Source organism: Microcaecilia unicolor, chromosome 6 (assembly GCF_901765095.1).
Source record: "Microcaecilia unicolor chromosome 6, aMicUni1.1, whole genome shotgun sequence".
Lineage (NCBI taxonomy): Eukaryota > Metazoa > Chordata > Amphibia > Gymnophiona > Siphonopidae > Microcaecilia > Microcaecilia unicolor.
The window spans coordinates 55,635,084-55,923,441 of record NC_044036.1 but is presented as its reverse complement, the minus strand read 5'-3'; the positions used below and the strand labels follow the sequence as shown (position 1 = coordinate 55,923,441).

The 288,358-nt window shown below is 42.8% G+C and overlaps 2 protein-coding genes across 3 annotated transcripts; one reads left to right on the top strand and one right to left on the bottom strand.

Moving 5' to 3' along the window:
- Positions 1–92,474: 92,474 nt before the first annotated feature.
- On the top strand, positions 92,475–217,002 carry LOC115472920 (vitellogenin-1-like). The gene is made up of 32 exons (XM_030207443.1): positions 92,475–92,557; positions 97,035–97,196; positions 97,325–97,473; positions 113,177–113,327; positions 113,405–113,562; positions 118,891–119,056; positions 124,643–124,768; positions 125,053–125,265; positions 129,717–129,934; positions 132,981–133,078; positions 136,671–136,795; positions 136,885–136,992; positions 137,090–137,209; positions 147,118–147,307; positions 147,399–147,492; positions 147,602–147,787; positions 148,153–148,300; positions 151,120–151,339; positions 154,579–154,766; positions 159,397–159,930; positions 160,029–160,085; positions 167,229–167,327; positions 172,278–172,490; positions 175,916–176,058; positions 176,140–176,278; positions 179,570–179,705; positions 192,111–192,300; positions 195,470–195,567; positions 195,841–195,935; positions 197,980–198,142; positions 202,923–203,081; positions 216,698–217,002. The coding sequence occupies exons 2-32, from the start codon at positions 97,098–97,100 to the stop codon at positions 216,814–216,816; spliced, it is 4,902 nt and encodes a 1,633-aa protein (XP_030063303.1). The 5' UTR covers positions 92,475–92,557; positions 97,035–97,097; the 3' UTR covers positions 216,817–217,002.
- A 34,636-nt stretch (positions 217,003–251,638) lies between these two features.
- Positions 251,639–287,041, bottom strand: IFI44L (interferon induced protein 44 like). 2 transcript variants are annotated; one of them, XM_030207298.1, is made up of 8 exons: positions 286,496–287,041; positions 280,479–280,982; positions 280,349–280,400; positions 272,425–272,620; positions 266,430–266,582; positions 258,967–259,138; positions 257,299–257,399; positions 251,639–252,534 (listed from the first exon to the last, which is right to left on the bottom strand). In XM_030207298.1, exons 2-8 carry the CDS (start codon positions 280,972–280,974, stop codon positions 252,355–252,357), a joined length of 1,350 nt encoding a protein of 449 aa, XP_030063158.1. In that variant the 5' UTR covers positions 280,975–280,982; positions 286,496–287,041; the 3' UTR covers positions 251,639–252,354. The 2 variants fall into 2 exon arrangements, with proteins under 2 accessions (XP_030063158.1, XP_030063159.1); XM_030207299.1 differs by lacking the exon at positions 286,496–287,041 and adding an exon at positions 286,318–286,465.
- Between the last annotated feature and the right edge of the window lie 1,317 nt (positions 287,042–288,358).

Here is a 288,358-nt window from a genome sequence, read left to right as displayed (position 1 = left end):
GCTCATGCACAGAAGTGCTATTTCCAACCTCTATATATGCAAACTACATACCGACACTCCTTATCGGGACTATGAGGTAGAATGTAAGCTCTTGATTGGAGGCAGTTTGCTGAGTAGACATAAAGACAAGAGGAGAGTAAATATAGTGAATTCTGAACGTTCTGTCTTTTCTTATAAATGTTTTCCCTAAGTGTTCTTCCCTCTCCTTCTGTCTATTGTCATTCTCTGTGTGCAAAAGCTTGGCTGCAAGTGATTGTAATTTCTTCCTGTCAGTCTCTGCTTTTCCTTTTTAATTTTGTATTAGAGTGTGCAAGAGAGGAGCATCTGGGCACAATGAATGCTAGACAGCTGTTGAGTGGGAGTGAAAAAATATGCAAGGTGACAGACAGGCTACAACATGTCTGGACAGAAGAAGTGGGGAGGGAGGAATTGAGAGCACTCAGAAAGAAGAATGGATATGCCAATAAATGGAAAGGAAAAGGATCACTAGTACCAGCCAAAAAAGGTGTAAAGGGACCAGCAACAGCATGACAGCCAGTGATAATCAGGCTAAAGATGATGGTGGAGACAACCAAAATGCAGTCAGGGCAAAGAGAAGAGGCAGGAATACGGGACATAGGATAAGGAAAGAGAGGAGAAAGAAAAAAAGAAAATAAAGTGGGCAAAGAGAAGATCACGCACACACTGCTGGCTACTGTAGGGGGCATAGCTACGGGTGGGCCTGGGTGGGCCTGGGTGGGCCCAGGCCCACCCAATTTCCTCCCAGGCCCGCCCACCCAAGCGCACACACTGCGGCAGCCTACCTAGCCCTAGCGTACCATGGCAGAGTCAGACGGCACCCGCTCAGCTGATCTCCGGCTCAGGCCCGCCCGCCCACGCAATTGCACACACTGCAGCAGCCTACCTAGCCCTAGCGTACCACGGCAGAGTCAGACAGCGCCTGCTCAGCTGATCTTCGGCTTAGGCCTGCCTACCTTTCGGGTTTGCGCCTTGCAGAGGCAGAGTCGGCACTCGGGCACTGAAATGCAGGTTGCGTCCCAGCTGCGCACCTCGTCGTTGTTCTTGTTCCATCCGCGGTATGACCGTATGACTGACGTGGCTGTGCACGGCGGCATGCTCAGCCTTGCTCTCGCTCCACTCGCTGCCTTGTGGTCATCAGGGTGGTAGGCTAAAAAAAATAGCTACACGCAGGGTTGAGCATTGAGCTGCCTAGTTCGAGCCTCAGCCTGCCTGGCCCTGGAAACGTTGGGAAGGTTCTTTGAGAAGATTCGAGAATCAAATCAAGTTCCTGTCTCGTTACCGAACCGTGGTGCTGCCAAGCAGCTACCCTGCAGGTAATAAAATGTTTAATTCTCTCTCTCTCTCTCTCTCATATATATCTACAGTGGTGGAAATAAGTATTTGATCCCTTGCTGATTTTCTAAGTTTGCCCACTGACAAAGACATGAGCAGCCCATAATTGAAGGGTAGGTTATTGGTAACAGTGAGAGATAGCACATCACAAATTAAATCCGGAAAATCACATTGTGGAAAGTATATGAATTTATTTGCATTCTGCAGAGGGAAATAAGTATTTAATCCCTCTGGCAAACAAGACCTAATACTTGGTGGCAAAACCCTTGTTGGCAAGCACAGCGGTCAGACGTCTTCTGTAGTTGATGATGAGGTTTGCACACATGTCAGGAGGAATTTTGGTCCACTCCTCTTTGCAGATCATCTCTAAATCATTAAGAGTTCTGGGCTGTCGCTTGGCAACTCGCAGCTTCAGCTCCCTCCATAAGTTTTCAATGGGATTAAGGTCTGGTGACTGGCTAGGCCACTCCATGACCCTAATGTGCTTCTTCCTGAGCCACTCCTTTGTTGCCTTGGCTGTATGTTTTGGGTCATTGTCGTGCTGGAAGACCCAGCCACGAACCATTTTTAAGGCCCTGGCGGAGGGAAGGAGGTTGTCACTCAGAATTGTACGGTACATGGCCCCATCCATTCTCCCATTGATGCGGTGAAGTAGTCCTGTGCCCTTAGCAGAGAAACACCCCCAAAACATAACATTTCCACCTCCATGCTTGACAGTGGGGACGGTGTTCTTTGGGTCATAGGCAGCATTTCTCTTCCTCCAAACACGGCGAGTTGAGTTCATGCCAAAGAGCTCAATTTTTGTCTCATCTGACCACAGCACCTTCTCCCAATCACTCTCGGCATCATCCAGGTGTTCACTGGCAAACTTCAGACGGGCCGTCACATGTGCCTTCCGGAGCAGGGGGACCTTGCGGGCACTGCAGGATTGCAATCCGTTATGTCGTAATGTGTTACCAATGGTTTTCGTGGTGACAGTGGTCCCAGCTGCCTTGAGATCATTGACAAGTTCCCCCCTTGTAGTTGTAGGCTGATTTCTAACCTTCCTCATGATCAAGGATACCCCACGAGGTGAGATTTTGCGTGGAGCCCCAGATCTTTGTCGATTGACAGTCATTTTGTACTTCTTCCATTTTCTTACTATGGCACTAACAGTTGTCTCCTTCTCGCCCAGCGTCTTACTGATGGTTTTGTAGCCCATTCCAGCCTTGTGCAGGTGTATGATCTTGTCCCTGACATCCTTGGACAGCTCCTTGCTCTTGGCCATTTTGTAGAGGTTAGAGTCTGACTGATTCACTGAGTCTGTGGACAGGTGTCTTTCATACAGGTGACCATTGCCGACAGCTGTCTGTCATGCAGGTAACGAGTTGATTTGGAGCATCTACCTGGTCTGTAGGGACCAGATCTCTTACTGGTTGGTGGGGGATCAAATACTTATTTCCCTCTGCAGAATGCAAATAAATTCATATACTTTCCACAATGTGATTTTCCGGATTTAATTTGTGATGTGCTATCTCTCACTGTTACCAATAACCTACCCTTCAATTATGGGCTGCTCATGTCTTTGTCAGTGGGCAAACTTACAAAATCAGCAAGGGATCAAATACTTATTTCCACCACTGTATATATATAGTGCCCACCCATACTAGCTCTGGGCCCAGCCAAAATGTCAGGTCTGGCTACGCCACTGTAGATCATGCAGGAATCAGCAGCCAATCTCCATCAAGCATGAAAGAGAAAAAGTCTTCCAGCAGTACAGTACCCTCTGTGGTAGGGAATCATAAAGGAAGACTAAGATTGCCATAGAGCAATGTGCCAAATTATTACTACTGATATTTACAGCCTTGGACTAGCAAGGCACTTCATGGAGCAGTCATCACCAATAAAATGATATCATGGGTATGAATGAGGTGCAATGACTTCTCCAGAAATGTAACAGGATAAAACTGCACAGCCATAGAGCTTTCTCCTGCCCTTCATACCCCAGTAAGGCATTTCTGTTGGTGTAGCTGCTCCTTCTCCTTTTTGGCATCAGTGCTTTTCATCACATGAACATTCTAACAGCAGAACTAATACTTCTGGGAAAGGATCTGAATAAAGAGCAGATGCTTAGGCAGGAGCTAGAAACCGAGGAAACCCAGTTAAATGAAGCCCTAAAGGAAGAGCAGGAGCCCAGGCTGAAAAAAGAAACAGAGGTAACCCAATTGGCAGAGTATGGTCCAGATAGAAAAGCTGCAGCAAGACCATGCTCAAGCACAAGCCAACTTAAAAGGAGATTTACAGCAGGCAAAAGAGGACTTGGAAAGTCTAAGGAGGGCCAGCCAGGACTATGCAGTCCAGATAGATGAGATGAGCCAAGTACATGCACTAGTAGATCAGTTATCCAGAGAACTACAGCAGGCTGCAGAGTTGACCATGTACCTGGGAAAGATAAATAAGGATTAAAGGCCCAATGTGAAACCGTAACTGGGGAGGTAGCTAAGCTGCAACAAGATAAGGTGCAGATAGAGAGAGATGGTCTAGACCAGCAGTGTCCAACCTTGGTCAGGCCTGGTTTTCAGGATTTCCCCAATGAATATGCATGATATCTATTTGCATACAATGAAGGCACTGCATGCAAATAGATCTCATGCACATTCATTGAGTAAATCCTAAAAACCTGTCTGGATTGTGGCCCTCGAGGACCATGGTTGGACAACCCTGGTCTAGACCTTAACTTGCAAGATGTTCAGGCCAAGGTCAATCACAGTGAACTAGCAAAAGAGTCACTGTTTCACATAGAAGTGCAAACAGAGGACAAACAGCAAGTTAGGAAGTCAGTTCATGCTACCCTGAAGTCCCCCTAGAGGTATAAAGGGACGAGCCTAGCGGAAAAAGCCTGGAGTTAAGAAAGGAGAGCCTCCAGTAAGGAAGAAATGAGGTAATTATAGCATAAAAAAGATAGAACCCCCACAGGAGAAGAAGACCTTGATTAAAGGGCCATGCAAAGACTCCAAGAGGTAAAAATAACCTAAGATGTGTCTCCAATGAGAGGAAGGTTACGTGGACTTCAAGGTCTAAAGTGGAAAGAATTGGGAGGTGAAAGTTCTTCTTAAAGAAAAGGAACAAATATTTTTGTTGGTACTGAAAACCAGGAAAAGAACATCTAGATAAAATACAGACTCCTTAGGGCCACAGATCAAGGATCCCATGAAGGAAATATTGCTGACCACATATAAAGAGGAAACTCTGGGAGGTATGCAGATCAGGAGAACAGTCACTGAAGGGAGTTTGGTTCTGGTAACTGTAGGAAATGATAAACCCATGATATCAGTTCAATGGGGAAAGGGCGTCAAGGTACCTTTAACTCTGAGCAGGATGATGGAGCAGATGGCTCAGAAAAGACAATGAAGCCACAAAGGTAGCCAGGGGCACAGCAGGACTAAGGTTGTCAACAAACTAAAATGTACTCAAATGGGGAAAAGAAGAGAACAGATAAGGTGGATCACACAGGAGGGGCCCCGTACCAGGATGAGGCTAAGGTCTCTAAAGAAAGAGATAACATTAGATCTTAGGTATAAGAGAGTGGACCCTAAAGGGAGGTGGCTTGGGCCTGTGCATACATTCTCTAAAAAGAGAAAGCAAATGAAAGATTGTCTAAGAAGGAAATGTAAAAAAGGGAACCCAAAAGAGAAACAGTACAGAAAGGAAAAGAAACTTCAAGCAGGTGGTATGAAAGATCCTAACCTACAAAGGAGCTCAAAGCAGGGTGAGGAAAAGAGCCAAGTAGGAGATCCCAGGTTACATATAAGAGGTATTGAGATTGTTGGGGCAAAGCAGTAGGCATAGAAATTTCCTATAGAAGGAATAAGGTTAGGATCTTGAGGAAGGGGTATGTAACCCACCAGCTGGTTCAGGACCTTGGGGGTCACAGAGATTAGAATTAGCCAGTTGCTATACCCAGTTAAAACTCAAATGTCCAAAAGAAGAGCAAAAACAAAAGTTAAAATAAGTCTTTACCTGAAAGAGATGCCATCTGCTTCCAGCAAGAGACCCTGTAGTCAAACACAAGGCAGCCTGGGAAGGAAGTTGCATCTACTGGGAAGTGCAGTACATGTGCAAGACAGAGCCTGTTTCCCCTCAGGTAGAAACATTGGCGCCGACTCCGTGGGTGCTCGAGCACCCCAATATTTCCCAATATTTCCCCGCCAGAACCGGAAGTTCCTCAGGAGCCAGCCCGCTGCCCGACCTCTTCTCCCACTCCCACAACAGTCCTTCGCCTGCCCCTCGCCTTCCTGCATGCCGCCCATAACTTAAAAGTCATCTTACCGGGGTCCCGGCGGCAGCAGTAGTGAAAGGCGAGCACGAGCAGGCTCGGCGAGTCGGCGTTTCAGCCTGCCTTCCCTTCTCGTTGCTGTCAGCTCTGCCTCTGGTCCAGCCCTTGCGGAAAAAGGAAATGAGGGTGGGACCGGAGACAAAGCTGAGAGCAACGAGAGGGGAAGGCAGGCTGAACTTAGCACCGACTCGCCGAGCCTGCTCGTGCTCGCCTTTCACTACTGCTGCCACCGGGACCCCAGTAAAATGACTTTTAAGTTATGGGCGGCATGCAGGAAGGCGAGGGGCAGGCGAAGGACTGTTGTGGGAGTGGGAGAAGAGGGGGGGCTGGAACTCTGAGGAGAGGGAGGGGGGTCTGGAACTCTGAGGAGAGGGGGGGCTGGAACTCCGAGGAGATGGAGGGGGACCTGGAACTCTGAGGAGAGGGGGCGAGGAGAGAGGGGAGGACAAATGCTTTGAAAATGAGCCCCTTCATTATATAATTTTGCTGTATTATGTTAATCTCTGAAAAGAGAAAGGAGCAGCATTGTTTAAGTGAGTGAAAGTTGTTACACCTAGAATAAATATTATTTTGTTTATTCAAACTTTGCAAAGGCTTGATTATTTGCTAGGCACCTGCCTAGGCCACGGGGTAGCTGATACCTCAGAGGTTAAAGTAACAGGCATTATAAAATAGGCATCTCCTTGTCCTTTCAACCTAGGCAATCCATTATAAAATTACCCTCCATGCATGTGCTTGCTTCAACAATCTGAATGGCTTGGTCCAAAGAAATATGTGTATATAAAGAAGTGATGTCAAGGGTTGTTTTTAAACAGTGAGAAGAAATGCCTTGACAAGTATTTAAAAAATTCAGCAGAATCATTGAGTCACATACAGAAGAAGGTACATTAGGAACAAGAGGTCTCAAAAATGTATCTATATGAATAGATAAATGTTCCCGTGCTGATCTCATTCTTGACACAATTAGGTGCTCAGGAGGGACCTCTTATGACCTGCGAATTTTGGGCAAGAAGTAAATCATAAGTGTAGCAGATTGAAATTGAAGTCTTCCAGGGTTGAAAAGATTCTCAGATATGGCTTTAGCAATGACAAGTTTAATTAAATGTTGAGTCCCCAATGTAGGGTCACTAGCTAAGCACTCATAAAACTGTCTGCTGTTTTTTTTTTTAAGTTAAAGTGGTGATTCTTGCTTCACTGTCTCATCACAAGTACTTGATTCATTACTTATGAATACACTTTTCTTCCGTTATGACCACATTTTTGCATTTTTGAAAGGTTATAAGATTTGCCTTTGGACCATTTTGTTTGCTGAATAAAAATAATCACTTTTAGGTCGATATTCGTATGCAATCAGAGGTAGGGGCCAACTGCATAAACGCTTTTTAATAAATCTTTTTATGGCCAAAATTATTCATCCAGAAAGGGGGAAGGGGGATTTCAGGTGTTCTAAAGACAGGACTACTGAGACATCTAGAGAACAATTCTCTAACGGGGCACCTCCTTTTAAGGGCTTTGATGTCACATGTTGAGAGTGTATTCTATAAAGGCATTTGGGTGCCTAGATTCCATTATAGAATACTAGCATAGCCAAGTATCGGTTGCACTTTATGGGGTCCTTTTACTAAGGTGCGCTGAAAAATGGGCTGCGCTAGTGTAGGCGCATATTTTGGGTGCACGCAGATCCATTTTTCAGCACACCTGTAAAAAAGACCTTTTTTTTATTTTTGCCGAAAATGGATGTGCAGCAAAATAACAATTGGCGCGTGTCCATTTTGGGGCTGAAACCTTACCGTCACCCATTGACTTAGCGAAAAGGTCTCATGTGGTAACTGTATGGTAGTTGTCTATGTGTGTAGAATGATGATTACCACCTGGTTTCTGCTGTATGCCTGAAAATAAAAATTATTTTCCCATGCGCGTAGTGGATGCATGTAAAAATGAAATCACCGCCTGGGCCATGCGGTAGCCAGGTGGTAACTCCAAATTGATGTGCGTTGGAGCGCATCAGTGCCTACGCGGCTTAGTAAAAGGGCCCCTGAATTAGGTGCTTGTAGTTACACCTAAATCTGGTATAACTGAGGGCACCCAAATATAGCAAGAGCATGCATAACTTACAGTATTCTGTAAGTTGTGTGTGTAAGTGGTAATCCTGACTATGCCCGTCTCATGCTTTATTTATGTGAACACATGCTATGTCACTTACATGTGCCCTTAAGAATAGTGCTCAGGTGTTTTGCTGGACACTTACCCATGAAAAAGACAGTACACTTAGAGGCGTATTTTCAAAGCACTTAGACCTATAAAGTAGCATAAATTACTATGTAGCTTTGTAAGTCTAAGTGCTTTGAAAAATACACCCCTTAGGCACTGAAGTGGCACATAAATTGGGCACCCTGTTATACAGAAGAATTGCCCCCTCCCCCACCTGTATGTTTAAGCAGCAATATTTAGCCACTGAATGTATATTACATCTCAAATCAGGTCACAATATGGCAGTAGCGCTGGTATGGCAAGGTCTCCAGAAGAAGCCGTCATAAAAGGCGTCTCCGTCGGGACCAAAGCCATCTTGTCTGGACCTATACCATGTTGAGAGCTCTAAAGATTTGAAATATAATGACATAGCGTGAGCTGCAGCACTGCTACAATGCTGTGAAATTTACAGTACAGTAAGGCGCTTCTGCTATCTACCATTTTGGTGGTAAGAACTACTACAAAGCTAAGTGTGGGGCCCATTTACTAAGATGCACCAAAAAATGGGCTGCACTAGTGTAGGTGCGTGTTTTGGATGCACGCAGATCCATTTTTCTGTCCTCCTGTAAAAAAGGCCTTTTTTAAATTGTTGCTGATAATGGATGTGCGGCAAAATAAAAATTGTTGCGCGTCCATTTTGGGTCTGAGACCTTACCGCCACCCATTGATTTAGTGGTAAGATCTCACACAGTAACCGTGTGGTAATTGCCTACACGTGTACAATGACGATTACCGCCCGGTTTCTGCCGTGCGCCAGAAAATAAAAATTATTTTCCTGTGCATGTAGCGAACGCGCATCAAAAATGAAATTACCGCAAGGGCCATGCGGTAGCCGGGCGGTAACTCCAAATTGACATGCATTGGGCATGTGTAGGCACCTATCCAGCTCATTTTCGAAAGAGAAGGGCGCCCATCTTCGACACAAATTGGGAGATGGGCGTCTTTCTCTCAGGACCAGCCAAATCGGCATAATCGAAAGCCAATTTTGGCCGCCCTCAACTGCTTTCCATCACGGGGACGGCCAAAGTTCAAGGGGCGTGTTGCCAGTGTACCGAAGGCGGGACAGGGGCATGGTTAAGAGATGGCCGTCCTCGGCCGACAATGGAAAAAAGAAGAGTGTTCCTGACGAGCTTTTGGCCGACTTTACTTGGTCACTTTTGTTTCATGACCAAGCCGCGAAAAGGTGCCCGAACTGACCAGATGACCACCGGAGGGAATCAGGGACGACCTCCCCTTACTCCCCCAGTGGTCACCAACCCCTCCCACCCCAAAAAAAAAAACAATTTAAAAAACATTTTTTGCCAGCTTCAAATGTCATACCAAGCTCCATGACAGCAGTATGCAGGTCCCTGGAGCAGATTTTAGTGGGTGCAGTGCACTTCAGACAGGCGGACCCAGGCCCATCCCCCCACCTGTTACACTTGTGGTGATAAATGTGAGCCCTCCAAAACCCAGCTGAAACCAAGTGTACCCACATGTAGGTGCCCCCCTTCATCCCTAAGGGCTATGGTAGTGGTGGGGAGTTGTGGGTAGTGGGTTTTGGAGGGCTCAGCACACAAGGTAAGGGAACTATGCAGCTGGGAGCAATTTGTGATGTCCACTGCAGTGCCCCCTAGGGTGCCCGGTTGGTGTCCTGACATGTGAGGGGGACCAGTGCCCTACGAATGCTGGCTCCTCCCACGACCAAAAGCCTTGAATTTGGTCGTTTTTGAGATGGGCGTCCTCGGTTTGCATTATAGGCGAAAACCAAGACCGCCCATCCCTAAGGTCGGCGATCTCAACATTTCAGTCGACCTAAATGTTGAGATTTGGCCGGCCCCGACCATATTATCGAAATGAAAGATGGACGCCCATCATGTTTCGATAATACCGGATGCCCTGCCCCTTCGCCGGGGCGCCCTTAAAGATGCGCGCCCAGTTTGATTATGCCCCTCTTATGTGGCTTAGAGGGGCATAACCGAAAGGGGCGCCCAAGTTTTCCTGAGGACGTCCTTGCAGGACGTCCCAGCGAAGGGGCGGGGAAACCCATATTATCAAAACAAGCTGGGCATCCATCTTTTGTTTCGATAATACGGTCTGGGACGCCCAAACCTTGACATTTAGGTTGTCCCTAGAGATGGTCATCTAGGCCGCCTGCATTCAAAGCGGCAGTCACAGATCGCCTCTCTACGGGTCTTCCCTCCCTGTGTCCCGCCCTCGTCTGATGTAATTTCCGGTTTCCGTGAGGGCGGGACACAGGGAGGGAAGGCCCGAAGGGAGGCGATCTGTGATTGCCACTTTGAATGCAGGGGGCCCAGAGCCGAGGAGGCAGGCAGGTGAGACCAGGGACTGCAGCGCCGGCGGTCTGACCCCAGCGCCAGGCCCCCCTTGGAGACCCGGGCCTGGGGAATTTGCTCCCCCCTGCCCACCTCTCAGCGGCCCTGAGTATGGTTTGGTAAAAGAGGCCCATAGAGACATAAAAAAACATGAAGGCATACGAAGACTATGGGGGCCCTTATATTAGCACAGGCCACTTTTTACTGCAGCTTAGTAAATGGGCCCCTATATGGCCTATCCAGTCTGCCCATCCATACCATTTATTATCCCTTCCTCTCCCTTATGTACTTATCTCAAGCTTTCTTGAATTCAGATACAGTCTTCCTCTCCACCTTCTCCACTGGGAGGCCGTTGCATGCATTCACCTCTCTTTCTGTGAAGAAGTATTTCCTTAGGTTGCTTAACATTAACATTACAACTCTGAAATATACCTTACAGTTCAATGTGGATTACATCTTTAAAAGGCTGGACATTTTCAGGAAAATACAACAGGTATCTAATCACATTATTTCATAATTACATATTTAAAACAAAAAAAAATGTAAACATGATGGCCCATGAGTACTCATTAATTTTCATAACATATTTCCTAACAAGTATGTCTAATTTGTCTTTGGAAATGACTATAACTTGTAGCAGAAAACAAGAAACTGTGAACAACTTTACCCAGACGAGTTGCTTGAAATGAGAGAAGGTGAGAAAAAGTTGTCCAGTAACTTAAGATTTTTTCATAAATCTTAAATAAGGATACATAAATAGAGCCATGTTTCTAGTTCTACTAGATTTCTGTAAAAAATAAACTGATCTAGAAAGTATAATGGGACTAACCCATAAAGTACCTTATATATAAAACTAAAAAAAATTGAAAAGAATCTTGGCATATACAGGAAGCCAGTGACTTTTCCTGAAATAGGGTGAAACACTATCATACTTCTTTAGAGAATATATCAAACTTAATGCTGTATTTTGAAGAGATTGTAGTCTCTTTAGTAACTGTTTAGAGGAACCCAGGTAAATTATATTACAACTAGTAAGGCCCGTTTCTGACACAAATGAAACGGGCGCTAGCAAGGTTTTCCTGGGAGTGTGTATGTTTGAGAGAGTGTGTGTGAGAGTGACTGAGTGAGAGAGAGAGAGAGTGAATGTGCGAGTGTGTGTGTGTGACAGAGAGAGAGTGAGTCAGGATGCGAGTGTGTCTGTGAGATAGAGAGTGTGTGTGTGTGAGTCAGAGAGTATGTGTGAGTGCATATGTGAGACAGTGACTGTGAGAGAGTGTGTTTCACACAGATACACTGTGTGTGAGAGTGTTTGTGAGACAGAGTGTGAGAGAGTATGTGTGCAATACACAGACTCTCCATGAGTCCGAGAGAGTGTATGAGAGCAAGTGTGTGTGACCGACTGTGTGACACAGAGAGTGAATGTGATACAGTGTGAGACATAGTGTGAGAGAGAGAAAGACACTGACTGTGTGAGAGAGTGTGTGTGACAGAGATACCTCCCCCCTCCCTCTGTGATCTCAGGACCCCCCCCCCTCTCAGGTCTGAGGACCCCCTCCCCCCCTGTGGTCTCAGGACTCCCTGCCTCTCCCCCCCCCCCCTTCTGCGTGGTTGGCAGCACCGTGCGAGTGTGTGTGTGTGACAGAGAGTGAGACTATGTGCAAATGTGTGTGTGTGTGAGAGAGTGTGTGTGATTGTCCTCTCTCTCCAGCCCCCCTTCAGCCACCCAGTGATTCTCCTCTCTCCCCTGGCCCCCTCCCCTCCAGCCAGCCAGTGATTCTCATCTCCCCTGGCCCCCTCCTGCCACCCAGCGATTCTGCTCTCTCCCCCTGCCCCCCCCCTGCAGCCACCCAGCAATTCTTCTCTCTCCCCCTGCCCCCCTGCAGCCACCCAGTGAATCTGCTCTCTTCCCTGCCCCCCCTGCAGCCACCCAGCGATTCTGCTCTCTCCCCTGCCCCCCTTCAGCCACCCAGCGATTCTGCTCTCTCCCATGCCCCCTCCAGCCACCCAGCGATTGTCCTGTGTCCCCTGCCCCCCCTCCAGCCACCCTGTGATTCTCCTCTCTCCCCTGCCCCCCTCCATCCTTCCAGCGATTCTGCTTTCTCCCCTGCCCCCCTTCCAGCCACCCAGCGATTCTGCTCTCTCCCCTGCCCCTCCTTCAGCCATCCAGCGATTCTGCTCTCTCCCCTGCCCCCCCCCCTCAGCCACCCAGCAATTCTGCTCTCTCCCCCTGCCCCCCTGCAGCCACCCAGCGATTCTGCTCTTTCCCCTGCCCCCCCTGCAGCTACCCAGCGGTGTTCCTCATACCTTTGCCAAACTTTAAGCACCTCCAATGTTCTGAAGCTGACTCCGTGGCTTCCTTGAAGGTTTCGTTGGTTCGTTACGGTGTTTTATCCACCCTTGACATCATCACATTTAGACGCGAGGGCGGGGCAGAGAGCGATCTACCGTTACGAACCCACGAGCCCTTGAGTGAAGCCACGGAGTCAGCTTCAGAACGTTGGAGGTACCTTTTATTATAGTAGATAGTCTAAGAGACTCAAAATCAGTGATTGTACTATAAGACAAAAGTGTTCCTGAAGAATGATCTTTGAGTGAGCCTGTTAACATGTGATACTAAGGATAACTTAGGGGCCTTTTTACTAAGCTGTGTAGGCACCTACGCACATCTTACGTGTGTCAATTTTGAAGTACTGTCCAGCTACCACGTGGCCATTTTACGTGCGTCCACTAAGCGTGCCGTAAAGTTTCCAGCACGCAGCGCTAACTGAGTGGTAATCAGCATTATACATGCATTAACCATTACCTCTTTTTGTTTCCCACGCTTCTATTTCAGCCCAAAAAAGGCCTTTTTTGCAGGTGCGCTGAAAAATGGACCTGCGCATGTCCAATACACGTGTCTACACCAGCGCAGGCCATTTTTTTGGCGCACCTTAGTAAAAGGACCCCTTAGCATCTAATTGAATACCCAACACTCTTATAGAAGATGAAAATTGGTACAGAATCTGATTTATCATCAGACTTTTTCTTCATCAGAAGAATGACTAATTAGTAAAAATGTTGTTACTCCTGAGTCTGTACTCTTTCACCTTCATCCTATATCCCCTCATTCCAGAGTCATCTTTCAACTGAGAGACTTGCTTCCTATGCTTTATGCTACAGAGGTCTCTTTCATATATCCCCTTGAAGTATGCATATTGAGATCTTTAAGTCTGCATCCATATGCTTTATGATGAAGACTACTGACTATTTTAGTAGCTGCCCTCTGGACCAACTCCATCCTGTTGATATCTTTTTGAAGATGCAGTCTCCTGAATTGTACACAGTACTCTAAATTAGGTCTCATAAGAGACTTATATAGAGGCATTATTGATTCCTTTTTCTTGCTGACCATTCCTCTCCCTATGTGCCAAAGCAACCTTCTGTCTACCTTTTTGACTACCTCAAGATCATCACATATGATCACCAAATCCAATCCACTCTCTTACATCCCCCAAGTCCCGTTTCTCTTTCATGCACAGAAATTTTTCACCCCTAAACTGTACAACTCCCTTGGGTTTTTGAAGCCCAAATACGTGACCCTGCTATTTTTAATATAAAATTTTAGCTGGCCAGTCTGAACCATTCTTCAAGTTTCACTAAGGGTTTCTTTTACTAAGCTGCAGTAAAAAGTGGCCTGCAGTACTGAGGGCACATGTTTTTGGCACGCGCTGGGCCATTTTTTACCACTGCTGGGAAAAAGACGTTTTTCAATGGGGCAGTAAATGGCTATGCGCTAAAATGAAAGGTACTGCATGGCTATTTACTGCCCGAGCCCTTACTGCCATCCATTGACCTAGCGGTAAGTGACTTGCTTGGTAATCATACAGCACACGCCAATGTGGCCACACTGCTGATTACCACCGGGAATGCCCCCCATGGTAGAAAACAGAAAACTATTTTCTACCGTGGGAACCAGCACATGTCAACTTTGGAATTACCACCGGGCACCTGTGCTACCCCGGTAGTGCTGATTTGGCACATGCTACCCACATATTAGCCCTACCACTGCTTTGAAAAAGGGCCCCTCAGTTCCTCCTAATATTATTCATTCCTTCAGAGGTGTCTACTCTATTGCAGATTTTGGTGTTATCCACAAAGAGGCAAACCTTACCAGATAGCTCTTTGGCAATATCGCTTACAAAAATGTTAAGAATCTGATCAAGAACTGAAACTTGTGGCACACCACTGGTAACATTCCTTTTCTGCGAGTGAGCTTCATTTACTACAGCTCTCTGTTGCCTTCCACTATACCAGTTCCTAGCCTAGGGGGTCTTTTACTAATGGTTAGCTCGAGTTATTTGCAGCAGGGCCCATAGGAATAAAATGAGCCCTGATGCAGATAACTCAAGCTAATATTTAGTAAAAGACCCCCCCGCCCCCTAGTCAGTCACTTTGGGGCTCATACCAAGAGCACAGAGTTTATTTATGAGTCATCTGTATAGAACCATGTCAAAAGCTTTACTAAAATATATATATATATATATATATATATATATATATATATATTTTTTTTTATATTTATAAAGAATTTAACACATTAAAAATCAAGCAAAAACTCACTTGACAACAGATCTCAAAAACTAAATAAAAAACAAATATACTGGGATATATCCCTTACTAGAAATTAATAAACATTATTTAGTCCACAATATTAAGGGGTCATAGAGTAAGAAATACATTAGGAAATTACAAAGTCACCTAGGGAGCAAATCTCCAACTGCATAACTGCCAGAGCATGCTAAATTAAGACAGGTTCCTCAGAATGAATTGTTACAACAGCCTCTTCTCTAGCCACTTTAATTGGGCTAAAAAAAGAATTTCACCATATGAAATACAACACTTACCAAGACATTTCAAACTAAAAGTGGCTCCTAGGGCTAGGGCTTATCATTTAAGAGACAAAAAGTCCGTTCTACACATCTGTGAAGCCTGAGATATATCAGGAAATATACGAACGCTAGAACCAAAAAACTACTCATTGATATGTTTAAAGTAAATACGAAATATAAAATCTCTATCATTTTCTAAAGCAAAAGTCAATAATAGAGTTGTTCTGTCCATGATGACCTCTTCAGAACTTTCCAAAAAGATCTGTTAGATTCGTATCTCCTTATGGTCTTCACATAATATTAGGAGTAGTACTTCCCAAGCCTCTTCTGAAATTGAAATATTACGCCCTCAGAATAGTGGGCATTGTCTCTGATGGACTCAACGAAATCTCATATTTCCATGTCATCTCAACTGCTGATACAGTAGGGGATCTTGGTAAATTCAACAATCTGAGATTATTCTTCCTTAACTGATTATCCACATGTTCCATCCTCCTAGAGACAAAATTCCTGTTTTTAATAAACTCAGATTCAAGTTGTTCTCCTTGTTTCCCAATTCTAGCCTCATGGGCCTGTAACAACTCCACATGTTCTTCTACCTTATCAACAATAGATTTGCAATCAGTTTTTAATATGAAAGAAGTTGTTCTAAGGTTGGTATCCATTATCATAATAGCCTGCCATAAGGCGTCCAGAAGCTCTTGCTGCCTCTCCAGTAGAGCAGGTCACAGATTTTCTTTTCACCTCTATGCACTCCTCAAGAGAGTCCTGACCAGGTGCCCCATCCTAGGCTGGGTGCCACGAACTCCCCTCAGGATAGTGAATCTTAAGCCTTCCCCAGCTGTAGTCTGCTTCTGGGTTGTGGAAGCGCCGGCCTTTGATCAGGACTCAACAAAGCCCAATCTGAACTGAGGTAAGCCAAATCTTCAGGCTCCCCCCTCCCCTCCAATGCCAGCAGTGGAGATACTTCATGAGACAGAATCGCTTCTCTAATGGTAGTCTGAACTAACCACTTTGAAGCAGGTGAGGCAGCTGGAGCCGGAGGTTGAGCTCAAGAAACCCTTTTCCTCTTTCCCATGCTACATGTTACGAGCCAGCTATTATAAGCAGCCACATTGGGCTGTGTAAATAGCTGGAATTCATTAATTTGAGTATTTATATACCACTTAGACCTAAGCGGTTTACAGCTTCAATTTACAGGTACTGTGTCTGTCCCTATTGGGCTCACAGTCTAGGTAGTACATTGTGCTACTGTTGTACTTGGGGCAGCAAGGGGGATACTGCCTCTCCAGTAAGCGGGACTTCCCCCAGCAGCCGCCCTACCAGGTGAAAATTTGACTGCGGCAAACATACACATCTAGTAGGCCCACAACCAGAAGTTCCTTGAAGTGGCTCACTGCAGGTTGGGGAACACCCTTCCTCTTTTTCCCCATTCTCAGGGAGCAGGAAACTTTCCAAGGTAAAAAGACACCACAACTCACAGTAGTCTTGCCACTGCCATCTTGCTCCGTCCCCGAGAGCTTCAACCCCAGCATTTTAATCCATGCTATGTATTTTATTAAAAGTGTTTATTTGTAACTCACTTATAAGTATCATGATAGGAGAGTAAAAGTAATTTATTATTAATAACAATAATAATACTTTTTTAGCATTATTAGTAGCTGTACATATGAAGTATTTTAGTATTCTGATGATTTGTGATCAAGGAATGTGTGGGGATCATCCCACCTGGATAGGTATATTAAAGAAAGGCCTCACTCTGTTACAGATAGAGGGTAATTCAGGGATTCTTTTACAAAGGTGCACTAGCGTTTTTAGCACACGCTAAAAATAAGAACATGCTAAACGCTAGAGACACCCATAGGAATATATAGGTGTGTCTAGTGTTTAGCATGCCCAAAAACTTAGTGTGCACTTAAAAACGCTAGCACAACTTTGTAAAAGACCCCCTAAATAACAGGGTGACCACTATAAGTGCTGGTTATAGCCCTTTGTTAAGCTTATTCTATAAAGAAAAGTAGGCACCTACCTTTCTTGTATAGTACTAGTTCATGTGGCCGAAAATGTACTGACATTTAAGGTATGACCACATACACCAGTTCTGTAACATAAATGATAGAATTCTGTAATTTACCTGCATACTTATGTGTACTGCCAAAGCTCTACCTAAATGTCACCCATGTACTCTCCCACCGGCAAAGTCTGCACCATCAAATCATGCCATGTAGTTGGTATTCTATAAGAGGTCATTTGCATGGGTAGGTGGCCATTTATGCTCGTAAATGTCTACCATCATTTATACACCTTTTTGCTACCTAAAACTAGGTGGCTACTTATAGAATTACCCCTCCAACTCCAATTCCAAGTATTGCTCAACCATTTAATGATGGTATGTTGAAGGATAATGATTGGTTGTCCATAAGTTTAATCAATGCACATTCAGTAAAAATGGCTTATAATTTATTTTAGATAGGAAGCCTGATTGTTATATAGTTCAGAATGTTGTCTACTTCATTCTGATGTCATTTTAGCTAATCTTTGTTGTCCCTTTGATTATATTTGGGAGGCTACTAACTGTCAGTCAAGAGGGTGGTGGAATTTTAATCATTTATCAGAAGTCTTTGCAGCTGTCAAGAAAGCAGTTACCTTATGCTAATTCTTTGGAAGCTTTGTTGCTGACAAGAATGAATAGGAACATCTGTCTGATTTACTGCCCACCTGGGTTGTTGTCATCTGATATGTCAGTTGTTACAGAAATGCTTAGAGCCCCTATTTTATTGTATCATCAACTATTATTTTGGGTGATTGTAGTCTTCATATGAATTTGGAGTTATTAACAAATGTTTGCACTGACTGTTTATTGTCAATGCCATCGTTAAGTATTTTATTCAAATTATTTGTGGTCCCACTCCTACTGCAGATTTAGTATTTTAGGGAGATGGTTTTATTACACATGACTTTAACCAAATATAGGCAATAGAGCAAATATCTTGGACCAATCATTTTAGTTTATTTTTTTGATCTAGCCATTACTATCAAAGGACATACTAATTTAATTAATAATAATATAAAGCATAGTCAAGGATATATTGATGTCCAGAAGCTGAAAAACATTTGGATTCCTATTGTACTAAATATGAATGGTTCTTATATTACAGTACATTTTGTATGGAGTTATGGCAATCCTTTTGTTACAACTCCTGGATGGTTGCACCATCATAGAACTTGGTCTCTGAAAGGACAGCTTATATTCCATGGTATAATAATCACGAACTGAAGTTTCATAAGCATTTGGTATGCCAGCCAGAAAGATGCTGCTCACAGATTGAAGTCAGTGAGAGACCTGGAATATTATAGAGCAGGGGTATCCAACTTCGGCCCTCACCTGTTCAGGTTGTCAGGATTTCCTCAATGAAGATGCATGAGATCTATTTGCATACAATGAAGGCAGTGCATGCAGATAGATCTCATATATAATCATCGTTCCTTCCCATAGAGTGAAGATATTAATCCTGTTATGATTTGCTATAATCCTACCCTATAAATAACAGTGCAGTAATTTTAACATGCTTTCTAATGTCATCAAAAAAGTTTATTTACTTTATTATACTTTTGAACTCTTTAATTTACAAACTCCTAATCCTGTCCAAGATTCCAGTGGAATCTTGGACAGGATTAGGAGTTTGTAAATTAAAGAGTTCAAAAGTATAATAAAGTAAATAAACTTTTTTGATGACATTAGAAAGCATGTTAAAATTACTGCACTGTTATTTATAGGGAAGGAATATATAATCATTGGGGAAATCCTGAAAACCCAACTGGATTGCGGCCCTCGAAGAATGAGGTTGGACAACCCTGTTATAGAGTCTGAATAATTATAAAATGCTGGTAGATAAATGTGAGACCACTTACTTTCAGGAGAAGACTAAATCAGCCTTATCACATCCCTGTTGCTGTAAAATACATTACACACAAAGAGGCGTGTTCTCAGCAGTGGCGTAGGAAGGGGGCGGGAGGGGCGGTCCGCCCCGGGTGCACGCGCTCGGGGGGTGCCGGCTCCGCTGGTTCCTGCTCCCTCTGCCCCGGAACAGGTTACTTCCTGTTCCGGGGCAGAGAGAGCAGGGAACCAGCGGGGCCGACGCAGCTCCGAGTGACGTGAACTCGGGGTGGATCGGCCCTCCCGCAGGTAACAATGCGGTTCGGGGGGGTTGCGCTCTGGGGGGTGCGCTGCAGAGGGGGTTCGCGCAGTGCTGCACCCGGGGGGGGGGGGTGCGCAGCGGCGACCTGCCCCGGATGCCATTAGCCCTCGCTACGGCACTGTTCTCAGCACAATTTAGTTTTATCTATAGAGCTAGAAGAGCTTAGCAGTCGATATAATGCGCAGACTTGATATGTCATATGGTCTTTATCACTTGTCATTTTCTGTTTCTATAAGGGAGATGGATTGTAGAGATTAGTAGTTGGTATGGATAGGCAGATTTGATAGGCCATATGGTATTTACCACTTCAGTTTCTATGAGGTTGGTGTTAATAAACATAAGAACTAAGAGCTGCCTTAAAAGGTCAGGCCAAGGGTTCATCTAGCCCAATATCCTGTTTCTAACAGTGGCCAGTCCAGGTTAAATGTAGCTGGCAGCAGTGGCATACCAAGGGGGGGGCGGTTCCGCCCTGGGTGCACGCTGCTGGGGGGGGGGGTCGCATGCAGAGGGAGCAGGGAGGCATCGGAGCCGACAGGCGCGCGGCTGCTCCCTGCAGCCAAGAAGGCACCGTGGGGGGTATTGATGCGCCGGAGGGGGGGTGTTGATGCGCTGGGGGAGTGTCGTGCTGCAACCGGGGGGGATGGACGCCGCTGCACCCGGGGGGGGGGGGTGTGCAGCGCGATCCGCCCCGGATGGCAGCCAACTAGGATCGCCACTGGCTGGCAGAGACCCAAAGAATAGCAAGATTCCATTCTACCAACACCAAGGAGAAGTAGTGGCTTTCTTCAGGTCTACCTTACTAATGTTTTATGAACATTTCCTCTAGAAATTTGTCCAAATAATTTTAAACCCCTCTGCATTAACTGCTTTTACCACTTGCTTGGGCAATGAGTTCTAGTGCTTAACTGTACGTTGAGTGAAAAAATATTTTCTTGTATTGTTTTAAACATGCTACTATGTGACTTTATGGATTGTCCCCTAGTCTATGCACTTTTTGAACAGTAAACAATTGATTTATGTTTACCTTTTCCACTTCATTCAGAATCTTATAGATTTTCCTATCTCCTCTCAGTTGTCTCTACTTCAAGCTGAAGATCTCCAAATCTTCAGCCTCTCCTCATAAGAGTCATTCCTTCTCCTTAATCAATTTGGTCACACTTCTTTGTACCTTTTTCAGTTCCACTACATCTTTTTTAAGATGGGGTAACCAGAATTGTACATAACACTCAAGGTGTAGTCTCACCATGGAGAGATATGTGGGTATTGGAATAGTCTTTATTTTTTTCTCTTTTCCTTTCCTAATAATTCCTAACATTCTTTTAGTTTTTTGGCTGCCACTGCACACTGAGCAAAATATTTCAATATATTGTCCATGATGGCACCTAAAGCCTTTCCTTTGGTGGTAACTCCTAATGTGGAACCGAGTATCATGTAGCTATAATTTGGGTTAGTCTTCCTAATGTGGGTCCGGCTTGGCCAGTCCAGCCTTTTCCGACTCAACTCGTGGCGTACTACTTTCTCCTGGTCTGGATGGTTATTTCACCAGCTCTCCATCATGGTCTGGAACAGACAGTTGTTCCAGCTACTCAGAGCCGCCTCAACATCTGGAGTTCAACAAAGACCAGCCTTTCTATGACTGTCATCTTTAGATAGTCTCTCTTCCTTTTCTCTGTTTCTTCTACTCTGTTCCTTCACTCCTGTTTCATGTTATTCTATTTGTAACGATTGTAAGCCACTTTGAGTCTGCATCCATGTGGAAAAAAGTGGGATATAAATGTGCAAATAAATGAATAAATAAATAAATAATGTACATCATTTTGCTGTTGTCCACATTAAGGGGATCTTTCACTAACTTGCACTAGCATTTTTAGCTTGCGCTAAAAATCAGCTGGCACTAAATGTTGAGATGGCCATTATATTCCTATGGGTGTCGTGTTCAGCACCATCTGATTTTTAGTGCGAGGTAAAAACATTAACGCACCTTTAGTAAAAGACCCTCTAAGATTCATCCGTGTCCTGATTATGGTTAGGTAGATGTAGTTGGACTGGAGCAGGCTTCAATGGCAACTCCAGCAGTTGAAAATTAAGCCAGTGCTGGGAAGATTTCTAGTTCAAGTTCTTTTTATTTGATTAACCACTTAAAAGACAAATCCACCAAAGTGGAGTACAGGACATAGGAACAAAAAGGAATACGAAAAAGAGCGCCAATAAAAAAAAACAGGAAAGAGGAAAAATTCAGATTAAAAAAAAAAACTGCTGAGTGTGCTACACTTCTACAGTCTGTGCCCTGAAAATGGCAAAGGATAGGTCAAGACTAAGGTGCCTTTTTTACCAACCGCCAGTAGGGCTACCGCGTGAGTAGCACGTGGCAAAACAGCACTGCTGCCGGGCATACCCAGATGTCCTGTGGTAGTTTTGTGTTTGTTGCATGCTGTTTCCCATGCCAGAAATATATTTTTATTTTCTAGCATGGGGCAGGGAATAGGCATGCCTGGTGGTAATCAGGCAGCGTCGCGCACTGCCCAGTTACCGCCAGGTTAGCACGAGATCCCTTACCACCTTCTAAATAGGAGACAGTAAGGGCTCAGACTTCAAATGACAGTGCGCCAATTTTTATATTAGATCATGGCCGTTAACAACCTCCATTTTAAAAATAGCCTTTTTCCTTCCATGCACCCACACTACCATAGACCACTTTTTACCGCAGCTTAGTAAAAGTCCCCTAAGTATGCATATGTTTTCCAGCTTCCCAAGGTCCTCCTGCAATTTCACGCAGTCTATATGCAATTTAACAGCTTTGAATAGTTTTGTGACATCTGCAAATTTGGAGGCATTTTTATAAAACAGCAGCAGTGGTAACTTTGGCCCTGCCACCGCTGACTCCTGCTGCATAGCAATTCCAGTGATAGAAAAAAAATATATATATATAAATTTTCTAGCACCGGGGGCATGTCTGGCAGTAATTGGATTACTGCCGGGCTACTGCCAGGGCCCTTACCACCTCCTAAATAGGAGACAGTAAGAGCTCCCCCAGGAAACAACAGCATGGCGAGTGTTTAAATTACTGTACAGCCATTTCTTTATTTTTTTTTAAAGTCTTTTACTGGGATTAATAAAAGGAGGCCTTGGCGCTCGGCAAACCCATGCAAACCACGCCACCACAGGGCCCCTTTTACAGCCATTTGGTAAAAGGTGCTCTTGATCACCTGACTTATAGCTCCCATTTCCTGATCATTTATAAATATGGTAAAAAGCACCTGTCCCAGTACAGATCCTTGCAGTACTCTACAAACCAAACCAGGGCCGTGCCGACACGGTAAGCGAGGTAAGCATGGCAGGAGGGCGCATCCTTGCTTACCTCGCCCTCTTCTACCCAAATCCTTGTCCATTTTTTTTTGTTTAAATTTACCTCTCCGGCGCGTGGCAGCGTAGCGTTAGTGAGGAGGCGGCGCTCCCCTGCCCCGACGTGTCAGTCTCTTCCTTCGCTCGGTTCCGCCTTCTTCTGACGTCAGAAATGACGTCAGAAGAAGGCGGGACACTGAGCGAAAGGAAGAAGACACGTCGGGGCGGGTGGGAGCGCCGCCTCCTTCTCACTAACGCTACGCTGCCGCTCGCCGGAGAGGTAAATTTAAACAAAAAGGAAAAGGATCTGGGGAGAAGAGGGCGGGTAGTGTTGCGATCGTTTTGGTGGGGGGGGGGCGCGCCTGCGGGGCCAACTGCAGGGGGGCGCCTGAGACCCTAGGCACGGCCCTGAACCAAACTAACAGCATATTTATATACCATCCATCCCAGGAAATCTGAATGGTTAACTAAAGATAAAGAATTACAGCAAAACTAAAACAAAGACGCAGCACATCACACAATTTCTAATTGATGTTCAACGTGTTTCTCAAACAAACAAGTTTTAAGAAAATTTTCTAAATTCCATCAATAAGGGGTAACTCCAGCAGCAGTTGCTTGCTGGTTACTCTTTCCCTTAGCCAATAGCAAATGTAAACCAGGGCAAATACCGTGCAGAATTTTAAAAGAAAGGCACAATAGTTTCAATTCTGCATGTGACACAGCTGGTTATCAATGCAGAGACTGGAACAAAAAGAATACACAGACAAATTTATGTTTGCCCAAGATAACCTTGGCAGCAAAATTTTGAATCAGTTGAAGCTTTGCCAGAAACCTTCTTTGGGAGACCTAAATACAGAATATTACAATAGTCAGTGTGATAAGATAAATGCATGAGTCAGTTTCTGGAGATTATCTATTGAGAAATAAGCTCAAATCTGTCACAGCATTCAAAGCTTATTACAAATTGCTTTAACCACCTGATTAATATATTTCTCAAAGGACAAAGAAGAATGAGGAATAACACTTAAACTCCAAATGGAGGATTGCAAAATAATCTCAATATTTCTAGAACAGGACCTCATTCAGGGCCCCTTTTAGAAAGCGGCGGTAAACACAGCAAAAGCTTACCGCTCACTAAAAAGGAAGTACCGCCAGGCTACTGCAGCAGCCTGGTGGTACTTCCCACCCAGTACGCTGTCATATCTTGAACCGGTGTGCCGCACACTGCCGGTTACTGCCGGGTTAGCACTGGAGCCCTTACTGCCACCTGAATGGGTGGTGGTAAGGGCTCCCGCCCCCCCCCCCCCTAAAATGGCTGTGCAGCAATCCTTCACTTGCCACATGGTCATTTCTTTAAAAAAAGAAAGACCTACCTTTTACCAGCTGTGGTAACATGGGGCCTTGGCACGCGTCAAAAACGCACACCGAGACCAGCGCAGGCCCCCTTTTGCACCCCTCAATGGGTGGTGGTAAGGGGTCCCCCCCCCCCCCGAAATGGTCACACAGCAAGTGCTTTACTTGCCATATGGCCATTTCCTGCAGGAAAGAGAGACTTCCCTTTTACCTGCTGAGGTAAATGGAGGCCTCGGTGCACGTGGAAAAACTTACACCGATGCAGCACAGGTCCCCTTTTGCCGCAGTTTGGTAAACGGGGCCCTATAGTCCTTCTTAAAATCTGATTGTCTGGGATCTAAAATATTAAACCTTCACAAATACTCTTCAAGTTAGGATGCTTCAGCATTTTGACCAAAAATAATATATCTTTTAACCGGTCCCCAATCTACAAGAGAACATTGCCTCCTATCCCATGCTGACCAGATCAATACCCAGATTTTCTGTGGTATTATTCAGATAATTCTGCTCAATATACAATAAAACTGCCTCAGTACTATCCCCAATATTTTACATAAGGTGCAGTGAGTAGTGCGTGTTAAATTGGGCATGCATCCAATTTACGCATACACACCTTAATTGAGTAACGAGCCAATCAGTGATGATAATTGGCTAATAACAACCAATTATCATCACTAATTGGCAATAATTGGAATTTAAACACGTTTCTTTTTAGGTGTATTCTAAAAAAAAAAGGCACACGTAAATCCCAACCCTAATAGCTGAAAAGAGGGTGTGGCCATGGGAGGAGTGTGGGCATATCGGGGTGTTACTCAAATTTACGAACATCATAGAATTCGGGGGAATATACACCAGGTTTTCAGTGGCGTAAATGGCTGCGCATAAATGTAGGAGCATTCCCCGGCCCTATGTGCTATTCTGTGAACCGCACCTAACTTTAGGTGCAGTTTATAGAATCGCTCTAAGTGCTTTTTCTGGATGCGTCTAGATTTTAGACGCCATTAAAAATCTGACCCTAACTGGATAACTCCTAGATAAGTTAAGCAGAAAGAAGGTTGTTCTAACTTTAAATAGTTAACCATTTGAATACTAGTCCTGGGGCCCTGTTTTACTAAGGTACACTAGCGTTTTAGCACATGCTAAAGCTAAACTGCTGTGGAGTCTGAGAGCTGATCTGTGGTTTGTTGGTTTGTCAGGTACTGTGAGGTCTGTGGGACATGCTGGAAGTAGTAGAATTAGAATGACTCCCCTATGATGTCCTCAGGTTTTTATTTTACACTATATTTATTTATTATTATTTTATTTCCACAGATTTAATATACCGCAAATTGAGCCTATACAGAAGTTATCATCACACCTAGAGCTGGTTGTTGGTGAGTCTTCACTTTGAAAAATATTATCATGGACTTGGAAAATAAAGTTGGTTTATAGGGTAGAAGACTCCAGAAATTCCATTTCAAGGTCTGACCCAGATGAAAGAATGAATCTTCAGGGGAAGTTAGAGACCTTAGAAAATATGGGTACAAGTCAGAATTTGGGTATATTGAATTTGGATATGATTATTTTTCCTGCTATAATGTGGCTTGTGGTGTATCCTGGCCTGATGTTTACCGTAAGTTGCATCATAATATTTACATAGAACCTGATATTCAAAGGACTTAGCAGGCAGAAGAGGTTCCTGCCCAGCTACACACCACTGAGCTGGTCAAAATCCAGAGACATTTAAGGGGGGTAGTGTGTTGAATATTGCCTCTAACCACCGCGGCACTGTCAGCTTGGTAAAAGGACCCTTTTTGTCTATATTGTGGCACCTCCTCTATACAGTATACTCTATTTTTTTCAAGCTGATTTGAAACTTTTTTTGTTTTGCCATTGTTCTGCAAACATTGTGTTCACTAAATGTAAATGTGTTATCAATTCTGATCTCCAAAAGCCTAAACGTTTGGGTCCATAATGGAGTCCATAATAATCAGAAGGAAAGCACATTGTCATATCCTGAATGGTATCACATAAGTTATCTGAGCTGATGTGCATCTGTAGTCCACCAAGAGGACACTTTTGAGAATACTGAATAAGCTCCCAGGTCGTTTCTCAGGAGGTGAGAGTTGGGGAAAGAAGGAAGAGAAAAAATAGAACTGTGGTAAAATTAAACAGTTTACTTGGATACTTGATGCAGATGGATAACATGGTAAATTGTAAACTTCAGTGCAATTTAGACATATAAATGAATTATCCAAAGAAAAACATTTACAGTAACAGAGATCTGATACACTAAGGAATCCTTATCTCTCCACTCCCAGAGAGTATATTCTTCACAGATATCCCTCTCGGGCACTTTCCTGTCTTTCTCTCTCCCAGGATCATTCTGGACCCATGATACTCTCAAATTCCTGAAGCCTGAAAACTCCATCCTTTACACCCCCCTAGAATAAGAGACAATAAAGAGAAGGAATAAAGAACTCTCCTGTGCCTTTCGATTACATGGACTCTATCCTTCTGACCAAAACCCCTTCCACTGGGGATTGTCTCAAACTTCGATGCATCCTTTATAACACATTTAACAAGTAGAGAGGGGCAGCACAAAAATGTTTGATTTGCTTTATTTCCCACTTCAGCACTGGTCATTTTATTTTATTTTGGTAGACTTCATTTTCATTTCAGGAGCAACGTTGTTAAGAGTGCATGCTCGTCACAAAGAGGGCACACTAGCTGCAAAGAATGTGCACTATTTGCAAAGAGGATATATTTATTTATTTATTAGGATTTATTTACTGCCTTTTTGAAGGAATTCACTCAAGGCAGTGTGCAGTAAGAATAGGTCTAACATGAGCAATAGGCAATTACAGCAGTAAAAATATTCAAATAACAATACAAAGTATGGTATGGTATACTACTTACAATGTCAACACAATAGGTAATTAATAGTTTATAGTGAAGGGTAGAGCAAAGATGTAACATACAGAGATAGGTAAGACAGTAGGAAGAGTTAGAAAGTAAGGCGACTGATTTAAAGAAAATTGCACATGAGTACGGAGAGATGGTTAAATATTATCTCAGCTAGGGTAGGAGTGGATAAACATGTCCTGCTGCAGTATGTGCAGCCCAAGTCACTCCTTGTGTGTGGTGAGTGAGACTAGCAAGTTAGTTACTTCTTCCATTAAAGGCCTGGTTGAAGAGCCAAGCTTTCACCTAATAGAAATAGAAAACAGTTGTTGTCAAAAGTTAACTAGAGGCTCCAGCAGAAAGGGAAGTGCAAGTATTTCAAAACTTTTCTTTAACATAATGAACTCCTTATCCACTTGTCCAGACAGATTATCTAATGTTTTCTTATTACTCTTCTGCTGCTGGGTGAAGAAAGAGGTGTCTACAACTTCTGAACAGCCTTCAGACAAATTTCAAGCTATTTTATGAGTGTTCGAGTAAACGGACTATGAGTCAGCCTCCTCCTGGACTCACCTCAGCCTCCAACTCTGTATGTGACCTCAGGGTGGGCCACTTTCTCTCTCTGTACCTGGGTTCTAATCCCTGGCTCTGTCACCAACTCTTTGCATATGAATTCAGGGTGAGTCACTTTCTCTCCCTGTACCTCAGTTCTAATCCTAGGCTTTCTGTGTTTGACCTCAGGAGAATCACTGTATCTCCCTGTGTCTCAGTTCTAATCCACAGTTTGGTCACTAATGCTGTCTGGTTACATGGTGCTGTGGATAATAAGGTGTGAGGCTTCTGTGTCCCGGCCTCAAAGAGTCTGGGTTAGTCAGAGAGTAAGGAACATTAGCGTGGCTTGATTTGTTTAGGGAATTTGTATACCACTTCCCTGGAAACAAGTGGTTTACAAACCGTATGAAAAATAACAAACAAACGAATACTTTTTCTAAAGGAGTGTGCCCTTTGTACAGATAGTGTGCACTATTATTGCAAACAAAAACACACAAAGGAGTAGATTCTATAAATAGTACCTAAAACTTGGTGCCAAAAAAACACGCTTAGCACTATTCCATAAACCTCACCTAAAGTTAGGCACAATTTATAGAATACACATAGGACTGGATTCTATATAAGGTGCCTAAAAAATCCACAAGGTAAACATTTCTGCCTAAGCGTATTCTATAAGCGGCACCTAGATTTAGATGCAGCATATACTGTAGAATACACTTAGGGGTCCTTTTACTAAGCCACATAACCACTACTACTACTACTATAAATCATTTCTATAGCGCTACCAGTCATTCGCAGCGCTTTACAATTGAACATGAAGAAAAGACAGTCCCTGCTCAAAAGAGCTTACAATCTAAATCAGGACAGACAGACAGGACCAATAAGGATAAGGGTAGGACAAACAGAAGGACACATAGGTAAAGGGACTATTGAAGGGCCTAGACGTGCCCAACGTGAGTCAATTCCGAGTTACTGCCCGGCTACTATGTGGCCTGGGCAGTAATCTCATTTTTTATGTGCGTCCACTACACGTACTGGAAAATATTTTTATTTTTTGGCGTGCGGGCGGTTATCAGCATTTGAATGCACATTGATCATTACCGCCTGGATAATGTGTAAGACCTTCCACTAAGTCAATGGCTGGTGGTAAGATCTCAGACCCAAAATGGACACGCGCCAATTTTCATTTTGCTGCACGTCCATTTTCGGCCAAAATAAAAAAAGGCATTTTTTACGGGTGCGCTGAAAAATGATTCTACGTGTGGCCAAAACATGCGCCCACACTACCGCAGACCACTTTTCAGCAAAAAGACCCCTTAGTTGACTTCCACAGCACCTAAAACTACACACCTTCATTTCCACCAATGAAAATGTGGCGTAAATCTCCACACATAGATTTACATGCACTACACCATAATTCTATAACTACGTGCATAAATTTGGGAATGCCCATGAAATGCATATTTACCCGTCCATAGCCACACCTCATTTGAACTATGCGCATTAGAATTTAGGCACAATTCATTACAGAATACGCTTAGCAAGTTCTGCATGTAAATTCTAATTATTGCCAGTTAGTGCTCATTATTGCTTGTTAAGTTCTGCCATCAATGCTGATTAGCTTGTTGAGCCAATTAAGTTACACGCATTGTTATAGAATATGCCTGGATTTTGGCGTGGATCTCTAGGCATGCTATATAGAATCCAGGGGATAGCGCCTGTCCCCACGATTAAAATTTAGGTGCAACCATTCATGCCCAGTGTAGTTGAATGTAACTCACCTTAGCTACTACTGAAAAAGGTGTGAGCAAAATCCAAATAAATAAATACCAACTAAAACCTTGTGAAAATGCCCATGCCTAATTTAGGCACAGATCGGGCATATTCTATGTGAGTAGTTTTTAGGAACACCCATGATCCACCTATGCAGATCATGGGATCAGTGGAGGAGTAGCCTAGTGCAGTGGACTTTGATCCTGGGGAACTGAGTTCGGGTGCCACTGCAGCTCTTTGTGACTCTGGGCAAGTCACTTAACCCTCCATTGCCCCTGGTACAAAATAAGTACCTGAATATATGTAAACCGCTTTGAATGTAGCTGCAAAAACCTAAGAAAGGCGGTATATCAAGTCCCATTTCCATTTCCGTATTACAGATTCTACATGGAATGTTGAGATTCTGTTGCTACTATTTGAGATTCTACATGGAATGCTGCTATTCCACTAGCAACATTCCATGTAGAAGCCTGCCCTTGCAGATCAGCAACGCGGCCACGCAGGCTTCTGTTTCTGTGAGTCTGACGTCCTGCACATACGTGCAGGACATCAGACTCACAGAAACAGAAGCCTGTGCGGCCGCATTGCTGATCTGCAAGGGCAGGCTTCTACATGGAATATTGCTAGTGGAGGAGTAGCCTAGTGGTTAGTGCAGTGGACTTTGATCCTGGGGAACTGAGTTCAATTCACACTGCAGCTCCTTGTGACTCTGGGCAAGTCACTTAACCCTCCATTGCCCCTGGTACAAAAATAAGTGCCTGAATGTATGTAAACCACTTTGAATGTAGTTGCAAAAACCTCAGAAAAGCGGAATATCAGGTCCCATTTGCCTTTCCCCTTCCATGCCCACACTCCCTTTTGTGATCCACACATTAGAATTTACGCACACTACTGTACAGATTACACTTAGAAAGTTGCCTATGTAAATTCTAATTAGTGCCGATAATTGCTTGTAAATGGCCATTATTGGTGCTGATAGCTTGTTAAGCAATTATGTTATACACAAACCCCTGGTTCTATATATGGCACCTTGATTCCGTGCGGAGATACACGCATATCTTAATTGGGAGAACAAGATAATCCGTGTTTTTAAACAGCCATTAACAAGCAATCACGAGCACTAATTGGCATAATTGCAATTTAACTGCTTAGAAATCCATAAGTGTATTCTATAAAGAACTTGGCCTTAAATTGCATGTTTAGTGGCGTATTTGTAGCATTTTATGGGCATTCCAAAATTTTCACACATTATTACAAAATACGGTCAGTGCACCTAAATCTACGTGACGGATTTACACCAGGTTTTTATTGGCATAAATAACACACATAGATTTAGATGCTAAGTTGTATTCCTATATACCGTGCCTAAATTTTATAGAATACGCTTAGTTCTGTGTGGATTTTCTTAGGCGCCATATATAGAATCTCCTCCAAATTGGTTGTGCATGCTGATTTGTGCATGCAGCTTTAGTCACCGTTTATAGAATCTGGGGGAAATGTGTTTTTTCCTGCTTATTTTCATTGGTTAACAACATGGGATATGTCATCCACAGTTCCTACTGTATGTCAATTGCAAATAACAGCCCATCCTTAATAAGAAGGGCCTATGTAACATCGTAAGATAATCAGCAAGGCACAGTCTCTGGGACACCCTTACAAACGGATACACATTTTATTTTCTTACATTTGATTTTCATCAATTACCTAACAAATACTATTACCATTTCAGGTTGATCTCTATGTCTTTGGATAGAACCAACTCTCTATAAGTGAAACAATGTTCTTCAGAGGATATTGTTATTTTAGCTGTTCAAATGCCTAGTGTTAGGATTCTTTCACAGACAACATATTAGATGTTAAAGAAGAAACTTCTGTCTGCTGTAGAAGGTCAGAGTAATTGCTGTGTTTAGCTTTTTTGGGACTGGGCATTTTCTTAACAGAATATTTTTTTTCTCTCTTCACAAGACTGGGAAAATAGTTCACAGTAAATTTCTAAAAGCCACACACGCATTTAGGACAATTCTCTTTATCTGTATGTTTCTCTGTTTAAGCATAATTTTTGGTTAGAAAATTCTCCCCACACACAGGCAAAGAGCCAAACAATAACAAATTCATGAGTAGAGAGATGGCCTTTCATTTAAACATGACTCTAAATTAGGAAATACACGATTCAGTACGTATTAAACTTAAAAACAGAAACTCATCAAACAGAGAATCAATAGTTGGTAACTAAGGGGTCCTTTTACTAAGCCATGGCAAAAAGTGGCCTGAGGTATTGTGGGTGCGTGTTTTTGGCATGCACCAAACCAATTTTTGCCACATATGGGAAAAAGGGCTTTTTTTTTTTCAATAGGCTGGGAAAAAGGCCTGCAGTAAAATTGAAACCAGCGCATACCTGTTTACGGCCTGAGCCCTTAATACCACCCATTGATCCAGCGGTAAGGACTCGCATGCTACACATGCAGTGACTGGTCAGCATGTGCCAACTGCTAATTAATGCCGGAAATGCCACACATGATAGGAAATAAAATAAATAATTTGTTCCAGTGGTATGGGCGCGCGCCAAATCAAAATTTACCAGCAGGGGGTGCGTTAGCCTGGCAATAGGCTCATTTTGGTGCCTGCTACACATGCGTAGAGCCTACCATGCTTTTGTAAAAGGGCCCCTGACTCAGCTCTCTTCCTTCCCTCCAATATACAAGGATCATTTAATAGCATGCCAAAGTAAATCACTAATTGGCATAGTTATCAGCATAGGCTACTGTTAAGGGCAATAGCTATCAAGGTGGGCTACTGTTAAGCCATGTTATTTACCTCTAGCTCCTGCCTCTTTAGTACAGGTCCTATTTTATACAATCAGACCTAGAGGGGCATAATCGAATGGCGGGGGTCTCTCTCAGCCAATCACAGCGCATTTAGCGCTGTAAACAAAAGAAAATGTCTAAAGAAAAAAACTCTGACAAAAAATGAGTTTGACCATCCTAAAAGAACATCTTACAAACTGATGATCCAAAATAATCAGAACTGCTGTTAAACATTCTTTTTAGTTTACCTGACTGAAAACTTGAGGAAACAATAGTGTGTTTAATATCGACTTAAAATGCACTATAGATTGTATAGAATGCACTTGGTGTGCCAACTCATTCCATGCATTGGGTGCAGCTAAAATTTTAAATCTTTAAGTCGAACCACATGGAAAGATGGTATATCATACAGAAGACTTTACTAGAAATGTTTTGCTCTAAAAATTAAGGGGTCCTTTTACTAAGGTGCGCTGAAAAATGGCTTGCGGTAGTGTAGGCGTGGGTTTTGGATGCGTACCAGTCCATTTTTCAGCGTTCCTGTAAAAAAGGCCTTTTTTAAAATGTTTCCCAAAAATAGACGTGTGGCAAAATGAAAATTGCCATGCATCCATTGTGGGTCTGAAACTTTACCACCACCTATTGACCTAGCAGTAAAGTCTCACACGGTAACCGGGCGGTAATGACCTATGCATGCCAAATGCCATTGGAACGCGTAGCTGCCACGTGCCAGAAAATAAAAATATATTTTTCAGGCGCACGTAGCAGCCACGCACCAAAAATGAAATTACCGCAAGGGCCACACGGTAGTCATGCGGTAACTCCATTTTAGCGTGCATTGGGCATGCATAGACTCTTAAGAAGCTTAGTAAAAGGGCCCCTAAAAGAGAAGAACCCATTTAAATCTAATTGTTAATAGATAGATGAGCCTCAACTGCCTCAGGAAAATCATTGGCTTTTACTCTTAGAAACCCCAAAAGGGCTAACTCTCATCGGCTCCTGCAGTAAGCTGCACAGTGGAAAACTACTGCTCCAGAAAGAGAAAAAAAGCAGCCACACCCAGGATACAAATAACTACCAAATTATGATGGATTCTCAACTTAATTTTCTATAGGATACAAAAATCACAACTTTTATAACAATGTCATTCCTTTTGACAAAAACCACAAATGTTTCAGTTCCACATCCAAAATCGTGTTAGTAAGGCTGCCAGGAACTCAAATCCATTACCCTGACAAGGGTCCCCTTTGTTTTGCTAAGCTGCTGAGACAACTACAAAACACTGTAGGGGGTTGCTTTTTTTTCTGCCTCACCCTGTATACGTTCTGACCTGGGTGTATAAATTCCAGTTTCTACTTCTGCCTATAATGGGTTTGAGAGTATTTTTTTGACCCTTTAAACACAGGTTAACCTTGAAGCAACACACAGGCTGTGCACATCCACCCACAGATTTGCACAAAACCATGCAGCTTTCTCATGCATTATACTATATCTTTACACTCCCTTCCCACCCAAAAAATGCAAGGTCCACTACTAAACCACACACATTATCAAAATGTTACATTAAGGACTCATCATCAGAAAAGAAAGTAGCATTTTTCTTCTCATATCAAATCTATTTTTTAATTTGCATAGATGCATTTCTAAAAAGTGATAAATGCAAAACTTTGGAAAACCTTATAAACTTATCAAAGAAAAATAGTGGATCCTTTCTATTTCTGGAATGCATAGTTATTACTGAGATGTTCCTTAGATCCTTTGTATTCTGATGTAAACCCTCCGCATGCGTCAGTACTCTCGCCTCCTGAACACTAATGAAGAAATCTAACACTTGGAAAGGAAAAGGAGGCATAATAATGCATTCAAAATGAAGGAAGTACAATATTAGATGATATGTTTAGTTCCTCACTCTGATCTCAAATACAGGAGAAGGAGGAGGAGGGAGTTATTTCTGCAAATTTCTTCCATTCTTCCAGTAACCTTGTAAAGCTTTTTCAGAAGTTGGTATCCCTCAGAGTCCCATGAATTGTTATAATCAATAGTACCTTAGCACCACCTGCTGGACATTTTAATGGCAAGCAAGATGACCAAAATTGTTTTGAGGTTTTTTTTTTTTCACTTAGAATACTGAGCACTTTAGTTTACATTACAGGGTCCACAGATTTTATTTTAAAATGTATCTATGCAAATTCTGCCTTACACTTTGAATCAAATAACATTTGAAAATAGCTCTAGGATTGGGTATAATACTTTTTGTATTTGAAAGATATAGAGCTCCATTTTACATAGATCATAGATATCGGAATTGAAACAGCCATGAGAGTTTAGAAAAGGATCTACCAACACAGAACCTTTTCTAAAATATCTGTAGGATTGCAATTGTGTTATAAAGCCAGCAGAACTGGGAAAACAAAGATTTCATTCATTTTTGGTTTTCAGAAAAAGATACTAAAGGACCTATAGGACATTATTATAATACTTACATGAGTAAGCTGCAGTCGTCACCATTTCAAAATGCAGTACAAAAATGGGCAAGAGATATGGCTGAAGATCGCACAGCTGCAGAATTTATAGAGAGTTCAAGGACTCGTAGACTTGGCTGAAAGTGCGATATAAAGGGAGACTCATAAAATGATCCATCAACTCTACATGCATCCAGGGTGGGTCCACAACATCTGGAAGAATCGATTGGTCAGCTGTGTTAAATGTGGACCAGTTTGGGGACTTATGGTAGAACTGCCCTATAATTGCATAATTTTGGAATCAGCTGCAGCGACACTTGGAGAATATGATGGGTTGCTCAATCCCAAAGAGTACTAAATTATGCTTCCTGGATTTAGATGATGACATGGAACTTGAAATTAGAAAAACATGTTTAGTAGCCAAAAACATCGAGTATTAATCCAGTAGATACTGCAGGACCACCACCCCCCCTCCCCCCCAGGTGGTGACTTTATGGAGAAATGAGATGCATTTCCTCTTTAAGGACACGCGCAGATCCATTTTTCAGCACACCTGTAAAAAATGCCTTTTTTTTATGTTGAACGAAAATGGACATGCAGCAAAATGAAAATTGGTACGTGTCCATTTTGGGTCTGAGATCTTACTGCCATCCATTGACTTGGCGGTAAGGCCTCATGTATTAACCAGGCAATAATGGTCTACGCATGTAGAATGCCTTTTACTGCCTGGTTAGCGCCATGCGCCGGAAAATAACAATTATTTTCCAGCGCGTGTAGTGGACACATGTAAAAAGTGAAATTACTGCCCTGGACAGGCGGTAATTCCAAATTGATGCATGTTGGGCATCCATAGGTGCCCACGTGACTTAGTAAAGGGGTCCCTAATTGCTGAATATCACGCTTAACCAGCTATGCATTAGCCAGCTCTGCAAACTCAGAAATTCAATGCCAGTGCCCAGCATTGAACTTCAGGATTTAACGCCGGTGGTGGTCAGCAAAATGCTGATCGTCACCAGCTGACTATTGGGCAATACACAAGTACATTCCTCCAAATGAGTAGTGAGACTACAATTTTCACTTAGTTTAATGGTAGAGGAAGAAATAAACTACATGCAGTTAAGAAGAATAGCTCTCTAATCCCCTACGCATTTCTCCTCTCTCCCCTTCCCTCCATCCATTTGCATTTCATTCCTGTCTTTCCTCACCTCCATCCATGTCCATCATTTCTCCTGCCCTCCCCTCCATCCATCCATGTCCAGCAACTCTCCTCTCTCCCCTGCCCTCCCCTCCCATCCATGTCCAGCTCTGGTCAAAATGAATGTGCCTTTGAGTTGGTGTAAAGCCTGAGGTAGACATTTTTTTCCCATAAACATGTATTTTCTGTGTAAAATGTGGAATACACATGTAGATTTTAGATTTTAGTTCCAATCAAGCAACACCCAAACCACACCCCCTTGAATTTTTGCATAGTGTAGATCTCCACATGTAAATAACTTTCTGAAATCAATATTTATACATGTATGCAATGTACATGTATAAATGCTGCCATTTATATGTGGATGCGGTTCTAAATTAATGATCTTAGTTCCTTGGGGGAAATTTTGAACATTCCAAGATAGTAAAATAGGTGCAAGCAGCATTTTGCAACTGCCCAAAACGTCAATATTTGTTTGGAAAGTTGCAGTTATTATATTTGCATTTTTGGAGTTTTTTTTATGACCAATGATTATAGTGAGCCACCTATATATTGAAGGCTTGCCTTACAAGTGGGTGTGTCTCCTGTTGTTCACTGAGGTCTTTTTTTTCTCCACTTTTAAGATATTTGCAATCCTTCTGATACAGAACATTTTTATAGAATTAGGTTATATATTTTTGTGATTTAATTCTACAGATTCCTTGTGTAAATGATAATGGAATAGCCTCATTTCCATGCCAAAATGCACAAGAGGTGGGTGCTGCCATTTACACCAGACTTCAGCTGGCATAAATATCAGTGCACATTTTTTGGCATGGAAATGGACTCTACAACTGCTTGATCAAATCCTCTTGTCTTCCTTGACTTCTTTGTAACACCAATTGTATATTTCATCCTGGTATGGCGATACCACAACAGGTCTTTGTAAGCCATATTGAGCCTGCAAATAGGTGGGAAAATGTGGGATACAAGTGAAATAAATAAATAAAATTCTATAAACAGAGCTCAACCCGGAGTGCTCTTTTATAGAATAGTGTTCTTTGCTCCCCATGGTGTGTTAGCAGGGCTGAAAACATTTTAGTGTATTCAAACTTGATTTAACACTTGTTGACCTGTAGGTTAACACATGGTAAGTTGATTTGTGCATGTTAAAAACATTTCTAAGGTAAATCAATTTTTTTTCTATTACAATGAATGTGTGAAACAGTTTGAAAAGAAAAAAGGTCTCAATATCAGGGGGGAAAAAGTCAAACTGAAAACAAGCTAAAGATGTTTTCACATCCCTAAAAGAGGGATTCATTCATATTTTGTCTTGTCAGCAATGAATAACATTTTCAGCATCAGTCAGTGGTGTTCAGTTCTGGTTCTTACATCTCCAAAATGTGTACTTCCTTCATAAGGGCTAAGTATGCAAAGTAAACTGTAGGTAGGACATATGAATATCTTATCTAGCATTCCTGAAATTGAGGCCTGAAGAATGAGTCAGAAAACCATCGGTTTGACAGAATACACATTCTGCAGCTAGAAACAATTTCACCAGACGAAATTATAACAAAGCAGAGTTTAAAGAAAGGGTCCGCTGTCTGATTATTCTTGCATAATGTTTCACAAATAAACCTAGAGTAAGAATAAAAGAAAGAATCCAGAGCAAATCTCCTCATGGAGACTGGAGCCTTTAGAGAGAACATTTTATCTCTGAATGAAACTATTGATTATTGTAGCCTCATGTCTACAAAAACTGCAGGGTCACTGCCCAGAGAGCCTCACAGTGCTGACCTCTGCAGAAGACAAACTTGCAGTGGGCCATTTTGACCTGCTCCCTTTCTTCAGTCTGTCTGCTTGCCAAAATGATTGTTTGCTATTTCACTGTGCAGAAAACAATGGCTGGGTAAAGGTTTGGTTGCTTTATTGAGCAATATTCAAATGTCTTGTTTTTATCTTTGTGTAAAGCTGTTCAAGGCAAACAGGAGCTGTAGATTTTAAATTTAGGAAGAACAGCAAAAGGCAGCTAATGTTAGCATGCTTGAAAACATAACTGGTGAAATGTGTTAGTGCCGAAAAGGGATGGGACAGACCCCCCCCCCCCCCCAAACAAAATCTAGCGCAGGGGACATCGAATCAGTTGAGTTATAGTCATACTAAATATGCAAAGATAGGTTTACATGCACACTGAGCCTCTTTCAAAGAAGGAAAACTCTAGAGAGAGAGGGCATAGGATGAAGTTAGAGAGATTATAGGCAATACTTTTTCATGGAAAGAGTGGTGGATGTGTAGAATCGCCTCCCGGTGGAGGTGGCGAAGACGAGACTGTGTCTGAATTTAAGATAGCATGGAACAGGTACGTGGGGTCTCTTAGGGAAAGGATAGTGATTGCTGTAGATAGGCAGACTGGATGGGCCATTTGGCTCTTATCTGCCATCGTGTTTCTATCTAATCGTATGTTCATATATCTCCTGCATATTCATTTGGAATATCCTAAAACCCCATGTCAATTCCTGCATGCAGAGTCCTTGTTTTATTTACATTCTTTCAATTTATATGCTTCCTATTAGGTGTGATATGTAGGGGCTTTTTTACCAAGGCACAAAAGGGCTACCGCACGGGTAATGCGCAGCAAAACAGCCCTACCGCTGGGCACTGCCCAGCTCCCTGTGGTAGTTTTGGTTGTGCCGCATGCCATTTCACACACTAGAAAATCATTTTTATTTTCTAGCATGGGGAGCAGGGAGTAGGCATTCCTGATGGTAATGGGGTAGCGGGGGACATTGCCGTGCACTGCCCGAGTAGCACATGAGCCCTTACTTCCAGCAAAATAGGAGGAAATAGGGGTTCGGGTGGTAATGGCTGCAGTAATAGAAAAAAAAATTGAAATTAGGCCATTTTCAAGCTGCACTAAAACTGGCTGGAGCATGTGGGAAACCCACGTGCTAAACGTACCGCCGGCCACTTTTTAGCACAGCTTAGTAAAAGGACCTTGTAATGTCCAATGTATTAAAAGTGTGCTAAAATCAGCTTAAAAAACATGTAAATGCTGTGTTTATCATACATACTGTATACACAATACTGCAAAACCCTTTACTAAGTTATCATGTATCTGCAAAATGGCTCACTTGTTTGCTGTATAATTAGGTGATAAGTTGTTTTGCCTAGTATTGAATCTTATTACCATATTTGCAAAGATTTCATGTTAAAACTACTGTTCACTAATTTACATGCATTAATATTACTGCTATCATACAAAAACTAGTTGTGCATGCTAAGAATGTTTTATTTTAATATCTAGAATTTTGCAAACTTCCAACAGCATACACACTTTTTTAAGGAATCAAAGAAAGGTTACACAAATACATACAATAAAGGATAATACTAAGAATGCTTTTAAGTTGTGTTAATGGGCAGCCCCGTTAACTCATTTTAGCATATTGACCGCATAAAATAAGCAGTATCCAAATGGTTTGGAAAGCTTAATATCGGAGTTCAGTACTCAAGAAGCCAAGACAGCTTGCAGTAGCGTATATCAATCATCAGCTCTTTGAATTATAGTTACTGTAAAATAATGCCACGGGGGGGGTGGGGGGGGGGGGTTGGGGGCAGTTACTAATACATGTTAAGAGAATAATGCCCAATGTTTGCTCCTTAATACACATCAACAGCACAATCATGCTTTATTTTACTGAATGTGGTTTAATGTAAGCCACCATGGGCTACATAATGAGATGCAAAATGTAATTTCTTATTTGTAATTGTTATTGTAATTTGTGTTATTTCTGTACATTATTATATTTTATTCACTTATTGTTTGCTTGTAAGCCACACTGAACTAAAACTGGCTATTTCAGACTAATGTGGGGGTAAACATGTCATGAATAAATAAATAAATAAAATAGATTGCGTTCAACTCCGCAATCTATGATATTTATGGAAAATGCCAGCTCAAAGCTGCCATCATTTTCCCTGCCCAGGAGCATGATGGGTCTTTTTAATAAGCCATGGTAAAAAGTATCCTGCGGTAGTGTAGGCGCATGTATTGGGCGCATGGCGGGCCAGTTTTTACCGCATCTGTAAAAAAGAGCTTTTTTTAATGGGAGAGGAAAAGGGCATGCAGTAAAACTGAAACCGGTGTGCGTCCAAAACTGGCCTGAGCCCTTAACGCCATCCATTAATCTAGGGCTCATGCGCTACACGCACAGTAACTGGTCGGCACGCGCCAACTGCCGATTACCCCCGGAAATGACATGCGTGGGAGGAAATAAATAAATAAATTTTCCAAGCATTATGGGCATTACCCAAATCTAAAATTACCACCAGAGGGCGTGGTTGCCTGCCGGTAGTTTCATTTAAGCGCATGCTGCACATGCATAGCGCCTAACACACCTTTGTAAAAGGGTCCCTCAGGCAGCTAACGCAGACAGATGCTCCTAAGTGTTATATTTAAATTTTTTTATTTATTTATTGGGATTTATTAACCGCCTTTATGAAGAGATTCACACAGGTGGTGTACAGCAGGTATAGTTAAGCAAGAGATAAGGAACTGATCTAAGTTATAGTATGTGCAGCAAAACTAGTCCAGGTGCAGAATACGTGTAAAATCAGTCACCCTATGTATTAAAGGGCTTGGGAGAAGAGCCAGGCTTTCACCTGCTTCCTGAAGTACAGGTAGTCTCGAATTACATGTAGCCCCTCTTGGGAGTAGATTCCAGAGCATTAGGGCTACTCCTGAGAAGGCTTGCTGGCGGGTATCACATCATACAATTTATTTTGAAAGCTAGGGGTCATGAATCCATTTTGAACTCAGTGCCAAGAGAGGCAGGAACAACTGGGAACTGCTCCTACCCCAGAATCCCTAGATCACCATTATGGAGATAGGCCTGGAGGATCTACAGGGGGTGAGGGTCTTGGGGCTAAGATAGGGTGGAAGGAGAAGGGGAGCTCCATCCACTTTAAGAAAAAGGCTTCCTGAGAGCTAAAAAACCCTGCAATATTGATCACAAGTTTGTGTTAATCATTTACAGGGGATCTATAAACTGTGCCAGAAAAGTTTGGCACTAAGTGATATTCTATAATAATTTTTCTGCGCCCAACTCTAGATGCCAGACTTACACCTGCTGAAACCTAGTGTAAATCCTGCATCCAAGTTGGGCACAGAGACCTATTATTCTATAACACCACACGTAACTTTTTGGAACACTCATGCCCCACCCATGCCTACACCCCCTTTTGGGTTGCGCACTATGGAATTTGGTGCCAGCATTATAGAATAGCACACAGTCAGATGCATGTGCAAATCCTAATTGGTGCCAATTAATGTCAATAATTGCATCCTATGTTGATTGTTAACAGCTCATTAGCCAATTAAGTTGCATGTGAATCTCCGCAGCACACCCAAATTTAGGCACCCAAATCTGGGTGCCATATATAGAGTCTGCAGGTTGCTGCTCTAATGGACTTGGCTATACATCTGAGGCTGTCAAAGAGGCTGGTGAGTACTATTTTATTCATATTTTGGAGGGGTGGGAGAGGGTCAGTGACCACTGTGGGAGTAGGGTTTATCCCTGAATCCCTCCAGTAGTCATCTGGTCATTTGGTGCACCTTTTGTGTCTTATTTATTAGAAAACAAGTCTAGACCAAAACATTGAAGTTTCACCCTAGATGTTTTTGTTTTGTTCCATTATGGTTGTAAACGTCCAAATGTTAGGCACGCACTAATCCTGCCTTTGAAATGCCCTTGTGATTTGGATGTACTGTAGACGAAATGCATAGATAGACATCTGCAAACAGGTTTTGAAAATACCAATTTGAGAAGAAATCCGTCCAAATGGTGCTTTAGGATAATTTTTGGATGTTTTTCTCTTTCGAAAATGAACCCATCATAAACTAAAACGTGGTAAATTAACACATTTTTCAATTAACTTCCCTTGTATTAATGTTAGACTAAACTGAAATGTACATGACCTATCCAAATTATACCCTGTTTCCCCCGAAAGTAAGACATCCCCCGAAATAAGACCTAGTAGAGGTTTCCTGAATTGGTAGATATAAGGCTTCCCCGAAAGTAAGACCTAGCAAATTTTTGTTTGAAAGCAGGGCCACCGAGAGCCGGACAAGGCCGCCCCCGGGCCGCCGCCCCCCCCCCCCCCACCCGAGGTCGCCGGGCCCCCTCCACTCACCCTCCGTCGCTCATGGAACTAACCTTAAACGCCTCCTTTCACCTTCGCAGCAAGCAGCAGCAGGGCAGACCTCTCCTTCCTTCCATGCCCCGCCCTCAATGTACGTTACGTCAGGCGAGGGCGGGACACGGAAGGAAGGAGTGGCCTGCCCTGCTGCTGCGAAGGTGAAAGGAGGCGTTTAAGGTTAGTTCCGTGAGTGACGGAGGGCGGGTGGGCCAACCCCGATCCAACCCTAATGTTTCCCCCGAAAAAATAAGACAGCCCCTGAAAATAAGACCTAGCGCATTTTGGAGGCAAAAATTAATATAAGACAGTGTCTTATTTTCGGGGAAAACACGGTATATACCTTCAACGCATATAGAATGAGAAGCTCTCTATGAAGACAATGTTCTGCAGTTAATAGACCACACACTGACAGGTAAGACACCTTTTGAAAGTTACATGGATTTTCAAGCAAACCAGATCTATTAAGGGCAAGCTATCTCTCCACTACGGTGATACTTTTTAAATTAATAGAGGAAAAGACTTCAGACCCTCGGTAACAGCTGACAATCTTTTTTGACGAAACAGATGACCGCTCTGCTCTGCGTGGCAAAATTTAAGCTCACGCTGGCGAGAATCCTCATTAGTCAAAAAACCTCTGCAACACTAGCAATGATATTCTTTCATATGAATGCTGTGTGTAAACGGTACTATACAAGTACTTAGCTGTGGTTGTGCTGGAGTAAATACGGATGTCCCCGCTCGACAGCGAGCTCCTGTTTCGCTCAGCTCTTCTTAAGGAGCCGGACCATACAACTCTTCACAGCACCTTCCAAAACCACCAGCTGGTTGCAGAGGTTTTTTGACTAATGAGGATTCTCGCCAGCGTGAGCTTAAATTTGCCACGCAGAGCAGAGCGGTCAGCTGTTTCGTCAAAAAGATTGTCAGGGTCTGAAGTCTTTTCCTCTATTAATTTAAAAAGTATCACCATAGTAGAGAGATAGCTTGCCCTTAATAGATCTGGTTGTTTAAATACTATATGGGCAAGTACCCAACAATATTGTTAAGTATAACAGAAGCATGGATTTTCAGCAGCAACATCAGTCCAAGTTGTGCTGGTGAAAATCCATGTATAACATTAAATAGATATTGCCACTGAGCAGATATCTTCAAATGTCATCCCTGGCCCTATACAATAAACAAAGTTGTCCTTTTAACAATTTAAATATTGTCAAGTACCAAAAAAACTTAGGGGCCTTTTACTAAACCACGTAAGCGTGCACGCACACCCAACATGTACCAATATTGGAGTTACCGCCCGGCTACTGCATAGCCCTTGCAGTAATTTCATTTTGGCATGTGTCCGATACACATGGCAGAAAAATAATTTTTGGACGTGCGTATTGGGCGCACCAAGTAGCATTTGATGCACGTAGGTCATTACCACGTGGGACTTTACCGCTAGGTCAATGGCTGGCAGTAAGATCTCAGATCCAAATGGATGCACGGCAATTTTTATTTTGCCATACATCATTTTCTGCAAAAAGTTTTAAAAAGGCATTTTTTTACAGGTACGCTGAAAAATGATTCTGCATGCCCAAGCCCATGCCTGCAAGCCATTTTTCAGCGCACCTTAGTAAAAGGGCTCCTTAAATTGTGAGCTCACTAGGGACAGACAAAGGGCCTACATATAATAAATATAAATGCTTTGGTTGTACCACAGAAATACCCAAAGTTATTCTTATAAGTGACAAAGACATATTTTTAACAACTGCACTTCTGTGCATGGCACTAGATTAAGAGCTTCTGAATATTGATTAATATATCTTTTTCTCATTTTTCTGTTCCTCCTTCTCAGTTTTCCATTCTTGCTTCAGTTATGCAGTTTGGTAATCAAGTCAAGGATAGGAGCTAGCTGTGTAAGAAAGGGTACGGCCTAATTCTAACAAGTACCATTTGTAGACTATTCAATCAGTTTTCTGGTCTTTGTTCAGATCCCAGCAGACTTTAACCCAAATAGCAAAGAAACAAAGCATGCCATACTGTTTGCCATAGCTCACAACTATGCTCTAGACTATGATTGATGGGGTATGAGCTACCCTCTAGGGCATGGTTGAGGTTAGTGGTAGGGCAAAGAGTTGTGGCTCATGTTGCAGCTACTGGTATCAGTCATAACTCATAGCTCAATAAAGCAATTCACTTCCTGACTAGGCCAGATCCTTCTGCACCTTCAGTGACAAAAGCATTCACCCCAAAAATGTGTTAAAAGTGTTTTTCTACTTACTGCATAAGATGAATCAATTACTTTCAAACTCCATTAGAGCAATATTTACTAAAAGAAAGTAGTACTATGTATTTTAATGAAGTACAATATGGAAACCCTTTACAAAGAAATACTGTCTGCATGTCAGAATAAAATGAAATGGCTGTTCTTCATTAGAATTTTAATATAATGAGTTCCGAGAGAGAAAATTTTCTTTTAAAAAAACCGTACCACAGAAATGCAGCTTTTAATTATGAACAAGTGTTCTGTTTTTGTGACTGTCAGAAGATAAAGGGCAAGAATAAAACCAAATAGTGAAGTACAAATTTACCACCCCCACCCCCGTTGCTAAGCCGCGCAGCAATGCTGACAGAGCTCATTCAAAGTGAATGGGATGTATCAGCATTAGCGCACCACCAGCGGCTAACGTGGCTTAGTAAACAGGGGAAAGGGTTAGATTTTAAGTATAACTCAGTACACGTTCCCAATGAAGCAAGTTCAAAAATGCAGACTTATAATGTGACAAAATGGTGTGTTTCCCCTTCCTCCATCAGTAAACTCATGGCCTGAGCAGGCATTTTGACAACAGAGCCAGCATGGGCAGCAGCAACTCGGAATCGCTCCTGCCTCGACGAGGCCACTAGAACACCAGGGCTACTAAAGTAGGCCTGGAGAAGGCCTACAGGCATTGGGAGGGCAGGGGCTTTTGGTTCAGGGAGGCAGCATCATCAGCTTTCGATCTGGGGGGGGGGGCGACGGAGGAGGCTTTCGTAGGGGAGCCTGGGGCAGGCATAGCAATGGTGGTTTTCAGTGCTAGAGCCGGGGGCAGTGGTGGTGGTGGGCCGGGTGTCTGCCAAGAGACCAAGGGCTAGGGGTACATACAACACGTATTTGGTCAGTGAGGAGTTTTGGTTTCAGCTGAAAATGCATCAGCATTTTTGGCCATAGCGGAAACATGGCCGAATACACATTTTAGGCCAGTTTCGATGCCAAGACCAAAACCAAAATTTGATTGGCCTCTAGTATTTGTGTGTGTGTGCACCAATGCACATATATCTGTTTGTCTTTGTGTGTGTTAATGTGTCTGTGTGTATTGTGTTTTATATATGTGTCTTTTAGTGTGTGTGTACATGTGTATATTTGTGTCTTTATGCATGTGCGTGAGTGAGTGTCTGCTTGTGTCTTAGTGTATGTGTCTAATGTCTGTGTGTGTGTGTGTGTGTGTGTGTGTGTGTGTGTGTGTGTGTGTGTGTGTAAATGGACAGAGGAACTGATACAATTTTCCCAATAGGCACTACAGCACCTAAAAAGGTGAGAACAACATGTAACTAATAGCAATCCTACAATAATTAGGGATAGAATATTTTTCACAGAATTTTATTTTGCTTTTAAGGTTCAGCCCATTCAGCCTATTGTAAAGAAATGGCACTAGAAAATTTATAATTTTTGCTCAAGCATAAACATGTAACGATCGATAAAGGTGCCCTTTTATGAAAGTACGGCAAGCCTACCGTGGGGTTGCCATGCAGCAATTAGGCTCTACCGCTGGGCTCCCAGGGGAGCCTGGCAGTAGTTTCTGCCCCCACTGCATGCCATTTCCAGCATGTCAAAAAAAATTTCTTTGAGTGGCAGGGGTGCAACTGGTGGTAATCGGGCAGCAACATGCTCTGCCTGGTATCCACAAGAGCCCTTACCGCCTCCTAAATAGGTGAGGGTTCCCACAGGAAATGGCCACATGGCAAGTGTTTAACATACTGCACATTTACCTCCTTTAAACAAAAGTCTTTTACTGGCGGTGGTAAAAGGGGGCCTTGGCACATGGTAAACCCACGTGCTGACGCTACCACGAGGCCCCTTTTACTTCTGCTTGATAAAAGGAGCCCAATATGAATTAATTACAAATTTTCTATGACATTTTGTGACAACATTGAGTTAGCATAATATTGTTTATTGTCACCTGGTCATAGTTGTATTATAAATGCAATATAGCACTAAAATATTTCAAGCTATTCTGAGTCATGGACAGTGGGTAGGATTTCTATCATTGCTGCAGAATTGGCGATAAACACACAATGGGAGTAATATTCTGTGGCAGTGAATCCACGTGAAGAAATCCACATAAGTTAGCCAACATCTTTATGCTGATTTTTAAAAAGATATCACTAAGCTGCTGAATATCATATCTCAAATATCGTGGACATCTTATCTGCTTATTTGAACTTTGACTTGTCTGGCCAAAAACTTCTCCAAGATGATAAGAGGCACAGAAAAGCTGCAGCAGCAATCTAAAACTCAGAAAAGAAGCAGCTGGAATCACCAACCAGTGGCTGACAAGTAAAAGAAGTTTATCAAAAGAGCAGCCTTTGGTAATAAAAGCGTGCTTGTACCGTCCTACCATATAGATGCATTAGTAAAAGCCCAACAGGTTTTGACAGCAGACTGCCTGCATCAGGGGCACATTTTGTCTTCATTGTAGGGCAGCAAATATTACTAATAGGGTAGTCCTTTGGGTCACCACCTCCAATGAGGACTCCAGGAATTCAGTAATATTTAATACTGACTGATCTTTCTCTCAAACAAAAACAGAGTCAGATTGAGAAGACAGGGTCAGATATTGAGCCCTTACAATGGGTGGCAGAGACTCTACTGGTAATTTTAATATCTTTTACATATATTTGTGTAACATGTCTACCGAAGTTATTAAAGGAGACTAGAAAATTCAAAATCTTTAAAATGTTCTTCTGGGTTTGGTTTTCCAGGTATTCCATTTTCGTACTTGTGTAAGCCTTATCTTTTTTTCAAAGCAGCATTAACTTCCTGAAGTTTTTCCACTTTGGCCTCCAAAGACTCCATCCTACTAGCATGTTGTACCAATTCCTCAGAATGGCCTTCCAAGGTTTCATTGAAAGTAGAAAGTTCACCCATATCTTTTACCACTGAAACAAGGAGGAATTAAGAAGCTGCAAAGCGTCACACAAAGTGTCCATTGAAATTACTGAGTATGGAGGGTTGCAGCCATTTCACAGCAAGCATAGGAGTTCCCATTCCCCCCCCCCCCCCCCGGTAGGTCTACTCACAGTTAGCTCCAATTGATCTCCAAATGCTGATTCCTCATTGACCATCTGGAGAGAGATTACATCTAGAGATCCCTCCAATGGGGGCAAAGGGGATACTGAATTCCCTCCTCCGGTTCCACTCACTCCAACTTGGGTAACAGCTCTAGGCTACTGCAGAACTATCTGTGGGGGACTCAGGGAAAACCCGCTTCCACCACTGCCACAAGAGATGTTTACAGTCGGTGTGGTCAAATGTGCGATTGCTCCAGAGCTAGCAGGAGGACAGAACCACTCCAGAATTGGTAACGTACTCAGAGGGACTTGTCAGACCACTCTATTTCCTCATATCGCCAGGAGAATCTGGAGTCTCACACCAGGAAATAACATCAGAGAGGTTGGAAGCTCCCACTGCTGCGTCCAATCACGGCACACTGGAAATGGACCAAATCTTGGTTCTTAAATCTTATTTCCATGTTATGGATGAGAAGTGTTTTGGCTCAAGTGTTTCCTGGTTTATCTGGAATTTCCCAGAAATGATATCAGGAGTTCCTGGCTTTACATTTTAAATCCCAGGAGTTGGGTCTGAAGTTTGCATTACGATTTCCTTGTTCTTGTGTTATTATTTTGAAAATAAGTCACATTTTTTAACATGAATAACTAATTGTGATTTTGGTGTCTAGGGGATATAAGAGCAAAAGAACAGCCATACTGGGTCAGACCAATAGTCCATCTAGCCCAGTATCCTGTTTACTACAGTGGCCAATCGAGGTCACAAGTACCTGACAGAAACCCAAATAGTAACAACATTCCATGCTACCAATCTCAGGGCAAGCAGTGGCTTCCCCATGTCTGTCTCAATAGCAGACTATGGACTTTTCATCCAGGAACTTGTCCAAACTTTTTAAATCCAGATATGCTAACCACTGTTACTACACCCTCTGGCAAAGAGTTCCAGAGCTTAACTATTTGTTGAGTGAAAAATCATGTCCTCCTATTTGTTTTAAAAGTATTTTCATGTAACTTCATTGAGTGTCCCCTAGTGTTTGTAGTTTTTGAACGAGTAACAAATTGATTTGCCACTCAGGATTTTGTAGACCTCAACCATCTCTTTTCCAAGCTGAAGAGCCCTAACATCTTTAGCCTTTCCTCATATGAGAGGAGATCATCCCCTTTATCATTTTGGTTGCTCTTCTTTGAACCTTTTCTAATTCCGCTATATCTTTTTTGATATACGGCGACCAGAACTGAATTCAATATTCAAGGTGAGGTCACACCATGGAGCAATACAGAGGCATTATAGTATTCTTGGTTTTAATTACCATCCCTTTCCTAATAATTCTTAGCATCCTGTTTAATTCCTAGCATCCTGTTTGGTTTTTTTGGCCGTTGCCGCACACTAAGCAGAAGATTTTAGCGTATTGTCTAAAACAACACTCAGATCTTTTTCTTGGGTGCGGACTCCCAAAGTGGACCCTACATCAGGTAACTATGATTCAGATTATTCTTCCCAATGTGCATCACTTTGCATTTGTCCACATTAAATTTCATCTGCCATTTGGATGCCAAGTCTTCCGATTTCCTAAGGTCTTCCTACAATTTTTCACAGTCCGCATGTGTTTTAACAAACTTGAATAGTTTTGTGTCATCTGTAAATTTAATCACCTCACTCATCATTCTGTTTTCCAGATCATTTATAAAGATGTTAAATAGCACCAGTCCTAGTACAGATCCCTGTGGCACTCCACTATTCATCCTCCTCCATTGAGAGACATGACCATTTAACCCTACCCTCTGTTTTCTGTCTAAAAAAAAACAATCCACAGGAGAACATTGCCTCCTATCCCATGACTTTTTAATTTTCTTAGAAGTGTCTCATGAGGATTTTTGTCAAAAGCTTTCTGACCAGGTCACCTTTACCCACATGTTTATTCACATCTTCAAAGAAATGAAGTAAATTGGTGAGACAAGACTTCCCTTGGCTGAAACCATGCTGACTCTGTCCCATTAAACCATGTTTATTTATGCGTTCCATAATTTAATTCTTTATAATAGTTTCCACTATTTTACCCGGCACTGACCAAATCATCCCTGGAACCTTTTTTAAAAATCAGTATCAAGGCCACACTCCAATCTTCAGGTACTTTGTATAACTTTAATGCATCCATCCAAGTGTTCTTTCAGTACACGTGGATGCATGCCATCCAGTCCAGGTGATTTTCTACTCTAATTTGTCGATTCGGCTCAGTACATCTTCCAGGTTCATGGAGATTTATTTCAATTCCTCCGCATCATCACCCTTGAAAACCATTTCTAGTACAGGCAGATCTCTTAAATCTTCTTCCATAAAGATCAAAGCAAAGATTCATTCAGTTTCTCTTCTATGGCCTTGTCCTCCCTAAGTGCCCTCCCTAAGTGCCCCTTTTGCTCCATCAAGAAGCAACTTAAGCACTGTCACGCTAGATGCAAAGCATTGACAAAGAGTGCTAAAAGAAAATATGAAGAGAAACTTGCTACATAGGCAAAAGTTCACAGTAACAACTTTTTCATGTACTCAGAAGCATAAAGCCTGTGAGGGAATCCATGTACCTGAAAAAGTTGTTACTGTGAACTTTTGCCTCTGTAGCAAGTTTCTCTTCATATTTTCTTTTAGCACTCTTTATCAATGCTTTGCATCTAGCGTGACAGTGCTTAAGTTGCTTCTTGTTTTCTTCATTTGGGTCCTTTTTCCATTCTTTGAAGGACATTCTTTTGGCTCTAATATCCTTTTTCTGTCCACCTTTTAACCATGCTGGCTGTCATATTCTCTTCTTGCCACCTTTACAAATACGTGGAATGCATCTGGTCTGGGCTTCCAATATGTCATTTTTAAACAATGCCCATGCCTGATTTAATGTCCTATTACAGCTGATCATTTTAGATTCTTTTTAACAATTTTCCTCATGTTATCATAGTCCTTTCAAAAATTAAATGCTGCTACAGTAGATTTCCTTTGTGGCTTCATTCCAGATAGTAGCTCAAACTTGATCATGCTATGATCACTGTTTCTCAGTAGACCCAACACTGATACCTCAAGGACTACATCAAGGACTAGATCAAAAATTGATCCCCGTCTTGTCAGTTCCTGGACCAGTTGCTCCAAACAGCAGTCATTTATTACATCTAGGAATTTTATCTTCCTGGCACTCCCTTATGTAACATTTATCCAGTCAATATTGGGGTAATTGAAATCAAAATTTATATAATCAATTTTCTACTACTATATTCTGTATCTATAGGGATGTCATACAAAGCAATTACCAACCACAATATTTCAAAAAGTGTAGAAAAAAGACCAGTGAATATCAGAGACACTCCTATTTGTAAGGACAACGCCTTCAGAATTATAGGGGGCTCCGTTCAATCATGAGTCATAAAAAAAACTCCACTCCATTGAGTAGTTCTAACTGACAAATACCTTCTAAAGATACAGAATAAACTCAGTGAAGCTAAATACTGATGCCCACAATGTGGTGCTTATCTTGGAAGTTCAATACTGTAATGTTTGCACCATCAGTTGCCTCCAGCATTCTTCCTGAACTGCAACATTTACACCCATTATTACTCTGTTGCCCACTTTGCCAGCTTTCCCTAATTTCTGTAAAACATTTCTTCATCTCTCTGTTCATATCTGTCCTGGCAGATGGTAGTGTAGCCCTAGAAAATACTCCTGCCTTCACACATGGAATTTCTATCCATGTTGCTATCTATTTCATGTAGAATGTTTATTTTGTTTGACTAAATTCCCTCTTTAAACATATAGCTCACCACCTCCAATTTGATTCTCTCTATCATTGAGATATAATTTGTACCCTGTTAACAGTGTCCCATTGATTGTCCTCCGTCTACCAGTTGAAATACCTATTCTATCTACCTCATCATTTAGTGCTATAAACTCTAACTCTCCCATCTTATTTTTAAGCTTTTAGCATTTGGTATACAGTTACTTCAAATTGCATTTTCCTTGCATCAACAAGCTGCTTTGAAGGTGATGGGGATACTATGCATCCTTTACTCTGTTCTCTATTAGACACTCCTGGATTTTTGTCACCATTATTATCAATAGAAATCAAACAAAATAAAACATGGAAAGAAAATAAGATGATACTTTTTATTAGACATAACTTATACATTTCTTGATTAGCTTTCGAAGGTTGCCCTTCTTTGTCAGATCAGAATAAGCAAATGTGCTAGCTGACAGTGTATATAAGTGAAAACATTCAAGCATTACTATGACAGTCTGACAGGGTGAGAGGATGGGGGTGGGTAGGAGGTATGCATTGGGACATCAAAGCATATCATTGATATTCTAACAGAATGGGTGTGGATAGGTGAGGGGTGGGGTGATCAACAGAGAAATACAGCTTTCACTTATATACACTGTCAGCTAGCACATTTGCTTATTTCCGATCTGACGAAGAAGGGCAACCTTCGAAAGCTAATCAAGAAATGTATTAAGTTATGTCCAATAAAAAAGGTATCATCTTATTTTCTTTTCCATGTTTTATTTTGTTTGATTTCTATTGATAACCTTAAGAGTGGACTAACACGGCTACCACACTCCTGTCACCATTATTGAAACCCTCCTATTGGTATTCCCTAAAGATCCTGTTTCAATAGTATCCTTCAAGGATGCTCCACACCGAACCATGCGCACCTGAGTGAGTTTTGACTTCCCTCTCCCCCATTTTAGTTTAAAAGCTGCTCTATCTCCTTTTTAAAAGCGTCAGCAGCCTTGTTCCATCCCGGTTTGGTGCAGGCTCCCCCTTTCCCAGAATATTGTCCAGTTCCTAACAAATCTAAAGCCCTCATCCCTGCACCATCATCTCAACCACACATTGAGACTTTTGAGCTTTGGCTGCCTCTTGGGTCCTGCATGTGGAACAAGGAGCATTTCTGAAAATGCTACCCTGGAGGATCTGGACATCTTTCTACCTAAGAGCTTAAATTTGGCTTCCAGAATCTCCCTCCCGTATTTTCCTATGCCTTTGTTACCCACATGTACCAAGACAGCCAACTCTTCCATATAACTATCTAAAATCCTATCTAGGTGACACATGAGGACCACTACCTTTGCACCAGGCAGGCTAGTGATCAGACAATCCTCACATCCACCAGCCACCCAGCTACTTACATGCCTAATGATTGAATCACCAACTGCAACACCTGTCCTAACCCTTCCCGTCTGGGCAGAAGTTTTCGGAGACCTATCCATGGTGTGAGACAATAATGCATCCCCTGGTGGGCAGGTCCTGGCTGCAGGAGTACTTTCTACTTCACCAGGGTGATGCTCTCCCTTTAGGAGACCTCCCTCCTCCAAGGTAGCATAGGAACTACTAGCCTGGAGGTAGGATTTCTCTACAACATCCCTGTAGGTTTCCTCTATGTACCTCTCTATCTTTCTCAGCTCCTCCAAGTATGCTACTCTAGCCTTAAGAGAACGTACTTGTTTGGTAAGAGCTAGGAGTTCTTTGCATTGGGCACACACATATAACCTCTCACCAACTGGGAAATAACCATACAGGTAATACAATGCAAAAAACTGGGTAGCATCGCTCTCACTGCTGGACTGCTGTCTGCATCTTAGTATTGTTGAGTTGATGAATAATTTAAAACTTGCTAAGGTAGTAAGGATATTAGACTAATTTAATAGAGTCTTTAGATTATATGGTATATTATGTGATTTATTTAGTGTTTGCTTCTTAGAAAGTAATGAAATGTAATTAAAACTCTGTATATGGGCCCCTCCCTGGTTATCCTTATTAGAATACCTGACTATAAATTAAGACTATAAATGAAGTTGTGCTGGGGTGGGTGGGAAGGAAGTCTAAATTAGGCCCTGTTGTGCCTTCTAGAGGCTGTTACTGTTGTAGGCTGTGGCAGAAAGTTCAAGTTTTAAAACTGTAAGGGAAAGGGTTTTATACTATGGAAAAAAAGCTGTTCTGCAAACTAAAGTTAGAACTCTAAACTGGGGTTCCCTGTGCCCTGTGACCATCAGCTTTGCTCTACATTGATGCTATGGTAAATTCTAGAATAGCCCCATAACTGCTAGCCTATGGAACTGTAATAGAGATTTTAAATGCTAAACAAAGAAAGCCCTGTTCCTTAAACTGCCTTTGCTAAATAAGTAGACTAACTTAAAAATAGAGACACTGAGATAACCTATTTAAATCTAAATCTACCTTTCCCAAGTTTAAAAGCAATCTTCCAGCAAATAACGTACCATTGAAGATTTGTCCTGCTCTGAAAGTCCTCACAGCACCTCTTCTGGACAGAGAACTGTGCCTTTGTTTTTGTTTTGATGACTCACACTTCAGTGTAATAATAGGGCCCTTTTCAACTTCCTTCTTTAATCAGTTACTGCAACTTGATTGACAGATAACTGAACACTGTTTCTTACTTCCTAACAGGAAGACCCTTTGTAAAAGTTTCTCTGTGAAGAATTAAGGGTTCAGATATATGTTCCACAATCCACTGAGGAAGGCTAGGTGGATTGAGCATTGATACTGCATCTTTATTATAATGAACAGTTTTCATTTCTTTTGTATTTCCTTTGTCTTGGATCCTGGCTTATTGTGGACGAATTATGTGATATTTTTCCTTTTTCCATTTGCTGAATTTTGAATATTTGTAGTGTTTCCTTTGTCAAAATGTTTACATTTGTAATTGTATCATATATATTTAAAAATAAATTATAGGGACATGTCACGCACCATAAAACAGGATATTCAGAGCATAAAAGTTGCTTTTACACTGGATTCCTCGAGGCCAGTATGAGTGGCTAAAAAAGAATTGCACATCTTGGTAAATTAAAATTTAGAACCACAAATAATAGCAGTGCTCCAAAAACACGTAGGGGTCCTTTTACTAAGTAGCCGTAAGCACTACTGTGTGCTGTCCGGTGCCAAAATGCACTACCATGGGGTGTGCTCAGGTGTTCAGGCATTTGCACATGCTTCCTCGGTGCTAACAAATATGTAATTTTTAGTGTCGGGTGCATGTTTGGAGGGTGGAGAATAGGTGTTCGCAGCACTAATCGCTCAGCACAGCTACACTGCCACATGCCAACCGATTAGAGCATGGTTAGCGTATGAGCCCTTTCTGCCTACTAAATTAGGTGTTGGCTCATGTAATGACCATGTGCTAATTTGGAAATTAGTGTCTTGCCATTAATAGAAAAAAATAGAAGTGCGGCCATTTTACAGCCACGTTAACAGTGGCCTCAGCACGTGGGAAAATTCTGTCCAAGACTTCATTGGTATTCTGTAAAGTGGGTACTAACATTTACACATCGACTGCACGTGTATATGATGCCTGTGAAAACCAAACTTCCACCTAAGCACTATTCTTTAAATACACGCATATCTTACATTGCACATATTTGACAGGTGGGCGTGCAGATGTGCAGAGTCTGGGTGGAGTATGAGTGGGGCTCACACAGACAGGTGTGTGTCTCTAGCACTTAGGCACAAACACTTATACCAGCTCTATGGCTGATTTGTCAACATCTCTAGCTTCAGCCAACCACATGAGGAGAAACTGGCAGGCGAATGAAACTCCCTTATATGGTTGGGAAACCCTGGCCAGTGCATCCCAGGATGCACTGGCAGGGCTGGGCACCACCAGTTTGAAGGTGGCGCTGAAGAGGAAGGGAGTTTGTTACTCTCTCATCCACCGCAAAGATATGGGGAGGGGAGAGGAGGCCGCTAGACCACCAGGTGGAGGGGTTTAGGCTTGTGACCCACTGAGTGAGGGGGGGATTAGAATGGATCTCCAGCCTCCCATGCCCCTGTGTCAGGGGAGATCGGGGGGGACTTGAGGTCCGCCAGACCTCTAGCCCCTGTGTCACTGTTTTGGGGTGGGGAGTCAGGGCTGCTGCTGGGGGGGGGGGCTTTGGTTTCAGTCTTGTTGCAGGGGATGGGGAGCCAGCTAGCATGCAATTGCATACTGGACAGGGATCCCCATTCCTCCCCAATATTCCGCAAACCCTAACATCAGCTCTGAGTTGACGTAGGGTTTGATGTGGGAGCAGTTCCAATGTTTGGTGTGCTGCCCTCTGAGCATTGGGGAGAAATAGATAATGCCCTGTTTAACATGCACTTGCATGCTCATTGCATTCAGAGCCGGTGAGCGTGTTGTTACACGTGTTGACAGGCTCTGATCATCAGGCAGAAGCAAACGCGGGTGCTAGTGCAGCGCTATTGGCCTCTAGCGCCTGTTTGCTTCTGATCATTGCCCTAGGGGTTTGGGAATCAAGCCTGGATTTTGCACATAGAAACTAACAGCACTGCCACTGAGACATTAGGCAATCCACGTGCTACCAACAGCCCTCTGCTCTAAATAAAAGATGCCTACTCTTACAAGCTTTCCTGTCATAAATTATCTGCTTTTTTTGACTGTCAATGCTTTTCATTTTCAAATCCCAACAACAGCATGTTTGAAGTTAATCTTTAGTGACAGTATTTGGTAGCTGTTAAAACTTTATGCAACAATTTTCATTGTATCAGCATATAGCATTAAATTATTCATACAAAACTTTGTAATAGAGAAAATGCATTTAAAATAAAAAGCACACCAGCATTGCAGTGAAGAGATTCTGAGGAAAGGATCAAAGGAGCTTATGACTTTAAGAGAAAAGAAGAATGTGGGTCTCTCTCCCATGTACATCTTGAACACATTTCCTCTTTTCCCATCCTACCTCTGGCCTTGCAAAGGAAACAGATGTGAGCTAAAGTTCAGAAACGCCTGGTGATCTTTGCCCCTCCTCACTTTTCTCCCAACAGTCACCTACAGTGAAATAAAGCACCTTTGTTAGCTTGCTGTTAATCTCCTGTCTCACTAATTTATTTAGGGGTCTTTTTATTAAACTGCACTACAAAGTGGCCTGCGATAGTGTGGGTATGTAAAACTCCCACGCACCAAGGCCACTTGTTACCATAGCCAGAATTTCCATTATGTTAAATAGAAGTCGTAAATGGCCGTGTGCTAATAAAAATATTGGCGCATGGCAATTTACTGCCTGATCCTTTACTGCCAGTAGGTGGTAAGGGCTCACGCAATAACCACGCGGTAATTGGATAGCTCGTAGCGATGGTTGATTACCACCGGGCCAAATATTTTCTGGTACGGGAAATGCCATGCGGCAAACCGAAACTACTGCAGGGTGCCTGAGAGCGTCTCGTGGTAGTGCTGTTTTGCCATGCGCTACCCACATGGTAGTAAGAGGGTCCCTTAGTCCCCCCATTTACCAAGGTTTTTCCCCCATGGACAAAAAGCTTAATAAATTAGACCATAGGTGCCTATGTAATCATCTAAATTAATTTTTCACAAATAGAACAGAAAAAGAGAAATCAATAGACATAGGTGAATAAATAAGCAGATAAACACTGATCTACTGTAGATAAAATCATTATTTTAACAATTATATAGTGCTATAAAATAGGATGTGCTAAAATACACAAGAATAAAGAGTCCCTGAACTAGAGAACTTGCAATCCACATAAAATAATGAGTAATGAACTGATCTACTAATGCTCAGGAAGGGAAGTTTTTAGAGAAATTTCTATGGGTTCAAAGTATTTTATCCCCACAAATCAGCTATCTGAAAATTGTCCTTCTGGTGTGTAGGTAAAAATACATGTGTAGTTTCACATTTCAAACACTTTTCCCTAGGTTTAGTGGAGGCTTTCCCAGGGGTAGGGGTAAGGCAGCAATTTCAACATCAAGTGAAGTACACATGGTGCTCTGACAGGAAAATGTACCCACAGAAAAAGGAACTGCAGAAGTCTCTCTTTGGTTGTCCCTTAGGTAGTTTTGAAAATGAAAGTACTTCTGTACTTTCACTTGGAACACTGGTATAAAATCTGCAGTTAAAAAAGTACCTCGGACTTGCAACTATGGCGTCCTTTTACTAAGGTGTGCTGAAAAATGGTCTGTGCTAGTGTAGGCGCGTATTTTGGGTGCACGCAGATCCATTTTTCAGCTTGCCTGTAAAAAATGCCTTTTTAAAATTTTTGTCAAAAATGGCCGTGCGGCAAAATAAAAATTGGCGCGCATCCATTTTGGGTCTGAGACCTTACCACCAGCCATTGACTTAGCGTTAAGGTCTCTCGTGTTAACTGTGCGGTAATCACCTACACACGTCAAGTCGGGGTTACCGCCAGATTTTTGCCATGCGCCAGAAAATAAAAATTATTTTCATTCGCGCGTGGCACACGCGTGTCAAAAATGAAATTACTGCACGGGTCACCTGGTATCTGGGAGGTAACTCCAAACTGACACATGTCGGGCGCACTTAGGCACCTACGCGGCTTAGTAAAAGGGCCCCTATGTGAACAATATGAAACTTCCCTTCATAGTGTATACCAAAAGAAGAATTTAAATTCAAACTTCTTGCTGCCCGGTCCATTATTAAAATCCTCAAGCAAATTTCTCTCTCTAACAGGCAGATGATCAAAAGCCCCGCGCTGTTCCAAACAGCGCTCTAAACTAGCGCTGGAACAGCGTGGGGCTTTACCACACCGATGATCAGAGATAATGCATGCAAATTTAAGTTGCGCAATTATCTCTGATCATGGGGTAGAAGTGCGGGTGAATTGTGCCAAGCAAGCGCTCAGCACAATCCTCCCGCACTTGTTTGACAGGTCTGGGCTGTCAAAATCGAAGGATGGAGGCGAGCCTGCCTGCTTGCTGCCTTTACTGCCACCGCCCGCCGGTTCACCGCTGTGACTTCGGTAATAGAGAGTGGAGTGGAAGTGAGCCTATCTAGTCCATTGTAAGCAAGGAAGACATTTGATTAATCTCTGTTTCCACTCCCCCGCTCAGCCGTTGCCGTTCACTCAAAATACAGCAAGCAAACCTGTGAGCTGCTGCATCCATGTTGTCGTTCTTTATTGTCGGTCCATCTGTAACAAATCTAACATAGTTTTTGTTGGATAGGCGGTGCCTTATGAGGTGGAGGAGAAAAAAACAATTGAATATCACTAAAACAACTTCAAAAATTATTGTAGCTAGTAGAAACAGCAATTATAAATTCTGTGGTTTGTGCTCATTTTTCTTCACTGTGTTTCTAAATAATTCAGATGGCCAGATGTCAGTGAGAATATTCTGTTTCCTGATGGGTTCATCTTAACTGGTTGTAATCTGCCTTGGGAAGCCTGGTGTTTATAAAGATGATGGAATATATTAAAATTAAATGGAAGTAGAATTAAACTCTCCTTTCATTGGAGCACACGGAATCACATCTTCATATGTTCTGTTGAAGTTTACCTGGACATGGATGGGAGGGGAGGGCAGGGGAGAGAGGAGAGTTGCTGGACATGGATTGATGGAGGGGAGGGCAGGAGAAATGCTGGACATGGATGGAGGAGAGGGAAGACAGGAAGGAGATGCACATGGATGGAGGGGAGGGGAGAGAGGAGAAATGCTGGACATGGATGGAGTGAAGGGCAGGGAAGAGAAATGTTGGAGGGAAGGAAAGACAGAGGAAGAAGATACACACAGATGGAGGATTAGGGAGAGAAGAGAAATGCTGGACTTGGATGGAGGAGAGGGAAGACAGAGGAAGGAGATGCACATGGATGGTGGGGAGGGGAGAATAGGAAGGAGATGCATACTGACGGAGATGAGGGAAAGGGAAAAAGAGGAAAAAACTGCACATGAATGGAGAAAATAGGCAAAAACTGGATCCACTCTATACCTCCCCCAGTCAAATCTGTGGAGGACCCAGCTTTTACCTATGGATGTAGAACAAGAAATGAAAAAGAAAGGAGGAAAGTAAAGAAATAAATGGAAAAGAATCCCTGGAAACAGAGTTAAGGGAAGAGATAGAGAGCAGCAGAATCAGAGACTGGGACCGACAAGATCAGGAAAAACAAAGTCACCGGAAAACAAAGGTAGAAAAAATCATTTTATTTTCATTTTAGTGTTTGGAATATGTCCAATTTGAGAATTTACATCTGCTGTCTTATTTTGCACTGGGTATACTGGAGCTGTAACAGCTTACAGAAATTATTTATAATGAAAAAAAAATCACGTTATTTTATTTCTCCTATACTAGTATAATACTTTCAATGATGTCTGTTTATATGTGCCATGGCTGGTATAAGAGGTGTGGCTAATGTGGGTGTGGCTATCATAGGGGTGGAGCCATATGTGGTGACCCCGCTCATAATGAGTACCGACACCTTTTTTTCTACAAAAAAAGCATTGCCAACAACCCTTGATTTATATCTTCCCAAGCATCTGCCCTCCTACCTCATGTCTTTTCATGAATCTATCATCCTGACCCCTCCACTCCAATCATCCATCTCCTTTCTCCTTCCCCAAGCATCTTCTCCCTTGCCTGCTCATCCCTTCCTTAAAAATATGTATCCCCTGCCTCCTCCTTCTTTTCCTCTGCAACCTTCCCCTGCCTCCTTCTTCTTCCCAAGCATCATCACACCTGTCTCCTTCCTCCTCCTGGCCTGCTTCCCGCTTTTCTCCTCCTATCTCCTGTTTCTTACACCTCAGATCCTAGCATTTGCTTCTCTCTCCTCAACCCTCATTGCAAGTTACCTCCTTAGCTGCTGCAGAAGTCCTGAAACCTATTCTCTCTCAGTGTACAGTGTGACACAATATCTGCCTCCACCTAATAATAATATAATGTGCTTGCTATCCCAGCCTACCGTAACCACTCTGTACTTGTTCAAAAGTCGTGGAAGGTGTTTCCTCTGTGCCAATCTCATGCTTCATGAGATCTGCACTAGAACAGCCACCCTTGAGTTTTGAACAAGTTTCTGGGGTCAGTACAATACTGCAATGAGAATAAGATTCAGCAGCTTCTCCTGCCCCCGCCCCCGTTTTATGAATGGGTTAAAGAGCAGTGCACACATCTGCTGGAGGAATACTGATCTCACCTAATTTGAACTATCATAGCCATACATGGCAGCCTAAAATATTTATTTTCCATCAGCAAGCAGTACTGGCAGAAACTGCAATTGTTATTAGACAAACAGATTGAATTTTGTCTGACTGTTTGTGTATGCTTCAGTATATCTTTAAATAACTTAATGCTGTTACAACTGTGAGATTTTTGTTTTTCTGTTGCATTTTCTGTTCAGTTAAAAATGATGATGATGGTATTTCAAATGACATTGCCTGAGTCTATTTGCAATAAGACCCTAGGGGGTCTATTCTCCAAGCTGTGTTAAAATTGGCTTGGTAGTATGCATTAATGCTGGATTTTAACACACACACACACACACACACACACACACACACACACACACACAGACACGTTAATGAATCAGTTACAAAATAGTGATATGCAAAATGTGACAAGGCATGCTAACAAGTGTACCAGCAATAACATGTAAAGTTAACTACATATGTACAAGGTTAGTTAACTTTTTCGCATTTGCATACATGCATTAACTTTTGTGGTGGAACATGCACATCTGGTTTGCCTTGGTAATAAATAATTAAGTAATTTGCATGGTGTTGCATCTCATTTCCACATTAGCATACTGATGCTGATTTTAACATTAGGTTACAATGGGGCTCATTTTCAAAAGAGAATCTAAAAAGTGGCATGAAGCAGCATTTGGACGTTTTTCTCACAAAAACATCCCAATCAGTATTTTCAAAACCTATTTTTCAGAGGTTTTTCTAACCTGTTCATTTCCAGTGCATCCAAATCTCAAGGGGGCATGTCAGGGGAGTGTTAAGGGCAGGATATGGGCATTCCTAAGACTAGGACGTTTTTCAACCATAATGGAACAAAACAAAACCATCCAGGACTAAAACTAAGATGTTCTGAACTAGACCTGTTTTTACAATGAATAAAGCACAAAAAGGTGCCATAAATGACTACCTAAGGGAATTAGGGATGACTGCCCTTTGCACCCCCAGTGGTCAATGACCTCTTCCCACTCCCCAAAAAAGTGATTAAAAGCATTACTTACCAGCCTCTATGCCAACCTCAGCTGTCATACTCAGGTTCATTAGAGCATCATGCAGGTTTCTGGAGTAGTCTAGTGATGGGTGCAGTCCACTGCAGACAGGTGAACCCAGGCCCATATCTCCTCCTACGTTTGTGGTGGAAACTGTGAGCCCTCCAAAACTCACCAGAAATCCACTGTGCCCACATATAGATGTCCCCTTCACCCATAAGGGCTATTATAGTGGTGTACAGTTGGGGGTAGTGGGTTTGGGGTGGGTTTGGGGTGGGTTTGGGGGGTTCAGCAGACAAGATAAGAGAGCAATGGTGAGATGTGTACCTGGGAGCATTTATTTGAAGTCCTCTGCAATGCCCCTAGAGTGCCTCATTGCCGGGATGTCTGGGGGATCAATCTAATAAAAATGCTGGCTCCTCCTACATCCCAATGCTTGACGGGGGGAGGGGGGTTCAAATGGGCCAAATAAAAAAGTGCAAAGCACAAAACCTTGTTCAAAATGGTATTTAAAAAAAAAAAAGATAGACGTTTTCTTTTTTCGGAAATGACAGTGCGCTAAAGTACTGCTGGGCTGCTGCGGTAGCCTGGCGGTACTTCCTGTTTAGTGAGTGATAAGCTTGTGTAAGGCTTACTGCTGCTTAGTAAAAGGAGCCCTTAGTGACTTACCCAAGCTTACAAAGTGCTGCAGTGGGATTTGAACTGGATACCCCAGATTCTCAGCCTGCTGCTCTAACCATGAGGCTACTCCCTCACTATGTAAGGATTGGAAATTGTTTATAGTCTCTTCTGCCTATTAGGAAATTAGAAAACCAGGTAACTAACCTTTCCATGATATCCAGGTTTTGAAATCTTTACAAAGGCAAAACATGATATACAAGGTCAAATGTTGCTGACAAATATTAAAGGGATGGGCAAACAATGACAGAGGAAATGTCAACAATATTTCTTCTGTCGCTTCAGAGCCCCCCCCCCCCCCCCCCCCCCCGTGATCCAAATACCCTCTTCTGGCCTCTCTTATCAGGCCATCCCCTTCTGACCCCCCTCCCCACAGGACATCCCCCTTTCCCATAAATCCCACTGGTCTATCTCAATCCCTAGTAGTCCAGTAGGGGATCATTTTAGCAGGAGCCATGTCCATTCACTCCTGCCCATAGCTGCAGGTGGGATCAAAAGGGGTGGCCACACGGAGGAGAGACCATAATGGGGTGGCCTTGGGTTGCAGTGGAGGGGAACCCTCAAACATTACCAAAATTCCTCCAAATGACACACAAAACAACATAAAATGAAACTTTTCTGGCTCTTCAACCCTAAAATCTAATTGCATTAGGAAACTTGCATTTCCCTTGTCTTAAACTGGTCAACTGCCAAAAGTAAAATAACGAGTCATATTTAAGGACCTGTATTTTTTTTTTCTTTTCTGCCCCTGTTTAGCTGCGATTTGCTACTGTAATATTTTCCGTATTTCCATAGTAGCACATTTCCAAATCTATAATATCAGCACTTCCTTGATTATATATGTGAGGTGAGGAAAATAAATTTGTGATTCAACCTACCATATAACGTTATAGCAGTATGGAAACGAATATTTGTGATATAACAAAATATCTAACATAAAGAGGCTTTCAGAAGTCATCAAGAGCATGCAGGCAAATTTTTGTACCATAAAACATTTATATGCCTTTATGAATAATGGTTTCTTTTATTTTATTTTATCTTGTTTTTTTTACATAATGGTTCTTTGTTGTCTACAAAAAGTGCTATGATCTATGAAGAACCTGATGCCTCAGATGTCCAAGAGCCAATGCTTTTAAAGGCACAATAGTAATGAGATTGTTGATTTCAAGTTTTATCAAGACAAAATGAAGTTGATAGTTGAAAGCTCTGTATCCTCCTCAGAAAAAGAGACTTGATCTAGGCGAAAAAAAGGAAAATTAATTCCTGAGACTACTTGATCCATAATGAGGCTCAGAATAACACTATTGTTGAAACAGCTTTCCATAACAGCAACAACAAAAAGAGAAAGATAAAGAAAAGGCATAAGGAATTAAATAGCTTTCTCACAAACTGATACTATCTCTGTACATTAGGCAAGTGTTATTGCTTCTCCACTCTTGAAATCTTTTATGACACACTATAGTATTACTGTGTAATCAGCATACCATAAACTTGATTTGTTGGCAAGCTAGCAGTAAAGAATGTGCCTTTTCAGGCTGGTTTCTTCATTCTCTTCCTTCCCTAAGGCTGGAACCTCTCTTTTATGGGATGTGTATAAACTCTTCAGGGCCCATTGAAAATGATGTCTAAACCCAATGCACTGCCTGCTTTTGCAATCTACCGAATAAGACTATTAGAATCTATAAGCTCTGTATACTGTGGAGAGGTATGATAGAAAAGGGAGGAGGTGATTAAACAGAGGATAGGGGAGCTCCATATGCCAAATGTAGAGCTGGCTTTAACCCTACGGCGTCAAAGGAGGAGAGCTTATTGCTAATGCAGGGGTGGGCCACAACCCAGACAGGTTTTCAGGATTTCCCTCAATGAATATGCATGAGAGCTATTTGCACACACTGCCTTCTTTGCAAATAGATCTCATGCATATTCATTGGGGAAATCCTGAAAACCCAACTGGGTTGCACCCTTCCAGGATCGAGATTGCCTACCCCTGTGCTAGTGCAAAGTTCCCTGCGCTACTTTGAACTTGCACTAAAAGGCTTGCTAGATTTGTGAATGAGGGCAGACATAGAGATCAGTTCTGAAATGGAGATAGCCAGCTGTCAGGAATCAGACCTTGCTAATGGAATGCCTTTGATGCTCAATTTCAATTCATGTTAGTAGTTTTCCCCCAGTGCTACTGTGGAGGTTTTGCCAACACATAGTATTAACAAGATGCCAATCCTTTCCATAACTTACAACTCCCTAACATAGACACTAGAATCCAAGGCCGTAACTGCCGGTTATAGTAGCATCATACATGTATGAAGAAAGCCACCCCAGTAGGAGTTCTAGCATAATTCCTGTCCCTGTTGACTGGATTGCTATGTTCCTATTATTGTGCAGATACTTACCTTTCCTGCGGTATATATCAAGAGGCCTATGAGCTGTATATTGTAGCCACATGTAGATCCTCTAGTATAAAATCACAATAAATTTCCACTGAATGAAAATGTTAAGATGTCCAACAGTATTACCCTTATATGAGTTTATATGTGCCTTTCATATATTCTACCAACAGAAAACGAATCCACAATATCAATATCTCTGGTAACATCCAATGACATATACACACAAACCAGGACTATTAGCCACCATATATTCTAGCAATCTTTCCATGGCAGGGCCATTGTTTTAGTGATTTTTAAAAAGCTGTATTTTTTTTTTCTATTTTCAATTTTATTTATAAGTTTTGTAAAGTTAACAAGTTCGGTGAAAGGAGCAGTACAAATATTGCAAATACTTCAGTCAGTACAAATAACTGAAGTTGAATATAACAACAATAGATATTGTATATTATAGGTCCATATCTGTAGAAAAGAGTATTAAAGAGATCTTAATTGTTATGAGATACAAAAAGAAGAAATAGAAGTCAATAGTGATTATATAACAGTCTCACAGACAGGGCATAGAAGAGCCTGAACAGTAATTTTTTAGAAGAGACCAGGATTTAAGAAAAAGAGATCCAATAACCTCTTTTATGGGCCGCTGGTTCTTTGTATTTCCTATAGGCACATAGAGTACTCTACCATTCATGAAATGCCTCCATTTAAGGCCTGACTCTATATTTGGTGTAAAAAAAACATTGCAGATGGAAAATGCACCTATGCGTAATCTATAAACCTTAAGCACAGCACCGTTCACACAACTAAAATTTAGACACAGCCATTTACACCAATGAAAAAGCTGGTGTACATGCCCATGCCTAACTTTAGGCGCAGAACGGGTTATTCTATAATACTGCACATAAATTTTAGGAATGCCCACAACTTGCCCATGCTCTTTCCATGGCTACACCCACTTTTGAGATCCATGTGGTTGAAATTACGTGGACTACTTTATAGAATATGCTCAGTGAGTAGTGTGTGTAAATTCTAATTAGTTCAATTAGTGCTGATAATCGCTCGCTAACATCTAATTATAAGTGCTGATTAGCTTGACAACCAATTGAGCTTTGTGTTTAAATCAGAATATGTCCAGATATACATGTACAACTGTAGTCACACTGTATAGAATTTGCAGGTTAATGCCTTACTGCCTATTGTGTCCTTCCTTCTTTGTAAGTGTCCCTGCCGAGGAGTGATAGGAGGAGGAAAAGAAAGAGGTACAGGTCCATCAGGAAGAGGAAGTGCATCAAGATGAGCAGGAAGAAGTGGCAAAGGGGGACCTCCACAAGCCCCTCCAGCCCTGAAACCTATTCAGGACATCCTGCTGGGTCCGAAACACTGCCAGAACACATTTGCCCCACCTGGTACAGAAGACATCTATATGGTATAATTCAAGATGTGATAGGAAGTGGGTGGTTACGTCAGTGGTACCACAGGTAGTTCTGATGTCTAGTGCTCACCACATTGACTTCCCCACCCATTTCCTTGGTAACACATTGGACTTGATTTCCACACAGACATTTGTTCTTCTAACCCTTATATCTTTCTGAAAAAGAACAACTAAAAAAGCAGAAGAAATTTAAATATATAAATATAAATATGTTATGCCACTTGAAAAATGAAAAATGATAAATAAAAAATGAAAAATAAAAAATAAGAAATGTTGGCTATAGCTACATTATTAGTTTCTTTTGCATTGAGATCAGAAAGGTAATTGGGGGGGGGGGTTGAGACTTTTCTTCAAAGACAAAGAGGGGCATAATCGAATGGAAACGCCTATCTCCATGGGCATTTATCTCCGAGAACGGGTCCATGAAGGGGCGGGCCGAACCGTATTTTCGAAAAAATGGACGTTTTTGAGCTGGGCGTTTGTTTTTTTTAGCGATAATGGAAACTATAAACGCCCAGATCAAAAACGTCCTAATCCGAGCCATTTGGTCATGGGAGGGGCCACGATTGGTAGTACACTGGCCCCCCTGATATGCCAGGACACCAACTGGGCACCCTAGGTCAGTGCGGTGGACTTCAGAAAAAGCTCCCACATGCATAGCTCCCTTACCACGGGTGCTGAGCTCCCAACCCCCCTCCCCCAAAACCCACTACCCACAAATGTACAACATTACCATAGCTCTTAGGGGTGAAGGGGGCACCTACATGTGGGTACAGTGGGTTTTGGAGGCCTCCCATTTACCAGCACAAGTGTTACAGGTGGGGGGGATGGGCCTGGGGCCACCTGGATGAAGTGCACTGCAGTACCCACTAAAAGTGCTCCGGGGACCTGCATACATGCAGGCCTCTAGGACTGGTTGCTGCTATATAACATTGGCACACCAGTTGACACCTGAAGACTAATGTCTCCGAAAACGTCCTTTATTGGAATAAGCACGCTTACTCACAGTTAACTGCAGATCAGAGGTTGTGCCCCACTGGCAACGAGTCTCCCTGGTACTGAGACGAGCAGTAGGTCAGAGCTGGCAGAATGGTGTACAATGCCCTCTTTCAGCCACATTCAAGTGAAGAACTAAGTTGTCTAACGTGGCTAACACAGGAAAGGGATCTAAAACTGGCTTACAAAAATGGCCACTACCGCATGGACTACAACAGGAAACACAACAGGACACACTCTGACCCAGTAGGCAGGGGGAAAAGCACCATGGGAGAAGAGCCTACCAATTACCAACATCGTGAGACTGTAACGCAAGCTAATGAAATCACGGAGCCCAATACCCTACACCCACCACAATGCAATGCTGATGTGACCCTGTACTGCATCCGAGAGCCACATCTGACCCAGGGAAATGCTGTGAGAGGATTGAACACTTTCTGCTGACATGGAGGTGGGTACGGCATTTGAGGCTGGCATACAGGCTGGAAAAAAAGTTTTTAAAGTGGGGTTTTTTTGGTGGGAGGGAGTTAGTGACCACTGGGGGAGTCCGGGGAGGTCATCCCCGATTCTCTCCAGTGGTCATCTGGGCAGTTGGAGCACTTTTTTGGGACTTGTTCATGAAAAAAAAGGGTCCAAAAAAAGTGACCCAAAATCGCGGTAAAAACGGCTTTTTTTTCGATTATCAGGTAAAGATGCCCATCTCTCCTCGGCTGATAACCACGCCCCAGTTCCGCCTCCACCACGCCTCCGACAGGCCCCCATTAACTTTATTCGTTTCCGCAACAGAGTACAGTTGGCTTTCGATTATACCGAGTTGGGCGCCTTTGCGAGACAAACATCTATCTCCCGATTTAGGTCACACTATAGGCGTTTTTCTCTTTCGAAAATAAGCTGGAAAATGTTCCTGAACTCTAAGACTAGGATTTTTCCTGATGTAGCTAAAGAGACTCAGAAACATTACAGGGAATTTCTATTTCTTAGGCCTGGAGTGCTATAGCTTGGGACTTCTTTCTTTTTTAAATGTCCTTATAAATGTATTCTGAAATATAAGTCAACCAAGTATATTTTTTTCAGTCTGTTCAGTTTACTTGCGGCCCCTTTTACTAAGTATTATAGGCACCTACGCACACCAAACGCATACCAAATTGGAGTTACCGTGTGGCCTTTGTGGTAATTTCAATTTTGGCGTGCGTTCGCTATGCACATCTGAAAAATATTTTTTATTACATGCACCAAGTGGCATTTGATGCGCTTAGGTCTTTACCGCCCAGATTCTTTACCGCTAAGTCTATGACTGGCAGTAAGGTCTCAGACCCAAAATGGACGCAGAGCAATTTTGATTTTGCTGCACGTCCATTTTCAGCAAAAAAAAAAAGCGCCTTTTTTACAGGCGCGCTAAAAAATGGATCGGGTCGCACCCAATACCTGCGCCTACACTAATGCAAGCCATTTTCAGCGCGCCTTTATAAAAGGACCCCTCTGTTTCTAGGTGCTAACTGTCCTTTGGTTTCTCTAGATTTAGATTCTCCTACCACTGCAGATGTGACAGTCAAAGGGATACTGATGTTAATAATATATCAGCCTGCCTTTGTTTTCTTGAATTGGAAAAAGAGTGCAGTTCTCTTTACTTTTTCTTGTTAATTATCTTTATTGATTTCTCCCCCACTATTGTGAACTTGAAATTTGTGTTTTAAAATTCTTGCACATTTCCTTTTATGGCACTTTTTTCTGTACAAATGGATTGCTCAATTATTATTATATTACAATTTTTAAAATAAAATATAAAATAAAGTGCTAACATTAGTTTACAAATATTTCTCCCCCTTCACCCCAGACTATCCAATTGTCTTATCCCCTACATCCCTTCTTCTATGCTTCACTCCCCTCAGGAAGCCCACTTGTCACTCCTACCCTCCTCGCACATCTGCCCTAACTTGTCTCGTGACACAGCACAGTTATGGAACACTTCATCTCGGACTTGCATCACCATTCAAAATTTAAGAAGCAACTTAAGACCTGATCATTCTAACATATCTATGTTCTTCCTAAACACACCTGCAGTAATTAATTAATCCCTTACCTACCTTTCCTATTCCTTTTTTTTTTTCTTCTCTTCTGCCTCCCCTCCTCATACCCTCCCTATATTTCCATGGTGGTGCCAATTTACTAAGCCACTTTAGAATATGGACTTAATGTGTTTTAACATCGGACTTTCCAGTGTGCTAAGCTCATTATTAATGCAGTAGCATTTTAGACATTTTTCAATTATATTTTTTTCCAAGTGATATGCTAATGTTCACATTAGCGTGCATTACCTGAAAAAAGTTAGTGAGCTTTTTACAAAGGCACTAGCGTTTTTAGCGTGTGCTAAAAATAAGCATGTGCTAAATATTACAGACACCCATATATTCCTATGGGCGGTGCACGCTAAAAATACTACCATGTCTTTGTAAAACACCCTCTTAATGCAGGAACACTTACCGCTTCCCATTTAGGAGATACAAAGTGCTCCTGTGTTAACACTGCATTAACCAGTTAGGACCAAATTCTATAAATGCCACCTTAAAAACTGGCATTGAATACCATGTGGTTAGCATGATTCTACAAACTGTGCCTAAAGTTATGCATAGTTTATACAATATGCTCACATGCCGTTCTTGAGGTTAAAATTTTGGCACACCCATTTAAACTACCTAAAAAGGGAAATGGGACTTGATATATTGCCTTTCTGAGGTTTTTGCAACTACATTCAAAGTGGTTTACATATATTCAGGTACTTGTTTTGTAACAGAGCCAATGGAGGGTTAGGTGACTTGCCCAGAGTCACAGGGAGCTGCAGTGGGAATTCCCCAGGATCAAAGTCCACTGCACTAACCACTAGGCTACTCCTCCTCCTCAGCCTAAATCCATGTTCCTAAGTTAGGTACAGATCAGGTGTATTCTATAATAGTGCTAATAGTTTTTTGAAATGCCCACAACCCACCCATTCCACGCCCATGGCCGTGCCCCCTTTTCAACTGCGCGCATTAGAATTTACACACACCAGGTTATAGAAAACACATAGGAAGCTGTGTGCGTAAATTCTAATTAAAGCCAATTTGTGCCACTAATTGGTTGCTAAGCACCAATTATCAGCACTGATTGACTTGTTAATTAAGCTGTGTGATCAATTTGGCCAATCAGCCAAATTAGTGCATATAATTTAAGGTGCCATATATAGAATTTTGGGGTTAGCTCAAATTAATACAAACACGCTAGCAGGTTAATGTCTCCATGCCTGTTCTCCTCCCATGACACATTCCCAGCAAAATATATATAATTTTTAAATAGCTAACTTGCGAGTTAGCGTGTGCTAACAGGTAAACCTAGTGCAAAAAGCTTTAATACATTTTGCAGTAAGTCTATTTTCCCATGTTAAGCATGTGTTAGTGTTTAACATGGTTTAGTAAAATGGCCCCTATGTGTGTGATTGGTGGTACATCAAACCCTTGTAAATAAATAAATAAATAGATAGATAGATGCACAGTACAGAAGGCAATGTAAATAAAACATTCTGTGCATAAAAAATGTCTGGGAACCAACACCCCACAAAAAGCTCCAACACAAACTCTACCTCAGTGCTACTGCCCCACTACTTCACAAATTGTCCCACTCCAAAACAAATCCCCCAAGATGATCCCTACATGCCTTGGGTACGACCAGATTAAACCATTGGCAAACTTTATTTTCAACTCCTCATTAGATTGCCAGCTTATCATGCCATGAAGGCTTCTGTGCACCATTGAAGTTGAGAGCAATGCCATTGGAAGTGTAATTTTCAGAAGGACCACCCTTGATGGACAGGTCATAACTAAGGTGCCTGATCGAGACGTTCCATCTATTTGGTCAGCAAAAGATGGGATGATATTGAGAGCAGATGATCACTTGTGTCAATAGCAAAGATATCAAATTTCAATTGCACAGAAGGAGGACCTGGGAACCCACTTCTGTAATATTATCAAGAAAATTTAATGTAGAGTCACAGTAGAACAGAATATGATATAGCACAGTACCTATCTCAGAACGTTTACTACTACTACTACTACTACTTATCATTTCTAAAGCACTACTAGATGTACGCAGCGCTGTACACTTGAACATGAAGAGACAGTCCCTGCTCGACAGAGCTTGCAATCTAATTAGCATGAGCTTAGCACATGATATAAACACAGCACTAAAAAGTTGGTTTAAACCAGGCTGTGGCTGATTATTTTTCCCTTGCTATATTTATGCCTGCCTTCTAGGCTCTGTAGTTAGAACACAGCTAAATAGCTGTGATCTGATCTAATCTGTTACTTATTTTCTTATGATACCAGCTTGTGATATGCATCATGGCTGGTTATTTGTGGATCATTGGTCAGGGAAAGGTTCTGATTAATACAGAGTGAACTAATAAAGTATAATAAACTGCATACTTACCAGAGAACTAAAAAAAAAAAAAAAAAAACTTTACTTCTGTGTATGTGTTCAGTTTTTGTTCAGTTAGAACTATGAAATCAGTACTGAATTCCTAACATTGCATGGATGAACTGACATTTTTATATCTGCAGCCTGAATGATAACAAAGTACATCTAGTGCAAGCTAGAAGTAAATTATCTTATCTTTCCTTTGACCTGATGTCACAATGACCTAGAAATTTAAAATTAAAGCATTTGGTCAGAAACAATTTGGTTTTCACCAAGCTTACTTTCTGTTTATGTCCTCAGGTCAAACTATATTTTTCATTTCATTAATAGATCAGGTCCTTCTAGAATTAATGTAAGTATTTATAGTATCATTTAAACTTTGAATTTAAAATTAGGTTTTCACATAACACTCTTGTTTCGTTGTCCAAGGTTAAACCAAGAGGTCAATGCTTTCCGGTATTTTAAATGTCCATGTTTTGAGACAGTTCCACAGTCTCCATTGCTGCTCTCAAGGTTGCATGCACCTAAGTAAAACTGAATAAATTCTGTTTGCATGTGTCTTTCTGAATCTTTTACTTGAAATCATAAAAAAACAGAGAATCACACTACCCATTCTAAGGGAAAAATCCATGAGTGGGTTCCTCCCTGCAGGATTTGTCACAATACTCAAATGAAGATACACATATACCTTTTTTTTGACTATCAGTCCCCTCAAATATATCTGCACTAATTTGTAGGGGTGTGCACTTATTCAAAATGACATTTCCCATGTTTCATCATGTAATTTTAACCAAAAACAAGAGAAAAACACCAACTCGGGCATTCAGCTCTCACTCAGACCTACTTTCATATCCAGGACTAGACCAGAAGCCATTTTCTTTGAATAATGTGGATTTTATTTAGGCCGCAGCCAGGCCTTCAACATTGCATTTTTCACCATAAAACACATAACAATCAAATACCACTGGTAAACATATCCTTCGCCGGAGTACACAGCCCTTCCTTCTTATGTCACCACAGGCTGTGCCGTCCAAGCACCCTGTTCCTCCTCAGTGCTGACATAGCACACGATGTCACTTGATGCATCCCGTATAAGGATGCACCTACAACTTCAAACCAAAGCTCTTGGCCCCCTGGCCGTCCAAGCCAGGAGACTAGCCGTGTCCACATTGTTCTCTAAGCCTGCTAGCATGCAGGCATACAATTTGCTTAATGTTGCAACTTTCAACAGCTCTTTTCAACATGCATTTACTACATCACTTTGCAGTGTTATCCGCTAAGGTGCTGCGTACCCGGCACTGTCATTGCATAACTCTTGTAGCCTTACGCCTCGCTGCGACAACTACCCCTTATACAAATGGGCGGGTAGGCGGGTCACAATGATCCTTTCTTTCTGCTGTCCACAAAATGGCACACTCTTCACATCCCTCCCTGCCCGCCCCCTTTCACTTTAATCCTTCGCTCACCTTCCTTTCACTCTATTCTTCACTCCCCCCTCCCTTGTCTTCATGGGCCTTCAGCCCGGTTGTGATCGGCCCCCCTTAAGGGGTGGGCCTTGTTATTTTCATGAGGTTTTCTGTGTCATCCATAATATTCACTATAGATGACACAGTGAATATAATATGCCCCCCACAAAAGAAATAATAATAATTTTAAGAACTCAAAGAGAGAAATATCATAAAGGGCAACAGAAACTAAAAAAATGAGCATTTTTGGCCTGCAACCACAACTAATTTGCATGCGTACTTCCTTTCTGCAACCTAACCTCATAGGTTTGTGTATGAGAAACATTTTCATTTTGATTTTTTAGTTCATTTTGCTTATCTTTCTCTGTCATTTCACTTCTCAGGTTATTTCTTTTCTTTATTTCTGTTGTTTATTTAACTTTCATTAAAGTCAAAGGGGGGAAAATTCTATTTTTGACTTAACATTGAGATTATGAATCTTGCTAGCAGGCTTTAGCAGCAGAAAGAACAGTACCCTAACGCTTCAAAGAGACAAGTCTATAACTGGGCACTGCCATTTAAGGTGTCCTGCGGTAACTGCTAAAAACATTTTTATTTTTTTGTTTGAGTGAGTCATTATCATATGCTAACTGATTAGCAGAAGAATACTGTGTGAATGCATACGGCCTACAAAATGGGTAATGGAAAGTGCTCATGCTGTAATTTTTTTTAATGGCCATGTGCTAATGGCAGCATGGTTATTAATTTTAAAAAAAACTGAAAATCTGCAATTTTCCTCCAGATTCTATATAGTGCGACTTGAGTTGCAACTGTAAATTCAGTCATATTCTGGATTTGCATGTGCAACTTAATTATCTTAACAAGCCAATCAGCGCTGATAATTGAACTTAACAATAAATTATTGACACTAATTGGCATTATGCACATAAATGTCTAAAACCGTATTCTATAAAGTGATGTGCATAAATTCTAAGCCACGGATCTGAAAAGGAGGTGTGGCTATGGGCAGGTCATGAGCATTCCTAGAATTTACGCGCACTGTTATAGAATATACCCATTCCATGAGTAATTAAGGCAGCAGCTTTTAAACCAGGTTTTCTTTGGTGTAAATGGCCATGACTAAGGGGTCCTTTTACAAAGGCACACTGAAAAATGGCTTGCAGTAGTGTAGGTGCAGGTTTGGGGCGTGCGCAGATTAATTTTTCAGCGCGCCTGCAAAATATGCCCCTTTTTTTGCCGAAAATGGATGTGCGGCAAGATCAAAATTGCCGCGCGTCCATTTTGGGTCTGAGACCTTACCACCAGCCACAGACCTAGTGGGAAAGAATTTGGGTAGTAATGACCTACATGTGTCAGATTCCACTTGGCACACATCCACTACATGCGCCAGAAAAAAATAATTTTTTTCACACACGAGGTAACCGGGCAATAACTGTAATTTGGCACGCGTTGGGCATGGGCATGCATAGGTGCCTACACGGCTTAGTAATAGGGCCCTATATGCAGTCTCAGAAAACAGGTGTTGGGCATATTCTATAAACCACACCTAAATTTAAGTGCAATTTATAGAATATGCCTAGTCATATATTTTTTCTGTGCTGATATTTTTAGGCATGATATGTAGAATCTAACCCTTTATGGCTCCAGTAAAAAATGGCAAATCCAGTCATATTCTTAGTGTGTGCAACTTAATTATCATAACAAGCCAATCTACGCTGCTAATTGAACTTAACAATAAATTATTGACACTAATTGGCATTAATTAGAATTTATGCACACAAATGTCTTAAACACCGAACAAACAGAGAGGGTATAAAGTATATATAGAAAGTATACAAACAAAAAAAGCAACACTGGGCCTTCAAGACTGAGACAACAGGAGTATTTTATTGACAAATGACCCGACACGGGCTGTGTTTCGGCGTAAAACAACGCCTGCCTCAGGGGTCAGGGTGTACTTGCAAAGTGTGCATAATATATATGCATCCAATGCCTTTGAAAACAAGAGAAGTCTTTAAAACAAATGTTCCTGTTGCAAAAGACAGTCGTGATGTTGGAAGTGAACTCCTATATTATCATCGATCTTAGCCAAAAAAAATCTTTTTTCGCTAAGATCATATACTTCATTGAAGGCTAAATACCAGACAAGACCAATAGCCAACAGTGGAGTCAGAGAAGTAAAAGGCAGGAAGAGGGAGATAAAGCAACAGGATCACTGGCTTTGGCATCCCAAACATCAAAAAAGGGGCAAAAGGCTCAACAATATTGAATCATTTCATCAAAATGCAGTCTTCTATACAAGTTATGCCCAAAATTAGTGCTAAAACCCATCAAAGGTTAAATACCAGGCTGGGTCAATAGTAAGAAGCACATTAGTGGAGAATGAAAGGCAGAAGGTATAGGCAGGATGAAGAGGGGCATCAAAAACGCAAGGCATGGAATTGAGCATAAAAGGACAGGAAGAGTGGTATCAAAGGAGGGGCAAAGCAACATCAACAGTAACAACCACAACCCAAGGCACAATTAGAAGCACAAAGCAGCACAAAGAGTGGCATCAAAAACAGGCCAAAGAAGCACAAATAGTGACAAGAACAGCCCAAGGCGCATGTGAGGGAGTCTATAGAATACTACCACCTCCCCTTAACGAAACTCCCTCACAGTGTCAGAATCACCTTAAAACTCACAGACCCATCCAAGGGGGAATTGACATAGGAGAGGCTGAGCCAAGAAGGCATGACCCAGGAAGTATAAATGCTCTGGGCACAACTAAATTAAAGAGACTCAGAGAGAAGCAGCAATGTCCAACTACATATGCAACTACCATATATCTATGAACTACAACCATAACAGTCATGTAAGCCAAACTGAGGGGTCCTTTTACTAAGGTGCGCTGAAAAATGGCCTGTGCTGTTGTAGATGCATGTAGTGGATGCGCACATGTCCATTTTCAGCGCGCCTGCAAAAAAGGCCTTTTTTTGGCTGAAAATAGATGTGCGGCAAAATGAAAATTGGCGCACGTCCATTTTGGGCCTGAGATCGTACCGCCACCCATTCACTTAGCGGTAAGGTCTCATTCATTAACTGGGTGGTAATCATCAGCATGCATACAATGCCGATTACCACCCGGTTAGCGCCGCGTGCCAGAAAATTACCGCCCAGGCCATGTGGTAGCTGGGTGGTAGTTCCGAATTGGCAGGTGTTGGACATGCATAGTCACCTACGTGACTTAGTAAAAGGGCCCCTGACCTTGGGACCCTTGCAGACTTGCATCTTTGACCCAGCTGTACACAGGCCGGCCTACATTAAGTGCTAAGTATTGTACTGGTAACTCTGGGGATCCAGACCAGAGATAAGCGAAGTGTGCTGCCTTGCTAAGAGAAAGAAATGCACGCTGGAGCATTGCAGGAGCAGGCCACAAGAGGACATTCTCACATCTAATGATTAGTTTTGTGTTTACTTTCTCCCTACTTGTGAATTGAATAGGAACCCCCACATGACACCTTTAATCAATATTATTTCTGTTTTTCTTAACCCACCGTGTAACTCATTTTTATTCGGGCTTCGGGCCTGCCCTCATTTACGTTACCATAGCACAGTGAGAAGATCAAAGCAGCACAAAAAGTGATATGAAGAGCCCAAAGTGTCTGTACCAAAAACAGAACAAAGCAGCACAAACAGTATCATGAACATTGCAACGCACTAAAAGAGCAGCAGGGAAGGAAAATATATATTTTTTTACTTTACTTTTTAGAAAGGAGAAAAACATCTAAGTAAATACAAAAAAGTTGCAGAGCAGCAAGAGTAGCAGCAGCAGCAGCAAGAATAGTACTGACTGTGATAGAGATGACAATTATCCAAATCCCAGAGGGAGACTTTTGGCCCTCCCTGGTTTTGAACTCATATCTCAAAGCAGTACAATATGTATAGCCTGAAGATATCCTTTGCAATCAGTGTTGATGGTCCCATAATGTATCAGGATGCATGTTCTGTCTAAAATCTCTCTCCTGCAGTTGGGTAACTTGGCAACTCAGTGGTAACAAAACATCAGGATGCTGAGCTAAAAAGCAGCAGCTAACAGCAGCAGGCCAAGCACCGCCAACAAAAGAGCAGGTTCTAATAAAAGAGAGTAGCAGGAAAGTAGAAACAAGCCAAGCAGCAGCAGCTTTGAGTAGCAACAAAATCACAGGACATCCAGACAGATGCGGGGATACAAGAGTTTTCCTTTCTCTTTTCTTTTCCAATGTTTTTGTTTTTAAGCCAAAACAACCCAGTGGAGAGGAGAGAATAGCAGAGTAGAAGGAGCAAGAGTGTCATCAGCAATAACACAGCACAGTCCTGACCCAAGAGAATTAGGGCAGCAGAAGCAGGCCAGGTAACAGCAGCAAGAGAGGCAAAATGATCCCAAGTAAGGAAGAGGTTTTGGGAGGAGAATATTTGTTTCCTGTTCCTTTTATTTTTTCCATCTTTTTTAATTTTTAAGTGCCACAGCAGGAATTTAGGTAACTGCAGCACTTGGAAGAGTAGCAACAGCACATCAAGATACTGAGAGCAAAAAAGTATGGGTGGGAACCTCTAAAGGTTTGGGCATTGGTGTTCATGGTGGGCAGGAAACTCACAAAGATGTAAAATGTGTTATATGCTTAATCCACCTGCCACTCTCATGGAAAGTCAGGAAACCTTAGCAGAGGAAGGTTTATCTCAATGAAGACCAACTTTTCCATCAACTCTACTGCCAACTATGAATGATGTGGATTTACAATATCCACCACCACTGAGAATACCCATTTATTAGGAATGCTGCGGGTGGGTAGGGAAGAAAATACTGGCTGAATCTGGCAAGATCTGACCAGAATGTGGTATTGTATGCCTAGTGTGCCAAGGGTTCTGTGGCAATGCCCTTGATGGGTTTTTTCCAGGTAACATACAGCTGATGTTTATGCTGGGATTTCCTTTGGGGGTATACTATTCTGTGTTGCCAACTGCTGAAGCTATGGTAGGAGAGCCATCCTGTGATGTCTGTGGAGGAGTGGCAGATAAAGGAAAGTTATATTAATGAATTTCTTCAAATCTAGTGACATAAAGGCAAGCCAACTAGGGGCCATAGTTGCCCCCATTGCTGTGCCTTTTCTTTGCATGAAAAATGACCATGGTTGAAGAATTTGAAAAGGCAGTCCCAGAGTTCAAGTGGACCATAGAGCTCACCAAAGCAGAGAGTAAACGAGTTGTGGGGACAGTCTGATAACATTGTACAGGGTCCTCAAAGTCTGATATCACTAAGAAACTAGGGTCCACTGGGCAGTTCCCATGTGAAAACAAGGCATAGATGTTTCATGGACGGTGGAGGTCATGTGATCAAACAACTTCCATGTCCGCTGATGTACGACTTGCTGATGAGCTCAAACCTGAGTGGCAAGAGCAACAAGAGTGTCTGCCCCCAGAATGAGAAGAACTGCCTGAGCATGATGAGTATCCAGCAGGATTCTAATGATCTCTAAATGGGAGATGGGAAGCAGATGGGATTGAGGGTATTGTAAAAGGAACCCCAGTAGGTCCAAAACCCAAAAAGGTCTCCACATGGACTCCTGAGTACCAATCGTCAGTGCTCTGCACAAGCCAATTGGCCAGATAGGAAACACATGGACACCCAGTCTGCTCAGCGACACTACAAGTACTGCTAGACACTCAGGGAACACCCTAGGAGCTGGCATGAGTCCAAGAGGCAGCACGTGGTATTGGAAGTGAAATGCCCTCAGGGAAAATTGAAGATATTTCTTGTGCATAAATATCCTTCCAGTACAAAGAGTAGAGCCAATCATTGCTCTAAACCATGAGGAGTAGGATGCTCAGGGAAACTATCCTAAAGTGTTCTTTGATCAGAAAGCTATGTAGGGCCCTTAGGCCTAGAATGGAATGCATCCCCCAGGCCTTCATTGGCACAAAAAATGACCTGGAATAGAATCTCAGCCCTCTTCCCCTGGTGGTACGGGCTCATCTACATGGGCCTTCAGAAGGATGGAGAGCGTCTCTGCAAGGAGCTGTTTGAGTTGAGAGCTGATGTGAGTTGCTGTTGGTGAGCAAGTCATTAGCCTTTAGTCTGTTCTGAAAAACTTCAGCTTCCCCTGGGACAATAACTGGCACTGCAGCTATGCTTCCCTGGAACCAGTGAAAATGCCGCCCCTTGCTATGACTGGAGAGCTGTCCAGGGCTGAGGCGCATGCAGTTGACGAGAACAAATGCAGTGGGGTTGAGTTCATTGAGGTTAGTGAGAAGAGGTGCCATACCCACATCACTGTGCTTAGCAAGGACCCCTCCATGACTTGCTGAAAAACCTCCTAGAGGAGGAGATAGTTGCAATGGCATTCAAGAGAAGAGAGGGTCAATAGCGTCTGCATATATTTTGATAAGGTCAGTGACCCCCATCCATATGCTATCCAAAAGTGCACTCTGAATAAAGCCCAGCCAGGAGCTCAGGGATCAAGGCCCAGATGTGCCCATAGAGGGGCAACATCAGGAAAAGCTGAGGCATCAGTGTAGAGGCAAGCTGCGGAGCCTACTACAGCTGAGGGCCATGTGGGGCTAATATGAGGAGCAAGCAGGTGCAAGCACCCTTGATGCCGATGTACTCTGAAGAAAGACAGTCAGCAGCTCAGGGAGCAAGGTCCAACGACACATGCAGGTGCACCCGCTGGATGGAGGTCCTTCTGGCATTGACTCCCCTCAGGGACTGCATCCCTCAGTGCCCCAGAGCTCCCAGTACCATGCATCAAGGGATATTGATACCAATAATGCTTCTGATGCCCCGCTTCAACGATCGTCAGTGTCATATCTTCACTTCTCCCCAAGTCGGCTCCAATATCGGCCAGCCCTGGGGGCTCCCAGAGTGGCCAACATCAAGGCAGGTGCCAATGCACTGAATGCCGATGCATCTGCTGACACTGACACCATAGATATCGATGCTGATGCTGAGGTCAACATCAAGGCTTTGGACTTGGCTCCAAAAAAGAAGTCCCATTGAGCCATTCTGGCTAATTGGGTTCTAGCTTGGTCTGAAAACACAGAACACAGTTATAAGGGGTATGGTCAGACCCTAAACATGTAAAACAGTAAAAATTAAAAAAAAAAAAAGTGGCCATGCCAGAAATGGTCTGATTGCATTGGAAGCTGCACCGAAGTGACTGGGAACTTTTGAAGGAAAAGCGAAAGACTCGTTGGTACCCAAAAAAGGATGAAGCACCAGAGAAAAAATAAGATAAAGACCCGACCAGGACTCAGACCTAACTGTGGCCTACTGAGTACTGAAAAATGATGAACAGAAGATGATCTAACTATATCTATATCTGGATAGATTAGATAGATAGATAGATAGATAGATAGATAGATAGATAGATAGATAAAATGAGAGTAAATATGTCTCAAAGTAAATGGGCTATTTGAAAGCAACTTTGTTGAGAGTTTGAGTCTGCAGTGTGGACTGAGTTAACAGTGAAAGTGTATCTTGGAGAGAATCGATATGTTTTGAAGCGTGCCATTTAAAGATGCTCTCTGGAACATTTTTGGAAACTTACTGCAGATAAGTGATAAATTAAACTTGTTTTTGGATAATTGCGGGGTATAAATATGAATAAATAAAATAAATAAGGAGATGGAGGTTTTTTTCCATTGATAATATTGACAACAGTGGTGATTTATGGGTTTACCCTGATTGGCTGTCACTTAAGTTCAAGGCCTTTTTCTCAATCAGAAATGTCTTAAAGCTATGCTTTTGATAATTTAAGCGTTTGATGCTGTGCTTTGTTAATCTATTTGAAAAGTGATCATCTCCCTGTGCTGATGGTTTCTTTGGCTGTCAGGACCTACTGTTTTGTGTTGCCTACTGCGGCTCTTTCCACCCCTAGAAGCTGACCTAATGGTCAGGCCAGACCTGCTGTCATTTTCTTCCAACTCTGGGTCTGCAATAAAAGCAAACTAGGTGCAGCCCATGGGGGGAGGGGTACTGTCCCAGACTCTGTGCCACTTTTTTAATCTTGAATGCCATAAGCTGTTTCTAATTAATGCTAATAAAATCTCCTCCATATAATACCTAACAAATCCAATTCTATTCCACAGACTTTGCTAGATATACATAGGCTTTCTTCTTCCAGCATTGCACCTAAACAAAAGGATTATTGTGTCCTGAACTTCAACATTTTTTAGTTGGCCCTTTAAAACGTGTCACAGCTTATAAAGACTCCAGTTTTATTACAAGCAATGCTGAACTACCAAAGTAGTTATCCTTTGTTTGATCAGTACCCAGCAGTTTGTTTGCCCATGAAATTCAAGTTCCAAATTAATCAGCTGATGAAATGTGCTTCTAATATAAAAGCGAACACAGCGCGGTCATCTCACCCTTGTCTATCACTATGAGGGGCATAATCCTAGCACTGATTTTAACCCTTGTAGGTAAGTTCAGACAGCATTGCATTAACCTGCATTTGGATTTTTAATATTTCTCAAAACTTATAAAATTAAGAAAGCAAAGGATTTTAATTTTAGCTTCCCAAAATAGTTTATTATAGAACCTTTTTGCAATATTATTTTTATTGAACAACTGTTATCAGTTAAACAAAATCACAATCTGGTGAAAGGGAAAAGCACAGAACATATTGTAACAAATATATAGCAATAAAAATAGTTCACTAGAGGGGTAAGGGGCGTCAGTATAAAAAAGAATTTAAGCAATTGTTTTGTTATAAAATTTTTGACTTTCAGTTCAGCATTAATTAGGGTACTGAGCTTTTCTTAGGATGAGTTTACACTGTTAATGCTGACCGTTCCATGAAATTCAAGATGCCTGGTATTATTGATAAAAAAAAGATTTCTTAATACAACATACAATTTAAAGTTAAATTATAAGTTAAGGAAATAATGATATCAATATTAGTGAGTATATGTTGCTTACAGTGGTTATCATATTTTTAAGAAAGTATATATATATATATATTGACATTGCAAGTAGTATGCTATGCCATACTTTTTATTGTTATTGAACATTTTTATTACTATAATTGCCTATTGCTCATGTTTCATCTATTCTTACTGTACACCGCCTTGAGTAAACTCCTTCAAAAAGGCGGTAAATAAATCCTAATAAATAAATAAATAAATATTCAAGATACACCACCTTACTGTGATACAACCAAATGACACATTTTGAAATTAAATACATGATGTTATTATACTGCATGTGATCAAGGTGCATACATTTTTACTAAAAAAAAAAGTAAAATACTATCAGTGACTTCCAATATTTTATTCACTTTCAGGGAGTGAGCGTATTAATTATGGTAAGTGTGCTATTGATTTCTCCATTGGTAAAAATAAATTTGGTTTATAATGTTTAATACAATTCATAGTGGTGTCATAGGTTAATGTGTTTACTATATTATATGATGGATTTGATTAAGTTCAATGGACTGAAAATCATTGCATTAGCCTGTATTCTGTGAAACGTGCAGAGTGTTATGCACAAGTATAGTTCTCCACAGGACACAATTGAGCATTCTTTTACCCAAGATGAATATCTATTTTGCATTATAAGAAAAATTGTAGTGATAGTATAGCTCCATATATTCATCAGTTTATATAGTAGAGCATCCATAGGTGGCCTGGAGGGGCATAATCGAACGGCGCTGGCCAAATAGCTGGCCGGCCATCTTCGGGGCCGGTGCTGCAAGTGGGCGGAGCCAGCTGTATTTTCGAAAAAGATGGCCGGCCATCTTTTTCTTCGCTAATACGGTTGAGGCCCGGCCAAATGTCAGAGTTCGCCGGGTTTCAGATGGCCGGCATCGGTTTTCGGCCATAATGGAAAATAATGCCGGCAATCTCAAACCCGGCCAAATCCAAGGCATTTGATCATGGAAGGAGCCAGCATTTGTAATGCACTGGCCCCTTCACATGCCAGGACACCAACTGGGCACCCTAGGGGGCACTTCTAAAAATTAAAAAATAAAAATGAAAATAGCTCCCAGGTGCATTGCTCCCTTCCCTTGGTTGTTTAGCCCCCCCCCCCCCAAATCCCCCCAAAATCCACTCCCCACAACTCTACACCATTACCATAGCCCTAAGGGGTGAAGGGGGCACCTACATGTGGGTACTGTGGATTTTGGGTGGGTTTGGAGGGCTCCCATTTACCACCACAAGTGTAACAGGTAGGTGGGTTTGGGGCTTCTTTTTGAAGCTTGGTCGTGAAAAAAAAAGGGACCAAGTAAGCCCGGCGAAATGCTCTTCAAGCCTGGCTTTTTATTTTCCATTATCGGGCAAAGCCGGCCATCTCGTGAGCACGCCCCCATCCTGCCTTCACTACCCTACCAACACGCCCCCTTGATGTTTCGCCAGCTCCGCGACGGAAAGCAGTTGAACCCGGCCAAAATCGGCTTTCGGTTATACCGATTTGGCCGGGTTCAGGAGATCGCCGGCCGTCTTCCGATTTGTGTCGGAAGATGGCCGGCGATCACTTTCAAAAATGAGCTGGCCGGTGGTCCCATAGTGTGTTCGGTTTTCAAGATGGTGACAATGATTATGCATGAGATAAGCTTGCATATACTGGAAATCCAATGTAATGAAATTGATATCATTCATACTGATGGTGGATATCTTGCAAACCAGACTGGAATATAAGCCATTTCTGGTCATAGGGGATAATTCTCTAAAGATCTCCTAAAGTTAAATGCCAGGATGATGCAAGCCAAGCATGAATTCTATATCAACAATTGCATGCACAATTGCCATTATAAAATATTAGTGCAAGTCCACATTTATGCACCTAACTTTAGGCACAAGTACTTATGCTAGCTCAATGGCTGGTGTAAATGCTCACGCCTTACTGCAGGCAGTTGACGCAGAAATATTAGCATTCTATAAGATGTGTGCATAAGTGCTAAGCATGCCCCTGATCTACCCATGCCCCTCACAGGTTCATGCCCCCCTTGCAGTTGCATTCTGTACATGCAATTTGCAGCATCCTGACTAAGGGCAGTTACATGCGTAACTGCTATTTACTGCCAATTAACACCAATTATAACCAATAATTGGTTAACGCCAATCAGCATCTAAATTATGTGCATAGCAGACACTATTCTGTAAGTTCTGTATGCAACTGTGCATTCGGGGGATAGTTTGTTAGTGTGAACAACAATCTTCTTGCAAATTCACACTACAGAGCTAATAAAGTAAACCATATAAAGGCATTGGGAATGGCCCAATATTGCAAGAATTGTTTTCCACTGATAGTAATAGGAGTAAATTTGATATGCTACCTTTCAGTGGTACAACAAGTGCTTTCATAGTCCCTAGTGGGCTCACAATCTAAGTTTTTCTAGAAACGGAGGGTTAGGTATCTTGCCCAGGGTCCCCAGGAGCAACAGTAGAAATCCAACCTAGCTCCCCTGGCTCTCAGCCCCACCGCACTAACTAATAGCTACTCTTCCACAAGGCTCCTCCTCCATACTAGACCGTTTACAGGATATAGGGGTCCTTTTACCAAGCTGCGGTAAAAAGGGTCCTACAATAGTGGCAGCAGCCATTTTTCTCACATGCCAGGACCCTTTTTACCACAGCAGGTAAAAAGCCCGAAAAACACATGGCAATGCGGTAAGCTTGCACTTACCACATGGCCATGCGGGAGAAGCACTTACTGCTACCCATTGATGTTGTGGTAAGGGTTTTCGCACTACCCCGGGTAACTCCCTGCAGTATATATTTTTTTAAATCCAGAAGCCGTGGAAATGGTGCATGCTGGAGGCCAAACTACCACTGGCAGCCACGTTGGGTGAGCGGTAGTTCCAGGTTGCATGCAGCAAGCCCATTGCTGTGCGGCAACCCTTTAGTAAAAGGGCCCCATAATGAAGATAAATTTATAACAGGCGTATAGGTTGAGAGGCCATGTATGCACCTACTTAACTGCTATTATATAAAGATACATAGGTGCCTATGTGCTTGCACCTTTATAAAATACTACCCTACATGGTAGAAATTTCTCCTTCAATGCAGACGTGGAGGGGCATTTTCGACCGGCGACACCCATCTCTAAGGGTGCCCATCTCCGAGGACGGGGCCACAAATGGGCGGGGCTGACTGTAATTTTGAACAAGATGGCTGGCCATCTTTCGTTTCAATAATACAGTTGGGGCCGGCCAATGCCAGAGATGGCCGTGTTTGAGATGGCGGGCCTTGGTTTTTGCCGATAATGGAAACCGAGGCCGGCCATCTCAAACCAGGCCAAATCCAAGGCATTTGGTCGTGGGAAGAGCCAGCATTTGTAGTGCACTGGTCCCCCTCACATGCCAGGACACCAACCAGGCACCCTAGTGGCACTTCTAAAAATTAAAAAAAAAATTTAAATAGCTCCCAGGTGCATAGCTCCCTTACCTTGGGTGCTGAGCCCCCCAAATCCCCCCACAACCCACTCCCCACAACTATACACCACTACCATAGCCCTAAGGAGTGAAGGGGGGCACCTACATGTGGGTACAGTGGGTTTCGAGTGGGTTTTGGAGGGCTCCCATTTTCCACCAAAAGTGTAACAGGTAGGTGGGGGATGGGCCTGGGTCCGCCTGTCTGAAGTCCACTGCACCCACTAAAACTGCTCCAGGGACCTGTATACTGCTGCGATGGACCTGAGTATGACATAGAGGCTGGCAAAAAGATTTTAAAGTTGTTTTTTTTTAGGGTGGGAGGGGGTTAGTGACCACTGGGGGAGTCAAGGGGAGGTGATCTCTGATTCCCTCCTGTGGTCATCTGGTCAGTTCAGGCACTTTTTTGGGACTTGGACCTGAAAAAAAAAGGGGACCAAATAAAGTGAACCAAATTCTCATCAGGGACGCCCTTCTTTTTTCCATTATCGGGCGAAGCCAGCCATTTCAAAGCACGTCCACGTCCCGCCCCTGTCCCGCCTTCGCTACCCTACCGAAACGCCCCCTTGAAGTTTGGCCGGCTCCGCAATGGAAAGCAGTTGACGCCGGCCAAAATCAGCTTTCGATTATACCGATTTGGCCGACTTTAGGAGATCGCCAGCCATCTCCCAATTTGTGTTGGAAGATGGCCGGCGATCTCCTTCGAAAATAAGCTGGATAGACATTTACACCTGCTCATGAAAACATGCAAATCATGTAAACTGTGCAAGTACATGCATTGATTAAAGTATTTTATAATCAACAGGTATACATGTGACTTTTGCCTGTACTCTGTTCAAAATATGCCCCCAATTTTCCCTCCTGTCAGACTGCTCATGTTCTTGACTGGAGTATGCATTTCAGCCACATAAGTTGCGAAAAAGCTTTATAAAATAACACCAGAATGGACATGAGTTTCACAAAATCACAAATGTTAATGCAAAAACTCTTAACTATACCTCTCTGAGTCATAAGGAAGTTTTGCAGAAAATCACCAATTTGTATGAAATTTTCACATAAAATTAGACTATGCACGCTCTCTAATAAGATTGTTTGCATGATTCTATAACTCATTATTAATTTTCTAAACGCTTTCTCTTTGTGTTTGCACATGAAAATAAAGCATGTAAAATTAACTTTGCAAACTTGCAAATGATGCATGTTAAAATGTGCAAATCATAATTAACATTATTTGCCACTTTTACACATATTATTACACTTGTGAATGCATTTTAGTATAGTGATCCTGAAATGTTCAGCCAAGATATGTTGTTACATTATATAAAACAGATACTATAGCAGTGCTATTACAAGAAAGGTAATAAAAGTTTTTTTTTTTCTTAAAGGAATGTTCATTCCTTACTTCAGGCTCTATATTTCCACTATATTTATTTCTTTATTTTTGGTATATTTATACCCCACATTTTCCCACTAGAGTGAGCACAATGTGGCTTGCAATGTTACAAAAGGTTGACATATAACCAGGCTCTGAATAAGCTGAAGATATATATATTCATGAAAACTATTTGTTTTTAGTACCAGACTGCACTGCAGACAAGGTTTACATCTATGCCTACCAAGGCAGTGTTCTAACTGGACTTCCAGAGAAGAGTTTGACAAGAGCTGGGCTAAAACTTACAGGCAAAGTGGAAATCAGTGGAGTTGGACCAAACCTCTGTCGCCTTTCGGTAAGATAATATATTGAATTATGAGGCTGAAATTACCTTCCTCGAATATTGTTTCAAGCTTTGGGGGGGGGGGCAATAAAGTTTCATCATATGTTTTGCTTACTCATGCAGGAAGTAACCAATGCTGTCATTTTCTACTGGTCCCTAAATTCTATTTCTCACTTACACCATGTAATTCTCAGCTCTAACCAACCTTGCATTTGATAGATTCCTTCTGCATTCTGCTCAGAGAAACAAAAAATGATTTGAAATGTGCACTAATGTAATACTGGATCAATCCACACACTCAGTAACTGTATCATTGGAAACTGGTTGGCATTTTGTTTCACACAACCCAGAGACAATTAGGCCTTTGTTTACTAAACTCCATTAAGGTTTTGCATTTAGGAGTAGGATCCACGCCTAAAATTTATGTGTGGTCCAAAATAGCATGAGAAGATGGTAAAATAACGTATCTTAATGTAGCCCATGCTGATAACTACTCCCCTCAGTGTCCAACAATGTTCATTTCTACTGATCATTTTCATAGCTGGGAGGGGGGGGGTGCAAATTTGCCTTTGAAAACTGCCCACCGTAGAAAAGATTCATGGATTTTGCATTTGCTTTTTCTGAGGGACGATTCTGGCCAGGAAATAATTCATGTAGATTGGAAAATCAAGTCCAAGAAGCTATTACACTAAGCTGCACAGAGTTTCATGGAATAATTATGAATTTATGTGCAAAACGTTTCTACCAGGCATCTCATGCAACCAAGCCTGGAAGAAAAGCTTACAAACACGCTTTTTCTAAGGAAAGCTTTGCAACAAGAGTTAACTATAATATGGGCCCAGTTCTTTCTCCAGCCAGTTCTCTCAAAATGACTTAGTAATGAACTGATTTGTATGAGTTTCTATCACAGCAGATCGTTAATGTTGAATGTAAATACATCTTTGCCTAGAATAGGCAATGATCATGTTTTCTGCTTGCAAACTTGATTTCTGTAAGTTTCTGAAGGGACAGTGAGAGTATAAAAATGTGAATAAGGCAGAAATACCACATGTCTGCATATTTCTGATCACATTATGCATTCTCACACACATGAAGGGCAATACTATAAACTAGGTACCCACATTCCATGCACATTCCATACCAGCGCTTATACACAAATATGTGCAGGCAGGTGCCTAAGCACTGTCCTGCAATGAAGATACTAAGTAGTAAATTTAAAACAAACTGGAGAAAATATTTCTTCACTTAGGGGCCATTTTACAAAGCGATAGTAAGCCCATGTGCTAATCTGGAGCTCCCGATGGCCCAACGTGGTTGCCGGTGGTAGTTGCAGCTCCAGTGCACGCCATTTCCCACACTAGGGAAAATCAGCCCGTAATTTTTAGAGCAGCGCAAACCTGGTGGTAATCAGGCAGTGCCGCATGTTACCCGGTTACTGTCGGGTTAGCGTGGGAGCCCTTACTGCCACATCAACAGGTGGTGGTAAGTGTTCCACCCCCGCATGGCCACATGGTAAGAGCAATCTTACCGCATAGCCATGGCTATTTTCAGCCTCTTTTACCTGTTGCGGTAAGAAGGGCCACAGCGTGCGGCAAGAACAGCCCTGCCGCTAATGCAGAGCCCTTTTTACTGCAGCTTGGTAAAAAGACCCCTTAATATGTAATTAAACTCTGGAATTTGTTGCCAGAGAATGTGGTAAGAGCAGTTAGCTTAGCAAGGTTTAAAAAAGGTTTGGCTACTTTCTTAAAAGAAAAGTCTATAAGCCATTATTAAGATGGATTTGAGAAAATCCACTGCTTATTTCTAGGATAAGCAACATAAAATCTGTTTTACTATTCTGGGGTCTTACCAGGTACTTGTGACCCGGATTGGCCACTGCTGGAAACAGTCACCTACTATGGTCAGGCTCCATATTTACATATCATTTTAGAAACTCTTAAGCATCTGCTGTACGGCCATATTCTTTATTAACAAGAATGTTTAATGTACATTACCAAGGAAATAGATTTTAGCATGTCTCAGGTAACTTTGCTTCCTATCTGAATGCAAGTCTACTTGGGCTGATGATATTCATAGACCTGTGGTGACTGCCATTTTTTTGAAATGCCCTTTAGTGCATTTAAGTGAAATAAGATGTTGTTTGTGTCTCAAGTAAAAGAAACAAATGTACCCATAGGCAAGACATATTCTCTCAAGTAAAACACCTAATGAATTTTTAGACAGTAAAGTGGAAATAAAGCTTTAAATAGAGATGTGAAAAAGCATTAGAATTTAGATTACTTTTTAAGATTTGATTATTCCCTTTCCCAAAGCTAGATCAAGGTATTACATCATTCAGGTACAGGGGGGTATGTCATGCCCTAGAAGGCTGTCAGTCCGAGCTTCTGTAGCTGAAATGATAGAGAGTGAAATGACTTGCCCCAGGTCACAAGGAGCAACAATGAGAGGAAACCGGACTCCCTGCAGCTTCCTTGGTTCTCAGCCCACTGAAAACTAAAACAATGTGGGGGTAATTCCAGTGGTGTAGCCAGGAATCTTTAACAGGGGATGAGTCTCCCGTGCCCCTGTCCCTCACCCCCAAGTACCTTAAAATCACCTCTGCTTCAGTCTTTGTTCGGACAGCAGCAGCGACACTCATAGGCTGCCTGCAGTATGTAGCTCACGCACCTTGAATAAACACACCACTGAGTAATTCTATAAGTGGAAGCCTTCTTTCAGGTGCCCTGATGATGCATGATGAGATCCTATTTTATAACGTACCTTAGTGACCAGATTATATTATAGAATACTAGCATAACCCAGTATCGGTGTATCTTACATTTACCTGCCCACAGTTACAACAGGCCAGGGGTTCTCAACCCAGTCCTTGGGACATACCTAGCCAGGCAGGGTTTCATGATATCCACAATCAATATGCATGAGATAGATTCGTATGCATTGCCTGTTTTGTAGCTCATGCATACTCATTCTGGGTATCCTGAAAACCTGACCGGCTAGGTGTGTCCCGAGGACTGGATTGAGAACCCCTGCATCAGGCGTAGGTCTGGTGTAAGTGTGGGCATCCAAATGCAGCAAGAGTGTGAGTATGGGAGGGGCATGGGTGGGGCTGCCACTGTCAGCCCCACCCATGCCCCTCCCATGCTCCACCCACGTGAAAACCCTCCCTGCATTCACCTGTTTTGCCACTTATGTGCACCCTTACAGAATAGGCCTTAGAGGGCAATATTCAGACCATGGGAGTTAGGTCAGCTAACTCCCGTGGTCGGAGGTGATGTTGGATATTGAATGTCAGGCCATTTCTGGTGACCAGCATTGAATACCCAATTAATTTTTGGCTGCTAAGAGCAAGTCCATATTCAGTGCTGGCTGGCTAAGTTCATAGTGGCCAAAGATAGTCCTGCTATAACCAGAGATGCGCTGATAATCAGCAAATAGCCAGTTATATCGTGTGAAATAACCGGCTGTCTGATAAGCGCTAATTGGGAATATTCAGCAGAAGACAGCCAGCTATCTCCCACAGAATTTCAACAGATAGCCAGTTACTACTACTACTACTACTAATAATAATAATAATAATACTCATTTCTATAGCGCTACTAGGCGTACGAAGCACTGTACACATTATATGCAGATACTTTCTGTCCCTAGGGGGGTTACAATCTAAGTTTTTTGGGTTTTGCTTTTTGGTTTTTTTTTGTACCTGGGGCAATAGAGTGTTAAGGGGCCCTTTTACTAAGCCGCATAAGTGTCTATGCGCGCTCAACGCATGCCAAAATGGAGTTACTGCCCGGCTACTGTGTGGCTCTTGTAGTAATTTCAATTTTGGTATGAGTCCGATACGCACATCTGAAAAATATTTTTTATTTTCAGACGTGCGTATCGAACATGCACCAAGTGGCATTTGACGCACATAGGTCATTACCGCACAGTTACCACGTGAGACTTTACCACTAGGTCAATGGCTAGCAGTAAGGTCTCAGACCCAAAATGGACGCATGCCAATTTTTATTTTGCCTCACATCCCTTTTCAGCAAAAATTTTTAAAAGGCCTTTTTTACAGGTGTGCTGAAAATGGACCTGCATGCACCCAAAACCCACAACTACACAACCGCAGGCCGTTTTTCAGCACACCTTAGTAAAAGCACCTCTAAATGACGCCCAAGGTCACAAGTGGGAATCAAACCCAGGTGGCCAGGATCAACACCTGCTGCACTAACGATTAGGCTACTCTTCCACTCCTAAGCACAATTTAACCAACCAGGGGCCATTTCTGGCTGGTTAAATTGTTTTGAATAATGGGGGGGGGGGGGGTGTAGGTGTTTTGCTGCTGCTTACACTCATAAGTGGGCACTTACCTGTTCTGTACACTTACACACTCAAATGGCTCCCCTGTCGTGTTTTGGTGTAAATGCCAACTCCTAGCTCTTGAAAGTGTTCAAAAAAGTTGGGTTCCTTAAGACAACCTTATCATGAAACATGGTCCGTATCAGGAGCCACAAAGACATAAGTTAAGTGATACAGACAATTTTTATGATCATATTTGGTGAGAACGATGTTACAGTTTTCCGCTTAAAAACATAAGTAAGTACATAAGTAATGCCACACTGGGAAAAGACCAAGGGTCCATCGAGCCCAGCATCCTGATAGCGGGGTTTAAAAAAGGTTTGGATGGCTTCCTAAAGGAAAAGTCCATAGACCATTATTAAAATGGACTTGGGGAAACTCCACTGCTTATTTCAAGAATAACCAGCATAAAATATATTGTACTATTTTGGGATCTTGCCAGACACTTGTGACCTGGATTGGCCACTGTTGGAAACAGGATGCTGGGCTTGATGGACCTTCGATCTGTCTCAGTATGCAATACTTATAGAACTTATAATTAAAAAGTGGGACAAAGTGAACTCTGTGAGAGCCCTTGGAAAATATGGGGCCCTTTTACTAAGCTGCGGTAGGCTCTACGCGCATGCAGCACATGCCCAAATGAGACTACCTCCAGACCAGCATGCCCCCCCTTGTGATAATTTCAGATTTGGTGTGCACCATAACACCTGGATGAATTATTTATTTATTTCCTCCTACGCGTGCCATTTCCAGCTGTAATGGGCAGTTGGCGTGCGCCAACTGCCCACCGCCCTTACCACTAGCTCAACGGGTGATGTTAAAGGCTCAGGCCAGTTTTAGACGTGCTGAAAAAAAAACATATTTTTGCAGATGCCGTAAAAACTATTTTTTGAACACTTTGAAGACGTTTCATTTGCATACACTGTTTCTCTGAGGGATTTTATATTGCTTAGTGACCTCTAGTTTCACAGAGATTGAAATTGTTTATCCTCTCTGTTTGATTGCAAGTGGACACAGAAATGGTCCTATTCTAAAAAAACTGCATGCAGCTTACTTATGTACTTAATGGAGGGCCATGATTGGGGGAGGGGAACCAGAAAGTTATATTTGCTTAGGGCCTAATATAGAGTCAGTCCAGCCCTGCAAATACCAGGTTTATTTCATTCCATAATTTATGTTATTTGCTTCTCCTCCAAAAGTGCTTTACCTCCTTTGAAATGTGTAGTTCAAATTGGGAAAATATGTTGTGGTTTTTTCATGAGCATGAGTAATTGTGTAAGTCATTAAAGTGCATTTAAAATAATTTTGCAAAGAAAACCCCTGACATTAACAGAAAAATATCTTCTTGTTTTTTTTCACAGATTCATGAGCTAGAGGTGGAGGAATACAATGGTGTTTGGAACAAAGATCCATTTACTCGATCATCTAAACTGTCTCAAATTCTTCAAGAACAACTCAACCAACCCATCACATTTCAATATCGCAGTGGCCAAGTTGGAGTTATTTATACCTCTAACAGTGTTTTAGAAACAGTTGTTAATATATTAAGAGGCATTATAAGTATCTACCAGCTAAACATCAAGACAAACCAAGACATATATAGCCTACAGGAGGTAAACACTTTACATTGTCTTTAGCATGTTATTTAACATGAATTTAGTTACTCAGAAATAATGGGAGCCATTTTGTGAGCATGACTTTGTACTGATTCTATAGTTGCAGGTCATTACTAAGGATTCTGGATCCTGCAATACTAAAATATACATGAATGCATTGTTATGTTTTTCATGTGGACCTTTTAAAATCAATTTGTTTTAAAGATGGCATTTTAGCAATAACAGAATCCAAAAAACCATGCATGTGATTCCTGTGAAATAAGTGAAACCTATTGAAAACACAGCAAGAGCAGCATTGCCACACTCCTTCTATTCCCTTCCCCAATTTGTTCTTTCTCATCCATACCATGAACACCTAGTAAAACTAGAGTGGAGGAGTGGCCTAGTGGTTAGGGTGGTGGACTTTGGTCTTGAGGAACTGAGTTTGTTTCCCACTTCAGGCACAGGCAGCTCCTTGTGACTCTGGGCACCTCACTTAACCCTCCATTGCCCCCATGTAAACCACATTGAGCCTGCCATGAGTGGGAAAGCACTGGGTACAAAAATAAAATAACTAATTTTAAGTGGCAAATTTCCCCAGATTTCAGTCATTCCAATCACTTGTAGAAGCTCTGTCCAATTGGGTAACCTCAGTAAGTGCTAGGGTCATTCCGCCATTCAATTAAAATCAGCCCAATTACTTATCTTTGATCCTGATTATTGAATAATTTACTGTATGCCAACTGACTCCCGCCAACTTACTCATTCCATAACAATGTTTCCTGAGGTCCTGGGCACCCATATGTTTTAATGTTCTCCATGATGAGGCACCATTGAAATGATGATGATCCTTAACAATGTTTCCTCCAGTTTGGCTAAGATTTCAAGCAGGGTAGATTTTGTCTCAAGACAGGCTGAAAATTACTTATCCCCTAATTTTTTGCCCCTGCTATACTCTTCCAAAGCTCTTTTTACCTCCACCGCTCTGGCTGTACTTACACCTGACTGAAAACTGCTGCTCCCTTTTTGCCTAAAGAACATAAGCTCTAAATAGCCATATAAGAACTCTTCTCTCTGAAACTTTGAGGCTTTGAGATACTATTTCTAGTCATTTCTTCCTTTCATTTGCTGCTTCTGAAAATGAGTACAGTGGTGACCCTTAAAAAAAAATCCATGATACTCAATGAATATTTTCAAATCAACGGTGAATTTTGTGAACATTTATAAATATCCTGGCCAGCACTAAACATGAGGAGGGCAATTCTATAAAAGTGAGCCTATGTTTAGGTACCTAGAGGATGCCTATGTGGTGTCTATTCTATGAAAACAGTAGGGGATTCTTATCCAAAGCCGCGCTAGCAATTCCTGTATGGCAAATGAGAAGCCCTAGGTGCCAACTTTCTTTTATAAAATAGTAGCATAACAGATTAGATATGTGCAGCTGCAGAGGGCAGGAGGCAGTATGCAGATAAACTGTCTGACATATGTCACGTCCCGGCAGTGGCGTTGCTAAGTGGGGCCAAGGGGGCATCCCCCCCCCCCCCCACCCAATTTCCTCTGGGCCCCTGGTTTTGCTGGCGGAGGTCCCCAATCCCCACCAGCTGAAGCCTTGTCCAGCACTAGTCTCCGGTGCCGCCGCATTGCCTGCCCTGCTCTGTCTTCCCTTCATGTCTGGCACGCTCAATTTCACTAAAAGGAGTGTGCAGGATGTGAGAAGAAGACAGAGCAGGGCAGGCAACGTGGCAGTGCCAGAGACCGGTGCTGGACAATGCTTTACCTGTTGGGAGTTGGGGACCCCCGCCAGCCAAGGTATTTGCTGCGGCAGTGGGTGGGGAGCGGCAGGGTGGCAAGGTGGCAGACCAAAATGTGCCCCCACCTCGGGCTCTGGCTCCCTCCCACCACGAGGTCTGGTTACACACCTGCTTCCCGGCAAAGCTCTGCAATTCGGCCCCCCCCCCCCCCCACACACACACACACCCTGCCTTCAAATCACCTCTGCTCCAGTCTTCACCCCAGGCAGCGGCAGTGGCACTCATATGCTGCCTGTGCCTGCACCAGAACTTTCTCTCACTCTGAACCGTCCCGCCCCTTCTGATGCAACATCCTGTTTAGTGAAGGGCAGGATAGTTCAGAGTGAGAGAAAGTCCCGCTGCAGGTGCAGGCACCCTATGAGTGCCGCTGCCTGGCAAGACTGGAGTGGAGGTGATTCGAAGGTATGGACTGGGGAGTTGTACAGAAATGTGGGGATGCAGGGGGGCATGGGGGCGGGAGATGCACTCCCTATGAAAAATTCCTGGATACGTTGCTGAGCTGTTGTAAGTGACTGAGCCTACATTTCTGAAAGCACTCATAAATTATAGTTTTCTATCATTTACGCACATGATTGTGTGCCCTATACATGCTCTATCCAGACTCCACCTTATGTATATATGTACATGCCATTGCATTTAGCCACATGTTTATAGAAAAGTACATAGCCAAAATTTTGGCATTTGCACACATATGCACCCATATGCCAGTATTCAGGTCATTTACGAGCAAACTTGGCACCGAAATGTTGGCACTCACTTTTCCCCTCAATGGGGACAATTCTTTAAGGAAGATGCTAACATTTACATATTGAATATGCATGTAAATGATTAGAATACTGGCACATGCATGTTTATGTGTGCATGTGTGCACATAAATAACAAAAATCCACCTATATGCTGTTTTAGGGAAAGGGAATGGGATTTAATATACTGCCTTTCTGTGTTTTGTTTTGTAGATGCATTCAAAGTGGTTTACATAGTATATAGGTATTTATTAGTACCTGGGGCAATGGAGGGTTAGATGACTTGCCCAGAGTCACAAAGAGCTGCAGTGGAAATTGAACCCAGTTTCCAAGGATCAAAGTCTGCTGCACTAACCACTAGGCTACTCCTCCCACTCCCTATATAAATCACTGAAATACAATAGCATATAGTTTGAACATATGGGTGGTGTATGGGTGAAGCATGGGCAGGAAACACCGTTACAGGCCTAAACTATGGAATGCTATAATTTACATATGTTTTTTTGGCAACTTACAGAAATAGAAGGAGAGGAGTGTGGTAGCCGTGTTAGTCCACTCTTAAGGTTATCACCCAACAGAAAGGACTTAACAAGGATCTGGGGTTCCTAGCCCATTATAAACCATAAAGCTGTATGTCTCTGTTGATCACCCCACCCCTCACCTATCCACACCTATCCTGTTAGAATATCAATGATATGCTTTGATGTCCCCATGCATACCTCCTACCCACCCCCATCCTCCCACCCTGTCAGACTGTCATAGTAATGCTTGAATGTTTTCACTTATATACACTGTCAGCTAGCACATTTGCTTATTTCCGATCTGACGAAGAAGGGCAACCTTCGAAAGCTAATCAAGAAATGTATTAAGTTATGTCCAATAAAAAAGGTATCATCTTATTTTCTTTTCCATGTTTTATTTTGTTTGATTTCTATTGATAAAAAATAGAAGAAGAAACTCCAATCTTCATGAATATGTGCAAAACCAGCAGCAGGGAGTGAGGACACAAAAGACAAGGAAGTCAAAGCTCCATGAATAAAATGAGTCTTTATTGTTTCCAAAATACTGCAAACCTACTATCAAAAGACTCGACAGGGCTGTGTTTTGGCAGGTGTACCTTCCTCAGGAGCCTAGATAAACACAGTACAACAAATGTAGCAATCAGGAAAGGTGCAATATGATACACATTGAGCTAAACTGTGCCAGGCTAAAGGCCATTTATATTTTTAAATCTAGTGATCCTTATCATGAAAAGACTTACTACCATTCTATGACTACGGAAAAACATCTTTTTCATGTTCAGGTTCAGGACTCAGGTTGCCGCTCTAAAGACATAACTTTCAGGGCATTCATTAAAAAAAAACAGATTTAAAAGGGGATTTGATTAAAAGCAAAGGGAGAAGGAAAAGGGATAGAGAGGAATTCCATTATCAATAGTACAGTAGTTAAAAAAAAACAGCAGAAATGAAGAAACGATGCAGACGATTTCCCCGAGAGCGCTCAGTAATCTCTATGGCATAAGGTGATCCAAAAGCATCTTGAAAAAGGAAAGTTTTAAGAGCACAACAAAAAATAGGGGAAGGCTTAGTCCAGTGTGATTTCCCTTTGCAACTTTGACTTACTTCCTCTATTGGATTGTTAACTTTTTCTTCCTACTTCTTTTGTACCATCTAGATGTGATGATGTAAGCTGCCTAGAAGGTCTTTCACTTAGGCGGGGTATTAATTGGAAATTAACTTTGAAACTTCTTGCAGTACAACAATATGGCTGCTCAGTTAATTCTTGTTATTGTCTTAACTTTATCAAAAACTGAAACGAAGTTTGGTAAACAAAGATAACTGTGGTTGATAGAAATGTTGTCCCTACAAAATGAGACAGAATGACAAATAAGAATAATAATGTTTATCATTCTCAGAAATCTAATGTTCTCTTTTTCGGCAGTTGGGAATTGGAGGTGTTTGCCATACGAGCTATGAAATTAAAGAAAATAAGAAAACAAATCAAATGTCTGTCACCAAATCAAGGAATCTAAACAGCTGTACAGAGAGAGTTCGCCTTGTTATGGGCAATGCCTATGTGCACAGTAGCAGTAGCTGTGAGCAAGTAAGTAAGACTGTGCTCTGAAATTGCTTTGTATGGATCTCTCTCTCTCTCTCTCTCTCTCTCTCTCTCTCTCTCTCTCTCTCACTGTATTTTGTTCTCTCATTCTTGCTTTATTTTTCTTTCTTGAGGTAAATAAAAATGTCCGTGCAGATGCCATCTATGATTACAAAATCAAAGCAACTCGCAATGGTGCTCATATCCTCAAAGCCACCGTCCATGAGGACCATCAGTTCACGCCATTTAATGAAAAAGATGGGGTGGTTGTGACAGCAGCAAGGTAAATATTTCAGTATATTTCCAAGAGTCATTATGGTTCTAGTTAAGTAGAACATGAGCAGAGCACAGCTCACAGAAAGAATATAATATAAGAACATTCCGGCCTGATATTCAGCCAGCAGTAATCAGCGTTTTTTTTTCTTGCCACCGCCACTGTTAAAACCTGGAAATTCCATGTCGGGCCATGTCCGAGTACCAGCACTGCATTTCTGGATTTCCAAAACTGGCCAACACATAGCTGGTTAAGTGCGATATTCAACGTAGCCAGCTATTGGTTACCGCATAAAGATAGTACTGACTTTTATATAATCTATATATGAGGTTAACTGGTCAATTGCCAACTTTGAAACTGGAATGCCCCAAAATAGCCATTTTTCAGTTTGGCACTAACCAGTTATTTTCAGCGGCACTAACCGTATAAGTGACACTGAAAATTAGCGTTTAGCCCCAAACAGGTAATTTACCAGCTCATTTTCGAAAGTGATCGCCCGCCATCTTCTGACACACATCGAGAGATGGCCGGCGATCTCCTGAGCCCGGCCAAATCGGTATAATCGAAAGCCAATTTTGGCCGGGTTCAACTGCTTTCCGTCGCGGAGCCGGCGAAACATCAAGGGGGCGTGTCGGTAGGGTAGTGAAGACGGGGCGGGATGGGGGCATGCTCACAAAATGGCCGGCTTCGCCTGATAATGGAAAAAAAAGCCAGGCTTGACGAGCATTTCGCCGGCTTTACTTGGTCCCTTTTTTTCAAAAGGAGCCCCAACTGAGCAAATGACCAATGGAGGGAATCAGGGATGACCTCCCCTTACTTCCCCAGTGGTCACCAACCCCCTCCCACCCAAAAAAAGAAAAAAAAACTTTTTTGCCAGCCTCTATGCCAGCCTCAAATGTCATACCCAGCTCCCTGATAGCAGTATGCAAGTCCCTGGAGCAGTTTTTAGTGGGTGCAATGCACTTCAGACAGGTGGACGCAGGCTCATCCCCCTCCCTACCTATTACACTTATGGTGGTAAATGGGAACCCTCCAAAACCCACCCAAAACCCACTTTACCCACATGTAGGTGCCCCCTTCACCCCTTAGGGCTATGGTAATGGTGTAGAGTTGTGGGGAGTGGGTTTAGGGGGGATTTGGGGGGCTAAACAACCAAGGGAAGGGAGCTATGCACCTGGGAGCTATTTTTTTTTTAATTTTTAGAAGTGCCCCCTAGGATGCCCAGTTGGTGTCCTGGCATGTGAAGGGGGCCAGTGCACTACAAATGCTGGCTCCTCCCACGACCAAATGCCTTGGATTTGGCCGGGTTTGAGATGGCCGGCATTATTTTCCATTATAGCCGAAAATCGATGCCGGCCATCTCAAACCCAGCAAACTCTGACATTTGGCCGGGCCCAACCGTATTAGCGAAGAAAAAGATGGCCGGTCCTCTTTTTCAAAAATACGGTTGGCTCTGCCCACTTACGGTGCCGGCCCCGAAGATGGCCGGCCAGCTATTTGGCCAGCACCGTTCGATTATACCCCTGTTAACCAGCCAGGATTCATTTCTGGCCAGTTAAACCCTATGAACTTAATAAAGACCAAGAAAAGGGATCAGATTCACCATGTTATTATGGAGATGATGCTTACTTTGTATATTTGCACATAATTTAGATCAAGATTTCAGCTTTTTTGCTGGATACTAATTATAAACAAATTCTTTATAGAGAATCGAGATAGGCTGGGAGATGTGCACTCACGACCCAGGTCCTGTAATCTCATCACTTGTTTTTTTTTTTTTTACACAAATCTAAACCTTCCAAAGAGTCAGTCGCATTAGTCTGAAATAGCAAAAATGACAGAGGCTGATGGTATCATATAGTCTAGCCAATTTGCTGAAGCATAGACTTGACAAAGTGAATTCTTGTCCTCAAAACTCCTGCCTAAATAAATTGGTTAGTTTATAAGATGCCACCAGCCTCTGTTATTTTCACAAATCTTTTAGTATTTCCCTTTAATGTCCTCCTGCCAACTTTCTCATTACAACATCTACAGCTGTTTCAGACCTATATCCATCTGGATGCTTGACTACCACTTCAAGCTGAATATAAACACTGTTCGTTGAACAACATTGAGTTTCTATATTTTACCCATATTCTTTCCCTCTTTCTCATATTTTCCTAAATTAATTTTCAGTCATTACTTTTGTTTTCCCATTTTCTTTTGCTTAGATAATATGTGATATTTTTTGTTATTCTTTTTAATCCGTATCAGCAATACTGCAAAATAATTTGTTCTTAACCTATTTGAAATCCACCCTCCTATGTCCCTTCCTACCATAAGTACATAAGTATTGCCATACTGGGAAAGACCACAAGTCCATCAAGCCCAGCATCCTGTTTCCAACAGTGGCCAATCCAGGTCACAAATACCTGGCAAGATCCCAAAAAATACAATCTATACTGCTTATCCCAGAAATACTGGATTCTCCCCAAGTCCATTTAATAACGGTCTATGGACTTTTCCTTTAGGAAGCCGCCAAACCTTTTTTAAACTCTGCTAACTAACCGCCTTTACCACATTCTCTGGCAACGAATTCCAGAGTTTAATTACACGTTGAGTGAAGAAACATTTTCTCTGATTCGTTTTAAATTTACTACATTGTAGCTTCATCGCATGCCCCTAGTCCTAGTATTTTTGGAAAGCGTAAACAGACGCTTCATGTCTACCCTTTCAACTCCACTCATTATTTTATAGACCTCTATCATATCTCCCCTCAGCTGCCTTTTTTCCAAGCTGAAGAGCCCTAGCCGCTTTAGCCTTTCCACATAGGGAAGTTGTCCCATCCCCTTTATCATTTTCGTCGCCCTTCTCTGTACCTTTTCTAATTCCACTATATCTTTTTTAAGATGCGGCGACCAGAATTGAACACAATATTTGAGGTACGGTCGCACCATGGCGCGATACAAAGGTGTTATAACATCCTCATTTTTGTTTTCCATTCCTTTCCTAATAATACCTAACATTCTATTTGCTTTCTTAGCTGCAGCAACACACTGAGCAGAAGATTTCAACGTATCATCAACGACGACACCTAGATCCCTTTCTTGGTCTGTGACTCCTAACGTGGAACCTTGCATGACGTAACTATAATTCAGGTTCCTCTTGTCACATGCATCACTTTGCACTTAAACGTTATCTGCCATTTAGACGCCCAGTCTCCCAGTCTCGTAAGGTCCTCTTGTAATTTTTCACAATCCTCCTGCGATTTAACTACTATGAATAACTTTGTGTCATCAGCAAATTTAATTACCTCACTAGTTACTCTCATCTTTAAGTCATTTATAAATATGTTAAAAAGCAGCGGTCCCAGCACAGACCCCTGGGGAACCCCACTAACTACCCTTCTCAATTGAGAATACTGACCATTTAACCGTACTCTCTGTTTTCTATCTTTTAACCAGTTTTTAATCCACAATTGAACACTACCTCCTATCCCATGACTCTCCAATTTCCTCTGGAGTCTTTCATGAGGTACTTTGTCAAACGCCTTCTGAAAATCCAGATACACAATCCAGCTTATAATCGAAAGAGAAAAAGGCCTATATTTTGACCCAAATCAGGAGACGGGCATTTTTCTCGCAAAGGCCCCCAAATAGGTATAATCGAAAGCCAATTTTGGGCGATTCCAACTGCACTCCGTCGCGGAAATGAATAAAGTTGACGGGGGCGTGTCGGAGGCGTGGTGGAGGCGGGACTGGGGCATGGTTATCAGCCGAGGAGAGATGGGCGTCTTTAGCTGATAATCAAAAAAAAGGCGTTTTTACTACGATTTTGGGTCACTTTTTTTGGACCCTTTTTTTTCCACGAACAAGTCCCAAAAAAGTGCCCCAACTGCCCATATGACCACTGGAGGGAATCGGGGATGACCTCCCCGGACTTCCCCAGTGGTCACTAACCCCTTCCCACCAAAAAAACCCCACTTTAAAAACTTTTTTTCCAGCCTCTATGCCAGCCTCAAATGCCGTACCCACCTCCATGACAGCAGAATGTGTTCGATCCTGTCACAGCCTTTCCCTGGGTCAGATGTGGCTCTCGGGTGCAGTACAGGGTCACATCAGCATTGCATTGTGGTGGGTGTAGGGTATTGGGCTCCGTGATTTCATTAGCTTGTGTTACAGTCTCACGATGTTGGTAGTTGGTAGGCTCTTCTCCCATGGTGCTTTTCCCCCTGCCTACTGGGTCAGAGTGTGTCCAGTTTTGTTTCCGGTAGTCCATGAGGTAGTGGCCATTTTTGTAAGCCAGTTTTAGATCCTTCCATGTGTTAGCCACGTTAGAGAACTTAGTTCTTACCTTGAATGTGGCTGAAAGAGGGCATTGTACAGCATTCTGCCAGCTCTGACCTACTGCTAATCTCAGTACCAGGGAGACTCGTTGCCAGTGGGGCACAACCTCTGATCTGCAGTTAACTGTGAGTAAACATGCTTATTCCAATAAAGGACGTTTTCGGAGAGATTAGTCTTCAGGTGTCAACTGGTGTGCCAATGTTATACAGCAGTAACAAGTCCTAGAGGCCTGCGTGTATGCAGGTCCCTGGAGCACTTTTAGTGGGTACCGCAGTGCACTTCAGCCAGGTGGACCCAGGCCCATCCCCCCCCCCACCTGTAACACTTGTGCTGGTAAATGGGAGGCCTCCAAAACCCACTGTACCCACATGTAGGTGCCCCCTTCACCCCTAAGAGCTTTGGTAGTGTTGTACATTTGTGGGTAGTGGGTTTTGGGGGAAGTGGGTTGGGAGCTCAGCAACCGTGGTAAGGGAGCTATGCATGTGGAAGCGTTGTCTGAAGTCCACCGCACTGACCTCTAGGGTGCCCAGTTGGTGTCCTGGCATGTCAGGGGGGCGAGTGTACTATGAATCGTGGCCCCTCCCACGACCAAATGGCTCGGATTAGGACGTTTTTGAGCTGGGCATTTTTAGTTTCCATTATCGCTAAAAAAAACAAACGCCCTGCTCAAAAACGTCCATTTTTTTGAAAATACGGTTCAGCCCGCCCCTTCACGGACCCGTTCTCGGAGATAAACGCCCATGGAGATGGGCGTTTACATTCGATTATGCCCCTCAATATCAACCGGCTCACCTTTATCCACATGTTTGTTCACCCCTTCAAAGAAATGTAGTAGATTGGTGAGGCAAGATTCAAAGTCACTAAATCCATGTTGACTTTGTCTCATTAATCCATGCTTTTGAATATGCTCTGTAATTTTGTTCTTTATAATAGTCTCTACAATTTTGCCCGGCACCAGCGTCAGACTCACTAGTCTATAATTAGTGGCAATCGCCACTATGGCATAATGTAAGCCACATTGAGTCTGCAAATAGTTGGGAAAATGTGGGATACAAATGCAATAAATAAATAAATAATTTCCCGGATCTCCTCTGGAATCTTTTTCAAAAATCGGCGTTACATTGGCCACCCTCCAATCTTCCGGTAACACGCTCGATTTTAAGGATAAATTGCATATTACAATAGTTCCGCAAGCTCATTTTTTAGTTCTTTTTTGTGTTCAATCATTTTTATTAATTTTGAAATAACAAAAAGAAAGGAAATTAAGTACCAATGACTTAATAACAGTTTAACAAGTTAGATTATGTACACTGATTTATAGAAGAATTATAGACAGTGTTTACATCAACTCTAGAATCCCTGATTCTGTTTCATTACAGGTAATATATATCTATAGGAGTAAGCATATTATTAAATGTTAGAGTGAAGACAAGAAATTATACATATATATGTAATTAGTACCCATTTATATTTGCATAGATTATAATAATTAATATTAACTGGATGAGTAGTTGAGTATAGGAGACCAAGTTTTATTAAATGCTAAAAGGGAGCCGCATTTCTCTGCAGCAGCTTTTTCATATTTAGCGTAAAGACATACTGTATTCCACCACATATCATAAGATAACTTCGTAAAGTCCTTCCAATTTTGACATATCCGTTTTAAAGCAACTTGAATCAATATACATAATAATTTGGCTACGTGTGGTTGTATTACCGTGTCTAAACCAAATTCTCCCGTGATTATGATTTTGTATGTTAGAGAGACCTTAAAATCTAGAATATGGGAAATAGTGTCCTCTATATGAGACCAATACTCATCCAGTATAGGACAATGGTAAATTAAGTGGTCTAAAGTACCTACATGGTTGTTACAGGACCAGCATCTATTTGAGACTTCTTTAGATATTTTGGAAAGTTTGTAAGGTGTCCACATAGCTCTATGCAAAATGTAGAACGATGATTGTGTAAGAGCAGATGATTTTGAGGATTTATATAGTAATGTCCAGATTTTTTCCCATTGTTCTGCAGATATTTGAGAATTGAGTTCTTTGTTCCAAATGTTTTGTAAGGCTGAAGGAGAGTGAGAAGAGTGCTCTTGGAAGATTTTGTACCATTTAGATGCCGTTTTTTAGTTCTATCAGTACTCTGGGATGAATACCATCCGGTCCAGAAGATTGGCTACTCTTCAGTTTGTAGAACTGCCCCATTACATCTTCCAGGTTTACAGAGAATTCATTAAGTTTCTCCTACTCGTCAGCTTTGAATACCATTTCTGGCACCGGTATCCCACCCAAATCTTCCTCAGTGAAGACCGAAGCAAAGAATTCATTTAATCTCTCTGCTACAGCTTTGTCTTCCCTAATCGTCCCTTTTACTCTTCAGTCATCTAGCAGTCCAACCAATTCTTTTGCCGGCTTCCTGCTTTTAATATACCTAAAAAGGTTTTACTATGTGTTTTTACCTCCAACGCAATCTTTTTTAAGAAGTCCCTCTTAGCCTTCCTTATCAGCACTTTGCATTTGACTTGACATTCCTTATGCTGTTTTTTATTATTTTCAGTCAGTTCCTTCTTCAATGTTCTGAAGGATTTTCTTTTAGCTCTAATAGCTTTCTTCACCTCACTTTTTAACCATGCCGGCTGTCGTTTGGTCTGACCTTTCTTTAAAATGTGAGATCGAAGCCCTGAAGCAGCTGTGCGAAATGCTGGCCACCGTCAGCTCGGCACATTAATAATAGAAAGAGGAATACAGAATGTTACGCTGTCCAGAAAGCACCCACTATAAAGATAAGTGTGGTGTTTAACGTTATACAATTAATGTAATTCAATTGCCTATTGTCACGTTCCTCACCTGTTCGGCGCTGCCCCCAACTGGGACCGGCCACGGGCTCCTCAGAAAGGGAGGAGGATCAGGCTTAAGAAGGTTTGGTTCGGTTTCCTAAGCCTGGCAGCCATCATCTAGCTTGGAGCAAGACCACGGCCATCTTGGTTAACTCAGAGGAATCAGCCATGTTTCGGTTTTCCTAATCCAGCAGCCATCATCCGACTTGGAGCCAGGGCAGCAGCCATCTTGGCTAGCTCAGGAGAGGGCAGCCATCTTGTAGTAACGAGAACAGGAAGGAACTCCATATTTGGTCTTGGGAGGATCTCCTATGGGGACAGCCATGTTGGATACAGCTGAGTAAGGTTGACTCAGATCGCTTCCCTATTCAAAGCCCTGCCTTCAGCCCTTCTGTGCTTCGGCTACTACTCTGTTCCAGGGTAGTTGCAGTGCGCGTGGATCTGTTGTCAGTATGCCTGGTTCTGGACTTTACTGCTTGTTCCTGATTATCCTTGTTTGCTGCCAGCCCTGACTACTGCTTGTTCCTGATTATCCTTGTTTGCTGCCAGCCCTGACTACTGCTTGTTCCTGACCATCTCTGCTTGCTCCTGCCTCTCTCGTCAGGCCAGTCTGCCGACCCCTGTGGTTCCTGAAGTCCCGTTGGCCGCCTGCAGCTGGGGGCTCAACTCCCAGTGAACGGTGGTCGCCGCGGGTGAAGTTAGGGGTTGTCCGGCTGTCCTTTGGAGGCCAGTGGTTTCTCCGCCTCCAGCAGGACCCAAGGGCTCACAGTATTCGAAACGAGACACCTATGAAGTTGCAGATATTATTTTTTTCACCATTAGGTTGACATAGCAGTAGGTTTTTTTGGCCAATGATGAAAGCAGGGTCTATGGACCCGTTATAGCTTCAACAGATCGATTCAGGACCTGGAAGCTCTTTGAGGCCTTTTTTCCTGCTGGTGACTACAGTTTTAACTGTAGGTAGTTTTTGTCATTTGTTGACAGCAGATCCTTTCTTTGTGTTATTTGTATATTTTAGTCAATCTGTATTCGAACAAATACTGGGGTTTCATCATTTATAGAATGAATGAAGACTGTGTTCACTACCCAGTTCAATGAACCAGTGAAGGTCTGTGAACACCTGAGGAAGTTACCTGGACAAATATTTTTTACTTTAAATGTCCCCTCCCAACTCCTTACCCAACTCACCACATAAATTTTATTCAATTTTATTTGGGTGGAGTTCGAGGCATGCTAGGGGTACAGTTTGACTTTAGCAGAGTACCACTGATACTATCTGGTTAAGTTAGGTTAACTGGTTAAGTTAGACCATAAATATACTTGTCCTAAATGTAGTCACATTTTTGATTGGTTATATTCAGTGGCCAACTTAACTGGATTTTTTTTTTTTTTTTATATTTCTTAATATCCACTTTTCTTAATATTCAGTTAGGGCCCCTTTTACCAAGCTGCAGCAAAAGAGGGCTGGTGCTGGCATCGGCGCATGTTTTACATGCACACTAAGGCCTCCTTTTACCGCAGCTGGTAAAAGGGAAGTCTCACTTTCCTACAGGAAATGGCCAGGCAGCAAATAAAGCACTTGCCACACTGCCATTTTGGGGTAAGTCCTTACTGGCACCCATTGAGGTGGCAGTAAGGGCTCACGTGTTAACCTGGCAGTAACCGGGCAGTGCGCGGCACTACCCGATTACTGCCGGGTACACTACGGCGCTACAAAAATAAATATATTTTTGTAGCTCTGGAAATGACTAGGGGTGGGAAGTACCACCAGGCTGCTGAGGTAGTCCGGAGTTACTTCCTGTAGAGTGAGCAGTAAGCCCGCATTGAGCTTACCGTCGCTTAGTAAAAGGAGTCCTTACAGTTGACTGGATAGCTAATCTGACTAAGAATAACCAGATATCAAGCCATTGATTAGTAGCCTCTGTGATTTTGACAAATCCATTTAGCAAACATAAAGCAAAAGTCACATTTGTGGTAAATTCCACAGCAAAACTGTAGAGAGTCCAAAGTGAGGAAAGCTATTGCCTGTTGGATCAGCAAAATGCTTTCAGATTTCCTTAGATACTTTCCAGATTTTCTTGAAATTTATAGAAACATAGAAACATGACGGCAGATAAAGGCCACATGGCCCATCCACTCTGCCCATCCTCTGTAACCCTTAACTCTTTTTTTTCCTAAGCGATCCCACATGCTTATCCCATGCCTTTTTAAATTCTGACACAGTCCTCGACTCCACAACCTCCACCGGGAGGCCGTTCCATGCCTCCATCACCCTTTCCATGAAATAATACTTCCTTAGATTACTCCTAAACCTATTCCCTCTTAACTTCATCATATGCCCCCTCGTTCCAGAGCTCTCCTTTGGTTGAAAAAGGCTCACTTCCTGTACATAAATGTCCTTGAGATATTTAAGCATTTCTGTCATGTCTCCTCTCTCCCTCCTCTCTTCCAGTGTATACATGTTGAGGTTCATAAGCCTGCCCCTATATTTTTTATGTTCAAGACTGCTTACTAATTTTGTAGCTGCCCTCTGTACCGACTCCATCCTGTTTATATCTTTTCGTAGGTGCAGTCTCCAGAACTGCACACACTACTTTAAATGAGGCCTCCATAAGGTGTTTTATGGAAAACACTTTATGGATTTTAGAAGTTTATCCCTTGGAAATCAATATTTTCTGGCAAATTGAAAGCAGGCTGATTTCTGTGACTTCAGAGAGTTTACAAATCCCCAATCATGCCTTGAATTTAATTGAGCCCTTCCTGGTTCTTCTCCTCCTGGCTCAGGGTGGGGGTACTTTGGGTCTGGTGGTCCCATGGACCTAAAGACCCCGTGTTTGACAGATCTGGGCTTTTGATAGCCCAGACCTATCAAACAAGTGCACTCAGGCACAATCTTCCCACACTTCTACCTCATGATCAGAGAGAATAGCGTACTTAAATTTTTATCGTCACCTCCTTTTTACTTCTGGCCATTCCTCTCCCTATGCACCCAAGCATCCTTCTAGCTTTTGTCACCTTTTCTACCCGTTTGGCTATCTTAAGATCATCACATATGATCACAGCCAAGTGCCACTCCTCTCATGCACACATGTACTTCACCCCCTAAACTGCACTGCTCCGTTGGGTTTGTGCAGCCCAAATGCCTGATCCTGAATTTTTAGGCATTAATTCTTAGCTGCCAAATTCTGTCTCATTCTTCAAGCTTTGCCAGGTCCCTCCTCATGTTATTCACACCATCAAAAGTATCTACCCTATTGCACATTTTGCACCAAGAGGCAAGCCTTACCAGACAGACCTTTGGCAATATCACTTAAGAACCAAAGCTTGTAGCACACCACCAGTAACATCCTTTTCCTCAGTGATCTCCTTTATCACTACATTTGCTCTTCTTCCACTCAACCAGTTCCTAAGCCAGTCAGTCACTTTAGGTCCCACACTGTGTTATCAGTATTTTAGTTAGGGATAGGCTGTTGTTTGCAATGATATGGGAAATGTCAATGACCTATCCAATGTCATTGCATGTTGTTAAAAACCAAAAGTGAGCAAAAAACCCCAAGAGAATTCATGTTTTTTTTTCCTTCAGCCTATAATAGTGTGCACTTTTTCTAATGATTGTGCCTTATTTGGAAAATGGATGCACTCTTTTCCCCATAGTGCACCACTGTACATTTGTAAACCACTGCTCATTCGCATGCTATCGGGAAAAGAGAGTGCACTTATTTGGAAACAGTTCACCCTACTTCCAAGCAGGATGCATTATATAAACTTTCTCCAGTAATGAACAAATAAACAAACAAAAATGATTGAAATGAACATTTCTGGAAATGACACAAAATGATGCCCATTTCTACAATTGGTATGATGACAAATGATAAAGGATAATGAAAATAAAATATATAGCACTGTGTAAATGAAGGATTATACAAAAAATGTGAGTAATATAAACCTGAAGGTATGTACAGAATAAACAGCAAGCAGGTACATAATATGGTAGGTGTCTACCCTGAGGGGCATACAATCTGTGTTAAGAAATAATCAGTACTGATGCACATGTAAGTCAGTGGAGACAACTATACAATATCAAAATGTCAGTACACATCTTAGAAGACAACTTGATAATGTCAAGAGTGTGTTCTAATAAAATCAAAATAAATTTAAGTAGACAACCGAGGATATCAAAAGGATGGCATATGTATTTCAAAATAAGTCTATAAAGACAACATTTTATGATGCCAAAGTGAGATATCATTGATATCGGAGAAGGTTTAAGAAGATGACATTGAAATGTCAAGATGAAGAGAAATTATGTCAGAGAAAGTCCATAGGCACTTTACAATGACATGAAACAATGCAGAACTCAACCAAGAAAAACAATAGCCTGAATTCATCAGAAAGCGCTTCAAAGTCTATACCTTTGGGGAAAACCTTCATAAATCAAACCGTAAAATGAGAGTCATTTGACCAGCATATTTATTGGACAAATACTATTTTATGAATTTGGAAAATATGCAGAATTAATAATATTCACATAATAAAGTGTGCAATAAAACCATTTTAAATAATTCTATATTAAAATAACAAAGGATCTGACACAGGCCATGTTTTGACCTAATGGCCTGCATCAGGAGTCCAAAATGTATCTGTGAAAGCCAACACAATGTTTAATATTCTTAAGCCAAAACAGAAAGCGGGACCTCTATGAAACTTTTGCAGGATTGAAAAATCTCACATGAGATTTCTCACTGCTGAATCCCTTCACCCATAGCCTGACCCGCTGCCGCCACTTTGCACTATGTCCACAGTGACCAAAGAACACAGAGCGGAGCAGCAGCAGCAGCGGGTCAGGTCACGAGTGAAGGGATTTAGCTGTGAGAAATCTCACATGAGATTTTTCAATACTGCAAAAGTTTCCATAGAGGTTTCTTTTTCTGTTTTGGAATAAGAATATTAAACATATTGAATAGCTAATCACAAAATGCCATTTTGGACAGGAAATGGGTGGGGACTGTGCCTTGCAAATAATATGAAGGTCATTAGCATGCATTAACTGTTAACATGACAGACACCACAGCGTAAATAACATCACATCTAGAGGAACATCCAGCTGCATTGTGCATTATCTGCTGCACAGATAACATGTGGTAGTGAATTTTATTTCTGCATTAACTGCACTGGAACCTTTCTCAAACATACTGACTACTACTACTACTTATCATTTCTAAAGCGCTACTAGACGTACGCAGCACTGTACACTTGAACATGAAGAGACAGTCCCTGCTTGACAGAGCTTACAATCTAATTAGGACAGACAAACAGGACAAACAAGAGATAAGGGAATATTAAAGTAAGGATGATAAGATAAGGGTTCTGAACAAGTGAATAAGAGGAGTTAAAAGCAGCATCAAAAAGGTGGGCTTTTAGCTTAGATTTGAAGACGGCCAGAGATGGAGCTTGACGTACCGGCTCAAGAAGTCTATTCCAGGCATGTGGTGCAGCAAGATAAAAGGAACGGAGTCTGGAATTAGCGGTGGAGGAGAAGGGTGCAGATATGAGAGATTTACCCAGTGAACGGAGTTCCCGGGGAGGAATGTAGGGAGAGATGAGAGTGGAGAGGTACTGAGGAGCTGCAGAGTGAATGCACAGGTCAATAAGAGGAGTTTGAACTGTATGCGGAAACGGATAGGAAGACAATGAAGTGACTTGAGGAGAGGGCTAATATGAACATAACGACACTGACAATACCCTCAAAGAGTTTTCACAGTTACTGCACATACATTTTTGTTATTATAATGGGGTAACTTCACAACCTTCCTTAGTAAATGGGCCTTAATAATTATTCACATCACTATTCTCAGCATTGTACATTGCAAATGGCACATCACAATCTATTGCCAAGTACAAATATGTTAGGGCATATTAATTGCTTAATGATGGATGAGAGAAGGAAACCAGAATATTCAGAATTCAGAGTTCTGATTTGAACCCTCATGATTTACTGCCAGCCCAGAACTTCTCTTTACAAGTAATTATTTCTTCCTGTTATAAAATGAGTTGAAAAAAAATAGAAATTGGACTTGGAATGAAATATAGCAGAGTACATACAAGGGCTCATTTTCAAAACATAAAAATGTCCAAAAAGCGGCACAGTGTCAGATGGATGGGTTTTTTGCCCCAAAAAAATCCGCAATCAAGCGGAGAACTCGAACGCCCCACGGGAAAACACAGTTATAGGTGAAAAGTGGGATGTTTGATCATGTAAATACAAATCCTGGAGACAATATCATAAAAACTTCTTTATTGAAGAAAAGACTCGACACAACTGTTGTGTTTCGGCCTACAGGCCTGCATCAGGAGTCTACCGCTATGACGTAGCGTATATGAATCTGAAATGCCTGAAACACGATTTGGTCCATGTGACGAACCAAACGTAAAGTGGTTTTTTGCCTAAATGTCCACATCACAATCTTCAAAACCCATTTTTAAGATGGTTATCTATGTTGTTTGTATGCAGTGCATCCGAATCACAAGGGGGCATGTTGGAAATGTGTTGAGGTGGGATTTGGGCGTTCCCAAAACTTAGACATTTCCCAAGATGGAACAAAGCAAAAATGGCCGGGGCTAAAAGTTAGACACTTTGGGCTAGACCTGTTTTATTCATGACTAAGTCACAAAAAGGTGCCCTAAATGACCAAATGACCACTGGAGGTATTAAGGTGTGACCCTTCCTTACTTCCCCAGTGGTTACTGACCCCCTCCCACCCCCCAAATATGTGAAAGAAACAGTGCATACTGGCTTCTATGACAGCTTCAGATATTATGGCCAGTCCTCTTAAGCAGCAAGCAAATTCCTGGAATAGCCTAATGGTCAGTGCAGTGCAATCTAGAGAAGGGGGCCCAGACTTATATCCCATTCTAACTGTTACACTTGTGGTGGAAAGTGTGAGCCCTCCAAAACCCACCAAAAACCTCCTGTACCCACATATAGGTGTCACCTACAGACATAAGGGCTATATTGTAGTGGTATACAGTTGGGTACAGGAGGCTTTTGGTGGGTTTTGAAGGGCTCACCATTCAAAGTAAGAGGGTAACTGTGAGATGTGTACCTTTTATGTGATGTGTAACTGTGAGCTTTTATGTGAAGTCCACAACAGTGCCCCCTAGGATGCCTAGGATGCCCCACTGCTGTGTTTGTATGTCTATAGGCTCCCCCCCCCCCCCCCCCCCCCCCATACATCCTAATGGTTTGGTTTTGTGCATTTTTCTCTTGAAAACATTTTTTTGAAAGTGGTCCTAAAAGATGGATGACCTGAGCTCAAAAATATCTAGCAAATGGCCATTTTCGAAACAGAGTTGGATGTTTTTCGGGTTTGAAGATGGCCATGTTCACTATTGGATTTTTGGACATTTTCCACAAAATATCCAAAATCAGATTTAGATGTTGTATCGAAAAATGCCCCTCCTCATATCCTAATTGATACAGGAGGGGTGTGATAGGGTTGCCTCATGCCCTGACAGTTTCAATGAAGCTATCTGTACAGGCTACCTAAAGTTAGACACTGGGATTCTGCACGCTCAACACAAATTTTATATCTGCAATCATGAGCTTACTTGATATTATACAATGCTAGTATAAATTGTCATTTACATACCAACATTTAGGTGCAGTCATTTACACCATAGATGTAAATGTGTGCACCTCAATGTTACAGTTGGGCATGTAACTGTTGATATTCTATAACCTTATCACATAAGTGCTGGGCACACTCTGATCCATCTATGCCTCTTCCACATTCAGCCCCCCCCCCCCCTCTCCCTTGCAGTTGTACATGAAAAAAATACCAACTAAGGGGCCCTTTTACAGACCGGTGGTAAGCCCAACACGAGCTTATTGCTCGCTATTCCGTGACTACTGCTAGTCCAGTCCAGCTGCTGGTGGCAGTTCCAGGTCGAGTGTGTGCCATTTCTGGAGGGGAAAAAAACCCCATAAGTGTTTAGTGCAGCAGTAACCCGGTGGTCATCACCGTGTGCTGCCCAGTTACTGCTGTGTTACCGTTGGAGCCCTTACCACCACTTCAATGGGTGGTGGTAAGGGCTCTCCACTGCATGGCCATGTGGGTAAGAGTTTTCTTACCACATAGCCATTTTGTTTTGGGGGCTTTTTACCCACTGCGGTAAAAGATGCCTTGCCATGTGGGAAAAACAGCTGCTACCGCAGGGTCCTTTGTGCCTCAGCTTCATAAAAGGACCCCTAAGTGCAATTACATACATAACTGCAAATTAGGGCTAATTGTTGCTAATTAAGACCAATTGTCACCAAAAATTGGATGTTCATTCCGATTAGCAGCTATCTTGTCAATTTAGTTACACACATAACTGTAAGTATTCTATAACCTGCACTTGCAATTTTGCATGCTATGCGTAACATTTGGCTTACAAGATTATAGAATGGGGAGTTATTGTATACAAGAAAATACCCAAAAGCCCATAAATCATTTATCTTTCCTCTCCTTACCACTAACCTCTGATCTTGAACTCAAATTAACAGGCAGAAACTTGAGTTGCTTGACGTGCGGAAAAATCCACCAGCTGTCTCCGAGTCTGAGTACCAGAACCGAGGATCACTCCGTTATCATTTTGCAAATGAAGTGCCTGAAACTCCCATTCAGTTAGTGAGAACCACAAACATACAGGCCCAGGTAAAAGATGTATTCCAGAAATTAGAAATCAAGAAATTGAGCTTTGAATTTGACGTCTCTGGATCTCTTGTCTTTAGATCATTGAAACACTTCAGCGCTTGGCAGAATGCAAACGAACAACATCTTGCAAAGATGCTCCAGCTAAGTTTATGAAATTCGTACAGCTTTTCCGATTAATAGACTTTGGAATTCTCCAATCAATTTGGAACCAGTTTTCCAGCAAGAAAGAATACAGGTAAAACTCAATCTTGAGCAAAGTTTCTGATTTATAATTTTGTTGCTGAATCGTTCATCTACAAAGGAGTTCTATAAATGTTTTCTGGTGCTTTCTCTTTGAACTTATCTGATTAGTTCTATACGTCTAGTTTCTTTGAAAATAAAGAAGACAATTTTAGAAGTTGTATGTGTCATTGTACATATAAATAGTAGATTTATATGTGCAAATGCATCTATGTACAAATGGTGATTTTAGAAATGGCATTATTTATACATACTGATGACAGTATGAAGAGGTTTAAAACATATATGAAGCAGACGTGTTCTGGGCATAGTTTAAGAAGTAGTTATATGCTCCATATTTTGGAACACATATACCTTAGAAAATTTCTCTGTCAGTATTTATTCCTGATAAAAGTAACCAGACCAAGAGGGCAATCTTTAACTTGGTGCTTCGATAATGGTACCACAGTGAGGTAAGCTTAGTGCCAATTCTTTTTTTTTTCCTCCTCTTTAGTTTATTTATTATGCCACACAGGCCAAAGACTTAATACTATGGTTATGTTAGAAGCTCTATTCCTGTCTTGGATGTCTGAAAACTGACATTTAGATGTCCATACTGCATGGACGTTCAAATCCTGATTTTACAAAGCCACTTCCTCTTCAGCCTGTAGCCCTATCCAACAACCAACCAACCATTGCCTCTTTCTCCTCCTTTCCTGAGATCACCGAGGATGAAACCTCCCGCCTTCTTTCCTCCTCGAAATGCACCACCTGTTCCTCCGATCCCATCCCCACCAACCTACTTAACACCATCTCCCATACTGTCACCCCCTCCATCTGTCACATCCTTAACCTTTCTCTCTCCACTGCAACTGTCCCTGACACCTTCAAGCACGCCGTAGTCACACCTCTCCTAAAAAAACCATCACTTGACCCTACCTGCCCCTCCAATTACCGCCCCATCTCTCTCCTCCCCTTCCTCTCCAAAATACTTGAACGCGCCGTTCACAGTCGCTGCCTTGATTTTCTCTCCTCTCATGCCATCCTAGATCCACTTCAATCTGGCTTTCGCCCTCTGCACTTGACAGAGACAGCACTCTCTAAAGTCTGCAATGACCTGCTCCTTGCCAAATCCAGAGGCCACTATTCCATCCTCATCCTCCTCGATCTATCCGCTGCGTTTGACACTGTCAATCATGATCTACTTCTTGCCACATTGTCTTCTTTTGGGTTCCAGGGCTCTGTACTCTCCTGGTTCTCCTCTTATCTCTCCCACCGCACTTTCAGAGTACACTCTCATGGATCTTCCTCCACTCCCATCCCACTATCTGTTGGAGTTCCCCAGGGATCTGTCCTTGGACCCCTTCTCTTCTCAATCTACACCTCCTCCCTAGGCTCACTGATCTCATCTCATGGTTTTCAGTATCATCTTTATGCTGATGACACTCAGCTATATCTCTCCACACCAGACATCACCACGGAGACCCAGGCCAAAGTATCGGCCTGCTTATCCGACATTGCTGCCTGGATGTCCAACCGCCACCTGAAGCTGAACATGTCCAAAACCGAGCTCCTCGTCTTTCCACCTAAACACACCTCTCCTCTTCCTCCACTCTCCATCTCAGTTGATAACACCCTCTGCCTGCAACCTCGGAGTCATCTTCGACTCCTCCCTCTCCTTCTCTGCGCATATCCAACAGACTGCCAAGACCTGTCGCTTCTTCCTCTTCAACATCAGCAAAATTTGCCCTTTCCTATCTGAGCACACCGCACAAACTCTCGTCCACGCTCTCATTACCTCTCGCCTTGACTACTGCAACTTACTCCTCACCGGCCTCCCACTTAGCCATCTATCCCCCCTTCAATCCGTTCAGAACGCTGCCGCACGTCTAATATTCCGCCAGAACCGATATACTCACATCACCCCTCTCCTCAAATCATTTCACTGGCTTCCGATCAGATACCGCATACAATTCAAGATTCTCCTCCTTACCTATAAATGCACCCGGTCTGCGGCTCCTCACTACCTCTCCTCCCTCATATCCCCCTATGTTCCCACCCGTAACCTCCGCTCACAGGACAAATCCCTCCTCTCAGTTCCCTTCTCCACCACTGCCAACTCTAGGCTCCGCTCATTCTGCCTTGCCTCACCCTTTGCCTGGAACAATTTTCCTCAACCCCTACGCCAAGCCCCCTCCCTACCCATTTTCAAATCTCTGCTTAAAACTCACCTCTTCAATGCTGCTTTCGGCACCTAACCTTTTGTGAATTATAGTATTCCCTATCAGACGGACTCTATACTCTATACTTGTTTTTAGATTGTACACCTGTCTTTTAGATTGTCTTTTAGATTGTAAGCTCCTTGAGCAGGGACTGTCCTTCTATGTTAAATTGTACAGCGCTGCGTAACCCTGGTAGCGCTTTAGAAATGTCAAGTAGTAGTAGTAGTAGTAGTAGATATGGACTGCAGTACATTCATCTGGCAAGGGGGTGGGGTCTGGGTGTAGTTTTGGGTGGGACTAGGGAGGGGCCAAGATATGGATGTCCAACTCTTATTGCAGAAGGAGAAGGGATGTCCCTGTCCAAAAGATGGATGTCCATATTTAGACCAGGTACTTGGCATCTCCAGGTTACAGAAAGGTGCTCCAATTGAGCTGCTTTCTACTGAGGGAGTAAGAGAAATCACAATAGGTATTTTTCTGTCCCTGGAGGGCTCACAAATAAAAAAGAAAAGAAAATTACAAACAACTATAGAGAGATTTAAATCTGCAGCCGCTGTTTCTCAGATGACTGCTCTAACAATGAGACTACTCCTCCACATGGATGTCTGTGCAGCCATTTTATAAGATGGATGTTCCTATGCTGCTGCAAAGATGTCCATGTCCCTTAGTTTGCCCTGCTCATGGTAAGGACATTTCAGTTTGTAAAATAGATATTCCTGCTGAATGTAGCCAGCACATGAATGTCCATTTCTCATATATTTTAGAACAGGCTTTATGTCAGCAGATATTATGCATATCATTCTGCTTTGAATTTGGTCTCAGACAAAAGGACCTGCAGAGATTTGCACCAGCTTTTTTGCATTGTTTTGAAAACACCATACACATTTTTAAAACTAAGGGGACCTTCTACTAAAATGCATTAGGTTTTGGGCTGCTTAACACACTATAACGCAGAATTCTAACAAACCCAGAACTAACACTGCATCATGAAGCGGCATTCCAACCACTGTTCCCTCTAAGCTGAACAGGAGTCCTCCAACTGCATTGCTGCCATTGGTGGGCAGTGTTTCAATATTGTGTTTTCAGTCACTAGGGACAGGCAGGTTCCTGGAGTCCTGAAAAGCATGCCTGTCCCTCACTATTGAAAATGTCATAGCCAGTGTCGTAGCTACGTGGGGCCATGGGGGCTCCTTTTAGTGAAATTGAGCATGGTCAGTTTCACTTAAAGGAACGTGCAGGACGTGAGGAGGAAGAGAGAGCAGAGCAGGCAATGTGGCAGCACCGGCGACCGGCGCTGGAGAAGGCTTCAGCTGGCAGGGGTTGGGGACCCCCGCCAGCCAAGGTACTTTGCTGCAGAAGTGGGTGGGGAGCGGCAGGGCTTCGGGGGAGGTGTGAGGCGGTGGGTTGGCAGACTAAAATGTGCCCCCACCTTGGGCTCTGGCCCCCTCCCACTGCGAGGTCTGGATACGCCCCTGGTGATAGTGAAACAACAGTCCCCACTGGCAGGATTGTAGGTGGAGGAATCCCACTCAGCTTAGCGGGAACAGTGATACCCACTATTTTTTATTGCAGGTTGTTCATTAACATTCAGATTGATGTGTGGTACCAGCTCCAAGTTAACACGGAAGCACATAGTACCTCCTATTTAGCAGATGATAAGTAGTCCTATGTTAAATCTGTAACATACTATCTGGCAAATGCACTCTTCACCCATGTCACTCCCCTGAAAGAAAAATTCTGAAAAATTCAGTAATGTGTGGTTTAATGCATGCTAACAGGCAAACTACCTCAAAACCCCTTACACGGTTACATGGTAGCCTGTTTCTGCACATTAACTGCATGTTAAGTGCTGAACACCCCTCATTAGGAGGGCCCCTGAATGTTATATGATAGCTTTTCTTCTACTTGTTGCAATTTGCCTTTCATAGGGAATTGGTAGATTTTTCTGCAGTTGTTCAGTAAACTAAATCATCACTGGTCTGGAAAAAGCCCTTGTTCGAGAGTACAATACTTTCTGAAACAGCCACTACTCATACTCTAAAAATTCACTCCTCATACAGCGGGTAGGTCAGTACCAGAAACGCGAGCCAATCTTCATGAACCTAGTTCTAGAAGTTCATAATCCATGTAGATGTCAAGCCTCCATGACCCTTTTCTTTTTTTCATATTATTAACCCCTCCCCTCATCCTTCACCACTTTCCTCCATAGCCAGTATTCTACCCCCATCAACTCAATTACACAAATTAGTGAAGAAAAGATGCGTTTTATGTAAATGTTTGCATCATATGTTAAGCCAAATAAATCAGCAGTAAAATCAATTGAAGAAACTATTGCTTTGTTCAATAAAAGTTCCGTAATTTAGCCTAGAGTGATTGCTTGTTCCCGTGTCATTCTATACAGCTCATTGATGCACAGCAGAATTATTTCATTTTTAACATTATTTTTCTGAAGTATCAGTTGTCAAATGGTTGAGTGATAGGAACTGCTGTCAATGAAATAGTCACTGTGGTCATGTACCTCCCCTTCCACGCCTCCCTTAAAGTCCCCTCAGAATGATAGTGGGTAATTTCCACTACTCCTTTAGTCACACATTGACCTGGCTTGGCCAGCTACCAGCATTTCCTGGACAGGCAACCCAAGGTCATCGGCTATATCCTATCCTTGAGATGGCTGGGACAACTGCTCAGGTTCATGGCCTCCCTCCCTTAGCCCTTTGGTGCAGTAAATAAGCTCCTTAAGTTGCAAATGATACCTCTTATTGTGTAATGTATGAACTGTCTAGTGAGGACTGTGTGTGAGCGTTCAAAATCCTACTGATCTCTTCCTTATATGGAGCGATATCTGAAGTAGGGAGCAACATGATCTCAAAAGCTCACCTATAAGGATATCTTTGAATAGTTATTTTTTTGGTGCAATAGAGGCGAATACAAACTTCAAAGAAGCCAGTTTTTCTTTGAGACTTTGAAGCTTGGAAGCAAAAGACGCATAGATTATGCTAGTATTTGTAAATCAGCATTACAGAGTATAAAGTTGATGATTTGAAAGTAATTTGCCAAATTTTTTTTTTTAAATATGAAATGGAAACAATTTCCTTTCTCTTGTTTTGCTTTCCTTCCTGCAGACCGTCAATTTTGGATGCAATTCCGGCCATTGCTAATCCTATGGCTATAAAATTCATCAGAGAGAAAATTGAAATGAAAGAGCTCACTGAATTAGAAGCAGCCCAGGCACTGCTCATGGGCCTACATTTAATTAAAGCAGATCGGAACGCACTAGCAGAAGCTACGGTATATTTTCACAGTTTCTAATCTTTCTTCACCAGTTCAGTCAGCTATGAAACACATTAAAAGCCAACAATATTCCCCAGGCACATTTTAAGCAACACAAAAATAAAATGAACCTGCAACAGATTAAAAAACTATTTGAAAAACAATACAATTAACAAGTAGATTCTGTAGCTTAATATCCAAAGTGGTATAATTTCTCTCAGGGGTCACTGTAGAAATCAATCATTAATGTGTGCTTGATGGCTGAGACATGATCAGAAGAGATAAAACTGCCAAGTGTGTCTTAAACATTCATGTTAAGAAGATTTATGATTTTGGTACATACTTGTTTTTATTTTTTGACATTGAGAACTCTATGGGCAGCATGGGAAAAGAGGGCCTTTTAATTAGAAATTACTGATTTTAATATGCTGTTATTGTGCTCATTCGCTTCTCATCGAATGACCCTGCCTGCAATTACACATTTACCCTTCAGACAAGTAGCCCAAATCTGTCTCCTTTGATTTTGCTAGTGCGTGACTTGTTGGCCGCTGTGGATTACTAAAGCAAAAGAAAATCAATTCCCGCCCCAGTGACCACAAGAACATCAATTTGGTGACATATCAAAGAATTAAAAGTCCCAAGCTAACACTTGAACTTGGGCCATCCCTGCCCTGCTATTATACTTTTAAGCTGATGCAAGGGTTGATGTATTAATGGGATCCTAACAATGGCAATAGCACTTAGTTTTTATATACCATGGCCTACAGCATACCTCTGACAGAGTGTATTATTTTATTGGTATATAATTTACAGAGTAGTAGACCTGGCAGTGACAACAATCAGCCTTATACAATCTTATCTTCTAAAAAGCTCTATAAATCTGCTGTGGTTCCACTGGTTTGAAGAGAGCTGACTGTGCATTACTTGGGATTGGTGACAGCTTTGAGAAGATGGCTAGAATAGACTCTTCTGAATAGGTATCTGTACCATAAGGATTAGGGGTACGAGGAGCAACACATGTAGGCTGCTGTTCTATTGAGACAGTAGCCCTCCCCTTGCTGCTAAGATTGTTTTTAGAATTTATATCCTCTTTTTAAAACTGTAGTGGTATATGTACCAACCACTGTTCCCTCTAAGCTGAGCGGGAGTCCTCCAACTGCATTGCTACCAGTAGGGGGTAGTATTTCAATATTGTGTTTTCAGTTGCTGAGGACAGGCAGGTTCCCTGGAATACTGCAGAGCTTCCTGTCTCTCACTATTGAAAATGTAATAGTGAAACAGCACTTCCCACTGGCAGGACTGTAGGTGGAGGACTCCTGCTCAGCTCAGCTTTAGGCTTAGCATTCAAATTTGCACACACAATTTATCGAATAAGGTCAGCTGCATTCACAAGTTAATTTAATGTTTATGTTTACTGTAGTGCTTAATATACCACCACTTCTAGCAGAAGATTTCAGTGATTTACAAAATCAAAAGATAAAAGGAATTAGAAAGAAACTCCAAATGATAGGAAAGGCTCAATCTGACAAGAACACAATGTAAAAGCAATATAAAACATAGAGAACTCTGTTACTGGTTAGGTCAGCCTTTGCCACCACTACATTGCAGGAGTGGAAAAACCAAAAGCCAAGATTGAAAAACAGAGTTTTAAGCAGCATTTTTTAAATGTGAGAAAGAAAATTCAGACTGCAAGACAGGAAGCAAGTCATTCCAGAGCTTCGGAGCCAAAATAAAAAAGAAAACAGAATGGCGAGTTGTTTCATATTGAGATTGTTTTGGTGAAGGTAAGACCAGGCAGAGAGAGTTGAGAGAGCAAAGGGCATATGAAGGTGTATATGGAATGACAAGGGAAGACAAGTAAGCAGATGAACCAGAATGAAGCATTTTGTGCGTAAGACAGAGAATTTTGAACCAGGAACAGAATTTAATTGGAAGCCAATGAAGAGAAGAAAGGAGAAGAGACAGAATTGAATCTTCCAGCCTTACAAATGAAATAGGCAGCCACGTTTTGCAATGTCTGAAGTTGGCGCAGTTGGTAAGCGGAAAGACCTGCATAGACCACATTAGAATAATCAAGATATCACAAATGCATGTATCAAGGATAATTAGCTTTAACAACTAATTATTGGCTTTAATCTGTATTAATTGGCTTTAATTGGTGCCAATTAGCAGTTATACATGTAACTACCCTTAGTCGCTATTCTATGAGATGTGCGCACAAATTCTATTGTGCACAACTTCTACAGGTGTGGATGTGGGAAGGGCATGGGTATGTCAAGAGTGGCAGAAACAAACAGAACACAGACACCCAAACAGCAGCAGCAGCAATCCAAGGAAGGACAAACACAGTAAGAGTTTATCGAAATGTCAACTTTAATGGAAACAGGATCCAACCTGGCCAAGTTTCAGAAAAACTTTCATCAGGGGTCACATTGGTTTCCACAATACATTCACAGATTGAGGGGCGGACTGACCATTCGGGCAAGTGGGCAGTGCCTGAGAGCCCAGAGGCTCTAAGGGGCCCAGAATCACTCCCTCCCCTCCCCCACCCCTCACCGTCACCACACACTACAGCTTTTGGAATTGGGCTTACCACCGCTTTGTAAAAGGGGCCCTAAGTTGTAGCCGGCCACATATGCCTAGATATTCAACGCTGGAGCCCAGACATGGTCCAGCATTAAATATCTGGACATAAAGCTGACTGCGGTCAGCAAACCACTGAACACTACCAGCTGAACATCTAGCCCAGTGAATACTAGAGCCAGACAAACAGTTGGGTCTTCAAGCTATCTACAAAAAATGGCAGCACATTTTCCCTAATATTAAAAATTAAGGCCCCAATATTCAAAGGTATTTATCTGGACAATGGCAGCCACCATCTTGATAAATGCCTTAAGAGGCCCTGTCTGGATTTTCAGTAGGGTCAGTACAAGGGTTTCGTTCGGCTTTATGCCCCCTTCAATTAACTTTCAGGCTTCTAATCTGCCATCTTACCCAAGACATCATGTTTTAAATATTAAACATTGTTGTGTATATTAAACACATAAACAAAAATAATGAGGCCAGTTTTCAAAGCTTATATACACAGGTAGATGGGCAATTTGAAAACTATCCACCCTTCCTATAGATGAAAATATGCATTGATGGTGCTTTCAATTTGTGTGGCAGTCAGGATGTATTGTTTTCCTTCGACTGCAGCTGCTCTGTCCTGCACTTTTCCCCAGAAGCTGCTGTCCTAGGCAACCACTTAGTCATGCCTAATAGCTGGGCCAACCTGATTTTTTTTTAGTACCACTGAAAATCTTTACAAACTGCCTTGGAACTATCCAGACAGTGTCAGGGCAGAATGAGGACCCAATGTGGGCATTCACACAACTAAGAGAGCAGCTATATTCAGTTCACTTTTCTTATATTGAAGGATGACCTCTAATAGTACTGCAAGACTACCACTAAGGTTCATTGCTGCCATTTTGAACCCTGGCCATCTCTGCGATTGGAGCAAAGAGGGACTGCTCCACTGTTTCCTGTAAGCCGAGCGAGAGTCCTCCAACTGCTTTGCTGCCAGTAGGGGGTGGTGCTTCAATATTGTATATTCAATCACTAGGGACAGGCAGGTTCCCTGGAATCCTGCAGAACTTCTCTATCCCTCAATATTGAAAATTATTCAGGGTCGTCAAGTCGCAGGAGGAATGTGAACGATTACAGGAGGACCTTGCGAGACTGGGAGAATGGGCGTGCAAGTGGCAGATGAAGTTCAATGTTGACAAGTGCAAAGTGATGCATGTGGGTAAGAGGAACCCGAATTATAGCTACGTCTTGCAAGGTTCCGCGTTAGGAGTTACGGATCAAGAAAGGGATCTGGGTGTCGTCGTCGATGATACGCTGAAACCTTCTGCTCAGTGTGCTGCTGCGGCTAGGAAAGCGAATAGAATGTTGGGTGTTATTAGGAAGGGTATGGAGTCCAGGTGTGCGGATGTTATAATGCCGTTGTATCGCTCCATGGTGCGACCGCACCTGGAGTATTGTGTTCAGTACTGGTCTCCGTATCTCAAAAAAGATATAGTAGAATTGGAAAAGGTACAGCGAAGGGCGACGAAAATGATAGTGGGGATGGGACGACTTTCCTATGAAGAGAGGCTGAGAAGGCTAGGGCTTTTCAGCTTGGAGAAGAGATGGCTGAGGGGAGATATGATAGAAGTGTATAAAATAATGAGTGGAATGGATCGGGTGGATGTGAAGCGACTGTTCACGCTATCCAAAAATACTAGGACTAGAGGGCATGAGTTGAAGCTACAGTGTGGTAAATTTAAAACGAATCGGAGAAACTTTTTCTTCACCCAACGTGTAATTAGACTCTGGAATTCGTTGCCGGAGAACGTGGTACGGGCGGTTAGCTTGACGGAGTTTAAAAAGGGGTTAGATAGATTCCTAAAGGACAAGTCCATAGACCGCTATTAAATGGACTTGGAAAAATTCCGCATTTTTAGGTATAACTTGTCTGGAATGTTTTTACGTTTGGGGAGCATGCCAGGTGCCCTTGACCTGGATTGGCCACTGTCGGTGACAGGATGCTGGGCTAGATGGACCTTTGGTCTTTCCCAGTATGGCACTACTTATGTACTTATGTACTTATGTACTTATGGTAGTGAAACAGCACCCTCCACTGGCAGGACTGTAGGTGGAGGACTCCCACTCAGCTTAGAGGGAACAGTGGACTGTTCCCATCTTGAAACACTAGGGGGCTCATTTTCATAACCTATGGAACTTTGTAAGGCTAAGTGCTTTGAAAATACGCCTCTAGACCACCAGAAAGAACCCCCAGGTAAGTCCCAAGGGGGATTAGGTATATGGTGGGGGTTATTTTGAGGAGCGGCAACTCTGGAGGTGATCTTTTGTAGGGATCAGATTAGTGAATATGCTTTTGAGGGTATTGGGGTATGACTTGGGAGGAGAGGATCAAGACAGATATTGGGGGATTGAGAGAATGGTCAGAGAATGTGCTGGCATTGATATTATAGTTTTCATTTTTCTCTTTGCCCCTTCACCATGTTACGTGATTTGCTCCCATGCTATCTCCCAAAAGCATGTAATGTCATGCCTGTGCAGTAAGGGGGCAGTACACCTATTCTATAAATGTAGGTGCCTACGTTGATTTTTAGATGACTAAGATAATTGGGTATTTACATCCCTAATATTTAGGTGTGAGTACTTATGGCAGCCATGGTGCATGTATACATTGTTGCACCTAGTTTGTAAAATGTCCCTTTTAATATTTCTGAGAAATGGAAATTATTTATAACTAAAACATATTTATGTAGATTTGCTCACACCTTTTCAGTAGTAGCTGAAGATGAGTTACATTCAGGTACACTAAATTTTATTGTCTCTTACAATCTAATTTGTACCTGAGGTAATGGAGGATTAAGTAACTTGCCCAAGATCACAAGAAGCAGCAGTGGGATTTGAACTGGGTACCTTGGTATGTCAAGACCTGTGCGCTAACCACTAGGTCACTCTTCCACTCCCATCTACAGATTTTAATGCAATAGTTTCATGTTGCTTGTCTCTTCTTTTCCAACTTGAAATAATATGATTTCTTCTCAGGCACTATTAACCAACACCCATCTAAAACCAACTTCTTTAACTGGAAAAGTGGTACGTCTCTGCTATGGTTCCTTGGTACAGAGGCACTGTGCTAATATCGCTGCCTGCCCGGAAACAGCCCTGCAAGTACGTCACTTATGATTCCTAACTACTCAAAATGATAAACAAGGACTGTAAGATCTCCACATATAGCATTCATTCCTAACACGAGAGATTGGTGTTCGCTTTGGTTGGCATTATATCTTTTCTCTTCAAATATTTGTTACCACAGTTCAAGCTAGTTAGTCAGCAGAGTTCTGCATGAAATTCAGGTTGCAGTGTGAATGATTAAGCATTTCTCAAGCAGCTAATTAATGAGATGGAGTTGCAAATTTGATTCTAATGCTTATGTTACCCTTCTTGCTCTTCAGCCCCTCCATGATCTTGCTGCTGGGGCAGCCAGTAGAGGCAATGAAGAGGAGATGGTCCTAGCTCTAAAGGCTCTGGCAAATGCAGGACAGCCTGAGAGTCTCAAGAGCATCCAGAAGTATCTGCCAGGATTTTCGTCTTCCAAGATTCCAGTGAGAGTTCAGTGTGAAGCCACATTTGCCTTGAGTAAAATAGCCAAGAAAGACCATAGACGGGTAATGATCTATGAAGTTTCTTTCTAGTATGCTATGCTATATTCAACTCTCAAAGCAGTAATGTCTGAATTATAAAAGGCAACCTTTGAAATGTGCATTGCACATATGTTAAATACTGCTACTAATCCCAATATGGGGGCAATTTTATAAAATATTTTTTCATATATCAAAAATAATACTGTAAATGTACATAGTAACATAGTAGATTATGGCAGGTAATGACCTGAATGGTCTATCCAGTCTGCCCAGCAGTCACACTCATTAATTTATGATTAAACCAACAATGAATGTGGTATAAAATACTTGATCCTGATCTTTCTTTGCCATTTCTGGGAGATAGACCTTAGAAATCTGCCCAGCACTGACCTTACTTTCAAACTACTAGAACTGTCATCAAACCCCCCACTCCAGCCTATCCCAAGCTGTCTTGTCATAAACAGGATACAGACTGTAGAAGCCCACCTGGTACTATCCTCACCTTTCATTTTCTGGAGTTGTCATCAACGTCCTCTCCAGTCCATCCTAATCTGTCTTGCCATACATAAACACTTGGAGAAAAAACGCCTCAGTGATATCTAGATCTAGCAGTTCAGGTTGTTGCCTGCTTGTATAAAAAATTACATCAAGTCATAAAAGTCCTCCAATAATTTAAAGAACAAAAATCCTCAGAATAATACTTTTGTGCAAAAGGTACATATCCCAATACAACAGCCACTGTTTCACTAGACAATGGATATAAATTGTGGGAGCTTTGTTTTTAAAGATCATTGATGCAATTGGCTCTATTATTATTATTATTATTATTATTATTAGCATTTGTATCCCACATTTTCCCACCAATTCGCAGGCTCAATTTGGCTTACATTTGCCGTAATGGCGATTGCCATTTCCGGATCACAGAATACAAAAGTCGCTGCATTAAGGTGCATGCATACGTGGTAGAGAGGAATACATTGTTGATGACAGCTTGAACTGCTAGATGTAGCTATCAGAGGTCTTTTTTACAGTGATATTTTGATAATTTTGTTCAGGTTTTTTCCCTATTGCTCCTCTGTTGGATTATATTTTATAAAATCACCCCCAGGTGTTGCACATAACCCATTTAGAATTGTATTTATTTATTTATTAGGACTTATTTACCGCCTTTTTGAAGGAATTCACTCAAGGCGGTATACAGTACGAATAAATCAAACGTGAGCTATAGGCAATTACAGCAGTAAAAATATTCAAATAACAATACAAAGTGTGGCATAGTATACTACTTACAATGTCAACACAATACGTAATAGAACATTTTAATTGACAGAGAAGGGTATAAGCAAAGATGGAAAGTAAGGCGACAAAGAAATTTGCACATGAGGTCAGAGAGATGGTTAAATATTATATCAGCTAGGGTAGGAGTGGATAAACATTTTATAAGCAGGATTTAAATGTTTTAAGTAAAATAAAATAAAGAAATACATGTAATGGTGAGAAGGTGCACACTTTCATGCAATCCACGTGTCGGCTTGCTCAGGGGCGAAGCAGGGGCAGAGTCACTATTTCCACACGTTCTTTATAAAATGCATACGTATGCATGCCATTTACACTTGATCCTGAATCTGTGGCTTCAGTCTAGGCACAATTTCTCCAGGATTTCTGCTACGGTATTGTGTAAGCCACATTGAGCCTGCAACTAAGCGGGATAATGTGGGATATAAATGTGTTAAATAAATAAAATAAATAAATAATGTTATAAAAATTCATGGCATTCTATGGGGCATCTGGGACTTTAAGGGGGAGTTTCTATATATGACACCTAAGAAATTAATGTGGAAATCAGTGCCAACTAAACATATTCTATAAGAAGCGCCTAGATTTAGGCACGGTATATAGAATAAGTTTAGTTGATATCTCTGCGCCTAAAACTACGCACCTCCATTTACACCAATGAAAACATGGCGTAAATCCCGGCATGGAGATTTAGGCACACTGGGCCATATTCTATAACTAAGCATGTAAATTTTAAAACGCCCATTAAATGCCCATTTCCCTGCCCATAACCACATCCCTTTATGCCTGTGCACTTTAGAAGATAGGCATATTGCATTACAGAATGGGCTTAGCAAGTTGTGCATGTAAATTCCTATTGCCAATTATGCTCATTACTGCTGGTTAGGAGCTGTTATCAACGCTGGTTAGTTTGTTAAGTCAATTAAGTTATTCATATTGTTATAGAATACAATTGGATTTCACGCAAATCTCTAGGTGGGGGTAAATGCTTTAAAATCTGGGATTTTAACATGAGAGTTCCTCCCCCCCCCCTCCAAGCCTAGATTTAACGCAACAGTATTTAAGGCTTTTTAACTTTTAATTTTTCTATTAGCGCATGGGACTTGAAAAAAAATTAGGGCCTCTTTTATCAAGCCACGCTTACAGTTTCTACATGGTAATGCTGACAGAGCCCATTGAAAGTGAACGGGCTTTGTCGGAATTGCTGCACCGAGGACCGCTAGCGCAGCTTGATAAAATAGTCCCTTAATGCAGAAGCACTGACTGCCTCCTATTTAGGAGGTGCTAAGTGCTGCTGTATTGAGTCTGCGTTATCCGGTTAGTGTACGCTAATGTGGATGCGCTAGCTGGATATTATTTCCAAGCCCATTCACTGCCCCCTCCCAAAATTATTTTTAATAAAACAAAAAATATCACCTCATTAGAGTGCGGAAACTGGCAAATTTCCACAAAATGCTTCAACATGTGCTAAGCACCCATTAGAGATTACCCCTGGATTCTATATATGGTGCCCAAACTTGGTCGTCAATCCTAGATGTGCACACAACCTAATTGGATAACAATCCAATTAATATCAATAATTGAATGCTAACCAATTATTGATGTTAATTGGCACCAATTAGGATTTGCGTGCATATTTGGCTGTGCACTATTCTATAATTCTGAGCATCCAACTCCCATAACAATTAACCCAAAAGGGGGCATGGCCATGGGAGGGGCATGGGCAGGTCGGGGACATTCTGAAAAGTTGGGCGCAGTGCTATAGATAATGGGAAATCTGCACCCAATTGCATGCCAGGATTTACACCAGATTTCAGCTGGTGTAAGTCTGGCACACAGATTTGGGCATGAGAATCTGCTCTAAGCATTATTCTGTAAAGGACATGTGCCCTTAATAAAACAGTGTTTAGCACCGTTTTTTCCTGGCACTGAATTTTGAGTTTCAATGAAATACTTTAGGGTTCTGAATACTGCTATTTGGTGTTTGTTGACTTCAAATCTAGTATACAATTAACACCAGTGTTCTTAATGAAAATAAAAATAAAATAATGTTCTGATTTTTCAATTTTTTAATTTTTTAATATGCAGTGCTCAGTGTGTGTTGCTGTGACAATATACCATTTATCACGGTAACAGCGTCTAGCATGACAACTTTATACCATCATAGCACTGGATCTGCCTAACCTTCCTCACCAGCTGGATACTACTGGACATTGCTCCCAGTCGACTAGAGATATTCATTCCCAATATAGGAAAGCTCCATCACTTACCTTTTTGGCGAGTCCAGTGCTCGGTTGTGTGCTGCTGCTGCTGTTTTACTCACAACCTGTGTGTCTGTGCTTGGTAGGTGCTTTAAAAACAGATTAATATTCTCTTTATAGTTCCCAACGTGTGACCACGTTTCACCTTGACGGCGTCTTCAGGAGAACATACTTTCAAAACTTTCAAACAAAATTTTTCAAAGTTTAAGTTGCAATCTTTCCGGGAGGTTGCAGGGAGAAGCTTGAAGCGGTTTAGCCTCCCAGAAAGACCGCAACTTAAACTTTGAAAAGTTTTGTTTGAAAGTTTTGAAAGTATATTCTCCTGAAGACGCCATCAAGGTGAAACGTGGCCCCACGTTGGGAAAGATAAAGTGCTCGACTATTTACTATATATTCAAAGAAGTTTAATATGCAGAGGCATATGGATGAGTAATCAAGAAAAATAAGTGACAATAGATAAAGAAAATTTATGTTTTAAATGTGAAGGATTAAAATAATAAATCAAATTTAGGAAAATTAAAAAAAATAAATATCAGGAGGGGGATAGACCAACGATGAACATCACAACCCCAGTTGAAAATGCTAAAATTCAAATAAGCGTCCGGGTGTATTGAGGTCTCTCCCTCGTTTAAATAAATACAAGTGATATATATCTTGAAAATATGCTGGACTCTTCAATATTTTGCTGTTTTAATAGAAAAACATCAGTGATAATAATTTGCAACAGGTGGTATTATTTTAAAAGGAATGCAGTGCATAGCTCTTGGAAACATTGTTCTAGTTCATAAATCTTTCTTCACAAGACAAATCACACAAGCAAAGATAAGATCAAATGAAGGATTGATGTGATTAATTAAAGATCATTTTGAAAGAAGGATTAATGATCACCATTTGAACATTTCCCATGTTCTGGTGTAGGTGCAAGACATTGCTTTAGCGTTATATGTGAACCATGAAGTCTCTCCTGAGGTTCGAATGGCAGCTTCTAGAGTCCTCCTGGATTCCAAGCCCAGCACCACCATATTGATGATCATAGCTAATGACGTACTTAAAGAAACCAACCTGCAAGTAGCAAGTTTCACGAGTTCACAAATGAAGGCTTTGTGCAGAAGTGCGGCTCCAGATCGCCAAGCAGAGTAAGGACTAAAATTACAATTTAATGAATGCAATAGTACCCACTATATACTGCAAAAATATATTTTTACATTCCCCATATGACATTTTAGAAGCAGTTGAGTGGTACTACCAAAGCACATAAAGGTAGGGAATATGAGAAGAAAGAAGGCTGAATGAATGAATCACCCAGTTACCTACCAGGTTAGCTTGGGAGCCCTTACCACCTCCTAAAAAGGAGGCAGTAAGGTTCCCCCAGCTAAGCCCCTGAGGCTAAAAAATTGATGCCAAAAATATTGCACAGTGGGAGTCAGCACTAACGCTGTGCTCCTGTGGTAGCCCAGCAGCAGTAGGTCCAAATTGCCATTCATCAAGCCCACGGTAGCCCTACTGCAGCTTAGTAAAGGGGCCCCTTAGTGTATGTTAAAAAGTTCTAACACATAATACAAAAATAAATTATTACAATGAATGTGTAAAACAAACTGAAGAAAAATGTCAAAAAATGGGCAAAAAGCCCAGAAGAACCAAAAATGAATTTTGCCCTGTGTGCATCCCTGTCTTGAATTATTTTCTTCGGTTTTATTAAGTAAGCCATCATGAAACGACGCATAATTGGATGCAGTTTAGGTCAGGAGTTGCAAATTAGAAGCAATTACCCTGTGAATTGATGCTGCATGTGGATAACAGCAGATGAGTTTGAAGTTTCACAGCTGTTTAGGGGTGTAAATTGAATGTTTCAGACCAGAGTTCAGCAGATGTTGTGCCCACAACAGGAATGAAATTTATTGATGTAGGTGATCTAGGAATGATAGTTGGAATGATAAGCATTTGTGGTTGTCCTGTTGGAATTAAATAACAATTAACAGTTTTTTCTACTCTGTGTATTTATTTTGTAATTTTTGCTAATCATGCTCCTATGATTTTTGTACAACAAACAATATTTAAGAGTGGATTTAATTAACTTAGGGGTAGATTTTTAAAAAGGTTTAAGAGGGCAGGGTAGTCTTCTACCCACTTAACCTCTGATCACTATCCAGCTCGTAATCGAAAGTGATCGCCGGCCATTTCAGAGAGATTAGTCTTCAGGTGTGAACTGGTGTACCAAAGTTATATAGCAGTACATTTATGGGTAGTGGGTTTGGGAGGGTTTGGGGGGCTCAGCTCCCAAAGTAAGGGAGCTATGCACGTGGGAGCTTTTCTGAAGTCCACCGCAGTGACCCCTAGGGAGCCCAGTTGGTGTCCTGCCATGTCAGGGGGGCCAGTGTACTAAAAATGCTGGCTCCTCCCACGGCCAAATGCCTTGGATTTGGCCAGGGTTTGAGATGGCCGACATAACTTTCCATTATCGCTAAAAAACGAAGCTGCCCATCTCAAACCCCGGCCAAATCCAAGGCATTTGGCTGGCCGGAACCGTATTATCGAAACAAAAGTTGGCCGGCCATCTTTTTTGAAAAAACGGGTCTGGCCAGCTGTTTGTGACACCGCCAAAATACATCGCCGGCCATGTATTTTTTTTTTTGTTACTTTTGTACCCTGTGCTTTCCCACTCATGGCATGCTCAATGCAGTTTGCATGGGGCAATGGAGGGTTAAGTGACTTGCCCAGAGTCACAAGGAGCTGCCTGTGCCTGAAGTGGGAATTGAACTCAGTTCCTCAGGACCAAAGTCCACCACCCTAACCACTAGGCCACTCCTCCACTCCACTCACTGGCGCTGTTCGATTATTCCCCTCCACGGCACTGAGCAGTTAGTGGCAGGGCAATTCATGAGCAGAGTCAGAGAGGAGCCTGCATGCTCAATTTCACTAAAAGGAGCATGTAGGATGTAAGGGGAAGACACAGCAGAGCAGGCAACGTGGCATCGCCGAAGACCGGCGCTGGACAACACTTCAGCTGGCAGGGGTTGGGGACCCCTGCCAGCCAAAGTATTTGCTGCGGCAGTGGTGGGGAGTGGCAGGGGCGGCGGCAGGGTGGCAGACCAATATGTGCCCCCCACCTCGGGCTCTGGTCCCCTCCCACCACAAGGTCTGGCTCCGCCTCTGCTAGGAATGCTCCCAACAGTTACTGCACAGGCTTTGCACTTACCATCAGTCACGTATTTAAACCAGGTGTATCAGTGGCGTACACACCTCCTGTCAGACCTGGCCCCCCACTTTAAAATCCTCTCAGCTTTAGTCTTCACCCAGGCAGTAGCAGCAGCACTCATTGACTGCCTGCAACAGATGGGGGCGGAATGGTTCAGGGAGAAAGTCCTGGATAGGCCACAAGTAGCCTATGAGTGTCGCTGCCATAGATGAAGACTAAAGCCAGGAGGATTTCAAGGTACAGGGGGCAGTGGAAAGGGGGGGATGGAACAGGAAGGTGGAGGGAAGACGCACCCCCCCCCCCCTTGTAAAAAGCTCCTGGCTATGCTACTGCTTACCATATAGTAATGTGGGCACTTACCATGCAGTAAGTGCAAAGCCCTACCACACTATGGACTAGATTCAATAAATGACACTCCAAAAATGGGGGCAACAAAAATTCCGCTTGGAGCACTATTCTATAAACAGTGCTCCGAGTTGCATGCCATTTATAGAATAGCAGTTAGAGCTGATTACCGCGCCAAACTTTGGACACAAGGATTTACACTAACTGAAACCTGGTGTAAATCCTGGCACATAATTTTGGCGTGGATCCCTGGGATTCAACTTTAGTAAACACCCCTGACCTGCCCATGCCCCTTTTGAGTTGTATGCAATAAGGTGCACACGGATCTTTATAGAATAACACCTAGCAAGATGTGCACGCAAATCCAAATTGTTGCCAATTAATGCCAATAATTGATTGTTAGCGCCCAATTATTGGTGCCAAGTGCGCATGCAAATTTGCATGTCATTTATAGAATCCAGAGGTAAGCATTCTTTCTGTAAGCTTTCTTCCATTGAGTTTAATTAGCCTAGACTGAAACAGAAGGCAGAAATTAATTTCTCATTTTATTACTGATGTATACTGTCCAATACATTTTAATGTGTTTTGTAGATTGTTTACATTTATATTTTGCATTATTTAACAAAATGCTCTTTTATTAGGGCTGCTGCCTGTAGGTCAGCCATGAAGATTGTAAGCCCCAAGTTTGATGGACTTAGTTATCGCTACAGCCACGTTCTCCAGCTTGATGTATTCAAAGGTAAAGCTTTAAATTTCTGAACAATATTACAGCCTATAGGCCCCTTTGATAAAGTGTTGGTAAGACCAATGCAGGGTTACCGCTCGCTGAAAAGGAAGTACCACCAGGCTACTCCCACCCCCAGCATGCCATCATATAGTTACCACCGGGTTAGTGCAGGAGCCCGTACCGCCTCCTCAATGGGGGCGGTAAGGGCTCATAAGTACATAGGCACCGCCATACTGGGAAAAGACCAAGGGTCCATCAAGCCCAGCATCCTGTCTCCGACAGCAGCCAATCCAGGCTTCAAGAACCCGGCAACCCCCCCCAAAAAAAAATTGATAATGTTCAATGGACTTTTCCCTCAGGAATCTGTCCAAACCCCCTTTAAATTCCATAAGGCTAGCTGCTGTCACTACATTCTCCGGCAACAAGTTCCAGAATCTAACTACACGCTGAGTAAAGAAAAACTTTCTCCTATTTGTTTTAAATCTACCATATTCTAGCTTCATCTTGTGTCCCCCTGAAATGGCCGCGTTGTAAGTGCTTCACTTGCCACATGGCCATTTCTTTAAAAAAAGAAAAACTTACCTTTTACCCACGCAAAAACACGCAGCAATGCCAGCGCAGGCCTCTTTTTGCCGCAGCTTGGTAAAAGGGGCCCTAAATCCTTAACGCATTTAAAAAGTGATGTCATAGAAAAAACTCTTAAGATTAACTCGAGATCTTCCATGAGATTTTGGAAGATGGAAGAACTCTGAAGGAAACAGTGTTATAAGGAAGATGATATTTTCTTGCCATTTTTTCAGAGGTTCAGGTGGCAAAGTAGCTAATGAAATAAAAGAGGGTAAACGAGAGAGAAGAAAGGCAAGACCAGTCTGTGGAAAATGATACCTTGACTTAAATCTGTAAAGACCTTGGCAGTGATTTTGGATTCTGAAGGACTCAAGGGGCTTTTGCAAAATTGAAATCCGTATTGTACTGTAATCACTTGTATGAAGAACTCTGGATTATTGAAATATCCTGTATGTTATCAAAATGTTATAAGATGCTTCGATACTGCAGCTTGGTAACTTTGGGTGGTAGTAGATGGGAGAGTGCTTGACTTTTACTGCAATATTTACATTGGCTCTCAATTCAAGAAAGATGTTTATTTAAGCTTTTTGGTTTTAATTTTCAAGGGCTCAACACTTATAAACCTGCTTGTCTGAAAGATAAATTAGTACCTTATGTCCCTAGATGGCCTTTGAGATTGCAGCAAGGGAAATTGCTTGTAGTTCCAGGGATAGATAGATTTCAGAGAATCTCTGGTGCTCTAAAGCTGTGAGGGTCTCTTTTAGTATAGGGCAGTGGTTCCCAAACTGTGCACCATAGTACCCCAGGGCACTGCAGAACACTCAAAGGAAAGCCACAGCATATTTGAAGACACTCTACAAAATTGTAGCAACAGTGGAATAGCTGGTGGGGATGCCCAAGTTCCAACTGAAGCAGTTCGCTGCCCAAACCCCAAGCTCCACGCTGCCTGAGCAGCAAGGAAGTCGGTGACATGCTTCAGCTGCTAATGCAGGAAGGGGAGGAGAGGTGCTGGATATGCAGGGAGGGTTGGGAAAGGGAATGGGACTTGATATACTGCCTTTCTGTGGTTTTTGCAACTACATTCAAAGCGGTTTACATATTATATACAGGTACTTATTTGTACCTGGGGCAATGGAGAGTTAAGTGACTTGCCCAGAGTCACAAGGAGCTGCAGTGGGAATCAAACCTACTACTACTACTTAACATTTCTAAAGCGCTACTAGGGTTACGCAGCGCTGTACAATTTAACATAGAGGGACGGTCCCTCTCAAGGAGCTTACAATCTAAGAGACAAGTGAACGGACAGTCCGATAGGGGCGGTCAAATTGGGGCAGTCTGGATTTAGTGAACGGTAAGAGTTAGGTGCCGAATGCAGCATTGAAGAGGTGGGTTTTAAGCAAAGGATTTGAAGTTGGGCAGGGAGGGGGCTCAGGAAGGTTGTTCCAAGCATAGGGTGAGGCGAGGCAGAATGAGCGGAGCCTGGAGTTGGCGGTGTTGGAGAAGGGTACAGAGAGGAGGGATTTGTCCTGTGAACGGAGGTTACGGGCGGGAACATAGGGGGAGATCCAAGTCTGCTGCACGGATATGAAGGGGGGGTTGGAGGGAAGGGGAGAGGTGCTGGATATGCAGGGGGGATTGGAGGGAAAGGGGAGATGTGCTGGATATGCAGAGGGTTGATGTAAAGGGGAGAGATGCTGGATATGTAGGGGGGACTGGATGAAAGGGAGAGAGGTGCTGGACATGTAGGGGGGCTGGATGAAAGGGAGAGAGGTGCTGGACATGTAGGGGGGGGGCTGGAAGAAAGGGAGAGATGTGCTGGATTACTGGATATGCAGGGGATGGTGGAACGGAAAGGAGAGAGATGTGGACCTGCAAGGAGGGCTGCAGCAAAGTGAGAAAGGTGCTGGACGTATGGGAGTGGGAGGGGTTAGAGGGAAGGGAGAGGGATGCTGGACAAGGGGATAAAGGAAGATGGAGTCAAATGCTGAACCCACAATGGGAGAAAGACATTGGGGTGGGGTCAGAGAGGAGAGGGACACATTGGTGTGGAGGAGGGAGAAAGGGGACATAGGGAGGTGTACAGATACAGAAGGGAGCTGATGGGCATTAGGTGGGAGCATGAGGACAGGGACACAAATGTGAGATGCTGTATGGAGATGGCACATGGGCACAGAGGAGCAGTGTCTGACGAGGGGGGGGAAGGGGGATATGGAATAGAGATACAATGCTGGATGCTGGAGAGGGGGGTATATGGACACAGAGGGGAGATACTAGACAAGGAGGAGAATAGGAACACAGAAGGGAGATGCTGGGCATGGGGTGCATAGGTGCACAGAGGAATGATGATGGATGAGGGGATAAGAACACAGGGGAAATACTGGTCAAGGAAATATGGGAAAACAGAGATGGGAGATGGATGATGGACATGGGGAAAAAGAAGAAATGTCAAAAAGACAGGAAAACCTGGCAAGTCAGTTAACAAGTTAAGGGGCCCTTTTACTAAAGCTTAACATACACTAACAGAATAATGTGCACTAAATGCTAAGAAAGCCATAGGTTTAAAATGGACTTCTTAACATTTAGCACCCGCTAATTCCATTAGCACCCACTAAGCTCTAGTACAAGAACCCTTAAATAATAGTTATGCCTAATTTTTGTCTATGTTTCATATATTACCCAGCTCTCACAACAATTCAGCACATTTTTCAATACTAAAGGGTATTATTATATTGTATAGGATCCGTCAGATACCTCTGTCACCACCACCACAGGCTGTATAACGTGAGCCAGGCACTTCTGTGGTGGGCAGATATTCCTCATTTGATCCATCTCATTTTAAAGAGATACAGCCTGTGGTGGTGGTGACAGAGGTATCTGACGGATCCTATAGAATATAATAATAGCCTTTACTATTGAAAAATGTGCTGAATTGTTGTGAGAGCTGGGTAATATATGAAATATATACATGAAACCCCCTCTAGTGAAATACTGATACTAGATTTATTGGATTAATTTTTGTCTATGGCCATTCTTTCAGAATCTTTCATGGCAGGACTAGCATCAAAACTTTTTGTAATGAGCAATGCTGCAACAGCTTTTCCAGCTGCTTTAATAAGCAATATTAAAGCTCATTTTATGGGAGTGTCATCTGATCTTGTTGAGGTAAGCAAGGCTTCTTGCAGTTCTCTTTTCATAGTAAGAGTTACAATGAAAAATTACCTGTAAAAGCTTTTGCATTCATTCAAAATTAGGTTGGGCTTCATGCTGAAAGGCTTCAAGAGCTAATAATGAAAAGGCACTTATCTTCTCCCACATTTGAGACATATGGAAAGAACAAAATTATGGACATGGTGAAGATGGTAAGACATTCAAAAGAAATATGTTCAGAACACTTACCAAGTTATTTTACTTATGTCTCAGTATTGATGTTTTGATGTGTTGCCTCTTTCTTTACAGTTATCTGGATGGAGGACTCTACCAAAAGATAAGACTGTGGTATCTGTCAATGCCAAATTATTTGGAAATGAGCTGTTATATCATGAGTTTAATAAGGATTCCATACAATATGCAATGCAGGTACTTCCCATATTAACTTCAGACTGTATTCAAGAATAATTAAGGTCACATTTTTGCAGTGGCGTTCCTAGGGGGGGGCGGTGGGTGCAGTCCGCCCCGGGTGCATGCCGCCAGGGGGGTGCCGCGTGCACCTGTCATCCGTTGTTCCATGCTTCTTCTCTGCCCCGGAACAGGTTACTTCCTGTTCCGGGGCAGAGAAGAAGCATGGAACAATGGAGGAGAGGTGCGCGCGGCACCCCCCCCCCCCCCCCCCCCGCGGCGTGCCCCCGGCGGGGGGTTTCCTTCGCGAGGGTGTCCTTTCGCCAGGGGGGTCCGCGCTGCATCGGGGGGGGGCGCTGCCCCCGGGGGGCGGGGCGCATCAGCGATCCGCCCCGGGTGCCAGCCCCCCCAGGAACGCCACTGCATTTTTGTGTCAGAGCTAATCATTTCATTAGTATATTCAGGTCCCTACGGAAAGCAGGAGTATTACCTGTCCCTGTTCTTAAAACAAACAAAAAAGGCAACAGTCTCCTTACTATGGTAGAATAATAATAAAAAAGGTAGACTGATAGAAAACATTAACACATGAAATAATTTATTGGTGTGAATCAAAAAACAAACCCGACGTGGCCACATTTCGCCCTCAGGCTGAGTCAGGGGTCAAAACTAAAAACCAATGGTGGAAATGACATCATTGGAACTAGGAAATGCTGTATACAGTATTGAAGAAATAACCACACAGATAAATACATAAACAAACACAAACATTTTTGCACTAAGGGATCCTTTTACTAAACTATGGTAGTAAGAGGACTGTGGTAGTATAGGCATGTAGGATTGCCGCTACTTATTATGGTGGCACTGAAAAAGCAATATTTTTATTGATGTCCTTAATGGCAGTGCACTAATAAAAAAATTTGGTGTGCAGTCATTTACTGCCTGAGCCCTTACCGCCTCCTATTTAGTAGGCAGTAAGGGCTCACGCACTAACCCAGAGGTAATTAGGCAGTGCATACCACGCCTACTCTCCACTCCCATGCTAGAAAATACAAAAATTATTTTCTGGTGTGGGAAACTGTGCACGCCAAAATTAGAACTACCGCCAGAATCCTGGGTGCACTCGACGTCAATTCTGACTTCCCACGCACTACCCACACAGTAAACCTACCACCCTTTAGTAAAAGGTCCTCTAAAACAATAAATAATCACCACATACTACAAATTTAAAAAAATAAGAATCTGTTATAGCACAGAAACCACTTTTCTACAGTTTTTCCAACCACATCCAAAGCGGTTTAACTGGGGCAACGGAGGGTTAAGTGACTTTACCCAGAGTCACAGGGAGCTGCAGCAGGAATCGATCCCAGGTCCCCAAGACCGAAGTCCACTGCACTAACCGCTAGGCTACTCCTCCGTTGTGTGTGGTCAGTACTTCAAAACAGTGTCCCTTTTGGTGGCCACAAAAATACAGAAAGATAGGATATCTGATTCAAACCATTTGGTACAACAGTATCATATCTAAATATGAACCTTTGTTCTTCCTGCAACAACAGGTGTCAATGTCTCCACCTCACCAATGTGGTTTTACTTTACATAATGCAATGAAACGTAAATCATCAAAGTTGTGTCGCTTAGCTTGCATATGCTCCACAAGTGGTTTCTCAAGTGTATTTCTTTTCACAGTGCTTCTGTGTTCTATAGTACATTTGTTTAAAGCATTCATGGTTTTCCCAATATATAATAATTTACGAGAACAGATAACTGCGTAATTTGTTCAGTTTTATAGTTGGAATAGAGGGGCCTTTTTGATAACATCTAAATACAATTTTGGACATTTTGGGAAAAGCATCCCAGTTACACATGTCACCCTTACTCCCTTATATTGTATGGTGAGCCCTCCAAAACCCACCATAAGCTTACTGTACCCAACTATGCACCACTACAATAGCCCTTATGTCTGCAAGTGTCACCTATATGTGAGTACAGTAGGTTTTTGGTGGGTTTGGGAGGGCTCACACTTTCCACCACAAATGTAACTGTTAGAGTGGCATATGAGTCTGAGTCCCCTTCTCCATAGTGCACTGCACTAACTACTAGGCTACTCCGGGGACCTGCTTGCTACTCTAATAGGACTGGCCATAACATCTGAGGCTGTCATAGAGGCTGGTGTGTACTGTTTCATTTACATCTTTGGGGAGACAGATGGGGTCAGTATCACTGGGGGGTAAGGGGGTGTTATTCCTTTATTTCTCCAGTGGTCATCTGATGGGCACTTTTTTGTGGCGTAGTCGTTATTAAACAAGTCTATCTCAAAACATCTTAGTTTTAGTCCTGGAAATTTTTGTTTTGTTCCATTATGATAGAAAAAGTCCAAATCCTGCTCTTAACGTGCCCCAACATGTCCTCCTTGTGATTTGAATGCACTGCAGATGAACATCATAGAAAAATGTCTAAATAATGGGTTTCAAAAATAGCGATTTGGATGATTTTACGACAAAAGCATCCATCTGCGTGATTTATGCCACTTTTTGAATGTTTTTCTCTTGAAAACGAGCCCCAGAATGATTGTAAAACAAGGTACAGACTATCTTGTCCTGAGTTCTCATAGGTTGAACAGTCAAAAGTGAACTCCTGTCTTGTTGCCCTGCTCTAATGAGATCTTCCCTAATATGTTTGACTGGATAACCTCTATCCTGAAATCTGACAGTCATCACTCTAGCCTGGTATTCTGCATCGTATCACTCAGATCATATGCTTTATTTCAATCATTGGTTTTACAGTAGCCTATTGTTTCTTGCTATTATAGCTAATTTATGCACAATCTGTACACTTATCAATGTGGTTTGTTTGTTTTGGTTTTTTTTCTTTGCATGCCATACATCAGAAGTTTGTTCTATTTATGTTATATTTTATAATTGAAAATCATTATATTATTTGAATCCTTGTTTTAATTGATTATTTTTATCTGTATGAATGTTTTATTGAAATTATTTTAATATGATTTAATATTTATTTATTTGTATGTTTTAAATTAATTTATATGTATAGATTAAAGTTCTACCCTAATGCAGTCTTTTAAGGTGAAATGTGGCCATGTTGTGTGTTTGTTGTAATAAATTGTCTGCTTCTACACCTGCTGGTTTGCTTCGTGCTAAAACGTAGATAAGGAACTAATATTTAACACGATGCCTGTTTTAATGATCTCTATGATGATTTTAATCTACAATTGGAATGGTTTAAAAAGGAGGTCAAGCATGATAAATATGAAAAGTACAAAAGAGATGAGGTAGATTATAAATATAAACCCATCTACCCAAGGCATAAGAACATGAATAAACTGAGAAGAAAGAGAGTTAGAAGCAATTCTGATGAGGTTTTTGACCCCTCAGCATCTCTGTATGCAACTCCTCCCCCCCCCCCAGACAAAATTTATCTGAGCAGGTTTTTCAGTTAGGAAAGATCTGTAGACACCCCAGCACCAAAACCACTGAGACGACGGAGGAAACAATTTTTGCTCCTCAAGCCTGAAATTTTACACTTGGGGGGCACCTTTTTTTTTTAGGATACCCGTGCAAGCGCATAGTAAGGCTTGAGGGGAAAAAATATGTATTTACAGAGCCTGCTCATGTCTCAGCGCTAGTAAACTCAGTGAAACAGGATACGCGCTAAGATAAGATATCAACACCACTTTCCAGAGATACCATTATTTTGTCTTGTGTTATGATTATTAATTGTTATCCCTATATTTTCCGAATTCTTGGATTTCAATTTATGGACTTGAGTGTCAAATTTCCATCGCTGAGTTAATTTTTTTTTTCCTTTAATTTTTATTTAAATGTACTGATGCTTTTCCTACACAAGATGTTTCTTATACAATAATGTTGAAATGAATAAATAAATAAATAATAAAAAAGAGGGTGTGGCCATGGGAGGGGCATGGGTGGATTGTGGGCATTCCTAAAATTTACACACAGTGTTATAGAATATGCTCGATCCACGCCTAGTCAGGTGCTTTTACACCAGGTTTTAGTTGGTGTAAATGGCCACAACTAAATTTAGTTGCAGGAATGGGTGCTACGTATATTCTATAAACCACACCTAACTTTAGGCAAGGTTTATAGAATAGCGCTAAGTGAATTTTTTTCAGCACCAATTATTTAGGTGCTATATATATAGAATCCCCCCTATATGTATACTCAGAAAATATCGGCCTATTGTCCAGTCCATACTGCACTTTGCTGATAAAGATATGCTGGTGGCTTTTTAAAAATGCAGGAATTTAAAGATTACCCTTGCATCATCAGCACTTCTAATGCCTCAGAAGAAAGACATTGTTTGGTGTCATTTCCCCTGTCAAAACTGCTCTTTGTGTCATGTTGCATTTGTATCCCACATTTTCCCACCTCTTTGCGGGCTCAGTGATATAATGTTAATCTCAAAGCCAAGTTTTTAAATATCCAGTTTCTGGTGATAAGTATGAACTAAGACATTATTTCAACTGTAAAACTGAATGAGTTATTTATGCAGTTATCTGTCCTTGTAAGTTATTATAGATTGGTAAAACCATGAGAGTTTTAAACAAACATATTATAGAACACAGAAGCGCTGTGAAAAGAAATGCACTTGATAAACCATTTCTGCAGCATATGCTAGCTAAACGACACAACTTTGATGATTCACATTTCATTGCATTGTTTAAAGTAAAACCACATTGAAGAGGTGAAGGCATTAACAGAATTTTATTGCAGGAAGAGCAAAGATTCATATTTAGATAGGATACTGTTGTACCAAATGGTTTGAATCAGAAATCCGACCTTTCTGTATTTTTATAGCCACCAAAAAGGACACTCAAGGAAGACAAGACCATAGCGGAGAGATTAAATGAATTCTTTGCTTCAGTCTTCACCGAGGAAGATGCGGGAGAGACCAGTGCTAGAAATGGTATTCAATTCTGATGAGTCAGAGAAATTGAAACAAATATCTGTAGACCTGGAAGATGTAATGGGGCAATTTGACAAATTGAAGAGTAGCAAATTGCCTGGACCAGATGGTATACATCCCAGAGTACTGATAGAACTAAAAAATGAACTGGCAGAACTATGTTAGTAATATGTCAGGAAGTATTTTTTCACGGAGAGAGTGGTAGATACTTGGAATGCCCTCCCGCGGGCGGTGGTGGAGATGAAAATGGTAATGGAATTCAAGCATGCGTGGGATAAACATAAAGGAATCCTGTGCAGAAGGAATGGATCCTCAGAAGCTTAGCCGAGATTGGGAGGTGGGGCTGGTGTTTAGGTGGTGGGGCTAGTTCTGGGCAAGACTTCTACGGTCTGTGTCCTGAAATGGGGCTAGCGATGGGCAAGACTTCTATGGTCTGTGTCCTGAAATGGGGCTAGCGATGGGCAAGACTTCTATGGTCTGTGTCCTGAAAATGGCAGATACAAATCAAGGTAAGGTATACACAAGAAGTAGCACATATGAGTTTATCTTGTTGGGCAGACTAGATGGACCGTGCAGGTCTTTTTCTGCCGTCATCTACTATGTTGCTATGTTACTATGTTAGTAATATGTAATTTACCTTTAAAATCAAGTATCGTACAGGAAAATTGGAGGGTGGCCAATGTAATGACAGGTTTTTTTTTAAGGGTTCCAGAGGTGATCTGGGAAATTATAGACCAGTGAGGCTGACGTCAGTGCCAGGCAAAATGGTAGAGACTATTATAAAGAACAAAATTACAGAGCATAGATTAATGAGACAAAGCCAACATGGATTTAGTGAAGGGAAATCTTGCCTCACCAATCTACTACATTTCTTTGAAGGTGTGAATAAGCATATGGTTAAAGGTGAGCCAATCAATAATGTATATCTGGATTTTCAAAAGGCATTTGACAAAGTACCTCATGAAAGACTCCAGAGTAAATTAGAAAGTAATGGGATAGGAAGTATTGTCCTATTGAGGATTAAAAACTGGTTAAAAGATAGAAAACAGAGAGTAGGGTTAAATGGTCAGTATTCTCAATGGAGAAGGATAGATAATGAGGTTCCACAGGGGTCTGTGCTGAGACCGCTGCTTTTTAACATATTTATAAATGATCTAGAGATGGGAACTAGTGAGATAATTAAATTTGCTAATGACACAAAGTTATTCAAAGTTGTTAAATCACAAGAGGATTGTGAAAAATTGCAAGAGGACCTTACGAGACTGGGCATCCAAATGACAGATGACGTTTAATATGAGCAAGTGCAACGTGACACATGTGGGGGAAAAAGGAACCCAGACTATAGCTACATGATGCAAAGTTCCACATTAAGGTCCCTGTTTACTAAGCCACGCTGTCTGCATGCTAACTTTTTAGAACATGCTAAAATTTAGCACACCCTAATGCTAAAGATACCCATATATTCCTATAGGTGTCTCTAGTGTTAGTGCTTGCTAATTTTTAGTACGTGCTAAACAGTTAGCATACCTATAGCGTGGCTTAGTAAACAGGGTCCTAGGAGTCATCGCCCAGGAAAAGGATCTAGTTGTTATCGTTGATGATAAGTTGAAACCCTCTACTCAGTGTGCAGCGGAGGCTATGAAAGCAAATAGAATGTTAGTAACTATTAGGAAAGGAATTCAAGATAAAAATGATAATGTTATAATGCCTTTGTATCGCTCCATGCTGAGACCGCACGTCAAATACTGTGTGCAATTCTGGTCACCACATCTCAAAGAAGATATACCTGCTTATAATCAAAAGAGAAAAACGCCTATATTGCGACCCAAATCGGGAGATGGGCTTCTTTCTCCCGTGGGCGCCCAAATCGGTATAATCGAAAGCCGATTTTGGGCGTTTCCAACTACAATCCGTTGCGGAAACAGGTAAAGTTGACCGGGGCGTGTCGCAGGCGTGGTGAAGGCGGAACTGGGGTGTGGTTATCGGCCAAGGTGAGATGGGCGTCTTTAGCTGATAATCGAAAAAAAAAAGGCGTGTTTACCGCGATTTTGGGTCACTTGTTTGGACCCTTTTTTTTCACGAACAGGTCCCAAAAAAGTGCCCCAACTGACCAGATGACCACTGGAGGGAATCGGGGATGACCTCCCCAGACTCCCCCAGTGGTCACTAACCCCCTCCCACCAAAAAAAACCCACTTTAAAAACTTTTTTTCCAGCCTCTATGCCAGCCTCAAATGCCGTACCCACCTCCATGACAGCAGAATGTGTTCTATCCTGTGACAGCCTTTCCCTGGTTCTGATGTGGCTCTCGGGTAAGTGTGACACCTTTTCTGTTATGCGCACTGCAGAGTCACATCAGCAATGCATTGTGGTGGGTGTAGGGTATTGGGCTCCGTGATTCCACTAGCTTGTGGCAAATGCTCACGATGTTGGTAGTTGGTAGGCTCTACTCCCATGGTGCTTTTCCCCCTGCTTACTGGGTCAGAGTGTGCCCTGTTTTGTTTCCGGTAGTCCATGAGGTAGTGGCCATTTTTGTAAGCCAGTTTTAGATCCCTTTCACGTGTTAGCCATGTTACAGAACTTAGTTCTTACCTTGAATGTGGCTGAAAGAGGGCATTGTACAGCATTCTGCCAGCTCTGACCTACTGCTAATCTCAGTACCAGGGAGACTCGTGGCCAGTGGGGCACAACCTCTGATCTGCAGTTAACTGTGAGTAAGCATGCTTATTCCAATAAAGGACATTTTTGGAGAGATTAGTCTTCAGGTGTCAACTGGTGTGCCAATGTTATATAGCAGCAACAAGTCCTAGAGGCCTGCGTGTATGCAGGTCCCTGGAGCACTTTTAGTGGGTACCGCAGTGCACTTCAGCTAGGTGGACCCAGGCCCATCCCCCCTACCTGTAACACTTGTGCTGGTAAATGGGAGGCCTCCAAAACCCACTGTACCCACATGTAGGCGCCCCCTTCACCCATAAGAACTATGGTAGTGTTGTACATTTGTGGGTAGTGGGTTTTGGGGGAGGGGGTTGGGGGCTCAGAACCCGTGGTAAGGGAGCTATGCATGTGGGAGCGTTGTCTGAAGTCCACTGCACTGACCTCTAGGGTGTCCAGTTGGTGTCCTGGCGTGTCAGGGGGGCGAGTGTACTATGACTCGTGGCCCCTCCCACAACCAAATGGCTCGGATTAGGATGCTTTATCGCTAAAAAAAACAAACACCCAGCTGAAAAACGTCCATTTTTTCAAAAATACGGTCTGTCCCGCCTCTTCACGTACCCGTTTTCGGGCATAGACGCCCATGGAGATAGGCGTTCGCGTTCGATTATGCCCCTCATAGTGGAATTAGAAAAGGTACAGAGAAGGGTGTCAAAAATGATAAAGGGGATGGGACAACCTCCCTATGAGGAAAGGCTAAAGTGGCTAGGACTCTTCAGCTTGGAGAAGAGATGGTTGAGCGGAGGAGATACGATAGACGTCTATAAAATACTAAGTGGAGTGGAATTGTTAGATGTGAATCATTCATTTACTCTTTCTAAAAATACTAGGACTATGGGGCATGCAATGAAGCTACTAAGTAGTAAATTTAAAACAAACTGGAGAAAATATTTCTTCACTCAATGTGAAATTAATCTCTGGAATTCATTGCCAGAGAATGTAGTATAAGCAGTTAGCTTACCAGGGTTTTGAAAAAGTTTGGATAAGTTCCTAAAATAAAAATCCATAAACTATTTTTAAGATGAACTTGGGATAAGCAGTATAAAATCTACTTTACTGCTTTGGGATTGTGCCAGGTACTTGTGACCTGGATTTGTCACTGTTGGAAACAGGATACAGGGTTTGATGGGCCTTCAATCTGCTGCGGAATAGCAACACTTATGTTTTTATAATCTTATGTTCTTACTTTTCCTATTTACAATGTAGTTCCTTTCAAACCTTTTATGTTTAAATATTGTTTTATTGTACACCACTTTGTCATTTTCTATCAATGGCGGTATATTAAAAATAATAAACCATAAACCATAATCTACTTCAAATCTATTTTGGTAGAGGTAGAATATAATGTGCATTTTTAAATTTAGTTGAATTTAATTAAATTAAATCTCGTTAACCTAAGCTCTTGGTCTTATTTAGTAAGAATTTCTTTCGATAAGCTCAGAAGGGGGAAAAGTCATTTTTAATAAGATTAATTTATCAAAAGGGGAAATCATAATAAATCTTGTTTTATCTGAAACTTGAGCATATGTTATTTTTCAAGTCATAATGCCCTAGATTCTGTATATGGCGACTATGCGCAAATCATGCATAGTCAATTTGCACACATAATTATTGATTAACGAGCCAATCAGCGCCAATAATTGCACGTTAACAAGCAATTATTGACACTAATTGGAGCTAATTAGATTTTATGCGCACTACTCGCTAGCCGTATTCTATAATGTAGTCCACGTAAATTGTACCACATGGATCTCAAAAGGGGGCATGGCTATGGGAGGAGCATGGGTGGGTCATTGGCATTCCTAAAATTTACATGCAAGTGTTATAGAAAATGCCTTACCTGCATCTAAATTATGCATGGGCATTTACACCAGGTTTTCTTTGGAGCAAATGGCCGCAACTACATTTAGGGGTATGTTTACTAAGGTGCATTAGCGTTTTTAACATGCCTGTAAATTTAAGGCACGTTAAACACTATCACGCCTATATACTTCTATGGGCACATTAGCGTTTAATGCGCGTAAACCATTTATTGGTGCCCATAGCGCCGCTTAGTAAACCTAGCCCTTAGTCACAGGAACAGCAAATGAGTGTACTCTATAATCTGCACATAACTTTAGGCGGAGCTTATAGAATACCGCAAAATGTGGGGGGTTTTCGGTGCCGATATTTTAGGTGGCATATATAGAATTTAGTCCAATATGTAGCGGACATTTTTCATGACAATATCTGTACTATTCAAGCTTGTATTTATATTGAGGCACTCTATTTTTATAGGCCCTCTACAAAGCAGAAGGGAAACCTCCTTTAGTAAAGAAGCTTATTAACCAGCTTCAAGAAGGTGTGGACACTCACTGGTCCAAATCTCTGTTGTCTGCTGAAATTCGGCACATTGTGCCCACATGTGTTGGATTGCCAGTGGAAACAAGCGTGTATTATGCTTCTGTTACAAGCGCTGCAATAAACGGTAAGGGAAACTGAAAATGCACATGTAATGTGTATGACTCAGTGAAATGTTACACAAGTTGGATCCATTTTTGTTATTTGTTTCCATCCAGCAAAAGCACAGATTTCACCTGTTCCAATTCCAGATGTCAGCATTTCTCATTTACTCAATGCCAACATAAAGGTGCAATCCAAAGTGACTGCCAGGTGACTACTTTTTATTATTCAGTTGTAGAATTTCATAGCATTAAACATAAGGAAGAAATGTCAATGGTTTAACAGAAAGCAACATTAATATATCTTCCTGCATTTTCAGTATGGCTAAAGATATAGTAGCATTTATGGGAATAAATACACGCCTGATTCAAGCAGGAGTGGAAGTACAGGGGAAAATCCGCATGATGCTCCCTGTGAATATTGCTGCAACAATCAATGTTAGAAATCAGAACTTCAGAGCTGATATTGCACCAATCCAGCAGGAAACTGAAATCTTTTCAGTAAGGTAAGTTTTACATATTTTCTAGCAAGTGAAATACATCCAGAACCTGAATTTAGTCGTAAAAGTGTGAAAAAATTGATGACAATGATGGTGATAAAGAAAACTATTACTGACTTTATCAATAGGTTCTGAGACTTTTACTACTCAGTTCAGAAGATAGCATTTTATTTTCAGAAAATTGACCTGCTAAAGAAAGGATAACTCTTGAACGTTCGTCAAAGATACATTACCCTAGTCCAATAAAAAGGTGTCCCCTCAGTTTGGTTGCTGACCCTTATTTCCAAGTTTTTAGATAACTAAAGTTAAAATATTCTTTATAGACATAATCTGTATCTTCAACTGCAATATTTTCCTTCCTGTACAAAAAGGTCCAGTGCATTTGCTGTAATACGAAATGCTGAAGAGTTAGCTTCTGCAAGGATGATTCCAGTTGTACCAGTTGAGACCATTCCAAACATACTAAAGCAGCCGTTCAATCCTGGAAAAATGGTAGCAAGTGAATATTCAGGAACTATGGTAAAATACATTTTGAATGTCACAGTAGGCCATTTCTTTTTGCCCAGTGCCAATCAGCTGCCAATTACTTAGCACTAGCTTTAATTTTCATTTAAGAAGGGTTAAGTTTTTCTCAGGGAACAATTAGCAGCTCATTATACTTTGGGCGGAGGCGGAGGGTCATTTTTCAAGTGTATGTGGGCACATGCATGTGTAAATGACCTTTTAAAAAATACCAACTATACTGCTTTGCCGGTAGGCGTGTATAGGGGCGGAGTTTGGGTAGAATATGGGTGAAGTTCACAAGTATGCACATAGATTATAAAATACATTAATCTACGCGCATATTTTAATAATCTAGGTGTGGACATTTAGACTAGCTCAAAGGCTGGCATAAATGTCCATGCCTGCAAGGTAGTTGTTAGTTCTGCTGCTTATGTTAGCATTTTAGAAAGACGCTTGGAGGCATATTTTCAAAGCACTTAGCCTTCCAATGAACCCCATAGATGCCTATGGTGCTCATTTTCAAAGCAGGTGGATTCCTCAAAATGCCTAAAAATAAAGGTCCATCAGCTAAAAACATCCAAATCCCAATTTTTAGAATATCAGAATTTAGACATTTCACACTGCAGTTCATCCAAATAGCACGGGGACATGTTGTAGGCATGATTTGGATGACTGGGGAGAGTCCAAAACTAGGACATACAACAGCGATTTTTGAACGGGAAGAAACGTTAATGTCCATGTCTAAATAGAAGAATGTTTGGAACTAGACCAGTTTCAGTCACGCCCAAGTTACAAAAATGTGCTCTAATTGAGCAGATGACCACTGGAGGGATTAAAGCATAACCCCTCCTTAATCTCCCAGTGGTATCTGTCCTCCTCCCTTCCCCTGAAAGTGAAACCAGAAAAGAAAACCAGAATCTATATCAGCTGCAGAACAAAGCAGCAAGCGGGTCAGAGGAATAGCCTAGTGGTAATTGCAGTGGACTATAGACCAAGGTTCAGATCCCATGGTAGCTCTATTAGGGATCCTTTTACGAAGCAGTAGTAAGCCCACCGCAAGCTTACTGCACACCAATCTGGAACTACTGCTGGGTTTGTGCATAATTTAGATGTCGGGATTTACACCAAGTTTTACTTGGCGTGACTGCCCATGACAAAATTTAGTCACGCAGAGTAGTGCTTGGCATATTCTATATACCATGCAGAAATTTAGGATTATTCTGTAAAGTATGCCTAAATTTATAGAATATGCTTAGGCAAATTTCATTTTGGCTCTAATTTTTTAGGCATGATATATAGAATCTAGTCCTAAGTATAAAGTTAGGTGCACATGTTTATAGAATTTGGAGGATGATGTGAAGAGATGATTAGTGGTACAAGATGATAAAATGTTCAGTTTTCACAAAACAAGGAAATTATTTAGTTAGTTCATTAAATGTTTATAACCCATGATATCTATAATCCTAGGCAGTTTATTTATCGCCTTATTGTACTATGCCTTCACTCAAGGCATGGTATAGCAGGAATAAGGAAAAAGAAATGGGACTTGATATACCACCTTTCTGTGGTTTTTGCAACTAACTACATTCAAAGCAGTTTACATAGTATATACAGGTACATATTTGTACCTGGGGCAATGGAAGGTACAAATATGTCCAGAGTCCCAGGGAGTTACAGTGGGAATTGAACCCACTTTCGCAGAATCAAAGTCCACTGCACTAAACACTAGGCTACAGATGCATAAACAGTTATAGCACTAAAAATATTCAAACAACAATACAAAGTATGGAATAATATGCTACATTACTGTTTTGGGATCTTGTCAGGTACTTGTGACTTGGATTGGCCATTGGAAGCAGGATACTGGGCTTGATGGCAATGTTTATCTCAACACAATACGCAATAAAACATTTTAATAGACAGCATAGGGTGTAAGCAAAGACTTTTCACGACTTGTATGAAATGGTTAATTTTTGCTCCACATATGTTATTAATGTAGTTGCATGTTAAAGAGTATTTACATCTTTCTTCTTCTAAGACATATGCCATTTTCAGGATACAATAATGTTGAATAAAAACAGTAGACTCAGAATAAGACTGAGGAAACCCAGTGGCGTACCAAGGGGTGGGGGCGGTCCGCCCCGGGTGCACGCCACTGGGGGGTGCCGCGCACCGGTCAGCGTCGTTCGTTTCCATGCTCCCTCTGCCCCGGAACAGGAAGTATCCTGTTCCGGGGCAGAGGGAGCATGGAAAAGAATGACGCTGACCGGCGCGCGGCACCCCCCAGCGGCGTGCACCCGGGGGTGAGGGGGTTCTTTCGCCGGGGTGGGGGGTCACGCTGCACCCGGGGGGCGCTGCACCTGGGGTGGGCAGGGCGCATCGGCGATCCGCCCCGGGTATCAGTGCCCCTAGGAACGCCACTGAGGAAACCCTTTTCTAAAGTAGGAGAGGAAGCATAATTTTCACTTACAAAAATTTATTGGTGGAAACAGTATAAATGAATGCAGGGAAGTCACACGTCCACTGGTTATTACAAGGTGATATTGTTTCATATTTTGATCTGTGTTTCCTTGTGTTAGAGGGGTGGAATTTAATATTTTTATAAACAAGAATAATAGTACTTTATATGTAATTTATAGACAGATGCAAATAGAAATCTTGCAGTTTCTCATGTTCATACATGAGGAAGACTTGCTGTCAATAAAATCTAAGATTCAGTAAGCATTAGCATACCACAGGCTGCAAGAAAGAATTAGCTGTAGAACTCAGTATCTGAACAGTTCTAATATCTGAGCACATCAATAATTAAAACGTATTCTTTCTTATTTTGATAGGGAAGATTGTCTTCAGAAATTATCTCTGAGGAAGTTATAGATTCAACAGAGAGTCCATTCCATCATCGAGCTCAAGTTGCTAGCTCTTCATGTGTTAAACAAACCACATTTGGATATCAGATATGCCTAGAAAGCAAAGCTGCAAATGCTCAATATATCAGACAGTCTCTTCTCTATCGGGGGTTTGGGGACAATTATGCTAAGGTGATCTTCAAGCCAAGTAAGTACTTTATAAAATATTTCACTAATTCTATATATGATGTGTGGTTAGGCATGCAACTGTGTGCCTGGTTTTGCACATGTAATTTAGTGGCCAATTTACTAAAGGGCGCTAGAAACTGGGCTTAGTATGCCTTAAAGCAGAACTTTCCTGCACGCTACGCCCAGATTCATCACAATAATATTAAAGGCTTTTTCAGTTTTTTTCATTATTTTGCAGGTCCTGCACTAATTTTTCTATTAGCACGTGGGACTTTAAAAACATTAATGCAGGAGCACTAGCTGCCTCCTGTTTAGGAGGTATTAAGTGATCCTGCGTTAACTCAGATTAGCCAGTTAGCACACTCTAATGAACATACGCTAGCTGGTTAATGCTTCCATGCCCACTCTCCACCTATGACACACCACCTCTAAGTATATTTTAAAAAACAAGGGACACATGCTTAGCATTTTAACACATCTTGCAGTAGCCTGTTTTTGAAGCGCTAAGCACGCATTAGGACTTAATGCTCTTTATTAAAAGGGCACCTTAATTGGCAGTAAGTATTAATAATTTGCTTTAAGAAACACTAATTGGCACTGATTTGGGATTAGGCATGTAAGCACTTCAGCCCCATTTTCTATAAAGTTAGCACCTAATTTCTATGGCGTGCAACTGCAAAGGGATGTACGTATGGGCAGGACATAAGTGGGTCAAGAGCATGACTAGCAATTGCATGCACTGGCCATGCATTTATTTATTGATTGATTGATTAGGATTTATTTACCACCTTTTTGAAGGAATTCACTCAAGGCGGTCTACAGTAAGAATAAATCAAACATGAGCAATAGAAAAAAATAAAAATATTCAAATAACAATACAAAGTATGACATGAGTATACTACTTACAATGTCAACACAATACGTAATAGAACATTTTAATTGACAGTGTAGGGTGTAAGCAAATATGGAACGTATAGATAGGTAAGAGATTAAGAGGAGTTAGAAAGTAAGGTGACTAATTTAAAGAAAGGTGCACATGAAGTCAGAGAGATGATTAAACATTATCTCAACTAGGGTAATGTTGCCATAAATGAGTGAACATTGAAAAAAATTAATGCCTGAGCACTTACTGCCACCTATTTTGTAAGCGAAAGGCCTCACATGCTAATCCTGCACTTATCAGTTAGCATGTGGTAATGTAGATGAACTAACTGATTAGCACAGAAGTGCCCACTCTCCAGCCCTATCATGCCTCCTCCATGGAAAAAATTTTAAAACATTTGCACATGGTTTACACGCACAAATGTCAAACTTACTGCTGGACACCTGAGCGCATCCTGTAGTAAGCTTTTTTAAGCTGTGTTAAGCATTCATTAGCGCCTAATGCAGCTTAGTAAAAGGGCCCCCAATTACTACTACTACTACTAACTAACATTTCTAAAGCGCTACTAGGGTTACGCAGCGCTGTACAATTTAAACATAGAAGGACAGTCCCTGCTCAAAGAGCTTAGAATCTAAAAGACAAGAGAACAATCTAAAGACAAGTGTACAATCTAGAGGATGAGTGAACAGTTAATCTGATAGGGTGGATAGATTGGGGCATTCTATATTTCTCAAGCGGTTAGGCGCCGAAGGCAGCATTGAAGAGGTGAGTTTTAAGCAGAGATTTGAAGATGGGTAGGGAGGGGGCATGGCGTATGGGTAAAGGAAGATTGTTCCAGGCATAGGGTGAGGCAAGGCAGAATGAGCGGAGCCTGGAGTTGGCAGTGGTGGAGAAGGGTACTGAGAGAAGGGCTTTGTCCTGTGAGCGGAGGTTACGGGCGGGAACATAGGGGGAGATGAGGGTGGAGAGGTAGTGAGGAGCCGCAGACTGAGTGCATTTGTAGGTAAGGAGGAGGAGCTTGAATTGTATACGATATCTGATCGGAAGCCAATGAAGTGATTTGAGGAGAGGGGTGATACGAGTATGTCGGTTCTTGCGGAATATAAGACATGCAGCAGCGTTCTGAACGGATTGAAGGGGGGATAGATGGCTGAGTGGGAGGCCGGTGAGGAGTAAGTTGCAGTAATCAAGACGAGAGGTAATGAGAGCATGGACGAGAGTTCTGGTGGTGTGATCAGAGAGGAAAGGGCGAATTTTGCTGATGTTGAAGAGGAAGAAGCGACAGGTCTTGGCAGTCTGTTGGATATGCGCAGAGAAGGAGAGGGAGGAGTCGAAGATGACTCCGAGGTTGCGGGCAGATGGGACGGGGAAGATGAGGGTGTTATCAACTGAGATAGAGAGTGGAGGAAGAGGAGAAGTGGGTTTAGGAGGAAAGACGAGGAGCTCGGTCTTGGACATGTTCAGCTTCAGGTGGCGGTTGGACATCCATGCCACAATGTCGGATAAACAGGCCGATACCTTGGCCTGGGTCTCCGCGGTGATGTCAGGTGTGGAGAGGTATAGCTGGGTGTCATCAGCATAAAGATGATACTGAAAACCATGAGACGAGATCAGCGAGGCCAGGGAAGAGGTGTAGATTGAGAGGAGAAGGGGTCCAAGGACAGATCCCTGGGGAACTCCAACAGATAGTGGGATAGGAGTGGAGGAAGATCCATGGGAGTGTACCCTGAAGGTGTTTACCAATAACATGTCTTAACAATAGCCCATATTGATAGCCTCCCCTCAGAAGTCAGAAATTGCTACAGTTAATCCTCATCAGAGGCAAAGATGAGATGGCGCCCCCGGGCCCTGCCCCTCCCCTCCACCCAACATCTCTCCCTTCATACTCTCTCTCTCCCAACTTCCTCCTCTGCCCACCCGGCCTCAGTCTGGCATCTCCCTCCCATATCCTCAACTCGTTCCATGAGTATACCTTCTTTTTTGGTTTTCCAAAAGGCATTTAGAGGCAGCTATTCCTATGCGCTGCCCTGCCATTAGCACCGGCTTCTTCTCTGTACTGCAGCCTGCCTCTCCGTCATTACTTTCTGTTTCCTCAGAGGTGGGCCACAGTACAGAGAACAAGATTGCTGCCAATGATAACAACTTTTGGAAAACCAAAAAGGAAGGTACACTCAGGGAAGGGGGTTGAGGAAAGAAGGGGAAAGCCAGACTGCAGTGTGGAGGGTGGAAGAAGAGTGCCGCCTGAGACCCCTGCCTCAGTTGGCCTAATGTTAGGGCCATCATTGATCCTTAGGATAAACATTTTTGTTCCCATGTAATTCATTAACGAATGTAGTGAAAGAAATTGAAATACATTTCCAAATTTCCTCTTTTAGATCATGGAGACACATCAGTTGAAAAAATTCAAATAGAATTCCAGTGGGGTCATGAGGCTGCCACAAAAATGATACGTTTAGTCAGGACTGAAAACCTAGATGTTTACCAACAAGAAATGGAATTGCCTATGGACAAAATGACCCTCAAAAAACTGAAGAGAATCCTTAATGATGAAGATAAGTCAAAGGTATATCAAAATATTTAAAACCAAGGAGCTATTTTGCAAATATACTTGCAGAGTTCTTAAAAATTAATAAAACAAACCACAGGTAAAAGAAGGAGCTATATCTGTGCAAAACCAATGTCACAGGAACAGAGCAGAGATGGCCAAAAGAGGACTGTTCTTAACAGTAGATATAAAAGTGGACAGCCTTCAACAATGGATACAAAAGAGGATTGTCCACTTAAGCATTTCCACTCTGTTCCTTAGAAAAATAATAAAACATAAAATAAAATTGGAAATGAAATATTGTTTCTTGAAAACGTCTCTCCATATACAGGACAGCCATATTAATCATATATCATGAATATAAAAATTGTAATATGCATTGCAAATAGTGCTGGAGCGGATTATATAAAACTATACTATAAACATGAAAGAAAAAAAGACAAGTCATCCAAGTGTCCTCATGATTATATATATTTATACATAAATAATTACTAATTTCATGATGGAATGTGACTGTAAATTATTAGGAACAGTATAAATCAGGGGCCCAGTATTATAAATGACTTAACCAGACAGGAGAGGCTTCTGTCCAGTTAAATCTTACTAAGGGGCAAACCTAGATACGCAGTGGCAGTTACCCATATTCCCCTCGATTCTATATAGTGCAACTTAAGTTGCATGTACAAATCCAGTCATATTCTGGATTTACGCATGCAACTTAATTAGTTTACAAACCAATCAACTCTGATAATTGCCACTTAAACAATTATTGACACTAATTGGCATTAATTAGAATTTACGCACACAACTGTCTAAGCGTATTCTGTAACGTGATGGGCCTAAATTCTAAGTCACATAGTTGAAAAGGGAGCATGGCCATGGGCGTGACGGTCCACGTCTAATTTAGGCATCGGCATTTACACCAAGTATTCATGAGAGAGATTTGCATGCACTGCCTTCACTGCTCTCATGAATAATCATTGTGGATATTCTGAAAACCTGACTGGCTTGGGGAGGGGGCCCTCCAGGAACAGGTTTGGGAACCACTGATATAAACAAAGTATGTGGATTTTGTTACTCATCTTTTCCAAATCAAAGCTCAAGCGGATTTAAATATACGGGTACAGTAGGGCATAAAATCTAAGTTGCAGTCAGTACAGAATGAAGCGACTTGCCCAAGATCACAAGGAGTTTCACTGGGAGAAGTAGGATTTGAACACTTGATTCCCTCATTTTCGGTCTGCTGTTCTAACCAGTGGCGTAGCAAGGGCGGGGCGGTGGGTGCCAGCGGGTGGGGGTGCTCCGTCGAGAGCCGACAGCTCTCGTCTTCTGCCACCACCCTGCCTTTTTTTTTTTAAATCCATGCAGCGACGCAGGCAGCACCTCGTATCTGCCCTGCGTGTGCTGTGAAAGGGAAAATCGCCTCGCTGGCGTCAGGCCTTCCCTCGCTGTGTCCTGCCCTCTTCTGAGGTAACTTCCTATTTCCTCAAGGGCGGGACACAGCGAGGGAAGGCCCGACGCCAGCGAGGTGATTTTCCCTTTCACAGTACACGCAGGGCAGACGTGAGGCGCTGCCTGCGTGACTGCATGGATTTTTTTTTTAAAAAGGCAGGGTGGTGGCAGGAGAAGAAGGCTCTGTCAGCTCTCGTTGGGGGGGGGAGCTCAGATGGGAGAGGGGGAGCTCAGAGGGGCGAAGGGGATTGGGGAGGGGTGGGGGAGCTCAGAGAGGAGAAGGGGATTGGGGAGGGGTGGGGGAGCTCAGAGGGGTGCTCAGAGGGGAGAAAGGGATTAGGGAGGGGAGAAGGGGTCTGAAGCTGGAACTGGGGTCTGACAAAGGGTCAGGAGGGAAAATGGGTCCATGCCTGGGGCAGGTGGGAGAATGGGTCTGGGGCTGAAAAGGGGGGATGCAAGGCATGTGGTGGACGAAGGGGGCTGGAACTGGGGGCTGAAAAGGAGGGTAGTTGGGATAAGGGGGCTAGTACTGGAACTGGGGGCTGAAAAGAGGGGGCAGAGAGAGAGAGAGGGGACAGACCCTGGATGGAAGGGGGGAGCGTGAGGGAGGGCAGACCTTGGATGGATGGGAGAGGGAGGGCAGACGGATTGAAGGGGCAGAGAGAAAGGGCAGATGGTGGGTGGGAGGGGGAGACAGAAAGAGGGCAGACTGGGGCAATGGTGGATGGAAGGGGCAGAGATAGAGGGCAGATGTGGATGGAAGGAAGAGAGAGAGGACAGACGACAGAGGGTGGTGGTAAATGGAGTTCGCTTGGAGGAGGGAAAGGTGAGTAGTGGAGTGCCTCAGGGATCGGTGCTGGGGCCGATTCTGTTCAATATATTTGTGAGTGACATTGCCGAAGGGTTAGAAGGTAAAGTTTGCCTATTTGCGGATGATACTAAGATTTGCAACAGAGTGGACACCCGGGTGGGAGTGGAAAGCATGAAAAGGGATCTGAGGAAGCTAAAAGAATGGTCTAAGGTTTGGCAATTAAAATTCAATGCGAAGAAATGCAAAGTGATGCATTTAGGGAGTAGAAACCCACGAGAGACTTATGTGTTAGGCGGTGAGAGTCTGATAGGTACTGAGGGGAAGAGGGATCTTGGGGTGATAATATCCAAGGATCTGAAGGCGACGAAACAGTGTGACAAGGCGGTGGCCGTAGCGAGAAGGTTGCAAGGCTGTATAGAGAGAGGTGTGATCAGCAGAAGAAAGGAAGTGTTGATGCCCCTGTACAAGTCGTTGGTGAGGCCCCACCTGGAGTATTGTGTTCAGTTTTGGAGGCCGTACCTTGCGAAGGATGTTAAAAAAAATGGAAGCAGTGCAAAGAAAAGCTACGAGAACGGTATGGGATTTGCGTTCCAAGACGTATGAACAAAGACTTGCTGACCTGAACATGTATACCCTGGAGGAAAGGAGGAACAGGGGTGATATGATACAGATGTTCAAATACTTGAAAGGTATTAATCCGCAAAAAAATCTTTTCCGGAGATGGGAAGGCGGTAGAATGAGAGGACATGAAATGAGATTGAAGGGGGGCAGACTCAAAAAAGATGTCAGGAAGTATTTTTTCACGGAGAGGGTGGTGGATGCTTGGAATGCCCTCCCGCGGGAGGTGGTGGAGATGAAAACGGTAACGGAATTCAAACATGCGTGGGATATGCATAAAGGAATCCTGTGCAGTAGGAATGGATCCTCAGAAGCTTAGCCGAAATTAGGTGGCGGAGCAGGTGGGGGAAGAGAGGTTGGTGGTTGGGAGGCGAGGATAGTGGAGGGCAAACTTATACGGTCCGTGCCAGAGCCGGTGATGGGAGGCGGGACTGGTGGTTGGGAGGCAGGAAATAATGCTGGGCAGACTTGTACGGTCTGTGCCCTGAAAAAGGCAGGTACAAATCAAGGTAAGGTATACACATATGAGTTTATCTTGTTGGGCAGACTGGATGGACCATGCAGGTCTTTTTCTGCCGTCATCTACTATGTTACTATGTTACTATGTTGATGGAAGGGAGAGAGAGAGATGGCAGACTGGGGCAGATGGTGGATGGAAGGGACAGAAAAAGAGGGCAGGTGTGGATGGAAGGGAGCGAGAGGGCAGACAGTGGATGGAAGGGGCAGAGAGAGAGGGCAGACAGTGGATGGAAGGGACATTAGAGAGGGCAGACACTGGATGGCAGAGAGAGAGCGAAGACAGATGCTGGATGGAAGGAAGACAGTGAAAAGAAGATGAGGAACGCAGAAACCAGAGACAACAAACTGTAAATAAAATATATATTTTTATTTTTTTGCTTTAGGATATAGTATTGTAGCTGTATTAATAAATGTTTATAAATAGAACATGTAAATAAGGTAATCTTTTTATTGGACTAATTTTAATACATTTTGACTTAACTTTCAGAGAACAAAACCCCCTTCCTCAGATCAGGATAGGATACTGTAACAGCACTATACTGTATTGACCTGAGGAAGGAGATTTTGGCCTCTGGAAGCTAAATGTATTAGTCCAATAAAATGGTATTATTTTATTTTCTGTATTTGTTTTATTTCTATTTGTTAATTTGTAAAGTGGTGATTGGTATTTGTTAGTTTTTTCAAATTTACATCTGCTGTCTTTATATTTTGCACAGTACTAGGGGACATTTTCTGTTTCTGTGGTGTTGCATTGTATGCAGAGTCTGGCATCGGGGGTTCAGTTTAATTTTTGTCAAAATAGAAAGTTTATTATTACTTATTCTATAGTGGATTAGAGTGTATCAGTGTTTGTGAAAAAGACATGGCTTTCAGTTGGCATTGACTGTGCAGGATCTACGATCTGTACTATTCTGTCTGGTTTCATTTTACAATAGGTGAATTGATGTTCTAGTGCTCACTGTAGTGTTTAAGATGCTTTCCTTTTCCTTGTGTGACTCGTAGAAATGACTGCTTATGGTATGGTGGAATTGCTCTATAGGTCCTGAGTGTTTTGTATTCTCGGTATGCCTAGTACTGGATTTGGGGGGGGGGGTGTTAAAAAATGACCGGCCCCGGGTGTCAACTACCCTAGCTACGCCACTGGTTCTAATTACTGGATTACTCCTCTTTCTACAGCATTTATATTATGTTTCAACAAAAATGGCAGTATATGTGCTAATAATGCTCTATAATGTTCTCTTTCATCAGGAAAATGTAGATAATAATACAACTCCTTCAAACTCTTCATCTAATTCCAGTACCAATGGACTGTTACCCAGCATGTCAAGTGATGAATATGATGGAACATATACACAAACAACTGAAAATGTAAATCTGAGAAGGAGAAAACAGTTTTCTAAGGACAGTTCAAAAGATGGGCACCGTAAGAAGCACCAAAAAGAACTGCCTAAGAAGAGGCACAGCAGCCACAAAAACAAGAAGGCTGAAAGCAAAAAGAAAACTATGCATTCACTTATAAGCAGCAGCAGTAGCAGTGCTAGCAAGAGTGACATGAGCAGTAGTCAAAGCCACAGCAGCAGCAGTGAGAGCGACAGCCACTACAGCAGTCGCCAAACAACCACCAAGCGGCCCTACAGCAGAATTCATGGTTATGATAGCCAAGTTAGCAGCAGCAGCAGCAGCAGCTCTAGTAGACTGAAGAAAGCAAAACATCCCAAACACTCATCCAAGAATTATGGCGGCAGCAGCAGCAGCAGCTCTAGCGATTCATCTGAGGAGAGGGTAAGTGGTAGATTTGGGAGATGCAGTCTTTACTGGCTATGTACTGATTCTTCTTTAATAGCTTTCCATGTCCTTGTCTCTGCTTTTGAATTCTGCAGGGAATGCATGTTCCAGAAATGTATCAGCTTCGGTTCAAGCCAACTCCTGCCCATTTGGTATGTCTAAAGCATGCTATATCAATCTATACCAGTGCAAATACTTCTTTCTGGAGAAGCAGGTGGAAAGTAGCTATACTATGAATTATTCTAACCTGAAAATTAAAGGAGTCCTTTTATTAAGCAGTGCTAAGAAATAGGCTTACAATGCCCATATGCAGGCCTTCTCTGCATGCTAAGCCCATTTTCCATTACGTCCCACAGATCAATTCAGCAATGAGTGGGTTATGTCCCTCTACCAGCAGGTGGAGATAGAGAAAACACCAGAACTCTGCCATAAAGGATACTGTGCAGCAGCCTCAGTTTCAGTATTCTCTCTATCTCAGCAGGTGGATGGACATCTCCTGTGCAGCTCTGGTTTGTTGCTGGCTCCTGGTATGTTCCATCTGACTTAGTTGAGCTGGGGACTTTTGGCATGGCTCAGCCTGTCTGCTGGGGTACACCTGGTGGGTCCCTCCCCCTTTTTGCCAATCCCTGTGGTCTTCTTGAGCCTGTGATCTTCAGCGGCAATGTATCTCCTGCCTCTTAAAAAGAACAAAAGGAATTTACCACCTTTTCTTCAGTGAATGTGCCTCTCTGTACGCAGGTTGGTTTGGCACCCTTACTTCAGTGAATTTGTCTCTGCTATGCAGGTTTGTATACTGCTCTAGCCAACATGGTTTCTCTTTGCTCTGCCTCTCTCTGCACACTGTTGTGGCGGTTACTGCTGTCCGGTTTGGGGCTACATGCAGTTGTGAGCTTGTACCCACCCTGCAAGGCCTCTCCCTATCCAGCTTCCAGTGGCCTTGGGTTTTTCTTCTACCATTTCAGATCTGGGGCCTTCCCGCATCGGTCAGCGTGAACTTCGGAGGTGGTGGGCTTCGCACCAGTCGTGTGAGTATGTCCGCTATTTTGGTATCAGTATCGTAACGAGAGTCACCTCACCATGTTGCTGGGCTATTTTCCACCAGGCCTGTTCTGCACACTGCCTTTTGAGGCAAAGGCAGGAATCTCTCTACCAACACTGCCTTTTTGACTGTGCACATGCGGCTTCGCGGTGTGCTTTTGGGTCGGTGGTGGTGAACGACTGGGGCTCTTTGCATCTTGTTTCCCGCACTTTTTGTGACAGACTCCTTTCTTTCCGCACTCTTTAAAAATAACAAGATACATGTATATATACAGATTTATATATCTATACTAGTAAAAAAGGCCTGTTTCTGGCACAAATGAAACGGGCGCTAGCAAGGTTTTCATCAAAGCGGCGCTGGTGACCCCTCCACCCCCCCCCCCCAGGGTGCCAGCGCTCCTCCCCTCAACCCCCCCCGAGGTCATCGTAGGCAGTGCTGCCCTCCATACCCCCCCCCCAGGTCGCTGCTGCTCCCCCTCGTCCTGTATGCCCTTCCCCCCCTTTATGGTCTCAGGACCCCCCTTCCATCCCCACCTCACTGGTGTGAGGACCCCCCTCTCAGTTCTCAGGACCCCTCCCCCCATCTGTCATCCCTGGAGCCCCTGCCCCCTCTCATTCCTGAACCCCCTTCCCCCCCCCCTCTCTCTCTGGTGCCATGCACCCACTGTCAGTGTCTGTGGCCCCGCAGTGCAAGCAGGACATGTGCTGCAGCCTGTGCTCCGGTTCAGTGTTCAACTGAAGCTGCTGTGTACGTGCAGAGGCTGAGCTGTAATATTTCCCAGTTGACTCGTAAGTGGGTAGATTTAGAACCTGTGAGCTGCAGCCGACTGCAAAAACCGGGAGAAAGAAAAGTTTCAGTCTTTTGTGCTCCTATGTGAAGGGGGACGTGTGCTGCAGGCTCTCCCCTTCATTAGTGCTGGCTGTTGTAAAAAAACAGTGAAAGGGAGTAGGGACAGACGCAGTTTCAGGGTTCTTTAAGCTTTGTTTTTGCTTTTGTTTCAGTTGTTCCCGCCCTCATTTCCTGTTTGCAAGGCAGCCTGAAGCACACTTCCCCCTTCAGATAAACCGGATATCTCTGGCGCCTCAAGCTTCTGGCTTGAGGCTTCATTGGAACGTTGGACGTGCCTTTTATATAGATAGATAGATAGATAGATAGATAGATAGATAGATAGATAGATAGATAGATAGATAGATAGATAGATAGATAGATAGATAGATAGATAGATAGATAATGTTTTGGACACTGCCTGGATTCGATGCTTGATTTCTGGGGCTCCTGTGGCTGTCCGGACTAGCCTGCTACTTTTGTAAGTTGGGCATTTTTTTCTTCTCTTGCAAGCTCTGGGGAAGATTTCTACCTGGCAGTCTCCTTGCTACTTGCTGTGGTGGTGTTCTCATCTTCCGGGGCACTTTTGCATCAGCTGCTTGTCACGTCTTAGTCACCCGTCACCTTTTTGGGCGTGGATGGTTCACCGCTCCCTACAGAGGTATGGCCTATTTGTTTAGGTTTCACGCTTGGTTGGATGCTCCCTGTCAAAAGAGCACCTCTGTCCTTTGTGAGAGTAGCATCTGACCATTTTGGCGCTATTTGATTCTGTCCCTATCTTCTCGGCCTTCTCCAGGAGGCAGGGACCTCGAGCTGCTTTCTGAGCAGGTGGTTGCCCCCCACTCTTTTGGTGCAGCTGCAGCGGGGTTCCAGCCCATTGTCTCTGTGCTAGGAGTATTTTGATTGATGGCTCCCAGTTGGCTCTCTTGATGTTGATACAGCTCTCAGCTCTCTCCTCCTATGGAGATTTAGGCCCCTCTTGCCTATGAGGGCGTTTCCAGTCCTTTCCACCTATGTTACTTTGACTGGGCCTGTCTTCCACAGAGCTTGACAGTTGGCTCTGCCATTAGGCAGCCTTTTTTTTCGGCTCCTACATGGTGCCCAGTTTCCTATCACCTCTGGAGGTTCCCCATTCATCTGTTATCCAGGTCTTGGTGGCCTGGCCCTTGTCTCTCTGCAATTCGGGTGGCTCCTACTGTGCTCAGTCTTCTCTCTGCTTGAGTATTAGCAGAGGGGCTACCCTGGACCCTTCAATGGGGGTTTTCTGCAGCATCAGTCCATGTTATGCCAGTTGTGTGCATCCTTTCCCAGATAGGCCTGCTGGGGGATCCCAAGGTAGGTGGTATGAGCCCTCGGCTTTGGCTAGGAAAATCGGGGAGTCTTGGCAGTCTGAACAGTGCACTGGATCTTGACCCACCTCTGTCCATCCCCCCTGGCCTACCTCAAGTGTGAGGTTTGGATCAGCCTTTGCTCATATTGCCTGGCCCTGGCTCCAGCTTAGCCTAGCTCCAGATCTGGCCATCGCTCCTGGTTTGGCCTCAGCCATCCATTGTGGCCTTCTCCCGGCTCTGTTCAGTGAGATGGGCCATTCTCTGGCTGGCTATCGGGACTAGACCTGTCTGTCAGACTTATCTTTGTGCTGGCTCCTTATGTGGTGCCTAGCCTAGATGTGGCACTCCTGTTACCCCTTTGTTTGCCTTTGGTTCCAACTATCACTTTTAGCCCCAGCTCTGGAGTTGGTCATCCAAGCTCTGGATGGTGGCCTCAGGGACCGAGCTTTGCTCTGGCTTCAGTTGTCTGGCAATGCCTACCACCAGCTCTGGTCATCAGCTCTTGCCTAGCTCCGGCTCTGACTGTCGAGCTTGGCCTGGCTCTGGCTTCAGCCATTAGCCTTGCCAATCCCAATCATCGGGTCTTACTGGGATTTATTCCAGCCGTCAACCCTTGCCTACCTTCAGTCCCTACTGTCGAGCTGGCACTTGCTCCACCTTCGGCTCTGGCCATCAAGCCTTGCATAGTTCTGGCTTCAGCAGTTGGACCTCCCCTCAACTCCGGCCATCAAATGTCCGGCTCAGACTCCGGCTGTCGAGTCTGGCCTAGCTCTGACCCTGGTCATTGAGCCTAGCTCTGCTTCTGGCCGTGGAGCCTTGCCTAGTTCCGGCTTCAGCCATAGTGCCTTGCTTTGCTCCGGCTTCAGCCATAGAGCCTTGCTTTGCTCCGGCTTCAGCCATAGAGCCTTGCTTAATTCCAGCTTTGGCCATAAAGCCTGCTTAGCTCTGACTTTGGCAGTACAGCCTTGCTTGGCTCCGGCTTCAGCCATGGAGCCTGCTTAGCTCCAGCTTCGGCAGTAAAGCATTGCATAGCTTTGGCTTCAGCTGTAGAGCTTTGTTTAGCTTCAGCTTCAGCTGTAGAGCCTTGCTTAGCCCCAGCTTCAGCTGTAGAGCCTTGCTTAGCTCCAGCATCGGCCATTGAGCCTTGCTTAGCTCTGGCTTCAGCCGTAGAGCCTTATTTAACTCTGGCTTCAGCCATAGGGCCTGACCAAGCTCTGGCTCCGGTCATAGAACCTGGCCCAGCACTGGCTTCAGCCATGGAGCCTTGCCTAGCTTCGGCTCCGGCTCTGGCCATGGACTCATGCCTACTTCCAACTCTGGCTCTGGCTGTGGTGCCTTGCCTAGCTCCGGCTTCAGCCATGGAGCCTTGCCTAGCTCTGGCTTCACCCAGGGAGCCTTGCCTAGCTCTGGATCTAGTAGGAGATCCTTGCCTAGCTCTGGCTCCAGCCATAGACCCTTGCCTAGCTCCGGCTCTGTCTGTAGAGCCTGGCCTTGCTCCAGCGCAGGCCATAGGGCCTTACCTAGTTTTTGCCTAGCTCTGGCTCAGGCCATAGAGCAGTATTTAGTTCCAGCTTGAGCTGGACAGCAGTACTTAGTTATGGCTCTGGCTGTCGAGCCTTGCCTGGCCACAATTCCAGATGTCCAGCCTCACATAGATCCAGCTCCTGCCCTGCCATTGAGATTGGTGTAGTTTTGGCTTCAGGCATTGGGCGTGGGTTTGCTCTGTGGCTGGCTGTCGAGCCTGGATTGGTTCTGCTGCCTCCAGTTCTAGTTAGTGCTTGTTACCCTAGGCAGACAGTGCAGGCCTTTCTGCTTCTGGTCTGGACCATTCAGGCTAGCCTGCCTGGACCTTGGCTGTTGAGCCTGGCCTGGTTCCGGTTTGGTCTGGAGGGTTCGGATTTGGGGACTGCCTTTGTTTTTTGCTCGTCAAGACAAGCTCAAAGCCTGTATGTTGTCCTTATGTGGTCCTGGCAACGGAGATCTGGTACATCTCGTTTTGTTGATCGGAATTCCTGTTCAGCCTGGAGAGCTCTGGTCCATCTGTGGTTATTCTTCTGAGTGCTTCTCAGTGGACCAGGCAAGGGATTGCATTGGCCCTTCTTCCAGCAGGGGATTTCTCCCTTTCTTGTTACTGGATTCCTTGGTGGGCCGCATCTTGTTCTCCTCAGTTGTGGCTAGACGTGTTCTTGCCTTACACTGTAGCTCTTTCTTTGGCTCTTGACCTTACACTCCATGATGGGGTAGGCTTGGGTGCCAAATGGGTTTCCAAGCCTGAGGCAGCTTTTCCTGTCTGCCTTCCTGTTTTGGACACTGTGGGGTTCGGTCAGTTACTGGGGGCCCGTCCAGTCAGCCTTTGCTTCCCAGTGGGCTTCTGCCCTCAAGCTCTGCTAATTCATGGCCATGTTCTTGGTATGCTTGTATGTACTTCCCGTTTCAAGGGTTCTTCTTGATTCACGTAGCTTTTTCCTCATTTGGTCAGAGGTTTTGGTTCCTCCTTCCCCCACTGGAGCTCTATTTGATTCTGTGTTCGCCATGGGCTGCTCTGAGTTGGTTGGTGGCTCTTCCTTAGCAGCAACATCCATGGATGCTTACTGTTGGTCTGTGGGCCAAGGCTTTTGGGGCAGCGTACCTGTTTTCAGAAATTACCATGTCCCATCCTAATTGTGAACTTCTTCGGTACATCCCACTCATCTCTGGATTGATCTGTGGGATGTAATGGAAGGAAAAATTATGTTTCTTATCTGATTAGTGTCTTTCCTTTAGTCCCAACAGATCAATCCAGAGGCCCACCCTTGATTCCTTTGCGATAAGATGTTGGGCTTCCATATCACTTTCTTGACATCTTGTGTTTCAGATCAATTCCAGGAATCATTTTCAGAGGATGGATGATACAGAAGAAAGACACATACCAGCATGGCGGTAAGAACTCATGCACTAATAATGCCCTAATTGGTTAGCGTGCAACAATATAGACATACATGCCTAGTCTCTGCCCTCAGACACACCCCCAGTGCTAAAAAAAAATTCTATTTTTTAGCGCGCAACAACCACGCGCCAATCCCAAACCTATCGAGAGATGCCTGTGGTAAGCAAGCACTGTAGCTTAATAAAAGGGCCCCAATGTTCATGTTTGTAGTTATTAAGGAACCCTTTTACCAAACTGCAGTAAAAAGTGGCCTTAGTGTGCATTAAGGTCATGTGGTACCCATGGAAATGGCTTTGAAATTTGTCCTTCGTACAGATGTATTTTTGATTGATTGATTGATCGATTGCATTTGATATACCATAAATTTATTTTATTTATTTATTTGTTGCATTTGTATCCCACATTTTCCCACCTATTTGCAGGCTCAATGTGGCTTACATTTTGCCGTAATGGCGATCGCCATTTCCAGAATGAGAAATACAACTGATATTGCATTAGAGTTCATAAGTGACAGAGTAAATTAAGCAGTCAGGTATGGAGAGTTCATTTCCAGACTGAAAAATAAAGTGGTATTACGTTAGAGTTCATTGGTGACAGAGTGAATGAAGAAGTCAAGTATAGAGAGTTCGGTTTTGTCTAGTTCTGGTGTAAGTTTCGTTGTCTGGTATTTAGGATGGATCGTTGTGGTATGCCTGTAAATAGATCCAATACAGGATATTTGCATATTTTTGTATTTTGTAGTTCATGCTAATGATCAGAAAGCAACATTAACATTAATGCAAGTGAGCTAGTGTTGGTTAAATAGGTGTTAAGCGTCTGCATTAATTTAGGTGTTTGTTCATTAATGCATAGATTGGTCTAATACACTTCAAAAAATAAAGCCCTATTCATCTCTATTTCTAAATAAAGGTCTCTTTCTGTGATTGCTTTTATATTGGGAGAATTTTAAACCATGTATTGGCTTTCTTCAATACGGATTTGAGGTATGAAATGAGTGAAAGTCCTTTCTGAATAAGGCCCAGTTTTCTCTTCTAGACATATGAGGCACACTCAGAACTATCATCACCACCTTAACCACTCGTCTATATGTGCAAAAGTGTCCTTTGTGAACGTAGTATATATTTTATATTATGTCAGCTGTCAGTTCACATTCTATTTTATTTTCATATTGCAGCATGGGGGAAGAAGATCAAATGGCAAATCTTCATCTTCCTCCTATTCACGCAGCAGCTCACGCAGCAGCAGGGCTTCCCGATCGACTTCAGAAAAAGAGGTAACTTTCTAATTGATGATTTTAGCCATCATAGCACCTAGTGGCTCAATATTCAAAAGCACTTATACAATGTCCACTGAACATATAGTGGAACAATATTCAAAGCACATACTGACCAATATTCAGCCCACAGGAGGCAGGCCAGCTAAGGTCCGCGATCGGCTCTGAGCACAGATATTCGATGCTGGGCCGAATATTCAATGCCGGGCATTGAATATACTTTATCTCAACTGGTTTAAACTTAACTGGTCAAGTTAATCTTCAGCGCTGGCCAGTTAAAATTATAGTGGCCAATGATAGGCTTGTTATTTAGGCGGTCCTATTTGTCTGCTAAACATAGCTGGCGATGCGCTGAATATTCATGGCTAACCAGTTATATCATGTGATACAGCCAGTTAGCCACTATCTGCTGGATTCTATATATTGCGCCTTAATTTACGTATGGAAATCAAAGCATATTTTATAAGAATTTGTGTAACTTAATTGGTTAACTAGCTAATCAGCATTGTCAATTGGATGTTAACTAGCAATTATCAGCACTAATTGGCATTAATTAAGATTTACACAGACAACTCACTAAACGTATTCTGTAATATGGTGTGCGTAAATTCTAAGTCACATAGTTAAAAGGGGTGCATAGCCATGGGCGGGGTGTGGGCATTTCTTAAATATATATGCCTAATTTAGGTGTTGGGATTTACGCCAAATAAAACATGGCGTAAATGGCCATGGCTAAATTTGGTCGCATGGAGAGGCACTCAGCATATTCTATATACAGTGTGGAAATTTAAGCCTATTCTATAAAATTTAAGTGTACTTTAGAGAATATGCCTAGGCATATTTTTTCCACATGGAATTTTCAGGCGTCATATATAGTATCTAGCCCTATATGCTAAGCATTAATATTCAGTGGCGATAACCAGCCATCTTGCACTGAATATTAGCATGTAGCCATCTAAGTGATATTTAACTGGCCAGGAGCCATTTCTAGCCAGTTAAATAGCGCTGAATATCGGTCAGCTAGACTTACAAAGTTACATATGTGGATCAATAATGCTTCAAATGTACTCTAAATGTGAAATCTATGATATATAATAATCATATATCCACACAGTCTTCATAACATTTCATAAGTGTCCTTTTACATACTTACAGAGTAACGTGGAGGGGCATTTTTGACCGGGGACACCCATCTCCGAGAACGGCGCCGCGAAAGGGGCGGGGCCGACCGTATTATCGAACGAGATGGCCAGCCATCTTTCGTTTCGATAATACGGTTGGGGCCAGCCAAATGTCAGAGATGGCTGGGTTTGAGATGGCCAGCCTCGGTTTTCGCCGATAATGGAAACTGAGGCCGGCCATCTCAAACCCAGCCAAATCCAAGGCATTTGGTCATGGGAGGAGCCAGCATTTGTAGTGCACTGGTCCCCCTGACATGCCAGGACACCAACTGGGCACCTTAGGGGGCACTTCTAAAAATTTTTAAAAAATTTAAAATAGCTCCCAGGTGCATAGCTCCCTTCCTTTGGGTGCTGAGCCCCCCAAATCCCCCCAAAACCACTCCCCACAACTCTACAACATTACCATAGCCCTTATGGGTGAAGGGGGGGCACCTACATGTGGGCACAATGGGTTTGGGGGGGGTTGGAGGGCTCCCATTTACCACCACAAGTGACTACTGCAACCTTCTCCTCACTGGCCTCCCACTTAGCCATCTATCCCCCCTTTAATCCATTCAGAACTCTGCTGCACGTCTTATATTCCGCCTGAACCGATATACTCATATCACCCCTCTCCTCAGGTCGCTTCACTGGCTTCCGATCAGATACCGCATACAGTTCAAGCTTCTCCTTCTCACCTACAAATGCACTCAGTCTGCAGCCCCTCATTTTTTTTTTTTGTTACATTTGTACCCCGCGCTTTCCCACTCATGGCAGGCTCAATGCGGCAGGCAATGGAGGGTTAAGTGAGTTGCCCAGAGTCACAAGGAGCTGCCTGTGCCGGGAATTGAACTCAGTTCCTCAGTTCCCCAGGACCAAAGTCCACCACCCTAACCACTAGGCCACTCCTCCACTCTCCACCCTCATCTCCCCTTACGTTCCCGCCTGAAACCTCCGCTCACAGGACAAATCCCTCCTCTCAGTATCCTTCTCCACCACCGCCAACTCCAGGCTCCGCCCATTCTGCCTCGCCTCACCTTATGCGTGGAATCAACTTCCTGAGGCCCTACGCCAAGCCCCCTCCATACCCATCTTCAAATCCTTGCTCAAAGCCCACCTCTTCAATGTTGCCTTCGGCACCTAACCTGATACCTCTCAAGGAACCTAGACTGCCCCAATTTGACTGCCACTACTTGATTGTCTGTACATTTGTCCATTAGATTGTAAGCTCTCAGAGCAGGGACTGTCCTTCTATGTTATATTGTACAGCGCTGCGTAACCCGAGTAGCGCTTTCGAAATGTCAAATAGTAGTAGTAGTAGGGGGGGATGGGCCTAGGTCCACCTGCCTGAAGTGCACTGCACCCACTAAAAACTGCTCCAGGGACCTGCATACTGCTGTCAGGGAGCTGGGTATGACATTTGAGGCTGGCATAGAGGGTGGCAAAAAAATGTTTTTTATTTTTTTTGGGGGGGGTGGGAGGGGGTTGGTGACCACTGGGGGAGTAAGGGGAGGTGATCCCCGATTCCCTCCGGTGGTCATCTGGTCAGTTTGGACACCTTTTCGAGGTTTGGTTGTGAAAAAAAAGTGACCAAGTAAAGTTGGCCAAATGCTCGTCAGAGCCGGCTTTCTTTTTTCCATTATCGGGCGAAGCCGGCCATCTCTTAAGCACGCCCCCATCCCGCCTTCTGTATCCTGCTGACACGCCCCCTTGAAGTTTGGCTGGCTCCGCGACGGACTGCAGTTGAGGCCAGCTTTCGATTATGACGATTTCGCCGGCCTTGAGAGATGGCTGGTCATCTCCTGATTTGTGTCAGAAGATGGTCAGCCTTCTCTTTCGAAAACAAGCTGGATAGTAACATAGTAGATGACGGCAGAGAAAGACCTGTACGGTCCATCTAGTCTACTTGTTTTCTATATTTATTGTTTAATATTTTTGTTACTCTCATATGTTTTTTAAAAAGGAGGAAATAGACCTCAGTTGGCTGTGACTGCCTTACCTAACCAAAAACGCAGGCAAACCTGCAGTTAGGTAGACATTTATAATTAATAAACAGCTTACAGTTCTCTATCATTGGCCTTAAAAAACCTCCATGACTTTTAATCCAAGGTGTAGACATAAATTCTTATCAAGCCATCTCAACAAGAACAAAAATATGCTCTGCATATACAAAATCATTTGACTTAACAGCAGGACCAGTCCCAACTGGGACCCGTTTCACCAAGTGGAGGGGCATAATCGAACGCAAACGCCCATCTCCATGGGTGTCTATGTCCGAGAATGGGTACGTGAAGGGGCGGGACAGACCATATTTTCGAAAAAAAATGACCGCCCATCTTTTTTTTCGATAATACGGTTTGTGCCCGGCAAATGCATCGGAGTTGTGTGGATTTGAGCTGGGCGGTTTTGTTTTTTAGCGATAATGGAAACCGAAGGCGCCCAGCTCAAAAACGAACAAATCCAAGGCATTTGGTCGTGGGAGGGGCCAGGATTTGTAGTGCACTGGTCCCCCTCACATGCCAGGACACCAACCGGGTACCCTAGGGGGCACTTGTAACAATTTTTAAAAAAAGTCAAATACCTCCCCAGTCCTGCCTTCACCACGCCTCCGACATGCCCCCGTCAACTTTGTTCATTCCCGCGATGGAGTGCAGTTGAAGACGCCCAAAATCGGCTTTCGATTATACCGATTTGGGCGCCTTTGCGAGATGGGCGCCTATCTCTCGATTTGGGTCAAAATCTGGGCACCCATCACTTTGAAAAATAAAGCTGATAGGCTTCTTCAGCGGAATGAGCTCGCTGCCAGTGATTTATACTGCAAAAAACAAAATATGTTCAGAAAATGTTTACAAAATGGAGACAGCAAAAATCGGCAGTCACTACTCCTAAATAAGTAAATGTAGTTAATGAATCTAAATAGACTTACATAATGTCAGCCTGCCTTCACTTTTCAGCAGACCTCAACGCAATAAAATGGACATGGCGCTGCAAGCCTTAAAGGTTTGAAAAGACGCCGACACATGCAAAAAATGCTTTGTGTCATCACAGGGACAAAACCCTGCTGTTAAGTCAAATGATTTTGTACACGCACAGCATATTTTTGTTCTGGTTGAGATGACTGAAACAGATTTAAAGCAGCACTTTTTTAGGGCCTTTTCCTTGTTTTTATTTACAGGCTGTGTGCTAATGATCCCATTAGCATGTGGTACCTGCAGAAAGTTAACACAGAAGCCAGTGAGCCAGTTAGCAGGTACTAGTCATAATAAGCTAGCTGGTAAATGCTTCAATGCCCCTGCTCTGCCCACACCACACCCTCTCAAAGAAAATTTCCTAAAAATTAGCACACATTTTAGCACATGGAAACAGGAAAAATACCGCAAAACACTTTAACACGTTTGTGAGGTAGCCTGTTTTCATGCGCTAACCATGCATTAAGGGCTTAGGGCCTTATTCTATAAAGGTCATGCTCCTAAATGTACGCTCCTAAAATTTATGAGCATAATTTATGCTCCTAAATTACGAGCATATTCTATGCTCCAAAATTGATTAAACTTGTAATTTAGGAGCATAAATTTAGGAGCGTAAATTATGCTCAATTAGGAGCATAAATTTAGAAGCGTAACCTTTAAGGCCCTTAATGCCCTTTAGTAAAAGGTCTCCTTTGTGTGCTTTTAAAATAAACAATTGAAGGTCTGTGCTCAAAACAAGAATTCTTTGCAGTCTTTGCTCACGTGGCCTCCTACCTTATTATACCTATGAATACATTTTGATTTTTATGTATCTTTATTAGTCTGGATACCTTCGAGATGCAATACCACCTGGCTTTACCTTTGTAGCACGAGCAATAAGGAGTGATGGCAAAGAAGAAGGCTACCAAGTTACAGCATATCTTGATTCAAAAACGATCAACTCCCAAATGCAGCTGGTTGTCGTTCCGCTTGATGAGAAGAACCCTTGGAAAGCTTGCACAGATGCTACTGTAACAAGAGATCACAGAGCACTGGTAAAAATAAATAATTTACAATGATTAAAACCAAGTGATTATCCTCCCCAAAAATACTGAATGGTTGTCATTGTGTTAAGAAACCTCATTAACAGAATATATTCTCTAAGACAATACAGACTCGATTATTCACTCTTTGCTGATTCAACCATCTGACATATCCGACAGACCCCCAGTGCCATCACATTGCTTCTCTTTCTGTTTTCCGAACCTAGGACCCTGCTTTTACTCCCTTTGTTTCTGCATTGTTTGACTTCTCTTTCCGTTTTCTGAACCCATGACCCTACTTTAACCACCGTTGTGAGCCAGGATCCTGCTTTTACTGCCTTTGTTTCTGTATTGTTAGAGGGGTTACCATTGTTTCCATATCATCTGACTTTTCATTTTCAGACAATGGGTCGGTCCTGTTTAGGTCGGATAATCAAGACTGTACTGTAAATACATAAGTACATAAGTATTGCCATACTGGGACAGACCGAAGGTCCATCAAGCCCAGCATCCTGTTTCCAACTGTGGCCAATCCACATCACAAGTACCTGGCAAGATGCCAAAACAGCACAACACCATTGTGATCTATTTAATACAGTCAACACACCTCGTGGAATCTGTGTTCTTTCCACCACCTGTGGATCCTTTGCACCTAATCAGAATAATATAGGAGAGTCACAGTAAATCTCATTGATCAGCTATAATTATACTAAGACTCAGAGTGGAAGTAGAATATTTCTATTATATGCCATATAGCAAAATCTCTTTAAGCATGAGGCTCTATAGAGGGGGGGATAGGGAGAGAAAATGAGAGAGGGAGATTTTACCAATGTTAATATTTTAGCCTTGTGTCTTCACTTTCTGAGCCTGATTACAATAGGATAAATATATAAGAAGTCCAAAAAGCTGCCTACTGTAAGCCTATTTTAAAGACAACATAGCATCTATTTGCCTTTATAAAACAGGGTCCCAGAACCAGCTCCAACAGTGCATCAGTACTGAAACACACATTTACACCTTCTCTAAAATTGTTGTAAAAGTGTGTGTGCATTCTACGTGTGTGCTGACATATTTTATAAAAAAAATGTGAGTACATCACAACTCTACCCCTGCTTTCCTCAAACTAACCTCCAATCATGCCTGCATGGAAATACCTTTATAGAATTACTCCTTCTTTGTGCACCTCTCTTCCAGACATGTCCCACTCAATACCCAGCTTTATTTTAAACGTTTTTCATCTTTCTCCACCATGTCTCTTCTGGATGTTCTAGCTTTCCATCCCTTTTCACAGCATTGAAAGTTATCTACTATTGCTAGAGAATATGTTATTATTTGAATCAAAATATCACTGCTGAAGCGTGTAGAAAATCACTTCATACATTCATAGATACATCAAAAACATTGGATATCTACATAAGACAATGGGATAGAATAGGTGTAAGGAGGAAAAGCCTCATATAAATGTTAGAACCCTTCGTTGTTAATATGATAATCAACTTCAGGGAGGTCAACACATTCATCATAGGCTGTAAAAACCTCCTATTTATACTTTAACTAACTCTTGAAAAAGCTGTTAGTTCAACTATAAGAAAACACTTATCTTGCAGGTCACCCAGTAACCACTAACCATGGCCCGCTTTGGGGCTGCTAAAATGCGGCAAAAGGCGGGGTATAAATGACCTAAATAAATAAATTAAATAAATAAATAATGCTTAAAAAATCCATGCAGACCACATTGAGGGGCATAATCGAACGAAAACGTCTATCTCCATGGGCGTTTATCTCCGAGAACGGGTCCGTGAAGGGGCGGACCGAACCGTATTTTTGCAAAAAATAGATGTCCATGTTTTATTCGACAATTTGTGAGCTGGGCATTTTTGTTTTTCAGCGATAATGGAAAATGAAAGCGCCCAGCTCAAAAATGAATAAATCCAAGGTATTTGTTCGTGGGAGGGGCCAGGATTCGTAGTGCACTGGTCCCCCTCACATGCCAGGACACCAACCGGGCACCCTAGGGGGCACTTTTAGAAAAACAAAAAAAAAGGTAAAAGAGCTCCCAGGTGCATAGCATCCTTCCCTTGTGTGTTGAGCCCCCCAAATCCCCCTCAAAACCCACTGCCCACAAGTCTACACCATTATTATAGCCCTAAGGGGTGAAGGGGGGCACCTACATGTGGGTACAGTGGGTTTGGGGGGGTTGGACTACTAATAAGCATTAAGCAGCACAATTGTAACAGGTAGGGGGGGATGGGCCTGGGTCCACCTGCCTGAAGTCCACTGCACCCCCTAACAACTGCTCCAGGGACCTGCATACTGCTGCCAGGGAGGTGGGTATGACATTTGATGGTGAAAATAAAAAGTTGTGAAACATCATTTTTTTTGTGGTGGGAGGGGGTTAGTGACCACAGGGGGAGTCAGGGGAGGTCATCCCCGATTCCCTCCGATGGTCATCTGGTCATTTAGAGCACTTTTTTGGGACCTGTTCGTGTGAAAAAAGGGTCCAACAAAAGTGTCTTAAATTTTCGCTAAAAACGCCTTTATTTTTTCGATTATCGCCCTAACGCGTACATCTCTCCTCGGCCGATAACCACACCCCAGTTCCACCTTCGCCACACCTCTGACACGCTCCCATCAACTTTGTCCGCATCCGCGACGGAGTGCAGTTGAAAATGTCCAAAATCGCCTTTCGATTATACCGATTTATTCGTTTTTGTGAGATAAACGTCTATCTCCCGATTTGGGTCGAAATCTAGGCGTTTTTCTCTTTCGATTATAAGGTGGATTGCCAACTAAGTGTATTTAGATTTAGGCGTGGTATATAGAATACACTTAGTTGATATCCCAGCACCTAAAACTATGTGCCTCCATTTACACCAATGAAAATCTGGTGTAACTACCCGGAGCGTAGATTTACATGCACTGGGCCATATTATATAACCACATAAATTTCAGAACACCCACAAAATGTCCATTTCCCCGCCCATAACCATGCTCCTTTTTCCCTGTGCGCATTAGAAGTTAGTCGCACTGCGTTACAGAATGCACTTAGTGAGTTGTGCGCGTAAACTCTAATTATTGCCAATTAGTGCTCATTATTGCTTGTTAAGTGCTGTTATCAATGCTCATAAGCGTGTTAATTTTCATTTATTTATTTATTTATTGATTCACGCTTGTATCCCACAATTATCCAAAAACGAGTTTCGGTTCAATGTGGCTTACATTTAACAGTTCTTAGAGATTGTTGTATGATGCTGTGTTTTAGCCAGTGAAGTTACGCACATTGTTATAGAATACACCTGGATTTTGGCGTGGATCTCTATGCACGCTATATAGAATCTGGGGGATAGTACAGAACATGCTATTCCATGTGCATGCTAACATTTACCACACAGACCCCTTAATTTCAAAACTCAATACTGTTTTCCTTCTGTTTGCAGGCAAAGTTCAGATGGGGTCAGGAATGTCAGGACTACAAAATTGAAGCGAAGGCTTCCACGGGCCATATTGCAGGGAATCCAGCTGTTCAGCTCAAGATGGTCTGGAAAAAGACTCCATCCTCAATGAGGGCTTTAGCTCGCTGGTAATAACACGACTTGCATGATCACGGCATTACTATGCTTAGAGTACAGTTCAGCTGATCTTCTGTTTCCTTTCCCCTTAGGGCTATGGCATCTGCCCCTGGAATAGGTTTCTTTTGGGGATTTTCTGAAACATACAAGGAAAATCCATCTCATCAACTTGTTGTAAGGGCAGCTGCTACATCTTCAGAAACAATAGATGCAATTGTTAAAGTACCAACGGTATGTTCCTGTGAAACTGTAGACAAATGATTGTCTAACTGTATGATTTTTGAACTAGAATGAGCTCGGCAATATTTTGTATACATTTAGAGTTGCATGTGTTCAGGAGCTTCTTGAAGGCTCTGTCTATGGGGAAAACTTGGCCCTTAAAGATTTATTCAAAGCTTTTCACTTCAGAGGGCTTTTATTTTTTTATTTTTTATAAATTTACACATTTTTCACAAGACAAACTCTTGTTATTTAGAAACACAGTAAGAAACAAAACAATAATATCATAGAGGCAAAAAAAAATTTAAACTTTCTTAGACCACAATCAATCAGGGAGCATCACCTTAAATATAGGAGATTAGTATAGTAATACAAAATTAGGCTATGCATATAACATAAAGTAAAGGCTTTGCATGATTACCTCCTTTCCTAAACTTTAATTTCCAACATTTTCAAAGTATCTTTTTTAACTCAACAAAAGCCTTTAATTGCTCAGGGGAGTAAAATACATATTTAGTCTCCCCATATCGGACCAAGCATTTACAAGGGTATGCAAGGAGAAACGTCCCACCTAGATTCAATGTTTCCTATCCCAAGTCAAAAACAATTTTCTCCTTTCTTGGGTTGACTTGGTAACATCTGGATAAATCCACATTTTCTTCCTACCAAAAAATACATTTGAATATTTAAAATAAAGTCTTAACGGCATTCAGGTCTTGCTCAAAAACAAAGGAAAGTATAGCTCTCTCAGTAGCATTTTCTCTTCTGAGGGATTTTAAAAGGCTTGCATGAAGTATAAGCACACATATGATTGAACTAGCCCCCAGATTCTATAACTGGGGCCTAAGTTATAGGATAAGGTCAGCTACACACATAATATAATTAGCCAACTAAAAGAGCTAGTCGACCACCAACTGTTCAAGAAGTCCTTAAAAACATTCTTATTCAACAAGGCTTAGTCCACTGGCAACTCCAATGTTTAACCTCTTTCTCTTGTTGACTGTACAGGTTATTCGCCGGTTGCTTCGCCCCTGGCATTCAACCCGTGCTAACCCATGATCCTTCCCCTCCTGTCTCATTCTGTATCTGTGCCATCTATGTATTGTATTGTATCCTCTTGAATTAATGTAAGTCACATTGTGCCTGCTCTTGTGGGAAAATGTGGGGTAAAAATGCACCAAAATAAATAAATAAATGTAATTGGAGATAAGTGCCAACAATTGACATTAACAAACACTAATTGGCACGAATTAGTAGTTGCATGCATAACTGATTCACACCCCTATTCTGTAAACTAAGCATCTAACTTCTCTCATGTGCAACTCCAAAAGAAGTGTAATCAAGGCAGAGGCACGGGCACATCATGGGTGTTCCCAGGATTTAGGCTCAAAGTTGTAGAATATTTTCACAATTACTTTGAGTAATTAGGTGTGGGCATTTATCAAATCAAATCAGTTCTTGTATACTGCTAAAATCCCCTTTTCAGGGTTCAGTGTGGTTTACATTATGAGTGTGACAAGGCAACAAAACTGTTGAAGTGTATACATGAGTCAAAAGAACTTAGGGGCACTTTTATAGAGCAGCAGTAAGCCGAACCGCTTACTCTTTCAGAACTACTGCCAACCCAACGCAGCCACCGGAGGTAGTCCCGCCCCAAGCATGCACCATTTCTGAAGGAAAAATGAAACTTTCAGGTTAGCGCAAGAGCCCTTATCACCACCTCAATGGGTAGTGGTAAGGACTCCCCACCGCATGGCCATGCGGTAAGAATTCTCTTACCACATGGACATGTGTGTCTGGGGTCTTTTTACCCGCTGTGGTAAAAAGGGCCCTGAAGCGCAGGGAAAACAGCCCCCGCTGCTAGCTCAGGGCCTTTTTTCCCACAGCTTGGTAAAAGGACCCCCTAATCGGAAAGATTGGCGGAGAGGCAGACGTCATAATGGTTTGTTATAAAGTGGTCTTTGGGAAAAGAAAGGTTTTTAGCCTCTAACAGAAGCTAAGGTATTTATTATCTGTTCTGATGGCCTTGGCAGGTCTAAGTGATCACACCTAAAGTTAGGCATGAAAATGACTGAAGCTAGTATTCTATAAAGACAGTTCTGCGTGGGACTGCCTTCACAGAATTCGTACATAGCGCACATCATCCTGGCACCTAACTTTGGGTGCCATTTACTGAATCTACCTCTAGACACATATAGTAAGAGTTATGTGCAGGAAACAGTTTTGAAAGGAAGATAATGTGTGCATGCCAGACAATTTAAATTCAATTCTCTAAATGGCACTCAAATTTGGGGTCCAAGAAAAAATACACACTAAGCATTATTCTATAAACAGCACTCCAGGCTGGGTGCTGTTTACATAATAGCGCTTAGCACTGGGTTCCATGTCCAGTTTTGGGTGTGAGGATTTACACCAACTGAACCCTGGTGCAAATCCCTGCACCTAAATTAGGCGTGGATTCCCCAAATTCTATAACACTGCACGCAAATCCTAGAAACACCCCTGGCCTACCATTGCCCCCCAGTGGCCATGCCCCTTTTCAGATCTGCACGGGAAAATTTTGGCGCACATCTTTATAGAATTGCAACTATAAAGATGTGCGTGGAAATTCCAATATTGCCAATTAACACCAATAATCAACTGTTAGCATCCAATGATCAGGATACTGGGCTAGATGGACCACTGGTCTGACCCAGTATGGCTACTCTTATGTTCTTATGTTGGCTAGTTAAGGGCCCCTTTTACAAAGCAGCAGTAAACCCAATGCCAAATTAGACCATGTCCAGGCACCAGCATTGACTATCCAAGTGAGCAAAGACACCTGGAATCTATGTGGATATGGCTAATATTCAGTGCCATACTGAGCAAAATTAGGACTACTATGTGGTCACTAGTACTGAATATTGGTGGTGCCCAAATAACTCCTGGATTCACCCAGACTCCATCCCTGGACCACCCCTGTGCTGCATGGACAATGCTGTCCTCTCCTGCCCAGTTAAACTGCTTTGAATATTGGGCCTTTTATTGAGTAGACAAATGATTTTTTGTGGGGGAGGGGTAGTAGGCCTCAAAGCCTGATACTATAGGCCCAAAATCTGTCAAGTAAGTGCCACGATAATTTACTCACTGGGATGTCCTTCCCCACAAAACCTCCATGGCCTCAGGAGCAGAGTCCTGGTCTGATAGATGAGCCCAAGTCATCAACAAAGCATTGTAAAGCACTGCCACTAATATACTGGGTTAGCCCTATTTGTGTTTGAGGTAAAATAGTTTATAATATATTTAATTTTCCATTTTCTACAGGTAACTCTTTACAAACAAGCAATCCTGCTTCCATTTTCTTTACCACTGGGACAATATTCATCGCATAATGTTCAACAACATCCTAGCTGGAACAACCTTCAAGAAATAGCTATGACAATTGCTAAGGCAGGCCAAGGTAAATGTACATGTGTAATAGTCCATGAAAAGCATCAGATGGTTACCACTGCAGTACTGCAAAAATATAGGGAATGATATTCTACAGTACTGTTCTGGATAGGAATGGATCCTGCTCAGATAATTACAATTACAATTGGCACTTCTATCCCGCACTTACCCCAAAGAGATCTGTGCAGTTTACAAACAAGGCATTCCTAGGAAAATACATCAAGTAAAATACTGGCAACTAAAATTAATGAATTTTCCAAAAAGATAAGTTTTAAGCGTTTTTCTAAATTGTTTGTAAGTAGATGACTGCCTAATAACTGCTGGCAAAGAGTTTCACCAAAAAGTTGATTGATATGAAAAATGACCTGAGAACATCACTTTGTACTTTAATTTCTTTGAATGTGAATAACATAGAATCAGATAGGCTCTGCTTGCATCATCACAATTCCTGATTGGTAAACCAGTAAGATTAGCCATCTAGGTTGAGGCTAACCTACATAAGTACATAAGTACATAAGTAGTGCCATACTGGGAAAGACCAAAGGTCCATCTAGCCCAGCATCCTGTCACCAACAGTGGCCAATCCAGGTCAAGGGCACCTGGCACGCTCCCCAAACGTAAAAACATTCCAGACAAGTTATACCTAAAAATGCGGAATTTTTCCAAGTCCATTTAATAGCGGTCTATGGACTTGTCCTTTAGGAATCTATCTAACCCCTTTTTAAACTCCGTCAAGCTAACCGCCCGTACCACGTTCTCCGGCAACGAATTCCAGAGTCTAATTACACGTTGGGTGAAGAAAAATTTTCTCCGATTCGTTTTAAATTTACCACACTGTAGCTTCAACTCATGCCCTCTAGTCCTAGTATTTTTGGATAGCGTGAACAGTCGCTTCACATCCACCCGATCCATTCCACTCATTATTTTATACACTTCTATCATATCTCCCCTCAGCCGTCTCTTCTCCAAGCTGAAAAGCCCTAGCCTTCTCAGCCTCTCTTCATAGGAAAGTCGTCCCATCCCCACTATCATTTTCGTCGCCCTTCGCTGTACCTTTTCCAATTCTACTATATCTTTTTTGAGATACGGAGACCAGTACTGAACACAATACTCCAGGTGCGGTCGCACCATGGAGCGATACAACGGCATTATAACATCCGCACACCTGGACTCCATACCCTTCTTAATAACACCCAACATTCTATTCGCTTTCCTAGCCGCAGCAGCACACTGAGCAGAAGGTTTCAGCGTATCATCGACGACGACACCCAGATCCCTTTCTTGATCCGTAACTCCTAACGCGGAACCTTGCAAGACGTAGCTATAATTCGGGTTCCTCTTACCCACATGCATCACTTTGCACTTGTCAACATTGAACTTCATCTGCCACTTGCACGCCCATTCTCCCAGTCTCGCAAGGTCCTCCTGTAATCGTTCACATTCCTCCTGCGACTTGACGACCCTGAATAATTTTGTGTCATCGGCGAATTTAATTACCTCACTAGTTATTCCCATCTCTAGGTCATTTATAAATACATTAAAAAGCAACGGACCCAGCACAGACCCCTGCGGGACCCCACTAACTACCCTCCTCCACTGAGAATACTGGCCACGCAATCCTACTCTCTGCTTCCTATCTTTCAACCAGTTCTTAATCCATAATAATACCCTACCTCCGATTCCATGACTCTGCAATTTCTTCAGGAGTCTTTCGTGCGGCACTTTGTCAAACGCCTTCTGAAAATCCAGATATACAATATCAACTGGCTCCCCATTGTCCACATGTTTGCTTACCCCCTCAAAAAAATGCATTAGATTGGTGAGGCAAGACTTCCCTTCACTAAATCCGTGCTGACTTTGTCTCATCAGTCCATGTTTTTGTATATGCTCTGCAATTTTATTCTTAATAATAGCCTCCACCATCTTGCCCGGCACCGACGTCAGACTCACCGGTCTATAATTTCCCGGATCTCCTCTGGAACCCTTCTTAAAAATCGGAGTAACATTGGCTACCCTCCAGTCTTCCGGTACTACCCTCGATTTTAGGGACAGATTGCATATTTCTAACAGTAGCTCCGCAAGTTCATTTTTTAGTTCTATTAATACTCTGGGATGAATACCATCAGGTCCCGGTGATTTACTACTCTTCAGCTTGCTGAACTGACCCATTACATCCTCCAAGGTTACAGAGAATTTGTTTAGTTTCTCCGACTCCCCCGCTTCAAATATTCTTTCCGGCACCGGTGTCCCCCCCAAATCCTCCTCGGTGAAGACCGAAGCAAAGAATTCATTTAATTTCTCCGCTACGGCTTTGTCCTCCTTGATCGCCCCTTTAACACCATTTTCGTCCAGCGGCCCAACCGACTCTTTGGCCGGTTTCCTGCTTTTAATGTATCTAAAAAAATTTTTACTATGTATTTTTGCTTCCAACGCTAATTTCTTCTCAAAGTCCTTTTTTGCCCTCCTTATCTCCGCTTTGCATTTGGCTTGGCATTCCTTATGATCTATCCTGTTACTTTCAGTTGGTTCTCTTCTCCACTTTCTGAAGGATTGTTTTTTGGCTCTAATGATTTCCTTTATCTTACTGTTTAGCCACGCCGGCTGACGTTTAGTCTTTTTTCCCTTTTTTCTAATACGTGGAATATATTTGTCCTGAACCTCCAGGATGGTGTTTTTAAACAGCATCCACGCCTGATGCAAGTTTTTTACTCTGCGAGCTGCTCCTTTCAGTCTTTTTTTCACCATTTTTCTCATTTTGTCGTAATCACCTTTTCTATAGTTAAACGCTAGCGTACTTGATTTCCTAGTTTCACTTCCTTCAATGCCAATATCAAAACCGATCATATTATGATCACTGTTATCAAGCGGCCCTCGTATCGTTACCCCCTGCACTAGATCATGAGCACCACTAAGGACTAAGTCTAGTATTTTTCCTTCTCTTGTCGGCTCCTGAACTAGCTGTTCCATGAAGCTGTCCTTGATTTCATCAAGAAATCTTATGTCCCTTGCGTGTACAGATGTTACATTAACCCAGTCTATATGCGGGTAATTGAAATCCCCCATTATTATTGTGTTGCCCAGTTTGTTTGCGTCCCTGATTTCCTTTAACATTTCCGCATCCGTCTGTTCGTCCTGGCCAGGCGGACGGTAGTACACTCCTATCACTATCCTTTTCCCCTTTGCACATGGAATTTCAATCCACAGTGATTCCAAGGAGTGTTTTGTTTCCTGCAGAATTTTCAATCTATTTGATTCAAGGCTCTCGTTAATATACAATGCTACCCCTCCACCAATCCGATTCACCCTATCACTACGATATAATTTGTACCCCTATAATTTGTACCCCTATAATTTGTACCCCTATGAAGAATTAAGCAAGATAAAGAACATGTTTTAAATATAACACATGCCTTAACTGAAGTTTTAGAAATAATGGGGTGATTCTTTCAAATCTGGAAGACTTGTAAATCAAACACACGGCTGTATTTTGCAGCATCTGAAGTGTTTTAAATATTGAATCCCTACCTCCAGTACAAACTGAATTCGCAATAATCCACATGGGTAAGTACCATTGACGAAACTATAAATCGAAAGGAATATTGGTCAAATTTAGACCTAATCCTTCACAATTTCTATAATAAACAGAACACTTGAGCTGAAATTGCATGCATCTGCATCTCAAATGTGAGATAGATATCCAAGATAATACCCAATGTCTTAAGATGAGGTTCTAAAGTGAACGTAATTCCATTAACTGTCAAATTATTAGAGATGATTGGTTTATAAGGACTACCTAATATCAAAAATTTGGTCTTATCTCTATTTAGTTTCGATTTAAAATTCTTAGCCCACAGCTAAAGTAGATCTAGACCAGAGTTAATAACTGAATGGATTTCTTGTACAGCTTCATTAAACAGAATGAAAACTGTGATATCATCTGCGTAGACGAAAGTATGAAATCCCATTTTGGAAAGCTTTAGCCATAGCTGCAACATCAAAACATTAAACAATATGGGTGATATCGGCGAGCCCTGTGAAACTCCACAGGTTGGTATCCAAGATGATGACATTCTGTTCATCTTAACTTGGTAAGAATGGTTTAACAAAAACCCTCAAACCACTTAAGGACCACTCCTCCTAGACCAATGTGGGCTGGTAGATCTAATAATATTACATGACCCACAAGATCGAATGCACATGGCATATCAAATTGTATTATAAGCACTCGTCTTTCTACACTATTTTCTTTTCTTGCTTCAGATATTAGAGTAGTTAGTACTGTCTCCATATTAAGTCCCCCTCTAAACCCTGATTGACTTCCATGTTCATGATCTTCCAGAAAATTTGTCAGTTGTTTTGCCACAATTCCTTCCATTATTTTGGCCAACAATGGTATAGAAGTTACTGGACGATAGTCAGTTATAACATCCCATTTTAACACAGGATCTTTTTGGAATGGGGGTTAAAATAATTTTGCCCCCATCATTTTGGAATGACCCAGTAGAATAAGCACTTATTAGATCTTTGCTAAGATAGGTCTAAAACTCATTAGAAGCAAATTCCATCAGATAAGCTGGGCAATTATCCAATAAACAATTGGAGGAAGAATATTTTCTAATACATGATTCTAACAATGCAAAGGAAGAGATAGAAAATAGTAACCAACTTCTATCTGCTGCTATACCTTACTCATCTATATTAGTGCTTTCAAATGCTAGTACATTCATTCTTTGTAGGCTCAAAAAAGATTGTACTTTATCAATTTTGTTTTCAAAGAAAGCTGCTAAATCATCTGCCTATTGAACTACTTCATTTACTGTCAATGCTTCTGATGGTTTGAATAATTGATTTACCAACTGATTTAGGGCCCCTTTTCCCAAGCTGCAGCAAAAGCGGGCATGCGCCAGAGTTGACGTGTGCTTTTGATGCAGCCAAGGCTTCCTTTTACCACAGCAGGTAAAAGGTAGGTCTTTCTTTTTTTGAGTAAGAATAAATCAAATATAAGCAATAGACAATTAGAGCAGTAAATATATTCAAATAATAATACAAAGTATGATAGTATACTACTTACAATGCCAACACAATATGTAATAAAACATGTTCATAGACAGCAAATTTGTTGTGTGTAAAGTTACACTGAATCTCAAGCAGATGTAAGTTTATATGAATACATTTACTCATGATTTTTGCAGGTTTTAGACTCATAGGTGCCTATGCTATCTTTATAAAATAGCTTCAAAATAAATACTTTTACTTACACTTTCAAACTACGTGGTCTTTTATAAAATTACCACAGAACATTTCAAAACAAAATCATTGACAGTTATTACAACAGATATCTCCCACTAGCAAAAGAAAAACAGTAGATAGAAGATAAGAGTAGCCATACTGGGTCAGACCAATGGTCCATCTAGCCCAGTATCCTGTTTTCCAAACAGCGACCAAGCCAGGTCACAAGTACCTGGCAGAAACCCAAATCGTGGCAACACTCCATACCACAAATCCCAGGGCAAGCAGTTGCTTCCCATGTCTGTCTCAATAGCAGACTATGGACTTTTCCTCCAGGAATTTGTTCAAACCTTGTAAGCTAACCACTGTTACCACCTTCTCTGGCAAAGAGTTCCAGAGCTTAACTATTCATTGAGTGAAAAAATATTTCCTCCTATTTGTATTAAAAGTATTTCCATGTAACTTCCTCGAGTATCCCCTAGTCTTTGTACTTTTGGAATGAGTAAAAAATCAGTTTACTTCTACTTGTTCTACACCACTCAGGATTTTGTAGACCTCAATCATATCTCACCTCAGCCATCTCTTGTCCAAGCTGAAGAACCCTAACCTCTTTAACCTTTCCTCATACGAGAGGCATTCCATCCCCTTTATTATTTTAGTTGCTCTTCTTTGAACCTTTTCTAATTCCGCTATATTTTTTTGAGATACGGCGACCAGAACTGAATGCAATACTCACAGTGCGGATGCACCGTGGAGTGATACAAAGGCATTATAGTTTTTCCGGTCTTATTCACCATCCCTTTCCTAATAAATCCTAACATCCTGTTTGCTTTTTTGGCCGCCGCAGCACACTGAGCAGAAGATTTCAGCGTATTATCTACAACAACAAGATCTTTTTCCTGACCGCTGACCCCCAAGGTGGACCCAAGCATCAGGTAACTGTGATTTGGATTATTCTTTCCAATGTGCATCACCTTACATTTGTCCACATTAAATTTCATCTCCCATTCGGACGCCCAGTCTTCCAATTTCCTAAGGCCTTCCTGCAATATTTCACAGTCTGCACGTGTTTTAACAAACTTGAATAGTTTTGTATCATCTGCAAATTTGATCACCTCACTCATCGTTCCGATTTCCATATCATTTAGAAATATGTTAAATAGTACCGGTCACAGTACAGATCCCTGCAGCACTCCACTGTTCACACTCCTCCATTGAGAGAATTGACCATTTAACCCTACCCTTTGTTTTCCGTCCAATAACCAATTCCTAATCCACACCAGAACCTTGCTTCCAATCCCATGACTCTTTAATTTTCTCAGGAGTCTGTCATGAGGAACTTTTTCAAAAGCTTTCTGAAAATCTAGATACACTACATCAACTGTCTCACCTTTATCCACATGTTTATTCATGCCTTCAAAGAAATGAAACAAAATGGTGAGGCAAGACTTACCTCGGCTGAACCCATGCTGACTCTGTCCCATTAAATCATGTTTGTCTACGGGTTCTATAATTTTATTCTTTATAATGGTTTCCACTATTTTGCCCGCACAAATGTCAGGCTTATCAGTCTATAATTTCTCGGATCACCCCTAGAACCCTTTTTAAAAATCGGTGTCACATTGGCCACCCTCCAATCTTCAGGTACTACAGACAATTTTAACAACAGTTTACATATTACTAACAGCAGATTAACAGTTTGATGCTTGAGTTCTTTGAGTACCCTTGGATGTATGCAACCCGGTCCAGGTGATTTACTACTCTTTAATTTCTCAATTTGGCTCACTACATCTTCCAGGTTCACAGAGATTTCTTTTATTTCCTCTGCATCATCACCCTTGAAAACCATTTGCAGTACAGGTAGATCTCTTACATCTTCTTCCATATAGACAGAAGCAAAGAATTCATTCAGTTTCTCCACTATGGCCTTGTCCTCCCTGAGTGTCCCTTTTGTTCCTTCATGATCTAACAGTCCCATGGATTCTCTCACAGGCTTTCTGCTTCTGATGTACCTGAAAAAGTTGTTACTGTGAGTTTTAGCCTCAATGGCAAGTTTCTCTTCATTTTTAACTTATCAGACAGGAGATTGAATGATAGTGAAAGATCAGTAGGGAAAGGAGATAGGATTTGATATATCACCTTTTTGTGGTTACAATCAAAGGCGGCTTACATATTCCCTAGGATTCTTTATATTGCGCTGAGATTTCCGCATGGAAATCAAAGCATATTCCATAACAATGTGCATAACTTAATTAGTTAACAAGCTGATGATAATTGAATGTTAACAACCAATTAGTACTAATTGGTATTAATTAGAATTTATTTGCACTACTTGCTAAGCATATTCTGTAAGGTGTGCACGTAAAGATAAGTCACATAGTTGAAAAATGGATGTGGTTATGGGCATGGAATGGGCGGGTCGTGGGCTATAGAATACAACCACTCCACGCTTAATTTAGGTGTCAGGATTTGCACCTGGTTTTACTTTGCATAATTGACTATGACTAAATTTAGTCATGTAGACCGGTGCTCGGTGTATTCTATAAACCGCATGGAAATTTAGATTTATTCTATAAAGTATGCCTAAATTAAAGCATACTTTATAAAATGTGCCTAAGTGAATTTCATTTTGATGCTGAATTTTTAGGTGTGATATATAGAATCTAGTACATTATGTACAGGTGCTTATGTTGTACCTGCTATACTTGAGAGTTAAGTGACTTGTCTAGAATCACAAGGAGCTGCAGTGGGAACTGAACCTAGTTCTCCCAATCTCAGGCCATCACACTAAACATTAGGCTACTCCTTCACTCCAGTATTGAGTAAGGGCCATTCATTTACACCTTCCCCACATTATAACACATTTGGGGGCCCTTTTACTAAAGCGTAGTGCGCGTTAAATGGTAAGAAGCCCATTTTAGTATTGTATGTGCTAATTCCATTAAAGTACACTAAGCTTTAATAAAAGGGTCTCTTAATATGAGAGTTCAATTATTTTGTTTCACCTGGAAATTGAAAATCATTGATTATTTTTTTAAAACAGACTGCCAATCAATTGGCTTCTCAATTATTAAATGAGATAGCAAATGGAATACTCCAGGTAATTCCAATCCCCTAATTGTGTTTTATAGGAGTCTGGTCCTAGAAGATTATAGAGAAATTAAAAGGAGGCAATAAGACAGGTTTATTTTTTTCAAATTTAAGGAAGGAAGAGAAGAAAGACATTGACTCTCTTTAAAATGATGTTAATATACCTCTCTGTTTATTGAGCCACTTTAGTGGCTGCCACATGGCAATGCCAACACAGCCCTTTGAAAGTGAATGGGCTGTGTTGGCATTTAGTTATTTAGATTTGCTCACACCTTTTTCAGTAGTAGCTCAAGGTGAGTTACATTCAGGTACACTGGATATTTCTCTGTCCCAGGAGGGCTCACAATCTAAGTTTGTACCTGAGGCAATGGAGGGTTAAGTGACTTGCCCAAGATCACAAGTAGCAGCAGTGGGATTTGAACTGGCCACCTCCGGATTGCAAGACTGGTGCTCTAACCACTAGGCCACTCCTCCATGCCATTAGTGCACAGCAGCCAGTAGTGTGGCTTAGTAAATAGGGGGGATAGTTATTAAACCAGCTGATAATGGCAGTGATGTGGTCATTATGAACAGATTATATGAGGGTGCTTGACAGACTACCGAAGGACATCACTTTTATCAAAAATTGGATAAAGAAAGAAATTCACTCATTTTGGATTTAGCATTACATTACTAAAAAGAAATTTGATTTCTTGAAAGATGATTATCCCAACAAACCTGTCATTTACATTTTACCAAAAATACATAAATCATTTGCCGTACACCTTGGCAGACCTATCATTTGCCGTACACCTTGGCAGACCTGTGGTGGGGCATTTTTGATATGACGTCTAAGTCAGACTTTGGATGTTTTGAGCTAAACGTCCAAAATCCAAATAGGAAATATGGCCCTTTTCAAAACCACAAACCCCAGGATTCTATGTAGTGCGCCTAGAGATCTGTGCTGAAATCCAAGCGTATTTTATAACTTTATGCATAACTTAATTGGCTTAACAAGCTACTCAGCATTTTTAGCAGTATTTAACAAACAATAATGAGCTCTAATTGGCAATAATTACAATTTATGTGCACAACTCACTAAATATATTCTGTAATGAGCTGTGCCTAAATTCTAATGCATGCAGTTCAAACGGGGTGTGGTTATGGGTGGGGAAATGTGCCTTTAGTTGATGTTCCCAGTCGATTAAGCCACAGTGAAGATAAATGCCTTTTTTGTCATTTTGCCAGAGGATAACTATCTTCTTTGTTACTGAAATCCCTAAAAACTGATAAGGGTTAAGAAAAAGATTTATGGAGGTTTTTTTACTTATGAGGAAGCTCACTAGATATTCCCACAAAAAAAATTCATCTTCACATGTGGATACCAAGCAGCTAGGCATTCACATCAAGTAAATTATTCTTACAAGTGAACGCTGAGCATCTGAAGTCTTTTCCTCCTTTAAAATAATATTTATACCTGAGAGAGATTTACTTGCTGTATGTATGAGTTGAATATAGATAGACATTTGCAAAATAGGTTATAAAAATACTGATTTGGACGTTTTGAGAAGGAATTCATCCAAATGGTGTGCTTTGACACTTCTTGGACGTTTTTCTCATATGAAAATGAGCTCCATAGTCAGTTCTTGAAACCTGTAATCTCATCCATTTCATCATATGTACATGACTCCATTTTTTGAATCAGTCAGAATTTGGTAATGATTTGTTAGTCACTAAGGCACTCATTTTTAAAAGAGAAAAGCAGCACAAAGTGGCAGATGGACATTTTCCTTACCAAAACATCTAAGTTGCAATTTTCAAAATTCAGAATTGGAACTTTTACTCCACAGTGGGACTTTGGCAGGCTTTAAATCTGGACATTTTTCTGTGATAATGGAACAGAAAAAATGACCAGGGTAGAAAGGAAGTACAATTTTATCTAGACCTGTTTCAATATTTATTTATTTATTTTATTTTTATTTATTGCATTTGTATCCCATATTTTCCCACCTATTTGCAGGCTCAATGTGGCTTACATAGTTTTGTTAACATTGTCGTTCCAGGATATCGGATACAGTTAGTATTGTGCAGAGATTAAGTAGGGAATAACAATAACAACTAAGTCACAAAAAGGTGCCATAATTAACCAGCTGACCACTGGAGGGATGAAGCCATGACCCTTTGTAATCCTCCAGTTGTCACTGACCCGTTCCCACCTCTCAAAGATTTGACAGTGACAGTAGATACCAGGCTCTATGACAGCTCCAGATATTATGGCCATTCCTAAGAAAGCAGCAAGCAAGTGGATGGAGTAGCCTAGTGGTCAGTGCAGTAGACAGTGAACAAAAAGACACAGATTTAATTCCCACTTTTTTTTTCAAAGTGGTACTTACAGATAGATGCGTTGAGCTTGCAAGCATCTAGCTCAAAGCCATAATCAAACCAGAAATCTAGACATAGTCTTTCTCAATAAAACTCAGTGATACAAAGAGACGTTTTCCTCATAATCTGCATTTCTCTTGCACTTTTGCTGCTTGTGGATCTAAGTAGTCTGTCCTGTATTGACTCCTGACAAGTGTGCAGTACAGGATAGAAAACATTAATGATTATTTTTCAAGAATTAAATATATTTAATTTAATATTTTCACAGATGAACCACTCAAATCAGCAGAAATGATCCCCAGATGTTCCTGCCCTATCAGGGTCCCAGATTCAACAAGGCGCCTTCTGGTTCCTAGCAGTAGTCTGGAGTCAAGCTGCCTTAGCACTAATATCATGACACTATCAGGCTCATTTTCAAAGCACTTAGCCTCCCAAAGTTCCATAGAAACCTATGGAACTTAGCCTCCCAAAGTGCTTTGAAAATATGCCTCTATGAGTCAGAAGTAACATTTTGAACCTGGGCTGGCAATAGGTCAGGAATATCTAGTGATCACTCCTCCCCCCCCCCCACATAAGGAAACCAGTAACAGCTGAGAAAGCTGTTGGGGGTGGAGGGCCCTGAAGAAATGCAGGGGGCTGCCAGGGACCTGGGAGGGTACTGTTTTGCCCTGTGAAGTAATTCTATGGATAGATGTTGACCACACTCGGTTGCCATGTGTTAAGTTTTGCCACTGCTTGTCAACATTCAGCCAGCTGCATTGAGCATTTTTTGTAAATGCTGATTGCCACCGGCTAAGTTATTCCCAGATATTCAAAGTCAGGACATGTCCGGGCATCATTATTGAATCACTGGGTCAGTGTCAATACCTGTGATGCGGTTTTGGCCGACATTCAGTGCTGTACCTGCTTCATTAATTGGGCAAAGTTAGGGTAGCTATTTAAGTGGTCCCACTTGCACGGTTAGCTATGTGGGCACCAGAAGTGAATAATGCCGGTGCCCACATTTCTTCTCAGACCATCCTGACTCTACTCCTGGACCACCCTGTCTTTGCCAGAGAGTGTTGCAGCGGCCAGAAGATATATTCAGCAGCACTGCTTGGTTAAGAGCCACTGAATATCCCCTCCTCAGTGTGACTTAACTGGACAGCAGGGACGCCGAGAGCCGGAGCCGGGCCCGGGACAAGGCCGCCCCCAGGCCCCCCAGGCCCCCCCACCCGAGGTCGCCGCCCACCCGAGATCGCCAGGCCCCCCCGCCACCCACCCACCCACCCGAAGTCAGCGGGCCCCCCTCCACCCGCTATCGGGCCGGGCCCTCGGAACTAACCTTAAGCCTCCTTTCACTTCGCAGCAAGCAGCGGCAGGGCAGACCTCTCCTCCTTCCTTCCATGCCCCGCCCTCGCGGACGTTACATCAGGCGAGGGCGGGACATGGAAGGAAGGAGTGGCCTGACCTGCTGCTGCTTGCTGCGAAGTGAAAGGAGGCTTAAGGTTAGTTCTGGGAGTGACGGAGGGCGGGCCAAGCGGCGGCGGTGCCGGGTCCCCCTGGAGGCACGGGCCCCGGGACTTTTGTCCCCCCTGCCCCCCCCTCTCGGCGGCCCTGCTGGACAGGAGCCTCTCTTACCCAGATCCATTCTTTTGATTATTTGGTTCACATACATTCAGCATTTGTTCTAACATTTTGCTTTTTGTAAAAAAAAATTTCAACACTTTAATGCTGACGTTCTTTTCTTATACAGCTGAATGTGTTGTGAGTGAAGGGAGATTAGAGACATTCGACAAACAAAAAATGAAATGCCCAATCGTTCCTACAAATTGTTATTCTGTCATAACTCAAGACTGTACTGATGACCTGCGATTCCTTGTTTCAATGAAAAAAGTTGAACAGGCATCTACCACATTTGCGCTTAATGTTAAAGTGGGCTCTTCGTAAGTAGAACTGTTCTAAAGAAAAGCCTGTAAGTTACCCTAAACAATAAAGGTGTCTTCCTTTATTAAGCTTATTGTAGTATACCACTCATACTGACAGAATATTCAAAGTATATATTGTTTGTTGGACTTTTCCATACATGTACTTATCTTTGGTAGCATATGCAGTCTATACACAGTCTACTGCCTTAAATTGTAAATAATAAGATGACTGCTTGTCTTAAGATACAGCAAACCTTTCAAAAAGTTATTATTAGGACACTTCTATAAAGGTGCATGCTAAGACTTATGCACCAGTTACACATGTAGTTCATTAGAATAATGGTATATGCAATGAATATAAGTGCACATAAGAGTCTAAACACCAAAATTTGGCCTGAATGCTATTCTGTAAATGCACACATATATTATATAATGCATATTTCACAGGTGGGCATACACATTGGCGGAGTCTGTGTACAGTATGGGCAGGATTCATGCACATAATTTATAGAAAACTTTAATTGTTACAAGAAATGATTTATTTTGGGGAAAATAGCTCTAGAGCAACTCGCCACTGTTTATAATTTAAGAGCAGGTGCTGTATTTATAAGTTTTAGGATATTAATTTCTCCACCAATCACCAAAGGTGATAATTGCAATAAATTAAATAAATTAAGTATATATATATTCAGAACACAAAGAGACCGTATTTTTAGCTTCAAAAAGGTTGATTTAATATACAATTGCACACGAGAGGTAGGTTTTAAGAGATCTTTACAGGTAATCTGTGCATAAAATAGAACAAAGTAGCAGGTAGGTTAACTTACAAGTCCTTGTTACAAGCATGCTGTGGTCCAGCTGATTGATGAGCACATGTTGAGGGGCAAGGCATCAGCAGACCCCAAAGAGAGCAGCAGGTCCCAAGAGAAGGCAGGTTTCAAGAGGAGGCAGGTTCCAAGAGGAGGAGGCAGTTGATGAGAATCTGACTCTTGGGAAACAGCTTGTCCTTTTATATCTTGCAAGCTGCAGGAGGATATGCCATGTGGATCTTTGTCCTGGTTTCCACACGACCCTTGGGCATTTGCAAAGCATTGTGGTATCTTGGTCTCATGTCTGCACACGACCCTTGAGTCCTGGTCTCATGTCTTATGACATCACGAGACTTACAGTCTGGATTTTCTTTTGATGTCCTGCTCAGTCTCTGGGGCAGATACACATTACAAGTCCTTCCTTTCTGCACATGTCTGGAAACTGATGGGAGGGGCAGGTATACCTTTGACAAGCAAATGTCCTGTTTATGCTTCCTCTGAGTTCTTTGTTTTATTCAGGTGCCCACCTTAGTCCATCTTTTGTTAGCTGGGAGGGCAGAGGAAGCTCTTTTGTGTTTGTTAAGTGTTTGTACTTAACTATCCCTGCTATCAGAAGTTCCCAGAAAAAGGAATGGAGAGAGAGGGGCTTGAAATGAACCTATTCTCTCTTCTGCAGTGTCAAATATATATTTTTAAAAGATACACAAATATATTGGTGTATATATAATCCAGCAATATGCTACATATTTCAGTAATAAACTGATACCATTACATAATTTACTGCGTATATCTCAGGAGTGTACATTTATGCAAGCTCTATGGCTAGTGTAAGTGGTTGCCTCTAACTTACAGGCATATATTTTCACTGTTATAGGTGTCTATAGTATTCTATAATGGAAAGTAGATACCTACATTCTTTTATAAAATAGGCTCCAACCAGAGTGCCTATTTATAGGCACTTAGTTATAGCATTGCCCTCGTTTAGGACAATTCTGTAACTGGACAATTGACAGCAATATATTGTACAAAGGAAAGTGGGCCCCTACTTTCCTTTATACTGCATAACCAGTAACTGTGCACATTTGTGCTTAAGCATGATCACTTACATCAGGTAGAGAGCTGGTGTAAATGATGGTGCCTAAGTGCAGCTGATACACACGTATCTTACAATGCTCTGCATGATACATGCATAAATGTAAGTCCTGAACAGAAGCAAAAGAAGGACCAATCTCCAATGGTCAGGAAGCAGGAACCAAAAAACAGCAAAGATGACAAAGGACCAGTACGTAGCCAAAATAGTCTCGTAAAAACCTTTAATTGATAAGGGTTAGCGTACATACACTCACTTGAAGAGGTACACAATTAAAGACTTTTTAAGAGACTATTTTGGCTCCGCACTGGTCCTTGGTTGTCTCCGCTGTGTTTTAGTTCCTGCTAAATTTAAGATCTGCCCATATTCTGCACAAACTCCACCTACCTGTCAACTACGCCATATGCAAGATATGTGTGTCCCACAGAATAGCATTTAGGCGGAATTCTGACATATACACATGTATATGCTAGCATTCTAAACATGAGCCATGCGTAAATATTAGCGCCTTCATTATAGAAATACCCCATAGATGATCAGTAAGCATGACTGAATGCGCACATATTGGGGCTGATATTCAGACTATGGGAGGTAGCCAAACTGCCTCCTGTGGTCAGCACTGAGCCTGGATATTCAATACTAGGCTATTTCCGGTGACTGGCATTGAATATCCGAGTGTTTCTGGCCAGTTTAAATTTAACCAGCCAAGTTGATATTCAGCGCCGGCCAGTTAATTTTAAACCAGCCAAAGGTATTCCAGCTATTTTGGTGACCTAATTTGGCTACCAAACTTAGCTGGCAATGTGCTAAATATCGGCAGATAGCCGGTTATATCATGCGATATATCCGGTCTGCTAAGTATTAACCGGCAATATTCAGTGGGAGAGAGCTGGCTATCTCCTGCTGAGTACTGCCGGATAATCAACTAAATGCAATTTAAGTAGCTAGGAGCCATTCCTGGCCGGTTAAATGGTTTTAAAAAAATTGGCTGAACTGAACTTAAGATTTGATGAGCATATCTGAAATAAATGTTTGTGATTTGTTTTTATTTTATCTATTTAAGGCTGTTGATATGATTGCATTAGCAGCCTGTAGGGAATAGATTTATAGGTGTTTTACAAGCATGCATGCTTTAAATCAGCAAAGCTTGCTTCTTGAAGACAGCAGAGTATTGCCTAACATTATAAAACATATCTTTTGTTCATTTCATATGTTATTATTTAAAATATTTTATACATTTTAATATTTCTTGCATTTCAATAACATTTATTCTGATTTTTTTTAACAGTGAGATTAAAATATATCCATCTACCTCAGCTTCTCTGCATGTGCTATTCAATGGAATGCTAATACTTTTACAGAATACAACCTATGAGAATGAAGAGGGTACAGTATGGGATATTATTTACACTCTTATGAACTTCAATATGTAATCTTTACAATGAAGGAAGGTTTACAAACTATTGTATTTATATTCTGGTTCTTGATATTAAGCAATTTTTTATTTTTATAATTTTTTATTGCATAAGAAAAATACAAATACTGCTATAATTACAGAATTGCTCTGTTACAGCATTGGAAACAATTGTGATTGCATGCCTTTTAAAATACAGTTGAAGTAAAATGTATTATGCTAACCCAATTCTGACTTGTTTATAGAACACATATGCATTGTCCGGAATGAGTCTGCAATTACCCTTGATGCTCCAGAATTTGGACTGGCAAGGATAATGTTCGATGGTGAAACAGCCAAGGTAGCACAAATTAAAAACTCAGTGAATCATTCCATCAGGATATCTGTACTGAGATTGATTGCAATACCAAGAAATATTGATTGCAATACCAAGAAATACTGATTGCAATACCAGGAAATGCTGATTGTTGGAGACACAGAAAAGAAAAGAAAAAAACCTCCTTTGGGCAATATTGAGCCGGCAGTGGTCAATATCTTTTAAACGCAAGTTGCCGCGGGCAAATTCGTGCCTGGATATTCAGTGCTGGCCCCTATCCATGTACCAGGACTCATAAAAGTTCCAGCGATATTCAGAGTATTGCCTGGAAAGGTGGCATTTTGCTGTCCTTACTTTATCTGGTAAAGCAGATTATAAATTGCCACTAACCAGGTAACTCCCGCCCCTGACTGCTCTGCACTAACCAGATAGTGCCACTATAAGAGTGGATATTCAGCTGCAAAATCCAGTTTAGTGCTGATAAATATCGGCTCCTGGGTCCAAGAGCCTCTCCTGCCAAGTTATAATTGTGTTCATTATTAGGTCCCCTGTTTATAATCATGATAGAACCTCTTGCACTGACTTTTCATGTCTGTTAATAGCCTCACTGAGTTAAGGTTCATGGTTTTATATCAAGTCTTCACATTGCCTTCTGGGGAGCTGAATAGTGAGGAAATAATATCAAAGAAAAACTAAGTCAAAGAACCTTATATTCTTGAAAAGTTTTAATGATGCCAACAAAAAATCACAAGGTACTCTTACTCAACTGCAAGTGTTAGTGGCACAAGGAATCGGACTCAAAATGGCCATATTTCGGTGGTGATGCCTGCATCAGGAGTTATACAGTCCAATATTGATGTCACACAATTATATTGTAGTGAGCGTCCATTTGTAGTCAACCATGCCACAAAATAACAATAAGCAGCATGTCAGCATGTGAACTGTTGGTATTGATTTCAATCTCAATCTCAAGTCCTCAATTCACTTTATTAGATTGTAAGCTCTTTGAGCAGGGACTGTCTTTCTTCTATGTTTGTGCAGCGCTGCGTATGCCTTGTAGCGCTATAGAAATGCTAAATAGTAGTAGTAGTAGTAATTGTAGACCAGGGCCGCCAAGAGATGCAGTGGGGTCCAGGGCAGGACCACCGACCGCCCCCTATGCCTCCCCCACTCAGACCACCCCCCACATTCAGGCCACTGCCCTCGCCTGCCCCCTTTCCTTCCTGTGTCTGACTGCTTCTCCCTTGGTCTGTCGTCTCATGCTCCTGTGTGCTGGGACTGCATTAACACAATAACCTGGGTTACCCAGGTTATCGCGTTAATACAATCATCCAGGTCCTGGCACACAGGAGCAGTCAGACCCAGAAGCAGGCAGGCAGGAAGAAGGGACACTGGGCCCCTCCTTGCAAGCTGGGCCCTGGCAATTTTGTCCCCTGCCCTTCTCCGCGGCTTATAGACCAAGTTGTAACTGTCAGACAAGACTCATTGAGGTAAATATTCAGCCTGCTGTGGTCATCAATTTTTTCATCAACGTTGGCTTATGCCTGAATATTCAATGCCAGGCACCAGCATTGAATATCTGGGTATTTATTTATTGACATATGTATCCCACATTATCTCAAAGAGAGTTCAGGTTCAATGTGGTTTACAATCCAGTTATGAGCAGGAACTATCTCTGTCCCTAGAGGGCTCACAGTCTTGGTTTACCTGAGGCAATGGAGGGTTAAATGACTCACCCAGGGTCACAAGGAGCTTCAGTGGGAATTGAACTCAGGATGCTGGGATCAAAGTCCTCTGAACTAACCATTAGGCCACTCCTCCACTGACAGCTGGCATTTGACCATTTAAGTGTGATATTTAGCCTTTACCGGTTAAGTTATATTTATGCTGTCCTATTTGGCTGGTTAAGTGCCAGCTCCCTGACTCTGCCTCAACCCTCTGCAGACCATCAGGCAGCAGTGGGAACTGAACCCACTTCCACAGGTCCGCAACACACTACACTAACCATTAGGCCATTTCTCAATACTGTTCCTTCATAATCACTGCATGTGACCTTCTGGTTTTCTAGGTTACTGCTGCACCATGGATGAAAGGAAAAACCTGTGGAATTTGTGGAAATGATGATGGACAAAAGACAAATGATTTCCAAAAGCCGAATCAGGAAAAAGCACTGAGTTGTTCCAGTTTTGTTCATTCCTGGGTGTTGCCAGGGAGTGCCTGCTCCACTGGAGGTGAAGATCATGTAAATTGTAAAAATCCCAATAAGCAAACTCAGCATTCATTGGTAAAAGTACACCACAAGAAATTTACAGAGGAAGAAGTCTGCATACCAATAAATATATAGGACAAGCAAATAACAGAAATTATATTGTGTTAAATAACAACAGCATACGTAAAGTAAACCATGAATGATCAAAATGACATTCAAGAGTTATACATGTTGCATACCACACTGAGGGTCTTTGGGGACCAGTAGGTGATATTAGCATTTTAAATAAATAAATACTACATACATTAATAATTTTCTAGCAGGGATCCTAGGCTGGGAAAGCAGGTACATGCATATGTTATATCTATTTAATGGTGAACCTTTGTGCCTGTAAAAAATAGTCTCCTGAAAGGTCCTACACAAAGTTACATCTGTGTAGCATTTTCATACAAGTTTGGGCCCTTGTGCATGTATTTTTAAGATACATACCAAAGTGTTGCTCCCACCCCAACTTCGCTCCCTTTTTGCCCCAGGGAAATACCTACACATATACTACATGTAACCCGGGTCTCATCCATGGGCTAGCTCTGGTCCCGGGCCACAAAACAGATCTCAGTTCAGTTTCACATTCAAGGCCTATCTCCCCCAACTCATCAGTTCCAGCACACATGCAGTTGAGGTTGGGATCCTCAGCTCTCCCTCTCTCTTCCATAAACCTGACAGTACTCAAAAAGTCTCAAACAAGTGCAAACCCTTTTTTTGAACTCTTGCAATAGGCAAATGTCAACTGGCAAAGTATCAATCCAAAGTGTTCCTTGTTGTTATTCCAAAATCCCTTTTCCACTTCTTCCCCGAATTATATTTACAGGATACTTGGTGTTATATTTACAGATATTTACAGCTTCTCCTGTCCATGCCTATCCTGTAAGGCAGTGCTATTTTCAGTGGCTAGTTCTCCTCTTCTCAGCAAAAATCCAATCTCCGCAGGCTCAGAGCCTCCTCTGGTCTGACCCTCTACCTTTGGTCCACCCTGTTTCTAGGATGAGATCTCTATGGCTCCGGTCCCCTGCTCCCAGGCTAGGTCTCTCCTCTGCCCACCCAGAGCACACTCAAACTCCCAGTTGCCACTCTCAGGAGCCGCAACCCTCCTTTACAGCCAGTGACCACACTCCTCACTTAGGAATCCCCTTTTCTCCTACTGGTCTCTTGGTAGGTGCCATCAGGCAACCAAAGACCTCCCTAAAGGGCATAGCTTTAGCTTTATCTCCATCCCCCTGTCACTTTTCAGTGCCAGGGCACTATTTCTCTGCATTCTATTTCAAACCACTCCCCTTGGGCTGGGCTTCCTCCCATCCAAGGATATCCTACAACTCCAACCTAGAGACTGACACAGTTACTGTGGATATACCATGGTAAATCTGTGGTAAAGGCAATACTATAAAAAAAATCGCCCCATGGGAACATTAAAAAGATTTGTTTCTGCAGTAAAAAAAAATCCTATCCTCCCCACGGGTGTCACCACTTACACTTTCCTGCAGTCAGCCAACAGCATCAGCAATTTACACGGGCCAGCTCCATGGCTTTCCTCCTGTCAAGTCCCGCCCTCTCTACTGCAACTTCCTGCAAACAGGAAGCTGTAGTAGAGAGGGCAGCACTTGGCAAGAGGAAGGCCATGGAGCCGGCCTTGGTGAATCGTTGTCAGCTGGTTGTAGGAAAGTGTAAGTAACACCTTTTGATCTCTTTAGGGCTGCGAGAGGAGCCTGCTGCATTGCTGATAAGGGCTTCACTTTCCTCTGTCTGTTTTTTTATTCCTTAGTTAGAACTTAAAGGTTTATTAAACTGTGCTGATATGTGCGTCTCCCCTCCCCCTTATTTTGTGGCAATAGTTAAGGCTGTGATAGTCCATCTTTGTACATTCTAGGATCATGGAGAGAGATGTGGCTTTTGTGATTTTTTTAGAAGTCTGGAGTGGCTGCAGGCATGATAAGACCCATCAAACTTAGGCCGAGCAAGTTACGTTGAAGTCTGCAGATCGGCGAGATCAGAACACTGTGAGAGCAGTTAAACCAATGCTATTTTGTTATTTAGAATGTCCTAGGTTTCTCTTAATGGAGGGGGGGGGGGAACTGATTCCAGCAAAGCTCTATGCTTGTGCAGATGGGGGGTCAGAGCTTGCGGGAACAGGACGGGGACAGGGGACAACGCTCACAGGGACAGGGCAGGAATGGGGACAAAGCTTATGGGGACAGGGACAAACTTTGTCCCCCATATCATTCTGTACTCCAGATCTCTAACAGGGACCTCCCTCCCCCCAGGACTCTGGAAAAAGCTATCACTCTAGTACTACCCATTTCATGCAGTATTATACACAGAAAAGCACATATATCAGTAACAGTACATTTATGTGTGTATAGCTTGGGGAATTCTATAAGGGCTGCAGAACACTATGTTAAATATATTCTGTAAATGCCTTCTAAAATCACAGCTGAACATTTAACCTAGATAGGGTTACCATTTTGTGTCCTCTGAAAAAGAGGACACATGTCACGCCCCTACCCTGCCCCCGCCACGCCTCATGCCCTGCCCCGCCCCCTTCGGGTCCTCGTTCCGCCCCTATTCCCCGCCCCCCGTCACATAGTCCCCTCCCCCCCCCGTCACATATCCCCACCTCATTTACTATCTAGCCCTGGTGGTCTAGTAGCATCTTCTCTTCTGGGCAGGAAAGAGCCCTCTCTTTCCTGCCCGGAGTGCTGCCTGCCCTTGCCTGCTTCATCCTCCTCGGTTGAAGCGGCCTCGCGAGAGTTCAACTCTCGGCGGCCATTTTTAATCCCCAGCCAGACCGAGAAGGATGATAGACAGGGGAGGCAGCGCTCCGGGCAGGAAAGAGGCAGGAAAGAGGGGGCTCTTTCCTGCCCCGAAGACGTCACTAGACCACCAGGGAACATGGTAAGGAAGGGGAGGGGACAGGAGACCAGACCCACGGCGCCGATCGCCCGCCCACACGCCCACCCGCGCCCACATTTGTCCAGAAATCCGGACAAACGTGGGTGCAGGCAAATCCGCCGGACGCCCAGGACATGCCCTCAAAAAGAGGACATGTCCGGGAAAATCCGGACGAATGGTAACCCTAAACCTAGACAGCCTGAATTTGGCAATCTAAGATCCAGAGAACTTTGAAACAAACATAAGCAGCTAGGTTTGTGGCTGAAAGTTCATCTAAATCTAAATGGCTTGGTTTGGATCCTAGTTAGGTGACTGTATACCTTGGAGGAAAGGAGAAACAGTGGTGACATGATGCAGACGTTCAAATATTTGAAAGGTATTAATCCGCATACGAACCTTTTCCGGAGATGGGAAGGTGTTAGAGCTAGAGGACATGAATTGAGGTTGCAGGACGGCAGACTCAGGAGTGATGTCAGGAAGTATTTTTTCACGGAGAGGGTGGTGGATACGTGGAATGCCCTCCCGCGGGAGGTGGTGGAGATGAAAACGGTAATGGAATTCAAACCTGCGTGGGATAAACACAAAGGAATCCTGTTTAAAAGGAATAGATCTATGGAATCTTAGCGGACAATGGGTGGCGACGCCAGTATTTGGAGAATAAAACCGGTGCAGGGCGGACTTCTATGGCCTGTGCCCTGAGAAAGGCAGGGACAAATCAAGCTAGATATACATATAAAGTACTACATACCATGTAAAATGAGTTTATCTTGTTGGGCAGACTGGATGGACTGTTCAGGTCTTTATCTGCCATCATTTACTATGTTACCACGTTATGTTACTATATGTTTGTTTGGTTTTTTTTTTAAAATCAGTGCTAGGTGCCTAGGTTTCTGTACCCTGACCTAGCACTGTCTCCAGTTACCCACTTTTTGAGTGGCTATTTCAGCTATTTAACAAAGTACTCCAGTGTGAACACAGGCACTGGGATAGGTCTCTGCCTGATGGATACAGGGTATTGTTTACTAAGCTGCGTTATAGGCACGCAAACCTTTTAGCATGCACTAAAAATTAATGAGCACTAATGATAGAGACACCCAAGGAATATAATCAGTGTCTCTATCATTAGCGCGTGCTAATTTTTAGCGCACGCTAAAACGTTTACATGCCTACAGCACGGCTTAGTAAACAGGGCACAAAAACTACTTTTAGCAAGTGGGTGGCGCATGCACATGAAAAACTACCATGGGATGCCTGAGCACACCCCTCAGTAGTGCATTTTAACCTGCAATAACCACGCATTAATGCTTACCGCAGCTTAGTAAAAAGACCCCTACATTTTTAAGGCATGCGGAGGGCAATACCTCTGAGTCTGCTTCTGTGTCTTTCCAACTGAAGCTGCATCTGCATTCCTGATGTGTAATTTCCATAGCTTTTTTGAGCTTGTGGTTAGTGCATAGTGAACTAGGAGGTTCTGTCAAGGACTCCCCTTTCTTTTCCTTGCCCCTTTTTTCTTATTCCTGCCAACTTCATCAGTTTTTGGGTTTTTTTGTTACATTTGTACCCCGCGCTTTCCCACTCATGGCAGGCTCAATGCGGCTTACATGGGGCAATGGAGGGTTAAGTGACTTGCCCAGAGTCACAAGGAGCTGCCTGTGCCTGAAGTGGGAATTGAACTCAGTTCCTCAGTTCCCCAGGACCAAAGTCCACCACCCTAACCACTAGGCCGCTCCTCATCGTGGTCCCTATGTCCAAGAAGGAATTTAATTAAATATATCATGCAGGTTATAAATTAAATTCTGAATTTTCATTGCAAAGCTATGTTGAGATTGTTTGTGATATCTTCATCATTTTTTCTGCAGAATGCAATTTAAACCGCCGATTTGTGAAGTTGGAGAAACAAATTTCTAATGGAGAGGAGTCTACCTGCTACTCTACTGATCCAGTCTTACAGTGTCTGAAAGGTTGCACACCAACAGAAACAACCTTAGTCAAGGCTGGATTTCATTGTTTCCCAACAGGTAAATTATAGTAGGTAATAAGTAGGGGCAGAGGCACGGAGGGCCTGTGGTGGACTAGACACTTCCACTTTTGGTTCAGGTCCAATCAACCCAAGCTGACTGGAAATGGGGATTCAGCTTTGCAAGTAGAAGCTTTGTTTGTTTGGGGTTTTTTTTTTACCAACTGTTTGGGCTTCCTGATGATATATCCATTTCTACTGACCAATCTCGTACAAGGAGATCGGGGGGGGGGTGGCAGTGAGGTTGTGTGGCGTTCGACTAATGGGAATTTGCTGGGGCAGGGGAACTGAAAAGCAAGGTACAGTCACAGGAAGGAAGGAAGAAAATGCCTCTTTCCTCTACTCTGTAGAGGGGTCCCATAGGTAGTCAGAGCTCCATTCTTAATATATCCTGCATTATTATTGAGGTATTTAAAAGAAAGGTATTGCTGGCTGTTCATGTTTGTTACTGGTTATAAATAAAGATTTTTTTTTTTAAGGGTATTATTTGAAAAGTCAATGTGGAATCCACATTAAAAAGAAGTGACATGAAGTGTTATAAAAACAGAATACTTATAATATTCACAAAAGTAGAGAACAAGTCATAACATGTATGTAAAGGAAATTAGAACGGAGCAAAATTATGGGGTACAGTTTTAAAATGCCACTGAATTTCTGGTGCAAATGAATAATCACAAAGGGAAGTGCAAATTGTACTCTTAGGGGCCCTTTTACTAAACCGTGGTAAGCCCTTACCTCTTATTCTATATAGTGTGCCACAATTTAGGTGCCAGTTAGGCGTCCAAATGGGAGTAAGGGTAGTTAGGCAACTAGGAGCTATTCTATAAATCAGCATCTACAGGGGTCTTTAACTGAGCCACAGTAGCATTTTTAGCTCATAGTAGAAATTAGCGGGTGGTAAATGCCAAGACGTCCATTATATTCCTATGGGTGTCTCGGCATTTACCACCAGCTCATTTCTACCACGAGCTAAAAATGCTACCACAGCTTAATAAAAGACCTCCTAAGTGCTTTGACAAGCAATTGCAAAGGGGGAATGCATATAGGTGGGGCATGAGCGGATCACACACTTAGACATTACCCCCTGAATGTTATATATGGTGATTAAAGTTGCAAACACAATTTGACCGCATGGTCAATTTTGCATGCGCAACTTAATTGATTAACAAGCTAATCAGCGTCGATAATTGGCCACTAACAAGCAATTATTGGCACTAATTGACACTAATTAGAATTCAGGCGTGCAACTTTCTAAGCGTATGCTCTAAAGTGGTGCATGTAAATTCTAATGTGTGGATCTCATCAGGGAGTGCGGACATGGGAGGGGCATGGGCATTGCTAAAAATTATGTGCACTATTATAGATTATGCCCGATCCACACCTAAGTTAAGCACGGCATTTACACCAGGTTTTTGTTTGGCATAAATGGTCACGCCTAAATTTTAGTCATGGGAACGGACGCTATGCATATTCTGTCAACTGCGCCTAAATTTAGAAAAGGTTTATAGAATAGCGCTGTGTGTTTCTTTCAGCTCCAATTTTGTAGGTGCCATAATTGAATCTGGTCCTAAAGATATGCCGCCTGATATTCAAATGAAAATGGCCGCTAAAACGTCATTCAAGCGGTTATCTGGTGATATTCAGTGCCAGATAGCTGGCGACCTAGTTTGGCGGCCATATTTGGCTGCCACAATAGGTGGAATAACTTTGGCCGGTCTCACTTTAAGCGGCCAGCACTGAATATCAGCGTGGCCAGTTAAAATCTGACCAGCCAAAGTTAAACCGGATATCCAATGCCAGTCACCGGAAATGGACCGGCATTGAATATCCGGGTTTAGCAACGACCACGGGAGACAGCCTAGATATCTCCCGCGGTCTGAATATCGGGCCCATGGAATACTGTAAATTGCGAGCCTATGTGTCAACATTTAGGGGCCAGATTTTATACCTGCCTTTGACATGGTATAAGTGTTGGTGCCCAAAGGTAGGCTCTATTTTATAGCAGAATTTGGGTGCCCAGATGCCATTATAGAATACTATCTTGTATCCAGATTTTGGGTGCTTAATTTTTGCCATGCTTTATAGAATTGCCCCCTTAATGCAGAGTTTACTGCATGGTAACTGCTAATTCAGAGCCAGATTAAAAGGCTTTCACGCTTATTTTCGAAAGAGAAGGACACCCATCCTTCGACACAAATCGGGAGATGGGTGTCCTTCTCACAAGGTCGTTCAAATCGGCATAATCAAAAGCCAATTTTTTGACACCCTCAACTGCTTTCCGTCGCGGGGACGACCAAAGCTCACGGGGGCCTGTCGGCAGGGTAGCGAAGGCGGGACTGGGGCGTGATTAGGAGATGGTCATCCTTGGCCGATAATAGAAAAAAGAAGGGTGTCCCTGACAAGCACTTGGCCGACTTTACTTGGTCCATTTTTTTTCATGACCAAGCCTCAAAAAGGTGCCCCAACTGACCAGATAACCACCAGAGGGAATCGGGGATGACCTCCCCTTACTCGCCCAGTGGTCACTAACCCCTCCCACCATAAAAAACAAGTTTAAAAATACTTTTTTGCCAGCCTCAAATGCCATACTCAGGTCCATCACAGCAGTATACAGGTCCCTGGAGCAGTTGTAGTGGGTGCAGTGTACTTCAGGCAGGCGGACCTGGGGGGGGGGGTTGGGGGGCTCAGCACACAAGGTAAGGGAGCTATGCACCTGGGAGCAATTTGTGAAGTCCACTGCAGTGCCCCCTAGGGTGCCCGGTTGGTATCCTGGCATGTGAGGGGGACCAGTGCACTACAAATGCTGGCTCCTCCCACGACCAAAGGGCTTGGATTTGGACGTTTTTGAGATAGATGTGTTTGGTTTCCATTATCGCAGAAAACCGAGGACAACCATCTCTAAGGTTGACCTAAATGTCAAGATTTGGGTGTCCCCGATCATATTATAGAAACGAAAGATGGACGTCCATTTTGTTTCGATAATATGCGTTGCCCCGCCCCTTCATGGCACCGTCATTAGAGTTGGGCACCCTTATAGATGGTCGTCCCCGTTCGAAAATGCCTGTCTTTGTATAGCAGTTACAGGTAAACTGCGTGTTAAGAACCTTTTGTGTCAGGGGAGGTGGGATGGGCAGAGAGTGGGTGTGGAAGGCATTTAGCAGTTAATGCACTGCACTTACCGTACTAACTGCCTCACATTGAGTTAATAAGGGAGCACTTACACTCTCCTAAATAGAAGATGCTAACAGGGTTCAGGTACCGTGCCTTAGTACAAATGTCAACGCATGACCTGAAATAGAAAATAGTGGGACTGCTTCCAATAGGAGTCGCATTAAATTTGCAGCAACAATGCAGTGAAATCCCGCATTAAGCTGCTGTAACTGCAAATATTACCATGGTTTACTATAATGGCCTCTTATTTGTAATCCTATATAATAATTCTCACCTCCAACAGGATGTGCCTGGGACTGTGCCTGCCGGAAGTGGTCTGCTAGGCAGGCACGCACTGACCTCAGTGACAGACAATTTGGCAAAGCAAAACAATCTGCGTGCTGGCCATTAGGACACAGGGTTGATAGGAGAGTTTTAAAAGACTGAAGGAACCGAAAGTGTTAAATGGGGGGAGGGGGGAGTTCTGAACGACTGAGGCCCAGATGCACTAAACGTTTTTCATCGTTAAACGAGCCCTTAAGGAAGAATTTCCTATCCTTTCCATGCACTAAAGCCTATTTTCCAATGACAGTAGCAGCTAACGAAAACTGAATGCAGATGAGCAATTCTTCTACAAATCCCATTGAAATGACATGCACTAACCTTTTCCGATTCGTTTAACGCAGGAAAACACCTTGAAATCTAACGAGAGTCTGTACCTCTCGTTAGGGCTGTCTGTCTGCTAGAAGTTTACAAAATCCATAAAAAAAAAATAACTGGGGGGGGGGGCGAAAACGCGTCAGGGGCGTCCTTTATTGACGCCCCAGGTCGCCGCTGCTCCCCTCTCCCTCAGCACCAAAAAAAAAAAAAAAAGGATCGGGAGGGGGCAAGGGCGCTCATCATGAGCATCCTGTATGGACGCCTTGCCCCTCCCCCCCCACCGCTGTTCCCCACTTCCACCCCTCACCACGAAAAAACTCCAATTTTAGCAGCCCCAGCCCCAGGCCGGCCCTCCTCCCTTCCTGTGTATTCTCCCACACTAGCTCCGCCTCCTGCCATGCTCCGGTCCCGTGCCCTGCCCCCGCCGCCCCCCCATTGGTCGTGGCTGCCGCTTCCCCCCTCCAACGACCCCCCCTTTGCCTTACCGGCCCATGCAGCGCCTCTCACCTCTGCTGCACGGGCAAGAACAGCTGATCGGCGATTCTGAAGGCCTCCTCAGACGTCCCTTCTTTCTTCCTGGGCCCGCCCTCCTCTGACGTAGTTTACCTACGTCAGAGGAGGGCGGGCCCAGGAAGAAAAAAGGGACGTCTGAGGAGGCCTTCTGACTCGCCGATCAGCTGTTCTTGCCCGTGCAGCAGAGGTGAGAGGCGCTGCACGGGCCGGTAAGGCAACGGGGGAGGGGTCATTGGAGGGGGGGAGCGGCAGCCACGACCAAAAGGGGGGCGGCGGGGCACGGGACTGGAGCATGGCAGGAGGCGGAGCTAGTGTGGGAGAATACACAGGAAGGGAGGAGGGCCGGCCCGGGTCTGGGGCTGCTAAAATTGGAGTTTTTTCGTGCAGGGGGGGGGAAGCGGGGAGCAGGGGGGGGCAAGGCGTCCATACAGGACGCTCATGACGCGCGCCTTTGCCCCCTCCCAAAACACACGTGTTTGTGGTTTTTTTTGTTTGTTTGTTTTGACAACTGGGCCTTTGTGGCATGCGCAGAGCAGCCAGCATAATGCTTTGCTGCTCTGCGCATGCTTTAGGTGCTGATTAACAGCGGGTTAAACGATTCTGTGATACATCCTACTTTGCAATACCGATCCGAACATTTCTGGAGTGTTTTTGTAGTGCATTCCTCGTTTTTTTAAAATTGTTAAGCACTTTTACGTTTCTTATTTTTTAACGTTTGGTTGATGCATCTGGGCCTGAAAGACATGAACATTTGGGAAAGGAAAACAATCTGAATGCTGGCCATTAGGACACAGGGTAGATAGGAGAGTTTTAAAAGACTGAAGGAAACGAAAGTGTTAAACTGGAGAAGGGGGGGGGGGGGAGTTGTGAATGACTGAAAGATATGCAAATTTGGGACAGCAAAACAATCTCAATGCTGGCCATTAGCACACAGGGTACATAGGAGAGTTTTAAAACACTGAAGGAACCAAAAGTGTTCGGGGGGGGGGGGGGGGGGGGACAAGTTCTGAATGAATGAAAGAAATGAAAATTTACGAGAGGAACACAATCTGAATGCCGGGCATTTGTACACAGGGTAGATAGGACACTTTTTTTTAAAAATGAAGGACGTGAAAGTAGTACATCTTGGGGGAGGGATGAGGAGGAAAGCGGTGGGGTATCCGGATACTGGGCGTTAGGGCCACGGGGGTACATAGACTTTTGAAAGCCTTAAGGAACCCAAAGTGTGGGAAGGAGGAGGAAAAGGAGGGGAGGGAACGGGGTGAAGGGCATTAGGAACACGGGAGGGGGCCCTGTCACACACTCTCATTCTCACACACACACTGTCACACAGACAGTCTCACTCTGTCACACACCCGCACATTATTTATTTATTTATTTTATTGCATTTGTATCCCACATTTTCCCACCTTTTTGTGGGCTCAGTGTGGCTTACAATAAGTTGTGAGTGATAGAAATACAATTTGTTACTACTCGGTTATGGATTACATTGTGAGGAGTTAAGCGAGACAAACTCAGAGTATCAGTAAGGAATATAACAATCGAAAAGAGCAGTGAAACATTAGGGGAACAACGGGAAACTAAAAGGGGCAGTACATAACAACAAGAAAGCATATGGTATACATTTTCTGTGAGTAGAAGTATGAGTGTGGTGAGATTACAGCGGATAAGAATTCAGAGTTAGCTGTATTGAAGCATTATTGAACCGTGGGTGTGGGCTTTATGTGTTTTGGTTCTTTCCGTAAGTATTCTCAAAAAGATGGGTCTTCAATAGTTTGCGGAAGGTGGCTTGCTCGTAGGTCGTTTTCAGGTTGCGCGGCAGTGAATTCCAGAATTGCGTGCTCATGTAAGAAAAGGTTGACGCGTGCAGCGCCTTGTATTTCAAGCCTTTGCAATTAGGGAAGTGGAGGTTGAGGAAAGTTCGGGATGATCTTTTAGCATTCACTCTGGCTCTCTCTCTCAGACATACACACTCCCAGGAAAACCTTGCTAGCGCCCGTTTCATTCGTTCCAGAAACGGGCCTTTTTTACCAGTAGTAAATAATCAGCAGTGACTTGTGTTAAATATTGTAGCTAGGGCCCTGATGTACTAAAGTACAAGTTCCCTCATAGGAAAAAGCCAGCACAATGGGAAGGGTTGTTTGTTTGTTTATTTTTTATTTTGTTTTGTTTTTGCTGTGCTGGCTCTTTTACATTTTATACAACAGCATTTTTTCATGTAAACAAAATCCACTTGAAATTCACATTTTTTTTTCACAATTAAACTTTACACCTTCATGAGGTGTAATGAAGAGTCACGTAAAATTGCAGCTGTGTGCGATTTTCTTCATGTTATTTAGCTAACTGGAAATGGTAAATGAGCTCATTTACATTTTTGTTCAACTCATTAGCCAACTTTGCATAAAACTTGCCAACAGGACTGCCTGGAAAAAAAAATACCACACTCTAGCATTATAACTGGCATTGTCGGCTGTTTGCAATCCCATTCACAGCTTTTTTCATCAGCCCTCTTTTGTCTGCCAGTGATTCTGCTCTTCATTTCTAGTTTTTCCCTTTTTTTTTTTATCCCCAAACAGTATGTTGATTACATAATACAGACAATTGTTCAACAACATAGTCTACTAATTAATTCTCATTTAGTGGCAATTTAGCCTTATAGTCAGATTCAATGCTTAGAGAAAAGCTTTTCTCTATTACATATTAGAAAACTGTTGCACCAAATTGTGAGGAAGAGAAGTGGAAAATAATTACCTAAGTGGCTTTTTGTGTTTAATGTTTTCTTTCTATTAGTTTTGAGAACTCATGAATGCTAACTTTTTATGCTTGTGCTGATTGACTGGATATAAAGGTTTGCCCAATGTTGAGGATCTAATTAATGAAGACATTAAGTACTAGCAAGTGCATATACAGTACCGTGTTTAACCCAAATTAAACTAGAGGGATGCCCTCGGGGAGTAATAAGTCTGCAGGGCGTGTCACTGATGATAATGCAGGTTTAATGTTTAGGAACTTATGTGTTTGTTTATGGCATCTTCTTTCACAGTAATTGGTTTTAGGTAAGCGTGAAAGGTTAGCTGGGTCTGTGGCCCAACTGCAGGTAGTTATTCTAGGAAAGGCCTGTAGAGTCTACTGGTTTTTAGCTGAGGGTGGTTAAGCATTAGAGGTACAGTAATTCTCCTGACAAAACTGATGGGGTGCATCAGCCCAATTTACAAAGTGTAACGTTGAACACTCTATAACAAGATTCTAGAACTCGCTGATGTATACGCTGATAGACTTATTTCATCAATCTTAATTGCACATTTAGGGATCTATGTAACAACCAGCATTATAACACATGTTTCCTGCCAGTTTTGACACTGCTGGTACATCAGGCATTAGTGGTTGGTGTGTCAAACTAACGAAATGTAGACTCTTGCAGTGTTATTTTATTTATTTATATTTTGCTCACACCTTTTTCAGTAGTAGCTCAAGATGAGTTACATTCAGGTACACTGGGTATTTCTCTGTCCCTGGAGGGGCTCACAATCTAATTTTGTACCTGAGGCAATGGAGGGTGATCACAAGGAGTAGCTGTGGGATCTGAACCGGCCACCTCTGGATATCAAGACTGGTACTCTAACCACTAGGCCACCACTGCCATGTTCAAAATAGGTTGGTCAAGATAACCCTGCCACTAACTGGTGCAAAATGAAAGATCCACTTACTGCAGGAAAATGTCTCCCCAACCACACACTCTGTTATGAGTTTCCTGGTCTGGTTCTTCACCAATCAAACAACTTCCCTACCATCGACATAGCCATGAGTGGGCCTAGAAGAGCCAGGCACAGAAGCAATGTCAACATGCTCTGCAGTCGGCTCGGTGACGGCATTCCTGAGTCTGAGCTGGCGCCCAGCATGCTCACTTCTTGCACATGCTCAGTGGACACATGATGATTTTATGGAAGATTTACTTCCTTTTGCTTTTCTTTCAACCTGAGTCCCTGAAGCAGTTATGTAAGCTGACAAACCCATGCAGAGGAGCATTTTGAGGGGGGGTAAGAGTGGATTAATATAACCAGGAGTGGCTAGAAGTTCTTACAAGTCAGCACTGTCATTTTATTTACACAATTTGTGAACCAGTCGGTAGTCACTTAAGATAAATTCATATAATTACTTTTATTTTGTTTGTAATAGCATATTGAGCACACAAAGAGGTGCACATGACTGGGACCCAATGAAAGATAATTAATATATCACCTGATTGTAACTATTAAATCGTCAGTGGGGTTTTTATGGGTGAGCAAAGATACTGAGGGTTCCCATTCACCTTTTTTGAGAGAATTTAAGTTTGAGTTTTTTTGTTTTTGTTTATGTTTTTTTGTGAGCATTGTCATTTTTCACTGATCTTTTCATTGGTTTAGATTCTGATATTGTTCAGTGTTTTGGAGAGTTTGTATTATTTGGTTACAAACAAAAGAAGAAATATAAGATGATCTGTGCATTTGTTGGGTGCCTGTGAAAGGATAGAGACACTGTGGAGGTATAGGTGGCAAGTACACATGTATATGCCGGTACTCTAGTCATTTATTTATTTATTGGGATTTATTAACTGCATTTGGGCCCTGTTTACTAAGGTTCGTTAGTGTTTTTAGCACGCCTACACTTAGCGCGCACGCTAACCATGCAGGTGCCTATAGGGATATTCTAGGCACATACATGGTTAATGCATGTTAAAAATGTTAGTGCACCTGTAATGCTGCTTAGTAAACAGGGCCCTTTATGAAGAGATTCACCCAAGGCTGTGTACAGTAAGTACAGTTTAGCATCAAATGTACAATGTTGTTGACAGCATAGCAATAGTAAAATGAACAATCAAACATATAAATAGCAAGTGACCGACTCACCTGCAAATGTGCAGTAGAGACTTCCCTCTCTGTCCCGCCCTCGCGTCAAGAGCGATCTGCTGCTGCCTGCAGCGCTTTCACACGGAGGTGAGAGGCGCTGTCAGGTCAGTGCAGGGGGCCTGGCACAGAGGGGGGAGGGAGCGGTGGCGAGGAGGGTAGCTGGAAATCTCGCCCGTTTTAACGGGCTTAACGGCTAGTATAAACATAAATACAAGGAAAGAGGAAAACTTGAAAACAGCAAATTGAAACTTAATAATAAGTGTACCATGAAACAGGATCAAAAATATACGCATTTATCACCACTGAAATTCAAATAACAGAGATATAATAGGATGTCGACATATAGTGATGGAATATCTAATAAGTATACAATTAGAACATTCAAATAACATTGCCATAGGTGGTAGAGACAATTTTTAAAAGTCATTTGAATTTGTGGGATCAGAATAAGCGATGAGTCTAGCAATATCCCAAGATTCCTGACTTGTGATTTTAGGGGGAGTTCATACTTCTGAGAAGGTATTTGTCCACTTTTGTTAGGCACCCAAAGAATCTGTTTTGCTTGGGTTCAGGCAGAGTTTGTTGTTGTTTGCCCATTCCTGAGTTGCAGTTAGGCAGGCAGTCAGTTTATTCAGAGCTGTGGGTAGATCTGGTTCATTGGGTATGAGTAGTTGCACATTATCAGCATAGATGTAAAATTTTGTTTCCATCGACCGAAGCAGCTCAGCCAGAGGCTTGAAGTAGATATTAAATAAAATGGGAGACAGTATGGATCTCTGTGGGACTCCACAGTTTAGTGCCCAAGGTAATGATGTTACTGTTGCTGAACAGAACTGATTGTTGTCTGTCTGACACACATGCACATATGTGAATACATGCTATTCTGTAAGCACTCACATATCTCCCATAGTGCATACTTTCCAGGTGAGCTTTCACATGAGTGTAGTCTGGACAGGATGCACACTTACCCATGCACATATCTCCATAATCTAGGACTATTTCATTTCCATGGCTAGTGTAGGTGCTAATACTTAAACACATACATAATAAAAAAAAAGTAACATAGTAAATGGCAGAAGATAAAGACCTGTATGATTGCCAATCTACCCTCCAAGGTAGTGAGAGTTGTACCTTCTGTGCCATGCAGGTTACATTTCTCTATGCTCTGTTTAAAGTGTGAAGGTCTTTTAAGCTTTGCGTGGATTCCATCTTCTTTCTATATAGGGATCGCCTGTGTTTAACCCACACATTTTTGAATTCCGTCATGGTTTGTTTTGTTCCCCACCATCTCCACCAGGAAGGTTAATCCAGGCATCCACCACCCACTCAATGAAAAAGTATTTCCTGATGTTACTCCTAAGTCTACCACCTTGCAAGTTCAGTTCATTTCCTCTAGTTCTCCTACTTAACCCATCTCTGAAGAAGATATTTTTGTATGTTATGTTATAGCAGACTTGTCGCCCACCAACTCCCTCAATTTGAGATTCAAGGTGAGATACAAATAAAGAAACAGATGAAGAACATCAGGAAATTACAATTCAATGCTGTTCACTGGAAATGGCCTGGCATTGAATATCCAGGCTCATCACCAACCATGGGAGGCAGCCCAGCTAAATCCCACGGTCTGAATATCGGCCCCAGAGTCTTCTGTAAAATATGCATAAGATCACACAATGCCTGCATACCTAGTGGGAAGAACCATTTTAGTAAGAATTATTAAATAAATATTTTTTTTTTTAAGTGGCATCACTTGGGGTTTTGAACATGTAAGTGCCAAGTCTGCAATCCATGTATTTAACTGTGCTGGATTTTATGAAACTATCAGCAAATGTCCAGGAAGGACCAAGCCGAGTGAAAAAATTGTTAAAACACTATAGAGTAAGCACATCTGACCCCAACCCCAGATTCAATGGGGATTGTATGGAAGGGATGGTTGCCTCATGCAGAAATTTTAGGAGCGTTGCTTTGGTTGGGGGGGTTGCCTCATGAGGAGTTGCCCCAGGGAGGGATTGGGAGGTTGCCTCATGAGGAGTTGGCGGGGGGGGGGGGGGGATTAGATGCCTTGGGAGGGATCAGAGGGACTGCCTCTGCAGAGATAAGAGCCTTCTACAGAGAGAGCAGTGATTTTAGAAAGCTGCTCCCATGTACATTTCTTTTCTCTGTGTACAGTTTTCTCTGCTCCCTCTGTACATGGAAAGAGTTATACTTGCAGTCCTGTACCTATTTTAAAACAGGCTCACATTTGGCAGAGGCCCTTGTAAAATACTATGGGAATTCTCCACGTCCTTACCAGGACATGTGAATTCCCTGCTCCACATACTATCCAAACTCTGCCTTCTTGTTTTCATCAATCACTGTACTTACAGCAGCCACAAAGCTTAGACCCAGATGTGTAAATACAGAAAAAGAGAATCCTTGCCTCCTTTTCCTCTATTTCAATATATTCTAGGACATTTAGAAATTAGTCTTAACAATACAAGCTGTTTAATGGTAAATTATTAACACTTGAAAATATCCCCTCGGGAAATACTGTACAATAAGCATGGTTAAGTGAACAACAATAAAGATGATAGAACCAAATAACTAGTTTCTTATTGTAACTTTAGAGATCATGTTGCGTCTAGGATGATTTTCAAACAATGGCACTCATTGAATGCACAGAGCAGCTGAAAGATACACATCTGTCTACAGTATGTCAACCCACTACTGTGTGTAGTACATGGACTAGCTTTTCTGGGAATGCCCCATGCCTCACCCATGGCCACACCCCCTTAGCAGTTGCAGGCTATGAAATTTAAGGCATAGGGCAGATCCATGCATAAGTCCTAATTACTGCCAATTAAGTGCTTGTTAGCATCAATTATTGTTAGTGCTTAATTGGCTAATTAGCTTACACATGGATATAGGATCTTAACCCAACCTTGGGTGACCTATACAGAATCCAGGGGATAGATTTAAAGGGGTGTATTCTGGGAGTGCTTTCACAGAGTGCACACTGATTTTCAGTAGTGTACATTGTGCAAATAGTGCACACTCTTTAGAAAGTGTGTACACTTCACAAGTATTTACCAGCACTGTCATGTGTATTTAACATGCTCAGCAGAGCCCTTTGTCAAATGCTCAAGGGTCAACTTTATTTTGCAATATTGTCAGTTGAAGCTCTCTGGCACATAATCCCCCTGGATACTATGTATTGTGACCGGTGCACAAATCAGGTCGTATTCTGATTTGTGCATGCAACTTAACAAGTTAATCAGCCCTGACAATTGATAATTGCCACTTAACAAGCAATTATTGACACTAATTGGCATTAATTAGAATTTACACGCAGAACTTGTTGAGTGTATTCTGTAAAATTCTGCGTGTAAATTCTACGATGCAGAACTGAAAAGGGGGAGTGGCCATGGGCGTGGAATGGGTGGGTTGTGGGCATTTCTAAAATCTGTGCGCTGATATAGAATACTCCCGCTCCGTGCCTAACTTAGTCGCCAGCATTATACCAAGTTTTACTTGGTGTAAATACCGCAAGTAAATTTAGTTGTGTGGACGTGCGCTAGGCATATTCTATAAAATATGCGTAACTTTAGACATAGTTTATAGAATATACGTGGGGTTGTACTTTTTTTTTCAGGGCTGAATTTTATGGCGCCATATATAGAATCTGGTCCATTATGACTACTCCCACCTCCTTTTAAACTTTCTTTCACATTAGAGGCACAATTGACAGTGACACGTCAGGTATGCACAATCGCTGCTTCTCTTTCCTGAGCAGGTGGCTCTCCTGAATAAAACATGAGTTTAAATTGTTGGGCAGAGTAGATGGACTGTGCAGGTCTTTTTCTGCCGTCATCTACTATGTTACTATGTTACTATGAACTGTGAACACTCCAACCTGGATGTCCCAATTCCTACTTAGGCATTCTAGGCGAATTGGAGCTTACAAATATTAAGTTAATCTAATGAAATGTATCACCTTATATGTACAGTCTCAATTATCCGACATGCACTAATCTGACCATCTGGCATATCCGACAGACCCCTGGTGATGTTATTGTGTGTTTTTCTGTTTTCCAGCGTAACACATAGAGAAATTTTGCACGTGAGACAATTTGTTTCAGACCCAGGACCCTGCTTTCACAGCAAAACAGCACCTTTGTGACCCGGGACCCTGCTTTTATACCCTTTGTTTACGCATTGTTTTCCGTATTATCCGATTTTTCACTTCTCTGACAATGGGTCTGTCCCGTTTACATCATATAATCGAGACTTTACGGTATTTTTTTTCTTTTCTTTTAATTTATTAACTTTTGTTTCTCTGCTTAAGTTCTTGCCCAGCTTCTGATTAATTTAAACAGAATCATAAATACTATTTTGCTGAAAGCTAATCAGCTAATTTTCTGTTTCGCAGATTCTGCTGTAAGCCTGGATGACTGGCACAGAAGCAGGAATCAGAAATCAGAGGATATAATAGAAGAGGTAGAAGCCCACACTAATTGTGCCTGCAGTACCTATTGTACTGGAGTGTAATTAGGTGTAAATTGTGTAACTACAAAAATACAGAGAATGCGTTCCATGCAAGCAACATTTTATGAAGCACGGTTCATGCATTGACAAAATTATAAATGCATCTATGTGACTCCAGATGTACTGCCAAATTCTGTATTCAATTCATTTTAATAGACTTTTCTAACAATAAAGTAATCATGTTAAGCATTATGTTGTTCTAAAATTCTGGTGGCTAAACAAATCACTTTTATCATGCTCAGTAAGAATTATCCATTTTCTCTCCTAAATCTGACTATAGAATCACAAAGGGCACATTTTATTGAGCCCTATCCAATGACAGTGTTTTTATACATCATAAAGAAACAGATTGTACTTATTCAGCCAGTATAATCCTTTATAAAGTTGTAGACTCTTGCGAGCAAGCTATAGGAAAACTACAGGCTTCCACAGCATAAACAATGGCTTTAGATTGACGTTTAGCAGTCGTTTTTATACTTTATCTAATTTGGTTGACAAGTGGCCATAACAGAGTGGATGAGTGTCCTAGTGGATAGAGGACCAGTCTTAATATCCAGAGGTACCCAGTTCAAATCCCACTTCTGCTCCTTGTGATCTGGTTATTGATATCTTAGGTTTCAGAGTTGACTTGAATGTATCTGAATTGGAAGAAGGAAAAAGAGTTAGGTCCCTATTTACTGAGGTGCATTAGTGTTTTTAGCACGCCCAAACTTAGTGAGTGGTGTAGAACAGGTAGAAGTGAATCGATTTTTCACTCTTTCAAAAAATATAAAGACAAAGGGACACTCAATAAAATTACATGGGAATACTTTTAAAACAAATAGGAGGAAATATTTTTTCACTCAAAAAATAGTTAAGCTCTGGAACTTGCTGACAGAAGATGTGGTAACAGCGGTTAGCATATCTGGGTTTCAAAAAGGTCTGGACAAGTTCCTGGAGGAAAAGTCCATAGTCTGTTATTGAGACAGACATAGGGAAAGCCACTGCTTGCCCCGAGATTGGTAGCATGGAATATCGCTACAAATTGGGTTTCTGCCAGGTACTGCCTCAAAGAATAAAACCACCTAAGAATAGATGGTTCACAGTAGGCTCAGGCAGACTTTGTTATGTGACACAAAAGCATCCGCCCTCACAAGTGTTGCCCCTAGAAAATTCTTTTGTTCCATTACAACACAGTGATGATCCTGAAAACAGAACTGTGGCAGAAGAGAATGCAATAAAGTTGGAACAAAAGGATATGAAGGTACCCAAAGAGAAAAGATACCCTCAAATCACAAATGTTGAAGCGCATACCAGGAAATGTAGATGGAAAGCGATGACCACAAATGCTCACAGTCTAAACAATAAAGTTCATGACCTTCAAGCCCTGATGTTGGAGGCAGACTTAGACGTTGTTGCAATCATGGAGACGTGGCTCAATGGTTCCCATGGATGGGATGCAAACATACCAGGCTAGTTCTGGGCAAGACTTCTACGGTCTGTGTCCTGAAAATGGAGCTAGTTCTGGGCAAGACTTCTACGGTCTGTGTCCTGAAAATGGCAGATACAAATCAAGGTAAGGTATACACAAGAAGTAGCACATATGAGTTTATCTTGTTGGGCAGACTAGATGGACCGTGCAGGTCTTTTTCTGCCGTCATCTACTATGTTACTATGTATGTTACTATAATCTATTTAGGAAGGATAGAGAGGGTCGTAAGGGTGGAGGAGTAGCTCTATATGTGAGAAATATCACAGCGACCGAAATGACAGGGACCTGGGGAAAGGAAGAAGCGATATGGATCACCTTAAAAAGAGATAATAGAACCTCTGTCCACGTTGGTGTTGTCTACAGACCTCCAACACAATTGGAAGAGTTAGATAAAGACCTGATCGCAGATATTCAAAAGTTGGGAAAGAAGAGAGAGGTGCTGTTGCTGGGAGATTTCAATCTGCCGGATGTAGATTGGAAGGTTCCATCTGCAGAATTGGAAAGAAGTAGAGAGATTGTGGATGCTTTTCAAAGTGCTCTGCTCAGACAAATGGTGACAGAACCCACGAGGGAGGCAGCGACGCTGGATCTGGTGCTCACAAATGGGGATAGCGTGTCAAATGTCTGAGTGGGTTCCCACCTCGGCAGCAGTGACCATCAAACGGGCCTGGACTTCAAACGTGCTGACTTTAGTAAAATGGGGGAATACCTAAGTGTTATGACTGGGGATTGGAGTCCTTGTGCCCCGACTGAGCACGGCGAAGATGGAGTGTACCGCTCTCGGTCAGGCAGCCAGACAACCCCTAGCTTCACCTGCAGTTAGCCACTATTCCCCAGGAGTTGAGCCCCTGGGTTCAAGCGGCTGGCAGGACTTCCGGAACCGGCGAGGTTGCAGGACCACCGACCAGACAGGTAGTCAACAGACACAGTCCAAGAGCCAGGAAAACAGTAGAGCTGAGAAAAGTCAAAACACAGTCCAGGGTCAGCGGCATGCAGCAACACAACACGTGGTCAGGAAACAAGCCAAGGTCTGGAACACCGAAAAAACTGGAAACAGGATAACCGACAAGGAACACGGATGTGGACCATGACCTCTATGCAGCAGAAGCCGAAGCAACGAAGGGCTGGAGGCAGTGCCTTAAGTAGGGAACGAATTAGGCTCAAGCATGTGCAGCTGATCCAAGATGGCTGCCCCCATCAGCAGAGTAGCACAACGCACAAATATGGCCTTCCTTCCTGTTCTTGTATACAAGATGGCTGCCCCTTCCTGAGCTAGCCAAGATGGCTGCTGTCCTCGATCCAACCAAGATGATGGCTGCCAGAAATAGGAAACAGAAACAGACCCATCCTGGAGAAACCACATCCAAAATAGCCGGCTATCTCTGCTGGACCGCGCCGGCCTGGAACCAGGTGAGGAACGTAACACTAAGGAAGGAGCTGATGGGCTGGGAGGACATACAAGAAGTGGAAGGACAGTGGTCCAGGCTGAAAGAAGCTATAAATAGGGCCACAAACCTTTATGTAAGGAAAGTAAATAAAAGCAAGAGAAAAATGAAACCAATATGGTTCTCCAAACAAGTGGCTGAGAAAATAAAGGCTAAAGAGTTGGCGTTCCAGATATACAGAAAAACTCAAGAAGAAGAACACGGGGATGAATACCGGATGAAACTGAAAGAAGCCAAGAGAGATATATCTGGCGAAAGCGCAAGCGGAAGAACAAATGGCTAGAAATGTAAGGAGGGGTGACAAAAATTTCTTCAGGTATATTAGTGAAAGGAGAATGACTAATGTTATGTTTCTGCTAGCAAGCTGGGGAGGAGTGGGAATGTCTCTGCTAGAATAGCTGGGAGGGACTTACCTGCCATTGGTCAGCTCGAGGTGTAGCTGACGTTTGCAGTGCTGACGTCAGTATCCAGGGTCTATTTGTTACCTGCTAGCCCAGGGTACGGTGCTTTGGCGTTTGAGCTATGTGCTTGCCTATAGCCTGTTAGATATCTGTGTTTGTGAGCTTGTGCTGTGGAGGAGGGGTATTCTGTGTTGCCCTTTCTCTCTCTGTTCTGTGTTCCCTTGCTGTGTGTCTGTGCTGGGTTTAGTTCCGCTTCATTTCCCTTCTCTGGTTGTTTTCCCCTGGAGGGAGCAGCTGAGTGTAGTTTTGGGTTTCAGAGCAGCCTTTGTCTTCCTCTTCGCTTCCCTGCTGTCGCCCCTCCCCTTTCCTGTTGCTGGTGTGTGTTAACCCTTTGGTCTCTGGTTCTGAGTGTGCTTGTGTGCAGTAACCAGTAGCTTGCCTCTGGCTTGTTTTTTTTGGTTTAGTTCTGGGTTCTGCCTGCCCAGATCTGATTCTCAGTGGGGTTCAGCTTCTCCTGGTGCTGCTGTGGGTTCGGGAGTCCCTAAGCCCTGCTGGCTGACTGCAGGTAAGGGCTCAACCCTTACTGAATGTTAGCTAAGTGCAGGTGAAGACGGTTAGCTGCCCATGCTGTTCGTAGGGAGTTCCGGTTGCCGCCGGCTGGTTCCTGTGTCCTCTACCTGTGAGGAAGTCTGTTCCTCTCCTCGAAGCTGGTGTCCTTGGTGAGTACACTGAAGGCGGGCTCTTGCTACTGTGGTTCAGTCTACCCTGGGCTCCCCTTGACTTCCTTACTGTTGGGGGAGGGGGGTCTGGGCTCAAGGGCTCACGAGCGGGGTTGGAGTACAGCGGACAGGTAACAAATAAAAAGTGAATTGTGAGACTAAAAGATACTGGTAACCGCTATGTGGATAATGATGAAGAAAAAGCAAATTTGCTAAATAGATACTTTTGTTCTGTTTTCACAGAAGAAAATCCTGGAGAAGGACCGCGATTGACTGGCAAAAGTACAAATGAGAATGGAGTGGATATAGCACCGTTCACGGAAGAGAATGTGTATAAACAACTTCAAAATCTAAAGGTGGACAAAGCCATGGGACCGGACGGGATCCACCCCAGGATATTGAGGGAGCTCAGAGAGGTTCTGGCGGGTCCTATAAAAAAGATTTGTTTAATAAATCCTTGCAGATGGGAGAGGTTCCGAGGGATTGGAGAACGGCGGACGTGATTCCTCTTCACAAAAGTAGCAATAGGGAAGAAGCTGGAAACTACAGGCCGGTAAGCCTCACCTCGGTTATTGGAAAAGTAATGGAAGCGATGCTGAAAGAAAGATAGTGAATTTCCTGGAAACCAATAAGTTGCAAGATCCGAGACAACATGGTTTTACCAAAGGGAAATCGTGCCAAACGAATCTCATTGAGTTCTTTGATTGGGTGACCGGAGAACTGAATCAGGGACGGGCTATAGACGTAATCTACTTAGATTTCAGCAAAGCTTTTGACACGGTTCCCCACAGGAGGCTCTTAAATAAACTGGATGGGCTGAATATAGGACCTGAAGTGGTGAACTGGATTAGGAATTGGTTGACGGACAGACGCCAGAGGGTGGTGGTTAATGGAATTCACTCGGATGAGGGAAAGGTAAGTAGTGGAGTGCCTCAGGGATCGGTGCTGGGGCCGATTCTGTTCAATATATTTGTGAGTGACATTGCTGAAGGGTTAGAAGGTAAAGTTTGCCTATTTGCGGATGATACTAAGATCTGTAACAGAGTGGACACCCAGGAGGGAGTGGATAACATAAAAAAGGATCTCAGGAAGCTAGCAGAATGGTCTACGGTTTAGCAATTAAAATTCAATGCGAAGAAATGCAAAGTGATGCACTTAGGGAGTAGAAATCCACGGGAGACGTATGTGTTAGGCGGTGAGAGTCTGATAGGTACGGGCGGGGAGAGGGATCTTGGGGTGATAGTATCTGAGGATCTGAAGGCGACGAAACAGTGTGACAAGGCGGTGGCCATAACTAGAAGGTTGTTAGGCTGTATAGAGAGAGGTATGACCAGCAGAAGAAAAGAGGTTTTAATGCCCCTGTATAAGTCGTTGGTGAGGTCCCACCTGGAGTATTGTGTTCAGTTTTGGAGGCCGTATCTTGCTAAGGATGTAAAAAGAATTGAAGCGGTGCAAAGAAAAGCTACAAGAATGGTATGGGATTTGCGTTACAAGACGTATGAGGAGAGACTTGCTGACCTGAACATGTATACCCTGGAGGAAAGGAGAAACAGGGGTGATATGATACAGACGTTCAAATATTTGAAAGGTATTAATCCGCAAACGAACCTTTTCCAGAGATGGGAAGGCAGTAGAACTAGAGGACATAAAATGAGATTGAAAGGGGGCAGACTCAAGAAAAATGTCAGGAAGTATTTTTTCACAGAGAGAGTAGTGGATGCTTGGAATGCCCTCCCACGGGAGGTGGTGGAGATGAAAACGGTAACGGAATTCAAACATGCGTGGGATAAACATAAAGGAATCCTGTTCAGAAGGAAGGAATCCTCAGGAGCTTAGCGGAGATTAGATGGCAGAGGCGGGGCTGGTGGTTGGGAGGCGGGGTTAGTGCTGGGCAGGCTTATATGGTCTGTGCCCTGAAAAAGACAGATACAAATCAAGGGGCTGGTGGTTGGGAGGCGGGGCTAGTGCTGGGCAGACTTATACGGTCTGTGCCCTGAAAAAGACAGATACAAATCAAGGTAAGGTATACACAAAAAGTAGCACATATGAGTTATCTTGTTGGGCAGACTGGATGGACCGTGCCGTCATCTACTATGTTACTATATATGTTACTTGTGACCCGGATTGGCCATTGTTGCAAGGAGGATACAGGGTTAGATGGACCATTGGTCTGACCCAGTATGACTATTCTTATGTTCTTATAGAAATGAAGGCAGTTACGCAGAGCAGCCTCCCAATGAATACAGTGGAGACAAGAAAAGTATCTTGATTCATGAAAGCACAGGAGAAGCACAGAGGATCTCTGCGGAAGAGGAAGGGATTATAAAGCAGTTGGTGTTGATGGCTGTATGGATAACTTGTTTGGTTCTTTCTACTATTACATTCTCTGTTGCTCTATTTCAATGTAATTCTGCTAGCATACAGTACAAAACAAGCTGCTTGTTACAGGGAGTTTGCTAAGGAATATTTATACACAGGACAGAACAGCCTACATACAGATTTCCTTTCTTTTCACACCTCTGCAGTTCACAGCAGGTGCACAGCTCGGCTACAGTTCAGTTCTTCTTACAACTGGCACTTTGCAAATGATTCCGGTTTCGGAGACTAATGCAATGCCTCAGGGGCCATGGTTTCCCAGCTCCTTCCTAACAGCTTGAAGACTTGAACACAGCAGGGGTTAGAGAATTACACACTTAGCTCCCTTAAAGGGCCATATCCTGGAACAGCAGAAAGTCATTGCAAATGGTTTAATTTTTCACAGAAAGGAACTATACTTACCAGTATTGCGGCCCCAGGGTTCTTAGCCTTTGCTGGCATGCTGCTGAACATGAGTGTTTACAACCTGTTTAAGTGGTACTTTAAATTTAAAAATCACTGGTAAAACTATCCCAGAAACACAATAAAAATTAATTCCATGAAAGCAAGGCAAATTAAAGCAGTGGTGTCTCCTACTCACTGCAAAAGGTGAAGTGTTAGAAGAACTGCTACTTCTGCTGAACCAATGGAGAATCAAAGCGATGGTTTTCCTCTTTGACCTCCTCATTTCATTATTAAGATAAGCATAGAGCACGCTACGTACAGGTGCATGAAGATACAAGGTCAGTTGGAAAAAGCACATATAAGAGCCAACCATATAAATGCTTTTTAAAACAAAAAGTTTTAGAGCCCTTAAATGACTAGTGTTGGCCACTTGTATTGCTAAGGGGCCTTTTTACTAAAGCTTATTGTGTGCTAAATGCTAAGAAGCCCATTTTATACTTATGGCCGTCTTAGCGTTCAGTACGCACTAATTTCATTAGCACACACTAAGCTTTAGTAAAAGGGCCCCTAAATAACCAAACTTATTTTTATTAAAGTGGAACTTGGCTTGAGGTGATCTGGGCGTGAGGCTAAAACTTATCCAGCAAGCAGCAATATTCAGCCTCTTACCAGATATATCTGAGCCAGAGTGCAAAAATATCAGATAAGTTATCCATTTAAATTTACATATGTATTTTCAATGATTCTACTTAGACAGAAAGGATTGCTGAAAATCCGTATAAATAGTCAGTTATCCACTTGACTTTATGCAATCATCATGTTGCTGAAAATTGACCTCTATTTATAGGGTAAAACCAGGACTTTCTCAGTCTGTTCGGAAGACCTCCCTACTTATCATTATGTTCTGTATCATGGTGTTTCATTTCTAATCTAATCTATTCTATTCTATTCCTGTTTTTATATACTGCCTAAATCAGCTTGGAATCAAAGTGGGTTACATACAGACAGAACAACAACTAATATGACATCAAACACTTTCAATATATTTTCTATCCCCCTGTCTTACCTATATCCCTGGTGGTCCAGCAGGGTCGTTGGGGGCAGGAGTGCAGCTCCCTCACTCCTGCCCCTTGCGGCACCTTGGTAAATGGTGCGTGACCTCTCGCAGAAGCTCACGGTACTACGCAAAGTATTTTAAAAATAATCCGAGCTTGCACAGGCAACCAATGTAAAGAACCCAAAAAAGGGGTTACATGATCCATTCCAAATTTCTGAAATATTAACTTGGCAGCTGAATTTTGAATCATTTGTATCCTAGATTGTTGCCTGAAAGATAAACCCAGATATAGTGAATTTTCATAATCCATTAATGATAAAATAGTCAATTGCACAATAATCCTACAATGATCTTGTTAAAAATAAGTTTTAGCAATTCAGTTGTTTCCATTGAAAATAAGCTTTTCTGATCAGACCATTAATCTGTGACTCCATAGTCAGTGATGAATCCCAAACAACTTCCAAAACTTGGGGAGATTCTTGCTTCATTTAATTTGGACCCATCATCACCCAAGATCATCTGAGAATTTTTTCCTAAATCCAAAGAAAACCATACCTTAGTCTTTTCAGTATTAAGCTTAAGTTTAAACTTAGCTGATCAATCTTTCATCCTGTTTGTACAACTATTAATCTTAGAAGAAATAGAATCCACACCCTGGCCAACAGGGATCAAAAAGAAAATATTATCCACATATGACACATAGAACCTGTTCCTCCAAAGGAGAGGAATCAAGGTTTCTACTCAAGATATATTCTCATTCCAGGATGCTTATACCCTGTACAAGATCACAGAGATGTCAACTGTTTCTTCCTGAAAGACAAGTTCAGAATAATCGCTTTCCCTTCCATTCATCCTCTGCTCAACAAAGAGAATTAGATATATATTCTAGAACTCAAGAACACACATACACATATTCCAATCCATTCTCATTTACAAGAAGTACCTCCATAAAAATTGGGATCATCAGGTTTTTCAGTTCTATACTGTAAGATGTTTTGCTTACTGTTCTTTCTTTGTTTGCTCATGATTATCATGTTTTAGATGGATGACTCTGTCTAGAACTGTTGTTCAGCTGTTTGCTGTATGGTTATTTTGATCCTGAATATAAACCATTAAACCATACAAGAAATACCTTGTTTTCCCTTCAAGCCAACCATTTCCAATACAAAGTCCTCCCCTACAGTCTGTTATCGGCTACCAGGGTATTTTCCTCAATGCCTAGTAGTGGTGACTGCCTACCATACAGGACCAGGCTTAATACCTCTGGTGTCAGGGCATAATCTTGTATCTTCATCTTTGATACTCCATGCTCCAAGCACGTATATGTTCCTTGATCTAGACAACTTCAACAGGGTAAATTTGTGGGTCTGATATTCTTATCCAGCCAGGATAGAGAATTCTATATTGTTATCCATGTACTCCATGCAACTCTAATGTATCACTTACTCCAGAATGGCGAATACCATAACGGAACTTTGCAAGCTAATTCGATATTGTCATCCATGTATTTCATGTAACACCAATTGTTTCTTTTACTCTGGAATGGCGAATGCCATAACGGAACATTGTAAGCCACATTGAGCCTGCAAATAGGTAGGAAAATGTGGGATACAAATATAACAAATAAATAAATAAATAAAATCCTATGGGTCCTGTAAGGGTTGATCTTCAAAAACTATAACAAGAATGTCGCTCAGCTCAAAGTGACAGCAAGGTCTCCGGATTAAGCCTTTGCAAAATGGGTCCCCGTTGGGACCTTTGCCTATGTGAATTGATAATTTTGATACCTGCTGATCCAGTTCCCTATGAAGATTGAACTGGTGGAACAGATATCACAACAGATTGATGTGATTCAGCCGTGCCCTCTAAGCTAAGTGTTGTTATATTTTATTTTTTACATTATAATTATAATTCCAAAAAATGTTTTTTAGTTTGGTAGACATTACAAAGAGTAATTAAAAGTTTTGATAATCACTGGATCTACCCAACTTTTTTTGAGGGAGGTTTTTCTATACCAATGATGACTTTTTGACCGATCACATTAAAAGGTAGCCATAAAGAAAGTTGACTCTGATATTAGTGGTCTGTGTCTTGATTACTAGTACTTATCATTTCTATAGTGCTACTAGACGTATGCAGCACTGTACACTTGAACATGAAGAGACAGTCCCTGCTCGTGAGGTCTTTTCCTCCCTAAGTTTGTTAACAATGTAATTTATTTCCTGTATTTCCTATTTTATTTATTTATTTGCTGCATTTGTACCCCACATTTTCCCACCTATTTGCAGGCTCAATGAGGCTTACACTATGTTGCAAAAGGTATAATTATAAACAGAGTAAGGGGTATGGTCTAATTTAACATATTACTGTGTAAGAAATTAGGTAGATAGGTCAGTAGAATTATTTACATAACACAAAATAAAACAGGTAAAATATAATGACCAATAGTAATAATGTGATTAACGTAATCAAATTAGAAGGGATCAGTATTAGTTGGTTTAGATATAGAATGGAATCAAGTCATCAAGGAGGATTTTTATTGTAAGTCTCTTCTAACAGGTGCGTCTTCAATAACTTCCGGAAGGTTGTCAAGTCATGTGTTGTTTTTATAGCATTCGGTAGTTTATTCCATGATTTTGTGCAGAGGTATGTGAAGGTAGATGTGTGTAGTGATTTGTATTTGAGTCCTCTACAATTGGGGTAGTGGAGGTTTAAGAAGGTATGTGAGGAACCTTTGATGTTTTGTGCAGGTAAGTCAATTATATACTTACCATCATTTATATTTAGAAGCGATCTCTACATTCAACATTCACAGAGAATGTGGTGAAGATTTGAGACATATCAACCACTTACAACTCAGAGCAATCTTCTATGCCCTGCAAGTGTTTCTTCACCAGCTTCACAATTCCCTTGAACTCATTCAGATGGCCAATCAAGTGGCAATGTTTTATTTGAACGAATAAGAGAACACAGGGTCTCTGCACATTTACCAAGAATTGGCTAGAATATGGGACTTTGCTATAGCCAATTGCATCCAGAAAAGACAATCTACATCCCTTGTCCACAGAATCAGCTGGTCAACAAACTCAGCAGAGTGCTTCACCCTCACAAATGGTGTCTGGTTGATACTCTTCTGAGTTCCTTCTCTCAGGAGCAAGGAATGCCTCAGATTAACCTTTTCATCAGCAAAGAAAATGAAAAGCTTTCTTTCCATTGTTCCATTTTTCCTTCACCCCTGCAAATAGCTCATACTGTGAGTTCTATACAAGTTCCAGCAAAGTCAAAAAACCATGGTACCGATATTCAGCCAGCAGTGGGCAGTGTGTTTGCTGTCTGCCACTGGCATTAAACCCGGATATTCAATGCCAGGCTGTATCCTGTGACCAGCATTAAATATCTGAGTCTATTTTGGCTGCTAAAAAGTTGACCAGCTATGCCGATATTCAGCACTAACTGATTAACTTTTTAGTGGTCAAAAATAGGCCTGCTATTTAAGTGGCCTATTTTGACTGCTCAACATAGCCAGTTAGGCTCTGAATATCCGCGTCTAACTGGCTATGTTGCACGATATAGGTGCTAACCAGGATATTCAGCAGGAGATACCCAGTTATCTCCCACTGAATATATCTGTGGTTAGGCGCTTAAACCCTTTTTAACAGGCCAGGAGCCATTCCTGGCCAGCTAAATAGTTTTGAATATTGGGGGGCTTGATTCTCATTGTGCCCAAATTGCCTGGACAGAAGTGGTTTCCTCTTCTCAAAAACCTAATGGTTCCACCTTACAGGCTACTACTACTACTGCTCATCTTTTCTATAGCACTACTAGAAATACAAAGCACTAATAACTCAACAGAAGGGCCATCATCTTCATCCAGACTTGCTCTAGACCTCACAACCTGGAAATTAAGCAATCTCTAGTTTTCTTCTCGGTGTTCAGTCTGATATGGCTGGACTGTGGGAATCTGCTGATGAAGAGATAGGGGCTGGGATAGGGATGGGCTGTAGAGAAAGAGAGAGAGACCGGTAGTTTACCAGTTTTCCTCACTACCAATATCTCCCCACTGACTAGCCCATACCCACCCATCTTTTTCTCTCCTTTTGCTCCATTTACTCCACTCCAATCAGTCTCTCTCTCTCTCTCTCTCTCTCTCTTCATATCTTGGCCCATTTCCACTAGCTGTGAAAATGTTTCCCCTCTTGGTACAGTGAGATTTAGGAAGACATATAGGGTGGGAGGATATCTGCTCCACAGTACACACCCCCACTCTTGGACGCAGGGCTGTACAGTCTTGTGGAGGTGACAGCTCCCAGGTAGTGCATGTGTGTGGGACTGGGAGGCAGCAGTGGGAGCAAGAGTACCACATAAAAGGAGGAAAGGAAGAGACTAATCTCATCAGGTTGTACAGGGAGAAGAGGGATGCAGAGTGCTGGGTAGAACCAAAGTTTTGGAGGGGGCAAGGGTGAATGCCCTAGATAGAGTCACTGGGGATGAACTTGAGTACAGAGGAGCCTATATAGAAAGCTACTGCAGGCTACAGCATACCCTTAGCAAGCAGTTTACCTGCTCATTAAAGGCTGTTAAAAGGATTTTCTGCATGTTAAAAGGGTTACTGCACTCCTGCAGTAAACATCAGCACACAGCATATTAAGCATGCTAAAAAAAAAAAAACTAGTCAGCTACCTGGCAGCATGTGGGCTGTGCACTAATGTTGACTGTGGGGGCTCAATGCCAGAAACCTACCACCAGGTCTGAGGGTGATGTAGAGCCCCTGAGGTCAGCATCAGACTGCTACTACTACTACTGCTTATCATTTCTATAGCGCTACAAGGCATACGCAGCGCTGTACACCATACACAAAAAAGGCAGTCCCTGCTCAAAGAGCTTACAATCTAGATAAGACAGGCAGACAGACAGAACAATTAAGGGTAAGGGAATAAAGAGGTGAAGATAAAAGGACAGGGCAAGCGAGCAGTAGTTAGGAATCAAAAGCAGTGGTAAAGAGGTGGGCTTTAAGTTTGGACTTGAAAACGGCCAAAGAGAGGGCCATTTCTATCCCCTCTGCCCCACCAAGATTCAAAAATAAATGCCCCTCTGGCATCCTCCTATCCCCTGAAATGACTGACATCCTCCTGCCCAACTCAGTGTCTAATAAGCCAGAAAATGTAATAGAAGCAGTTAGCTTAGCATGGTTTAAAAAAGGTTTGGATAGCTTCCTAAAAGAAAAATCCAAACGCCATTATTAAAATGGACTCGGGGAAATCCATTTCTTATTTCTAGGATAAGCAGCATCAAATGTATTGTACTGTTCTGGGATCTTGCCAGGTACTTGTAACCTGGATTGGCCACTGTTGGAAACAGGATGCTGGGCTTGATGGACCTTCAGTCTGTCCCAGTATGGCAATGCTTATGTTCTTATAAATAAGTAAAAATAATTGTCAGTGGAATCATGCAAAAGAATTAATTTTTCTAATACAGAATGTCTGTGATAATCATAGCATAATTAAGTGGAAACAAAGTGCATTTTTCCATATAAAACAAATGAGTCATCTGTACTGCAAATGGCCAGACTACAGCAAACATGCTCATATTAATAACACTAAACAAAACATGTTTGGAAGGATTTTGTTTTGCTCTTACAATTTTAATCATCATGTTGTTTGATCACTTTCTAATGTGACTTTCAAGCAGATTTTCCCAGTTTCTGTATAATTTTCCCAAGGCACTGTTGCTGCCCTTCTGAATGTTTCTCTACTTTTTCTATCAATTTAATCAAATTAATGGTGCTTATCAAAGGGCTTGACATTTTGTTGTTTCCTGCTAGAAAATGTACCCTTTATATCTCACTTGAATAATGTGGTTTACTGGATGAAGATAAATGACAAACATTTGACGCATTCTAGACTATGTAAGCAGCGAGGGGTCAATTTACGCAACTCGTGACAAGAAAGCTGAGGTGAATAATTCGAGCAAGCAAACAAAAATATTGTATTTTCCAAAGCTGGTGCAAAAGCTGCAAGAGCTACTCAAAAGGGATGAATAAGGTGCACGTAAATAAATAGAAGCCTGTATGGTATAGACCACCCTGCTCTGAGATCAGGGTCATTTGTGGTCAAAAAGACAAACTTAGCTTCTCAGACTTCAGTTTCCACTCCGTCTTGTTTCCATATTCTAAAACAGTCACCTTGACCCAGAGTGATCAATGATAAAAATTCCCAGTATTCACAGACCCAATAAATATTTATTACAGGGCATTAGAGACTGCTGACATGCAAGACCAGCCTCTCTCCAAATGAAAAAAGAAACACATTTTCTCTATTTATACACGCTTTATTTCTCATTATTGTTTAAGGTTCTCCTCTCCCTTAATGAGCAATAATTTCAAGACTAGTCACACACTTTTTCCTTGCATACAGTTCCCAATCATCCCCTGCAATGATATCAGGTTTCAAAAGTTCACAACCCCTCCACATAGGCCAGCAAGGCTAGGGAAAGCACCTGCATACCAATCCAGTTTTCAAACTTTATATACTGTATAAAAATACCCTGCATTTGAAAAATATCTTATTCCGTGTGTCTTGCAAATACATATGTACTTTTCCAGTTTGATGGCTTACTGAAACGTTTATCCCTTCATGTCTAATGAGAAATGCTGCCCATTACATTAGCAATATTTTAAGCTATATTTATTTTAGATAATGTTTCCCATGTTGAGGGTAGGTTATTTTAAGACATATCTATGGATTAAACAATGTTTTACACTCAGAAAGGTGAAATTTACACTTGCCTCTTAATTTTATTTTCTTGAATCTTGCTACACCAGTCCAGACACATGGGGTTATGTCACCCTTCCCACAGATGGAGACAGAGAACACAGCTTTACAGTGTCATCATTCATGACTATAACAGGCAGTATTCTATATCAAAGCAGAGCTATAATGCAATCACTAAAACAACCTCCAAAACATTTTTTTTAACCCTTTGACCTTACTTTTCTCCAGCTGAAATTCAAAATGGGCTGAACCCCTCAATTTCCATCAGTAGAAAACAGAGGAATAGAAATTATTTTTCAAGGCAGGAAAGAAAGATAGAATAGATGCTTCAATCAGCTGCCTTCCTAGGAAGGCCCTGGAATAGAGTAGTCTAGCAGGATTCAAGGAAAGGAAATTAACAGGTATGCCTAAATTATACCTTACTCATCATTCTGTTAGACTAGTCCAGATGTATAGGAAGTGCCCTAACCCTTCCCCCACACACATTTGATCAGAATCCCAATCAGGATTCCGATCAAATCATAGTACCGAAACGGTACTAGTGTCTGCAATGAACTCATTCAAAAAAACAATTGCAACTGGCAAGAACATACTCCTACTACAATTTGACATGTCTAGCACCTTCGACATGGTTGATCATGAAATATTACTTCATATACTAGAATATTTCGGAGTCGGAGGCCCAGTTCTCAAATTGTTCAAGGGATTCCTCACCACCAGATCTTACCAAGTAACAACGAACGCTGAAAGATCACCTCCATGGATACCGGAATGTGGAGTTCCTCAAGGATCCCCCCTCTCAACAACCCTTTTCAACCTAATGATGATACTACTAGCCAATCTCTTAGCTAACCAAAACTTTAACCCATACATATATGCAGACAATGTCACGATCTACATCCCGTTCAAACTTGATCTAAGTGAAATCACCAACGAGATCAACCAAAGCCTCCGAATCATGCACTCCTGAGCAGGTTCATTCCAGCTAAAACTCAATGCAGAAAAAACTCAATGCCTAGTACTCACTTCCCAATACAACACAAACAATTACTCCACCATAACCACACCATACTGCACTCTCCCCATTTCAGAAAATTTGAAGATTCTTGGAATCACCATTGATCGTAACCTCACACTCGATACCCACGTGAAGAACACGACGAAAAAGATGTTCTGCTCGATGTGGAAACTCAAAAGAGTTAAACCTTTCTTCCCGAGAAACATTTTCCATACCTTGATACAGTCAATGGTAATAAGTCATCTGGACTACTGTAACACTCTGTATGCTGGCTGCAAAGAACAGACTATAAAAAAACTCCAGACAGCTCAGAATACCACAGCCAGACTCATATTTGGAAAACCCAAATAAGAAAGTGCGAAACCCTTAAGAGAAAAACTTCACTGGCTCCCTCTCAAGGAACGTATTGAGTTTAAGATCTGCACGACCATATACAAAATCATTCACACGGATGCCCCACTTTACATTTTAAACCTAGTGGACCTACCGCCCAGAAACGCCAAAAGATCAGCCCGCAAATTCCTCAATTTGAACTTCCCCAGCTGTAAAGGACTCAAATATAAGCAAGCATACGCCACTACCTTCTCATACAGAAGTACACAGCTATGGAACGCACTACCCACAGCCCTGAAAACCATAGACAATCTAACTAACTTTCGCAAATCCTTGAAGACACATCTCTTCAACAAAGCCTCCAAAATGAACCCTTAACGACACAAATCATCACCCAACTCATTCAAGTATCAAAAGGCAACTCCTACACCACCCTATCTAGCACCTACTTCTCTAATTCCTCATATATCTTCTGCTTATACTAATTGTATACAAGATCCTGTCATGACTATGTCATAACTACACTATGTAAGCCACATTGAGCCTGCAAATAGGTGGGATAATGTGGGGTACAAATGTAATAAGTAATAATAATAATAATTTCCAAGCAGAAGGAAGCCAAAGCCACTTTGAGAACCTTACCTCAAAACCAGCCTCCTCTTTCCTCAAATATCCAACCTATAATGTTTTATACAAGAGTGTAAGGAAGCCTACGAAACCATATAAATATCTTCCAGAGATAAAGCAGTGCCACTTGAGCCCTTGTCAAATGCATAATCAAACCTTCAGACATCAGTAGCTTCTTGAATAAGAAAACCAAAGTAATGGCTTCTTTCACATAGTATTTATTTATTTATTTGTCACATTTGTATCCCACATTTTCCCACCTATTTGCAGGCTCAATGTGGCTTACATAGTACCGGAGGTGCGCTTATAGTCTCCGATGTGAACAAATACAAAATGATGTTGTGGTAATAAGAAGTTCATGTGAACAGTCAATGGAATGGATGTGTTATGGCCATTACATGCTTTGCTGTTGACGCCTTGGATGTGGCCTCATCTCTGCAAAGCCTTCTAAACAAGACAAGCAGTCAATCATATCTCCTAAATGTGTTTGTAATCTTCAAATATCAAAGCAGGATCCCGTGTATATCTAACTTGAGCAACACACTTCCTACACCTCTGAACTCCTTCTCAGAGAATGTCAACAGTGAGATGGTCTGGTTCATATGGAAAGTAGAGATTATCTTCATCAAGAAGGATTGAACTGTATGTAGACCAACACTTCTTGTTCAAATGAGAGGCAAGGATTTCTACATGATGGTGATTGAAACACCATGATGCAGCAGGCTGAACAAAGAGCCACCAGGAACACTGTCAAGAGACAGAGGTCTCTAACAGAAGTGTGCTTCATATATTCAATGGAATGTCCTCACAAGGCATTGAGGAGCAAATTAAGATCCTACAGTGGAACCAAGGGCTGAAACAGTGGCCTGATTCACTTGACTCCCTGGAGGAAATGGATCACATCCACATGCAATGTTACCCTCTAAAATAAGAATTGAGTGCCAGATCCTTATCCAACCTCTTATGAGAAACTTCTACCTTCAGAGAGGAGACCATCTTGGCCCTGCATGCCTCCTTGAATGCACATCATACTCTCATGTATGCTAAAGAGTAGAGGATTTATGAGCTCTGAGCCCCTTTCTAACTAGGCGTGTTCTGTCAAGAGTCATGCCATAAGAGAGAATAGAAATGGATCTTTCATGAGCACTGTACCTTGCCATAACAGATCTCAATCCAGTGGGAGACACAGAGCCTTAACCATAGGGTGGGAGACGCAGTACACATTACCAAGTCAATGCACTATGGTCTCCAGGGCTATCTGGAGCCTTCAAGTTCACTGTCATTATCCTTCTTAGTGTCTTGCCTATCAAAGACCATAGAGGAAACACATGAAAAAGCCTGTTGTCTAAATGGGGGCATTGGGCCCTAAGGAGCTGAATTCCCTCTTCTGCTGAAGTATCTTTCAAACTTGGTGTTTGAATTGTCATCAAAACCATGAAGGGAATCCTCAGCAGCTCGCAATTTGCTACCCTCAACTCTCCCTCATCCTGCCCTACTGGGGCTCCAAAAAAGCACCTGAAGGATGAAGTTTCTGAGTGGCAGGGGAGTAAGACTGGACTACCAGTAGCACAGCTGCACTTACCACCAATGCTCCAGGTGTTGTTGCATTATCAGCATTCCTGAAAGTTAGCACATGGTAACAACCCACGTACTAGCTGTCATAGTCAGCCATTCCTCTTCCTGCCCATGTCCTACCCTCTCCCATGTTGAGCAGCTAACACATATAGTGGCTGCCCTTTTAATGCAGGGCACAGTAGCACAGGTATGCGCTACTATCTACTGCACAGTAAACCCCATGTTAGCTGCTTAATGCAGGTTAACAGAAAGGCCTCTCTATTTTGCACTGACTCTTCAGAAATAGAAGGCATGAAGACTATGGATATTTTTTTAGCTCACACTTTTTCAGTAGTAGTTCAAGGTGCATTATATCCAAACATAGTGCACAGTTGGTATTTCCTCTGTCCCCTGAGGGCTCATAATTTTCCCATGAGGCAATGGAGGATTAAATGACTTGTCAACCACTGTGAACAATTATTTTTGTAATGGCAGTATATCAAGATTGTAATAAACTATAAAGAATGTCAGTGGAAATGGAACCCCAGCTTCCCTGGTTCTCAGCTAGCTATTCTAACCAGGGGCGTAGCTATGTGGGGCCACGGGGGCATGGGCCCCCATAGACTTGGCCCTGGCCCCCTACCGCCAACCCCTTCGACCCCCCCCCCCACCACCGCCAACCCTCCCCCACTGCTGCCGCCGTCACCGTCTGGTACCTTTGCTGGCGGGGGGTCCCCAACCCCCCGCCAGCCAAAGTCCTCTTCTCTGGCGTGGCCGCGTTGCTCATCTGCAAGGCTTCTGTTTCTGTGAGTCTGACATCCACATGCAGGAAAGGGTTGGCACCGATGAGGGGGTCAAAAATGGCAGGGGAGTCAGCAGCACCGGAGGGAGCTAAAATGTGCCCCCTCACCTCAGGCTCTGGACCCCCCTCCCACCAAAGTCTGGCTACGCCCCTGATTCTAACCATTAGGCTACTCTTCCACATAATCAGGAATCCATTTGTATTATCATGAGTTAAATTCACCTTTTCCACTTTTACAATTTGTACACTAAAAATCTAACAAAGCCCATTCTGTGATACTACTACATCTGACAATATATCAGACAACTGATTGGTAATGGTTGATGATGTCATCAAGAAATAGCAGCTTAAGGGGCCCTTTTACCAAACAGTGGTAAAAGGTGGCCCGTGGTGGCATCAGCATGTTGGATCGCCATGGGTAATAGTGTTTTTTTAAGGGGCAGTAGATGGTTATGCCAGTGGCGTTCCCCGGGTGCAGTGCGACCCCCCCCCCCCCCCACCAGCGAAAGGACACCTCCCCCCGTGTGCATTTTTACCTGCTGAGGGGGGTGCCGCACGCCTGTCGGCTTCGCTCGTTCCATGCTCCCTCTGCCCCGGAACAACCTGTTCCGGGGCAGAGGGAGCACGGAACAAGCGGAGCCGACAGGCGCGCGGCACCCCCCCAGCGGCGTGCACCTGGGGCGTACCGCACCCACCGCACCCACCGCACCCACCCCCCCCCCCCCTTTGGTATGCCATTGGGTTATGCAGTAATTTAAAAATTGCCGCAGGACCATTTACTGCTAGATCCCTTACCGCCTCCTATTTAGGAGGTGCTAAGGGCTCAGGTGGTAACCTGGCAGTAATCTTATTACTGCTGGGCACACAAACTCCCCATCCACCAATGCTAGAAAATAGAAAATATTTTCTAGCATCAGAAATGGCGTGCAGCAGGCTCAGAACTACCGCTGGGCTCCTGGGTGAGATTGGTGATAGGGCCAATTTGCCGCGTGCTAACCCGGCAGTAGCCCTACCACCAGGAGATAAAAGGGCCCTAAGGAAATTATTTTAGCCATGCAATGATGTAAAGCTTTAAAATCGCTCAATTTATTTTACATTTAAAAAGGCTAAGCCATGATATATACAGCTAAATGTAGACACAGAAAGTAAATTTTACTATCAGAGTAATGTGCCCCAGTCCTTTCTTGTTGAAGCGCTACTAACAATAATCTTAAACAACATCACTTCATTCCCTAGAGCAGCAACAGGAAATGAGATGTACATTATGCTGTTTTGTTGTTTCACCATAGAAGGAGTTCATAAAAGCTGCAAAAGGCATCCTTTGCCAGAGGTTTTTTTCACATATAAATGAGGTGAAAAGTATTTGATTTCCTCAGAATTAACAGAGCTGAATTTTCTGCTTGATACAGTGATCAGGAGGACATGCAACTCCTCTTCCTATGGAATTTTGAAGTTAATTCTTTACTGTTGGGCTTAACCACTCAAGCATAGTAACCCATTTTAAGGAAAAATAGACAAGTAGCAAGCGGTGGCAGTGGCGCACAGTGCCATTTGTAGAAGGACTAGCCATTAAGCCCGTTAAAATTGAAACTAAACATGGCCAAGACGGAACTTATTGTCTTCCCACCCAAACCCACTTCTCCCCTCCCTACACTCTCTACCTCAATTGATACCACCCTCATCGTCCCTGTCTCATCTGCCCGCAACCTTGGTGTCATCTTCGACTCCTCCCTCTCCTTCTCTGCGCATATCCAGCAGATAGCCAAGACCCGTCACTTCTTCCTCTATAACATTAGCAAAATTCGTCCCCTCCTCTCCGAGCACACCACTCGAACTCTCATCCACTCTCTCATTACCTCTCGCCTTGACTACTGCAACCTACTCCTCACCGACCTCCCACTTAGCCATCTATCCCCCCTTCAGTCCATCCAGAACTCGGCCGCACGTCTTATCTTCCGCCTCAACCGATATACTCATATCACCCCTCTCCTCAAGTCACTTCACTGGCTTCCGATCAGATACCGCATACAGCTCAAGCTTCTCCTACTCACCTACAAATGCACTCGATCTGCAGCCCCTCCTTATCTCTCTACTCTCATCTCCCCTTATGTCCCCACCCGTAACCTCCGCTCTCTTGACAAATCCCTCCTTTCAGTACCCTTCTCCACCACCGCCAACTCTAGGCTTCGCCCTTTCTGCCTCGCTTCACCCCAGGCTTGGAACAAACTCCCTGAGCCCATACGCCGGGCCCCTTCCCTACTCATCTTCAAATCATTGCTCAAAGCCCACCTCTTCAATGTCGCCTTCGGCACCTAATCACTACACCTTTTCTCAGGAAATCTAAACTACCCCAACTTGACATTTCGTCCTTTAGATTGTAAGCTCTTCTGAGCAGGGACTGTCCTTATTTGTTAATTTGTACAGCGCTGCGTAACCCTAGTAGCGCTCTAGAAATGTTAAGTAGTAGTAGTAGTAGTAGTAGTAGTAGTAGTAGTATTAAGCCCGTTAAAATGGGCGAGATTTCCAGCTACCCTCCTCACCGCCGCTCCCTCCCCCCTCTGTGCCGGGCCTCCTGCACTGACCTGACAGCGTCTCTCACCTCCGCTGAGAGGGGCCCGATATGGAGGAGGGCGGGAGCGGTGGCGGGGACGGGGGGGGGAGGGTGGAGGTTGGTGCGCGCGATGTTCGTTTCCAGGCGGCAGCGTCCGACAGTGACTCCGACCCTGTTTCCCTCTCTGTTCCGCCCTCTGACATCATCACGTCTTGACGCGAGGGCGGGACAGAGAGGGACGTCTCTACTGCGCATTTGCAGGTGAGTCGGTCACTTGCCGTTTATATGTTTGATTAAGCAGATAACCGGATATGATCAACCTCGGCCCTCGCCAGGCCAGGTTTTCAGGATTTTCACAACGAATATGCATGAGATCTGTTTGCATACAATGGAGGCAGTTCATGCAAATAATCTCTTGCATATTCATTGAGGACTAGATTGCGGCCCTTGAGGACTGAGGTTGGACACCCTTGTGCTAAACATTGGTGCAATGCATACCCTTAACCAAGGTTAATGTACTCACTGTTTGTGCTGAATGATGTCATGTCTTGGTCTCTTTCTGAGAGTCACCTATAACATTTGCCACGTCTCCTTTTGACATCTGTGTTAATTTGGAGAAACGTACGTTCTGTATCACCACCACCTTTCCGAAATCTATCCTTCAGAGGTTTACACCACATAATGTCAGTCTGTATATAACTGCAGATTCTATCCAAAAATACTCTGAGCAGTATAGACTTTCTTGATATTTTGAGGCTGAAGCAGCAAGTTATTGTGTACCCACAAAAAAAGAGGCAAAAGCAGAGGTCAGCAGACACATGACCTCACAAAATAAAATAGGCTTTGCCTTGTCATCCATTCCTTCTTCAGGTCGTACTCAAATAGGAGAATAACCTGAAGAAGGAGTGCAATATCATTGTCACTATGAACCAAACTGATGGTACAGCTGCCTGAAACATTCATGAAAATGCCCTTAGCATTGGAAACAGAACCAGTTAATAAGATCACAAACACTGTGGCTTTGTGCTGAACTGTTGGTACGGCTGCCTTCAACATCCATGAAAATTTCCTTAACACATGAAACAGAACCAGTCAGCAAGATCTCAACATACAACACCCCCAGAGAAACAAAAGGAGGAGCTATATCTTGCTTCTCACCCCCAGAGAAACAGGAAGGGAGGCCTCAGCAGCTCCATCACATCATGGTTTCTCAATTGGAAGTGATACATCGAGATTGCCAAGCCCCTCTTGTTTTCCTGATGCTGAGATGCTCTCACCTCGAGAAATCAGAAAGAGGGGCTTGGGGGTTGGTCTCAACATATAATCTCTTAACCCCAAAGACACCCCCCCCCCCCCCACACACACACACACACACACACACACACAAAAGCTATTTTTTATTTCGAAATCTGCCCAGAGGCAGAACCAAATCAGTGGCACTGCAGTCAGCTCTCAGCAGCTGAAGGCAGTTAGTTAGCAGACCAAGACACAAGGATGCAGCAGCAAGACTCCACTCCCACAGAGCACTCGAAAGGCCACAGAGCAGGGGAAGATGCGGCTGCTGCATTGCTGCGCAGGGAAAGGCATGGCCTTTCCTGACATATGGCTGCTGTGCTGATACAGCACCTGTGAGGGGAATGACTAGGGTTACCATATGTCCGGACATGTCCTCTTTTTGAGGACATGTTTGGGCATCCGGGTGGGTTTTGCCAGTCCACCCATTTGTCCGGATTTCTGGACAAATGGGTGGGTGGGCAGCAGACCTATCCTAGCCTCCCCTCCCCTTCCCTTACTTACTATCTACTGCCCTGGTGGTCTAGTGACCTCTTCGGGGCAAACCAAAGTTTCAGCATGCTTGTCTGGATGTCTCAACGCCACCTGAAATTAAATATGACCAAAACCGAGCTTCTCATTTTCCCCCCCAAACCCACCTCCCCACTCCCCCCCCCCCCCCTGTTTTCTATTTCTGTTGATGGCTCTCTCATTCTCCCTGTCTCCTCAGCTCGAAACCTTGGGGTCATCTTTGACTCTTCTCTCTCCTTCTCTGCTCATATCCAGCAGATTGCCAAGACCTGTCGTTTCTTTCTTTACAACATCCGTAAAATCCGCCCCTTTCTTTCCGAGCACTCTACCAAAACCCTCATCCACACCCTTGTCACCTCTCGTTTAGACTACTGCAATCTGCTTCTTGCTGGCCTCCCACTTAGTCACCTCTCCCCTCTCCAGTCGGTTCAAAACTCTGCTGCCCGTCTCATCTTCCGCCAGGGTCGCTTTACTCATACTACCCCTCTCCTCAAGACCCTTCACTGGCTCCCTATCCGTTTTCGCATCCTGTTCAAACTTCTTCTACTAACCTATAAATGTACTCACTCTGCTGCTCCCCAGTATCTCTCCACACTCGTCCTTCCCTACACCCCTTCCCGTGCACTCCGCACCATGGATAAATCCTTCTTATCTGTTCCCTTCTCCACTACTGCCAACTCCAGACTTCGCGCCTTCTGTCTCGCTGCACCCTACGCCTGGAATAAACTTCCTGAGCCCCTACGTTTTGCCCCATCCTTGGCCACCTTTAAATCTAGACTGAAAGCCCACCTCTTTAACATTGCTATTGACTCGTAACCACTTGTAACCACTCGCCTCCACCTACCCTCCTCTCTTTCTTCCCGTTCACATTAATTGATTTGATTTGCTTACTTTATTTATTTATTTTTTGTCTATTAGATTGTAAGCTCTTTGAGCAGGGACTGTCTTTCTTCTATGTTTGTGCAGCGCTGCGTACGCCTTGTAGCACTATAGAAATGCTAAATAGTAGTAGCAGTAGTAGTAGGGGCAGGTGTCAACTGGTGTGCCAATGTTATATAGCAGCAACAAGTCCTAGAGGCCTGCGTGTATGCAGGTCCCTGGAGCACTTTTAGTGGGTAGCAAAGTGCACTTCAGCTAGGTGGACCCAGGCCCATCCCCCCTACCTGTAACACTTGTGCTGGTAAATGGGAGACGTCCAAAACCCACTGTATCTACATGTAGGTGCCCTCTTCACCCCTAAGAGCTATGGTAGTGTTGTACATTTATGGGTAGTGGGTTTTGGGGGAGGGGGGTTGGGTGCTCAGCACCCGTGGTAAGGGAGTTATGCATGTGGGAGCGTTGTCTGAAGTCCACCGCACTGACCTCTAGGGTGCCCAGTTGGTGTCCTGGCATGTCAGGGGGGCGAGTGTACTATGAATTGTGGCCCCTCCCACGACCAAATGGCTCAGATTAGGACGTTTTTGAGCTGGGCGTTTTTAGTTTCCATTATCACTAAAAAAAAACAAACGCCCAGCTGAAAAACGTCCATTTTTTCAAAAATACGGTCTGTCCCACCTCTTCACGTACCTGTTTTCGGACATAGACGTCCATGGAGATAGGCGTTCGCATTCGATTATGCCCCTCCACATGTGTATTTTCTGATGCATTTCCACTATTCATGATTATTGTAAGCCACATTGAGCCTGCAAAGAGGTGGGAAAATGTGGGATACAAATACAATAAAATAAATAAATAAATACCAACAAAAACATGGCTTAAACTCTGGCACGTAAATTTAGATGCACTGGGCTATATTCTGTAATTAGGCACCTAAATTTTGGAACACCCATTTCCCCACCTATAACCATGCCCCTTTTTGCCTGCATGCGCTAGACGTTTGGCACACATCATTACAGAATATGCTTAGCGAGTCATGCGCCTAAATTCTAATCAGCACCAATTAGTGCTCATTATTGCTTAAGTGCTGATATCAGCGCTTGTTAAGCCAATTAAGTTATGCACAGTGTTATAGAATTTGCACTGATTTTGGCACCTAAATTTAAGTGCACTATACCATGCCATATTTTGTATTGTTACTTGAATATTTTTACTGCTGTAATTGCCTATTGCTCATGTTTGATCTATTCTTACTATACACCGCCTTGAGTGAATTCCTTCAAAAATGCAGTAAATAAATCCTAATAAATAAATAAATTAAATAAATAGAATCCAGGGAAAACACATTAAAGCATTTTGTAGCATTTTCTTTGGTTACGAACATCAAACTGGGTGTTATTGAATTTTTAAAAAGTTTTCTGTCTGGAAACATGCCAAGAACAGAGTGTGTAAACAACTAATAACCAGTATGGTTATGTTTTACATGTGGAAAATGGCTCTTATGCAGTTGTATAGGTGCTATAAAAGCATTACAGATGGCACCTATTTTTTTCATGTTCTGCACATTGGAATTCCCAGGGATGCTTTTCAGTCAGAGCTGAGGCAGAGCTGTGATCTATGTGTAATTTTAGAAGTGCTATATTTCTTAGCCACTCCAGTGGCGTAGCTAGGTGGGGCGCAGGGGGAACAGTCGCTCCCCTAAGCAATCGTTCAAAAAAATGGCGCCTATGCACCAAAGGCTCCTGCCGCCTCGTGCTGTATTAACCTTTCCTCCCAGCTGCTACCTTTTGAGTCTGTGGCAGCCTGGAGGAACCACAAGCATCCCTTCCCTGCCCCTCACTGACTGGGTCACTCAATCCACTGCCTCCCCGACTGACTTGGAACTTAAGTTGGCTGCAACAAAATGAAGCTGTTCGCTGACAGCCCTATGCGCGCTACTGTGCCACCTCTGTGCCAGTTTCCCTCTTCCCCCCCCCCCCCCCCCCCAAGATGTAACTTCTTGTTTGGGAGGAGGGAGTGGAGGAAGGAAACCGGCAGAGGCAAGGCATCAGTGGCGCGCATAGGACTATGGCCCCGCACACGGCTTCATTTTTGTTGCAGCCAAGTTGGGGAGGCAAGGCAACGACACGAACAAGAAGGTCGAACGAGTGTCTCTAGTGTTAGCGTGTGCTAATTTTAGAACACACTAAAAACATTAGCATGCCTACAGCATGGCATAGTAAACAGGGCCCTTAGTAAACTCAAACCAATATTGAGTGCTTTGGATTTTCATACTGTTTTAGTCACTAGTCTTGTCAATACTTGATTATTGTAATATTCTGCATTTGGAATGTAAGTAAAATCAATGTAGATTTTTGTAACTAGCACAGAATGCAGTATGTAGGCTGGTTGCAGGGAACTCTAAGGGGCCCTTTTACTAAGCTGCTTAGGCGCCTATGCGTGCCCAACGTGCATCAATTTTGAGATACCACCTGGCTACCGCGTGGCCCTTGAAGTAATTTCATTTTTGATGTGCGTCTGCTATGCGTGCCGGAAAATAGTTTTATTTTCTGGCGCGCGGGTGATAATCAGGTGGTAATCGGTATTTTACGTGCATAGACCATTACTGCCCAGTTACCGCGTGAGACCTTACCGCTATGTCTATGGCTGGCAGTAAGGTCTTAGACCCAAAATGGACACGCGGCAATTTTCATTTTGCTGCACATACATTTTCAGCAAAAAAATGTTTTAGAGGCATTTTTTACAGGTGCCCTGAAAAATGATTCTGCGCGCGCCCAAAACACGTTTCTGCACTACTGCGGGCCATTTTCAGCACGCCTTTGTAAAAGGGCCCCTAAGAAAGAACATATATTACCAACTTTGATGAGTTTACACTGGTTATTTCAGAATATAATTTTAAATGTTTTTTGTTAATACTTAAAATCTTGCAGAAAATAGGACCGCATTATTTGCCACAAGTTTGAAATGTTTAGCAGCCTTCCAGAGTTCTATGGTCTCAAGCTATGCAGCGTTTGATACTGCCAGCAAGATATAAAACACATTTTGTGGACACATGGTTGGGAGCTTTCTCTGTAGTGGGTCCTCGAGAGTGGAACAAATTGCCAATGGAACTGAGATTAATTCCCATGGTGACTGCTTTTAAGAAGTGCCTAAAGGGATATCTATTTACTCAGACTTTTTCAGCAATTTGAGTAGACTTTATGGTTTCCAAGATTAATTGGGATTTGTTGGGTATATTTTAAATTATTTTTATTATGGACTATGTATATTCTACTATAATCTGCCTAGGAATATAGGTGGAATATACATTTATTAAATAAGTAATTAAATAGCAACCACAATAGAGGGTCCAGTTCCTACCAGACAACAGAATAATCATACAGTGCACAAAGTTTGCCAGGTAAAATGTTTTTGTACTTGATGGCTACCCCTCTTCTCCTTTAAATGTATATTTTGAAGGAGTACTGTGGAGAACTGATTTGGGCCTCTGTCTTTGCTCAGCCCTGGGCTTTTATTTCCCCTGGCTGAACCATGCCCTCTTGGCTGAGCTTCCCAGGCCTATGCCTCTTAAGGAGGCCCTGTAAGGAATTGTGCTTAAGATGGACTGGCATCTTCTTATATACTCCATAACAGGGCTACTCAGTAATAACTTGTCTTAGTCTTTACAGTAGACTGCACAGTCAAGTGGGAGAGTTATTAGGTGACGATAGGTTGGCCAGTGCTGCTTGACTGAAGGCACCATCCTATACTGAACCCTGGCCCAAACAACAGTGTACAGTAAAAGTATGAAGAGAGGACCAAATGGTAATCAATGAGGCAGACTTCAAAAGAGCTACTGTAGTTGCAGTTACACTAATTTGATTAAACTTGGCATTGGAATTGAGAAGAATATATGCTTGTTCATATCAGAATTATATACAAAAAGCCAGCCATTTTGCTAGGGTTCTGCTTGCATCAAACAAAACGAACAGTTAAGTTGACTTTCTTAATGATGCAGTTCTTTTCAAGTAGCAAGGTGAGAGTTTGCTAGAGACTGCTCAATTTTCAGGATGTGAGGGCTAGATATCTAAGGTCTGGATGAAGAAGTTGGCCCTCTGGTTGAGTGATCAGTGCTGAGAACTAGAGCAGCATAACCTGATAAGAACATAACAACATAAGAGTTGCCATACTGGGTCAGACCAATGGTCCATCTAGCCCAGTATTCTGTTTTCCAAACAGTAGCCAAGCCAGGTCACAAGTACCTGGCAGAAACCCAAATCGTAGCAACACTCCATACTACAAATCCCAGGACAAGCAGTTGCTTCCCATGTCTGTCTCAATAGCAGACTATGGACTTTTCCTCCAGGTATTTGTCCAAACCTTTTTTAAACCCTAATACGATAACCACTGTTACCACCTCCTCCAGCAAAGAGTTCCAGAGCTTAACTATTCGTTAAGTGAAAAAATATTTCCACCTATTTGTATTAAAAGTATTTCCATGTAACTTCCGCGAGTGTCCCCTAGTCCTTGTACTTTTGGAACGAGTAAAAAATCGATTTACTTCTGCTCGTTCTACACCACTCAGGATTTTGTAGACCTCAATCATATCTCCCCCTCAGCCATCTCTTGTCCAAGCTGAAGAGCCCTAACCTCTTTAGCCTTTCCTCATACAAGAGGAATTCCATCCCCTTTATCATTTTAGTCACTCTTCTTTGAACCTTTTCTAATTCCGCTATATTTTTTTTGAGATATGGCGACCAGAACTGAACGCAATACTCAAGGTGCGGATGCACCATGGAGCGATTTAAAGGCCTTATAGTATTTTAGGTCTTATTCACCATCCCTTTCCTAATAATTCCTAGCATCCTGTTTGCTTTTTTGGCTGCCGCTGCACACTGAGCAGAAGATTTTAGTGTATTATCTACAACAACACCCAGATCTTTTTCTTGAGCGCTGACCCCCAAGGTGGACCTTAACATCAGATAACTGTGATTCGGATTATTGGAGCATCTAACATTTAAGCGCCTGTACTTACACCAGTTATAGAATTGCCCTTCATGAGATCAGTTGAATAGAAAGTGGCTTTTGTCACACACAGAATTGTTGATCCTTGAGTACATCATGTACAAGTACAGCAACTGTTGTCTTCAGGGCTTTATTTCCTGTTGAAAGGGCATCTCTTTAGACATTTTAGGGCTCCTTTTACTAAGTGGCGGTAATCACAATGCGGGCTTACTGCTCACTATACAGGAAGTACCGCCGGGCTACCGCAGCAGCTCAGCAGTACTTCCCACCCCTAGCGTGCCATCATTTCCGGTGCTACAAAAATGTATTTTGTAGCGCCGAAGTGTATCTGGCAGTAATCGGGCAGTGCCGTATGCTTTCCGGTTATTAACAGGTTAACACGGGAGCCCTTACCGCCACCTCATTGGGTGGCAGTAACGACTCTCCAAGAAATGGCCATGCGGCAAGTGCTTTACTTGCTGCCTGGCCATTTCCTATAAGAAAGCGAGATTTCCCTTTTACCAGCTTTGGTAAAAGGGGGCCTCGGTGCGAGTGTAAAACATGCGCCAATGCCAGCACCGGCCCCCTTTTGCCACAGCTTGATAAAAGAGGCCCTTAGTGACAAACTTTGGATACAAAATGTCCTCACACAAGGACTCATTCCTTGGAGGTAAAGGAAAACAGTCAGAAGGAATTCATGTAGATCCTTCCTCTTCCCATTCTGTTCAGGGTAACTAAATATCAAAAATGGAGTGGAGGAGTAGCCTAATATTTAGCGAAGCAGGCTAAGACCCAGAGAAGCCCATTTCAAATCCCACTGTAGCTCCTTGTGACCTTAGGCAAGTTATTTATGAATCCTCCATTGCCTCAAGTTAAAAACTTAAATTGTCAGCACTCCTAGGATAGGGAAATACCTAACACTGCTGAATTTAACTCACCTTGTGCTATAATTGAAAGAGGCACGAGTCAAATCCAAATAAATAAATAAGGAGGCTATTACTTCCAGTTACCCCAAATCACTGTTGCTCGATTACTTTTTCATAAAACTAAGTATGACTATGTTACTCCTCTGCTCAAGGTTCTTCACTGGTTGCCAGTACAAGCCAGGATTAAATTTAAGACCCTGTGGAGCACTTTTACTAAGCAGCGTAGGTGCGTACACATGTCCTATGAAAGTCAATTTTGACTACTGCCCAGCTACCGCATGGCCTAGGCGGTAATTTCATTTTTTATGCACGTCTACTAAGCATGCCTGAAATTTTCCGGCACACAGTGCTAACCAGGCAATAATCAGCATTGTACGTGTGTAGACCATTACCGCCCAGTTAACGTGTGATACCTTACTGCTAGGTCAATGGGTGGCAGTAAGGTCTCAGGTCCAAGATGGACATGCGCCAATTTTTATTTTGCCGCATATCCATTTTCAGCCCCCCAAAAAAGAGCTTTTGCAGATGCGCTGAAAAATTGACCTGCACGCGTCCAATACACGCGTCTACACCAGCACAGACCATTTTTCGGCGCACCTTAGTAAAAGGATGGTCTTTGTCTTTATCTGGAATATCTTCCTTCTTTAATTGCCATTACAACCTTTTAAAATTACAGCTAGGTCTACTCAAGTTAATAAGCTACAGTATCCCTCTTTTTTTAAACCAAGGTTAATTTCAACTCCTAAGAGACTTTTTATCTTTGCAGTAATTCTTGCCTTTTGAAATTTGGATTGAAACTAACCACCTGTGGTTCCGCAAGTTACTTAAATTTCAGATGTTTACTAAATGCTTTTCTTAACCTTGTATTCTGATCTTTTTTATTTATTTCTAGCAAATTTTTTATGTTTTATGTTATTTGTAGTCACAATTTGTAACAATTTGAATTTTGTATTTTTTTAGTCTGATTATTGTTTATTATGTTGTAAACCGTTTTACGCCTTTGGTTTGATATGTTATATGACTTGATATTTTATTTTATGTTATGATATAATAAACTCTCTACATTAACAGAACTGAGTCTGGAGAAGATGGAGGAAGGGAATGAATCAACTCGTGCTCTGAGTCTGAAGAGGACAATAAGAAGAGAGCATGATCTGAGCAGAGGTTTAAGACCAGGGGAGTGTGATAGATCTTTAGGTTCTGGCACAGAAGGAACATCATCTTTAGTAGAGGCTTCCCTCTTATAAAATTAGTACAGAGACCATCATCCAACGTGAATTCAAGCTGTATGACGAATGAGTCTCCTGAAAAATTAAAAAAAAATTAGTAAAATTTAATAAAAATCTATGAACCCTGAGAGAAAGACAACTTTTTAAAAATTAAGCTGGGCACTATTAAAATTTATTGTTGGGGAATTTCTGGGTGGGGATGTGCTCCTCATTGCCTAAGGCAAAAGAGATATATTTAATGACTAAATACATCGTCTTCTTCTTTTTTTTGCCCTAGGCAGTGAAGAGTCTACCCCTACCCCCAGAAGCTCACCACCAGACCAGACTCGAATCATCATTTTGATTACAAGAGTAATCAAAACGCTGGCTGGTCATGGTGGTGGGCTTCTAGGTGGGGGTGGGCTCTTCACTGCCTGCAAGTGCTTACCCCAACCAGAATCCCACCACCACCAGCCAGCATTTTGAGTAAAAAAAAAAAAAACTACATGATGATGTTAAAAAAAAAGTACTTCAAATTTTATTACCTGCAGTGCTGGGCAGCTGCTTGCAGTAGAGTTGCAACTGCCATGTGGTGCAGAACACCCTGGCTCCTGTAGCTGACTCAGGCAGAGTGTGTTGTGGCCCACCGTGGGGCACTAGTGGGACGCTGGGGAATGCTACTGCACTAAGGCACAATGTAAGAGAGCTAAGAAGCTGTGCCTGCTGCTACACACCAGGCGGCACCAGCCTTTCCATCTGCCAGTGGCACTGCGGTCCGGGCCCGGGGGGGAGGAGGAGCAGATAGTGCCACGTGGTCCAGACTCCCGGCACCTGCAGCTGAGTGTGCATCTATTTTTTAACCTAAGATGACGAGCCGCGAGAACGAGGTTGAGCGCGCTGCGTGGGATGGAACTTGAGTCATCAGCACGCAGGGGGCTGAGAAGGAAGAGGACGTCACGCACGCTGCAGGTCACCACGAAGTCAAGAGCTGCAACCACGTTTATTCAGTGCCGAGTCGGCTCACTGCCGTGCCGAGTCTGCCCAAAAGGTAGGTGGGACTGGGAGATCAGCTGAGCTGCGGCGCGACGACGGTAGAAATCAATGCTGCTTTGGCTTTGCTCTGTGCGCTTTAATTCAACAGCACTTAAAACTGGGTGGGCGGGCCTGAGCCGAGATTGGATGGGCCTGGGCCCGGCCAGGCCCGCCCGTAGCTACGTCCCTGGTATATACTAATATTGGATAGCTTTGTCTAACAATGAAATCTTCAAAAAAGCTCAATAATAGTATTTATTTATGCTTTTAACAAATGGAATACAGTTATTATGCATTAATTTCAGAACATTTGCAGTACATTTGCATTCTGAATCTCTGGTTGGTCCTTTGAAAAAAATAACTCAAGTGTCAGCCTACTGGCTTAGTGGCAAGTGCTATATACTTTGATGCAGAAGATTCCTCAGTTCATTTCTGGATTTGATCTTCAGCAACAGATGTTGGATACTGTTCTTAGTCTGTGTCGCTGCCACTGATTGAGTGGGCCTGATTTCAAAGCGGAGGGGCCACATAGACCCATCCCTGGCTATGCCCTAAGTTATACAGTTGCCAGGACTTTATCAGTTTTCTTACTTTTTTTTCTTTTTAATTCACAAAATGTTAATTTGTTTATTCATTCACAAGAAACAGTGTCTATCAACAAGACAGAAATAACAAATATACAAATGTATATAACAGTAAACAACAATAGTCCAGAGAATGTTGTGACAATTAAAAAGAATATTCACAAGCAAGTGAAATAAGACAATAAAAAAGTATGGTCAAATAAAACAATGAAAATGTTATAATACCAGTGTTAACACAGTGGGGTGAGAATAAAGGATTCATGATTTAACATAGGAAGCAATCGGTGACCATATTTTCTCAATAATCATATGCCTATTAGAAAACTCAGAGGCTTTACATTCAAATTTATGAATCATAAGAACAGATGACCATCTGAAGGTAGTATTCAAAAGAGAGCAAGATTTCCAGTTATGGAGGACCATCTATATAGTAATTACTATTAGAAAGTCTAGCAATTTGGATTGCCATTTGTTTAAAATATCAGAAAAGTACAAAGAACGATAGAGAATAATGGAGGGTGATATAGCTACTAAGATGGAGGATGTTTTTGATTATATCCCAAATAGCCAGTCAAAAGGATTGAATACTGGGGCAAGAAAACATGTGTAATAAATCTCCCAATAGAGAGTTGCAATGCCAACATGTATTACAGGAACCTAAGTTGTCATGATGTAACTTACTTGGCATCCAAATAGCCTTATGAAATAAAAAATAAAGGGGTCCGTTTATAAAGCCACGGTAAAATGTGGCCTCCAGTAGTGTGGGCAAATCTTTTAGGCATGCGCTGGGCTACCTTTTACCGCTGCTGGGAAAAAGGCCATTTTTAATGGGCCGGGAAATGGGCTTGCACAAAAATTTAAACTAGCATTCACCTATTTACAGCCTGAGCCCTTACTGCCAGCCACTGACTTAGCCCCAAAGAGATTGCATGAGGCTGGTAGAAGCTGCGGGATGTTATAAAAATGTAAAAATAATTATGCCAGTCTATCTCACTACCCTGTCAATTAGATTTAGAAGACCATATGGATCTAATATTGTGAGTAACTATAAATTTTTTGGAGCATAAAATCTTTAAAAAAAAAACATAGGAATGGTATAGTCCTGGGAAGCTCCAATATTGAACAACTGAAGTAATTTTGAGGATTGTGTCCAAGAAGAAAAAGAATGAGTCTCTGACAATAAACAATGGTTCAACTGATACCATCTATAAAATTCAGAGCTCGGTAATTGATACTTTTCTATGAGTTGTGATAAGGATAATAACTTCATCAAAAATATGATGAAGAGCTACTGTAATATCCTTAGAAATCCAAAGGGGCCAATAGATGGGTCGTTTGTCTATCAAAATCTTGGAGTTATACCAAATAGGTGCATCAAAAGACTGCCATCTGTTTTTTGGTAGGGTAGAATCCAAAATCTGAATATCTTGAATGATGGAAAAAAATTCTATCTGGGAGCGAATGGAAAATAAGGCAGCAACTGTAGCAATATAGGATGTGATAAATAAGATTGTATGTTAAGCCAGGAAGGACATTCTAAAGAATCTAGGGAACAAGTTAACCATATTACACCATATCTCAGGGTTGCAGCCACATAATATATTAAAAAAAAAAACCCGGAAAGCCTAGCCCACCACCTATTCAGGCAGCTCTCAGAGGGGCCCTTTTACAAAGACACAGGAAGGCTAACACGTGGATAGAATGCACCCAATCGGCACTACTGCCAGGGTAGCATATGTGCCCGGTGGTAATTCAGAGTTTGGCGCATACCGAATCCCATGGTAGAAAATCATTTTCTATTTTCTAATGCTGCATTGTTACCACATGGGTAGCGCGTGAGCCCTAAGAGCTAGGTCAATGGGTGGCAGCAAGGGCTCAGGCCATAAATAGGCGCGCGCTAGTTTTAATATTAGCACAGGCCCATTTCCCGGCCCAATAAAAAAATTGCCTTTTTTTCCCAGCCACGGTAAAAAATGCCCAGTGTGTACCTAAAAGATGCGCTGACACTACCACAGACCACTTTTTACCGCGGCTTTGTAAAAGCATTCCAGATTTCTAAAGGCTATTCTAAGTGGTTTGTTATTCCATAAATATTTGAAAATCTTTCTCTCAATGTTTTCATAAAAAGAAACATGGGCCAATTTAGGCAACATACTGAGATAATAATTCACCACAGGAACAATAGACTTTACCAGTTTTCTAAGTACAAACATACTTGCCTTTGAAAATTGTCCTGGTAAAAAACTATCTGCAGAGATTTGTACCTGCTTTCTGTGCGGGTATTGCACACAAAAATAATGCACACATAAAAATGCTATATTATACATGTTGTGACCTCCCCTTACCTAAACCCACCCCAAGAATACCATTGCATAAGGCAGGTAAAGGTGTGTGCATTGTTGGACAATTCACTTTGCTTGAACAGTTTTCAATAATCCCTTTCACCAGGTAAAGTTTGGGTTATACAGACATGTAACTGTTTCTTAGTTAATGGAAAACGTGACAGAGAAGTTACATTATTATAATATTTTTAATCACAATTTGTAATAGAGCTGAAACTGAATACAAGTTTTTTCATGAATGGATTATACATTTGAATAGTTGTGAAGCTAGTGAAGAAATTAATCGTTTGAAGCAAAAGAGATATTGTCAAAATAATTATCAGCATAACGAAGCATCTGCTGAACTGCATGAAGTATAAGGATGTCACTGTCGTAGTCAAGCTCCAGACTAGATGAATAACTTTTAATGGGGAGAATGTTGGACACGGGGATTCCAAGGTGTGCTGAGGCTGTATGCACCTATCAAAAAAAAATAGAAGGGGAATTTACAAATTCTATAGTAGAGATTTTTAATTTTCTTAAAACGTTATGCTACTAACAGGCTAAGTACTCCTAAATACGGGGTCTAATTACTAAAGTGCACTAGTGTTTCATCACTAGCATGTTGTAATGGCGATTTTTAGTTTGTGCTATCAGCAAAGCACTGTGCTAATGTTTCATGTAAAAAGGGGTGCGCTCATCATCTGGGAGACACCACCACCATGTTAATGCATGCTAACCTGGTGATTTTTTTTTAATGCATGCTAACATGGTGATTTTTTTTTAACACAGAAGCAGTTAAAATTCCCTTTTAGAATTAACACTCATTATAGTAGCATGCATTAACGAATGGGGCATCCCTTGGCCTCATTCCCCACCCTTATGCCCCTTTCCCATTTCCCTCCCTGCATTTCCATAAAATCCAAATTGAATAGCTAATGCAGTTTAGAAAACAGGCCTGTCTATGTGTCTGGCAACATCTTTATAGAAGAATGTGATATTTTCAGCTATCCACTATCCAGACAAGACTACGGCCAGGGGTCATTGGTGCCATTTTGGATTCAGTACAGACATGGGTGGCAGTGAAGGAAGATCGCTGCTGCCTGGAACCACTGGCCACCAATGCTGACCCCTAGGTTGAGTCCTAAGAGGAGAGAACGAAGGGGTGGGGTAGGGTCAGGGCTTTTTTTGAGGGGGTACTTGGGGGTACTGAGTACTGGCACCTTTTCCATTGTCTGCTAAAATTGACCCATGGACCCCAAGTTTTAATGAAAGAGCTCAGGCTCTACACACCAATTCTGCCTTGTCATAGATTCTGTGACTGGTTTCAGGGGGCCTGGCTATTGTGGGGTGGGTCCCTCAGTGATCACTCCAACCCTGAAGTATGGCCTGGCATTTAAGTACCGGCACCTTTTTTGCTAGAAAAAACGCACTGGATAGGGTAGGCTTGTGAGTATAGTTTTGCTGGCAGAAGGCAAGGTTTTCCTGGTGGGGTAGGGTTAGGGTGTCAGAGGGGCTGGATTGTGGGAAGAGGGCCTTGATGTTGCGATTGGGAAGTGCAAGGGAATTCCTATTTTAATAAAAGGGTCCCTAAAAATGCATGCATACTTTCACTTTGAAAAGTCTTGAGGGGTGCGGGGGAGGTCTCGATATTGTGATCAGGGATGCGAGGGGTTTTGATAATATATTTGGGGTGTATGGGGAAGAGATTGGGTGCTCTGGGAGGGCTCGGGAATGTGACTGGGGGATCCAGGAGAAGGATGCAGAAAGTAGGGAAGAACACATCCTTGCCAGATTACTACTACTACTACTACTATTTAGCATTTCTATTGCGCTACAAGGCGTACGCAGCGCTGTACAAACATAGAAGAAAGACAGTCCCTGCTCAAAGAGCTTACAATCTAATAGACAAAAAATAAAGTAGGCAAATCAAATCAATTAATGTGTAGAGGAAGGAGGAGAGGAGGGTAGGTGGAGGCGAGTGGTTACAAGTGGTTACCAGTCAAAAGCAATGTTAAAGAGGTGGGCTTTCAGTCTAGATTTAAAGGTGGCCAAGGATGGGGCAAGACGTAGGGGCTCAGGAAGTTTATTCCAGGCGTAGGGTGCAGCGAGACAGAAGGCGCGAAGTCTGGAGTTGGCAGTAGTGGAGAAGGGAACAGATAAGAAGCATTTATCCATGGAGCGGAGTGCACGGGAAGGGGTGTAGGGAAGGACGAGTGTGGAGAGATACTGGGGAGCAGCAGAGTGAGTACATTTATAGGTTAGTAGAAGAAGTTTGAACAGGATGCGAAAACGGATAGGGAGCCAGTGAAGCGACTTGAGGAGAGGGGTAGTATGAGTAAAGCGACCCTGGCGGAAGACGAGACGGGACAAGATCTTTTTATTTATTTATCTATGGTTGGCCCTGCACTACTTTACAGTGGCAGGTCGCACGGTTGCTCCTGCACTATCTGTAACTGCACGTAACACAGTAAATGCAGAGACTGTGCAAGGCCTGCAAACTGCATAGGACATGCTGTCAATTGTGCAGTTAGCTCAGGTGCAATTAAAACCACCTCAAGAGGTGGCGTTAGGTGCATCCACATTAATCATGCTTAGCATTAATGTGTGGTAGGGTACTTGATTGTGAGGTTACTACACTAGAAATGCTGGACACCCCCAATAGTTACCACCTAGCCTTTGCAATTACTACTCACTAGGTTTTCGCAATCGCCCAAATTCTATAAATGGTGCTCAATTTTAAGTGTGCAGTTGGGTGTGTGGTTATAGAATTGCGTCAGTTATGCACATAACTTACCTCAGGGCAGCCGAGAGACTGAGCCGGGCCAGGACCATCGCTGCTGCTGCCGCCCCCAAGCCAACACCCCACCCCAGGACGTCGCTGCGCTGCCCCCCCCCCCATGCCATGTACATGTAGCCAGGCCAGATTGGGGGGCTGCAGCCCAAAGTGAGGGGACACATTTTGCCCCACCTCCCTGCCCCCGCTGCAACTCCACATACCTTGACTGATGGGGGACACCGAGCCCAGCGCTGTTCTTCACCGCATTGCCTGCCCAGTGCGGCTGCTTCTCCTCACGTTGCTCATGCTCAGTTTCATCAAAACTGAGCATGTGCGACATAAGCGGAAGCAAGACAGGCAATGCGGTGAACAGCAGTGGAGGGAAGACTTCTGCTGGTAGGGCTTGGGGACTCCCGCCAGCCAAACCAGGGGCCCTGAATCCAACTGTGTCTCCTCCGGTCCAGCTTCTAAGGGGGGGGGGCCTGGCACCAGGGTCTGTCTCTCTCCTGTCCTGTCGGGACCTCGGTGATTGTGTTAACTCGACTACCCGGGTCCTGTCAGGAGCAGGAAAGAGAGAGACAGACCCCGGCAATTGAATTTTGCCCCCCCCCCCCCCCCGGCCCCCTCCCCATTTACAAAGCTGTTCAGCAACGCCAACACAGCCCATTCAAAGTGAATGGGCTGTGTCAGCATTAGCGCTCCAGCAACTGCTAGCGTGGTTTTGAAAACGGGTGATAATTTGATAATTAGTGCTAAATTGGTGATAAATATAACAATTGGCCTTAACAAGATTTCTAAAGTATTTTTTCTTGCATATAGGGTGGGAAATCTTCCAGAGGGAAGGAATTCTTATCTTAATGACTTTGAAAGTTGCTCACAAAAAAGAAGTTGGGTAAACACAAGTTTGAAAATTATAAGCAGTACATGCACTCTTTAATCTGGAATCTCGATTGCGATTGCCAGACTAAATGGCCAATTTTGAATAGTTCATTTAGGTAGAAAACAGGACATTCAAAAAGTGCAAGGTATTTTACAAAAGGCTGACTGAGAGAGTGACTTTCATGAATACAAGCCTAAAGTTACAACTACTGTAAGCCAGTGGGCTACTTCTTTCTTCTTTTGTCATTTATCACTGCATGATTTCTGTTCAACTAAAGCACTGATCTCACTTCCAAGGATCTGAATCCCTTTCTCCTCAACATTTGGGAGAGAAAAAGAAATGCATACCAGATTCTACTAAGGCACGCTAATGGATTCAGTGCACTCTAAATGCTAAGACACCCATTATATTCTTATGGGTGTCATGTCACTTAGCGTGCCCTAATCATTAGTGCATGCTAAATCTATTAGAGGGTCTTTTACAAAGCTGCGCTAGCATTTTTAGCTCACGGTAAAAATCAGCTGGCAGTAAACACTGAGATGCCCATTATATTCCTATGGATGTCTCAGCATTTACCGCCAGCTGATTTTTACCATGAGGTAAAAATGCTAGCACGGCTTTGTAAAAGGCTCCCTTAGTGTGCCTTAGTGAAAGGACCCCTAAATTGTTTTCCCATCTGAGGATCTGTGTTTTATGCAGGTAAACACAAGTTTACAGTAACTGTATAAAATTGTGTTTTCATTTTTTCCTCCCCTCTCCCCCAACCACCACCACAATATCAGAAATGCACACACTCCTCTGTGATTATATATAACGCACTGCCAACTGTATGAAAATGTAATGACGTGTGGTAAGGAAAGGAAAGTACATGTAGGGCCTGCAGACAATACGTTAAAATCTTTGTGCTTGCCATGGGCGTAGCTACTTGTGGCCACGGGGGCCTGGGCCCCCGTAGATTTGGCCCTGGACCCCCCTGCCGATGACCCTCTCAACCCCCTCCCGCCGTCAACCCACCATTGCCGTCTGCTAACTTTGCTGATGGAGGACCCCAACCCCCCTCCACCCGAGGTCCTCTTCTTCCTTCGTTCTGTTTCTGAGTCTGACGTCCTGCACGTACAACATGCAGGATGTCAGACTCAGAAACAGAACGAAGGAAGAAGAGGACCTCGGCTGGCGGTGGTTGGGGTCCCCGCCAGCAGAGTTAGGCGACGGCGACAGCGGGGGAGGGTTGGCAGCGGGAGGGGGGGTCGAAAAGGTCGTCAGCAGGGGGGGTCAAAGTTGGTGATGGTGGTGGCGGCAGCAGTGGCAGGGGAGGGCTCGGCAATGGCGGGGGGGTGTCGGTGGCACCGGGGGGGGGGGGGGGGCTAAAATGTGCCCCCTCCCGCCGAAGTCTGGCTACGCCCCTGGTGCTTGCATTGTGCTCTCTGGCTCTCATTTTTAATAGGGAGACATCGTGGGGAATTAGCCTTAGAAAATGAACTTGCAGTCCCAAAGGACTGCTCTGCATGTGTCAATGAGAGAAGGGTTTAGTAAATCTCTTTCTAAATTTGCATCTTTAGACACCGCCAATAATTTAGTAACGTACCTGCTTTTGAACAGCTCTGCTTCTATACACTTCACAAATATCTTCAGCAACAATTGGGCAAAGTTCATCTACTTTAGTTAACAAAAGTACATTCGGCACATCTGCAAAAAAAAAAAAAAAAATACAGTACTGATAAGAACATAAGAATATAAGAATGGTCCACTTAGCTCAGTATTCTGCTTTCAACAGAGGCCAATCCAGGTCACAAGCACTAACAGCAACATTCCATGCTATCAATCCCAGGGCAAGCAGTGGTTTCCCCATGTCCATCTCAAACAGGGGCAGACTGACCAATCGGGCGACCGGACAGTAGGCTCTGTCCGGATGCCTGGCCCGCAGTTGGTGACCTAGTGGCCTCAGCGGGAGGAGGGGAACATGTTCTTTCCTGCCCGGCCCGCTGGGCTGCCGCTATTGCCCCCCTCTCCCGCCCTGCACCACCATATTTTTAAAATGGCGGCTCAGACTCCCTGCAGAAGTCTCATGAGACTGTCGAGACCCGCGAGACTACCGCAGGAAGTCTCAGCCACCATTTTGAAAACATGGCTGCGCTGGCAGGCAGGGGAATAGTGGCAATGCAGCAGGCAAGAAAGAACATCCCCCCCCCCCCCCCCCCCCCCGCAGAGGCAACCAGACTACCAGGACCCCTCAGGTAGGACCGGGATAGCGGGTGCGTCAGCTGCAGTGGCGGCATGGAGGTGTCAGGTAACGGCCTAGCAGGGGGCCCAGACCACCTCCAGTGCCCGGGGGCCCAAACTACCCTCAGTTCACCCCGATCTCAAATTTTTACTGTACTTTCTCTATATTTCTCTATTGTCCATTTGTATTATGCAGTTAGTTGCAGTGTCTGAGGTGCAGACACTGCAACTAACTGCATAATACAAATGGACAATTAATTTCAAAACCAATTTTGTTCACAAAAGGGTCCTTGCACAAAACTGCATTACACACTAAAATGCACTTAATGCAGCTAAAACTGCAATACCGTGGGATATGCTCAGGTGTCCTTCGGTAACTTGGAAATCTGCATGCGCTAACTACCCTCTAAATAAATTTCTAATTTTCTTTTGAAAAGGCGTGTCAGGGGTGGAATGTAGGCATTCCTGGGCTAACCAGTTAGTGCATTTATATTACCATATGCTAGCTGGTTAGCACATGGATGCTGAAGGAGCCTTTACTGCCTATAAAACAGGTGGCATTAAGGGCCCCTTTTACCAAGCTGCGGCAAAAGGGGACTGGCGCTGGCATCAGCGAATGGTTTACACGTGCGCCGAGGCCCCCTTTCACTGCAGCTGCTAAAAGGGCAGTCTCACTTTTCGACAGGAAATGGCCGGGCGGCAAGTAAAGCACTTGCCACGCGGCCATTTCGGGGGGGGGGGGAAGCCCTTAACGCCACCCATTAAGGTGATACACCCATTGATTGATACAATTAATTGTTTTGTTCTCTTTGGTATGGAAGTTTTTGTTAGTGCTGTCCTATCAAAAATGGATTTCTTTTATAAGTTAGAATATCATTGTATGTTATTTGTATTTTTAAAGATGTAAACCGTTCTGATTTGCTATGCAAGAAGTGACGGTATAGTAAATAAACGATAAATGAAAAATGATAATTTGCAGATTTAAATATTTTTTTATAATCCTGTGCTTACAGGCTAAAAACATGAAACTTACCACATTGGTTGACTGTTGTCCGCAATCTTCTGAGTTTCTCTACCAGGTTTGCTGAGAGGATGCTAACCTTGCATGCATCAATAACAAACACAACACAGTGAACCTTGTCCTTGAGAGATGGTGACATTAGATAGCCTGGAAAGTCTGGCTGAATGGAAGCAGCTGCATTAAACTGTAAAGTAAAATCATTTTTTTAGACTTCATATTTGCAGATTTAAAGAAATATTTGCATATCATAAGTCACATTAAAAAATACAGACAAAAGAAAAGTCACATACAAGAGGTATATTATAATCAGGGGATGAGTCACTAAGGGACACACTAAAACAATTTTAGCACACATGCTAAAAAAATAAGTTTTAAGCTGTTACACTGAAGGTTGGCTTTTTTTTAATCTGAAAAATTAAGTTGATGTTGACAAAGTTGTATGTTTGGGAGTTGTATGTGAATCAGGGGCGTAGCCAGCCTTCCATGGGAGAGGGGTCCAGAGCCCGGGGGAGGGGGCACATTTTAGCCCTCCCCCCGGCGCCGCCCCCCCACCGCCGACATTGCCACCCCCCCTCCCGCTGCGAACCCGCCGCCGCTGCAGCCTACCTTTACTTTTGCTGGCGGGGGATCCCACTCCCCGCCAGCCGACGTCTTCTTCTTAGTCGCTTCCTGCTCTTCAATTTGTTTGCTGACGTCCTGCACGTTGTACGTGCAGGACGTCAGACTCAGAGAACAGAACTGTTCTCTGAGTCTGACGTCCTGCACGTACAATTACGTGCAGGACGTCAGCAAACAAATTGAAGAGCAGGAAGCGACTAAGAAGAAGACGTCGCCTGGCGGGGAGTGGGATCCCCCGCCAGCAAAAGTAAAGGTAGGCTGCAGCGGGGGCGGGTTCGCCGGGAGGGGGGTCCTGGGGTGAATCTGCGGGGGCCCCGGCCCCCTCAGGCCCCACGTAGCTACGCCACTGATGTGAATAGGTTCTGATTGGTTCATTTTATATATTTTTTAGGAAATATGTTGGTGTTTACAGCAAAAGACTTTAGCTGAATATCAAATGAGTCAGTAAAGTGCTTTACTTGTGATAAACCCTGGAAGCAGGCTTACAGCCGAAACACTGCTGTCTGTGTGAGCGTCAGAGATTACTTGAGTTCCAGCGTTAGATTCTGACACTAGATTAGTGCCATTTTTGTCCCAATTTTTTTAATTACTGGCTAGGATTTTTGCACACTATATTAATTTTATGGATATATTTTTTGAATAAGATAATAAATTGGTTTCTTACATTACTTTAGTAGGTGGTGGAGCAGTGACTAATGATTTGAACCTGAGACAAGAGTCTCGGACTTGAAGGGGCTGTGCGCTAAAAGATGTCCCAAGACTACACTCACTCTATTCTGATGTTACTTCCTCTTGAAGACTTTTTGAAGTTTGTAGTTTAGTGATTATGGAATAGTTTCACATACTCCTCTTGACATTTTCTTCCTCTATTTTTTGTATTGGTTATATCTGATAGGGTTTTCTTCCTCTTTTTGGGATGTAAAATAAATAATTTAGCATGTATACTGCCATTCTACTAGCTGGCTAGGTAGCAGATGAAATTTTCCTAAATCTAGCTGGCTAAAGCTTAGGGGCCCTTTTACTAAAGGGTTGCCACGTGGCAGCCCAGAACTACTGCCAGCCTTCCACCTCCAGCACACGCTGTTTCCGGCGCTGCTGGAATTTTTAAAAAATACACAGCAGCAGGCTACCTGGCAGTAATTGGACAGCATCGCACAGTACCTGGTTACCACCGGGGTAGCACAGGAGCCCTTACCGCCACCTCAATAGGTGGCAGTAAGAGCTCCTCCCCCACATGGCCACATAGTAAGTGCAAGCTTACCGCATGGCCATGTGTTTTTTCGGGCTTTTTACCCGCTGTAGTAAAAAGGGCCCCAGCACGCAGCAAACTCCTCTGCTGCCGCTACCGCAGGGCCCTTTTTACTGCAGATTGGTAAAAAGACCCCTTCGGGCCCTGTTTACAAAGCCACGCTAGCATTTTTAGCACGCTAAAAATTAGCACATGCTGTGTAGGCACCCATAGAAATATTATAGGCGAGCCAGTACAGTGTACCAGCACCTTTTTTCCTAAGGCCAGTTCACCTGCCCGCCCTTAGTTCCCCAGCCCTGCTTTCTGTTCCTGCAGCCTGCGACGCGTTTAAATCTTATATATTTTTTTAACCTGCAGTCGCAGCGCCGGCGTTAGTAAAAAGGACTAGGATTGCCTCCTCCAGCCTTCCCTTCGTTCCCTCTCAGTGTCCTGCCTTCCTCTGATGTAGTTTCCTGTTTCCGTGAGGGCAGGACACTGAGAGGGAACGAAGGAAAGGCAGAAGGAGGCAAGCCTAGTCCTTTAACTAACACCGGCGCTGCGACTTCAGGTAAAAAAATAAAAATAAAAGATTTAAACGCGTCGCGGGGTGGCAGGAACCGAAAGCAGGGCTGTCAGGGAGCTAAGGGCGGGCAAGTGGGGCTCAGGTACTGGGACTCGACAGGGGATTAAAAGGGGGGCAGGTGGAGGCTGGGGCAAGTTACTGGACATGGAAGTGAGGATAGGGGCAAAGGAGAATTGCTGGACATGGCATGGCGGGGAGGGCAGAGAAGAATCGCTGGACATGGAAGGGAGGGCAGGGGAGAGAGGAGAAATCAATGGACATAGATGGAAGAGGAGGGCAGAGGAGAATCGCTGGACATGGAGGGCAGGGGAGACAGTAGAATCATTGTACATGGAGGGGAGGGAAGGATAGAGGCAAAGGCGAATCGCTGGACACAGATGGGAGGGAAGGGCAGAGGAGAATCTGGACATGGATGGGAAGGGATGGCAGGGGAGAGAGCAGAGTTGATGTACATGGATGGATGGAGGGAAGGGCAGGAGAAATGATGGACATGGATGGAGTGAAGGGCAGGGAAGAGAGGAGAAAAGTTGAAGGGAAGGAAAGACAGGAAGGAGATGCACATGGTTGGAGGAGAAAGCAGAGAGGAGAAATACTGGATATGGATGGATGGAGGAGAGGGACGACAGGGGAAGTAGATGCACACGGATGTAGTGGAGGGGGGAGGAGAAATGCTGGACATGGATGGAGGGGAAGGAAAACAGAGGAGGAGATGCACATGGATTTAGAGGAGAGAGGAGAAATTCTGGACATGGATGGAGGGGAGAAAAGAGAGAGGAAGTGAGATGAACATGGATGGAGGGAGGAGGGAGGAGAGAGGAGAAATGCTGGACATGGATGGGGGGGGGGAAGAAAAATGCTAGACGTGGATGGAAAGAGGAAGGAGATGCATACTGACAAGATGAGGGAAAGGGAAAAGAGGAGAAAAACTGCACATGGATGAATAAAATGGGCAAAAGCTGGATCCACTCTATACCTCCTCCAGTCAAGTCCGCAGAGGACCCAGCTTTTACCTATGGATGTAGGGCAAGATATGAAGAAGAAAGGAGGAAAGTAAAGAAATAAATGGAAAGGAAACCCTGGAAACGGAGTTAAGGGAACAGATAGAGAGCAGCAGAATCAGAGACTGGGACCAACATGATCAGAAAAACAAAGAGAGGCATAATCAAAAGGGACGCCCAAGTTTTGCTGAGGACATCCTCACAAAACGTCCCGATGGAGGGGCGGGAAAACCCGTATTATCGAAACAAGATGGACGTCCATCTTTCGTTTTGATAATACAGTCGGGGACACCCAAATCTTGAAATTTTGGTCATCCTTAGAGATGGTCGTCCCTAGACTTGGTCGTTTCTGATTTTCGGCGATAATGGAAACCAAGGATGCCCATCTCAGAATCGACCAAATGCAAGCCCTTTGGTCATGGGAGGAGACAGCATTTCTAGTGCACTGGTCCCCCTGACATGCCAGGACACCAACCGGGCACCCTAGGGGGCATTGCAGTGGACTTCATAAATTGTTCCCAGGTACATAGCTCCCTTACCTTGTGTGCTAAGCCCCCCATATGCCCCCCCAAAACCCACTACCCACAGCTGTACACCACTACCATAGCCCTTACAGGTGAAGGGGGGCACCTTGATGTGGGTACAGTGGGTTTCTGGTGGGTTTTGAAGAGCTCGCTGTTTCCTCCACAAATGTAACAGGTAGGGGTGGGATGGGCCTGGGTCCGCCTGACTGAAGTGCACTGAACCCACTAAAACTGCTCCAGGGACCTGCATACATCTGTGATGGACCTGAGTATGACAACTGAGGCTGGCATAGAGACTGGCAAAAAATATTTTTTAAGATATTTTAGAGGGTGGGAGGGGGTTAGTGACCACTGGGGGAGTAGGGGGAGGTCATCCCCAATTCTCTCCGGTGGTCATCTGGTCATTTCGGGCACCTTTTTGTGCCTCAGTTGTAAGAAAAACACGACCAGGTAAAGTCATCCAAGTGCTCGTCAGGGACGCCCTTTTTTTCCATTATGGGTCGAGGACGACCATGTGTTAGGCACGCCTAAGTTCCGCCTTCCCTACACCTCCGATACGCCCCCTTGAACTTTAGCCGTCTCTGCAACGGAAAGCAGTTGGGGATGTCCAAAATCGGCTTTCGATTATACCAATTTGGACGACCCTGGGAGAAGGACGCCCATCTTCCGATTTGTGTTGAAAGATGGGCGTGCTTCTCTTTCGAAAATGAGCCTTATAGTCACCAAACAACAAAGGTAGAAAAAAATCTTTTTATTTTTATTTTAGTGTTTGGAAGATGTCCAATTTGAGAATTTATATCTACTGTCTTATTTTGTACTGGTATACTAGAGCTGTAACAGCTTATAGAAATTATTTAAAATGAAAAAAAAATCACAACTTATTTTTTTCTCCTATACTGGTATAGTATTTTCAATGATACTGCTTATATGCGCCACATCTGGCATAAGGGGTGTGGCCACTGTGGGTGTGACTTCCATAGGGACGGAGCCATAGATGGTGACCCTGCCCATAATGAGTACCGGTACCTTTTTCCCTACATAAAAAGCACTTGTTTGAATACACTTAACCCTTATACAAAAGGAGATCTAAATCGTATAGAAGGATAGTATTGAAAATCAGTGATAGAAACTAATGTGTTGCAAGCCACTTTCCCAGGACCATTCAAAATTTGAACAAATCTAGTAGCCTAATGAAATTAGAAGGCTACATATGGTCACTTTGAGGGCAATTCTATAAAGAAGGAGCCAACGTTTATGACCAAGAACACATGTCAATAATCTGGATACCAGCATATACACATATGTATATACAAAACATGCACATGCCAATATTCCGGCTACATGTTCTATAATATCACGCCTACATGTGATGGTGTGGCGTATAGTTTGAAAGTAGGTATACACATGTGGATTCTGAGCAGAGTGAACAGGTATGCATTTAGGGGCCCTTTTACAAAGCGGTGGTAAGCCCAATGCAGGCTTACTGCACACTATCCCGGAACTACCGCTGGCCCAATGTGGCTGCCAGAGGTAGTTCCGGCTCGAGCGTGCATCACTTCCAGTGCTCTGGAATTTGGAAGGTTTTTTTTGCATGGCACTAACCACATGGACGTCCACCTCATGTATTTTCGAACAGGAAATCCTGACATATTTCCTGTTGAAAAATACATGTAAGATGGACGTCCATTTTGGATGTTATGAGCTGGACATCTCTATTCTGACTTGGAAGTCCTTTCGACAATGCCCCTCCACATGTTAGCAACCTTTAGTGAATTGGCTCCTTAGTTTAATAAAGAGCAGTAATCTGGGTTGTCAGAAAGGAAGGATGAGGAGGATACCATATGCCAGCTGAGGCAGGATGGTGCGTGCTCCAGTGCCACTGCCACTATCAACCAGTGGTGGAATTAAACTAAGTTTCCAAGTTTCTTTCACACTTTTTACCCCGCTCTACGGCTTTGCCATCTAGGTGGTTTACATTCTAAATGAATATAAAAAACAGAGGGAAAGTGTCTGATTAACACATCATAGTGAAGGAAAGAGGGGCAGAACTACAATATCTGATAGAAAAGCAAGGGAAGGAGTACACACAATGGAACTCTAATGCCCTGCAGGGTTCACAAAGGCTAACGCCTCATGTTAAAAACGCCTCATGTATATGAATCTAAGAGAAGATGGGTTTTCAAGTCTATTTTAAATTGAGTTAAGGATGTCTAGAGATGGAAGTGAGACAGAAGTGAATTCCACAGAAGTGGGCCATGTACTGAAAAAATACATTCTCCGATATGTTCGTGAAGTATATCTTTATGACTGGGCATATATAAACGATTTTGATTAAGGGATCGGAGAGATCAGGCAGGGACATAACGAATTAAATGACGATTAAGATAAGGGGGTTCTTCCCTTTGTAACATTTTGAAAACCAAAAGAAGAAGTTTGTAAATGATCCCTTTTTTTGTACAGGTAGCCAATGGGCTGTCTGTTTTTCATATGAGACGTAATATGATCAAATTTACCTACCCTGTATGTCATTCGTAAAGCATGGCTGATTCAGTATGGCCATGTCTTTAGAAAGGTCTGACTGGTTCCAATATCAGAAAGGGACAGACAACCCACCCCACCCCCTCTCTTCAGCCATCCAGGTTGCTGTTTTGCCCTGAGATGAGCCTATTTGTGATTGTTTTTGGTTCTTTCTAAAGTCCCAGTATCTAAAGAATCATGGAGGTAAACACAGATGGTTGGGTATGTAATTTGGTGCTTAGTTTTGACCAGGACTGATTGTAACTTCCTAGCTTATTTGCTTCTCTTGTAGAATGTCTCACAGCCTTTTTCATCCAATATCAATATGAAACATGTAGTATAGATAAACCCAAGCTTAGGCAATGTAAGCAACTGCATAGAATGCCATGCCAACATTAAGGCCTGACACTGCACCTCTATCATCTTGAAAACTCCTGGAAGAAAACTCAGCACAAGGGTCTCTAAGCATTGCAAGATGACCCCACCCCTCATACTGGTTTCTATGGTAACAGTGGGCACATGCATTAGAAAGGCACAGGGCCCCATACTGAGTTTCATTCTAGGAGTTGCTGCTGCTGTGGATGCCATTCAAGTGGGCAATTATGTTGTGCAGTAAGGAGGAAGATGGGAAGAAATCAAGGGGAGAGGATACAGAAGATCCATAAGGGGTTCCGCTTCCTTCTCTCATTGTCTATGGGTGCCAAAACTTTAAATCTGCGCTGAATCTAGATTTACTATATGCAGAAAAGAGGACGGGTTGGGCATGCCAGGGGAAAGAGGTTCAATTTTAGTCAGTTTGCATAATATTCACCCTAATAAGTATGGATAATCTTTGTACAAATGATTCTCTTAACTCTAATCGCACAAGTTTTATGCATTATATTTGACCAGAAATTCAACCACACTTCATCAGACATTAATATCTTGACTAACTGGATAACTTTTTCCACTCTGCCATTGCTAAATATTGACCACCTAGCTTTCAATTATAGGGCAAAAATACCTACCGTATATCTGTCAGGTACGTGACCTTGTAAAAGTTTTGGTACATCCTCGACTTCTAGACCTGCTCCTGTTTTTTCCTCCAGTCCCATTGAGTCACACAAAATAATGGGCAGAAGCTTTCCGGCCTTTCCATCTTTAAGAGCATATGTTCTGTACTATAAAAGGAAATAGTCCATATAGTTCAAAATTGCAGGATACAAATGGTAAGCATTGTTAAAGAGTAGATTATAGTCATTGCTCATAAAAAAAAACAAAGGCAATGCAATTTTAAACAATACAGTTTCTATTTTATATACCTGTGACACCTCCCCGCCCACCCGAGAATTGCCTCTGCTGCAGGCAGAAGGTGAGAGGATTTTCAGAGAGATCACTAGGACAAGAGACGCTGAGACTGCCAGCCTGGTGGAAGGTTTTGTGAAGGACCAGCCCATGGAGGCATAGCCAGGATGTAACAAAAGGCATTGGATCACCCCCTCCAAGACCCTGAGCACCAAGGGAGAAGTCCTGGGAACCAAGGCAGGAGGAGTTTGCAGTGTGTGGTAATTGAAATCCCTGCTATAGAGAAGCGGGTTCCTGCGGAGAGTTCCTGACTTGGAAATGAATAGGAGTGCTTGGAGAAAAAGACATCCCAGGTAGAAGAAGTGGGAGCAGGAGGGTCTCACTTCTGGTAGGACTCTCATTTCACGTGTGAATGATCCCTGTACCGTGATGGAAGAGAGAGAACTGAGACAATCATGTGGAGATGACTGTGAAACTGTAAGAAGTCTATGGGGACATTACCAAGTATTTGTTCTGGTTGCAACTAGAAGAGATTTGAGATAGAACTGAATTGTGATTTTAATGCCCTGATATCATTTAGAGATCATGTTTCACACTGTGCTGACCATCTGAAAAGACCCTGAAATGGACATACATAGTTGACAAGTTTATGAATTGTGTTTTCAAGTTACTGTTAGTGAGGTTGAAATACAGAGACTGCTGCCTATTTTGTGTGTGAATGATATAAAGAGTGCCCAAAAAAGAGTCCTCTTCAGCCTACGCCCAGCTTGTTCCCGTGAACTATATGCTTTTGTATATCCTGGTCCCGGGGTGCCTGACCAAAAGAGTTTAGCCGGTGCCTGTGAACTGTGTGAATGGGACCAGGGTCACATACACAAAACAAGAAAGCAGGATACTAGGAAAGAAAGAGCTTTGAAAGTCAAAAGTGAATGTCAGTCATCTAGGGTGGAGAAAAGATTAAATGTAAGACTTCTGATAGTGGAGATGGGGAGGGGGGATCCAAGGTGGTGGATGAGTAAGCTGCTTGAGGGAGCCTTACCTGTGAACTTTCTCATTTTGCGAAACTCCTTGACTCTATAATGAGGAAGAAAGGTAAGAATTGAGCCGGCATGAGATTTGGATTCATTTTTCTATGAAAATTACCACTTTGCGACAGGCTCTGGAGGGATCTGTCCAGAGTCAGCCACCATCTTCACAGATTCTTCCAGCATTGCCTCTGTTGGAGTCTCCTGATCAGTCTACTGCTTCCTCAGTGGGGTTTGAGGTTCCATCTTTAGTGGTAGTAGACTGTATAATGCGAGTTGTGAGATCTACTATGGCTCTGCTTGATCCTTTGCCAACATTTATTGTAAAGCACTATGCAACACTTTTTCTTCTTTTTATAACTCGAATGGTGCAGAACAGTATTGCGGGGGGCTTGGTTCCACGGGCATGGAAAGTTGCAACTATGTGGCTAAAGCAGAAGGACTCTCATCAGAATAGGGACCTTGTAACCAACTAAAGTCCGATTGTGAAGCTTCCATTTCTTTCTAAAGTCACCGAACAGGTTGTAGCTGATTATCTGACCAAGTTTCTGGAGTCTCACAAGGTTTTACATCCTAACCAGATGGGTTTTCAACCACATCACAGTACATGCTTCTAAATATTCAAGCAGCATTGGCCAATAATAGAACTGTGATCTTAATATCTTTGGATTTGACCACTGCCTTAGATATGGTAGATCATAAACTGCCTTTAACACATCTGCCAGTTGTAGGGATAGCTAGACAGGCACTGCTTTGGTTTTGTTCCTACTATTATGACAGGCCATATCGTGTTCTCTGATTTCTTTGTACCTCTGTGTGGTATACCTCAGGGATCTCTTCTTACCCAGTGTTGTTGTTTTTTTTTTGTTTTTTTTTATTTATATTTTGCAATACATTCACAAGAATTTCTTGCAATAGAAACATGAGGGTAACACCTAAATAATACAAAGCAAATACATTTACTAGAAATTAATCCTCTCTTCTTAGACCACTAAAAGAAGGAGGGGAATTCTTAAAGTTGAGAAGAACACTAGAATATTATTTTAAATAAGGAAACAGGCCTGAACGCTAATCCACGGTTAAACTATATTTCTCAAAACTTTCCCTAGGAGTCACTTGACAATTTTCTTTAATTCAACAAAACTTTTCAGCTGGTCCGGATCGTAAAATATATATTTGTTACCCTTATATTTTACCAAACATTTACACGGATACGATAATAGGAAACTAGCTCCCAGCAATTTAGTCTCTTCTCTCAATGCAAGAAACTTTTTACGTTTTTCTTGAGCAGCTCTTGTTACGTCCGGGTATATCCACACTCGCGCTCCAAGGAATTCTTTTAGAGCATTTTTAAAGTATAACTTCATAATTGAGTTAACATCCTGCTCAAAGACAAAGGATACTAGCAAAGTGGAGCGAGATTGAATATCACTCATAGACTGTTCCAAAAAAGCTGTCAAGTCTTGTAATCCAGGAGGTTGTATAGGTTGATTTTCTGATTTTCTCTTCTGCTCCTCTTTTTGCGGAATTGGGAGATAATATATTTTGTTAATCGGAGGCATCAAATCAGAGGAGTAATTGAGAACTTCAGAAAGGTATTTTTTAAATAGTTCAAGTGCACTCAACTCTGGCATTTTTGGAAAATTTATTATTCTCAAATTAAGATGCCTGTTAAAATTTTCAAGCTGGTCTAATTTATTATGTAGAATAATTTTATCCTTAATCAGGCTCTCTGTGGAGTTTTTTAACGAGTCAATTTCTTGTTGAAAAACAGTTCTCTGAGATCTCGCTTCCTGCCGTATCTTTTCTACAGAGTCATTCAGGAAGTCAACTTTTGTTACCAAAGAGGTTGTATCCGAAGCAGCTTTCATAGTAATTTTAGTTAAATGCTGTAACATTGCCCAGATACTGCCCAGGGTTACCTCCGCTGGAGCAAAAAGCTCCCGTTGTAAATCTTCTGCAGTCTTTCTGGGTGAGGCTCCATCCACTGAGGTTTCTTCGGCGCCATCTTCGGACGCCGCCAAAAGCTCCACCTTCCTCCTAAGGTCTGCAGGACATGGAGGAGGATTGAGATCTGGGGAGGAAAGTGTGGTATCATGCTCCAGGGGAATCGTCGCTCCTCCGAACGTTCCCTCAACAGAGCTCCCTATCGCCCTCTCCCGTGGAGTACTCGTGGCGAAACCATCGAGGGTCGTCTGGACTGTTTGGGCAGCCCCAGTCGCAGATGGTAGGCTTTTGACTACCCCCTTTCTTTTTGTATGCGGCATCTCTAATCGCGGAAACTTTTAAATAAAGGGTAAGTCCAGGGAGCCTCGGTGATCGCAGCATGCCCTGAACTCCGGAATTGTCTGGACTTTCTTGAGCCTCATCAGTACCATTGTTGGTATACGGACCAGCTCACCTGCTGTAGTCCTCTATTATAGTACGCTTTACTCTCCTAGTGTACCTCTAGACATGGCCAGCCCTGATCCTAGCCTGGGTGTGCCTCATCTGATGCCAGTCGGAGTTTACCCTGGTTAGTTAGGCAGCGTAAACTCAGCTGTGGCCCAAGGGCTCACCCCCCCCCCCCCCACACACACCTTCCTCCAGAACAAGACAATCTGTATGTCTCCACTAGCCTCTTTAATACCGTAACTGGGGCTAACGCTGTATATTTATGCTGATGATGTTCAAATTTTTGTTCCTTTAGATACTCTGGATAGCGTCTCTTTTGCAAAGGTTGGAATCAAGATGCTTCAAGTGGAAACTTTGGAGAAGGCTTGGACAACCTTTGTCTCTTTCCTATTACACTGTATTTCTGCTTCTTCCTTTGGAATAATATTGTACTGCACACCACTTTGATGGCTTGGTTTTAGGCGGTTAATCAAATAAAAGCAACCTTGAACCTGTTCTTTGTGACCCTACTCGAGTGCACATGATGATGCAGTGGATAGTGCAACTGGGAAGCTTTGGCATTCTCTTCAGGCTTTGGCCAAAGTGATTGCCCATATATGGAACAATGGCCACTGTGACACTACTTCTAGGGGTCATCCACATCATTTTGAAACCTGAAGCCTGCCCTTTTCCACTAGACCAACAGGGAATCCCCAAGTGAATCCAGAGAGGGATTGTTGAGGAGGTCTATGGCTTCAGGTGGTTGCTCCAATGGAAGAGAGGGCTGAGCATTGATAGAGGGCCTGTAGCAGGGGGGAGGGATAGAGAACCGTTGCGTATGGAGGGTTTTCTGTGGGATGGAGTACTTGATCAGGAGATTGAGTTAGGGTTCTTTTCTGTAATGGAGGGAATCAGACCAGGCTACCACAGATGTTGACAGACCAGGCTACCACAGATGTTGATGTAGCTGTCAGTTTGCACCAGGACCTGTTTTCAACAGCACAAGGAATGTAATATTTCTTAGCTCAACCCTCTCAGTGGTAGTTTATAACAAGTTATATTTATGTACAAGGTTCTGGGACAGCATTTCTTACAAAAAGGACTAGGGATGTGAGATTCCAAGAAAGAGCTCTTCCTGGAAGGAGATCAGAGGGGAGGGGAGTTCTGGGTGGTAAAATATATATTGGAAATAGGATTCTGGAGGGGGGAGTCGGGAAGTTCTAGAGGGTGCTCTTCTTGCAAAGGGGATCAGGGTGGGGAAAGTTTTTTTATTCTTTTAAATTGCTGGCCACACCCTTTAGAAGATAGTGGGCCTGACTTGGGGTCCATTATCATTGTGTTGCTGTGGCCAGGAACACATAATATTCCTGGTAGCAGCAATGCAAAAATAAATCTTCCGCAAGATTCGCTAACCTGCAATGTTTGTTATAGAATCCTGCAGTACATTTTTATGTGGTAAAAGAGTGCATGGTGTTCTGTTTTACCGTGGCTTAGTAAATAGGGGTCAAAGATTGGCACCACCTGTTCCAAATGGTCTGGTGTTAATTGAGAGTTATTTTGGCAGCTATTCTCAAAAATGAGTGGTATAAACAACCTCTTCATTTAAAGCAGAGCTGCCCAACTGTGGTCTTCAGGACCTGCATATAGACTTTGTTTACAGGATATATGCAATGAATATTCATTTCGTATATCTGCATCTATTTGGACTAAGGACCATGTAAGCATTGCCATTCTGGGACAGAACAAAGCTCCATCAAGCCCAGCATCCTGTATCTAACAGTGCCTGCCAATCCAGGTCACAAGTACCTGGCAAGATCCTCAAAACAGTATAACACATTTTATGCTTGCTTATTCTAGAAATAAACAGTGGATTTTCCCCAAGTCCATTTTAATAATGGTCTATGGGAACACAACAGAAAAAAGGGGGGTGGAGAGGGCCCAATGTCAAGAGATCAGTCACCACACTCAAGGGTAAGATGCTCCAAAGAAACCTTTATTAGGACCCTGGGGTCCTAATAAAGGTTTCTTTGGAGCATCTTACCCTTGAGTGTGGTGACTGATCTCTTGACATTGGGCCCTCTCCACCCCCCTTTTTTCTGTTGTGCTCGATTGCTGTGGAGAGTGTGAACCCCACTTTGCTTTTCCTTTGGGAAGCCAGCTGAACCTTTTTTTAAACCCCGCTAAGCTAACTGCTTTTACTACATTCTCTGGCAATGAATTCCAGGTCAATCAAGTCATCCAAGACTACATATACTGTTTTCTGTCAAACCCTATGTTATTATTAAGAATTAGATTTTCTTACCTAGGAAGAAATACTAACCTTTTTAGTAACACTTGTGCTGTCAGAGCCCGCTATGGCTTGGCATGTAACATGACCACGGAAAACTGAATTAACAGAGTTGAAGAAGCTGGATTTCCCTGCACCAACTGGACCAATCATCAGAATTCGAACTTGTGAAACTGGGTTTAAACAGGTTTTATAATTTCTAATAAATTCCATTAAGTTACTCCTTTCCCTGTTGAAACAATATGAATTTTTAGTATTAGCATATGACATGAATAGTAAATTTCAAAAGATACTACCTACAGACACAATTGATCAGTAAATGGGTGGACATCAGAGGTTTGTTGTGCAATTGCCACTGATGCCCTGCTCAGGAAGTGTGTATAGGAAAATGGAAGATTGTAAGTATACACAAATTTGACTTTCCACTTGAATTGCCAATCAGATTATATGAAAAACTATCAATATCGTCTGCAATTAGAAGTTTATTCAGCGGATTTAATTTCTATAAGCATCTCACCTTCCTTGCTTTCCTTAGCTTCCTGCAAAACACTTATTACTTTTCGATGTTGGCCCCCAGAAGCTGCAAGTTCAACTTCTCTCCGTCCCCACCCACCCCCATGCAGCTGCAGCCTAAAGCCACTCTTCACAACCAACCAATCCCAGCAGCAGCAACATCTGAATCTCTCCTCCACCCCAAGCAGTAGCTAACCTACTCTTCCCCCTTCTCCCCCCCCCCCCCCCCCCCAGGAATAAAAACAGACTTTTGAAAGTTGTTAATTGATCCTACCAACAAAGCTAATGGAGAATCTCCTGATTAACAACATGTGGGCCACATTAAGAAGGTTCACATGGGCTGCTTCTGTCCTGTGTGACGATGCTAGCGCTCCAACCTCCTCATGCTGACATAAGTCTCTGCTCAGATTTTGCAGGACTATTAAACCCATTCTCCTTTGTCAGCGCTCAATGATAACATTCCCAGCACTGGTACTCCTAGGAACCAAATCTGTGGTGCCGAGGGTGCTACAGCACCCCCAATATTGAGCAAACTTTTTGATAGTGTCCAGGGAGGGGTAATTTCCATAGGGCTTAGCACCCCCAATCATTTTGAAACGTTGGCTCCTATGCTAATATTCCTAGGGGAATTGTGCCCCCCCCCCCCCCCAATAAATTTAAAATTCTGTGCAAAAATTTTGAAATTTCAGTCACAGACTTTTAAAATTCTGCACTTTTCATTTGTACATTTTTATTGAAAATTCTCCCAGCATAAATGCCTCACTCCTCTGTGCCCCAACTCTGACACCCTCCCCACCAATCTCTCTTTCAGCTAAGGCTTGACCCCTCCCAGCAGTCTAACTCCCAGCTAGCTTGAAACTGTCCATAAATTTGATCTCCCTCCTCTTTGTCCTTTGTCCATGATGGACACCCCTGGCTTTCTTTCTCGCTCCTTCCTCATCCTCCAACAAATTCCCCCCCCCCCCCAGGAACACACATCCCCATAGAGCTCTCTTAAACCCCCTCCACCTGTAGAAACACCCATAGTTCTCTCACCCCAACCCACAGCACACAGCCAGTAGCTTTCTTTCTAAATTCCCTCTTGATACCCAACACACAATCCCTCTGTGAAGCCCTCCCCACACAGATTCTCTCAAATCCCCCCAATACACACACCACTCTCTCAATCCCCCAACACACAACACACACATCACTATAACTCTCTGTATCCTCAAGCAGTCACAGCGCCCCCCAGTTTATTTGTAAATCCCTCCGACTCTCTCTCTCTCTTTCACTCTCTCTCTCTCCCCTCTCCTCCACCCCCCTCCCACCCCATATCTCTCCCTTTCTACCCCTGGTATCCCCGGTGTGCACACCAAAACCTCACCATAGCACCTCCAATTTGCCCTCCTTCTCTCCTCCCCCAGTAACTCTGGTGCATACAACCCTCCCCCCCCCCACAACACTCTTTTACTCTCCATCTCCTCTCTCTCCAGCATGTTCAACAGATGCAGAAGAAGACGGGAGTGTAGCTGCATAACGGGCTGCCACCAGGCTGCCACTGTCTGTTGCATTTGAACAGCGGGTCTTTATATTGTTCCACATGGTTCGAATTCAGCAGCCAGAACCATGAATAGCAGAGGAAGAGAGCATAGCCTTTCAGAGCCACTCCCCTCTTATGCTTCTGCTGAAAAGCATCAGAGCAAGAGAAGATGAAGGAGTGTAAACCAGGAGTAAAGTTGCATGTGTGAGTGCCAGGGGGAGAAAGGGGAGAAAAGAGGGAGGGCAACAAAACCAATGCTGAATGCTTTCCATAGCCCTGATGCTGCTGCCATGGTGCTCCTCCTGAGACTGAAAAACCTAAGTACCAGGTCCGATTTTTCAGTCCCTATAGCAACCTGGCACCTGGGGCTTAATGTAGAGCCCTGCTATATGCCAAAACCTGAGATCTCTGACCTGAGTGCCTGGAAATGAGTCTGGGACCAAAAATGAATTTGAAAGGGAAAATAAATTATGCTAGAATATTTACCAAATTTTCTTCACCACCTTTCTAAACAAGATTATCAGAGCGGTTTACAGATGAAAATTTGCAATAAAATATAAGAACAACTAATTATGCAAGTAAGATTAAATAAAAAGAAAATGAATAAACACAGAAAACTCAATATTTAGTTTTTGTAGAATAATATACTTTCAACCATCTATATTTTGATCCTTATTCTTTTTCTTTTGTTCTGTAGTATTTTGCTTTTTGTTTCATGAGTATCTCGGAGGTGCACCTGTAAACGTCAGATTCAGGGTAGGTCATAATGTTACACATCTCTCATCTTTATATACCTATTTTTGATGGCTTAAGTGGTGTTGTTTTTATTAACATGTTTAATTTAGTCCTACTTTTCAAATAATATTTAACATTTTTATTAATATGTACATTTTGGTCATGATCTGTTAGGATTTCTATTTCCTCTTTCAGATGAGCTCTGCACATGTTGCCAACTGTCTGTGTTTGCTGGCTATGTCATTCTGTAATATTCTAAATGATGTTACATAATTGTATCTTATTCATTAAGTGTAAGATTGTGTCTTTTATTACATATTAGGATTGTCATTGTTTTTTCTAGTATATAACCCACATTTTACATGGCATAATTTGTTTCTATCATATGGTCCTGATATTTTTAGTATGTCTGTGATGTGTGTCTATATGTTTTGGCATTTTATTGATATTTTTTGATTCGCTTTTAATCTGAATTTGTTTTTAACTTTGTTTTTGATTTTGTATTTTTAATGTTTTTAATTTTGGAACATTTGTACTTTCATACTCAAGTTGTACATATGTTAATTTATTTGTTCTGTTTTATTTTAGACCCCTGAGGAAGGCCTGTTGGCCGAAACACGGACCGTGTAGGGTCCCATTAAACTTTTCTGGTGCTCTTACTCCTTTGTTTTTCTGGTCTGTTTTGGTTCATCTTCCGCCATTTTTTTAGGTTTTTCCCATAGCCAGTACAATTAAATCTATAATAAGAGTCAGCTGGGCCACCGGAAGGGGACCTTATTGACCAGGGCACTTGTCATTTTGGCCAGCAATGGTCCTAGCTCTCATGTCTTTTTGCCATGCTTGAAAAACAGCAAAGATTTAGCATCTGAAACTTTCCCTTAGTTGCTTTTCTCCTAGCTCACCACTAGAGGCTGCTGAAGACTGCTTATCATGCACAAGATAGAAAATATTGGTTTACAAAAAAAAATCCGCAAATAAGCTACAATATTTTATCTGAAAAAAAATTACAAATATTCTAGCAGATAAGGTTTTAGGTTCTCCAGAATCTCAGTTTAGGGCAGATTAGAAGTCAGGAAAGATAGGGGCCCTTTTACTACTACTAATCATTTCTATAGCACTACTAGGTGTATGCAGTGCTGTACAGATTATACACAGGTACTTTCTCTGTCCCTTGGGGGTTCACAACCTAAGTTTTTTGTACCTGGGACAATGAAGGGTTAAGTGACTTGCCCAAGGACACAAAGGGCTGCAGTGGGACTTGAACCCAGGATGCTAGGATCAAAGCCTGCTGCACTAACCATTAGGCTACTCCTTGGCGCCTACAGAGGGGCTTACCGCCTGCTGAAAGGGAAGTACCACCGGGCTACGGCAGCAGCCTGGCGGTAGTTCCCACCTCAGTGTGCCATTTCCGGTGCTACAAAAATATTTTTATTTTTGTAGCGTCCGTGTGTACCCGGAGGTAATAGGGCAGTGCTGCACACTGATCGGTTACCGCCAGAGTATTGAGAGAGCCCTTACCACCACCTCAATGCGTGGCGGTAAGTGCTCCCACCCGAAATAGTTGTGCAGCAAGTACTTCACGTCCGCACGTCCATTTCTTTTTTTTCTTTTTAAAAAGCCTGCCTTTTACCCGCTCCGGTAACAGGGGGTCTTGGCGAGCGTCAAAAATGCAGTTTAGTAAAAGGACCCCATAGTTATTTCCTTACCAAAGAATGTTTCTCCTTCAAAAGGTCTGTAGCAAAGTGTGAGGTGAGTTTTCAGTTCCCCTCAAATGCTTTAAAAATGTAATTTGTTTGGTGTTTTTCTATCATCTTTAATAAGCCTATTGGTAGAGCTACTTTCATTTCATTGAGCCTTACTATACCATTCTACATAATCTTGATTCTCAAACTTTATTCATTGTTCTTTTTAGTATGCAAGTGAGAGGATGGGGCGGAATAGGTTTAACTTTTTGCCTTTTTTTTCCTAAGGTTCTATGATGTTCTTACCCTAGACCACCAGGGCAAGAAGTGAGAGGTGCCTGCATGGGGGGGGGGGGGGCAGGAGTGAGAGGTGCTGCATCGGGGAGGGCAAGGAGTCAGAGAAGTGCTGCATCTGGGGCAAGGAGTGAAAGGTGCTACATGGGGGGAGGGGGGGGCAAGGAGGGAGACAGGTGCTGGACAGATAGGGAAGAGAGATCCAATCATGGGGTGATGAGGTAAAGAAGAAGAAAGTGGGCACAGAGAGGGAAAGAGCTGCTGGACTTTAGGGGGGGAAGGACAAGGAAAGAGAGAGAAACCAGGACCTGTGGGGAAAGAAGGTGCTGGTCCTGCTTCATACCGGAGGCTCCTTATCGATTCTTAATGATGCAGCACTTCTGAGCTCTAAACGGGAAAAGATAAAGCTTCCGGTACAGAGCCACGTGCTGCAACACTGACAGGCTCTTCTGGAACCTCCCCCACTGCAGCAGGAAGTGTGTCACAGGGTGAGGTTCCAGCAAGCCTTGCTGTCAGTGTTGTAAGCATGGGGTTCTGTACCGGCGGCCACTAGACTACCAGGGCGGCTGTAGTGTGTGGTGCTGGCAGCTACAGTAGCAGCAGGTAAGGGCAACCAGGCAGACCCTCTGGCCCCCCTGGAGCTTCTGGGCCCTCAGGCACTGCCCGAACGGTCAGTCCTCCCCTTACAGAGATGTTTAAATACCTCTGTGGCATTAATATACAGGAGGTGAGCTCTTTCAAATGAAGAAAAACTCTGGAATGAGAGGACATAGGATGACGTTAAGAGGTTATAGGCTCAGGAATAATCTACAGAAATTCTCACAGAAAGGATGGTGAACACGGAGAATCGCCTCCTGGTGGAGGTGGTGGAGACGAGGACTGTGTCTAAATTTAAGAAAGCGTGGGACAGACACATGGGATCTCTTATGGAAAGGAAGAGATAGTGGTTGCTGTGACTGGGCAGACTGAATGGGCCATTTGGCGTTTATATGCCATCAAGTTTCTATGTTTCCATGTGGAAGGCCAGTGACAGCAATGATAAAAGATGGCATTGGCTCTGACATTAGGCAGCCCTCAGACTCATCTATCCCTAAGCCTAATGGCTGTCATTTTGCCAAACAGGAAAAAGTTTTTTGTACCTGGGACAATGAAGGGTTAAGTGACTTGCCCAAGGACACAAAGGGCTGCAGTGGGACTTGAACCCAGGATGCCAGGATCAAAGCCTGCTGCACTAACCATTAGGCTACTCCTTGGTGCCTACAGAGGGGCTTACCGCCTGCTGAAAGGGAAGTACCACCGGGCTACGGCAGCAGCCTGGCGGTAGTTCCCACCTCAGTGTGCCATTTCCGGTGCTACAAAAATATTTTTATTTTTGTAGCGTCCGTGTGTACCCGGAGGTAATAGGGCAGTGCTGCACACTGATCGGTTACCGCCAGAGTATTGAGAGAGCCCTTACCACCACCTCAATGCGTGGCGGTAAGTGCTCCCACCCGAAATAGGTGTGCAGCAAGTACTTCACGTCCGCACGTCCATTTCTTTTTTTTCTTTTTAAAAAGCCTGCCTTTTACCCGCTCCGGTAACAGGGGGTCTTGGCGAGCGTCAAAAATGCAGTTTAGTAAAAGGACCCCATAGTTATTTCCTTACCAAAGAATGTTTCTCCTTCAAAAGGTCTGTAGCAAAGTGTGAGGTGAGTTTTCAGTTCCCCTCAAATGCTTTAAAAATGTAATTTGTTTGGTGTTTTTCTATCATCTTTAATAAGCCTATTGGTAGAGCTACTTTCATTTCATTGAGCCTTACTATACCATTCTACATAATCTTGATTCTCAAACTTTATTCATTGTTCTTTTTAGTATGCAAGTGAGAGGATGGGGCGGAATAGGTTTAACTTTTTTGCCTTTTTTTTCCTAAGGTTCTATGATGTTCTTACCCTAGACCACCAGGGCAAGAAGTGAGAGGTGCCTGCATGGGGGGGGGGGGGCAGGAGTGAGAGGTGCTGCATCGGGGAGGGCAAGGAGTCAGAGAAGTGCTGCATCTGGGGCAAGGAGTGAAAGGTGCTACATGGGGGGAGGGGGGGCAAGGAGGGAGACAGGTGCTGGACAGATAGGGAAGAGAGATCCAATCATGGGGTGATGAGGTAAAGAAGAAGAAAGTGGGGACAGAGAGGGAAAGAGCTGCTGGACTTTAGGGGGGGAAGGACAAGGAAAGAGAGAGAAACCAGGACCTGTGGGGAAAGAAGGTGCTGGTCCTGCTTCATACCGGAGGCTCCTTATCGATTCTTAATGATGCAGCACTTCTGAGCTCTAAACGAGAAAAGATAAAGCTTCCGGTACAGAGCCACGTGCTGCAACACTGACAGGCTCTTCTGGAACCTCCCCCACTGCAGCAGGAAGTGTGTCACAGGGTGAGGTTCCAGCAAGCCTTGCTGTCAGTGTTGTAAGTATGGGGTTCTGTACCGGCGGCCACTAGACTACCAGGGCGGCTGTAGTGTGTGGTGCTGGCAGCTACAGTAGCAGCAGGTAAGGGCAACCAGGCAGACCCTCTGGCCCCCCTGGAGCTTCTGGGCCCTCAGGCACTGCCCAAACGGTCAGTCCTCCCCTTACAGAGATGTTTAAATACCTCTGTGGCATTAATATACAGGAGGTGAGCTCTTTCAAATGAAGAAAAACTCTGGAATGAGAGGACATAGGATGACGTTAAGAGGTTATAGGCTCAGGAATAATCTACAGAAATTCTCACAGAAAGGATGGTGAACACGGAGAATCGCCTCCTGGTGGAGGTGGTGGAGACGAGGACTGTGTCTAAATTTAAGAAACGTGGGACAGACACATGGGATCTCTTATGGAAAGGAAGAGATAGTGGTTGCTGTGACTGGGCAGACTGAATGGGCCATTTGGCGTTTATATGCCATCAAGTTTCTATGTTTCCATGTGGAAGGCCAGTGACAGCAATGATAAAAGATGGCATTGGCTCTGACATTAGGCAGCCCTCAGACTCATCTATCCCTAAGCCTAATGGCTGTCATTTTGCCAAACAGGAAAATGTGGAGTGGGGAAAGTAGGACTGTCTGGATGTGGCCACCCTAGTCACCGGACTAGACCATGTAGTGTTTAACAAACAATATCCAGTGTACCTGAATGTAACTCACCTTGAGCTACTACTGAAAAAGGTGTGAGCAAAATCTAAATAAATAAATAATAAACTAACTACTTACTCAGGAGTCCACGTAAGTTTCCTCCAAGGAGACTCTAGAATATTTCCAATGCCTAAAGAATCAAGAAAAAAAATGTATTAAAGGAAATAAAGGAAGTTCCCTTAAGCCAGACTTGCTTTTAGCTACCTACCTTCAACCCGATACACTTCGCATTCAACAAGAGCTGTGTCGTTTCCATGGAATTCTGCTAAATCGAATTCACAATAATTGTTGTTTTGAGTTGTTGTTGCATCTGCGCCATTAATCAGAAAACATAATGAGCCTGTTCCAAAATTAGGGCCTTGGTCATTCATATCATTAACAGCTTGGTCAGCATTTTTAACAGGGATTTTCAGAGGTCGGTCTTGGGTTTCCCCTTTGTTCAAGCTGAAGAGAAAGGCCTTCTCATCTTTTATATGCTGATTACTTGAACTGAAACCCCGACTTGAATAGCCTCCAAAAACAAAGCCAGAGTTGTTATATGCCACCACTAAACTAGGCCCCTGTACATCACACTTGGCATGAAATGAAGCGACAGTGTAACCATGGACACTTCCCTTATAAAGGAGACTGAAGTGCTCATTTTCCAATAGCTGTTGGAGTTGTTTTGCTTCCTTCTTGGATAGCCTGGGTCTGACTTCAGTCATTTGTTAATCTAAAAATAGATGACAACATATTTAATTACACCTTCATTTTATTTGTATTTCTTTATATATGTAAAAGTATTTTTAGATCATCTACTAAGATCAATGCATCTCCCAGCAGACAGTATATAGGTAGGCAATGAATATATGTAGGACTGAACTAGGGCTGTATCGAAAAATCATATTCAATTCAGTCCCGAATACATTATTTGTATTTGGCCAAACAACAATTTAAATTCGAATACAAAACTCCAGGGCTCTACTGTACTAAATTTTACTGAAATAAACACTTGCTCTCTAAATTCACGTTGCTTATGTTGTTATGTTAAAGCTCAATGCCCATTATTCGTATTTGGTATTCGTATTCAGCCAAATAATATCTTTTATTATTCGTATTCGGCCGCTTAGTAAAATATGCTATTTGGTACAGCTCTAGACTGAATCATTTTACTCCCTCCCACACTATACACTAATGTTTCCTGGTGGACATACTGAGAGTGAAGAAGTCGGTGGCATGCTTTCCAGCCCTTGATGCTGGCATTCCTCATACATACTCAGTTCAATCACGAGCTAAATATGCATGAGGAGTGCCGGTGTCACTAGTTGGAAAGCACATCACCGACTTCTTTGCACCGGGTGAGGTTCAGGCAGTGGCTATCTTCAGCTGGCAGGGATTGAGCATCCCAGCCAGCCATTCAAGTTAGAGCAATTTTGAAGGGGGGCCTTGAGCCCAAAGTGGGGATGCCCAGGTCACCAACAGCCCCCTCCCACGGCTACACCACTGGCTCAACCATCAATATTCAGTGACACTTAAATAGGCAGTGCTGCTAAATATCAACTCTGACCAGCCATTACAAAAGTGAACAGGTCAGGGAGGAGCCAGTGCCTGCACCCACATAGCTAACCAGGAGAATTTAGAACAGCTCTTGACTGGTTAGCTATGCAGGTCCTGGTTTAACATTGGCCAGGACCCGTATTGAAAAAAAAGTTCCTCCTCTGTTCCTCCTGATTTCCCCCCTCCCTCATTCTAGATCTCATGACCTCCCCCCACCCCATTCTTCACGACAGCTATTTTGGAGTCACAGCCAGTAGGGACAGGAGCCCAATATTCTCACCCATGGTCCCAGTTATCACATAACAATGCCATCTAGTGACGACATGTCTAGTGCGTTTGACATGGTAAACCATAAAATACTACTAAGACTCCTAGACTACTTCGAGATTAGCGGAAATATACTTAAATGGATCAAGGGCTTCCTAACAACCAGAACATATCAAGTGAAATCGAGTTCAAACATATCATCACCGTAGAAAGCAGACTGTAGAGTACCTCAAGGATCACCACTATCACCGACCCTTTTCAACCTAATGATGATCCCACTAGCCAAGTCCTTATCCAGCCATGGCCTCAACCCTTTCACCTATGCAGACGATGTCACAATATACATCCCTTACAAACATGACCTAGCAGAAATCACCAACGAAATCAAGCTCAGCATGAACCTTATGAACCCATGGGCAAATGCAATTAAATGCAATTAAAACTCAATACAGACAAAACACACTGCCTCAACATCTCATCCCAATACAATACCTACTCACCCAAAAATATAAACATCCCAGGCTGCACCCTCCCAATCTCAGATAGCCTGAAAATTTATAATCGACCACAACCTCTCAATGAAGAACCAAGCGAAATCAACAACAAAGAAAATGTTCCACTCAATGTGGAAACTTAAACGCTTGAAACCATGCTTCCCGAGGGAAACATTTCACAACATGTTACAATCAATGGTACTAAGCCACGTAGATTACTGCAACGGAATTTATGCGGGATGCAAAGAACAAATCAAAGAAATTTCAGATTGCCCAAAACACGGCAGCCAGACTTATTTTTGGAAAAACGCGATTCGAAAGTGCCAAACCCCTCCGAAAAAAACTACACTGGCTCCCAATCAAAGAACATATTGCTTTCAAAATCTGCACCCTAGTTCATAAAATTATCTACGATAATGACCCAGGATACATGACAGACCTCATAGATCTACCAACCAGGAACACAACAGGATCATCACGAACATACTTAAATCTCCACTACCCAAGCTGCAAAGGTCTCAAGTACAAATTAACCTATGCATCTAGCTTTTCCTATATAAGTACACAACTATGGAATGCATTACCAACAGCCGTGAAAACCACATATGACCACCTAAACTTCCAGAAATCACTCAAAACGAACCTGTTCAACAAGGCATACCCTACTGACCCAACATAAATGCCTAAACCCTGCAACACAACGAAACCAAGGCTCGGAATAATACAAAATAACTCATCCTCTCTTTGAAACTATAGCTCGCAATGGACATAAAATAACTCTTCCTCTCTACGATTCTTCACATACGAACCTTATTCTACCTGTCACTACCTGTATTTGTTCATACCGGAATTGGTGAATGCCTTTACAGTTATATGTAAGCCACATTGAGCCTGCATATAGGTCGGAAAATGTGGGATACAAATGTAACAAATAAAATAAAAAATAAAAATATAGGGCCCACAATTTCAAGATTTGAGAAGGAGTCATACGGTGGGAACAAAAACTTCAAAAGAATGTAAATATCTCATGGGTGTTCATTGTGGGTATCCTGAAAACCCTGCCAGAATTACTGAATTAGCTAGAAGCTAACTCCAATTGAAAGAAAAACTGCCAGGCCATAAAAAGAGCCTACTTATCAATATGTAACAGACAATAATATGTTTGAAATAAGCAGTATTTAGATGGTCTGGAGCCACCAGGTAGCCATCAGGGTCTGAATGAATCAGTTCCGAGTTTACCCCATTGCATCTATGGATTTGTAGCTCCAATTTCTCTAAGACAAGGCCATAAACCCATGGTAAAACAAAGAATTGATCAGGTTGTACCTGATGACCAGTAGCATATCAAAGGCAGGGCGGAGGAAGTCTCATGAGGCTGCCGCTTGAAGTCTCGGCAGCCATTTTGAAGTGGCGCAAACAGCAAGCAGGCAGAGACATTGCCGGGCAGGAAAGAGTGGGTTCCTTTCCTGCCCCCAAAGAGGCCACTAGACCACCAGAGGTCGGTAAGGTAGGGGAGGGGATGTGGAATGTAGGCAGAGGGAGACTTATTTATTTATTTAGATTTTGCTCACACCTTTTTCAGTAGTAGCTCTAGGTGAGTTACATTCAGGCACACTGGATATTTCTCTGTCCCGGGAGGGCTCACAATCTAAGTTTGTACCTGAGGCAATGGAGGGTTAAGTGACTTGCCCAAGGAGCAGCAGTGGGATTTGAACTTGTCCTCTTTTTGAGGACACTGTCACTGTGAGACGTCCAATTCCAGCCTGCCTGTTTGTCCGCAAACCCGGACAAACAGGCAGGCTGGAAAAACCCACCCAGACGTCTCACAGTGTCTTCAAAAACAGGACATGTCTGGGTAAAACCTGACATATGGTAATCCTAGCTTAAATACATATGAGGTAATTGATTCATCTGCACAGAATTCCATAGCATCAGCAAGACATACTTCTAGAATACTGAACTTTAAGCAAATATGCAAAAGATCTAAAGGATAAGGGCATAGTGGAAAGGAATACGTCTGTTACATATCATTTCTCAACTGCTATTAATAATAGACTAACATTTATAACCCGTTTTCTTTAGTTAAATACAGAATATAATTTACTTTCCAAAAGGAGATATCTATAACAAATGCTGGTCAGTTCAGACTTCCTTTAACTTTTCTTATCTGAAGAAGGCCTTTCGTTGTCAATAACTCACTTAAGACAATTTCTTGCATTTTTTTAAAGTGATATGTTAACTCTATCTTTCCCAGTTCCACACTACAACCCATCTGACCCATTAATTATTGTGGCCCATTTGACCCACTGACCTAAGACTCATTGACCCATTGCTTGCTCTGCCCCTGGCCAGTCTACTTTCAACATTATGGTTCAAAAGTCAGGCCCAGGACAGCAGAAGAAAAGGGTGTGGTTAATGTGGTGCCATTCTTCCTTTCTTCTTGCCATTCAATCAGTACTGGAGAGGAACAGGAAATCAGCATCAGGGACAATACTGCTCTAAACTCAAATTTTTATCAAAACTAAGCTAACTCACCAGATGTCCCATAGTTACTGTGTATTTCTTCATATGGAAGCCATTTAACATTTTCAAGACTGTAGCAAAAGTCCAAAAAACTCTCTCTTGATAAATGGGAGATATGTTAAAGCAAGAACACAGTACTATACTGCATTTGTTTTGATCAAGATTTACATCGTGTGGATTTATTCAAAGAAATCATTTTTTTGGACTTTTATCATATTTACATTCTCAGCTGTTACTGTATTTTGGCTTTTCAGGGCAGAATAGTGCCCCTGCTATTGTGCTGGAGATGACAGAAAAGGAGGAGGAGGGTCAAAATAGGGCATGAGGGCAGAAATGTCAAGATGGAGCTTTGTTTTGTCAGGAGATTTGCTCTGCCCCATTCTGCCCATGTCCTGCCTCCACTGCACCCTGTTCTGCAACCCTGAAGAGCTTCAAACCTCACAGCTAATATACTTTCTGCCTGTTAAATATTTCAGTGGGAAGTGTCAGCTGTGAGACTTGAAGTGGGCAAGAAGTGGAAGATTTCTACTCAATGCAGCGGACTTGGCAAGTCTGGAGTGGGGAGGGAAAGGACAGAGTAGTGGGACTGGGGCAAAAATTAATGGAGGGATTGGAGATGATATGGGTTGTTTGTGGGAGAAGGGGGAATAAGGGGTGCTACAGGGTGTGAGCAGATTAGAGGAAGATACAGGGTACAGTTGAAATCAGATAGAGTTGGTGAGAGTGAGGGAATAGGATGGTAAGAGAAGATCAGAGGTTTGAGGGGGGCTTGCAGGTGTGGGAATCAAAGGTGAAGGGCCAGAATGAAAGGCTTGGAGGTGGAATTCTTGGGAGATAGTGAAGGAGGGAAGTGGAAGGAGTGTGCATTTGAGGAGACTGAGAAGATCAATGGGGCTATGGAGTGTAAGGAGATCATTCCTCTCGTCTGATCCCAGATTGCTCTCCTTGATCCAGGATTTTCTCTTGTCTCCTTAATCCTACTTCCTTCTTCTTTCACTCCCCTTCCTTGGCTCTCTGTAACCACCTATCCTCCCCTCTATCTGTGCTCCCTTTCATGTAACAACTTACAAGTTCTTTCCACAGCAATTTCAAAACTCTGCCACAGGAAACAGGGGTGAAAGGCACACACACTCTGTTCCCTCTTCCACCCAGCTCTGAGGCTACTTGCTGCCCCAGGCCAATTCAGATGCCCCCCCCCCCCCCCCCCTCAACATCCCAGTCACTCACATCAACTTCTCTTCCAAACTCTGGCCCGTTCAGTCAAGTCAGCTGCATGCCAACACAGGGCAGCTGGCAGAGATTTGTTGTGTGCCCCAATAGTTTCCAGAAATTTTCAGATTCTTCAGGTAAAGCTTGGAGAATTCCCAGAGATCTTTTCATTTGTAATCTGCATTTTTCAATTTACCTTTTTGTCCGGCAGTTAAGAAAGGGATTGAGTCTTGTTATTTCTCCAGTTGTTCAGGAACGAAATAAAACTGAAAGTGAATACTGATTCCTGTACAGTGTTTAGGGGTGGAGCAATATGCAGTTACGAAACAGGATATCAGAAATGCAACCAAAAATAACCAAAGTTTTATCCCCAAGTACTTGTCCTCACCTACTGGAAACTTAACTGGAGGTCAGCTCCACAAGTTGGTAATAAATGCCGCTTTTAGGAAGTACGAAGGCTATTTGAAGCAATAACAAAAACAATTCCCAGGTGCTGATCTGCATTGTTCCTGGTCAGATGACATTTCTTGCCTTGTGGCAGGATATGACAAATTTTGCTGCTATAGCTGCTGTTTTTGCTCTTCTTCCCACCCGGTTTAGACAGAGTTTTCCCTGCACAGTCTTTTTCTCTGTTAGAAATGTGTGTCTCTGATGTCTTTTTATTGTAAACAGTGCAAGAGAAAATACATTTGTTTCTATTTCTCCAGTATTGTACAGCATGCAGATTCTGGCTCCTTGGGGTTTCCAGTGTAGCTCAGCCAGACAGAGAACGTGACTGCTGGGAATCGCCGGGGGGCGGGGGCAGCGAGGAGGAGGCGCGGCCAGAATGTGACCACACTGGAAATAGCAAGGGTGATCAGGAGTAGAGTGAGAGGCACATAATGTGACTGTCACTGTGGAGGCAGAAAGAGACAGACAGAATTTAACCTTTGGGGATGGAGGATGTGTAGGGTGTGGAGGAGAGTAGGAGACTATGACTGTAGGGTGTGGATTAGAGGTGTGAACAGAGGATAGGGACAAAGGGAAACCCGTGGGAATCCGCAGGGATGGGGACAAAAGTCATTACTACCACAAGGATGGGAGGAGACAGATGAAAAGTGAATGGGGATGGGAGAAGATGGACTGGAAATGAATGGGGAGGAGAGAAGAACCAGATTAAATCGACAATTTAACATCAACATCTCAGTTTGAAAAATAAATCGACAGATGAGCTCATCAGGATGAAAACTGGTGCACGTGTTCAGCAATTTTGGCTACGAGGTAGATCAAGGAGAAACAAGACCGCTCCCCTTGTGCGCCCCCCCCCCCCCCCCCCCCCCGGTACGCCTCTGGTTAATGATTATTTTCAACAGAAAATAAAACCTTTTATCTACCTTTGTGCATACTGTAATTTGGACATATTGCCAAATTACAGTTATGTTTGCCATATTGCCAATTTTATTTTTATTAATGGCAAGTTATAATGATATTTTGTTTGGGGTTTCGTGTTTTTTTTTTTTTTTGCTTTTCAGTTATGCATATCCATTAGCCCTGATACAGCTTCAGAGTGAAACATGGCCATGCTGGCTTTTACCATTTTATTTTGTTAATAAATACCTTTTACTTTTTTTGTGGCACTGCAGGGGTTGGTTTACATGAAATGGAATAAAAAGCTGCTAAAATATTCTCAGAGGATTCCGGTCCATGCCCTGGTTCCATCTAATAAATATTGTTTAAGTACAAGGGTTATCCAAATTCCAGGTACAGACCAAGCAACCACCTATACCAAATGCAAGTCTAAAAAAAATTCCCTGTTATCTATGTCCCTCTCTCTATATATATATATTGTACAGTAGAATCCTGGTTAATACACCTTCAGTTATCCAACATTTCAGACTGATAGTCAATAATCTGGGCTCTGCCTACCCTCTCCTTCCCTAATGTCAGGGCATCAACTTCACTTCCCAGAAACCCTCTCAAAGTGCCTCCTCTCCTGCCCACCACCCAAACAGAAGCAACCTTCTTGGTTCCTTCCCCAAGTGCCTCCCCACCCACCTGATCAACCGTAGCCCCCCCCCCC

Excerpts from the sequence above, each read along its gene's own strand:
- LOC115472920 (XM_030207443.1), top strand. The coding sequence starts at position 97,098 with ATGTCTGTCACCAAATCAAGGAATCTAAACAGCTGTACAGAGAGAGTT. Across the intron at positions 97,197-97,324 it reads GTAGCAGTAGCTGTGAGCAA|GTAAATAAAAATGTCCGTGC; the intron begins GTAAGTAAGACT and ends TTCTTTCTTGAG. Across the intron at positions 179,706-192,110 it reads AATTGCTAAGGCAGGCCAAG|CTGAATGTGTTGTGAGTGAA; the intron begins GTAAATGTACAT and ends TTTCTTATACAG.
- IFI44L (XM_030207298.1), bottom strand. The coding sequence starts at position 280,974 with ATGACTGAAGTCAGACCCAGGCTATCCAAGAAGGAAGCAAAACAACTC. Across the intron at positions 272,621-280,348 it reads AAACTTACGTGGACTCCTGA|GGAAAGGAGTAACTTAATGG; the intron begins GTAAGTAGTTAG and ends TTGTTTCAACAG. Across the intron at positions 252,535-257,298 it reads GCAGAGCTGTTCAAAAGCAG|GTGCATACAGCCTCAGCACA; the intron begins GTACGTTACTAA and ends TTTTTTTGATAG.